At 36.5% G+C, this 277,182-nt stretch overlaps 5 protein-coding genes across 9 annotated transcripts; all 5 read right to left on the bottom strand.

Annotated features, from left to right (window-relative positions):
* Nucleotides 1-34,390: 34,390 nt before the first annotated feature.
* On the bottom strand, nt 34,391-76,654 carry ANAPC4 (anaphase promoting complex subunit 4). Of its 2 annotated transcripts, XM_001367185.4 has the most exons (29): nt 76,518-76,654; nt 76,249-76,369; nt 70,575-70,680; nt 66,946-67,078; nt 65,714-65,788; nt 65,549-65,575; nt 65,416-65,460; nt 64,440-64,524; nt 63,401-63,511; nt 61,672-61,755; nt 60,486-60,572; nt 59,894-59,958; nt 59,700-59,742; nt 59,241-59,317; nt 58,477-58,577; nt 58,347-58,398; nt 55,467-55,522; nt 51,228-51,274; nt 48,037-48,093; nt 47,634-47,690; nt 47,096-47,189; nt 41,669-41,766; nt 40,203-40,264; nt 40,082-40,120; nt 39,884-39,985; nt 38,795-38,869; nt 37,312-37,485; nt 35,361-35,484; nt 34,391-35,026 (listed from the first exon to the last, which is right to left on the bottom strand). In XM_001367185.4, the coding sequence occupies exons 2-29, from the start codon at nt 76,354-76,356 to the stop codon at nt 34,802-34,804; spliced, it is 2,409 nt and encodes an 802-aa protein (XP_001367222.1). In that variant the 5' UTR covers nt 76,357-76,369; nt 76,518-76,654; the 3' UTR covers nt 34,391-34,801. The 2 variants fall into 2 exon arrangements, with proteins under 2 accessions (XP_001367222.1, XP_016278784.1); XM_016423298.2 differs by lacking the exon at nt 76,518-76,654 and having other exon boundaries at nt 76,249-76,515.
* A 2,602-nt stretch (nt 76,655-79,256) lies between these two features.
* ZCCHC4 (zinc finger CCHC-type containing 4) lies at nt 79,257-159,800 on the bottom strand. 4 transcript variants are annotated; one of them, XM_007496649.2, is made up of 14 exons: nt 159,619-159,800; nt 158,119-158,237; nt 155,206-155,288; nt 149,580-149,855; nt 148,909-148,989; nt 136,847-136,919; nt 120,216-120,366; nt 114,398-114,498; nt 94,342-94,463; nt 91,881-91,956; nt 90,781-90,832; nt 88,933-89,077; nt 80,779-80,869; nt 79,944-80,045 (listed from the first exon to the last, which is right to left on the bottom strand). In XM_007496649.2, the coding sequence occupies exons 1-13, from the start codon at nt 159,767-159,769 to the stop codon at nt 80,818-80,820; spliced, it is 1,482 nt and encodes a 493-aa protein (XP_007496711.1). In that variant the 5' UTR covers nt 159,770-159,800; the 3' UTR covers nt 79,944-80,045; nt 80,779-80,817. The 4 variants fall into 4 exon arrangements, with proteins under 4 accessions (XP_007496709.1, XP_007496710.1, XP_007496711.1 ...); XM_007496647.3 differs by lacking the exon at nt 80,779-80,869 and having other exon boundaries at nt 79,257-80,045; XM_007496648.3 differs by lacking the exons at nt 80,779-80,869; nt 148,909-148,989 and having other exon boundaries at nt 79,257-80,045; nt 159,619-159,795.
* Nucleotides 120,589-122,710, bottom strand: LOC103093344 (alpha/beta hydrolase domain-containing protein 17A). The gene has a single exon (XM_016423299.2). It carries the CDS (start codon nt 122,234-122,236, stop codon nt 121,313-121,315), a length of 924 nt encoding a protein of 307 aa, XP_016278785.1. The 5' UTR covers nt 122,237-122,710; the 3' UTR covers nt 120,589-121,312.
* A 14,064-nt stretch (nt 159,801-173,864) lies between the features above and the next one.
* On the bottom strand, nt 173,865-175,330 carry LOC130455046 (transcription factor A, mitochondrial-like). Its single transcript, XM_056802481.1, is given in 3 exon segments — nt 173,865-174,762; nt 174,852-174,982; nt 174,984-175,330. Coding segments are annotated over 3 exon segments (678 nt in total). The 5' UTR covers nt 175,316-175,330; the 3' UTR covers nt 173,865-174,547.
* Nucleotides 175,331-217,867: 42,537 nt separating this feature from the next.
* On the bottom strand, nt 217,868-252,222 carry PI4K2B (phosphatidylinositol 4-kinase type 2 beta). Its single transcript, XM_007496650.3, has 10 exons — nt 251,731-252,222; nt 242,205-242,362; nt 239,158-239,358; nt 237,363-237,494; nt 236,668-236,821; nt 235,034-235,101; nt 232,043-232,142; nt 230,376-230,509; nt 225,579-225,638; nt 217,868-220,123 (listed from the first exon to the last, which is right to left on the bottom strand). Exons 1-10 carry the CDS (start codon nt 252,020-252,022, stop codon nt 219,950-219,952), a joined length of 1,473 nt encoding a protein of 490 aa, XP_007496712.1. The 5' UTR covers nt 252,023-252,222; the 3' UTR covers nt 217,868-219,949.
* Nucleotides 252,223-277,182: the final 24,960 nt, after the last annotated feature.

The following is a 277,182-nucleotide window of genomic DNA, read 5'->3' as shown; positions in this document are numbered from 1 at the left end:
TCACTAACCCCAAGTCTATTCCACTGATCCTCCTTTCTGTCTCTTAGCCAGTACCAAATTGTTTTGATGACCACTGCTTTATAATATAGTTTGAGATCTGGGACTGCAAGGCCACCTTCCTTTATATTTTTTTTAATTGGTTCCCTTGATATTCTTAACCTTTTGTTCTTCCAGATGAACTTTGTAATAATTTTTTTCTAATTCTATAAAGAAGTTTTTTGGTAGTTTGATAAATATGGCACTGAATAAGTAGATTCATTTGGGTAGGATTGTCATTTTTATTATATTTTCTTGGCCTACCTGTGAGCAATTAACATTTTTCCAATTAACAACTAATAGTAGATCTAGTTTTAATTGTGTGAGAAGTGTTTTGTAGTTGTGTTTATCTTGACAAATAGATTCCTAGGTATTTTATATTGTTTAGGGTCATTTTAAATGGAATTTTCCTTTCTAACTCTTGATGCTGAGTTGTGTTGGAACTATATAAAAATGCTAATGATTTATGTGGGTTTATTTTGTAACCTGAAACTTTACTAAAGTTGTTAACTATTTCCACTAGTCTTTTAGTTGATTCTCTAGGATTCTTTAAGTAGACTATCATATCATCTTCAAAGAATGATGGTTTAGTTTCCTCGTTACTTATTTTAATCCCTTCCGTTCCTTTTTCTTCTCTTAATCGCTACTGCAAATGTTTCTAGTACAATGTTAAGTAGTAGAGGTGATAATGGGCATCCTTGTTTCACTCCTGATCTTATTGGGAATGCATCTAGTTTATCCCCATTGCAGATGATGTTAGCTGATGGTTTTAGATATATACGGTTTATTATTTTTAGGAAAGGCCCTTCTATTCCTATGCTTTCTAGTGTTTTCATTAGGAATTGGTGTTGTATTTCGTCAAAGGCACTTTAACTCTATTTACCTTAGTTTCTTCATCTATAAAATGAGCTGGGGAAGAAAATGGCAAATGACTCTAGTATCTCTACCAAGAAAGCACCAAAATGGATTAGAAAGAGTCAGACATGACTGAAAATGACTTAAGATCATTAAATAAATTAAATTAATTCATTAAATTAAATAAGTAAAAAATAAAAATGATTGTAAGCCTAGTTAACTGGGAAGATGTAACTTTGAGAAGGGATAAGGTTTTGGAGGAAAGATAGTAAGTTTTGTTTTGCACATGATGTGTGTGAGATGACTACAGGATATCCAAAAGATGGTATAGTGGAAATGAAGAGAAGGAATAAGGTGGGATGCGCAGATCTGGGGATCATTTATATCGAGGTGACAGCTGAATTCATGGGAACTGATGAGAACACAGAGTGAGATATTATAGCCTAGAACAGTGGTACTTCACTTGGGAATCTGTGAACTTAAAAAAAATAATAATTATATTTTAATGTAATGTATTTCTTTTACAATCATATATTTTATTAATTTAAAAACATTATTTCTAAGAAGAGGTTCACAGACTCTACAAAAGTGTCAAAGAAGTCTATGACCAAAAAAAAGGTCAAGAAACATTGGACTAGAGGGGAAATGGGGGTTATCCATAGTTATGATTTAGATGGAGACCCAGCAAAGGAAACTGAGGAGACCAAAATATATCCAGGAGGTGATCAGCAGTGTCAAGGTCACAGAGGGATTAGGAAGGAGGAAGATTAAGGAATGCAAATGCTAAAATGGAGATTTGGGTGTCTTCTTTGCATCTTCTGTTCTTCCACAGTGATTCTCAAGAATATTATGAATCTGCCTGGACTACTTCCTTACTACTTTTCCCTTCATTATTATTGGTCTTCCTTGTCATTCATGAGGGTCCCTACCACTGAGACTCCCTCTTTCCCCACTGAGTCCATGGCATAGGTCAAACACTAGTAGGTTAATAGCTCCATATTTCCATTTGATCAATGTGGGTCTTTGCCCCGATGCTGCTTATCACAACCTGCCTATGCCAGCCCCCTCTCCCTGCATAGTTTTTATTCGTGTCCTTCCACAAATTCAGAGGGAGAACAGGAATTTGGGGATGATGACAAGGCACTACAACTCCTAGAGTTGACCCTCACTCTTACTACAGGACCAGTTCGTAGTTTTCTGTTAACATACTTCTTCGCACAACCCCCCTGCCTATTTTGACCTGTTCTTTAGAGGATATCTTAACTCTGTGTTTGGGTAGCATTTTTCATGCTTTCTGAAATTCTTTCTCCTACAGCACTCTGTGTCCAACACTATGTATCTTAGGAGATATATGCCTGACATACTCCCTAGCCTTCAGGATCTTGTAATCTAGCTGCAGAGATAAGACAAGAACTCATGAGCTGTCTGTCCAATTTGGTTCTCATAGCATGAGATAGCCAGGATCACCTCCATTTTACAGACGAGGAGACTGAAAAACAACTCTCCACAGTTTCAAATTTGGGGTTTCGTCTGACAAAACCATCCTAAAACTTTGAACAGTATTGTAAAAATGGTAGAAGTCTACGGTGTCAAGTGCCAAGCTAGATAGAGCAGAAGATAGCTGAAAGGCATTGTTGGAATCACATTTCCCAATTTGGAACTCTGCCTCCCAAATGACTAAGCCGTGTATATACACTTTGCTCCATGGGTACTGCTACTAGATCTATGCCCCCAAAAGATCAGCTCACATATACAAAAATATTTGTAGCACCCCCTTTTGCTATAAGAGGAGAGCTGAAAACTAAGAGGGTGTCCATCTAGTGGGGAATGTCTGAAAAAAATGATGTAATAACAATTTATTGAAACATCAAGGTTCCTGGATCCCCAACAAGGGAGTTCCCAGAAACCCAAGGTTGGAAGAGCTTTGAAAGCTTTTGACCCTTTCTCCAACAGGACCACTGATCTACTACTCTTGTAACTCTTCCTGTTTGTGAAGACTTTCATGAAGATATTTTCAAGGACTGCTCCTGGCAGACAGGATGCTCAGTCCTTTCTCATCCACCTTGCAACAAATGTTTTGCTCAAGATACCCCTCTATAGATAATATCCATCCTTCCTCCCTTCACTTATCTAAATCCCACTCAGCTTTCAAGGGTTAATTCAGAGTCTACTTCCCTGAAGACATCTGCAACTACTACAGTCCACAGTAGGATGAACTATGAACTATGATGAACTCTTTTTACATTTAAAGTAAATATCATGGGGATATGATTGGGGATGCAGACTCTAAACGATCACCCTAGTGCAAATATTAATAATATGGAAATGGGTCTTGATCAATGACACAAGTAAAACCCAGTAGAATTGTGTTTCAGCTACAGGAAGTGGATGGGGGAGAGAAAAAACATGAATCATGTAACCAGGGAAAAATATTCTAAAATAATTAATTAAATAACATTTTCAAAAAAATCTAAAAAAAATAATTAAATAAGTATCACATAGTTTAGATGTAAAGAGGCACAGACAAGGTAGGGTAGAGTAAATGCAGGACAGTAGTCAGGAGGTCTGGATGCTAATACAATGTTTTGTTTTGTTTTTAACCCTTACCTTCCATCTTAGAATCAATACTGTGTATTGGTTCCAAGGCAGAAGAATAATAAGGGCTAGGCAATGAGGGTTAAGTGACTTGCCCAGGGTCACACAGCTAGGAAATATTTAAAGATAAATCTGCACCCAAGACTTCCTATCTCCATTCCTGGCTCTCTATCCACTGAGCCACCTGGCTGTCCCTTGCTAATGCAGTCTTGAAAAGTCACCCTTTGGCCTCAGACACTTCCTAGTTGTGCCTTGGAACCAATATACAGTATTAACTCTAAGATGGAAGTTAAGGGTTAAAAAAAAAAGAAAAGAAAAGAAAAGCCACCTTAACCTCTCCACTGTAAAAATTAAAATTAATCTCAAATAATAAAAATATCATATTTTAAGAGATTCATTATGATCATTAGAAATAAAGGAATAAAAAGGTAACAAAAAACAGGTGCCCATGGCTAATCAGCCTGTTCAAAAACCTCGCTTATCAGGATCATGGTCAGGACAGGAAGCAAAGACCCAGACCAGGAACGACCACTGAATTTATCCCTCTGTCTACAGGAAGTACATAAGGACAGGAAGTCAGTGGGCTCCTGGGAAATGCAATTTTTAGGGTAACAGATTTCCATTTATACACCACGCACCTCAAGTTTCCTCACTTGTAAAATAAGGGGCTTGGACTAGAGTTTTTTTAAGTTCTGTTCTGATTTTATTAATTGAATTAACTGACTCATGAATCCTTTTCTCTTTCCAACCAGATTACAAGATTCTTAAGGTAGGGAGTATGTCAGACATATGTTGGACGCGAACTAGGTGCTCAATAAAAAATTATAGCTGATATCACGGTAGCCCTCTAAGTTTTATGAAGCATTTTACATGCATTATCTCATTCTGGCCTCCCAAGAACCCAAAAAGGTAGATGGTAACAATGGGATGAACCTGATTTTCACAGTCACTGAGAGCTCAATGTGATTTAACTAGCCACACTGTTAATAATTAGCAGCGCCACAACAGGAACTTGGTTTCTCAATCCAAAATCAAGGGCTTTTTCCACAAGAAACACAGCTGCCTGCTTGATTAGTCCAGTTTTTCTTAAGAGTCAAACAACCGCCCATTTTCAGAGAGGCACTTTCTCCATCCAGGCAAGAACAGTAGCACTTCTACAGCCCCACAGAGACCAATCTCCTCTGGGCTTGTTGGGCAGTTGGATTTCCCCACTGGAAACACTGTGTTCAGCTTAGTTTCTCCCTTTCAGAAGCTCCTGATTTCATCATGGCAACCAGGCCTTCCAGGGTGTCCAGTTGGACAATCAATTGGCACAAAGATCCACCTTCTCTCCCTTCCTGTCACCCCATGAAGAGAGCAAGAAAAACACATTTTCTTTTATATCACGTAGAATCAAGCAAAAAAGAAAATGTCAGTCTGCATTCTGAGTCCATCATCTCTCTTGCCAGGGAGTTCATAAGGTGTCCTAGTCCTCTGGAACTATGGATGGTCATTCTATTGATTAGAATTCCTAAGTCTTTCACGTTTGTTGTCTTTACAATATTGTTATAGTATTAAATTGCCCTCCTGGATCTTCTCACTTTACCCTGTATCAGTTTATAATTCTTAGCAGATTTCTCTGAAACTATCCCGATTCATCATTTCTTACAGCACAATAGAATTCCATCTCATTCATATACTTGCTCAGTCATTCCGCAAATGATTATTTAAAAACCCTTTACCTTCCCTCATAGAATCAGTATTGTGTATTGGTTCCAAGGCAGAACAGTGGGAAGGACTAGGCAATGGGGGAGGGGGGGAGGAGTTGGGAGGGGGAGAGTAGTGGAAGGTAGCCCAGTTGGCTGGGTCTTTCTCTTTTGTGTCCATGGTGAAGCATCAGCCTCTCAATATTATTCCTCTCTGGGGCTCTTCATTTTCCTTGGTTACCATTGTAAAGCCAATCAACTATCCCCAGTTCCCCAAGAAAGGTATTTAAGTTTCCTACTTTAATGGCTCTTTGGAGTTTTTCATCTAAGAGGTGAAACTCTGCCCTCCCCACCCTCCCTACCCCCAGGGGTCTGTGACCAGAGCAGCCAGAGTCTGGGGACTCTGTGAGGGTTTGTGGCACACAGCTCTGTGAGGAGGCCTAACAATGCCCGCACCCCTTTTTCCCTAATTAAAAAGTGGCTTTTCTGACTATTTAATAGTTCCGAGTTTCTTCCAGTTTAACATTGGGGGTGGGGAGGCACCTGGATTTTGAAGTTGTAGCTTCTGGCAACCTGTTAAACAGATTTCCCAGCAGCAAAGGTGCCTGCTTCAGACCTAAATTAGGGTCCAATCAGAAAGTCACTTAACAACCTGGAGACTCTTGAAAAAAGGACTAGTTGGTGTATTTGATAAAGTGACTCACTTTTTAATTAGGGAGGATACCCAGGGCTTTTTCATAAGGCTGCCCGGGAATAGGAAACCCCAAGGCTCTGGTCCCAGCTGAGAGCTTCATTAGGGAAGCCACTAAGGAAGATGGAGAAAGCCACAGCCTGAGGAACCACCAAGAAAGCTGGCCACAAATGATAGGTTTTCAAAGTACGGACCAGGTGCATGCAAATTAGCCCACTCCACTAACCTCCTGACCCAGGAAGGAAAGAGAGGTAGCCACGGAAGACCGACCAATTTATCTCCTGTCTATGTCAGCAGGTAAGACAGGAAGTCAGTGGACTCCTGGGAAATGTAGTTCAAAGGCACAAGATTTCCAATTACACAACCTCACACAGCCTCTAAGCTCACCCAAAGTCCTCATTCCTCAGTTCCCCTTTAAAATCAAGGGAAAGATATAAACTCTAAATGAATACCGTAGTGCAAATATCACTAATATGGAAATAGGTCTTGATCAATGACACATAAACCCAGTGGAATTGCTCATCGGCTATGGGAGGGGGGAGGAAGGAGGGGAGGGAAAGCACATGAATCTTGTAACCATGGAAAAATATTCTAAATTAATTAATTAATTAAATACCCCCCCACACACACACACACACAAGAAATAAAAGGTTAAAAATAAAATAAAATCAAGGGAAAGGACCGGATCAGAGTAATGCAAGCATCCTTTATTCCTTGGACAAAAGCGGAACTCAGAGCCATGGCCAAAGGATTTCCAAAAGCATGGGAAAACCCTATAGAATTTGCTAAAGAGTTTGAGGTGACTCTTTCTACTTCTCAGCTGGCCCAAATATTGGTGGGCTCAGGAGACACAGACTAAATGGGAAAATCTTTTAGAGCACATAAATGAGTTAATGGCCAGGAAGGGAGGACCTGAAGGTCACCTCCAGGAGGCAAAGAAAATTGGAGAATCTTTACTAGAAGCAATCCCCAAGGCTTTTCCAAAGTCTGTAAATTGGGGGGAAATTCAGGCTTGCACTCTTAAGTGCAGGAGGGTCCCTGTTTGATTTTTTCAATAGATTCCTTGTGGGCAGGTTGAACCGGGCTCCATTTTGGCCAGCTAACCTGAGGATCAGATTCAGCTACTGTTTGCCATTTATCTAACTATGTGCATGCACCAGGTCCATACTTTGAAAACCTATCATTTGCAGGCTCACTTTCTCGGTGGTTCTCGGAGGTTCCTCAGAGGTTCCTCGGAGGTTCCTTGGACTTCCGGCTTCCTCCATCTTCTGTAGCGGCTTCCGTAATGAAGTCGTCAGCCATGGTGTCCCATTCCGCATTTTTTTTTTTTAACGAAAAAGCCCTGGGTCCCACAGGAGCTTATGCGAAGCCCTCGGTATCCTCCCTAATTAAAAAGTGGGTCACTTTCTCAAATACATGAGGCTAGTTCTTTTGCTGCGCTGTTAAGTGACTTCCCGACTGGACCCTAATTGAGTTGCCAGGGAAATCCGTTGAACAGGCAGTGACTCAGAATCCAGGTACCCCCTCCTCCATCTTTCTCTGTCTTCCTTCAAGTCTTAGCTCAAATCCCACCTCCTGCCTTTTCCTTTCCTGGTCTCTCCCTCCCTCCCTCCCTCCCCTTTGCCCCAGAGATTACTTCCTATATCATTGCATAACCTCAGCACAGTTCCTGGCACATTGCAAATGCTTAATAAATACTCTGCCTCCCTGCCAACTTATCACATTTGCAAAAAGACTTGAGGATAAAATGTTAGGCTGAAGTAGATCTCAGTGGAGACTTATGGAAGACTCCTCTTCCTCCAGGCAAAATAAGGAAACAAAAAACAATGGGCCAAGGAACATGAGGACTTATTGTATTAACATGTAAACTGAAGAGAACTTAGAGATCAAGTCAGCTCAACTCTTTTATTTTTTAATGCTCTTAAAAAAACACTTGCCTTCTGTCCTGGTATTAATTCTAAGACAGAAAAGCAGCAAGGTCTAGGCAATTGGGGTTGTCACCCGCCCAGGACTTTTGTTGTCTTAGAATCAATACCATGAATTAGTTCCAAGGCAGAAGAGCAGTAGGAGGGGGCAGCTGGGTAGCTGGCTAGCTGGATAGCTGAGAGGATTGAAAGCCAGGCCTAGAGACAGGAAATCCTAGGTTCAAGTTTGGCCTCAGACACTTCCCAGCTTCATGACCCTGGGCAAGTCACTTAACCCCCATTGCCTAACCTCTCTTCTGCCTTGGAACCAATACACAGTATTGATTCTAGGAGGGAAGGTAGGGGTTTAAAAAAAAAAAAAGATCTGCTCAAGATTATAATGGTAGTAAAAAGCCAAAATTGTAAGTACTTTTATCTTAAATCTTAAAATTAATTATTATTCAAATTTTTATTAAATATTTTTAAATGATTTAAATAAATTTAATACAAATACTAATTATTTTAAAATATTAAATAAAATTTTACTGATATTTTTTACCCCTCCTCAACTTTCTCAAAGTATGCCTTTCTCTTTCCCTCCCAGAAAGCCATCCCTTTTAACTTAATTAGTAAAAATGTTTTTATTAAATATTTATATTATATACTGTATACAATATAATATTACATACTATCAAAATAATATATGTTATATTGAACATATTAAATAGAATTTATTTAACAAATAATACTTTTTAAAGAAAAAGGGAAGAGGGAAAGAAACAGCAAAGCTGGTCAATACATAGAAAAACATTGAAAATATATACAATGTTCCTGCTGTGGATCTTTTCAAAGGACCAAGTTGGAGGTATCTTTTCAAATATCTTCTTGGGGCCAGGTTTGTTCCTTGTAATTTTTGGATGATTTTTATGGTTATTACTGTTCTTATTTACATGGTTTTAATTGTGAAGTCTTCTTGACTCTGTTTTGTTCATTCTCCATCAGTTCATGTGAATCTTTCCTTGCCTCTCAGTATTCATCCCATTCATCATTCCTTACAGCATAGTAATTTTCCATTAGAGTTATCAACCACAGTGTATCAAGCCATCCTCTAATCAATGGCCATCTAATTTGTTTTTTATTCTTTGCTACTACAAAAAAGTGCTACTATATATTTTGGTTTCTGTCAAAACTAGTATTTGAACTCTGATTCTCTAATTCCATGGTGGTTCTTCCCATCATTAACCAATTAACCTAAAATGCCTCCATTATATATGGCGGGCACTGAGCTAGAAGATTGAAATACAATGACTAAAATAACTTCCACTTGCAAGGAGGATACATTCTGAGAAGACAACAAGAATATCTGTAAGAAGAAACTAAAATAAAGGCTGGAGAGTTTAAGATGAAAGGAAGTTGAAGGGAGTGCTTGAGCTGTATCTGGAAGAAAGAGGGGGACTGTATAAGGGAGGAGAGAAGAAGGGGGAGTACTCCAGGCAGAGAAGAGAGTGTCATGTGTGACAGCAGATCTTTAGGTCTCCTGATTTTAAATCCAGCATTTTATTTTCCATTGCACCGAACAACTCCAGAGAGAGAAAGTTACTTTCCCAAGGTCACATAGCTCATAAAAGAGCATAGCTTGAAGTCAAACCTAGATTTTTTTGTCTTTAAATTCAATGCTCTTTACTCTACACCACTAAGGTCCTTGGAGGTGGTATTTATCTCCTTCCTCCACCCTTTTGCAGAATGCCTGGAATGTTCTCCCTCACCTCTGTTTTGGGGGATCCTCAGCTCCATTTAAGACTTCCCTTTCCTAGAACGTCAGCTTCTTGAAGAACGGTCTCGTTTCTGCATGTGCTTCCCAGGGTCTGGCACAGGACAACTACTTAGCAAATGTTTATTAAAATCGGTTTAATTGAATGAGTAGATTAAAATGGATTGGAAGAAGAATAACATTCCAGCATGGGAGCTGTGGGAAAGAGAGACCTGTCAGACTGAACCAGAGAATATGCTCAGAAATCATTAAGTCAAGGAGTCTCCTCTAGGAGTTGGCTGTGGTAACACAGCAAATGACATAGAAGGACTTGAAATCGGATCTTCCTGACCCTGTAATAGTAGCTTTCAATCCACTGGGCTGCCCTGCTTCTCTTACTTAGGAAGTAGTCTTCACTAAATACTAGCTAGGCTAAGGGTTAAAAAGCCAAGAAGAGGGAAATTTGATGCACCATGAGGGGGAAAGTAATATGATAAAAGTGCTATTTTAGGATGACAAATCTGATTATAGTACGCATGTAGAGTGGACCAGAGAAGGGATGCATTGAAGGAAGTCTCCCTCAGAGATCTGTTGGAAGCCATTTTAGTAATTTAAGCATAAAGTCATGAAAAGTGTGGTCTTAGACCATAAGAATGGAAAGAGAGAGAGAAAGGGGAATTTGAGAGCATTTCAAAGGACTAAATGACAGAACTTAAAATCAGCCTGAATGTAGGGATATGAAGAAAAAAGGGCTGACTCAAGTAGAACAAGTTTTTAAAACTGGAAGCCTTAAAAAATGGTCTAAATATATAAAAAGCCATTCAGGTTTACAGGAGCTACATTCCTAGACAACAGCTAAGTCTCGCCTGCATGATTTCACTGGGAAAATAAACCTGAAATCAGAATTAGATGACCTGGGTTCAACATTCTGATGTGAAGTTGGGTAAATAATGTCACTTTCCTGAGCCTTGATTTCCTCATCTGTAAAATGAAAGGCCAATTCTAGCTCAAAAACCCAGGACTTGCCTATGTGTCAGGAAGTCTTCTACGTAGCTCCTGAGTCCCAATCTTATTCCCTTGGACAACATTTAGGCAGGAGGTGCTGCTGGGACTTTGAAGAGCTGGAAGCAGAAATCACCGCCGGCCACTCAGAAAATTTCCCAGGATTAGAATGTGCTTAGTTGGCAAGCAAGGATCAGCCTAAATCACCATCCTTTAGGCCACAGCTCCACAGAGAAATGTAATTAGATGGTGCAAGTTTGGGCTTTGGGTCAGACCAAGTTAACTAGAAGGGTCAGGCCTTTGCTTTGGAAATGCCCTTGATCATCTCCATTGCACTCCCCTCTTCCAGAAAAAGGAGATAGGGCTTCCTTATCATCTCAAAATTGCATAAGTTGGATTTCCCTAGAGAGGTTGGTAACATTACTATCAGTAAATTGAATTGCTGAAGTAGACTGTTCGGCCCTCTTCTCCTTCTTCTTGGGATTTATTTATTTATTTATTTGGCCTTATCAGAGTCTCCAAAAATAAATAGATCATTTTCCAAGTTATAGTGCCTTTGCCCCACACCATGACCTTGCCATTCCTTTCTGAGAAAATCAAGAGCAACAGGCAGAAAGTGAAGGGACTGTTCTGTTCAGGGGAAAGCCAAAGGCGAACTCAATTCATTTCAGTCCACAGTTATTGTAGGCTCACTGTTAAGTGCAAGCAAGACAATGAGGAAAAACAATAGAAATGACAGTAAATTTTAAATTCGGGATGCAGAGTGAAAGGAGAAAAATTTAAACCCTTATCTTTTGTCTTAGAATCTATATTGTGTCTTTCAATAAATTTTGTGTATTGGTTCCAAGTTAGAAGAGCGGTAAGAACTAAGCAATGGGTCACACAGCCAGGAAGTATCTGAGGTCATATTTGAACCCAGGACCTCCAGTCTCCAGGCCTGGCTCTCTGTCCTCTAAGCCACATTCCTCCTCCCCCCACCCCCTTTTTTTAAAACCCTTACCTTCTGCCTTGGAATCAATGGTATGTATCGATTTGAACCCAGGACCTCCAGTCTCCAGGCCTGGCTCTCAATCCTCTAAGCCACATTCTCCTCCACCCCCTCTTTTTTTGTTTTTAAAACCCTTTCCTTCTGTCTTGGAATCAATAGTATGTATAGGACCTCCTGTCTCTAGGCCTGGCTCTCAATCCACTAAGCCACCCAGCTGCCCCCTCCCCCTTTTTTTAAGATGAAAAAAGTTTATTAGACCTAGGTTCCCAAATTTAAGCATTTAGCTTAGAGATGAGAACTTAACCATAAAGAAGTATAACTTTTATTGCTGGAATCTTATTTCCATCTCCTCTTGAAGTTAGAAAATAAGTAAGTCTGAGGGAGGCCCAAGAAGATGTCCCAAAGGAGGAATCACCTTTATCAGGGGAGCTCTGAAAGAGAGAGACAAGATGTGCCAACGGCTCATGCTGAGAGGGCAGAGGAGAAGGGACAGTTGGGAAAAAGGAAACTCATCACTTCCCCTTCCCAGGTGACACAGTGGACTGTGAAATCGACATGGAGGACAAGGTCAAGTTCACAACAAGAATATAATACAAGATAGGGGCTCCAAATAGGAATTAACTCTGATTTCACTGCTAGAGTTGCCTAAAGAACTGAGAGACTAAACGCCTGGTCCATGTGTCAAAGGTAAGATTCAAATGTAGGACTTTGTGACTCCAAAGCTAACAATCTACTATGATGCCTTCCTATTAGTACAAGACACTTATAAAAATGCCCAAAGTGAACTTATTTCACAGGTGTCAGAACTGGAAAAAAGCAGTCTTAATCCAAAGCCCTCACTTTACAAATGAGGAAACTGAGGCCCAAAAAGATGAGATAATTTGTCCAAGGTCAATGGGGATCATAACCAAGAACTTAGCCCCAATTCTTTGACTCCAATCCAACTGGATTTCCCCTTCCCTCCTTTCTCTGACCTATTGGTCCTGTCTTCAAAGTTCCCAGACTTCAATTTCTTCCTTGAAGTTCCTGTTATCAATTTGGGGCAATTTGGTAAAGTTTGGAGGTGTACATGGGGGAGAAGAATAGGGAATCTGATTTTATAACTGAACAATGATTTCTCTGGCTGGGATAACGAGTCCTCATATAGAGAAAGAAATAGAAAGTGACAATCTTACCATATGAAAGGAAATTAGAGAATGGAACCTATAGCATAGATTTTTTTTTTTTAATTAGAGAAGGTGGGGCTCAGTGGATTGAGAGCCAGAATTAAAGGCAGGAGATCCTGGGTTCAAATCTTACCTCAGACACTTCCCAGCTATGTGACCCTGGGCAAGTCACTGTAAATGATAAAAACTGTAAATGCCCAAACTGTAAAGGTTTTGGCCAAACTGTAAAGATAATTTTAGTGTTTTGACTTAAAATCTAAATAAGTGGTCACCATGGGAAATTCCCAAATATGAAAAATACCCAAGTCTGCTGGGGATTTATGGAGATTTTAATTAATATAAAATGAAAGAATTAAGGGAAGAGAGAGAGAGAGAGAGAGAGAGAGAGAGAGAGAGAGAGAGAGAGAGAGAGAATAGCCAAGCAGTAGAAAAGGGCCATTTCGGCCTAGGCCTGAGCCTAAGGGAGAACGAATCAGTCTTTATCACTCACCACAAGATCATCTCCAAGCAAGCTCCAGTCCTCCACTGAATCTCCTGAACTGAGTTCAGAGTCTAACTCCACACTGAATTAAATTGAGAACTCCATTTGAAATGTCCTCACTTCAACTCCGAACTCCAACAACTAAATTACCTTTTATCCCTTCCTTTTAAAGAAATTTTCACTTATGTCACCTCCCCTAAATTTTTATGCCTACCAATCACAGTAGACACTTTTTTTCCAGGACTGCCCATTCTTAGTTCTCATCTTCTTTTGTTCTTACCTTCTCTGGTTAGATTAAATCCTCTGAGTACTTCACACCTCTTTTGTTAAGCTTGCCTTTTGTAAGTTACTTGAATTTTTAGTGATTCATTTAACCTTTATAGGTACTTAGCACCTTTTTGTATTAGATCTTAAGGTTCTAGCTTTACTATAAGTATGAGTTAAAAATGAACTTTTCATTGTTCAATCAGGAGTTTGCAACTTTATCTTCCCCTAAGGCACTGTCTGAGTAGGGTGGAGTAATTTTAAAAGTTCCTAATACATTCCTGATTAAGTATCTTCATTGTTAAAAATGGGGAATAGCTTAATCAAATCTTCTAAAGTAGAGTCTGAGTAGTTTTTAAGATTCACATCACTTAACCCCCATTGCCTAGCCCTTACCACTCTTCTGCCTTAGAACCAATATACACTTTATTCTAAGGTGGAAGGTGGTAAAGGTTAAAAAAAGAATTAAAGAAGAAGAAAAAAAGATGGGGGACAATTTTTAAAGGGATTTGAAGTCTAGGCTAGAAATTGCCCAAAGATTTCTAAGACAGAAGGAATAATCTCATCTGTACAAAAATATGTATAATGACACCAGCAAATGATTAGAAGTAGGCACCCATTGCTTGGAGAATGACAATGAATTGTGGAATATGAATTGATAGGCTATTTTTAAATCATAAAAATGACAAAATCTGAAGATTTTAGGGAAATTTGAGAAAACTTAGCTGAGTACACAGTGACTATAACAATGAAAAAGGAAGATGAGATTGAGAGACTTCAGAATTCTAACTAATTCATTGTGAATGACTTTAGAGGAGCTGTGGACAAGTATGGCTCCCAACTCTTGGTAGAGAGATGGTGGACTCTAGATGCAGAAGGAGACATCCATTTTCAGGCCCAGCCAATGTCTTGATTTGTTTTGCCTATTGTACTCATTACAGAGAAGAGATCTACTGAGGGGAAAGGAGTAAATTTTTGAAGTAATGATGATGCTAAAAAAAAAATCAAAGCATTTAAAAAGATTTTTAAAAAGGAAAGAAAAACAAGCTGGAAAACAACAACTGACTGGCTAGTTCAGCATGCCAGGATCAGTAATGGTGTGCCAGCCAGAGTCAATGACCAGACTGTATGTGATGTTTCTGAAAGGACTCTTCTTGTCCTGGTCTTTCAGCCACACCTGAATATACAGATAATGACTGCTGCTAGCAGTATCCTCTTTCAACACAAGGGACAGAAGTCTGTACTTATAGGTCTTATAAAAATAAGTCAAAAGCTAGATAAAGGGGCAGGTGTCTGCTGTCTCCTGAGCAAGCCACTACTTGAACTCTCTTATGGGAATGGCTGTCTGCCTGAGAGACTTTAGCCTCTGATACTTCTGGACAGATAATATGCAAACACAGAACACAACTTTCTAGACCTGTTATGGCTAGACGAAGCCAGGAGACTGAGACACCAGCCAATACTGATGCAGTTGGAGTACAATAAACATAGCCTGAACTGGGGAGTGCTGCCCTCCTTCTGTACTAGTGATGAGCAACAGCTTGTAAAATCTAGTCACTAGTTCAGCTTGCTAATCATTTTTCAAGGGACAATTTCAAGGGAGAAGTGGAGGCAAACATAGGTCCATTTATTCATTCAATAACACATTTATTAAACACTCACTATACTACACACATACCTGTCTGGGTGTTGGCCACAGGAAAACGAACCAAAATAATAATCACCCTCAAGAATTTTACATTCTACTGGATGACTAGAACATGAATACTGCCCCCCCTGGTTTTGTCAGAGAGACCAGATCACTGGAAATGAATTCCTATCTGTTGGGAAGAGCAAAAGTCATCCAACACTTCTAGCTTCTATCTGACTGGAAACTGCCCTGACCCAAAAGGGTCCAACTTTGACAAGCTGGCTTCACCATTCTGACAAAAAAATATGAGAACATAAGCTATGCAAGAATATCTGGTGACTCAACCAAAATGATATAACTACCTACATTAACTCACTAATTCAGCACCACAACAATCAAACTACCAAAGAATTACTTTGTAAAGCTAGGAAAAATAACAAAATTCATCTGAGGGAACAAAAGATCAAGAATATCAAGAGATTCAATGAGACAAAATGGGAAGGTAGGGGGCCCAGTAGTACCACGTCATAAATTGTACTACAAAGCTAGAATCATCAAAACAATTTAATAGAAATAGAATTTACCAGTGCACAATATATAGAAGGAAACGAACACAATAACCTAATGATTTACAGACCCAAAGATCCTTCAGCTAGTCACTATTCAGCAAAAAATGTTGGGAAAACTTGAAAAGTCTGGGAGAAACTAGGTATTGGTCACATCTCATATACCAAGATAAATTCCAAATGGGTACATGATTTAGACTAAAAAGGCAACATCAAAAGCAAATGAGTAGACTATGGGGGAAATTACCTTCCTGTCAGACCTATGGGTAGGGAAAGAGTTCATAACCAAATAAGAAACAGAGATTTGCAGGAAGGAAGATGGATAATATTGACTAGAAAGAATCTAAATTTTTGTACAAACAAAACCAATGCAACTAAAAGTAAAAGAAAAGCAAGACACAGGTTTGGAGATGGGGATTTTGGAAGCAAATTTCTCTGATAAAGATTCCATTTCTAAAATATATAAGGAACAGAGTAGAATTTACAAGAAAAGAGTCATTTCCCAGTAGACAAAAGGTAAAAAAAAATAGGGGCAGTTTACTTTTTTAAAATCTTTACCTTCTATCTTAGTATTAATTCTAAGACAGAAGAATGGCAAGGGCTAGGCAATGAGGTAAGTGACTTGTCCAGGGTCACATTACTAGGAAGTGCCTGAGGTCAAATTGGAACCCAGGTCCTCCCAACTTCAGGCCTGGCACTCTCTCCATGGTGCCACCTAGCTGTCCCAGGCAATTTTCAGAGGAAGATGGCAAAGCTATCAACATCCATGTGAAAAAAATGTTCTAAATCAATAATAATTTGAGAAATAAAAATTAAAACAATTCTGAGGTACCACCTTCCATCAATTGGATTCATTAAAATGACAAGAAAGGGTAATGACAAATCCTGCAAGGGTCATGGGAAAATAGGTGCACAGTTGGTTTAACTTTGAACTAGTCTAACTATTCTGGAAAGCAATTTGGAACTTTGCCCAAAAAACTATTAAACATTGCATAACCCTTTGACAAACAGCAATGCCACTAGTAGATCTATTCCCCAAAGAGTTCAAAGAGATAGGAAAAGGACTCATGTGCAAAAATATTTATAGATCTTTTGGTGGTGATAAAGAATTGAAAATTGAGAGGATGCTAATTAATTGGGGAATGGGTCCACAGATTGTGGTATATACATGTGATGGAATATTATTGTGCCATAAGAAATCAAAGGAAAAAGTGTCAGAAAAGCCTGGTAAGATTTCTATGAACTGAAAGGTGAGCAGGACCAATAGAAAAAATTATAGCATCTATTATTTTTTGCCAGGGGCTTCTTTGGGTGAAGAAGAATGAGTCTGTTAGGGTCTGGGTATTCGCCCACCACCAAGGAAGACCCATAGACAATGCAATCAGGCAAAAGGGCCATTTATTGTACTGGTGCGCACCAGTGGAAACTCAGCCAAAAGAGTTCCGATTTCCCTCCTTAAGGCTGGGCCTTAAATATCCTTCAGCATGTAGGTTCCCCCCTCCCTTCCAGTCCTTCAACTGTTACATACCATTGTTGCCGGCATGTATGGCTCCCTTCAGCCCTTATCTGTTACATACTATTCTTGGAACCTTGGCATTTTTTATGTTACTGGGGTTTTCCTGGCCTCTAAGTTTTTGTCTGGTACCCACTGCAGCTGGGACCTTGGCATATTTGTAGTTCTGAACTTCCAAGGCCAGGCAGCTCCTAGCTGAACTTCCAAAGCTGGGCAGCTCCTTGATGAACTTCCAAGGCTGGGCAATTTTCCTGCTCAGACCTCCCTCATTTCTGACTTCTTTTTCTCTTAGGGTGCAGAGGGAAGGCCTGCCCACTGAGGCAGCTCATAGCTCCCAGCCTGGGGCTCAATAGTGGCTAGGGGTTGGTACTGTTGTCGGAGGGCCAACACCTGGATGGCGTCCAGCTAGTCTTTCACGAACCGAACAAGACGGCTGAAAATGTAGGGGCCAAATGTTAAGAGTAGGATTAAGATTAAAAGGGACCCTATAAGGGACGTGACTAGGGTAGTGAGCCAGGGAGAAGAATTGAAAAGGTGGGTGTACCAGGGGCCAGCTGCTTCTCTCTCCTATGTGTGGTATCATGTATTCTTTTAGCTACCTATCTCCCCACTGCTCCTGGTGAGTCCTGCCATCTGGCAGGCCCAGCTATCCATAGGGAAACCACACAGCCTCCCAGAGGGCCAGAACTCAGGCCCCACCTGGTTCAGTGCCCCCTGCCATCCTATCCCCTCCTCTCTCCAAGTATCTAAGGGGAAAAGGACAAAGGTCCAAATATTCTGTAGTTTCTTCAGTGCTGAGAATGGGTGTAGAGCTGTCCCTGCCTATGGTCAAGAGAGAGGGAGAGGGGAATAAGAGGGGGAGGGAAAGGCTGCAGACACAGTGTCTTTAGGGGCATGCCCCCAGTGAATTCCAGGGTCCCAGGTCAGTGGAGAACTGCTTGGAGATCTGAAGGGTGTCCAGCTACTGCTTCCCCAATGGGCAGACAGGTCACAAGGGGGAGAGTCAGCCTCCAAGATAGAAGTGTATTGGGGCAAATACTAGAACAGCAGATAGGAACAGAACATTAGTACACAGTAATTAGCATCACACATTTGCATTTGGGTATCTTAATCAACAGACTTCATCCTTAGAAATCATCTTCTGACAGGAACAGATCCCTTTAGGAAAATCGGATTCCCGAGTTATTTGCAGAGCTGGTATGTGATGTTTCTGTTAAAGAATATCCCTTTGCAAAGTACACATTAATTATAACATCTATAAACACTGGAGTAACAATATCTTACAGATGTATTTCCTTACCCCAGAGGCTGGGGAAATTCAAGAAGCTTTGAACTATATTTCCAAGCTCAAGAACCAAATTTCAACTGTGGTAAATTAAGGCTACAAATACAAGCCATCTAGGAATAAACTTCACCTACTTCTCAAAGTATATTCCTAACAATTTGAGAATTCCCAATTATTAGGGTTGTTTGAGGAAATGGAAACTTCATTTTTTTTCCTTTTCTTTTTTTTTAAATATATTTTATTTGATCATTTCCAAGCATTATTCGTTAAAGACATAGATCATTTTCTTTTCCTCCCCCCCCACCCCCCATAGCCAACGCGTAAGTCCACTGGGCATTAGATGTTTTCTTGATTTGAACCCATTGCTTTGTTGATAGTATTTGCATTAGAGTGTTCATTTAGAGTCTCTCCTCTGTCATGTCCCCTCAACCTCTGTATTCAGGCAGTTGCTTTTCCTCGGTGTTTCCACTCCCATAGTTTATCCTTTGCTTATGAATGGTGTTTTTTTTTCTCCTGGATCCCTGCAAGTTGTTCAGGGACATTACACCGCCACTAATGGAGAAGTCCATTACCTTCGATTGTACCACAATGTATCAGTCTCTGTGTACAATGTTTTCCTGGTTCTGCTCCTTTTGCTCTGCATCACTTCCTGGAGGTTGTTCCAGTCTCCATGGAATTCCTCCACTTTATTATTCCTTTTAGCACAATAGTATTCCATCACCAACATATACCACAATTTGTTCAGCCATTCCCCAATTGAAGGGCATCCCCTCATTTTCCAATTTTTGGCCACCACAAAGAGCGCAGCTATGAATATTCTTGTACAAGTCTTTTTCCTTATTAACTCTTTGGGGTACAAACCCATCAGTGCTATGTCTGGATCAAAGGGCAGAGTCTTTTATCGCCCTTTGGGCATAGTTCCAAATTGCCCTCCAGAATGGTTGGATCAGTTCACAACTCCACCAGCAATGAATTAGTGTCCCTACTTTGCCACATCCCCTCCAGCATTCATTACTTTCCTTTGCTGTTATGTTAGCCAATCTGCTAGGTGTGAGGTGATACCTCAGAGTTGTTTTGATTTGCATCTCTCTGATTATAAGAGATTTTGAACACTTCTTCATGTGCTTGTTAATAGTTTTGATTTCTTTATCTGAGAACTGCCTATCCATTTCCCTTGCCCATTTATCAATTGGGGAATGGCTTGATTTTTTTGTACAATTGATTTAGCTCATTATAAATATGAGTAATAAACCTTTGTCAGAGGTTTTTATGAAGATTTTTTCCCAATTTGTTGTTTCCCTTCTGATTTTAGTTACATTGGTTTTGTTTGTACAAAAGCTTTTTAGTTTGATGTAGTCAAAATTATTTATTTTACATTTTGTGATTCTTTCTATATCTTGCTTGGTTTTAAAGCCTTTCCCCTCCCAAAGGTCTGACATGTATACTATTCTGTGTTTACCCAATTTACTTATGGTTTCCTTCTTTATGTTTAAGTCACTCACCCATTTTGAATTTATCTTGGTGTAGGGTGTGAGGTGTTGATCTATTCCTAGTCTCTCCCACACTGTCTTCCAATTTTCCCAGCAGTTTTTATCGAATAGTGGATTTTTGTCCCAAAAGCTGGGATCTTTGGGTTTATCATATACTGTCTTGCTGAGGTCGCTTTCCTCCAGTCTATTCCACTGATCTTCCTTTCTGTTTCTTAGCCAGTACCAAATTGTTTTGATGACTGCTGCTTTGTAATATAGTTTTAGGTCAGGGACTGCAAGGCCCCCATCATATGTGTTTTTTTAATTATTTCCCTGGATATCCTTGATCTTTTGTTCTTCCAAATGAACTTTGTTATGGTTTTTTCTAAATCAGTGAAGAAGTATTTTGGTAGTTCAATGGGTATGGCACTAAATAGATAAATAAGTTTGGGTAGGATGGTCATTTTTATTATATTGGCTCGTCCTATCCATGAGCAGTTAATGTTTTTCCATTTGCTCAAGTCTAGTTTTAGTTGTGTGGCGAGTGTTTTGTAGTTGTGTTCATATAGTTCGAAATGGAAACTTTAATATCACAATTTGCATTATGTGCTGATCATGGGATATTGTCACCAGGGAAAATATTTCCTCAGGTCCCAAAGGACCCAGTAAGTGGCTTCACATGCAGGTAATTAACATCCTAGATGGTCAGAAGAGGTCCATTCCCAGATGAGACCAGGACATGCCTCTGTAACCATTCCAGGACATTCTCTGTCCGTGGTGTACTTTGTCACCATTACATCCCACCTTCTTTTGCTTTAAAAGACACGTCTCACCCATTTCAGCTGAGAGAAATTCTGCTTATCAGCAGTCCAGAAACAAATCTCCATACCCCCAAACAAGCCTTTGATATCCCTACAAGGCTGATCACTCAATTATTCTCATGTATTGTTTTACACATCACACTATAGTCACAAAAACCTGAAATAGAGAAAATGAGTGCTGAATTGAGTAGTTCCATAGTAATATAAATCAGGGCTGTATCATCTCCTGGACACAGGAATCACTTCAGGGTAACTGTCTAGAGAAATTAAAGAATCATGTGTGATTTTCTCACAACACATACATTACTTTTATATATTATCCCTAAGTTAAGGATCCAGTTATGAGAGCAGAACATTTATCTGTTCTCTTTCACCTTCTCTTTCCCTCTCTGTCTCTGTCTCTTTCTCTTTCTCCCTTCAAAACCTTCCGTTTAAAAAGCAGAACACCACTTCCATTCTTCCTTTACAAACCCACATACTAAAGCTTTATGAACCTTAGATCAAAGTCCCTTTCTTCCGAATTCAACCCAACATACCTCCCCACTTTCTCTAACATGCTTTTACCATCATAAGTCAAACAACTATCCCCCTGGAATCAGTTCAATTGCTAATTGGTAACCCAAAAGAATTCTGATTTAAAGGATTACATCATTGAAACACTATCTGTAGCGTAGTGCTCATCCATTATAAATATCAGTTCATAGTACAAATTGGTAAACTGAGGTAACCATTGAGTATTGAACAAAATTTATGGCACAGGTTTACAATGAGCTTTTGTTCACATCTAAACAATACTTAAATACATATTTTAGCAGCAACTCACACAATAATCATAAAATTCTGAGCAAGCATTTTCCACATATATGCCATTTTTAACACCTTACCCACTCTTTGGCTACTGTTTGCCACAAGTATATTTATACAGATCAAAAATGTAATCAGAATATCAACCAACAAATCCCCAGAACTCGTATGTGGTAACTTATCAATTACATATCACTCAACTCATTTTATCAAGCTTTTTGGTCAGACAGGGCTGGCAATATTTGCTTGCTTGAGCACCTTAAAACCTCCAAAATATACAATTAAAACATACTCATCTTTAAGTTCTATCACACAGTGATTGTCAACTTTTTTTTTTTAAGATCCCTATTTCAGTCCCTAAGTATCAGTGTGGAACAATTATAAGCATATCTTTCTCCTTCTTGCATGCCAGGAAGGGGTTAATAGCTTCTGAGCAATTTTATCCTAAGGCTGCTGGCCTTGACTTAGATTTTATTATTTAGCAACCATGGCCCATCCTTCTTTAACCAGTGAGCTTACTATAATGTAAAAGCTTGAACGTTTCAAATCCTCTTCATATTAATTTACACTCAGTGGATCTCAGTTTGAATTCCATACTTCCAAATAACTGAATAAGTCTGTTAGCAATGTTTCAATGTAACGAAACTGAAGGGCAAAGCATTTACCTGTACTTCTCTCAAACCTGTCTAAAGTAGAATAGAACCTCCAGTTTAGTTTCTTTCTAGCTCAAAACATTGCTACATTCCTAATTTAAGTCCATCAACATTATCCCAATTTATAATTTGTTGCATATTTCACACTAGAATTCATAATATCAGTTAGTATCTCTGTTACTCTTATGGAAGTGGAGCACTTCATAAAACAAATCCAGACACCCCAAATTCAATTATTAACTTAGATAGATTACAAGATATAAAGTTATTTCCTTTCACATGTACTTAATCACTTTTCCTAGTTAGCTACATGTTATCTGGCATTCCAGCTTGACCTCTTTGATATATCTGAAGCCAGACTGTATTTAATCCTCATGACAAGCCCTCTCGATTTCAGGGCTGGTTAAATTTGTCTTGTTAAGGGCATATAGGTTGTATATAATATACCCTTAAACTATTTAGGTGGAAAACTTAATTCTCTTTATAATATAAATGCATACATATTTAGCACTTATTCAGAATTACTAATTTCCAGCATTTGACATCTGAATACATACATGTTCATCTCTAGATTACAAATTCCTTCCTGTGCATTTTGCACATTTAAAAACAATTCATATAACCTTGATCAAAGACAACATCATTTAAAAATGTCCTCTTTTGTAAAATATCAATTCTTAGCACTTATATCACTAATCTCATGCACAAATTAACCACTTTAAAAACTTCTTGTGTGTCATATAATTTCTTGCTGCTAGTTCTGCCAGCACATACATTAAAATAAATCTGAGTTGAAAGATTCCCAAGTTTAAATTCTAGAATAAGTTCTTCTCAACAACATAACTTTTTTCTGAATGACTTTTACATCTATAAAGTAGTCAGTGCAATTTCTGTCCTTATAGAATAAAACATTCCCTCTCTGTGTCAGGCTGGTTATCAGCCACATTTAGACAATTCTCAAATTCACTGAAATCATTATGCAAAGCAAGATCTAACAAAACAAACTTCTAACCATGAGTTTTGTTGTGCTCAATAAAATCTGGTTACCATTTCACATTTAACTGACAAATAGTTATCACAATACATTACATTTGTACCATATCAAAATCATTAGCAATCCACCCAAGTTGAGAATTCATTTTAAGTGAAAATCGCTAATTGTGGAGTAAAAATCTCCCTTTTCTGCTCAGAATTTTCTCTCTTCTGCTCCTTTGGGGGCCCATCCAAAGGGAGAAGGAGGGAAAAATCATTGAACAGGTTTTGAAAGTGGAAAGTTCAAGCTTGCAACTCCCCTCCTTTTTACATAGAAACGAGACTGTGACAGAAACATACAACTTGTGGCAAGCATGCTTTGAAGGAAAAAATCAGTGTTTTAGGATCCATTCTTAAGAAGAAATATTTGCAGGGAGGAAATTCATTAAAACAGTTTCAGTGTACTGCTCCTTTAAGTGAGGCCAGGCTAAACTGCTGAGACTAGCCCTCTGACTGGCTGAGCTGGCTCTCTTGTTCCCTAGCTCTCTCTGAACCGTATGTGCTGATCCATCTAACCTGTCCCTCTTCTTGACAGTGATTTCTAACAAAATAGTGTCTGGACACAACTGTTATCTGCTCCCAACTGGTGTTGGGGTGAGCTGTTCATGAACTGATTGTGTTTCTCAGGGAAGGAACTTCTAAATCCCCTCCCATGCAGACTCTTTCTCCCGCCCTGAAGCCTACTGCAGGAGCAAGGACAGTGTTACTCCTTCATAGCCTGCCTGGTTGGAATGCAGGCAGAGGGAGCAGGGGAATAGCCACTGCAAAATTAATTCCCCTTTGTGACACTGCATCCTAAACTCCTTTTTCTTCATTGTTTAATCTAGCCACAGCAAAGACTCAAACCTATAGGAGACACTCTCTCTCATCCATTCATAAACCTATGTCCAAATACAGAAAGACACATGAGACAAAGAGTAAAAGTCAGAAGACAAACAACAGAGACACAGACTTTCACTAGGTTTTGGGGTTTATATGAAACTCATAAGGACCATAAACCTTAAAGCAAGCTGTTTGACAAGCAGGCTGATTATCTATTGTTGAGACCAAGAAGTTGAAAGTAATAATTACAAGCACTCTTTCCCTGTGTGCAAGGAAAGAGTTAACAACTGCTAAGCATTGTATCTCAAAGCAGCTTGGCTTTAATCAGTGAAGAAACCTGATACCAGCAACTTCTTGTCAGTGGCCAGCTGCCCAGTCCTTCCCTTGCAGCCGAAAAAACCTCAGTGTGTCAAAAAAAATCACCTAGAGCTATACGAGCCACCTAGGGCCATAAAAATCACCTAGAGATCACGGGGTGTCCCCCAGTCTCTCTTAGGGGTGCAATATCTTCCCAAAAGGGGACTCAAACCCCTTTCCCTTTAAGCTAGTTGAGAGCAATTCCAACCTGACAGAGACACGAAACTCCATGCTCAGGGCCTTCTCAACCTGATGGGGACTCGAACCCTGTACTCAGGGGACTCTAACCACCCAAAAGTTCCAATTTCCGTACATTCCCTGGACCGTATTCCTTCCCCACCCCAGCGGTCACCACACACACTCTCTCACACACCCCACTCAGCTCACCTGAAGACCCGGTCCAAGGCAGTGCCCCTGGCCCTTTTGTCAAGGGGTTTCAAGGTGGGGGGAGGGTGAGCCCCCAAATATTAGGGTCCGGGTATTCGCCCACCACCAAGGAAGACCCGTAGACAATGCAATCAGGCAAAAGGGTCATTTATTGTACTGGTGCACACCAGAGGAAACTCAGCCAAAAGAGTTTCGATTTCCCTCCTTAAGGCTGGGCCTTAAATATCCTTCAGCATGTAGGTCCCCTCTCCCCCCCCCCCCCCCTTCCAGTCCTTTATCTGTTACATACTATTCTTGGAATCTTGGCATTTTTTATGTTACTGGGGTTTTCCCGGCCTCTAAGTTTTTATCTGGTACCCACTGCAGCTGGGACCTTGGCATATTTGTAGTTCTGAACTTCCAAGGCCAGGCAGCTCCTTGCTGAAACTTCCAAGGCTGGGCAATTTTCCTGCTCAGACCTCCCTCAAGTCCAGTTTTGTAAACCAACGGTAGAAAACTAAAGGCAGGATTCTGGTTCTCCTCCAGCAGCCTCTATAAACAAATGAAAAGTAGGAGGAAGGAAATACTCATTTGAAAGCAGCCACTTCCTAAGATACCAAGAAGCATCTATTTGAAAAGTGATTCCCCTCCATGCGTTGGTCCCTGGAATGCTCTAGGAACTGTTTCCTCCAGCTGGGAGCATGGGGAAGAGGAAGGCAGTTCCAGGGCAATAGAAGAAGGAACAGTCTGCATTCCTTCCCCATCACCAGGGGTTCCCTAACGGGAGCTGTTGACTTCTTCCTCAATTCTTGTCCCTGTTTTCACGTGACACACATCCAGTCTGCCCAGAAGAATGGAGGCTGTGGTCCAGGCTGCCTCAGACTGCCCCTGAAGTCAGCTGAACATAACTTGGGGGCGTGCATCCTCCCCCCTGATGCGGGGAACCTCAATTGCAATTCAGGTGCTGGCTCTCTTGGCACATGGCCCCAGGATCCCAAAACTTCTCAATGAAAGCTCTCAGGCCGGTGCCATGTTCTGCCCGGAAAACGCAGGTCCTGGAATCACAAGGGAGGCTTGCTAGATGCTACCCACCATGCATGGGCCATCCAAGCCAGATTAAAATACAACTAGGAAATATTTGATAAAATGAAAATACAACAAAGCACAGTCAGGACTCAAACGGAATCAGTGTTGCTGACAGCCCCCCCCCCCCTTCCCCCATTCAGTGTGAGTCTGGTTTAGTGCTGGGTCTGCCCCAGTGAGAACTCCCCATGAAATCTCGCAAGGAAAGGATGGTATCTAGAAAGCTCCAAAGGATGCCACAGATCCAATACACAGTCACCAGCGACTCACTGTTTGGCGGTTCCAAGGGGCTTTTTCCCTCCTCACTACCCATGGGCAACTCCTGCCCTTTAGGAAGTGGGCTTCGCTGGTCTCTAAATCTAATCATCGTGAAGCATTTACTATGTGCAGGGCTCTGGGGACACAAAAACATAAGAACATTGTGGTCTTTAGGCCCTTACTTCTCTGAGAGGCCTTCCATTCACATGTTCCTTAGAACCATGGCTGGTACACAAAGGTGTGGGAAAACCCAAGCAAGGAGACTTGGTTCACCACCCCGGGACACATTGGGGACTGGTCCTGAGAAACACAAACAGAAAGATGGGCAGTGCCTGAAGGAGGTCATCATCACAAGGGGTAGAGCTAAAAGGGGGTGCATTCTAGGCATGGAGGAGTGGGGCAAAGACCAGGGATGCAGGGAAAAGGAAGGTCTGTTTGGCTCAAATTTCAGAGGGGTGGACTGTGCTGCAGAGAAGGGAAGGTCCAGGTGTAATAATTAAATTTAGTCTCTAGTAATAGAAATATTATATTTTATGAGGTTTATTAAAGATTATTAGAAATCAAGGAATAAAAAAAATACAAAATAAGAAAAACACGTGCCTAGGGCTGATTAGCCCATTCACAGCTTATTTACTACATCTTGCAATGGCCAAGTAGAGTAGAGGTGTGTGAGGCAGAGAGCCAATTAAATACTCATTGTGATCTCGCCCAGGTGGAGACTCAGGTGAGATTATAGGGAATTCTGGGAAATACCAAGGACTTCTGGGGATTGAAGTCTAGGGTTCAAATCTCCATTTTACACAGGGGAGCCTTTCTGTGGTGGCTCTAGAAACTAAGGGCTTTGCATTTTGTGCTGGAGGGAATAGGGAGTTATTAAAGATCAAGGGACAAGGCCTTGTCAGATCCAGGATATGAGAAGTCATCTTGGCTGTCATGTAGAGAATGAGAGGAAGGAAGCTACAACTCACTGGCAACATCCCACCCAGAATATGAAGCATCCCCCTTTTCAATGGCAGGGGGTACCCTAAGACACTCCCTATGATAGACACTGGGGCTAGAGACAAGGACAAAACATGTTCTGGCTCTCATTCCAGCAGGAGAGGCCTTGGGAATGGAGAGAATGGGAAAGAAACCCATGGACAGTTGAGGGAAGTAGAACTGGTAGGACTCTGAGCACCAGCCTGGGTCAGAAGCCTGGCCACTACCTTTGTTCCTCAGTTTTCTCATCTGTAAAGTGAGCATGTTGGTCCAGACGACCTCCAAGGTTCATTCTAATCCATAAATTGATCCTTCATGATTCTTTGTGCTACTGCCTATGGATAAGATTACATCTCCATTGGGTCATGGCATTGAAAGTGGGACTTCACAGACTGATGCTGCAACAGAACTCCACAGCCTAGGAGAAATAAAGCCTCATGGGAAAAGGGTTGGAATGAAATGAAGATAATGCGTCATTTAGTATTTATCTCTCCAAACTTCACTTTCTATAAAACTGAGTTTAGAATACTTCATCTGTGTGACCTCAGCTCCCTCTCAGCATAGTGTAACGATAAGGGAGAGAATCTTCTCATAGCTCTGTGCTGTTACAGACAAAAGAGTGGTTGCCTTAAACTGTGAACGCGAAAATATGGTTTCAAGACTTTGAATTTCCAAAACTGTAAAGATAATTTTTTGTGTCTTGATTTTATATTAAAAATAAAGTGGTCGCCATGGGAAATATTCCCAAATATGAAATACCCAAGTCAGCTGGGTTTTATGGAGATTTTAATTAATACAAATTAAGGAATTAATGAAAAAGGAGAGAGAATAAGAGAAATATAGTATGAAGGGCCTAAGCCAACATGGCCTAGTCCTGAGCCTTAAGAGAGAGACTAGTCAGTCTTTTATCAACTCACCACAAGATCCTTCCAAGCAAAATTATAGTGTTCAGAGAGACCCTTCAGTTCAGCTCCTGAGCTCAACTAAGTTCAGCCACTGAGAGACTCCAATTCAGCTTGCTAAGCTGAACTTCCCTTTTAGAGGTCTTCTGACCTCCTTTTAAAGAGAATTTTCTCCTATGTCACCTCCCCTAAGTTTTAACGTCTACCAGTCACAGTAGACGTTTTCCAAAGGTCTGACCATTCTTAATTCATACCTGAGCAGACTAAAACTTTTGACTAATTCACACCTGAGTAGACTAATCTTGTCCTTTGCAAGTTGCCTGATTAATTTGATCTTCACAGGTACTTAGCACCCCTTTGTATTAGATCTAAAAATAGACCTAGCTTAAGGGTTCTTGCTTCACTTTAAGTATAAGTTGAGTACTTTTCATTGTTCAGTAAGGAGTTTACAACTTTATCTTCCCCTAAAGTATGCCTAAGTATGGGTGGTGTAATGTTAGTGTTCCCACCTTCCTGACCAAAGCCCCTTCATTGTTTTAAAATGGGGAATGGTCCTAACCAAATGTTCTAAGGTAGAGTCTGAGAATTTTTAAGATTCACAAGTCTGAGAAATTTTAAGATTCACAGTGCCTTGAGCTACTTTGATGAGACTTCATTTCTTAGTACCTAGTGCCATATCCCCTATCATCAAATTGGCAAATCCTTTATATTCCTGATAAAAATCACACTTTACAAAACTTGGTAATTTATTATTTATAGCACTATTCACCCAGGCAAACTGTAAATGTTTGTTTGATCCATCACATTCATTTTGAACCAAATGCTTTCCATCTTCCATGAATAATTATTAAAATGTAAAATGACCTTGACAAGGTGGCAAAGGGGGTAGATATAAACATATCATTACACACCCATATCTGCATTGTCTTGTTTCCTCTGGGTAGACGAGTAAGTTCTTCATGAGTAAAAAATAACACTATCTCTTCCTGCTAATCAACAAAATGCCTTAAATAGGACTTGGTACCTATGGAAATGGAATTAAAAATAAGAGCACTTGTCCGAGAGTTTCAATGATAAATACATATTCCATGTAATCAACTGGAACAAATTAAACTAAAATCTGATTCCCACTCCAATTTGACCTATGTGCAAATGATATGCTGTCCATGTTTGCATATCGTGTTAATGCTTTTATTTTGCTGTAATGGTATTATTGTGTACATGTATGTAAAAAAAACCCCACAATTTCCTAGACAGAAACATAAAGCCTGCTTTGAAGAGTGCCCAATGCAGTATTATGTATGATTAAACATTTAATGCATTTTTATGTGATCATATAGAAATACCTCCTTGCTTTACAAGGTTTCAGTGACTAAGAGTGGTAATTTCTCAACTTTGACAGATGTAATAACTCTGGTCAATACAAAGACCAACATGATCCTGAAGTACCAATAATGAAGAATGTTAGCTTCTTCCTGACAGAAATGATGGATTCAGTAAGCAAAATGAGGTACATTTTTGGACACAGCTAATATATAGATCTATTTTGATTATCTCTGCATATTTATTACACAAAGGTTTTATTTTTATTTTTCAAGGAGATGGTAGAAGGAAAAAAATAAATACTTGTTAAAACTGGAAGAAAAAAAGAGTAGGGCTTCCCCTTCTACTAAATTGTTCCAAGAGACCGTCTAATCTCAAATAATTCAAGGATGCCTGCCTCCATTTCTTAAACCAAGAACAGAAAGGAAATACAATCACCTAAAAACCGAAAAGGTTCTAAAGACTGCTAAGTGAGCTTTTAAATCCTTTGGCTATATTGCCATAATCTTGCTACAAAGTGGAGCCCCATTTCTATCCTGAAAGGTCATTTGGTGGATGGGCTTTCTGTACATCTTTCAGCTCAACAGTCAGCATCCTCTCAAGGGAAATACAAAATAGCAGAATCTGGGCGATCTGCTAGGAAGGACAACAGCCAAACTCCTTTGTGATCTGTCACCTGGACAGCACTTTACATAAAGTGGGTATGTGATAAAGTTGCTGAGCCAACAAAAAAACATTTTGAGGTATCAACATACCCAAAGAAGTTCAGAATAAAAAATTTGGAAGATGGCTGAGGCCAATCAGAAGAGACTATTATTCTTCTGACACTATTGTCTTGATAAAGTCCATGTGCCTCGATTTCTCTCTCTGAACAATATTAAGTCATAAGTGTGTTTTAGGCGATATTAGAACTGTCTAAATGCATTCTGACCCCTCTGAAAGAAAGTTGCCATGCAAACACTACACTTTTCCCATCTTCACAATACATTGGTGCAGTAAACAAAAGCTTCATTTGCAGTCATGGCATGGGACAGATTTATCACCCATACAGCGGTAACCATAATATTACGCCTCATGTCTTAGAGTGTTGTAAGTTCAGTCTCACTGCACACACCAGAGTGAAAGTGTCACTTACTAGCCTTAATGGCTTATCAGCCTTGCCCATATACACCCAACTGTTTCATTCATCTACAACTCAGCCAGAACATAATTGTCACTGGGCTGAAACATGGCCTTGAGGGATCAATTTCCAAATGACAGAGTTCATAAAGGGAGTCAGGGTACAATTAAGAACACCATTGTGTAAACAGATTCATAGAACTGAGAGTATTTTGCTTGTGTAATTAAACACACCAGTCAGGGCCACATTCATGAAAAAAAAAATCAATTTTCAGTAAATCAAGGGGTATAGTTTCTGTACTTACACTTGAATACTGATCGACACTTTTTACTTTATTTGATTTCCAGAAACAGCTTTTGCTCAGAAAACAGAAGAGTAACAAACAAAAGGTTATTCGTACTGATTTTGTGAATAAAACATTAATTTCCTTATATTAAAATTTATTTTCTAGAAACATCTAACTCTGAAAGATGAAGGCACATCAGAATTTTTAAATGATACACTGCTTGTAAGAATTAAACTTCTTATTTTGCTAATATATCATGTTCTTTTATTATAAGATGTAACATCCTTGACTTATTGTAATCCTAAATTCTATCTCCCTGTGATAAATTCCACTGAGAACTAAAACTGATAAGTAGGTTAAATTTGCTTTTACTAAATGCAGAATCTATAGATAGTTGTCATTAAGATAGCATAAGCTACAAGGGATCTGGTTTGTTGCTGATGAAACTAGGAACAAGAACCCATACAAATAAATCTTCAGCACATGTCTGCTGGCTGGACTTCTATTAACAATGTGAAAATATTAATTGACTTTCATCTTACATAGCAGATACAGGTATATAAACATTTCTATTTTATAGCCTCATAAACTCAATGTTCTATTGCAATTCTTTTTAAAATCAGTAGTTTTCTTCACCATTGAAAATGTTAAATGTTCTGAAGAAAAAGGATAATTAAAGTTTTTTGGAGGATATAAAGCAAGCACTTTTAAAGAAAACAAAATATCCAACTCCAGGGTTTTAAGAGCTATTAGTCACCCCCTACCGAAGTCCAACTCTGATTGCTCTTTAAGACACAGAGGGGACCCAGGGTATTGTAAGGTTATGCTATTGGGCCTAAGCTGTTACCTCGTTATAAAGGTTCTGGGTACAGGCTCTGCTAATGACTGGCATCAGAGAACCAATCTAGCTAAATTGAGAGATTCATGCCAAAAGGTTGGCTATTAGGTAATGAATTCCACAAATGCAGCTACAGAAATTCATGGGACTGTCTACTAAGATACAAAAAGACTCAACACTGAAAGAAAGTTCATAAAGCACTTTATATCCATTGTGTCATTTGTGCTTTACAACCCTGTGAAACAGACACTATGCTCCCTCTGAATTAAAGAAAAAGAAGCTTGCTGTAATTAAGCAAATTTCCTGGCTAGGTGGCATAGTGGATGGTATCAGGCTTGGAGTCAGAAGACCCGAGCTCAAAAATGGCCTCAGATACCTATTCATGGTGTGACCCTGGTGAGGCACTTACCTGTTTGCTTCAGCTTCCTCAACTATAAAATGGGAATAATAAAAGCAGCTACCTGCCAGGAGCATTGCAAGAATCAAGTGAGATAAATGTATAAAGTGCTTGGCACAGTGCCTGGCACACAGTAGGCATTTATTTAAGTGTGTATTCTCTCCCTCCCTTCCATAGGTATAGGTCCAGTGAGTGTTGGCACTATGCAGAATTCAAACCCATGTCTCTCCTGGTTCTAAGTCCAGCCTCTTTGGAAGTATGCTAATGAAATCATACATTTGGAGTACTACAGAAAGGTATAGTAAGGAGGCAAGAAAGTCATTTAAATAGAAGTAATATAAACTTTTTAACTAGAGATAAATTTAGTGGTACAAATGACTACAGATTACCCTATGAAATTTAGTTATGTTACTGCACAAAAATAGTTCATAAAAACAGAAGTTACATTTGGCATAATATATATGCTGATTTTTAAAGTTGCCATTTTATAATATGTTTCCTTGAACTATTATTAAGAATAACACAGATCTTGCAAAATTTTAAATGCTGTTTTTCCTATTAAGATGTCTTATGAATGGAAAATACTGGAACAAAAGTTCTGACTTAACTAACATATAATAATAGGATTTGACTAAAACATCTCCTACAGTCTTCTGTACCCCCAAACCAAATTTAGCATAAACTTAACAGTATATGCTTATGGACTTCTATAATGACTGGGACTTTGAAATACTAAAAATAAAGTTTCTGTCAATTAATGGGTAATTATAGATGCACAAAAACACTAGTAAAAAGGGAAATAAAATTAACTTTTCATGTTAAAGATATTTTACCAAACAGATTTTACAAAATTTAAATCACATTCTATATTTCCTTCTACCTTCAACCTAACTTATAAATTTAAATTTTTCATTAAAATAATCTTATTTTAAATTGGATATATCTCATACCTTAACTAACATCAAAGAAAAATTTGTATATCAAATGGTCTAGTTTTATCCAATGTAGAGTTGAGTGGTGGGCCTATCAGAACCTGACAGTATAAGAAATCAAAGGAAAAGAACAAAACTCCAAGTTAAAAGTGATCACAGTCATATGTTAATGCCATTCATTTGTCCCATCTTCAGTATTTAAGTAATTATAGTCATTTTTACATAAAAATCTATTTTACAGGTTCATCTTAATCTCTACTTTTCCCAGCTCAGAACAGACAATCATAACACATTAGATTTGAGATTGAGATTGAGATATGATCTTGAAATTCATTCTAAGAGTAAACATTGTATTTATCCCCTAAACCTGGAAATGTGGGAGTTTTTTTTTTCTAATTCTGTGCCTGAAGCAGCTTGATCATCACAAAATGCTCTCAATACATAAAACCAAGGATGTGCTCATTAATGTTTAATAATCTGCTCTTTGGGAAAAAAAAAAACAGAAAAACTGTACCCATGAGACTTTTAATTTTAACTGCATTAATATTTTCTCCATCACTTTCCTAAATCTAGATAACCATCAAAAATAAATAAACTGAGCCCTGATTTGTAGCATTGGCTGATTTCCAAGGTATAAGTGTTCATACAGAAAATTATAACTGGCTCTCAAGCCAGGATGAGCTTTCTATCACATCTCTGTCCATAACCCACACTTCTTCCAAATATCTCATCCTATCTTATAACTAAAAAAGTGTTGTAATGTGGCCTAAATACTCATTAACTAGGAATGAATAAATCTATGAATGCCCTTTGTGTGGAAGGCATACTATATTATGTTAGACACTGTCATATTCCAAAAGAACTCAATTCTGCACACAAAATAATTCTCTTCCATTTTACCCAATTACTTCCCCAAAGTACAGAACAACAGACATTCTGACAAATCTATAGCAGTGAGGAAGGAAAGAAACAATAAATTAAAGAGACAAACCATATAATAGTCTTACAGATGACCATTCATCTACTTCTATTTTCCAGCCTACAGAAATCCAAAGTCTTTACAAACTGATTTTTATATGGTCCAATGAGCTACAGCTAAGGTTGAGGTAAGAAGCTATTGACAGTCGCAGAGGAGCCATACCCATTAATTTGAGAAAGAACATTAAGAAATCAACAGTGCACAGGAGTTCATTAACACTAATGCTAAATTATATTTAGTTGAACCTATTACTCCTAATGTTCCCAAGGAGTAAACTGTGCAGATGTCCGCTACACGTCCTTAATGCCCAATCATCCTAGCTATGAATATTGTTGACTCAAAGAATTAAAAGCTTAAGTACAGTAACAGAATGAGGAAAGATGATAACTTAGGGACAAGCAGTTTTTTTGATATTTAACTGAGAGGACAATATCAATCTTTCCACAGCTTACAACTCAGCATTGCAAGTATTCAGTTTTAAACTCAACATGGAAAATTTTAAATAACAAAGACAACATTCAGGGGTCTTACAAAGAAATGGAATAAAAAGAGTAATACATTTCTCTGATTAAAAATTTTTTTAATAATAAAGAAGCCATTTAATAGCTTCCTTCAATAATGAATGACAACTGTTAAAATGTGAATTCTTTGTGTTAACAGGAATAAGCCCCTAACACTTACTCTCTATGGGACAGAAAAGACTGAATTCCCTTCCTCAAATTCACTTTATGTTTGCTTTTAAAACTACAGTTCTTCAGGCATTTTAAAAAAGAAACAGTCACAAAAGGAAATGCTCTAATGGCTATATTTCTGGAAAATGAAGCAGATTTAAAGAAAATGGGCACTGTTCTTGAACATAATTTACTGTTTATTTCTTTGGTACAAAGAAAAACTAAGGTGTTCTAAAGAAGTATCTTAATCCACCTCTTTGCTAACAAAAAGAAAACATACAAAATAATCGCAACCTCGATTATGAATCTAGGTTGGATTCATGTTCTTCCACTGAGTCTACCAGGCCAGCAGATCCATTGGCAATACTTTCTTGGTTATCCACAGACTGAATTAATCCTTCATGCTCACCAGGAACATGATGGGATGAAGATTCCTCCTCCTCTTCTTCATCCTCCTCTTCTGCCTCCCCATCATCTTCTACATCCATTTCAAATACTCTAACATGACGAAGATTTGAACTTAACTAAAGAAATATGAAAGTATTCCATTTTAAGACATTAAACATTTTTAAATAAATACCTTTAAGCACCACAACATACTTTTCCAGTAATTATAAAGAAACAGAAAACGAAATTGCTTCTTGTTTTTTTTTAAAAAGGAAAATAACATCTCATTTTAAAACAAAATCACTAAATTTAGCTCTCTAAAATATAAAAGGAGTATACAGATTATTAAAAATTTTAACTAAGTTTTAACTAAGCACTCCCTGAACACAAAACTAAATAGCCAAGGATCCAAAGTATCTATTTGTCATGTCATAATCAATAAAAAAATCATATTAAAATTTAAATACTTACTACACAAGAGACTTTCCGAAAACCATTCACAGCAACATACTGTGCTTTCATATTCTCCAGTATTCTCCACTGACTTTCCAAGAAGACAGTACGTATAGGTATAATATCACTCTGTTCATCTAGCCTATATAGAATGAAACCATAATAAATGGAATTAATTTTTTTCCTCATTTGTTGGAGAATAGAGGGAGGCAGTTAAACAAACCTGCGACTGTAAATTGTATTCAAATTCATCTAGAATGGTTCTCTTGAGAAACTCAGAAAAAAAAAAAACAATTTCCTTCCTAATTTAGGACCACAAGATCATAGATCTAGAGTTGAAAGGGACCTCAGAGTCCATCCAGTCCAATCCCCTCATTTTAAAGACGAGGAAACTAAAGCTCAGGCCTTATATTTAGTATCAGAGGGACAGTTCAGATTCAGGTCTTTGACAGAAGTTAGCCTAGGAAAATCAACCTTGAAAAATCATTCCCCTGAATAGCTTCTATTCAGTAACCAATCACCAAGTTCTTTGTAATTTTTCATTATTCCACTACTCTTCATTTCTAAATACCATTGCTAGTTTTAGTCTTCATAATGCTTCAATTTCAAACAGGTAAAAAACCTCTAACACTAACTTAGCTAACAGAGTTATATTTTGATTCTCTTACAGATAAGTTGCTAACTTTTCAAAACAGGAGTAATTATCTGGTTCCACAAGCCTTTGTCAGTTCAAAACATTTCCTGTGAAGGTGGCAACATATGGTTTTCATAGTCCCTATGTAATGGGAAAAGGACAGAGATAGGATAAGATTTAAAGGAAGTGGAAGGCTGTCTTTAATGCACAGGCTAGGAACTTTAGGGAAGGGATTTTAGCAGACAGGAGGCAGAGGAGGAACAGTTTGGAAGTGACAACTGTTAGAGTGAGTGACTTTCTATTGGAGGTTTGACTCTTCCTGTCCAGAAGGGAGGAGGAAAGGTGGCTTTTCAGAGCTTAACTACCTCAACCTAACTGTGGAGAAGTAGAAACCCCTAAATCATCTTTAAAGGTTCTCTGTTTGACTGGGGAACATCTAGAAAAGGATATGACCATACCTGCTGTGCTTTCCAGAAGGTTTTTATCTAAAAATCCTGTCAGATCGGCTTTGAGGTTTTACTTCAGGGGTCAGACCTCCTGGAGTGGACTTAGCCATTTGAGAGCAATCATAACAGGTTTTGGAGACACCTTTTGAACTAAATCTAACCAACTACTGAGGGCCATAGATAGGTAGCTTAGTCAGCTTTTGGGGAACACCTAGATAGAAACAGGAAGTTGGTAAGTTAGCCTGAAGACCCAGTTTGTATCCCCTCTCATAATAAAAGAGACTCTGATTTTATACACCAATTGTCTCCAAGGCCTTTGTGCAACAGGCCCAGTGAGAGAAAGTGATTCTGCTTCACTCTCACTAATTGGAGGTTAGAATACCTAGAGATCACTGCTGGGTATTCTGGGGGGAGGGTCTCTAAGTGGTAACTACTCAATCCACTTTGGGTCTCTCTTCCCCATCTATATTTTTTTTTACTGAGGATTATTGGGTATGGCTTCTGATCTTGTGCTATTGTGGTAAGCAAGATTAGAAAGTGAGAGTTCTCTTTATTCTACGGCAAAGCTGGCATTGCATTTTGAAAGATCTCTTTGTTCTAGAGGCAGAAATAAAATCAAAATCAAAATAACTAGACTTCCATTAAATCTGTATTAATAGTGTTCCAGTATTTTCTTGGGATGTCAATTTGAGAAAAACTACTTCATTACACTCAAATATATATCACTTTATTCTAAGAATTTCTCCTCTATTTCAGAAGGTAGAAAAATAAATGAGGATTGACTGTTTTTCAGTTTTTATCCAAAATTACAATAAATAATTGGGACTAAATTTATATATTTTTAAATATATTTAACTTTTAGGTGAGAAGTACTATTTATTGTCTGTACCTTTTACAAGTTGTCCCATTGTACTCCTTCTCTGGAATGTTTTCTCTAGTATATACCAAAGACAATGGTAACTGGGCCAAGACTCTTTCTTTGCCTTCTTGTTCTTCATTCTCCTTGAGAACTACAGTTATTGTTTCATCATCATAAAAATGTGCATCGAGACAGCTGTAGGAGCTAGAATAAAATAGAACTGATTATATTTATAGACCATCTATTAACTGAGTGATCACTTAAAACACTGGCACTACACTGGCACCAAGAAGAAAGACAGATTAAAAAAACATTAAGTCACACTTATTCAAGAATATATTTCTAGATTCATTCTATTTGGATTCATTCTATTTTCTTCTAAGTTTCTTCTAAATTCCCACTAACCTGCTATTCTCTAACTAAAGATAGATAGGTTCACATTCACAAAACCAAGAATACAGAGAAATTTTGTTCAGGGTCATAGAACCTGCTTGAGATCAAAGTTCAGGCTTTAAACCCTTACTCTATTCAATCAGTGACTCTAATGGCCCCAAAAGGACTAACTCAGTGTAAGTATGTCTTATGGTAAACCTAGTTGTCCAGCACTAAGGTGAATCCTAGGTTTAAAGGCAATTCCATTAAAGGTAATTCCATCCAAATTACAGGTTTTTATAATTTGCAGGAATTATAGGAATTTACAGGGAAGTAAGATTCCATGCAGGAAGATATATAATTCAAAACTCTGTCAAAAAAGTAATACTTCCCTTTTTAAGGATGAACAAGAGAATGTTTTGTTTTGTTTTTAAAGAGAATCTTGTCTTTAGATTTTCTGACCTCACTCACTTTTGTCAGTTGACTCTTACAATTCTGAGAGATAAGTTCTTTTTAATCCAAATTATTTACATAAAGAAAAGCAGGCAAAGTAATGGGAAAGACCTTCAGTACATGATGTAATTGGATACACAGTAAATCTGGTGTGGCCAGGACCAGAACTTTCAGTATCATACTATCTGTCTCTTTAATCCCTGGGCCAAAACTGTCTCCTTGGCACACAAACCTTAAATATCTTAATTACAACACATCTTTTCAAGTATGTTTGGAGGCAGCCAACAGATGGAAAGCCAGCCTCAGAGTTAGGAAGACCTTCATCCCAGAGCTCTAAGTAACTCCCTAAAAATTAAGTTGCAAAGAAGGGTCCAACCTATATTGGTAGAGTTTTCTCATCTGGAAGTTTCCTATATCAATGAAATCACAGGTCTAGTCCTTACAAAACACATTCCCGTAGTATATTTAGTTCAATTACAAATTAAACTATACAACTATCTATACAAACTATTTATACAAAACAAAACAAAATGTGAAGGATCTTTTTATTGTCATAGTGTACACTAACATTATAATATGACTGATGTTCCTTAAGTTCAATTTTAGATCACTGAAATATAGGCAAAATACTGGTATTCAAGAACAAAATATAATGAATTGCTTCTTCTAGACAAGGTTCAAGATGTACCTGCTTTCCAAGCTTTCATTTGTTGTGTTTACAAAATTTCCAAACTCAACAGCAAGTAGTCCATTATTGACAGACCTTGGAGAAAGAAGGAAAAAGACAGAATACTCTGTGGCGAATCCAGATAATTCAATAATTCAAAAGCTTTTTCAAAGATTTGACTGGAAGATTTAGAATATTACTTACATAATATATTCTACTCTAAAGAAATCTAAATTTAACTCTCACTGCAGAAAATACATTAGTTGGATTAAAGCATCAAGATAAATAGAACCTCCCATTAATACTTCTTTATAACTCCTAAGATTATTTTGTGAGTGAATTAAGGAGGATATACAACCACCATTTTTTTCTTTTCTCTTCAGTCTCCTCCTACCTTCATGAGATTTCTTTCAAACTCAGGCATAAGACTTCCATTTTTAAAAGAAAATGACAGACACTGGAATCATTACTCTTTTAACTCTACCCCTGGCCTCAATAAAAGAAGTTGTCATGAGGAGCAGGAAAATGGAGTACACTGCTCCTCAGCTTACCAAAGGCAAGTCTGAAAGCTGAAGTGAACCTCAGTACTGTAGTAAAAAGAGAATTAGACATACCAAGGAAACCTAGGTTCTCTTCCTGGCTCTGCCACTAATTGGTGTGATGATGGTCAGGTCACTTCACCCTTGTGCCTGAGTTCTCCCATTCATTATATAAAGGCCTTGGATTCAATGAGAGAGATCACAGAATTCTAGAATTCTAAAATCTCTTCCCAAGGCAAGAAGTAGTCAAACTCTGTTGCTTCTCGGGGAGTTCAGAAGAAAAATGTAACACACTAGTCAATTTTAGGGATCTTTTTTTGTTTCTCCTTACTGAAGAAGAGGCTACACTTAAAGAGCAGATTCCAATGCACTTTCCGATCTCTAAAGAATCACAGAATTAGAGACGATCTAGTTCAAACCTTTCATTTTACAGATGATGAAACTGAGATCCAAAGAGATCAAGTAACTTGTTCGTGGTTATTCATACATTAATTAGTAGCAAAACTCCTATGTGCTTGAGGAACCAAAGCCCATACATATTCATTATTTTTCATTTTTACTTAATACTCACTTCGATATGTCAGTATGTCTCCTCAAAATATAAATTTTAGAAGCTGAACTATCTGACATAGTAAAGAGTATGTAATGTAGATTTGAGGATTTGTTATTCCAGCTGAGAAAAATAAAGAAAAGCAAAATAAATTAAAATATGGAATTTAGTAACTTCTACTATAAAAAACTGTCAAAGATGAACCAGATAAAAGCTTACAGGAAGGGCAATTTGAACAATCTAGGTGCAGAGTCCTCACTGAAACAAAAGAAAAAAAGCCAAGTCAGCAAATTTCAAATTTTCTGCTGAATTATACAGTGAAAAATGTTGAGATAAATACCTTCTAGCAGCTTTGTATAAGGGAATACAGACAGCTTGATTCACTGATTTTCCAATAACATCCTATAAAAATGAATGTATTTTAAAATTGAATAAAACATATTTCTTGGGATATACACAGGTGTTTGAATAAAAACAAATCAAACTATAAAAAGTGACTGATGGTTACAGTCCAGGTTGCTGTATAAAATTATCTGATGATAAGAATCTGTGTTTACATAAGATTTTACAAAGTATTTTCCTCACAGTATTCTCATAAAATATGGAAAATAAGTAAAGTATCAGCCATATTTACCACTTTCTTCAAAATTTCTTTACCTTTTCACCTAATCTTCTAGTTTTCAACCTCCCCTGTCTCCAAAGCACACCCTAAGTAATACTCCTAATGGCCCAGTCTTACTCACTTGCTCTAAAATTTACAAATTTCCCTCTTGACTCAATAGTCTAGAATCTTTTTGGCCTAGCGTTTTTGGGCTATCACAACGTACCCCTATTTTGTGTGACTATTTTAGATGACTCCAGTCAACATAGGCTACTCACTATTTCCTAATCTGCAGCATACAAGCCCCAGCGTGAGATCCCCTCCATCTCCTGCCAGCAGAATTCAGGGACTAGTTTCAGTACTACTCCATGAAGCTTTCTCAGTTCTTCCTGTCTAAAAGTTCCTTCCTCCTCAAATAGTTGAAAACCTCACCTGAGCACTTAAGTGATATTCCAACTTGTTAAAGTGAATACATTTAAATACATAGCTCTTCTATTCTACAGATGGAAAGCTTCCAGAGACTCTTATCATTTTTCTTCAGTACTTAGCCCAGTGAGTTGCTTATAATAGGCATTTGCTAGACCTTTATTGAGTAGGAGGGAAGTTCAGAGGTGAACTTCTCTGTCCATTACTACCGAGCTAATCAGTGAAAGGATCAGGAACTCAAACCCAGTCTTCTGATTTCAAATCCAGTACTTTTTTCAATAAATATCACCACAGTGCTACTCAAGCCCAAACCTCTTTTCTCAAGTCATTTGAATGAGTAACAGAGAAGCAAAAGACAATGGAAGAAAGTGTCTTCTCTAAGCTCACATCACCCATTAGCTATCCCTTTAGACTAAAATGAAGACTAGTGGTACTAATCAAATCTCTTTATGCTACTACTGTTCATAATGAATTTGTGCAATGACTAAAATACTCCAATGCTTTCAAAATAACTCTTAATTTTTCCACCCAAATTTTTTTAATTAACCACAACAATAAGAAATGATCATTTGTATAAGTAAGATATATACATATTCATGCTCATGAACTATTATTCTTCCGGGCACTGTCAAAAGTATATTCAGAATGCATAGGTCCATTTCTTTGCTTAAAAATCATCAATGGCTCCTAATTATCTATCAAATAAAAATAAAACTCCTGGAATTCTAAGTCTTCCATAATCTGGCTCCAACCTATTTTGAATTTTATTTAAAACTTACTGCTGGTTTTTGTAAACAATGATCGATAATGCCCTCCATCTGTCTTTTCACAAAATGCAATGACTTTTCAGGATAATAGGGAAACAGCAAAGGACTTTCTGTAAACAAAACATTATGCTTTAATATACAAAAAAGATTAGAAGGACATATCAATAAATAAGTAGACACAACCAACAGTCCTATTCTCATTACAGAATTCAATTTGAGTATTTCATTATGCTCACACAAATTTGTTCAGTCAATAGGAATTTAAGTACTTACTCAATATATTTTATTGAATACATTTTTAAAAAGAATTCCATAAATACTAATTAAGTTTGTTTTTAAATTTTGTCATTAGGAGGGCAACCATAATCTGGAAAATACCATTATGTGAAACATTTTACATTAACATACAAAAAGACTCATAAGAGCTATAATACATAGGATTAGAGATCGAATCTCTGATTTCATTGGTAGAGGGAACTCCCAGGTGAAAAAATACTTTCTACCAAAGAAGATGGACACCTTCTCTGCAACTTAATTAAAAAACTGCCTGAAACGCAGAGAAGTTAAGCTATTGCCCAGGCTCATTCGGCTAACTTTGTCAGAGGTGGAATGTGAACCCACGTCTTCCTGATTTTGAGATCAGCTCTCTTCTATCCAGTATGTTATACTATTTCCCACAATTCATAGAAAAGAGTGAATCATTGCCCCTAAAAGTTTTATATTAAGGGAAAAAATCATGATAATCTTATAATTTACAAAGTAGATAATTTTTACTTACCTGTAAAATATATTTACTTATCTGGTTATATGCTATTATTTCCCCCAGTTCATTAAACTATAAATTCCTTGAGAGCAGGGATTTTGTCACTTAAAAAAAAAGTTTTTGTATCTCCAGTAGTGTGTTGAATGGGGAAAAAAAATTATAATTTAATTTTAGATTTATTCTCAAGAAATTCCAGTTCATGTGGAAGATAAAGGCATAGTCAAGCAATATCTCTTGTAATGTAACACTAGGATTTTAGGGAATGAATTATCAAGTTATGTCCAGTTCCTCTCCATCTTGAAAAATACACCTTCAATCAACCACAGAATCCCCTCAAATGCTCATCCTATATTGCTATGGGCAGGGTCCAGCCTCACTTGCGACTCCAGGGTTTCCCGACAGGTGGCGAACGATCAGTCAAAATAAATAGCAAATGGAAGACAGCTTAATCATTATGGCCATGGGACTGCTTTGCATCTGATAGCTGCTCCACCATCCCCATGCCTGGTTTTTATTCCCATTTTCTTGGCACTCAAATACACATAATTAAATAGAGAATTGGAAAAGTGATACATTAACTTTTAACAAATCACTTGATTAACATTCTATAGTTTTGTATTGTAATTACAGACAATATACAACATAAATGATTTCATCACAGGTGGCTTAATTGTCTCATTACCCTGTGAGAAGTTTTGAGCTTACAAACAATCAAGGAAAATTACTTATTACTTTTAATAAAATGGAATAACTAATCAGCAGTTCTTAAAAGACAATTCAACAATCGTATCATTGAGGTTGAGGGGTACTGGGAACATAATTCAAATTTAGACTGGTGGTTTACTAGGGAGTTTCTGAGTTATTGGTTTGTGAAATTGAGTCACTGAGGCATATTGAAGCTTGATGTACTTGTACTTATTGTATGGGCCTTTATGATTGATTTGTGTGTTGGCTTCATGAGAATAGGTTTATGTGAGTGGGAAAGTTTTGGACTTGGCTTGTAGCTGTGGTTTTGCTGGGAATTATGTACCTAAATAAAAGTTAACCCATGATAGTCTTTTTAGGATTGGGTTTAAGGGTATGATCTTTTGGTGATGTTTTGGGGGGATTAGGGTACAGGTGTTTGCTCTTGCATTATTTCTTTTGAGACTAGGGGGAATAATAATCATGTCAATTCATAGGTAAGGGGCATTGATGAAAGAGGTCATATAAAGGGGGACTGGGTGGGCAATTACATCTCACCAAGGACCACTCTGTGGTCTCCTCAGCTACCATGCATGACTCTGTCAAGGCGTCGTGGCCTGATGGCTCCCGGCACTATATCTTTCCACTGTTAACCAAACTTCTCAAAAAATCTGTCTATACTCTCTGCCTCTACTTCCTCTCCCCTCAAATACATTTCAACCCTTTGCAATCTGGCTTCTGATCTCATCACTCAACTGAAAATGATCTGTGAAAGGAATGCTACCAATGATTTTTTTTTAAACCCTTACCTTCTGTCTTGGAATCACTACTGTCTATTGGTTCCAAGGCAGAAGAGTGGTAAGCGCTAGGCAATGGGGGTCAAGTGACTTGCCCAGGGTCACACAGCTGGGAAGTGTCTGAGGCCAGATTTGAACCTAGGACCTCCTGTCTGTAGGCCTGGCTCTCAATCCACTGAGCTACCCAGTGTCCCCCCCCCCCCCCCCCACACACACACACAATGATTTCTTAATTGCTAAATCTAATGGTCTTTTCTCAGTCTTATCTACTGTGCTTCATACTGTGAGCCATCCTCTCTCTCTAACAAAAATATTTCCTCTCTGGTTCTTTGTGATACTCCTCTTGCTGATTCTCCTGCTACCAGACCAATAACTTCTTGGAGTCCTTCATTAGCTCATCATTCATATCACACCCCAGCGATAGGTATTACTTAAGGTTCTATTCTAAGTCTTTCCCCCTCTACAACCGTTCCCTTGGGAATCTCATCAGCATCCTGATTTAACTATCTTTTCAAAGCAGATAACTCAAAAAATCTATATAAACAACCCAGGTCTCTCCCCTGAGCTTCAGTTCTAAACCAACAACCAACAGTGGACATTTCAAACTCCATGTCCTTTTAACATTTTAAACTCAATATGTCCAAAACTAAACCCTTCCCTCTGCCAAATATCCTTATTTCTGTCTAATGTACCATCATCTTTCCAGGATTCCAAATTAGTAATGTTAGCATTATCAATATCCTCCCCCAACCCATAGATCCAAGGAGTTGTTAAATCTTGCCTCTTCTACCTTCATAAAATCTCTCATTCTTTGCTTCTCAGGATCTATATCTCAGACAAACTCAAAGGTAGTCATATCCTTGATCTTGCCATCACTCGTAAATGTATTACCTCCACATTCAAGAATTCTGGAATCTCCTTATCTATCCACAATCTATTGACTAACCATAATCTATTGACTTATCAGCTTTTCTGCCTTTCCTTACCAAAACCCTTCCTCCTCACCATTAATCTTCAATCCCATGACTCCTCAATTCTCTTTCAGGCCATCTCCCCTGCACATTCACTATTTTTCTCTCCATGTTGACCACACCCTGGTGAACCAATTCATCTGTACACTGTTCTCTCAGCCCCATTATTTCACTGAATATGCCTTGCTAAGCTTCAGCCTTGGAGTTGGGGCGGGCTTACTCTTGATCCTGAGAACCCCCTTTGAAGACCTCTTAAGGATACACAAATGCTGCTGAATGAAGGCAGAGGAAATCATGTCCCCATTCTGACTGGATCTGCCTCCAGTTTATGTTACACAATCTCAACTGGGCCTTCTCTGATGCTAGGCAATCCCATTATGCTTGGTTAGCAACTCTATCCCATTCTCCAGAGCAACTCTCCCAACGGCTCAAACCTTGTCTCATATTTTAAAGACAAAATGGAGGCCATTTGTTAAAAACTCTCACCTCTCTCCTTTCTCAGCTCCTCTCATTCTGGTGCCTTCTGCCACTCTCTCTTCCTATGCTTGTCCCACACAATGAAGTGGCCTTACTCCTTATCAAAGCTATTCCCTCTGCTTGTCTGAGCCACATTCCCTCCTGTATCTTCTAACAGACTGTCCCTTCTGTCATCTCAACTCTCTCACTTATTTTCAATTTCTCCTCCTCATCTCTACCCTCTGGCTCCTCTGACTTCCTTCAAATGCCAGCTAAAATCTTGCCTTCTCTAGGAAGCTTTCCCAAATTCTCTTAATTCTAGCCCCTTGCCTCTTAGTCACATTCTACTTATCCTGTATGTGGCTTGTTTGTACACATTTGTTGTCTTTCCTATTAGAGTGTGAGCCCCCTGAGGACAAGGACCCTCTTTTGGCTCTTTTTGTACCCCAGCCCTTGGCACTGTGCATAGCATAGGTAAGTGCTTAATAAATGTTTACTGGCTGATTTCCTTCTCTACTCACTCTTTAGTTTAAGGCCTCCTCCCTGAGCTCCATGCCTCAAGCCTCCTGCTCCTCTGGGCTGTCCAATATGCTCTTGCCAAAGGAATTTTCTTTAAGCATAAATCTGGCCATGCTGCTCCCCTACTCAATTAATGTCCATGGTTCTCATAGCCTCTGGGATCAAATATTAACTCTTCAATTTAGCTTTCAAAACTCTTCCCAAATGGGCTCCAATCTCTCTTTCGTTCTCACTGGCCTTCATTCTCTCTCCTGCATGTCGTGTTCCAGCCATACTGACCTCCTCTACATTCCTCATACAGGCTATTACGTCCTCTGCATTTATGCCTCTGCACTGCTTAGCTCCCACACCTCCACTTCCCCTCAGAGGGGCCTTCTCTTTAAGATTCAGCTTAAGGGGCAGGTGGGTAGCTCAGTAGAGAGAGCACCAGGTCTAGAGACAGGAGATCCTGGATTCAAATCTAGCCTCAGACACTTTCCAGCTGTGTGACTCTGGGCAAGTCACTTACCCCCCATTGCCTACCCCTTACCTCTCTTCTGCCATGGAACCAATACACAGTACTGATTCTAAAATGGAAGATTAAAAAAAAAAAGGTAGCTCAAGCAACATCTTCTATCTAAAATCTTTCCTTATCTTTCCAAGTGTTAGTGTCTTTTCTTCCAAATGACAAGTATATGCAACTATTTTGCATATATTTGTATTTATTCAATTTCACATATTTATGTATGATAGTATGTGGTATATTTGTCTCCTCTATTAGAATACAATACAGCATATGCACTTTCTATTATAGAACATGAGCTCCAAAACAAAGCTCAAATTGACTTCTTTAAAAACCAGATGTTTGGTAAGCAGGCCTTAATGTTCACTGATGTACTCATTAATCAACTGGATCTATGATGATGTCAACTTCCAAGCAAGCTCTTTGTTTCATTCTTTGTACTTGTATCCTTTGTGCCTACCACAATGTCTGCACATAGCAGGTCATTAATAAATGTTTATTGGCTGACTGACTGCTTTGAGCTAGACACAATTTAATAGCTATTTATTCATAGATCTCATATTTGATTCCTATTTGTTCTGTTCCATCATAAAACTGAAATGAACACAAAAGAACCACTGTCTACAAAGGTGCTTAGAGAGGCTTAATATATGTGCCTAATAAATACTTGTTCATAAATTAACTGAGCTTATATAGATTTCAATGTCACCAAAGTCTACTTATTGCATTAATAATATCATTAAATACCTTTAAGATGAGTACTATTCTGAAGAAAATCATACCATTGGTTTCCCTCAATATTAGGTGGTGACACAAGATCATCATCTTCATCTTTCAAATACTAGAAATAAATTATTTAGAATTTAAACTCAAGAAAACAAGGAACTTGGACAAAGAATAAGATGTGTTTCTATATAATGTTACTCATGTAGAGAGGATTATCCATCTCCTTTTTTAGATCTTCTGGAAATAATTCATTATTGATGGCTATTCAAAGTCAGGTGACCAAGCCATACCAAGTATAAAATTACTAAGTAATAGAGATTATTATACACTGTAGTTAGTAAAAAATAGACAAAACATTTAAATTTGAAACATTTTATTTCTAGGAAATAAATTTTAGTACTGTTATTAGTTACATAATCATTCTACAATTGTTTACAAATTATATATTATAGAAACTAGCATACTGCTATTACTCAAGCATTAAGACTGATAGTACCATAAGTTTTTATAGATTGATAGAAAAGTAGCATGATAACCAAATTAAATAAAAACTTTTTACCTGTCCAACTCTTTCTACATTGAAGTACTTTCCTTTCCGATTATAAAGCTCTGGAGCCTAGAGAAAATAAATATATTAATTAAAACAAAATCAATCTCACTTATTTTTAAAAGCAAATGAACAGTTTTACAATATAGCATGTGCATTTTCCATTATAAAATATGAGCTCAAATACAGTCCAAATTAGCTCATTTACAGTAAAATGTGTGATAAATAGGCATTACTATTCACTGCTTTACTCAATAGTCAAGTGGATCTGTGATGATATCAGTTTTCAATATTTTAAAATTAATACAGACTTTTATTAAACTAGAATAAACATTGTTACTTCTTTTTTAATTAAGCAGTCACAACTTTGGTTCTCAGAAAAAAAGACAATATTATAAAAAATTCCAGTCCCTACCTCATTGAAATGCTCAGTAAGAAAATCAGCAACAAATGTGATATCTTTCTGAGTCATCTGCCAAAAACAGGAAAAGAACAAAACTTTTTAAGGAAAAAAAATCTATACAAAAGGAAACTTCCCAAATAAATGTTGATTTTTCACTTAATGAATACAGAAACTCATGTAAACTTCTTTCCAGAGTAAGCTCAAACATTTAAAGTTCACACAATTCTAAAATTATGAATTCAATTCACATGGCTATATGAGACTTGGACAGGCATGTATTATGAAACAAAAAGCCTACTATACTCCTTGAAACAACCAAGTAAACAGCTCTTGAATTCTTTTTATCCTTAAGAAGTTTTTGAAGGGAGTTCACAGGATCAAAAGTAAGTCACCCTCAACACCAAAGAGAGCCTATTATATAGAGACTATTCTCTACAGTGTTATTATTTTCTCTAACACTATCTCTCTCCTTTTATTTGGGATTAAGTATGGCAGCTTCAAATATCTTGACTGATTTCACCTTGATCTTTTGGAGGCTATGATGCAGTTATGATTGGATCACCATTTTAAACCCAAATGAGGCTCTCTAAAGCTACGTCTCAGAAAAAGGACCAGAATAAAAAACTGGTAACCTATCTGGTACAGAGTAAGTACTTAATAAATGTTCATTGACTAACTGCTCACTCAGTTTAAAAGTAATCTGACAGAAGACATACAGAGCATAGAGGATTAGGGAGATTGATTTTGTTCAATTAAGGATGATTTAGTCCATCTGGCTCTAGGCTAGATAATACCTTAACCCATCTTAGTCACTATTTTCTAAGATACCAAGGAGAAGGAGATTCCACTGCCAGCCATTTACAGGTTTCAGAGTTCCAGAATTAGAAGAAAAAATTTTCATCACCAGAAAACAAAATTAAAGTAACTAATCCTTATATCATCAAAAGAAGTTACAAAGAAAAACAGACTTCAAAAAGATAAGATGAAGACCATAAGGACACATTCTGTGTACAGAAAGATCATTGATTCATTAGAGCAAAGGTCAAAATCAAAACCAAATGAAAAGGATAAATATGAGAAAACAAAAACATTCTAACCTGATCTGATAACAAAAACCAGGAAATTAATAAATAAAAAAAAATTGACATGGATTATTTTTGTTTCCTACTGAAGTCTAAATAATTGCAATAACTTGGTCAAGGAGCCAAGAAATTCTCTAAGCCAGCAAACATATGATATCCTTTTTAAATAGAGAAGGATGGCAGACAACAGAAACACTAATTTGGAGTATAAACTTATATGAAAAATGTCAAAAGAGGAAAGACAGTGTAAGACTGTGGGTAACACTGCCTCCAAAATGAAAAGAGTTTTAAAAGGGAAAATTAGTCTATAGAAAGCTTGGCATGAGATCCAACCAAGAAAACTATCAAGAACTTTTAGAGGTAAAATTAGAAGAACAATACCTAAAAGGGGGGAAAAAAAGATATGTTGGCACTGCCATGACAAGTTATTTTCATCTTTAATGATAGTGGAATGACATTTGGACTTTAACATCATAGCCTCTACTGTCATGCATTAATAATCAGATATGGCACAAAAGGAAACAAAGATGTCTAGTTGGGCTAAAAAAGCAGATATAATAGAGGTCTATGCTGCTGCTACTACTACTACTATTATTGATATTTTATTGGTTCAAATGACTACTTTTTCCACTTCTATCTTTATCATAATGATCTATATAAGCATGGCAAGTACATTTGATGAAAATGAGATAGGAATAGTCAAATTTTTACAAAACTTTCTGATAGACCACATTTTCATTGTCATAACTGACTAAAAATTACAGAGATGATAAGAGTCTGTTTCTTGACTTTAAAACCAAAACTCAGTAAAGCCAAATGCAGATTTAAATGTTCTCTTCCAACAAGGTGCATCTAATGCATATGTTAAGATCATATACAATTCACTAATAAAGAGATAGCCTTCGTTAGATTTTCTGATCATTAATATCAAGTGAAATACCAAACAGAGTTGTATACTCAAAAAAAGGTATTCACCATTGCTAGAGATATATCCTAGAGTCCAAATAGTAGAGGTATCCCCTAAAGATAATGACATACTCCCGCTGATTACTTCAATCTACAAAATGTTAAGATATGCTTTCTTAAGATACACAACTACTTCAAAGAGATAAGCTTGAAAATCCACAAAGAGAAATCCAAATGAATGAATTTACTACATGACCATATTATAGCAAGCAGCTGGGGGGACAGCCTATTGAGTTACGTAAGTTACTCCAACAGTACATGTATCTTAGGCAGGCACTGTAGATAGCCAATGAACTGGGCACGGAATTGAAGGAAGAAAGTAAACTGGATTATATTTGGAAAACTGTGAAATGCTTAGTACAGTGTTTGGCACATAATTAAGTTTGGTACTTAATAGATGTTTACTGACCAAGAAAGCATCTTCAACGAGCTCAAACACAAAAAAAAATTTTTTCTTTAAACATCAATGTTCTTCTAATGATGCTATATGACTACAGCAAAAGAATCCTACAATCTCAGAAGAATCAAAATTGCTGGTGACACAAAGGACAAAAGAGATGTGTATGTAGGCTGCAGCACATTGCCAATAATGACTCACATGCAAGAAGTAGTATTAACGATATTCAGGAAATATAAGATCAGAAAAGAGAAAGGATCAGTCATATGTAAAAGAAAGAGAAGACAGATGGACATCTCAAGGGTTACATCTGCTAAAAAGGCCTCCAATGTGCCGAGTAGATTCTCGATGGAGGGTTCATGGAAGAATATGTATAAGAAATGTATGAGATTAAAAAGGCATAATTGGGTTTTGATCAGCACCATGGAAAGGGATACAATGATTGGATCATGGATTCCTTGAATTATTAAGGCATAAATGTCTAAAATTCAATTATTATTATAATACACTTTGTAAATAGAAGTTAAATAGTTTAACAAACCATCTCAATCTTAAATCTCTCTTGGGGCAGAATATAAATCTTGTAGGAATTTTCTTTTAGAAAAAAAGTTTGATGATGCATGTATACAATGTTGGCTATGAAACAAATGCTTGACATTTATTGACCTTCTAGATTAACTGTGTGATGCTGCTTGGACTGCCAAGATAACTGGGTCTCTACATTCTAGCAATTATCTTCACTAGGAAAATATACCGACCTTGTTCAGTTCTGGAAGCACATGGTCTTCTGACATTCTCAACATTGCTGGAAAGATAAAGTAAAAACTATCTTTCAGTGAAAACTATAGAAACATTTAGCAATTAGAAGAAATTTAGTGTATACTTTTTCTTTCATGGAATAAATTTCCCCTTTCAAAATGGTACCTTTGAAGTACACAAAGCCAGGTTTTACCTCAGTAAGAAATACTTTCCTTCTAGGACTAGACACTACAAATTAGGATTAAGTTCTTCCTTGGTTCAGAGATGCCCTTACCCCTTTCTTTATTCTGTTCAAACCATTTATTCCATTTGGACAAATATCATTGACTTTTCATCTATTTTTCCATTCTGAATTGTCTTCTTTTGTTCAAATGAAATTGATACATGTGAAGTGCTTTACAAACCATAAAGCAATGTTTATGTTTATAATCACTTCTCCTCCTTAGCCAGAGAAGCTTAATCTAAATATTTCACTTTTTTCCCCCCACAAAGCTTTGTTTCCTGTAGGCATTTATTTTTTTTTCAAAGTTTCCACTCCACTACAAAAAAAAAAAATTGAACTGTTAATTATATAGAAATGCTTCACTTAAATGTGGCGAATATTTTAGAGTTGTTTATATGTCACAACTTTGTCACATCTACTTTTAGATATTACCTTAGCAAATGTACTTTGTACAATGCCCAACCCCAGAGATTATTACAAATAATTATTCAGGGATTTTTAAAAATGAGTTAGATGTGACTTCAGAAATCATATGATTCAATTCCCTCATTACACAGATTAGAAAACTAAGGTCAAACTACAAGTTAGTGGTAGAGCCTAGCATATGACCCAAGCCTCTTAACTACTTGTTTACTCTATGTCTTCATATGAAACTATAATGAAAAAGATTAATCAGAAACTGCTTCTTGTTATTATTGTTTCTGTTTCATTTAAGACTTGCAATGAAGAAAAAAAAATGTCACTTTAATAATCTCTGATTTAATCAAAGTGTAATTCCTCAACCAACAAAGGTTGTGATCTCCTACTCTTTAGAGGTATTTGAGAATTGCAGCAAACATGTAATATTCATGATTTAGTGGCCACACTTCAGGCTCTGAGGCTGATCCTGAGGGAAAAGATCAAGTCTACTGCTGGGCTCATCAGCAAAGCCTTTTCAGCTTGACAGGTTCTACTGGTGCTGCAGCACTGCTGGCACAGCACTCCAGAACCCAGGCTCACCTTTGTAGTAAGATCAGCAGAGCAGGAATTCAGGGGAAGAAATGGCCAATCTCTATTACATAATGCAGGCAAGGCAGTGGGTTATAGTGACTAGATGACCAGGACTGGAGTGAAGAAAAGATGAATTTAAAGTGTCTCTCTGACATAGGATGGCTGGCTGTGTGCACATGGGGAGTTACAACTCTTGGTATTCCAGGCAACACTCTTAAGACAAGTTACAAAGAAGTTGCCAATCTACATGATTGGAAAGACATTCTACCCTAGGAGTTCTCCCATAAAAGTAATATCACATGTCTGGGCCAAAAATAAAAAAATGTACAAAAAAAGTATCTGTAGAAGTATAATGCTGGCTTTGGAATTATGAAAACTAGAATTTCCTGAACAAGGCACTTCACTTCTGTCTGTTTCCTCCTTTATAAAACAGGGATAATAGTAGTACCTATTCCATAGCATTATTCTAAGACTTAAATGAGATCATGTATGTGAAGATCTCTTCAAGATTTCAAGCATTATATAGACATCTGTTATTATGGTTGTTGTCATTTATATAGGAATTCTGGTAAAGCCTCTAATTCCTCACTAGGCACCTCACCAATCTGAGCCTCATCTCTCAATTTTTTCATCTGAAAAATGAATATTATAGTAGCACCAACCTCCCAGGGTTGTTATGAAGTTAAAAATGACATAATAGAGGGGAAGCTCCCTACAAACTTTAAAGCACTATATGTAATGTAGTATAGGACTGAGAGAATATTTTTCCTTCTAGGACCAGATGTAAGTCAGCCAGAAAGCTTCACACTAGGGTATAAATGGAGCTCAAGGGCCAACATTTGTTTTGGGTGCAACACAAAGCTCAAGAGTCATAAATGCCATCATTTTGAGTTTGGAGCTTCATTAGAAATGAACATTTTGAACATTACTGCACCTTCTACCCATTGCCAGTCTAATCCTTCTTTGGCATGATATTAAACAGTTTAAGACAATTCTCACATTTTCCCAAGTCATCTCTTCTCTAGGATAAACATTTTCTCATTCCTTCTACCAACCCTCATATGTCACAATCTTTAGGTTCTTCACCTTTATACATGCCATTCTGAAAACACTGTTCCAATGTGGGCATAATCCTTCCTAAAAGGTACCACCCCCACTGAGCACAATACTAAATGCCGTTTGACTATGTCCCTTATCATAGACTACAATTACACTGACCTTCTGGGCTTCCAAATCCCACCACTGACTCATAACAAATTTACACTGAAACCACCAAGGCTCTTCCAAATAAACTGCCTTCCAGCCATGCCTTCTCCATATTGTACTTATGAAGCTAATTTTAATGAACTGAAAAAATGAGATTTCATATACATCCTCCTTAAATTTTACCTTAATAGATCTGAATCAATTCCAGTTCCAGTCGGTCAACATGTTTTGGGATCCTGAAGCTATTATCCAAAATGTTAGCAAACTCATAAAGATGTCACTTATGCCAACCCCTATGTAATCCACAAACACGCTTAATAGCTTGGGGGCCACGCACAAACCCCAGAAGCACACATGCAACCAAAGTCTTTCTTCTAAATTGACACTGGGCATATTGTGGCCTGCTATTCCCTTGACCTATCCATGTAATAGCTCTGTCCAAAAAGAAAATGAAGTTAGCCTGTTTCATCCATTTGTTCTTTCTTTTTTTTTTTTTAAACCCTTACCTTCCATCTTAGAATCAGTACTATGTATTGGTTCTAAGACAGAAGAGTGGTAAGGGCTAGGCAATAGGGGTCAAGTGACTTGCCCAGAATCACACAGCTGGGAAGTGTCTGAGGCCAGACTGGAACCTTGGACCTCCTATCTCTAGGCCTGGCTCTCAATCCACTGCTCACATCCATTCTTGAGGAAGTCATGCCAGCCTTCTGAAAGCAGCATTTACTGGACTTACTAGTCTATAGTTTTCACACTTCACTCTCTTCCCTCTTTAGAAAATACAAACAAATTTATCCTCCAATCTTGTAGCACTCCTCCATTCTCAATAACATTTCAAATATTAATAGTAGTAACTCGGCAATCAAATCTCCCATTTTTTGTACCCTAGGAGAGAGTTCTTCTGGAACTGGTGACTAGCTCATCCAGAGCAACTGGCTGTGTTCCAGCCTATCCTCAGTATCATTTTTCTATTAGCCTTTCTTGTCCTGTTCTTACCTATCTGTCATTCCTCCTGGCAGAGAAACAGAAACAAAATAAGAATAAAAGAGAGCTGCTTTCTCTATAACATCTATTAACACTGTCCATTCCATCCCAACCATCAGGTCTACTCTTTCTTTCATCTTCCTCTTTTCCTCTAATATAGCTAAAAAAAACCCTATTTTGATATGTAACTTTTCTTATCAGCATTGGTTCTCCTAACATGTGCTATCTCAGTGATCTTAGACAAGTCCCTTAAACAACATAGGATTCCGTTTTCTCACTGTAAAACAAAGGGGCCAGGACACATAATCCCTTAACTCCCTTTTCATTCTAGTTTCTAAAGTCAACTGAAAAAGAAACTAACAAGAAAATGATACTCAACATTTGCAAAATAGCAATAGCCTTGTCTAAGACACTGGGAGAGATAGAAAGCAATAATTTACTAGGCCCTTGTCCTCAAGTAATAAGAAATGCATACATTAAAATTAAAGAATTTTTAAAAAATACAAAAAATACAAGGGATGATATGAGCATATGTATTATATGCGCATACATAAATACATATGCAATTATGTTATGAATAAATATGTGTTCTTTTTGGTACAAACTTGTGATAATAGGAACTGTCAAAATGAGTGAAATACATAATAAATGTCAGAGTATAGAGGGAGAGAGATTTTTAAAAAATACAAGTTAGAGTTATTCTGAAGAGTGTCTCTTAGTTGAAAAAATTCAAATAAATTATTTTAATAGAGTGATTCTAGAATTGAGTTATTGCCCCTTCACATAAAGAACTGAAAGAACTAAAAATAAGCAGGAAGAAATATTCAGATGTTCTTACCTACATACAGCCACCGGAAAAATGCTTTGAAGTTTTTCATACTACTATCTATAACTCTAAATAAGGAAAATAGAAAGGGTCAGTAATAAGTTTATTTTGTGTACTTACACTTATTTTCAACTTAAAGTGAGGTAGAATTTGATTAAAAATTAATGTGCATAATTCTCCATCCTAACTACATGACAAATAGGGCTTTAAGGACAAAATTCATAAACCTGACAAATCCAGAAATAATAATTCAAAAAAGAATACATTTCCGTTTTAACATCAAGGCAAATGTCTCAGATTCTACGTGTTTCTAAGAGAACCTGCCATAAAATATAATATTTTCTCCCAGAATTCAGTAAAGTGTGAAATCCTTTTCTAACTTTGCAAATAAAGGAAATCAGAAAAACTGTTTTCAGCATTATTCTCACAATTCAAAAATATGTTCACTGGTCAGTATAAAGAAAACACATCAACACCAAGAGAAAATCATTATTGTGGAATTTCTACTGTGGCAATTCCTATGGTCTCAAAGGACATTACTTTTAGACCATAATTTCTAATGCTCACAAGTACTAATAGGATTACCAAAAGTGAATTTTCCTGTTACATACAAACTTAAACCAAAAATAAGTTCTGTAAAGTAACTTTTATTTTGCTTAAAATCTTTTCTGGATATAGAAGTCAGAGCCATTTAAGCTTATAAATGTTAAGATTTTTCTTAAAAGTAAAAAAAAATGATACTTATACTGCAGTTATCTTCTCTAAATCTCAAAGCCTTTTGCAAACATTAATCAAATAATATTTCTTTTTTTCCCTTTTAAACATTATTTTATTTAGTCATTTTCAAACAAATATTTCTTGAGGATATTAAGGTCAGTATCATTTACCTTGTTGTATGTAGTAAGAAATTTTAAGCAAGAAATTATTAGGCGACATTTTAGATTTCTGAACCAACATGATCATAGCATCATTATTTGCTAGATGAAGAAATTCTTATCATTTCTATGAAGTTCAGAAATGTCAAACTAAAATATGACACCCAAGAGTTGGAAAAGACATTAGAGGTCATCTCAATCTAATCTTCTCTCCCACTGAGGAATCCCATCCATTCAACTCAACAAAATTTTATTAAACATCTACTAGGTGCAAAGTATTGTGCTACAGCATCAACAGGTGATATCTGACCTCTGCTTAGCATCTCTAGCAATGGAGAAGTACTGCCCATTCCATGGTCAGCTTTAGCTAAATTTCTCTCTATAATTTCTTTCTTTTTTATATTTTTAAAACCCTTACCTTCTGTCTCAGAGTCAATACTACATATTAGTTCCAAGGCAGGAGAGTGGAAAGGGCTAGACAATGGGGATGAAGTAACTTGCCCAGAGTTACACAGCTAGAAAGTGTCTGAGGTCAAATTTGAACCCAGGACCTCCCATCTCTAGGCCTGACTCTCAATCTACTGAGCCACCCAGCTGATTCCTCTCCCCATAATTTCTACAGTTGATCCCCCTTCTGTTCTCTGGAATTACATAGAAAAAATTTAATTCTACCTTTTCAAATGACAGCTCTTTAACTATTTAAAGAGAGCTACCATTTTCTTCCAAGTTTTTTTTAAAAGTCAGTATTGCCCTTTGTTTCAACCATTCTTATAACAGGTTTCTCCCTCTGGTATGGTGATGAGCTCTTCTCTGGCCAGGCTCCAGGACAGAACCGAACACAAGCAGCCTCTTGCACCCAACAGAGCAGAACCATTACTACTCTGTGTGCAGTCGGCATTCCACATGCATGGATGCAGGGGATCTCATCCAGTGGGACTCTTTTCATCACCTCTGTTGTTCCTCAGTGGGTTCTAACTCACAGCTATAGGAAGAGATATGAAAGGCCATTCTATTCCACCTCACTCTTTTTTATGGAGAACAATAAGGTTCAGAGAGGGTGAGGGATTTGCCTACAGTCACCACAGGTTACAAAAGGCAAGTCCTAGGAACCTGCTTGAAGCACAAAGATTAAATAACTTGCTCACAATCACACATTTAAGAAGTGACACAAGAAGGATTAAAAAAAAACAAAACTTCCCTTCCATCTTAAAATTAATACCGTGCATTGGTTCCAAGGCAGAAGAGTGGTAAGGGTTAGATAGTGGCTTGCCCAGGGTCACATAGCCAGGAAGTGTCTGGGGCCAGATTTGAACCTAAGACCTCCTGTCCCTAGGGATGGCTCTCAAGTCCCAAAGCTACCTAGCTGCCCTCCATTAGAAGGATTTTAAACAAGGTCTTACAGACCCCAAGCCTAATATTTTATGCTCTACACCATACCACCTCTATACTTGCAACGCTATAGATAATTACCAAATGAATTATTGAGACCCAAGTTTACATTAGATATGTTTTTCAGTGACATCAGTTTTGACTATATTGATTGGGTTGTATTCAACAGATACATCAAGGCATTCTTTCCCTCCATTTTTAATATATTTATCAATATTTAAGCATTTCTTCCTTTTCTACTAGATGCTGTACCTCAACCACTTGTGTACCGGGACAAGGTTTTGTGTTTAACAGCTTTGCCTAAGTGATTTTAGGCTATTTAATTTTTATTGCCTCAACTGTTCTAACTGTAAAGTGTAATAAAAGTACTATATTGTAATTACCTCAGAAAAAGAAGATTTAAAATGAAAAACTGATGAAATTCTCTTCACTCAATATTTCTGACTGACATTAAGAAATGCATCTGTGCTCCTGCTGTTAAAATTAAGTATCTCCAATTTTAGGAAAAACTCATCTTTTTCCTTTGGCTTTCTTATTTTTCTCTTCCTCAAAAAATATGTTAAATTGAGAGCTTATCATTTATATTATGTCATTAGAAGAAAAAACCTTCGTAATTTCTGATACTTACTGAAGAAGTTCATTTGCCTTTAATATGAAAGAACCCACAGAAGTAATAGCATCTATGAAAAAAAAAGACAAGATTTTACTTATAAACAAAAATAATTTTAACATAATCTACTGAGTAACAAAGTGAATACCTTCAATTCCAGTAGCATCTAGTCCAAGAGGTTCATATTTTTGTTTCCAAGAAGCCATTCCTTTCAATTCACTTAAATGGTACAATAAGGCCTCAGAGCCACTATACCAGAGCAAAAGAAAACATAATTTCTCAGTTATTTTCATCACAACCTACCACCATTATAGGCACCTAACACACAGCCTAAAAATTTATAGTTTTTCAGAGTAAAAACTGACAATAAATTTACTTTGGGTTTTATTTCTCAAAGCTACCCTTAAGAACTTGAGTGTATCATTCTGTCCTTATGTCTCCTTAGGGATAAAATTAAAATGCAATTCGAATTGCATTACAACGTCCCATGCTGATGTTATAAAACAATCTTATATTTAAATCTAAAATTAAAAGCCTCAAAGCCACTAAGATCCTGGGCAGGTTTTTACCATAGTCTAAATGTGAAACTCAGCATTGCTTTCTGATTTATTTCACTTCCTCAAGGCAGAGTAACAATCCCATTTCCAAATCTAATAAAAACAGGTGGCAAAGAAAAGACCATCTACATGCAGTAGAGAAAAGTGTGGAGGTGAGAGACAACTCAACCATTTGCTCTTTAAATTTTACTTCTGTATTCAGTTCAATGACTGTCCAAATAAGAAGACTGTCTTAAAAAGACAAGAGAGCATGAAGTCATAAGTAAAGGGTAGTTCCTGGGTGATAAATCACCATAAGATTTGAGTTAAGTAATTTTCAATAGCTATAATGCTAAAGTATTCCAAAAAATCATACCTCTGCAAGTGACTTATGACCAATTTTTGTATGCTGGAGTAGGAAGACTCTATAGATTGGCCAAGCTTTTTTAAGCCCTAATTAAGAAAAGAGAAATAATTTAGCATGCATCTAAGAGACTAGATGCTGCTTTAAAGGCAGCAATTAAATGTGTATTTTACTTTCACAAGAGATAACATGGCATAATTAAGAAAAAATGCTAGCCTTAAAGCCCAGAAGACCTGGTTTCAGACTTTCCTCTGACATAAACTGCTTCTCTGACCCCAAACAACCACAAAACCTCTCTGGGTTCCAGGCAGCACTAAGACTATGAGTAAAAGATGCTGCCCTACAGTGGTATAAGGGAACCTCCTCATCTGGGAATTCTCTATACCAATCAAAGTATAGATTCAATCCCTAACCTTTGAAATTCATAGCCATTTCCACACATAAACACACAAACTGTATTATTAACTATACCTTTACTGTTAACTGGTTCATTAAGAGGGATTGGAGTTCAAGGCTAAAATTTAAAAACAAAAAACAGAATTTTATTAATTTTTCTTTATTTAGAACCTCAGTTTCTCTTTTACATTTTTGGAACTCAAGACACACAAACCCAATGAAAGAATATAGTACTCATTTATCAGACAAACTAAAAATTATCCCATTACCTTGCTTTCCCCCACAATAGTAGTTGCATGAATTCATCTTGCACTGATGTTGTTGTATTCTTTTCCTAGTAGCCAAATATTATTATAATTATTTTTATTACCAAGGAAATATTTAGAATTGTCAACAAGTTTACTTAAAATAACAAGAATACAATTCTCACCTTTACTAAGCTTTCCCTAAAAATTCATATTTAAGTTGGTCACTAGAATATTGGTGAGTAGTTTTTAATAGCATTTACTCTTCATAGTTGTTTTCTTATTTTAAAAAACAACTACCTAATCTATCACTCTAATCCCTGTCTAATAATCCTCTCTGCCAATTTTCCTCAGATGACTACATCGTTCTCACAATAAAGAAGTCAAACATTTCATATAATTAAGGGCAAAATAGAAAGCATGAATGACATTTTACAGGATAACTATTCTCTTTCTTTTAATTTTCTTGAGAAGTTAGATCAAACAGAAAAATTATAATTCTCAAGCTAATGTTGCTCTACTTGTGGTTTTCTTAAATGCCTGATTATATGAGTTAAAAATAAGTAAGGACGTTAATGCCTTCTTTTACATTCAAATGAAGACACAATAGTAATACCTGTACAAATTTGGTAAGACGAGAATCCATCTGCATCAATATTTCTTCCCAGGCCTCACACATGCATGTCAATGATAACCTTATATACTATTAATGAAAAAAGCAAAAAAAATGAAAAAATTTTAACCCTAGATATTAATTTCAAATTTGTGTTTTGACTGCTATGATTTATTACAAATTGAAATTTACCTTCCAGTTAACTTAGCTTTGAGCTTCATAGGAAAAAGACAAAAATAAAATGAAATGTAGCCAGTGTCAAGATATTTCCAGGGGATAACTAGATGACTCAGCAGATTGAGAGCCAGACCTAGAGATGCAAGGTCCTGGATTATTATCTGGTTTTAGACAATTCCTAGTTTTGAACAAGTCACTTAACCTCCATTTCCTAGCCCAGTGATGGGCAACCTTTTGAGCTTGGTGTGTCAAAATTCGCCAAAAAACTGAGCATAACTCAGGTGATGTGTCACTTCAGGAAAAAAAAAACAAACAAAAAAACCACATCCTTCTCAGCATGCGGCCCCATACTTCTCTGTATATGGCTGCATGTCATAAAAAATGGCTACCATGTGTCAATGATGAAACACATGTCATAGGTTTGCCATCACAGTCCTAGCCTTTACTACTTTTCTTCTGCCTTGGAACCAATACACAGTATTGATTCTAAGATTGAAGGTAAAGATTTTTTTAAAAAGATATATTTCAAAGACTATTCTGTTAAAGATATGGATAGACATTCTGCTGGAATAACTACACTTAAAACATTTCTACAAATAAATTTCAGATAATATTAATTGCCAAAATGAATGTTTGGTCAAATCATATATGTCAATATAAACCAAGAGTTTTGAAACAGAACTTAGATTATACACTGACCTCCAAAAGTACACTGCCGCTTGGACACAGGCAAATAAAATATTGCATAGTTTACAATACCCTGTGGGATGTTTTCCAAATTAAACCTTTAAACATTCTTAAAGTAGCATTTCAAGTGTCATCAAAAATATTCAATTTTTTTTGAAGAAAGTCTCAATAAATTTTCCATTCCTTAGATTCAGACAAAGTGACTCTTAAAAGCTATCATAGTACTGAGGAACTTCAAGAAACCAAAGTTTATGTTCTTGGCATATATGGGACTGAAGAAATCAACAAACTTAAAAGTTGCATAAAACAAGTTTTAAATTAATACCTGCAAAAGAGTTGAAATATGAGTAAATTTTCTAGCCATCCGGGTAACTTCAGGTAAGTAAGTGGACAACAGGCTAGTATCAAGCTGTAAAGTACAACAGAAGAAATTACAGTGAAAACCAGACACTTACTCTTTAACTTTATTTAAAGCTAAATCACTATCAAGAGATGTGTCCAGGGAGACAAAGAATACTTCAAGAAACAGATCATTTAAGGCAGTTTAGTGACCAAAATTTAATTCCCTACTTCAGATCTCCTGCAATTTTTTTAAAGATCAACAGGTAACTAGTTTTTGCTAACTTGAGTAAAATATGCATATACTATATGAAATCCTTTTCTAATTGTAAAATATGATGATTTCATTACCATCTGCAAAAGAATATTTTAGAAACCGTTTGAACAATTTGTTGGTTTTAAAAACACAATATTTCAGTAGTTGAGCAAAAAGAATACAAATCTTAGGATTTTTAATCTAAAATTACAATAGCCTATTTTAGAAGATTATGAGGAGTTACCTAAAACAAATTACAATTCACATGGATGATTCATTCTTTAAAAATACAGTGAGAAACAACCAAACTGCACATTTCTGACCACACATAACACTATCTACCTCTTGTCATGTATTATTTTTATTTATCATAACATCTCACTAGTTGTAAGTTCCATGAAAGCAAGAACTGTGCTTCATCCACTGTTTCTTTCCTGCCTGGTAATGCTCTCTCTACATGAGGCATTTATTGTTCTGCTGAACTGAAATGAAGAAGGGAGGCCAGATGTGCCACTGCCCACTTTTGTATATTTTGTTTTCATGGGGGCTTTGTAGAGGTGGTTCCATACTTGAGGCAGAGAGAGCAAAGGGAAATTTCTACATAATGGCAGGAATACTGAAATATAAACCATTCAACTTTTGTCATTGACCAGTTCTCCTGTCCTATTAAATTTGTAAAGCATTTAGTACAGGGATTGGCACATAGTAGGCATTTAATTTATGCTTCTTTACTTCCCTTAACCTTATCAATACCTAGAATGTAAATCAATAACAATCAAGTTTATTTGTTTTCTGTTTGCCTCAGTTTTTTAAATTACTGAGTGTTTCTGTTACATTATCATCACAGAAAAGACTCAAAAGGCAAGATTATTTGGTATATAAAGACTTATCATGACCAGACCAACAATGGTACTGTTTCTATGGCCTATCCACTAGGATACAGAACCAATTCTAATATATGTTTTTTCTATTGAAACGACAATTCCCATGATGGTATTTTACCTACAAAATATCATGGGAATTATTCCTAAAGGAAAACAAATGCTTTTTTTTTGCCAAAGATAAAGTGACAGGGTATAATGGATATGTAGCAGTTTTTATCGTCAGACAAGAAATTCTGGATTCACATTCTACCTCTGATAAAATATGTGTGTGGACAAATCATTTTGATTGTATAACTATGGACAAATTATTTTTCTCTGAGCCTCAGGTTTCTCACGTATAAAACTGGGGGATAATCATACTTTTGGTACCCACTTAATATATTTATAAATGAAGCATAGAAGGCACAAATGCAATAATATATGCAAAGAGTATACATCTTAAAGAGCTCTGTAATTCTCAGCTATTGATATTAAGCTGTAGATCATCAAAATGGCTGTTAGTCACTGGAATTAGCAAATATGAATGGCAGAAATAGACCCTATTGTATACTGCTTTGAAGTTCAATTTTACTCACCTGAAAATATGAAATTTCTGATATAATACTGTTGGAATCTCCTATCTCTGTAATAACTGATAATGATTTCAAGTCACCTGATAAGCATAACCCAAGACAGGAACCAGAAACCTGAAAAAGTACAATATACCAGTCATAAATTTTATTTGTTCATTTAACTCATATAGTGTTTTTAAAATTAATGCATTACTTTATCTTTACATGTAATACACAAGGGAAAAAACTATGTAAAAGCTAGAAAATAGAACAGCTCATGAACCTAAATCTCCCCTTGTTCAGGTTCTTGCCATCCCTCTGTTGTAGATATTTAGGGACATCAAACCCACCTGTACATTTATAGATTCAATGCAGAGAAATTATCTTACTTTGCTTCTTCTCTCCCTTTTCCGCCTTGTCAGCTACTCTAGCTAAAGTCAGTTTTCACAACTGAGTAGATCAGCAACAGAAATCAGCACCTCATCCCTCACCAACTTTTCTCATTCCCCACCACACCGCCCTGTCCCCGGAGGTATAGGAGACTTGAATTTAGTGGAGAATAAGAATTCAGCACTAAACATTAAGCATTTAGCTCTGGTGATTGGGAGAGAAAGAAAACTACTTTTGACGAATTTAGCTCAGCTGTGTTTTAACCAAGAATTCTAGCTTTGGTTCTCAACAGGCTGGCAAAAACAAAAACAAAAACAAAAAAAAACAGTTCATACAGCAACTATAAGCATATAAATCTTATTTTTACGGTTCCCTTTATTTCCATTAACAACTAATAGCTGTTGCTCTTTATGGATGCCATATCTCTTATTTTTACACTCTGTATGAAATAGAAATGAAAACCCTAACTTTCAAATGGAATCAATTCATAGATTGTAAGAAAATGCAGTTTATTTCTCCTTCTTTTAAGAAAAAATATACATTTAGCATTTAAGAAATTTCAGTTTCAATCACTGAAAATGAGAAAACTTAGTGTTTGAATCTTCTCTCATAAACCAATCAGCTGCTGCATTTAAGAAGAAATTGTAGGGAAAATATAAAAAGGAAAACTTACCCCTGTAACAGTAGCAATTTTGTACATTCCATAAGCATAGATCTCAATGAACCCAGAGTTTCCTCCAAGGACAAGAGCATTAAGCCTAATTAAAAGTAAGCCAACAAGCTGAGGACCAATCAATAGAAATAATCAAGTTCTAAAACTCAGCTCTAAATGAGTACTCCTATATAATCTACATATTAAGGCTCTCCTGCAGGGGGAATTGATAAACCAAAATAAGGCTACTGATTCGTTGGTCAAATTCAGCTAAACATGCCTAGTCTTTTCAAAAGAAGTACAAAAATTCAACTGTAAAAATTAGCAAGGTCTGTTGCCTGAAAGAAGTCAGGTTGTAGGCAAATAATAATAGAAAAATTATAACTAAAACCCTGATACAGTGCTTTTTTCCTGTTTGTGGCTAGTATCTCACAGCTCTACTATAACACTTGACATTGACATTTTAAGATTTACAAAGCACTTTGCATACATTATCTCTTTGGATTCTCACAACAAGCCTGCAAAGTAGTAACACAACTATTATTATCCTCCCTCTTTACAGACAAGTAAACAGAGGCTTAAAAAGGCTGAGTAACTTGTCCATACTGTCTCCTTGGCTCTTTCCTCTATGTGCTACATGCTGCCTCCATCTCAAAAGTAAGTATATTGGGGTTGACAATTTTTAAAATGCAATACAACTTCCAGCTCTAAAATGCAAAGATAAAATCTCACTTATTTCTTTACAGCTTTAAATTTCTTTTTCTATTGAAAAAAACATGAAAGGGATGTTACAAAACTTTCAAAATTATTTAAGAATTGAAAAAATGAAAGGTCTTAGAGTAAAATCAAATTAAATGATAAATGTTGAAAGAATGCTTAACATGAGCAAAAACCTATACAAACAAAAGAACAATACATTTAAACATCTCCCTCAAATTAAATGATTTTAAATATGACACCCATACTTCCCATCAGAGATATTTCCAAGAAAATTTACCTGACATCACCCAAGAGCTTCATAATTTCATCTGATTTTTCTTCACTAAAATATGAAAATAATCGTTACAACTCCATTTCTAAATGAAACAATAACACTCTTACTTGAAAAAGTACCAAAGAATCTTTCTTACCTAAAAATTTTTGCAGTGGTGCTATAGCTAAATAAAAATATAAATTTAAAAAATATTTTAAACAAAAAACTAAGTAAAATACTTTGATAATACAGTTAATAATAAATTTCAAACGAGTAAGAAAAAATACAACTAATTACAAAGCTACCCAACTATGATACTTACTTTTTTGGCAATGCAGGTAGTTTAGGCAGGAGGAGATTTGATTCATCCTCAGCATTATAAAAGGATGTTAAAACACTAGAGAAAAAAAAATGAGTGTTCTAAAACCCTGAAGATAGGACTTTTGTTTACAATTTTAAGATGTTTTAATCTTTTAAAGAAAGAGAAATGCTATAAAGTAAACAGTCAGGTCTTATACTTAAAAACAGAAATCTTGCTATCATATTTAGTATGAATTAAGAATAAATTATTTATATCTCTTCTCTGTTTAGAAGCATGTAATTTTCTCAGTACTCAGTTCAAAATAAATGCTATGCAGTAAAAATGAAATATTACCCAAGTTCTAAACATCTACAGTTACAACTTATGTTATAAAAAAATCACTAAGACTGATTTGGGCAAAATCAACATAACTAAGATTTGGGTAAAATAAACAAGGTTAAGCAATAAATTTTATAACAAATATACTGCATTTCCATAAGAAGGAATTATTTAATATAACAAAAAAATTAAGAATGTTTCTTATTCATAAACAGCTTTACTTTACAAGGGAAAAAATATTTTTAAAGAGGTAAATGACTTATCTAGGGTCACAAAACTGCTATTTAGACATTAAAATTATAATTTAGGAATTCTAAATGTTCATCCAAACATCCATGTCATAGCTCTAAGTAGCAAGATTTGTTGCTATACTACATATATATATATAGTATATACTATACTATATACACTGCTATAATTATGTTAGCCTAGTGGTCAGTTCTATTGTTTACACACAAATTTTCATTCTAATAACTTGACAAACAGGTCCCCATTTAACACAAAGTAGCCCTGAAAGCTTTTGGTTCCTCATCATAATATTCACAAATTGGCATATGAATTTTCCCTACTAGAATAATGTTTCTTTGAAAATTCCTAAAAATCAATGAATTACAGGAAACTCCTACTTATTTAGAAATAATAATTTACAAACATTATTTGTCAGTCATAGTTTACATTGCATTTTAAAAGCAATTTTAATCTTTTTCATGATTTAGAGGCTATCATATTTTATATATCTTTTTTGTCATTAAGATATTGCTGCTTAATAAAAAAAAGAACTTAGAATATTAGGGAAAAAAATCTATTTTAAAGTAGAAGATGACTCTAAAAGTACACCTAAATTACATTTAAGGTTACCCTTGATATACATTTTGAATTTATATTAATGTAGATTTTTAAATTTCTTGAGTTACCTGCTTTCTTCAGTTACTTCCATCCAATGCATGTAAGTAATAGGTGTATTCACAGAAAAAGAATGCAAGCTTTCAGGCTTTTCAACATCACATAAAATAACTTTCTTGGTGTCAGCAAGACCAAAGGCCAAAACTATAAGAAAAAAGCAATTAAAATATTATGTGATTAGCATTTTTAAATGTAACCATATCAGAAAAACAAAAAAGTGAATTTTTACTCAGAATTCCTGAATAATTCATGTTTTTATTTCTTACTGTACAATTTTGTCTATTTAAAATAAATCTTCAGCGTGTAGCAAGGTGGCTTAGTGGATTGAGAGTCAGGCCTAGAGATGTAAGGTCCTTGGTTCAAATCTGGACTTAGATACTTCTACCTGTGTGACCCTGGGCAAATCATTTAACCCCCATTGTCTAGCTTTTACTGCTCATCTACTTGGAATCAATACACAGTATTGATTTTAAGATGGAAAGCAAGGGTTTAAAAATAAGTAAAATAAATCTACATTATAGCTGTTGTTAGAGTTAAAAATTCTACTGTAGGAAGTAAGTAATGGATAGAGTAAATGTCATGGATTAGTTTTATGAGGAAAAGAGGAGAATTTGAATACAAGCCCTGGTGGGAAAGATTCTGGGGTTTGACTGTTTTAACTGTCACTCCTGTTTTGACTGAGCTGGAAGGAGGATCCTTGCTCTGGCAATTTTCCTTTGGCAATCTTAATCTTGTGGAAAGATTAGTGATTCCTTGGTTTGAGAGTTTGCCTTGGAGTATACTGCTTTTTCCCTGAAGTACAGAGACCATCTGCCTGAGATCCATCTGTCAAAAATCCACTTGGCTAAGGTAATCCCAAGGGTTTGTCACCTGGGACTCTGGATTACCTAGTGAAGCCAACCCCAGGCTTTAGGTAAGGGCTCAAATACATCTGTGAGTCCTTCCTCTTTATCTCTTTGATAATCCATATTAATTAGGTGAATTTATAGTCAGATAGCTGGGGTTTTTCTGGGTCTTAGTTAGATATAAAGAATTTAGAGTAGCTTGAGTGAATTCTCAAGAAGAAGAGATAATTCACCGCAAGGTGAAAGAGGGTGGGTGGAGATTAGATCTATAGTTTTATGAACTTAGCTATCGTTTCCCTTTACTCCTATCATAAAAAATAAACTTTGTTTCTAGAACCAAGGGGTTTTGTGTTTTACTGGCCCTAAAGAGGTTCCTAGGTGGGTAGTTATCATCTCACATCCATCTAGGAAGAATTTTTATTTCACTACCTTATGATAATGATGAAACTGTTAAACTTCTGAATAATTTTTGAAGGAAATAAAAAGGTCATAAAGGGTTTTTAACAGTTTAAAAGTCAGCCTATACACGTTCATGTACAGATTAATATAACATATATATGTATATATATTTGTATCTAGAACTTTCAATTGCAATCCAACACTTTCTCACATATAGTATTAAGCACCTGAAATAGAAATTGTGCCATTTTGAACAAAACATTTAACATAAACAATACTATATTGTCATAGCACTGCTTTTTATCACTAAGATATAGTGGGCTCTATAAACAAGCCTAGCAGAATTTATTTGCCCTTTCTAGTTTTTAAAACTTTTTCTTCGCTTTAATAAAGGAGAGCATGGGAATCAGAGGTACATTCTTCTCTGATGACAGTTACATTCTCCAGTGTGAAGCCTCTAAATGGGACCACTAAGAAACATTTTTAATACATCAAATTATTTCCCCAAAGTATTTACAAATCTGTTCAAGGTTCTGGTAAATTCCTACCTCTCTTCCCTAAAAACAAACTTCTTAAAATAACTCTTGAATAGACTTTATTTGACAGAGACACTCATGTTTGATTTTTTTTAGTGGTAGCTTATTACTCATTATTTAACCAACATTTATTTTATGATTTTTCACAACTATTTGTTTCCCTAGCACCCAATACAATGCTTGGCACACAGGAGATGTTGAATACTCATTGACTGATTAATAATACTTTTTGATTTAATGTTACATGTTCATTTCATGGTTCTTTCCCAAGACCAGTACTGCACAAATAAAATACAGCTCAACAAAATTTCACAAATTATGGGTTCAAAGGAACAAAGGAGAACCCTAATATCCCTAAAATATTTGAGGATTAATTAGAATTAACAAAAATTAATTTCATCAAATATTTTAAATGTATTTTAATGTATTTTCTCTCATAGATGTGAATAGTTATTTATCTATACCTTCTTATCTTGTGTGATTACCATCCATATCCTACATCAATACTCCAGAGGATCTCTCCAAACATACTTCTATCACACCTAATGTTTTGTGAATTTCATGAAAACCTTCAGACCCTGTTATTATTAGATTTCATTGTATGACAAATGAATCTTTAGTCACAAATTTCTTTGATGACATTCTATATGGAACATCTCCCATGAAAATCACTACTGGTAATAAATAAGACTGCAGCAAACTTGTGCTCACAATATGTCTTTCCATTTTGCCCTTTTAGTTCCCCTTATAAAACTGTGGTATCCCTGGATTTGTAGTCATGTAAGATTACTGGAGAAAACTGAAGTTTGCTTTGGTAACATGGAACAAACTCTGATTATCAGAAGTCTTATGTTATTTCCCAAATGCTAATCAGTTCACTCTCATCATCAATTCAGTCTAATTGAATTGCCTATTCGAGATATATATATATTTCAGTGAAGTAAACTATGGGACTAGTCACAAATTGCATGTCATAGTCTGGAAAAGACACATTTTTCATTTGCTTTTTTTTCCCTATCTGGCTTTTAAAAATTCATTTCATTTAAGTAGTTAACTATTGAAGTCCTACAACACTACTGTTAAGGGATCAAAGTAATCAGCACAATGTAGCCTACAAACTAGCAACTGCAGAACCTTAACACCTCTTAAAAATTTCAGAGCACCCAAAAGCAGCTCTGAAAACAGCAGCACAAAAAACCCGAAGCTTAGAACAGTGCCCCATCCATCTGGAGACCTGAGCTCAATTTAACATTAAGTTAAAAGTAAAAAAATGAACAGAAAAAACAGCAAACACTCAAAAAGGAAACTGATCAATAGAAAGTTACCGTGGTGATAAGGAAGATCAAAAGACAACCTTAGAAGAAGATAATGTTAAAACAGCTATATCCAAAGCCTAATAGGAAAATATGAATTGGTGTCAATGTCAGTTTCAAAAACAAATTCCTGGAAGAGCTCAAAAAGGATTTTAAAAATCAAGTAAGTAGAGAAAAAAACTGGGAAAAGAAATGAGTGATTCAAGAAAATCATGGAAAAAGCCAAAAACTGATAAAGGAGGCACAAAAAATACCAAAGAAAATGACATCTTAAAAAAAAAACAGAATAGGTTAAACGGTAAAAGGGGAGCAAAAATCTACTGAAGATAGAAACTGCTGAAAAAGCAAAATTGGACAAATGGAAAAGGAGGCACAAAAGCTCAATGAAGAAAGTAATTTCTTCAAAATTAGAACTGGATATGTGAAAGCTAACCACTCCATCTGTCATCAAGAAAAGAAAAAAAAATCAAAAGAATGGAAAAACTAGAAGAAACTATGGAAGTCCCTTTTGTAATAATAAAAATTTCTACAATAGCATTATCATTACTTTTTCCATCTGGTCGCCAAGCCAAAGATGTCACTTCTTTTCCTGTATTTTCATTTGGTGGCAAACTCCAAACCCGTTGAAAGTTTGCTAGTCGATGAAGTAAAACCTGAGAAAAAGACAAAATATCATTTATTTTTAAAAGACTTTCTTGCCTTACATATGCAAAACAGATTCTTAAAAAGAAAATAAACCAGTCCGGCACTAAGCATTTAATAAGTACTACTTGCAAAGGGGCATGCTTAGTGCTGGGAATAGAAAGGCAAAAAACATTGCTCCTGACCTCAAAGCCCAAATTCTAATGGAAGTTAGCCTGTCTATAACTTTGTATATGCAAGATATATACAAGACAGAAAGATGGTAATTTCAAAAGAAAAGGAACTATGGCAAGAGGGGGCTAGGAAAAGTCTGCTGCAGAAGACAGAAGTTGAATCAAATCTTGAACCAAGCCAGTAACAAAGATTAAAATTCCTATTTTCTAAGTCATCTACTATCTATGAATGGAACCCATGTTCACAGATGGTAATTACCTTTTTATGTCAATAGAAGGCCAATAATTAATATCACAAATTAGAATGTGCTTTGTATTAGTGGTAGGTGTGGAAAATAATATACGTATTAACTCCTTTTGGTCCATAACAATTAATACTACATCTAGCAGAACTGAAATACAAAGTTTTTTCAGCAATTTTAGTATAAAGAAAAATTGCGTATGCGTCAACATATAAGCAACATAAGGTAACTCAACTGGCAACAAATTAACAAAATGAAACTTCCTGAAGAATTACTAGATCATCAAGAATTCTTTAAAAATTAAAAAACACCTTGCAAAATAAAAAGACAATTTTAGTTGTTATAAAAGGAAGTAGGCAGCAGATGGCCTTAGTTTGAGGTAGATAGAGTACATCGTTTTCTTCAAACACCTGTTCCAATAAATCTCAATTCTGGCATCACTTAGAATAAGAGTTTTTGTAGAAATAAATATTAGTAATACAAATTATTTTCTGACAGGGAAATCAGCACATTTTGGCTAAATCTGACAATACTAGACTCATCTTTGGGTCTAGTAACACTGTAAAAGCCATTCTGAATCATATTTATATCAAAGCCTTATTTAGAAACCTATGAAGCCTTCTTAGGAAAATGTTTTTCAATTAATAAAATATGCAAGACTACAAAGGAAACCAATTATACTGAAATATAGTTATCAAAATATTTTTTAAAAGTTCATTGACCCAAGAAGGTTAATAATCGCTGCTCCAGGAAATCGGGTCTCTGCTTTTTTTATTTCTTAATTTTATTAATAATTATTTACTTATTTAATTAATTAAATAATTAATTGAATTAATTAAATGATTAATAATTAAATATTTAAATAATTAAAAATTAACAAAAATTACTTTTTATTTTTTAATTGCTTTTCCCAAGCTTGGCAACACAATGCCTTCTAATTAGGGTTCATCCTAAAGGAAGTTTTCAGAGTTTGGTTTAGCCTTTTCAAGAACTGATCATTTAAGAAATAGTGCATAGTCCAACCATTCTGGAGGGCAATTTGGAACTATGCCCAAAGGGCGATAAAAGACTGTCTGCCCTTTGATCCAGCCATAGCACTGCTGGGTTTGAACCCCAAAGAGATAATAAGGAAAAAGACTTGTACAAGAATATTCATAGCTGCACTCTTTGTGGTGGACAAAAATTGGAAAATGAGGGGATGCCCTTCAATTGGGGAATGGCTGAACAAATTGTGGTATATGTTGGTGATGGAATACTATTGTGCTAAAAGGAATAATAAAGTGGAAGAATTCCATGGAGACTGGAACAACCTCCAGGAAGTGATGCAGAGCAAAAGGAGCAGAACCAGGAGAACATTGTACACAGAGACTGATATGTTGTGGTACAATCGAAGGTGATGGACTTCTCCATTAGTATCAATGCAATGTCCCTCAACAATCTGCAGGGATCTAAAAAATACTATCCACAAGCAGAGGATAAACTGTGAGAGTAAAAACACCGATGAAAAGCAACTGCTTGACTACAGGGGTGGAGGGGATATGACTGAGGAGAGACTCTGAATGAACACTCTAATGCAAATACCAACAACATGGAAATGGGTTTGAATCAAGAACACATGTGATACCCAGTGGAATCGTGCATGGGCTATGGGAGAGGTGGTGGGAGGGTGGAGAGGGAAGAAAAGAAAATTATCTTTGTTTCCAATGAATAATGTTTGGAAATGACCAAATAAAAATTTAAAAAAAATTTTAAAAAAAGAAAGAAATAGTGCATAGGATACTAGGACCCTGACAAGTAATAATCAACCCATCAATAAGCATTTTTCCCTAAAATCATTACCTTCTGTCTTAGAATTGATCATAAGTATCAGTTCAAAGGCAGAAGAGTAGTAAGGGCTAGGCAATGGGGGTTAATTGACTTGCCTAGGGTCATACAGTTAGGAAGCATCTGAGGCCACATTTGAACCCAGGATCTCCCATTTCCAGACCTGGCTCTCTATCCATTGAGCCACCCAGCTATCCCTCAACACACATCTATTAAGCACTACTATAGGCCAGGCACAGCACCAGCTAGTAGGAATACAAACACAATAAATGAAACAATTCCTACTCCTAAGGCTCATTCATATATTCTGACAATATGAATATATATGTATAAAAAGAATAAAAATAAAGAGAATATTTAAATGCAAAGTAGCTAACTACAGGGTAAGTTTGAGAGCAATTGAGAAGATGAAGGGTTTCAGTAAATGACAAATCATGAAGATATTAAAAATGTATCCAAAAGCTGATTCTAATGAGCAAATTGTTCATGGATCAGACATATCTGGATATATTTCTAATATTTCACATGGTTGATAAATGCTGAATCTTTCTATTGATTTGGATGTAAAATTGTTGGGCTTAAAAATTAAAAAAAGAAATGAAGCTGCAGCTGGAAGACAGGCTGAAAAAAAGATCCTTTTGACATCTGTAAGGCTTACACTTAACATCTGAAAAAGTGTTGACCAGTGTTCAGGGAAGACAGAAGTTTTTCACCAGTCAGGAAGGACTTGCAAATTACTCTTCCTGGGCACCTGGCTGAACAACTATGTTACTACCAGTTTCATTCTCCTTGTAATATGCTAAAACCTTTGCTGTTTCCTTTGTTCAATGGACACCCTGAAAAACCCCAATGCTAAAAAGGTATAATAAATGAGTCAGTGAGTGCACAGTCTCTCTCAGACTTGCCTCTCTGACACCACACTGCATCTTTCTTCATGTTCTTTGTTTGGTATATACTCTATGCATCTCCACTCTTAAAAACCTTCCCATTTTCCCAGTCTTTGGTTTCCCTCCTTGGTGAAAGAATCCATGCAGAATTTTTAGAGAGGCTGGTCCTCTTCAGAAGATTAGGAAAAGGTTGTTGTTGAAAGTGTTGCTTAAGCTGTATTTTGAAGAGGGTGAGGAATTCTATGAGGAGGAAGTACATTATAGTCATTGGGGACAGTCGGTGCAAAGACATGGAGTATCTTTCATAAAGAACTGAGACAAGGTGAGTAGCTAGATTCCAGAGGGTAGGAGAGAAAGTCATGTACAATAAGGCTTGAAAGGCAGGTGGGGACGAGGTTATGAAGGGCCAAGGTGACAAGTCTGGGAGACTGAAAGCGAGGTGATGCCTCTGAGACTAGGAAGTTAGGAAGAAAGATAGATGAATTTAGGGGAAAAGATAATGAGTTGTTTTGGATGTGTTGAGTTTGAAATGTCTCTGGACATCCAATTTGATAACAAGCCTTCTAAAAGTTTTTACTAAGGACCTGCTATGTGCTAGACACTATGTTAGAGGTTGGGGGGGTACAAATATGAAAAATAAAATTATCTCTATGTCCAAGGAGTTAACATGTACATGACATAAATATTTACAAGTTCTTCAATACCTCTAGTATTTTTCTTTTCCTTTCACTCTGTCCACTATCCTAATTCAAACTCCCAGAGTTGCCCTTCAGTGACAAAAAGGCTCATGTTCAATTATTCCCTTTGACACATAATAGCTTCATAATCATGAAATCAATTAACCTCTCAGCACCTCAGAGTTGCCTTGGTCCTGGCAGAGGAAATTTCCTCAATGAATTTCCTCATACTGATGAAATTTTAAAAAGTCCAAGGCCCTCTCTAATGTAGTTCCTATTTCAAGTAGCCCACTTTTCCAGACTCATGTCATGCTACTTCCCTTGGCATATTTAAAGGCTCAAAAATGTAAAGCTGTCAGTCAAGAAGCATTTCTCAAGCACTGTGCACATGAGGCACTGAGCTAAGCTCTAAAGATACAAAGACAAAAATGGAACTGTAGGCCCTGTCCTTAAAGAACTTATATTCTAGTGAGGGAGACAAAATATACACATATAACCTAAGTGGCATAGTAGGGAAGTCCTCCACCTGGAGTCAGAAGAGCCTGATTTGAATACAGCCTCAGAAACTTTCTAGCTGTGTGACCCTGGACAAGTCACTCAACCCTGTTTGCCTGAGTTTCCTCATCTGTAAAATGAGCTGAAGGAAATGACCAACCACTCCAGCATATTCACCAAGAAAACCTTAAATGGAGACAAAAAGAATCAGACATGAGTGAAATGCCTGAACAACAGTATATACATAATACATACAGATTGAGTACAAGTCAGCATTAGTAGATGGAAGGATCAGAAAAAGCGTCAAGTAGAAAAAAGGGACACTTGAACTGATTCTTGAGGCCTTGATTCAGCCCAGAGTCTCCAATAGGCAGAAATGAGAAGGGAGTTCATCTTTCTTTAACAACTAAAGTCCTAGGAATTCCTTAAGGCTCAGTAGAAAAGCCAACACTCTGCCTCTCTTCCCTGTTCCATCATCTTCCTCTTCCCCAAAAGTCCAGAACATTTTGTCCCTGAGATCAATAGCTCTGCTGAGTATTTGCTGCATTACACTGGGTAAATCACTTCACTTCTCTGAGGCAAAGCAGAATTGTATTTTGCTTTTCTTTTTCTCTCCAGAACTTAGTTTGAAGCCTTTCGTAGATGCTTGCTGACTGAGCTTCAGTTCCCTTATCTACAATGAAAATAATTCAATCTTTTAATCTCATGCCTTGGATAATTAATTTTTTTGCCTCTTTTTTGGAAAGGCAGACAAGGAATAAAAGTGTAATGTGTAACCTGTTTAAATATTATTACATTTTTGGAAAATGTTTTAAGTTGGATGGGAAACTAAAAATCACATATCGCCAGGCCAGTGGCTGCACATCTTCCTCCTTTCCTCCATTTCTATCTGTTGCTTCTTTTTTCTAATATGTGCCTGTATTCGTTCTTTCCCTATGAAAGAATTCCTAAATTGAAAAAAAAAGAAGCAAATCTGCTTTCTAAAAAAATAAAATAAAATAAAATAAAGGAGAGAGAGGTCTTTTGTCTTCTACATCAAAGTTTATTTTTACAAAGTTTTTTCAGAGGCTTCTTTAGTGAATTATGGTGAGGGGAAAGTGTTGTACCGCTATCCGTGAGTGATCTTCTTTTTGTGCTCCTCCTGGGGCCTAGCACACACAGCCCCTTCCCCAAAGCAAGGGCTCTGAGGTATCAATACTGACTTGGGTCCAGGGAAGGGAAGGGGGCTGGAGCACAATCTCCCTGGGAGATGGAGGGTCCTCCCGCCCCCCTTTCACTTACCTCCCCCACTTTGTTGGCTAAGGCAATGAGGTCCCTCTTGGGAGACCAGGCCATGAAAATGATCTCCTGGGGCAGCTGTTTCTCTCCCACTTGTCGAAAGGCCGGCATCGTGGGGGTGGTCCTGCAATGACAGATGCCACTATTCAAACCGGCCCGCGGCTTCCTCCCGGTACGCTTAGCCGGCCCCTCCAAAAATCCCCGGTGTCCGCCTCCCGGTCACGCCCCTCACCCACGCCTCCCGCCTCCGGCCTCCTGCGCAGCCGCATTACCGGGCAAGTTCGCCTCAATGCGACTCGAACGGAGGCCGCGTATCACGCGTTCCGTAGTCGAGAGAACTCAGCCGCTGGCCGGCGAGGAGAGGCGCTTCCGGAGCCGGGACTTCCTGCTGCAGCGCTGCGCGCGTCCACCCTCACGTGCGCGCGCCAGGCCTCAGCTAGGTGGGTCTAAGCTGGAAGGTGACAGATGTGGGGGAGGGTAAGGATTCTGTTCTTTAATTCCGATCTGCGGGTACGCAGCTATACGCTCTTAGAGGAGGTTATGCCCTTTCCCTCATGGAGCTTACAGGTAAACAGCAGACAAAACACTACCGTTGGTGGCCGGAAATTTCATTCTTACAAGCATTGGACGAGGAGGAGGGAAGACAGTGCGTTGTGCAGAAAATAAAGTACGTGAAATCTATTTTTCCAAAAGAAACTCATATTGGAATAGTTATCAAAATATTTTTTAAAGGTTCACGGACCCCAGGTGAAACACTGCTTTGGAAAACCCTATTCCAGTTATTTTATTATTTGTACCCTCCCACCCGGAAACGCAATGAACCGCTTTGGGTTCCTTCTAATTAGGGTTCCAGCTAAGGGGAAGTTTTCAGTTTACAAATTGCAGCCATTGCAAAAGCCGAAATCACCATTCCCAGGCCCTGCCTCCATACTCACTGAAGAGAACAGGTAGCAAACCAATATTTCAAATAGGGGCGCAGAATAAGGCAGATAACCCCTCACACCCCGTTTTTTAAAAGGAAGATTGTGGATCGTTCTTAAAAATGAGAAACTCGTTATTCTAAAACCCTATCCTTAGGGTTGGAATGGTCCCTGTTCTTCACTCCAACTATTGTCCTGTCTGAATTCCTTCAAGGCCCAACTAAAATCCCACCTTCAGCAGGAAGCCTCCCCCAACTTGTGATTGTACTGCCTTCCTTGCATTATTTTCCATTTATTTTGTATGTAGTTTGTTTTGTATATATGTGTTTGCATGTTGTCTTCCACTAGGATCGAAAGCATCTTGAGGGCTAGGACTAAGTTTTGCCCCTTTTTTGTAACCTTAGGGCTTAGCACAGTGCCTGGCACATGGCAGGTGTTTTATTAATATTTATTGAATGAATGATGCTGACACAGTCATAAATGTGGAATGCATTTGTCTGTGGAACTCACAAAGGGTTAAGAAATATGATTTAGGTATAACTCTGCTGAGTTTTTTTCCAAAATAAGGGATCAGAGTAGATGAGCTGACAAGGTCTTTTCTGAATTCCCCAGGCCTAGTTAGCTGCGGTCCTCCAGTTAGGTATTCTATGTCCTTTTAGCACAGGACTTTTAACCTTATTTTGATATCATGAAAGCCTTTGGGAGTTTGGTGAAGTCTAGGGCCTCTTTCTCACTGTCTCACCCCCTAAATCTACTTGTCAGGCCTGTGGATGCCTACTCTGTAATCTCTCAAATAGGCTTCCTTCTTTCCTCTGACTGGGCCAGGACACTCAAGAGCAGACTCTTATCTCCTCATGCTTGGACTATTGAAATTCTGGATCTGCCTGCCTCCAGTCTCTTCTAAATCCAATCCAACCTCCTTTCAGCTGCTAAAGTGATGTCCTGAAGCTAAATCCCAAACTATCACCCCCCCCCAAAAAAAAAAAAAACTCCCAATAGATAGCCCTTAGAATCGTATAGTAAAAATCCAGTTTGGCACTGGAAGTCCTTCCAAATCTTCCTCCACCCCCTGGCTCTCCAGGCTTCTTAGAGCTTCCTGGCTACCCTCAGCTCTCTGACCCAGTGCCCCCCCCCCTTTTGCTGCAGCTTTTGGCACTCTTGGCATTTTTTTCTGGCTGCCCTTCATCCCTGCCTAATGGCTTCTGTGACTTTCTTAAAGGCCCAACTAAAAACCCATCTGCCACAAGAAGCTCTTCCCAACACATCTGAATTCTAGACTTCCCATCTTTAATTATTTTCAATTTTAATTATTTATATTATTTTCAATTTTTCCTTGTTTGTACCCTTGTGTGTGTGTGTCCTTCAAGGACAGTAGCTGTGTTTTGCATTTTTTGTGTATCCTCAAATGCTTATGATAGTCCCTGGCACAAAGTGGGCAGTATTTATTGACTGATAGTAGTAAATGAAACTGCAGGTCTCTATAATAGACAACTTGTTTATAAAATATACATATTCCATATGCTATGTAATAAGTTCAATATGTAACTTTCACAGCTGCCCTCTCTTGTGATTCTGCTCTTCTTTTGTTCTCTTTTGTGTATTTTGAAGATTCTTCAGTCACCCTCCATTTTTTTTGCCATCCTACCTGTAACCATTTTCTTCCTCCTACTCCCTTCCCAATGGAAAAGTAAAAGCACTTTGTCACTTGCTAAGAAATCTGTATATATAAAATGGTACTATGGGGTAATGGACTCAGGCAACAAACTAAGATGTTTTAAGAATCCCTGTTACTAACGAGATAAATAGATTGAATTTACCTTTCAAAAATTTGATCTGCTTGGTTTATAATGCTGCCTTCTCCTACCTATTTCAGATCACAATTATCCTAAATTGTAGAGGTTCAAACAGTAAGAATAAGTTATCTTCTGGTCTCTGCAGTGACTCTTGTAGATAAATGTTACATGATTAAACCTAAATTGTCCTGATTTACCAAACCAAAACCTCTCATTTTAAAAATGTAGTTAATTTTCCTTTATATAAGCAGTTCCCAAAGCACCAGGTTCTGCTAGGTATGCTGTGAAGTTCTGGATATTATTGGGGAAAGCTGCATAATTAATTTTATTTAATATAAATGTTACTTACTATACATCATAAAGTAAGAATAGTTTTTACCCAACAAACAACATTTCCCTATTACTTATACACACCAATCTCAAAACACATCAGATCTTGAACTCACAAAGACCTCAAAAAAACAGCTGCTATTATTGAAGTAAAAACTGCAGATGCTCCAGCAGTCTCCTTATTCTCCCATAATTGTTGCCAACTTAACTGCTCAATGTGCCATGATTCCTCACACAAAGCATACTGCACCATGAGCAAAAAGTTTGGGAACCGTTGTTTTACATTCTCTCAAGCTCTCAAGTACTTTCTAGAATTCCCTCTTCAAAATGAAAGTTGTTAGGATTTAAATGTCAAATCATTTCATTTTCACAGAATCATAGAGTTTCAATTGATAAGGAACCTCCCTGTCTGACTTAGCTTTTCTAGAGTCTGTTTTATGAAGGGGCCACAATACATAAAAAGGTTAAGAACACCTATACTAGAGAGAGTATACTGCCTCTCTCTCTCTCTCTCTCAAGGTGCACATCTCTGAAAGTAACAGAATTTAAGTCCAGTAGAGCATTTTAAGAAAATGGTTCCAAAGGTTAAGCTGTAAATCTTATTCTCAGGTCACTGGACATTTAAGAGCAGGGATATTGATGTCCTCTTCTCTTCTTTTTCTTTTTCCTTCTAACAGTTGCATGATTCATAGATTGTCCTTTAGTGGTCTCCATTTTCATCTTGTTCCTTTTTTTTGGCTTCTGTTTCCTGACAGCCCTGAAAAACAAGGTGTTAAATTACATTATAGGAAAAGCACAGTGAATTACAAATACATTGCCATCCAATTAACTGGCTAACCAAATAAGCAAGTATAAGAGTTGAAAGAATTTACTGTACTATAGAAGCCCATAAAATTCTAACTGTAATAACAAGAAGTTAGAGGCCTGAGCAAGCAAAACGTTGTTTGGGAAAACAAATTTCTTTGAAAGATGGTTACTAGTGATTCAGATCAGTCTATCCAGGACAAACAGTACAGAGTTAAACAGACAGGCCAATGAGAAACTATTTTTTAACATCCATACTGCTCAGCTCAGCACTTCAATCTTCAAATCCTTGAATTACATTTTCTAGAAAAAGAACTAAGAGTTGGGGAGTTAGCAGAGTGAAAAAAAAAAAGCAAAAGCATAACAGATGGGGATGACAATTGAAGGGCCCGTTTTATAAACTCTAGTTAATTTTCCTTTCCGTATTAAATTCAACAACTCAGACAAATGCTACACAGAGTGTATAAAATACATGGTCACTGTCTCCTGGAAGCTTGCGGTTAGTTTAAAGCAATGAATAATGAATACCAATGACCTAAAGAAGAATTAATTTGAAACTTGCTCTATAAGAATATGAAACCACAGTAAAGAATACTGAATCTTTTGATCTTGAGTTCTCCAAACTGACATTAGATTATAAGCCCCTTGAGGGCAAGAATTGTCTTTTGCCTCTTTTTACATAGTACCTGGCATGTGAGGCCCCAGGTTAGATCCCTTCCATCTCCTCAGAGATGCACTGTTTGGCAGCTGGGTGGCACAGTGTATAGACTGGTGGACCTAAAGTCAAGAAGACCCACATTCAAATCCAGCATCAAACACACACTTAAACAGCTGTGTGACCCTGGGTAAGTCACTTCTGTTTGTCTTAATTCATTGGAGAAGGAAATGAGAAATCAGTTTTTTCATCTATAAAATAGGACCAATAACCATATAGTATCTACATTTATGTGAACTTCAAATAAGATGAAACATGTAAAAAACTTTGTCAATTTAAAAGCAATATATACCAACAGATATTATGTTACTATTGTTGTCATCCTGTGTCTGATAGAATTCAAATAGACAGTTCTATGACATGTTCTTAAGCCATTTTTGTTCTTTTGTATTTAATGTCAAAAAAGAGGAAAAATGATTTTTTTTTGTAATTGGATAAATTTATTAAAATGTAAGTTTATCTTGTGCAGGGCCACTGAAAATATCTTCAGGATAATTCCATTTGCAAACAGAATGACAGAAGAGTTTTATACTTAATCCTGTTACCAAATCATTTTAATTTCTTCTAATAGAGCTTTATATTTTGAGAGCTTTTCATTCCTTTTAGTTTAGAAATTAGTGTTTAGCATAGCAACATTTATTAAAAATAATGCTCTTGAATTTTTATAGGTATAACAATTTTGTTTATGATTATGGTCTGGTTCTGATACACTTTATTTAGTAATTCTCAAGGACATTTTGGGGTTTGAGCAGCAAGGTGGTATGATGGATAGATTGCTGTATCTGAAATTAAGAAGATTCATTCTGAGTTCAAATCTGGCCTCAGATACTTAGTAGCTGTGTGACCAAGGGCAAGTCACTTAATCCTGTTTGCCTCAGTTTCCTCATCTGTAAAACAAGCTGGAGAAGGAAATGGCAAAGCACTCCAGTATCTCTGCCAAGAAAGACCCAAACAGGGTCACAAAGAGTCAGACACAACTGAAAAGCAACTGAACAACAACAACATTTTGGGGTTTACATTTCACAGAATCACAGTTTGGGAGATGGAGGGGATCTCAATAGCTATTTAGTCCAATCCATAACCCAAATAAGGAATCCTTCCTATAAATGTACATTTTCAAGTGGTCATCTAGCCTCTAATTGAAGACCTACAAGGGGGAACCCATCTCTACTCATGTCAGCCCACTTAATTGCTGCTGTCCTTAGGCAATGATTTTCAGTTGTATCCAATTCTACGTGGCCTGGTTTGGATTTCTCTTGGCAAATATACTAGAGTGGTTTGCCATTTCCTTCTTGAACTCATTTTACAGATAATAAACAGAGGCAAACAAAGTTAAGGGACTTGCCCAGGATCACACGGCTAGTAAGCATCTTGAGGCCAAATTTGAACTCAGGTCTAACTAACTCCAAGCCATATGGTCTATCCACAGTGCCACCTCACTGCTCTAAAATGTACCGGCATGAAGCCTAACCTTGCCTCTGCAATTTATATGCATTCCTCATAGTTCTGTCCTTTGGGCTAAAGAGAACAAGCCTGATCTTTCTTCCTCATGACATCCTTTCAAATACTTACACACAGCTATCATGGTTCCCTAAGTTTTCTCCTCTCCAGGCTAAAATACTCCATTTCCTTAAACCAGTCCTCATGTGGTCTAGATTCAACACCCTCTGTCATCCCAGTTGCTTTCTTTGGGATGCTCCCCAGTTAATCAGTATCCTTCTTAAACTTTAATACACACAATGGAATATAATATTTCAGATGAAATGAAACAAGGCAGGGTTTAAAGAGACTAGCACTCCCTATTCCTGGAAGCTATACATTTCTAAATGTAGTCCAAGATTCAGTGAGGTCTTCCAGCTGCCACATTATCCTGGTGATTCAGATTGAATTTACCATGCTTTGAAACACCTATTTTTTTTTTCAGATAAACTTCTATCCAACCAATACAACCCATCTTGTACTTGTTGGTTTGATTTCTGTGTGCCCATGTATAAGACTTCTTATTTATCCTTCTTGAATTACATCTTATTAGAGTCAGCCTGATGTATCTAGAGTGATGGCTAGCACTGCCATCTTAATGTCATCTATAATTCTCATGAGCCACCTACCTATGCCCTTATCTAAGTCAGTGATAAAAAGTTCAATAGAATTGTGGCTCCCTGGTACTTGAATTCTTTCTTTCTGGATGCTTGCAGTATTTTTCTTTGATCTGGAAGCTAAGAACTTTGGCTATAATTTCCTGAGTTTCCATTTTGAGGTTTCATTCAGAAGGTTTCTGGTAGATTATATTTCCATTTTCTCCTCTGGTTTTAAGAGAGCTGGACAGTTTTAAAATTTCGCAAAATGTGTTATCTAGGCTCTCTTCGTTTTTGGCATAGCATTCAGAAAATCCAATGAGTCTTACTTTTTTCCCTTCTTGATATGTTTTTCCAAGTCAGTTGTTTTTGCAATGAGGTATCTTACATTCTCTTCTATTTTTCCCCCCATTTTGACTTTGTTTAACATTTCTTCTTGTCTCATGGAGTCATTGGCTTCTATTTGGTACATTCTAATTTTAAGGGAGTGTGTTGTTTGGTCAAGGTTCCAAATGTGTTATGCCAACCCATTACTCTCTTTTTGAATTATTTTCTCCACTGTTCTAATTTCTCTTTCAAATTTTTCCTCAAGCTCTCATTTCACTTATAAAAACATTGAACTCTTCTTTTTTCCTTTTAACTCTTGCTTCACCTCTTCCAAGAATTCAAGTTAAGTTTGTTCTCAAGATCTGTTTTTCTCTAAAGCATTGTTTATATGTGTTTTGGAGTCTTTTCTTATACGTTTGTCTTAAGAATCCCTATCAGTGTTAACAGCTCATCAGAGGGGGTTCTTTTTTTGTTTGCCCATTCTCCCACCCTACTTCCTGATCTGATGTTAGGGCCAGGCTCCATGGAACTTCTGAAGGAAGGATTTGGGATTGGTCCAATTGCTGCTTTCTTAGGATATTGAGTGTTGTGTTATTCTAGGATCTCGGGCACAAGCTGGGGACATGCAGGCTTTCGGTGCCTCCAGAATGGTTTGATCCAGGGCAGAGTCTGACTGCTGGTCTCCCTAGTCTGAGCTCTGCAAGTTTCTGACCTGGATTTTGGTCAGAGCAACAGCAGACCGATGCCGGACTTAGCTAGGAAATTCAGCTGGTATAGACAGAATGCAAATATCTCTTTGGTCTGGGATTCTTGCCCTGGTTATTCCTCTGTAGACTGTGCTAGATTCTTGTAAGGAGATCTCATTCTGTTCCTGGGATCTGAATCATATGCTAACCACCTGTTTATGAACATCCTCTTTTCTTGGGACAGCACTCAGGGCTACTCCTGTACACGTGTTCCCTTCTAAAAGTCCTGCATATGTGACCTAGATCTGGATAATAGGTGACAAAGTAGCCAGTTGACACCTGTCCCTATCAAAGTGCCTTGGTATGGATCTGGGACTTTCTCTTGCCCTGGTGTACAGCCTCTCCCTGGGCTCTAGAGTGCTCCAAGTGCATCATGCTCCTAGTGTGATCCCATCTCTAGTGTCTACAGTGTCTGACCTGAGATGGACAAAGAATTTACTATGCCCTTTTCTACATTACCCTATCAGGATTCAGACTGGTGTATTTTCTAGATTAGAGGAGTTGTGGAGAGGAGTTCAGTTACATTTCTTCCTGCTAGTCCATCTTTGCTCCATACTTTTTATATTTGTATACATAGCACCTAGCACAATGCCTGGAATATAGTAGGAGCTTAATAAATACTTATTGTGTGACTGACTGATGTCACCTTGGCTAGGATATAATCCTTAGTTGATGCCTTTGGGTTCCATTTTTTTTATTTTAACATTTGGATTTATCACAAGGTAAATCAATATTAAGTCTAATGGTATGTATCTGTTGTCACCTTTTGTTCTGAGAAATAGTAGATTTTATTTTGGAAGTATTTCCGAAAGTTTTCAACCTATTTATCATGAAATCTAAGAATATCTATAAAACCTGTTCCTTTCTGATGGGCAAATATTAATTTTTCTATAGACTTGTTATTATCATTTTTATCATCATTATATTATTTGTTTGGCTGACTTCTAACTCCTTGTCCTAAATGCAAGGTTTTATGGGAGAAAGGGGATTGCAGAATTAATTAGAAGGGAAAAATAAGGAGGCAGTACATAGACAACACATTTACATAGCACTTTATCATTTACAAACCCTGTGGGACAAGACCTAGAAGCAATAACACATAAGAAAATGAGGCTTTGAGAATCTGCAACTTGCTTAGAATCTCAAAACTTGAAATTTTCCAAGGTAGGATTCTAAACTGGCTATCTAAATTCAAGCCAACATTGTCTCTTATTTCCACCTGACAACAAAGTATAAGAGTAAAACTACATTAGCTCATATTTACACTTCATAGTATAGTTCAGGAGAAAAAAGAATTATCTTTAAGTTTTTATGTGCCAGGTATGTTAACAGTTTTGCTTAACAAACAAAAAAAACTTATGGGACAATTTTGTAATTAAATAGGTATATAAATTTATGTTTACATAAACATAAGTAGATATAGATATGAGAGATGTAGATATATGTAGACAAATGTAAATAAAAGATATGTGTAGTCAAATATAAGTAAAAATAGATTTGGGATAATTTTGTCATTAAAAAGTAACAGTTTAGAAAAAAATAATAATGGTTAGCAAACTCGGTGATCTCCTGAAACAAAACTCCACATCAGCTTTAGATAGAAAACTTAAGTGTAAGATAACAACAAACAAAAGCAGAATGAAAATTTTATTTTGAAAAATATGCCTACTAATATTTCTCTTTAAAATTTTATGATTTAGGGTTTAAATTTAAATTGGATAAATAACCACAAGAGGGAGTCAGTCTCACTGCCAAAAAAAATTTAGAAGCTGTAAAAATGTGTTTGCTTTTAAAATAATATGGGTTTATATTCAAAGTATATATGCCAAAAAGGGCATAAAAATTCTATCTAGAATTATGAAATCTTTCTTAAAATGTTTAAAAAACAATCATTAGTTTAGACTAGAAATCACTAAAACTCAAGTCAAGAAACATATTTTAAGCTCCTACTATGAACGAGGCATTGTAATTTCACTATAATTAAAATACTCCGAAAGCAATACTTTGGGTTAATTGGGAACAATAACATAAGCAGGAATCTTCAGGGAGAAAAAAAATAAAGTACTATTTTAGACTTATTCAAGCATATCAACTTCCCCACAGGATAAATTCTTTATGTCATACTGAGATGATGAAATCTCCAACAATGAATAAAATTGAGTAATCTGAGTTACTAAATGATGTCCCTCAATTAAAGTGCTATGTACTATCATCAAATAGCCCACCTGGGAGGAAATTCAGAGAAACACACTGATTTATAAGAAACATCAAAGAATGAAAATTTGTTGTTAATACATATAGTAAATTTTCAGGCATCCTGTTGCTAATAGAATCACAGAGTTGGAAAAAATTCAAAATGCAAAGTCTAGACAGTCTGCCTTCGTGCAGAACTATATTTAAACTATCCAGACAACAGAATGTGTATCTTATTCTTAAAGAGATCCAAAGAAAAATATTCTAATGTGATTTTTTTTTCAGTTCAGTTCAGATTTGTTCAGTTAAAAAATAATCTCGAAGTTATTATTATCTGTGGGACAAGGGCAATTCCCTTAACCTCCCTGGGTTTCAGTTTACTACTGTAAATTGAAAGAATTAGACTGAATGATCTCTAAAGATCCCTTCAAGCTCTAGTGATGATTCTGTGTTGATTTAACAGAAAGAAAGTATGAAAACAAGTGAGAACTAGTAATGGAGGATATAAAGAAGACTAAAGAAAAATAACCAAATATATAGAATGCTTTTAGGAATACAAAACAGTCTCCTTATAGCAACCCTGTGAACTAGGTAGTATAAAGAGACTAGAGTACCTTGATGAATCTGTGGTCTCAATTATGAAAGTATACCTTGAATTATACAAATTGCAACCAATCTCAAATCTATCACATACTTCTCTCTTCCATGTCCTTCTATAAATTTGCCACTGGAGGTCCCTCCAACATGCTGAGGACTTTTGCTTGAGTTTTTCTGATACCCTAATGCAGGTTGTCAATCACTTATTTTTCACTCTGGCTACAACTTGATCATCTTTTTTTATTATACATTTCTTTGAGGAAATTCTTTATATTTGTTCTTCTTCATAATCCTTTGCTTGTAATATGCTATCATACTACTTGTTCATGCCATCCAAGTACCTCTCCACTGCCCTCTGGATGATGCTCAATTTTAATGACTCATAACCATGTACCAAAATCAAAAGAATATAGAAGTTAAAAAGATGGGCCTTTATTTGAGGGGAAATATGGGGATCATTAAAAGAATTCTGCAATTTCCTGAAGGCAATCTAGTACAATTTCTTCCTCCTATTTAATTCTAGGACTGACTCCACATTTGTAATGTCTTTGAAAGAGAGAGATAAATAGAGATAGATAGATCTTTTTTTTTCCTAGAGAGAGAAATAGGTATCTATATACACAGATATATATCTATTTCTAGATAAATCTTGCCAAACATTTTTGGATGATTATGGATTTCATTTAGGAAAAGGATCTGCAATGTAAAGGGAGTTCTTACTATAATGCTCCAAAACAGGAGCATCTGGAAGTCTTCACCACCTATGCACAATCCTCTTTGATTTGGAATCTGTGACAGTGATAAATAACTTTAGTGAGCATATAGCAGTCAGCTCACAGTAATTAAACACACAATGCCTAAGTGGTAGGGTTAGGGTTAGACCAAGCACGGGAAAAACAAAAAGAAAAAAATGGAACACTCTCTGTTCTAGGTGCCTGTCCTATGAAGGGAAACTAACAATATTTACACTTGGAAGTATTTCCAGAAGAAAAACAAAAAAAAAGTGCAACATACAAGGTAGTCAGGGAGGGCAGGCAGAGAAAGATTTCATGGAGGTGGTACCTGGGTTGACCATTCAAGGAAGTGGGGGATTTTATGAAATAGAGATGATAAGGGATTCTAGGCATGGGGGATGACCGGTGCAAAGACTCAAAAATGGGAAAAATTTTAAATGGGATGTGGGAGAAAAAAATAGAAATAAGGACAGTTTGGCTAGATTATAAACTATGGGAAAGGCAGTAATGTATAATGAGAAATCCACAAGAAAATAACTTTGGCAGTTAGGTGGAATAGAGACTGAAGTAGGAACAGGCTTCAGACATGGGGACCAATGAAGAGGCCACTGAAAATTCCAATGAGGGATCACAAGAGCTTGAATAAGGAAGGGGCAGCTACATAAGTGCAGGTAACCAGAAAGGCATGAGTGATATTATGGAGGTAGAATTGACAAGATCTGGTCAGTGTGGAGTGAATGACAACAACAAACTGAGGATAAAAATGAGGTTACAAACATGGGAGTCTAGAAAAAATAGTGGTGTCCTCAACAAAAAACACAGAAATTTAAATAGAAACATCTTTGTTTTTGATATTGCTTGATATTAAGAATCAGAGAGTGTTCAAACAAGGTTGTTATATCTCAAGAAACCTTGAATAAGGCTGAATAACATGACTTCTACAGTCCTCCACAGGTCTAAAAACATTCCATGTTTCTAGAAACTAAGATATGAGTTTAGCATGTTCTTAGCTGAAATGATGATGTTTTATTTTTCCTAAGTAGCTTATTGTCATTACTATTAACATTCCACTGTTAATTTATTAGCAAAACAGGGTTAGGAAGAAGAGAGAAAAGAGACATTTTGGGAGTGGGGGAAAAATAAAAGGAAAAGTATAGAAAAAATAAAAATAAGTTGACTTAAATAATCAGCATACATACTTTAAGGGTTTTTTTTCCCCCCTTAAGCTTGCTGAAGATATATCCCAATTTCCCATCTTCCAACTATGCAAGTAATTATAATAAAACTATGTGAAAAAATATTTAGTACTTTCTCATAAATAATTCTAGAAAGTTAATTTAACATATCTAAGTTTCATGAACAATGAATAATTTTCTGGTTATCCTTACAAAATTACATGAGAAAATTAGATATTATGTTGTCTTTTTTTAGTAAAAATAATAATTCAACTAACTTGTTAGCTCTTTTTGGTGCAGAGAAATTAGAACATGTAGTACGTTTGTGATCTGCCTCACCACATATAAAGCAACCATCTTTAGCACCCGCACATGAATGATTTGGAAGTGCACAGTAATTGCAAATGCTGCAGTGAATCCAAGCTGCAAAACAAAAACTGGATTTTAGAATACAATTCCAATTTAATATACTGTTGAATTTTAACAAATGCTAAATGATATCCTAACCTAAACAACAGGGTGACCAGGTCATTTATTCTCTTATTTAGAGTAGACTGCTGTAATTATAGATTAGAATCCCATGAGGATAAACAGGCTTTACTATGTTTTGTGGCCATACATTGTATTTAACTAACTAAGCCAGTAACATTCCCTTCAAAGTATCATTAGTTACAAGGGAACACTGAAAGGCCATCACAATCACTGCAAATGAAAATGTCCTACTGACATCGGCAAATAATCCAATTGGTTCAAATTCATAAAATGAAGATGAAACACACACATATATATTCATACACATATATGTAGGCATATGTGTGTATTTGTATATATGCAAGTATATTTATATATGTATGTACAGATACATATTAAATATACATATATACACATCATACATATATAATATAGCTCTATTCAAAAGGGAAAAGACTATTCGAGGGGGAAAAGTGGGTAATAATAGATATACAAAATAATAGTATCAAGAAAGCATTTTTTTAATGTACAAAAGAAAAAGGAAGTAAAGGAGTCAAATACATAGAACAATTTTGTACTACCTAGTTAAAAGATTATAATTAAATGCTATACCAGAATCTCTACATATATTAAAAAAACAATCTATACATAATTTCAATTTCTCATACAATACTCTCCAGTTTTTTGTGTATTGAAATGTTTGAAGTTATTAAATTCACACCAAAAAAAAGAAAATAGTCATAAAAACCCTAATTTTTTTCCACAATAATGTCTTCAAGCATCTAAGTTACTTATTTTTCTACTAAGAAAATACAAAAAGAAGTGGCATAATAAATATAGAGCCAGTCTTTAATTTAGAAAGTCCTGGGTTCAAGGCCTGCTTCTAATTCATACTAGCTGTGTAATTAAGGGCAAGTCAATTAATCTCTTAATTTCTCAAGCAAAATCTCTAAGACTATAAGTTTCAAACAAGTTGCTGATCAGCAACAGTGAAGAGTTTTCATTCTAAAACAAAATTTAAAAATTGTCTAAATGAAGCAACATACTAAAACTTTTTAAATGCATCAAGCATTAAATTTTTATATATAATTAATTTTTTTTAAAAAAGGTTATCTACTGATGAGCTTATTGGTAACAATCTATTACTAGGTCTGCTCCTAAAAGATTTCCATCTTGGTAGACTTTACCAGATACTGGGATTCAGGATCATAGTTTTTTCAGAAACCAGGGTCACTTCCTTGGGTGACTGCAGAGAGGCAATAAAATAGATCATTTCTGGCTCTCAATTACTACCTCCCACAAATTAAAGAAGCTTCATAAAAACTTGGTTCCAGTGTACCAAGGCTGCCTTGAATATATTTCAATATACATTGGAACCTAATTTTTCAAAATTTAATTGTGTACTTTGAAAAAGTGGTTCCCTTTGGGCTCAGTCTAAAGTGCTCATTATATTCAGTCTCCACTACAGATACAAAGTATAAGAAAATTTCATACTGTAGATACTACCAAAGAAGATGATTTAATTTAATTTTAGGTGAATTTTAGGTGAATATTTTTATTATTACTTGGTGAATAACAAATTTATTATTACTAGGTTTATAACAAATTAAATAAAATTATAATCTCTCAAAGAAAAAGTGTTCACTAGTACTTACATGGCTTAACACATTTTTTGCAAAGAAGGCAATGCTTCCACCTCCTGCCATCCTACCAAAAATAATTTTTTCAAAAGGATGTTATTTAGTTGGCATAAGTATGTCAAATTCACCAATAGAAATCAAAATAAATCTTACAAAATACAATGTGTCTTGTTCATTTATATCTATTTTTAACTCTCCCAGGATTTACAATGAAAATATGCTCATCTGCTTACTGATCGAAGTATGACTATAATAATAACATCTATTATATTTTTTAAATTGATTGAGAGGATCTTATGTATACAAATTAAAAATATACTATGGTTTATTTTAACCCCCCAAAATGCTTGCAGATGAATTCAGAACAAATTAAAATAATATGTATTCTTATGAAGTACATTATACTAGTCACATATAATGACTAAATATTACATGTAACACTGAATATTATTAACTACATAGTATAAGTTTTAATGTTTCTAAAGGTCTACTCTGCCAATATAATAAATTTATTATTCATTTAAGAGAGGGTTATAGGTCCTTATTGTGCCTTTACTATATAATCTAGTTTTGCTTGTTATTTTTAAGATCCAATTTCAGGACACAACAACTTCCTAAAGAAAATGCTATTTTACTGGAGCACAAACATAGTCATTATTATTATTATCATCAGCTATCAACATTTTGAATATGATACTATAGTGAATTCTACAATTGGTGTCTTTGCTATTAAGTATGTTGTAAAATTCTATTGAGTTCCTCAATACATAATAAAAAATAGTTGCTCAAGGGGCAGTTGGGTGGTTCAGTGGATAGAGAACCAGACCTAGACAGGGGAGGTCCTGGCCTCAGACACTTCCTAGCTGTGTGACCCTGGGCAAATCACTTAATCCCCATTACCTAGCCCTTACTGCTCTTCTGCCTTGGAATCAATACACAGTATTGATTCTAAGATAGAAGGAAAAGGTTTAACAAAAATAGTTACTTAACCATATAAATATCAAATTTTACATGTTTTATACACACATACTATAGACATTAAACATAACAAATGTTTCTATACATATGCATACATATACATCAAAAATGCATTTCAACTACCTGAAACACCTTACCTTAGATGTACATGAATTGCAGATCTCACAGTGTTGGTTTTCTAAAGAAACATAACGCTGACACATGGTACAAAACCTAGAAAAGATTAATTTAAGACAGTTACAAATATTTGTGAGTATCTATATGATACATGCTGAAAAAAAAGTGAGTAGAGGACCTGATAAAAGTCACTTGGTTGTATTTTAATCAGCATTGGTCTTGACGGTAATTGAGTACAGGCTGAAGCCCAGATGTAGGCCTCAGTTCTGCTGGATGCTGACAACACAATCTGACTGCTCTCTCAGTTTGATATAAACAAGAACTTGATTTATTTCATCAAACCAGGAAGGTGTAAGTGGACCAGGGAGACAGAGTCCCTATCTCTACCAACTCTTAGCTCTTTCCTCAAATCTGACCTTGTAAAAGGTCTCTCCAGTCCCAAGGAAGTTGTGCTACTCTCACTGCTCTCTCTAGATACCTAGCTAGAATTATTCCTGACTACCTAATCTGCCTATTTGGTCTACTGTAAACAAGAGCACAGTTCAATCTGTCAGATAGGATAGCTTGGAGGCCAAAGGCCTGAGGCCTGATGGTTAGGCTCTATTTAGGCTAGGTATTTTCAGGTCTTTGCAGCTCACACACAACAGGTGATCCAGATGAGAGTGGATATCACCCGTTTCAGAATCAAAGAAAGTCTCTGGATAACAGGAACCTCCAAATCTGTCAGAGACTTCAGCAACCTCCTGTTACCTGATCCCAAATGGCCATAGGAAGTACACTTCTCTGTTCAGTGTCCAAAAATCAATGGACTCCCCCAGAATACAAGCGTCTCTTTTTATGCACTCCTCCCATTCAAGAATGGGAGTCCATATGGTTCCAGGCATGTGCCAAGCTGCTTTTCAAAGTCTTTGCATGCCCAAACCCTTTTTTTTTTTTAATTTTATAGTATTTTATTTGATCATTTCCATGCATTTTTCATTAAAGACAAAGATAATTTTCTTTTCCTCCCTCCCACCCCCCGTGGCCGACGTGTGATTCCACTGGTATCATATGTATTCTTGACTTGAACCCATTGCCATGTTGTTAGTATTTGCATCAGAGTGTTCGCTCCGAGTCTTTCCTCTGTCGTGTCCCCTCAGCCATTGTAGTCAGGCAGTTGCTTTTCCTTGGTGTTTCTATTCCCTCAGTTTGTCCTCTGCTTTTGGATAGTGTTTTTTTCTCCTTGATCCCTGCAGATTGTGCAGGGACATTACACCACCACTAATGGAGAAGTCCATTACGTTCGATGATACCACAGTGTGTTTGTCTCTGTGTACAATGTTCTCCTGGTTCTGCTCCTCTCGCTCTGCATCACTTCCTGGAGGTTGTTCCAGTTCACATGGAAATCCTCCACTTTATTATTCCTTTGAGCACAATAGTATTCCATCACCAACACATACCACAATTTGTTCAGCCATTCCCCAATTGATGGGCATCCCCTCATTTTCCAATTTTTGGCCACCACAAAGAGCGCAGCTATGAATAGCATGCCCAAACCCTTTGCAAATCCTCATTCCCTCTATTCTATTCTAATAATCCCCGCTTTGTGCAAGGTAGAACTCCAAACAAGTTTTATCCTCTGCCCCATTAAACTTACCTTAATTCCTTGTTACTTACTCATTCTGTAGTCTAACCCATTTAACAAACAGCTACTCTATCTAAGCTATACATAGTTTAATTTGCCTAATCTAGGGACTTCAACAAAGGAAAGGAAGGGGAAGGGCAGGGATTTAAAAAAAGTTGTTAAAAAGTTTAAACTCAACACAACACTTGCAAACTCAAAAGAAACTAGAAATGTAAATATCACCTAGCAATACAAAGTGCACTAAAATTCAACAGTTAAACATTCCAATAAAACTCTTCAAAACCAATTTTCTATCAAAATCTTATAATGCTACATTAATACAAAAATACTGCTATCTAAACAATATAAAAATGTATAAAGCTAGAAGAAAATTAGATAAACTTAAAATAAAACTCAATGGAGGATACACTTTTACAAAAATATATAATCTAAATAAAAAAACTTATGCAAAATGCATTTTAAAACAATCTAATCTGAACAATTCAAAACAAATCTTTTCTGTCCTATACTCTATCACTAATACATTTAACCAAGTTGAACCTTAAACTAAGTATCCTATCTTATTATTTAAACTATGCACATTCTTTTTACATAATCTGTACATATACTTATATGCATGCTCAAACCCTTTGCAAATCCTCATTCCCTCTATTCTATTCTAATAATGCATAGCATTTATATGGAACACTAGTCATATCAAGTGAGTAGTCTACAAATTCATTTTAAAATGAAATTGCACAATTTAAGTTTAAAAGGATAAATCCATTATGAATGAGTAGGTAGCCAAAAATAGTTATTAATCTCAAATGTGTAATTGCAATGGATCAAGAAAACTTGAGCCCCCGTCATACCCTTACCTGTACCCTTCTTCTATTGGAAGAATTATTTTGTTGGGAGGAATATTGGTGAAAATACGCACAGGAGACTGTTTTCGTCCCGTTTTTCCATGTTTATAAAGTGTATGATTATCATAATCTACCTAGAAATTTGAGAATGTAAGCATAAGAATTTACTTAAATAACATTGTTATTGAAATCAAGAAATGAGCATAAAGATAGTATAATAAAGTTTTAAATAAAATAAAAATAGTTAATAAGTTAAATAAAAGTCATTACATTACATAAAAATTAAAAAAGTGACAGTTCATTTTAAATCTGGTGACAAGGAGACCTAACATGCAATGAAATGTCATTAAGAGATGGTAAAATTTGTTTTTTTTATAGATGGAGAAAGTTTAAGGAACTGAGTGATGTAACAGATGATAAACGGTCAAGTTGAGATTTGAACCCAAGAGTTCATCTGAGTGAAAATCCAATGCCTGACCTTCAATATTTAAGCTTTAAAATTTTTTCTACTTGCTAAGATTTTTAAAGAATTAAGAAATAAACTCTAATTGCAGAAAATCCTAGCTTTTTGTGGAAAACTTTTAAAAACCCTGGTCCAGATAAAGTAACATGAATTTTATCAAACATTGAAGAAAGAATACTTGTGCTTCACAAATTAATCTCATAAATCAAGAAAGAAAACATTCTATTACGAATTTTATATTTTCTACACCCTGATTAGTTTTTAAAATCCTAACAAACAGGAGGATTAAGTGTTGAGGAGAATGGCCTATGACAGACATGTGCTAGCAAATGACAAATAAGAAACAACCGACACACCCCCTTGGCTGTCCTAAGTCAAGCTTAAGCTACCATTGGTACATGTGAGACGCAAGAAGCTATGTAAAAAAAAAAGTCTATATATTATCGTGACTTCCTCTTGCCGGCTCTTTCTGGTGGCAAAGGCATTGAGCTCTGGGTCTCTCTCTCTCTCTCCAGACGTTGGGTTTGGCAGCAGTGTGGCTGATGGCAGTGTGCTGGGCGTCTTGGAGTCTTGGTGTGCCTGTAGCTCTTGTCCGGGTTTGGCAGTGAGTGCTCTTAGTGCAGTGACTAGGAGCAGCTCAATAGTGTGGGTCAGGTGAGGAGGCCTCATGGCTAGAAGCTGAGCTAGATTATATCTTGGAGGAGGCCTCGTGGCTGAGGTCCCTGAACTCCCCTTGGCTCAGGTTAGGCCGGAGAAATCTTATACCCTTTTCCCTCTCTTTTCTTAATTCCTTCCCTCTATATTAATTAAACGACCATAAAATTCCCAAACTGACTTGAGTATTTTTATTGAGATTGAATTAATCCCTGGCGACCATTAGTATAATATATTAGTCAAAAACCCCTAAATTTACACCTTACACTATCAAATTCCTTTTATGAGACCAATATGGTCCTAATACCTAAACCAGAAAGGTATACAGCAAAAGAAAGGGAACTACTGATCAATAGCTTTAATGAACATAAAAATGATCAAATAAAATCCTAGAAAAAAAATTATAGCAGGGCTTGTCAACCTTTTGTGTGTGTGTCATGGACCCCTTTAGAAGTCTGGTAAAGCCTAGGGACCTCTTTTCAGAATAATATTTTTTTTTTAAACTAAAAGCAATGCTAGATTTTAGTTAGATGTCTGAAAATAAAAATTCAATTTTTCCCCATTTAATTTCATGGACCCCAAACTATGAGAGACAGATATGAAAATGTGTGTCTATGATTTTATATATATATATATGTTAGGACTTTCCCTCTGAAAATACCTTCCAAGTACACCTTATAAGTCTTATGTATACATAGTTATTTGCATGATAACTTCTCCCTTCAGAATGTGAGCTCCTTGAGGGGAGAGATAATTCTTTTTTGCCTTTTTTCAGTATCTCCAAGGCATATTACAGTACCTGTCACATAGTAAATGTTAATTAATAATGTTGATTAATTAGGGATTCAAAAATCAGGGATTCAAAAATGGTTCTGTCTTTTTTTCAACTTGTGATTTCATCACAATTCAGATTAGTCTCACAATGCAGACAGTCTCTATAGTCTGGTATTAGAGTTGCTTGGCTGCATTAAAAGCTTAAATGACTTGCATAGGGTTACACAGTTAATATACTAAGCATTGGAGGCACAGCTAAAAAAAATGCCTTTAACAAATACTCATTAATGGCAAAACTGTAAAAAAGCATTAAGTCAGAGGGTCTACTTAATAAAAAGTATCTACATAAAAGAATTTGCAGGCATGTTGGTTTATTTTTAAAACCCACATGCAACAGCAAAGAAGAGAAATAATTAATAACTTCAGCAAAGTAGCAGGATACAAAAATTAATAGTATTTCTATATAGCAATAACAAAATCCTAGAGGAAATACTAGAAAGAGAAACACCAATCAAAATAATTATAAAGCATAAGACGTCTGGGAGTCAATCAAGATGTACTCAAGACAGGGGTAAAATACTTTTTAAAGAAAACTCAAATAATTGGAGGAACAGTATTACTCATGTTTAAGCTTATCAATATATCAAAATCATTAGGATATACACAGACAGGTAGATGGAGTAGTGGATAAAATGCTGGATCTAGAGTCAAGAAAACCTAGATTCAAATCTAGCCTTAAATACCATAAATTGGTATGCTAATTAATCTCTGCCTCAGTTTCCTCACCTAAAATGGGGATAATAATTGCACCTATCTCAAAAGATTCTTTTGAGGAAAAAATAAGTTATATTTGTAAAGCACTTTTTAAACCTTAAAGCACTATATAAATGTTAGTTTTTATGATAATGGCAGTGATGATGACGATATAACCTAAATTCAATTATAGATGAGTGTTATCTAAACTACCAAAAGGATATTTTATACAGCTAAGATGAAGCAACAGTAAAATTATTTTAGAAGAACAAAAAGTCTAGAATCTCAAGGGAAATAATAGGGTTGGAGGAGTAAATATAGAAATGATAGCACTTTCAAAGATCAAATGATATTATAAAGTAGTACTCATGAAAGCTATTTGGTAATATTTAAAAAATTAAAAAGCAGATCAATAGAAGAGATTAGAAAAGCAAGAATCAGAAGCAATTTAATTCAATAACTCAATGTTCAACAAACTCAAGAATATAAATTATTTGGGGAATAACTTTCTACTTAATGAGGACTTCTGGGGAAATTGGAAAGAGATTTGGGAGAAATTAGGTTCAGATCAGCCACTTAAAGCATATGTGACAAAATCAAAAGGGATATAAGAACATGAATATATAAGGTCTCCCCATAAGAAAAACAGAAAAGAACAAAATCAGCTACTTTTTACTACTATGAAAACAGGGAGAATTTTTTTTAACTCAACAAAAGACGAAGGAAAATGTAAATGATAAAATAAACCATTTCATATGTATGTATGTGTGTATATATATATTCACATATATATATATTTAAAATTGCAGCTTTTGCACAAACAAAATCAATGCAGCTAGGTTAGGAATAGGAACTAACAGCTGAGTGAAACATCTTTGTGCCAAATATCTCTGATCGGATTTCAGAAATATTCAAGGAAATAACATAAGAATATAAAACAAAAAAAAATTGAAGTAGACAAAGGGAGCTATTTAACAATCCAGGAAGAGATAAAAGAAAAACAAATCTTATTCAAAGTGACTACACTTCTAACTTTGACACAGTCCTAGTTAGAAAGAGGATTTGAGATTCTAGGACCAAAGCTGCGGGGAAAGGGGAAAAAATCATATTCCACCTCCGTTCTCATACTACCAGAAGGATTATGGCAGAGTCAACATCAGCAAATGGGAAGGAGGAAAAGGGAGACTATCCAACCTGGCTATATTCTATCCCTCTTTATCACACCTCATAACTACTACTCCCTGACCGACCATTCCCTCCAGTCCCTTTCTTTTCTAAAATATGCCCCACTACATATTCACAAACCTTGATTCCTACCACATTGCTTCTATCCGAGCCCTCGTCCAAAGCCACATTTAGAAAGACAATTTGAGATGCTAGGACCAAAGATGATGGAATGAGGGGAAAGGGGAAAGAATCACATTTCCTAAATCAATGCCAAAGGGCAGGCTGGAACCTGGAGGACATGTGTCACTGGCATCATGTGGCTCAACTGAGAATACATTTTTCCACAGAAACATTGTTCTAAGCAGTAGTCAGGTTCCATAATATCATTAATACCAAACTTGAAGTACATTTTATTTTCTGCTTGCTGGCCTTGAAATGTGAGTGTGTGTGTGAGTTATATATATGTATATTAGTATGAATTATAAATAAATTATATAAAATATATTAAAAATCATCAAATAAATTATATATAATCACAAATTATATGTATATACACACCCCACATGTGGGTATTTATATGTACATATGCATATATGTATATACATATCCATACTCATACAATATACAGATACATAAAACATTGGTCCTATGGGTCAAGAAAAAATGCTTCCAAGTTATGAACTTGATTTACAAATGAAATTCTTGGAAACAACTTATTTGTAATTTGGGGATCGATTATAAGTACTCCAGTGTTTTTAGGACTTATAAAAATGGAGATTTGAACCCCGGACTTCAATCCCCAGAAGTCCTTGCTCTAGTTCCCAAGATGCTCTCCAATCTCACCGGAAGTCCTCACCTGGGTGAGATCAAAATTTTTTTATTTAAACTGGCTGTAAAGCCTACTGTCTCTCTCTTCCTACTTCTGCTTTGGAGCACACGCAGCTCTCTACCTAGCAGGCAAGATGTGAGTGGTTGTGAATGGGCTCTCTGGGCCTAGACACGTGCTTTCTTATTTTGTATATTCTTTATTTCTTAATCTTAAATAAACCTCTAAAAATATAATACTTTTAGCAGAGGAACTAATTTTATCTGCTACAGACTAAAGACTCCTAGCTTGCTCCTGCCGTGTTTTCTATGGCTTAATGAAAAGTGCTGAATCTGCAAAATTGCCAGTATTGGTTAACGTCACCTTGAAGCAATATGATAGAATAGGAATGACAGTGGATTTGGAGTTACAGTTGTGAGACTGTAGAAAATGTCATTTATTTTTTATGAGCCTCAGAGTCCCCATCTGAAATGAAAGGCTTGGACTAAACCATCCCTATTATGTCTACCAGCCCTAAATCCTATGATTCTATCTAACGTTTCATCTCTTCATTAAAAAGGGCATGAGGAGTGGTAATTCTACCAATCCCAGCTTAATGCAGATGTAAAAGCATCACCACAGTTCCCTATCTGATGACATAAAGAGAACAAATTTTTCTCTCTTTTTTTATTTAGAGCAAACACCAAAAGATTAACATATACTTTAAATGAGGCCAAATAATTTGACCTCTTAGAGAATCAAATAAAAACATACTTTCCCTCAAAAATTTTTACTGAATTAAATAATTTTACTTCAAAACATACACACATAACCAAATGTTTAATTTGGTTTTATTTTTTAAAATTTAATTTCACCAAAATGGTTAATTTGGTAAAAAATTAAACAAAAATGTTTAAAATCTAAATAGTTTTCCTTTTAAAAAATTCAGATTTATAGAAAGTTTATATCTCTTGGCTAATCTCAAATGCCAATGTTGTTCTAAACATGTATACGGATCAAAGCAAAAAACTAGAAAAAATGGTCTTCCTAAGAAGGTTTTCCAAAGCTTATGAAGCATTGGAAAATGAAATTTAAGAAAGCCAATAGATATTAGTATATGACAAGTTCCATGCAATACAAAAGAAAACAGATGGGAGAAAAGGGAAAAAAAGAGGGAAATTTCTTTATGGTTACCCAAGGAGTCAAAGAATGTATGTGTCTGGAAAGTGGTTGATTGCACAGTTTTGCATAACCTAATTGCAGTTATTATTATTTTTAAATGTGGTGTTGTTGTACTAATTAACCATAAACATATGGGATGTAAAATGCATGCTGCTAGAGAAAATTAATGTACCTCTAACATATATCCATATTTCATAGCCTGAGCTACAAAAATGAGCCTCCTATGGAAGGGCAGGAAAGCAGACACTATTTTACAAATTGCATATCACTACTGGTGATGCTGATACACCATTTTCCCTCCATTATCCTTGACATCCGCTCACAGTGATGATGAGAGACTTTTACAAAGAGAAAATTTATCCCAATGGAACCAATTAATGTGATGAAGCTCTATTCGAGAATAAAAACATAAAAATCACTCTGACTCTTAATTTTTAATTCTACTTTTATTCAGATATTTCAACTGATATATGCTATTAATTAGATTTACTGAAATCAAAATTTTACCCTACCTCATTCTAGACACCTAAGTTTTTAGGGTCTTCAAAAGGCTCTAAGGTATTTCAGTAAAGAATTGTGGAATAACAATAGTATATTGGGGCCTAGAAGGTCCCAGATCTTTAAATAAACATCTCAGTAAAAGTCTAAAAAAATGTACTATATTGAACAATGGTAAAGAAAACCAAAGAGAATCAGTTATAAATTCCGCTATCTAGTCCAGATCTAAACAAAAAGATGGCCAGAATACCGCTGAAGCCCATCTACAAAGGCAAACTAGGGAAGGGAGAAGGCAAAATCAGAAAGCAGTTCAGTGAGCAGGAGACAGTCAGAGCAGTGTCCACAGAGCCCCAGCCTGACCCAATATCCAGGCAGACCCATTCTAACCCACATCTAAGCACTCATTCCAAGCCACAAAGCTTGGGTCTGAACTACAGAAGAAGGAAACAAGGTTGGATGACTGCTGTAGAATTCCAGCCTCATCTTATCCAATAAATTCAGGATCAAATGGGGCCTATTCATACAATCCAGAAGTAGGGGAGCAGAGTCTGTCCCAAGCAAAGCCCCTAAACCTTACCTAACAATTGAACTCTCTGATTATTAAAATGAGCCAAACAGAAAATGACTCAATGAGACAAAAAGAAATAGCAAAATAGAAGAATACATAAAATATATTATCAAAAACAACTGACCAAGGAAGGATAATCTAAGAATCATTAAACTACCTGAAAAGCATAGTTAGAATTAAAAAGTGTGGTTACTGTATTTCTAGAAATTATATATGAAAACTCCAGTTCTCTTAAAATCATATGGCAAATCCACTAGAGAATGGCAAAACAAATTAGGATATTTGGATGAAATGGAATATTGCTGTGTAATGACAAATGTAGAAAGAAACAAGCTCAGGGAAAGCAGGAAAGATCTGTATGAACTGATGAATAGTGATGAGATCAAAGTCAGGGGAACATTTTATATAATAATAACAACACTATAATGAAAAATAACTTTAGACTTCAGATCTCTTATCAGTGGAATAACCAATCATGTTTCCAATGATAATCTATTACCACCAGAGAGAGTTATGATAGATTCAAGATTCAGAATGAGTCATACATTTCTGGACATAAACAATGAAAATTTGTTTTGCATTACTGTATATTTATTACAGGGTTTGTTTTTCTTACCTTTTTTTTTACATTTTAATTGGAAGAAAGGTTGTAAGGAGAAAAAATAAATTCATGTTAGTAGAAGAAATTTTTTTTTAAAAACCAGAAGGTAAAGGGGAAAACAGAAAGAATGTAACAATCACCTTCTAATAGAAAACTCAAAATGAAAACTCCCTGGCATATCATAACCAAAATTCACAGCATCAAAGAAAAAAAATACTGCAAGTAGTACCCCTCTGGAAAAAAAAAAAAAGTTTGTATATTAAAGGAGTCACAGCCAGGATCTCTCAAGAACTCCTATAAAGGAGAAGAGAATCTGGAATAAATATATTCACTTTACACAAATTTGACAGTCTAGTGGGTAGGCATCAGAACCAGGCTCCAGCTCCCAGGCTACCGTGGCATGTTAGCAGGAGTAGTGGCTATATCACAGCTCCTCCACTCATGCCCTGAAGCTGCTCTGGCTGAGGTGTCAGGTAGAACCATGCAAGAGGCAGGGGAGATTTAAAGAGGAGTACGCTTATAAGTTAAGCAAGAATTGGCTGTATTCCAAAAGACAAAAGAAAAAGGCTTATGAGCATGAAAAGCCTATTGGGAAAACAATATAATCATACATAAAATGAGCCTTTAATAAAACAGATTTCTACGCTTCCCTGATTAAAAACTTCAAAACTAAGCAGACATTTTGAATTGGAAATGCATGAGACAGGAGAAACATAGAAAATGCACATATTTTGTTATGGGAGAAACACACCCAAGTCTGTAGCAGTCTCACCCCACAACTGGGAGACTCAAATTCCATTCGATATAGAAGTAAGAAAAGAATTTTATTTGAAGAAGAGGTTTATGATGGCTGGTAGAACAGCTTAGAGCCATGACAGTGAACCTTTTAGAGGGGCAAGACATCTGAATGTCCTCAGGCACCCTGGAGAGGGGGAGGGGAGCAGTCCACCCCACGGCCCTCTGGCTTTCTTCTAACAAATGCAGGCATTGGGTGATGGTGCATGACTATAGAGAGGGCTCTGTGCCCCCTCTGGCACATGGGCCACAGGTTCACCACCACAGGTCTATGGGGCTAATGAGGTAGTTTGGAGCCAGTAGAGTAACCTCTCTGGAGCTCAAAGAATAGAAGGTGCAGATAGAATCTCTAGGTATGGAGTAGCAGCTCTGGAGCTGATAAAGTAGCCCAACAGCTAGCAGAGTAGCACCCCTAGGTATGGATCAGGGTTGGCACATATATTAGGATCTGGAAGCTTCCAGAGAAATCTCCACCTTTTCTCAATGCAGCCCCAAACCCCTGGAAAATGGGCCAGACCAAATTCAGAGAGACATGTAGTTTGAGGTTTGACATGTACATCATAGGGAACAAGGGGTTCCTCCTGGAATGCCAGAACCCTTAGTGCATAGATCCCCAGTTCCATCCATTGTCCAGCTATCATCATTTGTTAGAGGTCTCACTACCCTTCTGGAATGTGAACACGGGGCAGGGGAGGCATAGGGGGTGGATACATCACGGTCTAATAGTTAAGAATTAATGTAAATAAAAGACAATCTGAAAAATTAATAAAATATGATAAGCAGATTAGGCACAAAGCTGGTAACCTATATAGAATATTAGACCCAGTATAGGTGATTGATGATACAGAATGGGTAATGTTAAATTTATGTGGTTTGACTAAATATTTAATTGGTGGTCACCAGGGATTTAATTTCTAAATCCCAAAATGAATTACTCAAGTAAATGGAATTATGGTAGTTTATTTTACAATAGAGGGAAGATATTAAGGAAGAAAGAAAAGGGGAAAGAGAGAGTGAGCGACTCTGGCTTCCTCTGAACCAGTTAGAATTCTAAGGCACTAGTCAGGGGAAAGGAGTCTCAAGTCAATGGGCCTTTCTCAGAGGTTCACACCTTCAGAAAGGGCAAGGAAAGAAGTCAGCCTTTACACTCACCACGGTAACCATCTAAAAGGAAAGCAATCTGAGGTTTTCTACATTAGCTCTTCCAGAGGTCCAGTTCCACAGCCAAGTGTCTTCACTCCAAGTCTGAGTGTCTGACTTCCCTCCAGCTCTGAGTGACTGTTCTTACTCCAAGTCCAAGTGACTGTCTTCCAGTCCAACTCCAAGTGACTTATTGATGCCTCCTCTGAGAGACTTCTCAGTGAACTGAGAAGACTCCTCTGTGTGTCTCTGTTTTCACTATTTAAAAACCTTTTACTCTTGTGTCACTTCCCCTAAATTTTACGTCTACCAATCACAGCTGACGCTCCTCTTCAGGATTGCCCAACTCTTTTACACATGGATCACAGGCCTCCCACTTAATGTATGAAATGAGTGTTCATACCTTTTTGAGGTTAGTTCACACCTTTTTGTGGTTAAAATGGGTAGATCTACTTTAAGTACTTTAAGTAAGGTTTACACTTTGGGGATTAAAATCTAAAAATAGACAGGGGTTTACAATTTAATCTTCACAGTAACTGATCCACAATACAGATTTTGCAATTCATGCTTGACTAATGCTGAAACTATAGATTTTGCAGTTGATGTTTAACTAGAGCTAACTAGTGAGAAATGCCAAATTTCAGAGCATAGGGTCCTGTTCCTATTACTGCCTCTTAACTGCCCACTGCCAATCTCCATCAATTTGATTAATTAGAAGGGTTAATGGAAAGATGAATTGAAAAGAAGTAATATTTCAGAACTCTAAATGTCTTCAAAAGTCACAGAGAAAGAGGGGCCCATGGTGGTATTTTGCTTTTTTTTTTTGTCTTCAAGAAAGATCTGGGGAGGCAATACTTGGGAAGAATAAAGGAAGAGGAGGGAATACAAACAGGAAAAAGGGTGGAAGGAATGGACATCCCATGAATTTTACTTTGAACTGAATTAGACAAAAGAAAAGTTGAACAGATACATCCCCGCTACTTCTCCTTCTCCCTCTTAATATCTTTCTGTCATTATTTCTGTCTCTCTCTCTCTCTCTCTCTCTCTCTCTCTCTCTCTCTCTCTCTCTCTCTCTCTCTCTCTCTCTCTCACACACACACACACACACAGTGTGGAGAAATGCATTAAATTCAAGAAAGAAATAAGTGATAACTGGCTACAGAGAAAAAATATATTAAGATGGAGTATTGAAAGGGAGAATTTAGTCATAAGCAAAAGAAATTCCAATGTTAGCAGAGCAGGAGAAACATAAAGGCACATTTAAAAGAAAAATAGAGTAAAAACCTATGATGGGGCAGAGGAAAGAAAATAGATACAACAGATAGGTACAATATTTATAGATCACAGGTATCATGTAAATTTCCTCTGAAAAGAGGTGATGTGGTTCAAAAAAGAAAAGAGTATAAAAGTATAGGGTTAGAAAGAAATAATTAATTATGAATATGAATATAATATATGCATTCAAAAAATGCAAGATGACAGCAAAACTGATTAGAAAGCAGAATCCTATAATATACCATTTATAAGAAACATATTTGAAGCATAAAGATTAACTAAGCAATTAAAATGAAGAGTTGGACCAGAATCCATTTTAAAAAGAGTAGTAGAAATCAAGATTTCAGTCAAGAATATAGTAAAACCAGATATGAAAAAAACAACAACTTGGGGGCAGCTGGGTAGCTCAGTGGATTGAGAGTCAGGTCTCGAGACAGGAGGGTCTATATAGTAGAATTGAAAAAAGTATGTAAATGAAACTGTAAATCTCTATTATTAACAACTTACCTTTTTAAAAAAAGTGTACAAACTGTAGCTTTTAAAGCTGTTCTGATTGTCTCTTATTCTTTCTGCTCTCTGCATATTTTTAAAAAATGCCTCAATGGCTTCTTTTCTTTCTGTTATTTTTCTTCCTTTTTTGGTACTACTTTGTATACCTCTTTATCTTCCTTACTCCAGTTGAGAAAAGGATAAAATGCTTGTAAAAAAATACCTGAGTCAAGAAAAACATTCTCATGTGGGCTGTTGACTCCAGGCCTACCTAAGCTGCTTCAGGTGCTATTTTATTTGACAGAGGTTAAGTGACTTGTATAAGGTCATGAAGCTAGTGACTCCTTTTTAAGTTCATTCATTCTAAGAAAAATTTCAATAGTTGGCATTTAGTGCTAAGGCTTAAAAAGCTCTTTACAAATAACTCATGTTATTCTTACAATAGAGGTAGGTGCTATTATATCTTTTTTTAAAAAAACCCATACCTTCTTCTTAGTATCAGTTCTAGGAAAGAAGAGCAGCAAAGGGTTAAGTAATTTGCCCAGGGTCACACAGCTAAGAAGTATCTGAGGCCACATTTGAATCTAAATCCTCTTGACTCCAGGCCTACCTAGCTGCTTCTGGTGCTATTTTATTTGACAGAGGTTAAGTGACTTGTCCAAGGTCACAAAGCTAGTAAATGTCTGAAGCCAGATTTGTACTAGTTTTCCTGACTCCAGCACTCTATATACATTGCTAATTGCTATATTTTATGATTTCTAGTGTGTCTTCTAAAAAAAGTCTAAAAAAAAGTCCTACTTTTTTTCTTTCCATTATAAGTTTCTTTGTACTTTTCATCCTTATAAATCTTAATAGCATTATATTGCATTAGATTAATATGAATGATTAAATGCATAAAGCATTAAAGTACTTACTATATGCAAAGCACTCCTTTAATATAATGCAACTTAAAATTGTTTCTCTTGGACATTAAGGTTGCTTTCAGTTGGCTTTTTTTGGTGTGCAATTATGAATAGAATACTGCTATGCAAATCTTAAAATAGAAAATTCTTTGTTTTTCCTTTTTTGAAAAAATTTTCAGGGTATATACCCATCAGTGAAATTACTGGGTCAGAGGGTATGCTCATTTGGGGGTCATCTGCAATTCTTATCCTTTTGAAGATGAGATATTTTATGATTTGCAGCCATATGGCATCAATGGGAAAATAATGATGTTAAAAAAGATGGGCTTTTGCAGCACTGAGCAGCTTGTGATCATGGAAAAGCTTGCACAATTTCTCAAATGCAATCTGTCTCACTATGTTCCTCATATTCAGTTCTGGGCCAAATTTACTGTCCATCTACAGAAGATGTCTAAGTTGTGTGTATATAATAGCTATGCACACACACACACATATAGACACATGAATACATACACACACACACACACACACACACACACACCCCAATGCTAGACTAGCTCATCTGGTTGTCTATCTACAGATCAGAAATAAGCAATATAAATGTTTGACACCTATTTTATTTTTCCATTGTGTCTGGCTAAATCGTGCTTGTATTAATATCTCCAGCACATAGTAGAGTTCCTAGAGTATAGTAAATACTTAATGAATACTGTGGAAAGAAAACTAGACTAATAGTTGGTGGGGGAAGGGGAAACTGGGAGTGGCAGTTGGGTCTTGTGACTAGCACTTCCTTCCTATCAGGAGTGGCATGACTAGAACTTCCTTCCTGCCGAGGTTTGACTTCCTTGCTGGTGTGGGAGGAGAGAGGAGCTTGTTCAGCCCAGTCTGGTGTGGTGTGCCTCTTCTTGGTTCAGCCGGAAGATTCAGGCCCAATTACTTCTGAAGGTCAGAACTGTTCTTGTTTGCTTTCTGTCTACTGCTAAGATTCTGAATTAGACAAAGCAGGACTGATATAGAGTAGATGAGAGTAGGAGGAACCCTCCTCCAGCCTCTGGGGCATGGCTCAACTCCAAAAGCTAGGGGGAAAACTCCAATCCCAACTGGTTATTAAACTTTATATTATTGAATTCGCAGTCAGATAAGTGGACTATCTTTTCTGGGCATAGAGGGAGCTAAACATCAGTTCAGTCATTCAATGACAAACAGTCCTTATCGGACCCCTGCTGCTTCCTCTCAGCAGGGGGCATCTCTCTCCTTTGCCTTTCCAAGCAATATTCCCTCTCTCCCCTCAATTCCTACATACCCCCATACAAACCTCTGATTATCCCCCATTTTCCAATCCTCCATTTCTTTTCCCAATAAATATTACAGTTTTTGGCGGAGCCAGATAGGTTTTCCAACCTATTTTCTCAAGAATTTGGGAAAAAGAAGGCATGTGGAAGTGTCAGAGAAGTTGAGCCTGCATACATTTCAAAAGCCTGTGTGACTATGAAAAGTAACCATTTTGAGAGCAGTGTTGAGTGCAACTAATCTGCCTAGTGATACCACACCCAAAAGAAACCACTCCTCCTGAAGGGAGGAGGAGACTCTTACAGGGCCAGACTTAAAAACATTTTTTCTGTTGCAAAAAGACTTTTCAAGATACAAGACAGCAAAGAAACTATTACTTGCCAAGAGTTATCTAGCGTGGATTGGATATTTCTTTTATATATTTTACAACTTATTTAACTTATTTTTTGTCATGATTCTGGATTATATTTATTTTCTGCTTAGCAGTTATGAAACTTTGCAATGGCTGAATATAAGTATGTATTGCTTGATTTCATTCATTCCCACATATGCTGGAGCATTATTCTTCATAATCCAATTATACTATGCCCTAAAAAAAGGTGTGCATGTAATTTATGGGGAAATAAAGCAAAAGTCAATGAAATGGCTGTGATGATTTTAGACATGAAGGAGGAGATAATGCAACTAAAGCAAATGATTGACCAACTGACTGAGGAGAAACAATGTTGCAAAGTTATCAACATACAACATGATATACCTAAAAATAACAATGTAGCTCAGCAAGAAAATACAGATGGGGCTGAAGGTGGAATACCAATATTGCCACTAAGAGATCAAACAAGCTTACAACCAGATAGCAGCATAATTCATATTAAAACACATAAACCATTTACAACAGCTGACCTTGAAAGTCTGAAAAAACGGATGCCTTCCTGATTTTCAGAACCGATGAGATGTTTAAAAAAATTTAAAAAGAGCAATTAGGCTCTATGATCCAGATTTCCAGGACACTGAAATTCTTCTCTCAGAATTATTTTCAAAACGGGAAAAACAACAATTCATTGATGAAACAAGAAACAATCCAAATTTAACATCATGGCCAGAGGAAAGAGCAGACTTAGAGTTATCTAATAATGAAAATCTACATTATCTAAGAATGGCCAGAGATCTATTATAGGCAATGAAAAGGTTTTCAAAAAGACCAGATACTTGGGGACAATTTGAGAAATTGAGACAGGAAAGTGGGAAACATCCATCAAAGTTCCTCAATAGAGTGATTGAAGTAGCAGAGGATGTGCTTGGATTTGAAAATTTAACTGAACAAAATCTCTAACACATAAGGAAGGAGACAATTTGTGAAAGGCAGTAACACACCTATTAGATCATATTTTAAACTTTAATGCCCAGATATGGAAACACTAAGTCTGGAAGATTTAAGAAACACTGCAACTTACATATTTTCAGGTCATAAAGAAATGCTAGAGGAAAAGGATAAAATAATAAAAGTGCTTAAAGCCAAGCTAAAGGAGGCAAATAGCTCAAGTAAATATAAAGAAATTGAAGAAATAAAAAATCTAGCCACTCTGCAATCATACAAACCCACAAGAAATTACATACAAAGTAATCAAAGGAGAAATGTACCCAGATGTTTCCTCTGTGGAAAAATGGGTCACATGGTTCAAAACTGTTATTTAAAGGCACAATTATTCCAAACAGAGGTCTTGGAAAAGCAACGTAAAGTATAACAGCAATAATACACGAACAAATACAAAATGTTGTGATTGTAATTGTAAGAATTCATTGCAAGCAGCAAAGTTAGAAACCATGGAGAGATACATCCAACAAGGAGCGAAACCACATTATTCGCAACTAGTCTCAGGTGCTGCCAAACAAAGTCAGTTATGAAGCCAGGTGCATGGGGTAACATCAAAAAGGAAAAATGGGAAAGGAAATGGGAAAAATGAAAAGGAAGGAGACTGCAGGCAAACAGAACTTGAGGTTGCAAAAGCACAAAATAAAACTAAACAAATAAATTAGATATCAAATTAGATAATGATGTAACAGAGATTAAAGAGAAAATTTTTGGAACAGTGGAACAAGCTACAAAGAAAGAGGAAGAAACAGAACTGGCAACAGTCTGTAATACACAAACCGCAAATGAATTAATTAAAACACATGAGCAAACAACAGAAGAGTCCAATGGGGAGGAAAATGCAATAACAGAAAACATTCAAATTAGCAGACCTCCTGGAGACAATGACATGGAAAGCAGGGATAATATTACAAAAGAAAATACCAATGACATAATAGAAAAGTCAACTTTAAATCCTTATGCAGAAGAATTCCAATCAATAGTAACTGCACAAGAAAAAGCAAACACAAAGATTATTATGCCATCCTTAAGTCTCCATAATAATGCAATTCCCTTGCAAACTGATGATGGATTGTAAAATGAATGTTCAGAGCAACAAGAAAAGTCTGTAGCAGAAGAACAAAACTGGGATTTGAACAAAATAGAAATAGAGGCACCTATTGTCCAAGTGTGCCAACAAAATGAGAATACAGAACTAAGGGTCATGATAAAAGTGGGTAATGAGATCTACCCAGCTCTTATCGATACTGGAGCAACTAAATCTGTTTTAAAAACATCTCCTGAAGACAGCCAAATCACAAGTTACGTGCAAGTTAAAGAGCTTGCAAAAGACTTGGGGAATATAGAAATCACCAAGCAAGAGTCAATGCAAGCCATGAATCACACAGAATCACTATATTCAATAATATTTGATTCAGAAAAAGACCAAGAACCTTATGAATATATGATCAAGATCACAAAGCTTTACAAGAGAAGAAGACAGATGATTTCACTAACAACTCAAATCAAGAACAAACGATCCAGTCAAAAGAGTTAGTTAAGGAAATAAACTACACAATCTCATTAGAAGAAATGCTGGCAGCACTGGGAGTCAAGAATTAGCAAGAACTTTGTGAAAAGTATGAGGAAGTGGATAAAGACACTAAATTTGCAGTATAACAAAATCATATACCTGATCCAAAACAAAGAGAAGAAGAAGCAAACAACGTAATGATCCTATCACATCTTCCTTTCTCTGACATAGAACTTCTCACAAACTAGACTGTCAATTAACAAAATATATACAAGCTTTACAGACAAGAATAGCAGAGTTTCATGAAATGGGCTTGATACAACAAACAGTACCCCTGGATTACAATTTGCACAACATCAAACCAGGAGACATAGTATACTTAAAAAATTTCAATAGGAAATTGGCTACAGACATAAAATGGACCGGACCACATGAATTATTGCTTACTACCCCAATAGCTATAAAAGTTGCAGGGAAAGACTCATGGTTCCATTGTTCCCACGTAAAACTAGAAAAAATTCAGCACTACTGTAACAGGCATAGAAGAGAATTAGACAAAAGATAGGCCTGAGAAGTGAAAACAAAAACTGAAGTATACCACAAAGAAATAACAGTGACACATAATGTTCAAGACAACTTTCCAGCCCAGAGGAAAAGCAACCCAGAGGAAAAGCATCAAGAAAAGATGCTAGAGACAAGAAACAAAGAGGAAAAGCTGAAATGGACAGCTAAGACTTTGAACTTTGTAAATTTGTTTAATAGCTACTAGAGAAATGAAACCAAAAAAAAAGCTGAAATGGACAGCTAAGACTTTGAATTCTGTAAACTTGTTTATATAAGAAGAGGACAGATCAAAAACGAGACTTATGTGTAAGACTGAGTGTGCTGAAATAATAAAACAAAAGTAATTTCACATATTAGGGAAACAGCATGCATCACTACATAACATGGAAGAAAGAAGAGATCCATCAGTCAACATGAGAGAAGTGGAAATCTGAAGAAACTTGATAAGTATTAATTAAACACAATACTCTTAGACACAAAACACAAAATCACAAACTGACATATGGAGAGACCTTATTTATATAAACAAATGTCTGAAATTGTATTTATACAAAATGTAAATATGTATATAGTTAGTTCCATAAGGTCTTAGGCAAATAGAAAGATCAATAGATATTTCTATTTGACATCAGGATGTGGAACAATGTATGTTGTTGTATTATATGTAAATAATTTATATAAATAATGTATTAGTTTTAGTTAACTTAGAGTAAGTAGTATTAACACTAAGATTCAAATTTTTTGTAATAGTTTTGTTCAACATATATTGTACTGAATTTATTGTAAAACCCTAAAACTACCTTTACCCAAACTTTCCTGCAAAGAATCCTTAGAGTACATTTAGTAAATTGGTAACTATAATATAAATAAGTGACCTTGGGAAGGTCACAACAAAAAAAGGGGACAATTGTGGAGGAAACTAGACTAATAGTTGGTAGGGGGAGGGGAAACTGGGAGTGGCAGTTGGGTCTTGTGACTAGCACTTCCTTCCTGCTGGGGTTTGACTTCCTTGATGGTGTGGGAGGAGAGAGGAGCTTGTTCAGCCCAATCTGGTGTGGTGTGCCTCTTCTTGGTTCAGCCGGAAGATTCAGGCCCAATTACTTCTGAAGGTCAGAACTGTTCTTGTTTGCTTTCTGTCTACTGCTAAGATTCTGAATTAGACAAAGCAGGACTGATATAGAGTAGATGAGAGTGGGAGGAACCCTCCACCAGCCTCTGGGGCGTGGCCTCAACTCCAAAAGCTGGGGGGAAAACTCCAATCCCAACTGGTTATTAAACTTTATATTATTGAATTCGCAGTCAGATAAGTGGACTATCTTTTCTGGGCATAGAGGGAGCTGAACATCAGTTCAGTCATTCAATGACAAACAGTCCTTATCGGACCCCTGCTGCTTCCTCTCAGCAGGGGGCATCTCTCTCCTTTGCCTCTCCAAGCAATATTCCCTCTCTCCCCTCAACTCCTACATACCCCCATACAAACTTCTGATTATCCCCCATTTTCCAATCATCTATTTCTTTTCCCAATAAATATTACAATGCTTATTCCTTCCTTCCTTCCTTTCTTCTTTGCTTCCTCTTTCCCTTCCTTTCTTCTTTCTCATTATTCCTTCTTTAGGATAATTAAGAACTTTGTTGAGGAAACTTTGTAGGGTTCTGGGACTTGATGCACCATGCTATCAGCAAATAGGAGGTGATCCTCAGATGACAAACATGTCTAGCATCAGCTTACATTCAAAGCCTTTCCTGATTGGTAGAAACTCCCAGAAGTTGCAGCCTTATGGCACACAATGTCACCTGTATATCACAATGATATTTCTTAATTAATTTTTTTAATTAGAAATATTCTAGAATAAAAATATTCTAGAAAAAGATAAAACCAGTTTTACTGAGTTAATGTTATCACAAGATCAGAGGACTACCTCCTTTTAGTTTTGTTTGAATTGTATTATAGTTAGTTTTAAGATATCACATATTTTTTAAATGTAATTAAAAAGGTAAGGAGAGTTTGCTCCATTACAGGGAATAAATGAATGATGAATCACCAAATAGAATCTGGGCAAGTATGTGATCTGGCCTAAGCATTTGGTGAGTGTGGGATAGTCAGGACTGTCTCTGCTCTGTGAAGAAGAGAAAAGTGGTAGGAATTCCTCAAAAAAGACACAGGAACTTGGAGAATAGACTAAATGGGAAAATGAGCTTTGAAATCAGAGGATGAACTAGGAAATAAGATTCTGCATCTATCATATAATTAACATGATGTTAAGAAATTCTAAATAAAAAGAACACCTGCCACTGAGACCATAAGACTCCTAGAGATATTAGGCCAAGATGCACTGAAGCCCAAGGTGGGAATCTCTGCAGGTGAGCCTAAACAACAAGAGCATCCTATCCTTATTCGGAGACCTGGGAATGCAGGGACCAAGGCCAATACAGAGAGTTCACAATAGTCTTCAATTTATGGCAATGTAAAAAATAGACTCGAATACAGGACTACAATCCCCATGAGCCTTTGCTCCACTTCCCCAGGATGCCTTGTAATCTCACCTGGGCCGAGATTGAGAAGGCATTTAAGCTGATTCAAAGGCTTTTGAGGGCTTTCGGCTCTTTTGGACTTCCATTTTGGAGCAGAGGCGTCTCTTCCATGATGTGAGGTTATTTTGTCTAGGCCTCTAGCCTAGGCACATGTTTCTTACTTGTATATTTTTTTAATCTTTAACCTTTAATAAACTTCTAAAAAATATAATACTCCTTGCAGAGAGAAACTAATTTCTACCTGCCTCAGTCTCCCCATCTCCCCTAAATTTTAATCTTAACAGCAATAAATTGGTATGGTACCGATTCTCTTGTAACATAGGAATGAACACCCTGCCTTTCATATCACTAAGCCATCTCTCTTGTATATACTTCCCCATATCCCTTAACACCTGCTAGGCATGATAAAGTAAAGGCTTTATTTGACAAAGACTATCAACCAGACATTGCCATTAACTTTGCATATGTATAATACAATGATCATTGAATTACATAAGGACTATGATGTAGCACTATAAAATCCAGAAGTAATTTCTGAATCATTTTAGAAAGGTAAGATTTTGTTCAGTATAAGTTTGGTATTTTGTGTGTGTGTGTATAACATTTATATTTATATATGACATAAAAATACAACAAATAATAGCATACATAATACACTGCTATTAATCAATAAGATACTTATTTTATTGGAACATCTATTCTGTCATTCCAGGAAACAAGTTTTACTGTACCTGATAATCCAGCATGCTGAAGCTTGGGAAAAACTGAAGAATTCGAGATTCAAAAAAATATGGGAAAATCCAAAATAATGGTAGTTCCTTGCTATTATTATCTAAAAGCAACAAGAAAAAAAATTGTACTTTTGAAGAGCAAAATAGTGAAATCAACTCAAAAAAAATGTATTAATCATCTTCCATCTGACAGGAATAGGGCTAAGTTTTATGTATTGTGCTAAGTCCTAGACAGATATGAAAACTGCCAGATGTTCTACGGACAGGATCGAGAATATCAATTTGTAGACAACCCTTGAGGAATGATGTGTATAAGTCAATAAGTAGTAAAGATTCCTTAAAACAAACAAACAAACTAAACAACCTATATGCTGTGTATGGGTTCCAAGAATGGTAAGGGCTAGATAATGGGGGTTAAGTGACTTACCCAGGATTATATAGCTAGGAAGTGTCTGAGGCCAGACTTGAAACCAGGACCTCTCATCTCCAGGCTCTCAAACCCCTGAGCTGCCTAGCTGCCTATAGTCACATAGATTCTTAATAAGATTAAAACTATCCCACATAAGCACACTGTGTTATCATTTACTTACCGTTTATCCCTTAAGTTTCCTATAAATTTCAGCTTGTACCCAAACACAGTTGCAAAGAATATATAAAAAGGATCTTGATATGAGAGCTACTCTTTCTGAAAATACAAGATATTTAAAAAGGAATATCATGAATTTTTTAAAGATTATTCCAAAAATGAATAATATGGAAATAGATATTGAGTGATAACACATGTATAAACCAGTGGAATTGCTTGTTGGCTCTGGGAGTGGGGAAGGAAGAAGGTAGGGAGAGAACATGAATCATATAACCATGGAAAAATACTTTAAATAAATAAAATTTTTAAAAAGAATGTCACTTGAGATATTTAGTCACATTATGAAAAGTATGGCATATATAAAATATGATCAGTCATAGAAGAGAATTTAAATCACTGTTCAAAAAGATAATTTGATAAATTTTTACAAGAATATATTGGTTTGATATAGCCCCAACACATTCTTCACAACTCAAAAATTTACATTTAATTTTTAAGAAATAAACACGTGAAAGAAGTGATTTTTATTATTTTTATAGATTTCAGCTCCATCATTAAAGCAGATATAAAGTTATGTATTTGTTGTTATTTCTGCAAGATATTCGTAGAAAGGTGTAACAGTTAAAAGAGTGGTTGCCTTAAACTGTGACCATGAAAATATGGTTTCAAGACTTTGAATTGCCAAAACTGTAAAGATAATTTTTTGTATCTTGATTATATATTAAAAATAAAGTGGCCGCCATGGGAAAATTCTCAAATATTAACTATACCCAAGTCAGCTGGTTTTTATGGAGATTTTAATTAATACAAATAACGAATTAAGGAAAGGGAGCGAGAGTAAGAGGAAATAATGAGAAAAGGGCTAGGCTTAAGCCTTAAGAGAGAGAGATCAGTCAGTCTTTTATCAACTCATCACAAGATCTTTCCAAGAAAAACCTAGTGTGCAGAGAGACCCACCAGTTCAGCTCCTGAGCTCCACTAAGTTCAGCCACCAAGGCTGCAATTCAGCTTTGGCAAGCTGACTCCTTTGAGAGGCCTAAACCTCTTCCTTTTAAAGAAAAATTTCTCCTATGTCACCTCCCCTAAGTTTTCACATCTACCAATCACAGTAGACATTTTCACCGGACTGACCATTCTTAATTCACACCTGAGCAGACTAAACTTTTGAGTAATTCACAGCTGAGTAGACTAAAACTTCACACCTCTTTTGTTAAACTTGTCCCTTGCAAGTTTGCAAGTTGCCTGACCTTCATAGGTTCTTAACACCTTTTTGTATTAGATCTAAAAATAGACCCAGCTTAAGGTTTTTTAGTTTTATTTTAAGTATGGGTTAAGTACTTTTCATTGTTCAGTAAAGAGTTTACAACTTTATCTTCCCCTAAAGTATGCTTAAGTATGGGTGGAGTAGAGTTCTCACATTCCTGACCAAGTACCTTCATTGTTTAAAATGGGGAATGGTATTAACCAAATCTTCTGAAGTAGGGTCTTTGAATTTTTAAGATTCACAAAGACAATGAGAAGTCAAGTTGTTTTTCTTTCAAATATGTGCCATCTTTTGATAAAACTATCATATGAACAAGAACTAACACCAAATATAAGAGATTTAAATTGACTGAAACAAGACATGTTCAGAATTATGGTTATATATATATTAAATAATATAATTATTTAACAACACATCTACATTTTAAAATTTAACTATTTTATTTATGTTAATTTAAAAACAAAAACTAGATTTCCAACCAACAAGATTCAAAATACATTTCACACAAGATTCTTTAACTGGTTCTCAAACATACATTTATATGAATATCATTCATAAAAACCATACTTTAATTCCTCAACATGATGTGAAGGTTTTATCCTTCTTGAAGAATATGATAACATAAATTCTGGAAAACTCTACTAGGTCAAAAAAGCTTTAAGTACAACTGATAAAAGATTACTATATCTATTGTCCGAGGACCACCCTAAATGGAGAGTTAGCAAGTTGGCCACTTAGTAATGCATTCTTTACTCATGGATCCATTAAATAGATAATTTAAAAAAAAAAAAAGGAACTACCTTGTAGCAGGACAAAGCCTGAGACTCCATTGAGCAAAGCTCTGTAAAAAATAGACTCGAATACAGGACTACAATCCCCATGAGCCTTTGCTCCACTTCCCCAGAATGCCTTGTAATCTCACCTGGGCCGAGATCGAGAAGGTATTTAAGCTAATTCAAAGGCTTTTGAGGCTCTGGGGCTTTTGGACTTCCCTTTTGGAGCAGGCTCGTCTCTTGCGTGATGTGAGGTTATTTTGTCTAGGCCTCTGGCCTAGGCACGTTTCTTACTTGTATATTCTTTAATCTTTAGCCTTTAATAAACCTCTAAAAAATATAATACTCCTTGCAGAGAGAAACTAATTTCTACCTGCCTCAGTCTCCCCATATTCCCTAAATTTTAATCTTTACAGCTCTAGAGACACGGAAAGCAAAAAGACTTCCCTAATAAGCACAACCCTGAACCATAATGCAGCTGAAGTCTGTCACATATCTCAACTTTCCCCCTTCCTCCCACCTGCAAAATCACTGATGTACGCATCTTCCTTGGGAAACTAGACTGTTACATGTTGATTAATTATCTTACAGAAACCATTATGTAGACTCGGTGAGGTAAACAAGATTACATCGTATCACTTTACCAATCATTTACTTTTACTGTGTATGTGAAAATCTTGTGCTGGAGCCCCAGCTTGCTTTCTCCCCCTATAAAAACAGATGTAACTTTCAGTGCATTTGCCTTGATATCTATCTAGCAGCTATCTCGGTCCTCCCAACCCCTGTTTTTTTCTCTCCTGCTTTGTTCTCTCTTATTTTCTTTCATTTCCCTTGCCCCTTCTTGGGGACCCTCAAATAATTTGGCAAGGAGGACTTGTCACTACCTCAGTTCTAAGCACCTAACTTTGTCTTTTATAGTGATGAAGTTAGAATGGTGGGAAAGGGGGCAGAAGGAACTAAGAATGACACAGTAGTTAAGAAATCTATTAACCACAATGAATAATTCATAATGTAAAAGTGGTAACTATATCCAAGGACTAGTTAATATATTACTAAAGCAAATGAACTACACAAATATCAATGTCCTCACTATAAATAAAACCAAAAGACATAAATTAAGTTGTAGTTCCACAGAGGAAAGACACCTCTCTTCCAAATAACCTTAATTTTGACAGTGCCACCATTATAATTTCATTCAAAGAGGTTTGCAACCTCAAAGTTCTTTCTTTCTTTAATCTATTCATTCTTTGATCCATAGTCAAGTCCTATTGATTCTACCTTAACAGATAAGGAAGAGGGGAGATACCAACATAACGTCAGTGTTTTCTACTTGAGAAGCAAGGTGAATTGGTGGTACCACTGATAGAAATAGTAAAGTCAGAAGCAGTAAGGTCAGGGAGAAGTATAATGAGCTAAATTTGTCATGTATAATTTGAAGCATTAATGGGACATTCAAGATAGATAGATAGATAGATGATAGATATATATCCTATATTCAATTGGAAATGTGAGTCTTGAATGCAGAGAGAAGTCAGGATTAGAGAGATAGGGCTATGAGTCATTTGCACTGATGACAGATAAAGTCTTAAGGGATAAACAAAGGTATCAAAGGAGAAAAGAAAAAAAAAGAGTTGAGAGAGGATCAGAATCTAGTGAAAGATAAGTAATTGAGAGAACTAAGAAAAAATCAAGGAGAGGTTTCTCTAAAGCAAGGAATATCCAGTAGAAGGCAGTCAAAAGGGTCAAAGGCTGTAGGGGCCAAAAAGGATGAGGAATAAAAAAAGGCCTTTAGATTTGGGGATCAGGTCTCTGTTGACTTTTGAAAGAATAGTTTAAGTTCAGTGTTAATAACAAAAGCCAAACTGCAATGGGCGAAAGACAGAATAAATGGTAAAAAGTCAAAGGTTATCTGAAAAGTAGATAAGAAACATCTGAAAATATGTCTGTTAGGGACAGCTAGGTAACATGGTGGCTAGAGCCCAGGCCCAGAAATGGGAGGTCTTGAGTTCAAATCTGACCTTAGACACTTCCTAGCTGTTTGACCCTGGGCAACCTCAGCTGCCTAGTTCTTTCTATTCTTCTTTCCTCCAAGAAAGCATGGGTTTGAAAAAGCAAGAATATATGCCTGCTGTATCAAAGTCCTAGAGGAGATAGGAAGTATAGTAGCCTTTGTGAATCCATTGAGAATAGATGTACATGTGCAACAGTCAAAAAGTCATTACTTTGTCTAGCTAATTACAGGTCTCTAATCATTCAGTAGCCAAGTTGAGGCTGCTAGGGTAACTCCCCTCCCTGACAAATAATCCATAAACTCTTGTTAAATAAGATTAAAATAGCACCTTTTTGAGTGATTATAGATCTCATACAGGCAGAGTGACATAGTCAATATAGTTAACCTCAAAACCAGGAAGATGTAGGTTCAAGTCCTGCCTCTGACACATACTGGTTTTGTGATCCTAGGCAAGTCATTTAACCACTCAGTACTCTAGGCAACTCTAAGAAGGAAAAGAGTAGGCTGAGATGTATTGGAGAAATTATGTAGTGCTATTAATGAACCTAAGTTTCTCCAGGAAACAAAAGCCCATTTTTTAAAAGAATGATATCCTTCTGATAATACTACATGAATGCAAGTCATGCACTATCCCAACTTTCAAATAGCTGAAGTTGAAGTTCCTCCAAAGGACAATGGAGAGGGATGTGGTCAGCATGAATCAGCTGGATTGCCAGCTCTAAGACATTGTAAATGAAGATTTGTATTAGAGAAGTTTAAGAATGACACAAAGAAATGAATAATTAGAAAAGAAATGATGTAGAGAAAATAAGACACATTTCACACATTCTAAGAGCCATACAATGTTGAGAGATCTAGAATTTCAGCATGATGGGTGAAATTCCTGTAGAAAAGTGTAGCAGAGTGGGACACAAGTTACAAAGAATCAAAAAGCATGGCTGAATTGCCACTGGATAGAGTACTGACACACCCAGATGAGATCATGGACCCACTGAGTTATCAAAGAATAGACAAATACAAAATATTTATGACAAGTTGATATACCATCAAAAAAGCATTTTAAAGAGGTTAAGAACATACAAAATTATTCCTGATTTGTCAAAGTCATTTCACTGGCCTAAATCTATTTTTATGACAATGGAAGTGGTACTGTATTTATTAAATAGGTGTCATAAATTACATACCTGGGCTTTGAGTCTCTCTCCACATATCCATAAACTTCCTGAAAGTAACAGCCAGTGGTTCTACCAAGCCTCCAAAAGGAGGATCTGCCACCAGAATGAGTCCTACATCTTTATCTTCCTGCAAGAATTTCCTACAAGTTTCAAAAGCAGCCTACAAAAGATACAAGTTAATTTCAAAAATTAATATTGCACTTACTCTTACTTGGACAAGTATGTACTCAGAATAAGTTTCAGTTACCTTGTCATAATAGTAAATACCCATATTGTCATGCCATTGACATACTTCACTACTATTCTTAAGGCAAAAAACTTGTCTTGTTCAGTCTGCATATGGTACTCTTTGACTTATGGCAAACATGTGTTTTGCTTTGTATTTTTTTTTTTGACTGTAAAATTTTAAATTTTTAATTTCTTTGTTTTTGCTTCCAAAATGAATGCAGATATATTTCTATCTGTATATCTGTACATGTTGGGGAGTGGGGAAGGGGAGGAGTTTGGGTATCTGAAATCATGAAGGGCCTGCTGGGAGTGACCCACCTTGGGGCTTGGGGTATGCTAGGATCACCTCTCCCTGATTGGCAGAGAGAACTATTGAGGGGAGGGAGGGCAGGTGTTTCTCATGCAGTCACTGCCGTCCCAGGAATTTGGAGGAAGGGACGTGGGGAAGAATGAGGTCCACTGAGGTCCTCCCCTACCACACTTGGCAGATATATTATTGCTATTGTCCTGGTAGAGGGAAGGGCAGCAGGAGAGGAGGGGGTATGCGTTGCCCGGCCCCTCCCAGGTGGCGGGGGCAGCCCCAGTGTTAGCAGCAGTTTGGGGTCATCACTGCGGACTTTGTGGGGAGAAAGATGGGGGTCATTCTGTCCCTCCCCTCTCCTGGAAGGGGAGCGGATGTCAGAAGAGGCCATGGGCACCAGATTGGGAAAGGCAAGCCCAGGGGTGGGGAGTCCTCCCCACTTCCCAATCCTCCAGTGGGCCGACCCTGTTGAGCTCTCACTCCTCAGCAGTGCCCCGTTCTGAGCTCCCACTGGATTCCCTGGGCCTGTCTGCCTATTGGCGCCCATCCTGCCCTGAGCAGGGGCTCCCTGGGGACCTCAGTTACGCTGGTTGGTCAGCTCCTGGGTGATGAACTTTCGAAGGCGCTCCAAGTACTGGCTATAAAGCTCGATGTCGTTGTGCCCAGCACCCTCCACCCAAAGGGGCTCCACAGCTTTCGGGCAGCGCTCATACAGTGCTAGTCCATGTGAGAAGTCAATCACCTCATCCTCGGTGCCATGGATTATCAGCACAGGCGATGTGATCTTGGAGACCTTCTCAATGTTGGGGAAGGCGTCAAAGCAATAGGTCTTCTTGGTGTCGGGGAAGGCAACCCTCATGCCCGAGGTGAGGGGGGAATGCAGCACCACAGCAGCACATTCGTAGCGTGAGGCCAGGTCCACGGTGGGCACTGTTCCAATGCTCTGCCCGTACAAGATGATATTCTCTGGGCTGATGCCATACCTGGTCCGAAGGGCCTGCCAAGCAGCATCAATGTCAGCATAGAGATTCTTCTCAGAGGGTTTCCCTGAGCTCACCCCATAGACTGAGTAGTCATAAGAGAAGATGTTGCAGTTGATGCGGGTGCCCAGGCCAATGTAGAAGCTGCTCATCTGGCCCAGGTCCACTGCATTGCCATGAGAGAACAGAACGGTGAACCTGGCTCCTGGGACACATCTGACGTACATACAGGAAATACGGTTCCCCCGACTGCTCTTGGTAAAGAAGACCTCAGTTGTGTCTAGATCACGCTGTGTGTACTGGAAGTCAGCTCGCTCTGTCAGGTACAATTTCCAACGGCCCAGTGCCCCCCCAGTGCCCCGCCCTGGGGTAGAGACCGTTCCACTGGAGCTCGGGTCAGGCTCAGCCATAAGGGAATAAGTAGGCTCTGGAGGCAGGAAGGCCAATTTGGCTGCAATTCGGCCAGGACAGGGTGGACAGCAGAAGAGGCAGCAGAGTTCGCTGATAGATAGGCCGTTCATGGCGGAGAGGGAGTCACACTTATGTGAGGGAGGCCCCCCAGATCCAAGGCTGTGGTGCCCAAAGCTTTGGGGATACAATGTCTTCAAAGCAAAATTCGCTTTTTAGTTTTTGTTTTCCAAAACACAAGTGGGAAAGACTGCCACTGTGCTTCCCCAGCCTCCACCCTGTACAAAGTACCTGTTAGGAGAGCTGGCCAGGGAACCATTGTGGTCCGAGCCCAGTCATAAGGGGCACCCGGGCCGTTCTCCTCCAAGCTCCAGCTAAGGAAGGCCGCTCCGGGCCGCTGCCGCCGCCCCCGCCGCGCCCCCCGGCCCCGCGCTCCATGCCCGGCCTGGCCCCGATCCCGCCCCCGGCCCGCTTCGCTCGGGGATCTAGCAGCTCTCGCCCCGTCCTCTCGGATCCGGCGGATGTGGAGGTGAGGAGAAGCCGCCGCTCCCCAACCCGGTTCCCCCCCTCCCGCCACCCCTCCCCCCAGGAAGTCGCTTTGTATTTTTAAAAGCAAATTTCAACAGCTAAATATTCCATCATTATAACTGTGAAAGGGCAAAACATTTCAAGCAATAACTTTTAAAAATTCGATTTGTTATCATATACAATACCAAAAACATTATCATTTTCTTACTAATTCATAAACTACCATAAATAATTTCAGTTTAACATCTATAAGTAGCATCTCTATTTTGCCAAATATAAGATCATACTTTCTTTTCAAGTTATTTCTTTTATTATGTTTAGAACAGAGTGTTTATAAACTTTCTAATAGAACTCCTGCGGCACAAATGGTTGGTTCATTCATTCATTTGCCAAGAAGGTTGATCACCTTTCAGTATAGCTAAGTCACTTCTTCTGCTTGATCTCTCATATGAAGGACAAGGGATAAATAATGACACTGAAATCCTTTGAAATTCCATATTCAATTCAAAAAAACATTTTTAGGCACGGAATACATGCAAAGCATTAAAGATATAAAGACAAAAATGAAAGGGAGTCCAGGAGACATGATGGGCACACAGGTAAATAAATAAAGGAAGTGGAGGAGATAAAAGCACTAACCAGTTGTTAATGAGAAGTCACTAAAGAGACCTCAAATAGAAAGTAGCACCTGAGTTGATTCTTCGAGGAATCTGGGGATTTTGAAAGTCTGTGATGAGAAGGGAGATCATCCCAGAAACAGAAGATAGACTGTACAAAGATACAGAGAGAAGAAGGAATGTCAGGTTTGATCAACAGCTAGTTGGCCAATTTGGTTCAAATAGAAAGTGCATGGAGGAAGATAAAATGAAGTAAATCTAGAAAGGCAGAGAGAAGCCAGGGAGTGGAAGAACTGAAATGCTATACTGAAAAATTTGTAAAGATGAAATAGAGAAACAAAGAAGATATTCTGAGTTGGCAAGTGACATGGTCAAATTTGTACCTTTGGAATATTCATTTAGGGAAGATCACAATAGCAGAGAGGAAAGAGTGGAATCAGGTAGCTAAATTGGGAGACTAATGCAATACAGTCTAAGTCGGAAGAAATAAGACCCTACACTTGTATAATCTCTCCCTAAGTCAAGGAATGGCCCAGATATGAGCGATGATGTGGTGGCAATATTGGCAAGGGCTGGCAAATGACTCAGTCATAGCAGAGAAAGAAGGATCAGGGATCTGAGGAAACTCAATAGGTGTAAAACTGAAGTAATGAAAAAGAAATGAGGAGGTGAGGTAAGTTTACTGGTTTAGATGTATGCATATGACATTGACTGACTCAGGTAATTTTCCTTCAGGAACCTACAGAATTTAGGAGAACAATTAGGTCTGAATATATAGATTTGGAAGTCATTCTGAACCCAAGGGAGATGATGATATCAACCTGGAAGAAAGTATGAAAAGAAATCTAGGAGAGAACCTTGAGAATATCTATGCTTTAGAAAAAAACTGAATAATGATCCATCAAAAGACACAGAAGAGGAAAACCAAGTGATAAAAGAGTCACAAAAATGAAAGGAAGAGAAAATATTCTGGAGAAGGGGGTGTTTGAGAGTGTTAAAAGCTATGTAAAGGTCAAGAAAGATGAAGCCGGAGAAAAAGATTTAATAGCTGATTACCTTGGAGAAAGTAGTGTCAATAAAGTGGAAGAGTCAGGAAACAGTTTAAAAAAGGTTGAGAAGTAAACAGAAACTGAGAAAAGAGAAGCGACAAATCTAGATAAATTTTTCTGGGAGTCACGCTATGGAAGGGAATATAAATATAGAGTGATGATATGAGAGGATGTCAAGTCAAGGAACTTTAAGGGATACAGAAGATTTTGACATATTTTTAGTAAGAAAAAAACAGTAGTTAAGATAAACTAAATATGGGGGGGGGGGAGTCAAGATGGCAGCATAGAGGCAGCAAAAGTTCAGAACTCTGAAAACCCTTCTTTACTGATTATAAACTAAATGCGCCTAGGGGACTAAAAATCAAACCTAAAAACAAAACTGGGCAAAGGAACCCTCCTGCTGAACTCAAGTTAAAAGGTACGCCTCCAAAAGCCAGAATTTGAGAACACTTCAGGTTAAGGGGAAAGAAGAAGGAAGGTCCCGAGACCTCTCCCCCACCTAGAACTCTAAGTCTCCAGTGGGAGCTGGAACCTCAGAGCGGGGAAAGGCACTTTTCTGGAGGGAGTACCTTGTGGGCAAAGCTGTGCCAGGCTCAGAGCATGCAACATAGCCAGTGGGGAAGCAGTTAGAGAAGAAACACAGGGCTCAGAGCTGGAGGCATAGTTGCAGCAGAGACCTTCCATATTGCTCCCTCCCCTGAGGTTTTGGCCTCAGGGCACATTCTGCAAGGCAGATGTACTTAATCCCATTAAAGCCTTCAGCAGGCAGGGAAGCTCAATCTCCAAAACACCTCCTCCACAGACTGCTGGACTTAATACCATCAAAGTCTCCAGAGGGAATGAAAGCTCAAGCTCCAACACCCCGACCCCACAGACTGCTGGACTTAACCCATAAAAACCTGCAGAGAGCAGGGAAGCTAAAGCTCCAACAAACCTCCTCCACAGACTGCACTGAGAGATTTACTGACAAAGCGCCAATGGTGAAGGTGGAAAGAAAAGCCCACAACCACAAAAAAAATGAGAGGAGCAAGAGCTCAGGAAAAAGCAGGGAGTAAAGAAGGGGGTAAACATGAGCAAACAACAAGAAAAGAAAAAAGAAATTACAATCGACAGCTTCTATACAGGCAATGAACAAAGAGCAAACGGAACAAAGAAGGGTGAGAGGACACCAAGCAAAAAAACAGAAACCCCAGCGAATTGGATACAGGCTCTGGAAGAACTCAAAATACAATTCAAAAAACAATTAAAAGAGGCTGAAGACAATTGGGAAAAGAACTTAAAAACTAAGATAAGTCATCTGGAAACAGAGGCACTTGAACTAAAACAAGAAAATACTGCCTTGAAAGCTAAAATCAACCAGCTTGAAAATGAGACAAAGGAGATGAAAGATGAGGCAAAGGAGATGAAAGATGAGGCAAAGAAGAGGCAAAGAAGATGAAAAATGACCTCCAAAGAAAATCAGACCAGGAGAAGGATGACCAAAAAGCTGGGGATGAAATATAGTCTTTAAGAAGCAGGATACAACTATAAACAACCGACTTCACAAGTCATCAGGACACTATAAAACAAAATCAAAAGAATGAAAAAACTGAGGAAAATATGAAGCACCTCATTCACAAAAAGAAGATTTAGAAAATCGCTCCAGGATGGACAACTTAAGAATCATTGGTCTACCAGAAGACCATGACAAAAGAAAAAGCCTGGACATCATACTACAGGAAATTATCCAAGAAAACTGCCCCAATATTCTAGAATAAGAGGGAAAAGTAGAGATTGAAAAAATCCACAGATCACCTCCTGTATTTAATCCTCAACTGACAACACCTAAGGAATGTTATAGCCAAATTCAAGAATGATCAGACTAAGGAAAACATATTACAAGATGCTAAGAAGAAGTCATTCAGATACCATGGAACCACAATGAGGATAACACAGGATCTGGCTACATCTACACTGAAGGACTGAAAGGCATGGAATATGATATTCCACAAAGCAAGGCAACTAGGTCTACAACCAAGAATCAATTAACCAGCAAAACTGACTATATTCTTACAGTGGAAAGTATGGTCATTTAACAAAAGAGAAGAATTCCAAGCATTTGTAAAGAAAAGACCAGACATAAACAGAATATTTGATGCCCAAGCACAAAACTCAAGAGAATCATAATTAAGAAACAAGGAAAAAAGAAAAGAAAAACTTTTTTTAAAGACCCAATAAGTTAAAATATGTATTCCCTATATGAAAAGATGTACATTGGTAACTCTTAAAAATCGTATTATCACCTGGGCAACTAGAAGAATTATACTTAGAGGGAACAATGATAAACTGTGTAGGATGAAATGCCAAGACATAAATATGTATACAGATATATATATGCACAAATACAAATATATATGTGTATATATATATATGTATACATATATATACAACTAGAGCTAAGAAAAGAGGTTAATACCAAAAGAAATGGGAAAAGAAACAAAAGGAGGTAAATTTATATGCCACAAAGAAGCTCATGGTGGGAGGGAAGAGAACATCAATACACTGGAAGGTTAAAGAGGTTGGAGACAGGAAATACTCAACTTTTACTTGCAATGAAATTGACTCAAAGAGGGAAGAACAATCAAATACATTGGGGCAGAGAATTGATTTGCGTCCTATAGGGAAGTAGAATGGTAACAAATGGACTGGTGGGGAGGGAAGCAGTACAAGAGAGGGTGGAGGGTAGTTTAAAAAGACTGTAAAAAAAATAAGGGGGAATAAGAAGGGAGTGGGGTAAAAAAGGAAGTAAAATAAGGGTGGGAATTAGAGGGACTGATTAAAAACAAAAACATTGGTGTAGAAGGAAATAGTGAAAAAGAAAAGGCAGGACTAGGAGTAGAAATCAAAATGCTGGGAAATACACAGCTGGTAATCATAACTGAATGTGAATGGAATGAACTCATCCATAAAATGCAAGTGAATAGCAGAGTGGATTAGAATCTAAAACCCTATCATATGCTGTCTACAAGAAACACACATGAGGAAGGTAGATACGCATAGGGTGAAAGTAAGAGTATGGAGCCAAATCTATTGGGCATCAACAGATAAAAAGAAAGCAGGAGTTGCAATCATGATATCTGACAAAGCCAAAGTAAAAACAGATCTAGTTAAAAGAGATAAGGAAGGTAATTACATCCTGATAAAAGGCAGTATAGACAATGAGGAAATATCAGTACTTAATATGTATGCACCCAATGGCTTAGCATGCAAATTTCTAAAGGAAAAACTAGTGGAGCACAAGGATGAAATAGATAGAAAAACTATACTAGTGGGAGACCTGAACCTTCCTCTATCCAAACTAGATAAATCAAACCAAAAAATAAATAAGAAAGAGGTAAGAAAAGTGATTGAAATCTTATAAAAATTAAGAATTAGTAGATATGTGGAGAAAAATAAATAGGGACAAAAAGGAATACACCTTTCCAGTAGGACATGGTACATTCAAAAAGATTGACCATATATTAGGGCATAAAAACATTGCAAACAAGTGCAAAAGAGCAGAAATAATAAATGCAACCTTCTCAGATCACAATGCAGCAAAAATAATAATTAGTAAGGGTACATGGAGAGGCAAATAAAAAATTAATTGGAAATATAATGATATGATTCTCCAAAATCGGTTAGTTAAAGAACAAATCATACAAACAAAAACTTAATAGAAGAAAATGACAATGATATCACTCTATCACTCTTATGCCTTGGAACCAATACATAGTAGTGATTCTAAGAAGGAAGGTTAAGGGTTTTAAAAAAAAAAAATCTGCCCTTTGACCCAGTCATAGCACTGCTGGGTTTGTACCCCAAAGAGATAATAAGGAAAAAGACCAAGAATATTCATAGCTGCGCTCTTTGTGGTGGCAAAAAATCGGAAAATGAGGGGATGCCCTTCAATTGGAGAATGGCTGAACAAATTGTGGTATATGTTGGTGATGGAATACTATTATGCTCAAAGGAATAATAAAGTGAAGGTATTCCATGGGAACTGGAATGACCTCCAGGAACTGATGCAGAGCGAAAGGAGCAGAACCAGGAAAACATTGTACACAGAGGCTGATATAATGTGGTACAATCAAACATAATAGACTTCTCCATTAGTGGCAATGCAGTGATCCTGAACAATTTGGAGGGATCTACAAGAAAGAACGTTATCCATATTCAGAGGAAAAACTGTGGGACTAGAAACACAGAAGAAAAACAACTGCTTGAATACATGGGTCGAGGGGATATGGCTGGGGACGTAGACTCTAAATGAACATCCTAATTAAAACTCCAACAACATGAAAATAGGTTCTGATCAAGAACACATATAATACCCAATGAAATTGTGTGTCAGGGGAGAGAGGGAAATAATGTAACTCTTGTAACCAAGGAATAATGTTCTAAATTAACTAAATAAATTAATTCAAAAAAAATAATATATATGAGAGAGGGATCAATTATTCAAAGGGAAAAAGTCCCAGAAGGTAGAGAGAAAGGATGGAATTGACTATACAAGTATAATCTTATAATGATAAAGGATGACCTCTTGCTCAGAGCCTGGAATAAAGAAGTAAAGAGTTGGGTATAGTGCAGAGGGGTCTTTAGCAAGGATATAAGAGAAAAGAGAGTTAATGGCAGATTGTCTTTAGGTAATGAGGTCCTCTAGTAAAAGGAAAGATGATCATAATGATAAATGTGGCTTGAGGAAAGAAGGGAAGATTTGGAATAGTTGCTGAAAGGAGGGTGAAAATCAATCAAGAGGTGGAATAGTGGCTCAGTATACAGAGAGCCAAGTCTGAAAAAGTAAACTCCTAGGGTTCAAATCAGATCCCAGACACTTCCTAGCTGTACAGTGGCAAGTCATTAACCCCAACTCTAATTCTTACTGCTCTTCTGCCTTTAAACAACACACAGTATTAATTCTATGATAGAAAGTAAGAGTTGTTTTTTTTTTAAGTAAATGATACCTAATCAAGAAAATAATTCTTTTTTTGACTGTTAGGCTCAAAGTTCCTCAAATTGTTGGAATACAGTTATTGAGCATCTATAGAAAGCAAGAACCCATAAATAAAAGTTTCTCTCTACCACTGCTGCTAGGCCTTCTGAATTCCTTCCTTTATTCATGGCTATTGTTTTTTTAGTATTCTTCAAACAGCCACAATCATCACTACCTGAATTTTCTCTGCCTTAATCTTTGCAGTGGCAATAGCTATTCAGCAACAAATTTATTATCCAGAGGCTGCTTCTAAAATAGGAAGGCTTAATGACATTTCTTTCTTCTAGTGAAGATAAAATGAAATGTCAGTCTCTAAAGTCCACTTAAATAACTACAACTCCAATAAAAAATTAGAGATAAAAAATTTCCTAGTAAAAACTGATTGAATTGCCACATACTCCAATTTTTTCCTTTCTTGCTACTCTATCTTTGTTCAAAAATAATTTTATTTGTATTTTGTCTCTAATGTTTTAATTTAAAAGGCAAACAGTATAATAGTTGTTAGAAACGTGTCTAGAAAACATCTTTACTGTTTTTAATAATACTATTATTCAGCTTTCCTCTATGAAACTGATTGAGAGAAAGGTACATATGAAAAAATGAATACACAGCAGTGTCCAAAGAGGACTAAAAAGCATCATTAGGATAAGTGCAGAATATTAAAAAAAAAGTGAAAACAACATGTTCACAGATAAATACAGGACATGAAAACAAAAACAAAGCCAGTGTGGAGGTGATGAAAAATGAGGGTAATCAGGAAAGTTTTTCAAGAAGGTGACCCTTGAACAGTCATGAAGAAAGGTAAGTGTTCCAAGAAGCAGAAGGGAGTAGTGAAAGCAATCCCAGCATGGAAGGCCAAGTTAGGCAAAGGCTAGATGAAAGGAGGTGAAATGTAGCATATGGGGGAACAAGCAGCAAGACAGTAAAGAGTATGTGAGAGGGAGAAGAGTATAAACAGTGGGAGAAGGTAGTCTAGAGCTGGGTTGTGAAGGGCTTTTAATGCCAAACTGGAGAGTTTGTAATTAACCCTAAAGGAAAGAGAGAACCAGTGAATGACATAGTCAGACTTGTGCTTTAGGAATATCTCTTTGGCCAGGTGAAGAATAAGTTGGAGAGAGGAGAGGCTGAGGACAGGAAGAACAACTATTATTTTTTTCCTTCACTCAAAGATGACAAATGGCATCACCACATTGAGATCGATAATATGAACATTTGGGATGGAGATCTCTCTAAATTTGTCCATCTCATGTTTCTTTTAAGCTACTGTAATTCTGCTTTTCACACAGAGCACAGGGTCTTCTTTGATGCAGGCACACTGTAGGGGATGGTCCTGTGCCCATGTCTCTCATGTCTCACGATCAATACCTAAGTTCTTCAGAAAGACCTTGAGTGTCCTTTTAAAATGGCTTCTTCTGATCTCTATGTTCTCTATAAAAATATGTCTGGCATTTGAACAACATGCCCAGTTCATCAGAGTTATACTTTTTGTAGTAGAGTTTGAATGCTTGGCAGTTCCAATCAAGAAAGGACCTCAGTGTCCAGTACCTTTATCTTGCCAGGCGATCATCAGAATCTTCCTAAGAAAATTCAAATGGAAATGATGCCATTTCCTAGCATGGTATTGGTATACTGTCCTGGTTTCACAGGTATACAGCAATGAAGGCAAAACATTCAGGTGGTCAGGCAGCCCAATGTCTCTGCTCGCTCACATTTTCCTTTGGAGTCTTCAAAACTTGTAATGCATGCATCAATCTCAGCATCTATGTGGATATCCCTGGAATGTATAGTGCCAAGGAAAGTGAACTTTTCCACATCATTCAAAATTTCTCCATTTGCCATAACTGACAGTTTCCATTACTGGATGGTATAGTGCTAGCTGGTAGGAAACCTCTGTTTTCTTCATGTTGTCAGGCCAAAATTAGCAAAAGACAGAGAGAGACCAATTAAAAGTCATGAAAAGAGCAGAGGTGAGGGGTTATGAACTAAGATGTTCTGGTATGAATGGAGAGAAGGGGATAGATTCAGGGATGTTAAAGAGATTAGAGAAGAAAAGAGATGAGGGTAAGTAAGGGTGAAAAGTTGCAAGCCTGGGTAACTTGATGAATGATTCAATGGAATCATGAGCTCTGCTTTGGAAATAAGACAACCAGTTAGACATACCAAGGCAGAAAGGAATAGACAGCAAAAAGCACATAATACCCAATAATCTGTGGTATCATACACATACACACTCACACTTTTTACTATAGCCAGAAGGTCTCAAAGTTTGAGTACAGCTTAAAGCTGCATTAAGACTTTGGGAACAAAATGAGATAAAAATATATATGTCAATATCTATATAGGTTGTGTGTATCTACATACACAGACACACATATATGTCTATATACACATACATACACACATATAAAAGAGCAGTCTTAGAAAGAATGAAAGTTGTAATCCCTTGACTTTTGCTCATATGGATGTATGGGTGAAGACATAAATGGAGAAGACCCAATGAATGAAAAATGAAGAAATGAAGAAAAATGCTTATACAAATATTCATTACCACTTATACTGAAAAAGAAAGATATGGTATAATTGGAAATAAAGGCTAATGTAAAAAGCCCTTATCTAAGGATTTACTCTATTGAATTAAATTTCATACAGAAGGGATAATTAGACATTGAAGGGGTAATGTTGAAAAACTAGTTTTTGAGTCAACAGATCTGAGTTTGAACCCCGGCTCTTTTACTTCCTACTTGTGTGACCTTGAGCAAAACACTTAACTTTTCCTGGGCCTTAAGTTCATGTTTGGTAGGTCTTTGAAGTATATTCAGAAAGGAGAGAAAGTTTTATGGTACAATGGAAAAAGCGCAAGCTGTAGTCAAAGGATCTTGGTTCAAATCCTGCCTCTGACATATTTCTGTAACTCTGATTGAGTCACTTAATATCCCTGGGTCTGTTTCCTCATTTAAAAATTAGGGGGTTGACTGTACCCCAAAGAGATAATGGACAAAAAGACTTGTACAAAAATATTCATAGCTGCGCTCTTTGTAGTGGCCAAAAACTGGAAAACAAGGATATGCCCATCAATTGGGGAATGGCTGAGCAAATTGTGGTATATGTTGGTGATGGAATACTATTATGCTAAAAGGAATAATAAAGTGGAGGAATTCCATGGAGACTGGAACAACCTCCAGGGAGTGATGCAGAGCGAGAGGAGCAGAACCAGGAGAACATTGTACACAGAGACTAATACACTGTGGTATAATCGAATGTAATGGACTTCTCCATTAGTGGCAGTATAATGTCCCTGAACAATCTGCAGGGATCTAGGAGAAAAAACACTATTCATAAGCAGAGGATAAACTGTGGGAGTGGAAACACCGAGGAAAAGCAACTGCCTGACTACAGCGGTTGAGGGGACATGACAGAGGAGACTCTAAACGAAACTCTAATGCAAATATTGACAACATGGAAATGGGTTCGAATCAAGAACACATGTGACACCCAGTGGAATCGCCCGTCGGCCATGGGGGGTGGGGGGGAGGAAAAGAAAATGATCTTTGTCTTTAATGAATAATGCTTGGAAATGATCAAATAAAATATTATTTTTAAAAAAATTAGGGGGTTGAATGAGATAGAGATAGCCTCTGTGGTCCTTCCTCATTTTAGTCCTGTGAGCAAGTCTAAATCAGGTGGAAGTGGATTCCAGATCTGTCTGTCTATCTACCTCCCTTCCTTCCTCCCTCTCTATACTATCATGTGCCTCAAGACCCTGACCAAGCCCCTTCTTCTACTATTAACACTGTTTTACCTCAGACTTATAAGTAAAGTGGGTACGTTTCTCTAGCATCATGGATGAAATTAAAGGTAGCCAAATATTCTCTAAAAGGAGACATAAGGTAAAATAATGACTTTTAAATAAGACAACTTCTAGAAATAAAAGGGTTTTGTAGTTCACTTGTCCTAGAAAGTCATCAAATCAACAAAGATTTATTCACAAATTGTTGTCCAAATTTATGATTATTAAAACTCCAGGGTTGTTCTAAACCCCTCCTGATTAAAGAAATGCAAATTAAAACAACTCTGAGGTACCACCTTATATCTAGCACACTGGCCAATATGGCAGCAAAGGAAAGTGATAAATGTTGGAGAGGATGCAGCAAAATTGGGACACTAATGCATTGCTAGTGAAGTTGTGAAATGATCCAGCCATTCTGGAAGGCAATACAGATGCCTGCCCTTTGATCCAGCCATACCATTGTTGCATTTGTACCCCAAAGAAATAATAAGGAAAAAGACTTGTACAAAAATATTTATAGCCACGCTCTTTGTGGTGGCAAAAAATTGGAAAATGAGAGGATGCCCTTCGATTGGGGAATGGCTGAACAAATTGTGGTATATGTTGGTGTTGGAATACTATTGTGCTAAAAGGAATAATAAAGTGGAGGAATTCCATGTGAACTGAAAAGACCTCTAGGAAGTGATGCAGAGTGAAAGGAACAGAACTAGGAGAACATTGTACACAGAAACTGATACACTGTGGCACAATTGAATGTAATGGACTTCTCTACTAGCAGCAATGCAATGACCCCTGACAGTTCTGAGGATTGTGGTAGAGACTTGGAGAGAGGTTTTTCGAGACAAGCCAAGATGCAAGAAACAAGGTTGGGGAACTGCCTGTCAATCAAGGAGAAGGTTCCAAATGGAATGTTCCCAGGAGAGGCAGTTGAAGGGAGCCACAGAGAGGAGAAGAAGCAGGAGCTTAAACTTCTGACTCTGTCTCTGGCCCTGGCAGTTGAGCCTGACTGAAGGGGAAGAAGCTGAGAACTGATCCCGGTTAGCTTCTGTCCATGAGTGAAAGACCCTTGTAAGGCTGGCTTGGCTTTGGGCTTTCTGATCAAGGGGAAACCTCTGCTCTCTCTGAAATTTGATTGACCAAGAATTGGAGGAAAGCCAAGCTGAAGGAGAGACTTTTCTTGGTGGCTTTGTGAAAAAAATATTTTAAACAGTTGTCCTCTATCCATTTCTCTATCTCTCTGTCACAGTTTGTGACAAGACTGATTATTTCCATAACCCTCCTAAATACTCCTTGTAGTTTAGGGAAACCCTCATCCCTCTTACCTCAGTTTCCCATCCTGTTATCCCAATAAACCCTTACCTGAGAAAGAAAACTTAGAGTATCTTTATAGTTCACTCAGGGAGGAGGGAGGAAGCTAAAAGGTTTCCAGAAGTGGGCGGTTAAGGGAGGAAGCAAGGGAGGAAAAGGGAAGAGGAGATTAGGAAGTAGTTTGATCGAGCAGCCATCAGTAGGGATCTGTAGGCAATCCCCAGGGCATTCCCCTGTAGCAGTATCCCCTGTGGCTCCATCTCTCTCTATCTCTGTAGTACCTCTACCTCCATTGTAACTAAGTACCATCAAGTGTGTCCCCATACTTAGTAACAGATGTCTCTAGTGATAAGCCAGAGCACATGAGTCATTGCAACAAGTAATAGTGTCACACAAATTACCATTTCTTTTTCAACTGGCACCTCTAGTTTGACTCAAACCCCATCCTTTTAAGGCAGGAAAAAAAGAAACTATATTCAGACAAGTGGTTTTTGGAATTGTGATTGTGGCAGCAATTGCCTACTTTTGGGTTTACCACATTGTATACAGTAGGATAACCCATATGATAGTGGATACTATAGAGTATGCTGGCAATATTACACTGTCTGTTTTACAATTGCCATTGTTTGTTGCATCTTGGTTTGTCCTGAAAAACCTCTCTCTCTTCAAGTCTCTACCACAGGGACTTATGAGAAAGAACACTATCCACATCCAGAGAAAGAACTGTGGGAGTAAAAACACAAAAGAAAAACATATGATTGATCACATGGGATTGTTTGATGGTATATGATTAGGGTTTTGGCATTAAATGATCACTCTTGCAAATATTAATAACATGGAAATAGGTTTTGAACAATGATACATGTATAAACCAGTGGAACTGCTTGTCAGCTCGGGGGCGGGGGGGGGGGGTAGGTGCAGCAGAAATCATGAATCATGTAACCATGGAAAAATATTCTAAATTAAAAAAAAAAAACTTAAGGTACCTGAGCTACCTTTCAAAGCTTAAAAAAGGTTACATAACAAAGTAAGTTCTATGTTATATGGTAAATAAGAAAGTTAATGAACTGGTTTTCCCTAAGACATGATTTTAATTGAAAATTAAGAAGAGTTTGGGGAAATTTATCTAGGACATCCATAAAATGTTTGATCCTAGAACAGGAGAGTACCAAATTTTTGGTGGAGCCTGAAATTCTCATAATTTAACATGCTCATTTTAAAGAGGCGATAACTGAGGCCCAAAGAACTTTTGTTAAAGCTCTTGCATGCAATAAGCCAACAGCACAATTGAGTCAAAATGCTACAGTATTTTTGACAATTAAGATCAACTATTCCAATAGACAGCTAATTTCTGGATGGAAATGGTTAAGAATTATAGTCACCTTTTCCAGGTACCCAGAAAGGGATCCAATTTGTGTACTGTCCATGGCTTATGCCTATCTGAACCTGAGAAACAAGCATTAAAAGTCATGCACAAGCAGAATCTAAGTATGATGCTAAAGGAATATACACACATGTTTTGATCAAAACATGTAACAATGTTTTTCCACAATAGTATTCCAGAGTATTTTTTTATAATCTACAACTATAGATCATCTTAAGAAATTTTCAAAAATATAAAGAGGCACCAAACCATTCAATATACATTTCAATACAATTTCATTATTCAATTTATAATCATTCAAATTAAAATTCAATACAATTTAGTAATCAGGGAAATACAACCATATAGCTCCATATATATGTGAAAATGTAAATCTCTGTAAGGCAAAGATCTAGATTATTTGTTGCTCACTATTAATTTTGGGAGGAAAGAATCCACAAGCATTTATTTTTGTTTATTTATAAATCCTTACCTTCTGTGATAGTATCAATTCTCTGGCAGAAGACTGGCAAGGGGCTGGCAACTGGGGTTACGTGATTTGCCCAGTGCCAAACAACTGGAAAGTGTTTGAGGTCACATTTGAACCCAAATCCTCCCAACTCTAGACCTAGCATTCTATCCATTGTGCTACCTAACTGTCCCAAAACCTCTACTTTTTTTTAAAAAAGTAAATACTGTTATAAGTGGTTACTAAAGTAGCTTTAAAATTTCATCAAGGAGTGGCCAACAAAGACCTTCAAAGTCTGTCTCTATTTTTTTTCCATTTTCAACTGAGAGAAAAAGAAACCCCGAACTTCTAATTTCTTATTCTGAAAAGAATATGGATCTCATTTTCTAGTGCCAATGGTATGCTTTTTAGGAAAAACACTCCCTAGCAAGATCATTTGTTTTATTTTGTTTTTCTACAACTCTAGGCATAATTAGTTAGTTTTAGTTAAATATCCTGTTCTCTCATGATTTGGGTTAAATTTTTTACTTTATTAAACTACTAAATACAATGTTGCACTTAGAAGTAAAGAATAATCATGGTTCTTACCTTTCCATTAAAGAAATGATGATTAAACATGTTGTAATGGCAGAAATTATCTTCCATATAAAATTGTGAATACCTATAAAAAAATTTTGTTATAGTAGATGAATAATGACAAATGTTTTAGAGTAAACACTTTCAAACAGTCAACTCAAAGAATTTGTGAAATGCATTTTCAATATTGAAATTAATTTGGTCTTTGACTGGACTTGATTATTCACCACCATTCATTCATCTGAGGAAATCAAAGTGTTTTCCAAACATGAAACTAACTTTCACAATCACTAGAGATGGAAAAGATTGTGTCATTATATCCTTCTGTTCATATATGGTTATATACATATGAAACAAAACAAATTCACCCAAGTACTTAAGAAGTCAGTGGCAAAGCTAAAAAATAGCTGAGTATAAAAGATGAATATTCCTTCTGCCTAGAACGTAGATGTTGTATAAAAAATTATTTGAATCATTCAACATACAAGTTAAAGTCAAGGTATGATAGTGAATAAAAATAGAATTTTTTTACATCATGCATATTTAGCAACTTTAGAAAATACTTCACCAGTACATTTGATTAGCATCAGTTAGTCATATTCGCTTGTGATTAACAATAGAAAAAATAAATATTCAACACTAACATTTTTGTTTTCCAATATAAATCAGCTCAGCCTTATATTTAATGGCTATCAATACATAAAAAAAGTTGGTACATACTATATTCAGCGCAATCAGTACCTAGAAAAGGTAATGCTTATTTTCTGACTAGATTATTTTACTTTCTGACAAATCCTCTAATTTATTTAACAGCATAATTAGTAAGCCTTTTTTGAGGACAACTGTGTCACATTCCTCTGATTATTGTTAAACAAAGAATAACACAGTGAGTTATAATCTCACCAAAGGTATTATATAAGATGTCTTGAACAAAGTCCCACCCAATAAAAAAGGTGTTCTCTATAAAATGGTGAATTTTTCTAGATGTTACACTTTACAGAAGATACATACTAAATGTAGAATGTTAGAAAGCCTTCTCCAAAGAAATCAGCTTAAGAATCCATATAGGGAAATCTAAAATGATTAAATATGACTATCACTCAGATGAAATGCTAGTTAAATGAATTAGTCCATTAATAAAAAATATATCTGGACACTGCGTATGGGAAGAATTAGAAAGGGATTAGAAAATGGGCTGGATTGATTTGAGAATTTGATTTTATTTTTCCCATTTGAATATGTTTATTTAGTCAATTTAAAACATTATTCGTTGGTTACAATAATCACATTATTTCCCTCCATCCCCTCCACCCATTCTTCCCCCAGGAAATATGTAATTTCATTGGGTATTACTTGTGTGCTTGATCAGGACCTATTTCATGTTGTTTATACTAGGATGTTCATTTAGAGTCTACATCCCCAACCATAACCCTTCGACCCATGTACTGAAGCAGTTGTTTTTCTTCAGTGTTTTTACTCCCACTGTGTTTCCTCTGGATGTGGATAGTGGTTTTTCTCATAGGCTCCTCCAAGTTGCTCAGGGTCATTGCATTGCCACTAATGGAAAAGTCCATTACATTCAATTGTACCACAGTGTATCAGGTTCTGTGTACAATGTTTTCCAGGTTCTGCTCCTCTCACTCTGCATTAATTCCTGGAGGTTGTTCCAAGCCCCATGGAATTCCTCCACTTTATTATTCCTTTGAGCACAATAGTATTCCATCACCAACATATACCACAATTTGTTCAGACATTCCCCAATAGAAGGGCATCCTCTCATTTTCCAAATTTTTGCCACCACAAAGAGTGTAGCTATAAATATTCTTGTACAAGTCTTTTTCCTTATTATCTCTTTGGGGTACAAACCCAGCAGTGCTATTGCTAGATCAATTCTTTTAGTACCCTTTTGGCATGGTTCCAAATTGCCCTCCAGAATGGTTGGATTAGTTCACAACTCACCAGGAAAGCATTAACGTCCTGACTTGGTAGTAAGTGAGGACCTTTCTCACATGACCCGCCCCTCTGCCCAATAGTCCAATAGAAGCACTTTCTCCCTCCCCTGTTTGGGATAAGGGGGGAGATTCATATGTGGTGTGAGGGTTGCAGTTTAGGCACTCAGTCTCTAAAAGGTTCACCATCACTGGGTTAAGTGGTCCTCTCATGTTCTTTGTGAGTATATATCAGAGGCAAGACTTGAATCTAGGTTTTTCCAACTCTAACATGAACCCTCTATCCACTACATCATTTGCCATTATTAAATAAAATATATACCTTTGAATAATCAGTATTAATAAGCTACCTAAGAGAGATTACTAGTGCATTATAACAAAGAAACCCTTGGAAGCCCCTGAATCCATCTTGCAGCCTTCCTGAAGGGTTGCATCGAACGACCCACATCGTGTTCAAATTTTGTGGTAATCAGATCACCATATTCACTGTCTAATCATCCTATTGAATGGAAGACCCAAATCGAAGGTCTGACAGTATCAAAGGAAGTACTTATTTACTTGATTTAAAACTAAAAATTGTTGATGATATGCCATGAGAACTTCTAAGTTCCCCCTTTGCTACTGGTGACTGGGTCTCACATTAGATACTTTAATCTTTCCTAGACCTGCTTTAACGTTATTATCATTATAAAGTTTTCATCTCGTTATCTTGTTTAAACAATATTCTCCCTTCTTTGGTTTAAACCCACTTCCTCTCATTTTATATAGTCAGTGGAGATTCAAATGAGCTAGTTACCATTCTCTGTACAATATCCCTTAATATTCTTGAATACAATGTTAACCTATCTATTGACTCCATAAAAGTTTTTACACTGATGAAATGAACAAAGGGCCAAAGAAAGAGGAAAATATTTAAAATATGGTAAGTGGACATGAAGAAATAAACATAATGCCACTGCTGATTACTATCTCAGTATAGTGATTTAACTAAATTTCAACATATTATTTTCAGTAGAAAATATGCAAATAAAATAAGTAACAAGAAAGTCATAAATAAAGGAAGCTATCCTATAGTTGATAGCTTTTTCTAATTTCAAAGTCTAGGGAAAAAAAGCAACTCTTTTCTATAACACTTTGGGGTTTTTTCAGTTTCCTAAAAATAGTAATATCTTCTTATAATAGCATCCATTTGATCTTTTTTCAAATTAAATTAAATTAAGAACTAAATAAAACTAGTATCATAGGGCACCTGAACAATATATTACAGAAGTGGAGCACAGTCAAGAGAAGGAGCCAAGACTTCAGTTCCAATCTTTCATCAAGTTAGGAACAAGTGGGCATAATTATTCATATTTTAAATTATGAAAAATCACTCAACAATACCCTCTTAAAATGAAATTGGCCACAAAGAATTATTCTCTACACTGAATAAGGCAAACAAAACCAATCAGGGATGAATGCACTAGAAAACCACTCAAAAGGACATTCATTTAATTTGGCCATTCATTCTCCTTAAATAAGAGTCAGTTACCAAATGTGAAACATGTACTATACACAGGAAATGTAATCAAGAACTGAATGAAATTAGTTCATGAGATCAACCTAAGAGATTCATTTTTTAAAAATAACTATATTCAGATGATAGGCTGCCAAATACAGTCTCATATCTTCCAGGCTAAATTTATAATTAAAACTTGCAGGAATCTTTTCTGTAGCAAATATTAACTCTCCTTTTCCCAAAAAAGAATCCAGCCTTGGTTTGGCTTTACACAAAGGCACAAAAACCATTGTCCTGAAACAGAAGCAAAAGAATTGCTCAATGCCACCCATCCAAGGTATATCAATATTCCAAGGATCTGTGATTTTGTTGGCGTGGGCACTCCCTCTATCAATGCTAATCACAAAACCTCATAAATGGATTTTTAGAGTTGCTGTGGTCAAAAAATCCATGCCCTTGTTGTCAACCTAGTGATCAGCTTCTTTGTGTTTAGCCCACCTGACCCTTGAATCCAGGTTGCTCAAACAATTTCAAGCTTGGCAGAGCTTACCAGAGCTTGCAGCCTCCAAGGATCCAGCATCAACTCTTTGCTACAATGATAAATTGGAGCTAAGCTCCACTTTGGTGAAAAAGCTATGTAATGGTCAACCTTGCCTTTCATAAATCCCAGGCATTGTGGGACTTGATACAAAGTCATATAAGACCTTATATCTAAATCACAAAGTATACTTTGATCCACAGTTTGATTTCATTTAAAGCTACAACCATATTCCTATTAATTGGGGCTGCCAAAAATTTTAAATGACATCTCTCTAGAATTAAAGTATTTACTAGCTGAAAAATCAAGGAAGATGGAAAAATTAATGAAACTGGAATCTAACATATGGGTTATTTATTCTGTTTGTTCCTAATATATGAATGTATATTTATAACACTCTGACGATATCTCTCCTCCAAGTTCTCTTAAAAGAAGTATTTATTAGAAAATTTCTTGGGAAATATTTCTCAACTAATAAATAACATTTTCTCTATAACTTCAAACAGAACTAAGTTTAGATCTTCATTCTCAATAGTTGTTGAGAACATTAAGAAAAGAATCAGAGTATTACAAAAATGAATAATATGGAAAAAGGATTTGAGCAATAATACATGTATAACCCAGTGGAATTCTTGTCAACTCTGGAAGGAAGGAGGGAGACAATAAGAATCTGTAACCATGGAAAAACTAAAAAACAAAAAAAAATCAGAATCATTAATTGACTTAAATTTAAATACAAAACCAATAGAGTATATCATTGGTCCTCAACTGAACCATGATCTCGCTGAAGTAGATCTGCCCTCCAACAAGGAAGCTTGCAACCCATGTATACAATTACTTCCTGGGTGGCTCTTCTTCACATTCTTCTGGGAAGAATCCATTCATGATGGAAGTCTTTCTCTAGGTGTTTACACATTATGTGAGAACCAGGGTAGTAATCAAGGTGGATCTGTTATCTTTCACTCTCTTTCTAACGATAAATATTTAATTTTCTGATTAGACATTTATTGAATAATATTGTCCATGCCTCTGCTTAGCAACACCTGTAACACTACAGAAACCCAAAAGCCAAAATATTGAAACAAGGAACTTTAATTCTGACCCTTTCCCTGTTACTAAAGCTGAAGATCATGGATTTAGAACTAGAAAACTCCTAAGGGTTCATCTTTTAAGAGAAGGAAACAAAGTCTCAGAGCAGAGAGTTAGTATTTTCCCCAAGATGTCTCAGCAAGAATCAGACTCTGAATGTGGTACTCCTACCAGAGGAAGGCAACATAGCAGAATGCAAAAAATGTTGGCTATGAAGTCTAAAGACCTAGCGTCAAATCCCAACTCCATCACTAAATGCCTATATTCCCTTGCACAAATCATTTAAATCCTCTCAGTCGCCTTTTCCTCATCTGTAAAAAGTGCCTGCTTTCTAATAGCTTTATAATAAAAGTATTTATTAATGCAGTGCGCTAGGTGCTAGAGACACAAAGATAAAATGAATGATTCCTTACATTTTATTAAGGAAAAACATCATGCACACAGATAAATAAATGCAAGACATATACTAAGTAAGGGGACATCTCAGTGGGACAGCGGATAGAAGGCCAGGTCTAGAGTCAGGAAAACCTAGGTTCAAGTCTGGCCTTAGACTCTTCCTAGTTTTGTGACCCTGGGCAAGTCACTGAACTCCATTTGCCTAGCCCTTGCCCTTCTGCCTTAGAGTTGTTATTAAGACAGAAAGTAATGGTTTCAAAAAAAAATGTATATATATACATATATATATGAAGTAGATACAAGGAATCTTGAAATGGAAGGCATTAGCACCTGGGAAGCTTAGCACTGGCATACAAGAAGTAGTATTTGAACTGAATTTGAAGTAAGACAGGGATTCTGTGGGGCAGAAGAAAAAAAGAAGAGCACCCCAAGGACAGTCATTATAGTCCCTAACTGATTACACCCAGAAAGCTATTACAAACTTTCTCTTCCCTCCTCTAGCTTCCCACACTTCCCTATAGTCCTATCTTTTGATTGATGAATCCTTGTTTGTGAGAACACCATGCAATGCTCATTTGATTCCTGGTTCTACTCCTCCTTCTCCAGGTTTCTCCACATCCTTGCCCACATGGAGCTATCCCTCCTCCCATACCATGTTTTTCAGTATTCTTTAATGTGTCTTCATCTATTCAAATATAAAGTCCTTGAAAGTAAGGATTGCAATTTTTTGCATTTGTAATATCAGACGTTCCTATATCCAACATATTCAAATATGATCTCAATGCAAAAGATTCCAAGACCTATATATTGTGGAAAAAAAACTAGACTAATAGTTTGTGTGGCGGAAGGGCCAACTGGGAGTGGCAGTTGGGTCTTGTGACTAGCACTTCCTTCCTGCCGGGGGAGGACTGGGGTCCTGGTGTTGGAGGAGAGAGGAGCTTGTTCAGCCCAGTCTGGAGTGGAGAGATTAAATAAAGACATTAAAACATTGATAGGAAAATTTTGTGCAGAAACACACCAAAAATGGACAAACATTCTGCCATTAGTTCTGTTCCATCTTAGAACGTGACCCAGTGGAGATTTGCACATCTTTCCATTTGAGATGCTATATGGACATGTAATTTGGCAAGGAAGGACTTGTAAACCAGCTTACATTGCCATGATAGGTGGAGATTGTCAATTAACAAAATACATACAAGCTTTACAGACAAGAATAGCAGAATTGCATGAAATGGGCTTGATACAACAAACAGTACCCCTGGATTACAATTTGCACAACATCAAACCAGGAGACGTAGTATACTTAAAAAATTTCAATAGGAAATTGGCTACAGACATAAAATGGAGTGGAACACAAGAAGTATTGCTTACTACCCCAACAGCTATAAAAGTTGCAGGGAAAGACTCATGGTTTCACTGTTCCCACATGAAACCAGAAAAAGTTCAACACAATTGTAACAGACATCGAAGATAATTAGACAACAGATAGTGCTGAGAAATGAAAACAAAAACTGATTAACATAAAAGTACATCATAAAGAAATAATAGTGACACATAATGTTTGAGACAACTTTCCAGCCCAGAGGAAAAGCAACCCAGAGGAAAAGCATCCCAGAGGAAAAGATTTTAAACCAGCCCAGAGGAAAAGCATCAAGAAAAGATGCTAGAGACAAGAAACAAAGAGGAAAAGCTGAAATGGACAGCTAAGACTTTGAACTTTGTAAATTTGTTTATATTAGAGGACAGATTGAAAACGAGACTTATGTGTAAGATTGAGTGTGTTGAAATAATAAAACAAAAGTAATTTCACATATTAGGGAAATAGCATGCATTACTACATAACATGGAAGAAAGAAGACATCCATCAGTCAACATGAGAAGTGGAAATCTGAAGAAACTTGATAAGTATTAATTCAACGCAACACTATTAGACACAAAACACAAAATCACTGACATATTGTGTAAACCTTAAAATTTCTTAGACTTATAAATGTTGGAAATTTCACCATTGGGAAATTTCATACTTGGAAAATTTCTTAGTGATAGTCTATTGGAATGTGAACCCCATTGGCATGGGAGGTTCCTCCTCCTCCCTTCTTAAGATTACTTTAGGACAGAAACCTTTTGCTGAACAATGGAAAGGGCTCTGACCTATGCTTAAGCACAGAACAGGAATTTCTTTGAGTCATGATTGATTTTAGAATTGATACAATAGAGATACTTGGAATGACAGAACCAGGTCTTGGAAAATAAAATTTCCACCCTACTCAGTCCTAACAGGATTTAGGAAGGGCTGCAGCATAGATCAAAATTTAATTATTCCAATCTCTACCCTACTCAGGGTAACAGGATTTAGGAAGGGCTATAGCAAAAGATCAAGATTTAATTATTTGAGAATATGACCTTCAACAGACATGTGCAAAGCCACAGACCTCTGGGCGGTCCTGGGTTAAGCTAGAGCCACCATTGGCACAGGGAAAATGATGGTCAGTGATTGCTAGATGTGAGAACCGAGGGGAGGGAACTTGGATGGTTTCCTTAAAGATAGAGGGGTCTGAGGACTGGGGTGGTTGGTTGGAGAGTTTGGCTCTGAGTGGTTGGAGAGGTGCTCTGAGAAGCTTGCTCTGAAGGAAGCTGGAGGTGGAGGCCCCTGAGACTGTTTCTCCATTTTGGTCACGTGAGTAATAGGGACTGATCTCCTTTCTTTGCCCCAGCTATCTAAGGGCTTGGGCCTTTTGGCCCAGCCTAAACAGAGGGGGTATTTAAGCCCTATTCCCTTCTCTCCCCTTTCTCTTTCTCTCTCTCTCTCTATCTCTAATTCCTTTCTTCCTCCTGTTTGTAATTAAACTCTATAAAAGGCTGACGGCTGACTTGAGTTTTCATTTAGGAATTACATAGCTGAATTCCTTGGCGACCTTAAATTAATATATATCAGTCTTTTAAAGTGATTTCCTTGTCACAATTGAGAGGCCTTGTCTATATAAACAAGTGTCTGGAATTGTATTTATGCAAAATGTAAATATGTATATAGTTAGTTCCATAAGTCTTGGGCAATAGAAAGATCAATAGATATTTCTATTTGACATCAGGATGTGGAACAATGTATATTGTTGTGTTATATGTAAATAATTTCTGTAAATAATGTATTAGTTTTAGTTAACTTAGAATAAGTAGTATTATCACTAAGATTCAATTTTTTGTAATAGTTTTGTTCAACATTTATTGTACTGAATTTAATGTAAAACCCCAAAATTACCCTTACCCTTACTTTCCCGCAAAGAATCCTTAGAGTAGATTTAGTAAATTGTAACTATAACATAAATATGTGACCTTGGGAAGGTCACAACAAAAAAAGGGGACGATTGTGGAAAGGAAACTAGACTAATAGTTTGTGTGGGGGAAGGGCCAACTGGGAGTGGCAGTTGGGTCTTGTGACTAGCACTTCCTTTCTGCCGGGGGAGGACTGGGGTCCTGGTGTTGGAGGAGAGAGGAACTTGTTCAGCCCAGTCTGGAGTGGCATGCTCTTCTCGGTTCAGCCCAAAGACACAGGCTTCTAAAGATTAGAATTGTTCTTGTTTGCTTTCTGTGTACTGCTGAGATTCTGAATTAGAACAACAAGAGTAAACAGCAGTGGGACAAACTCTCCGCCAGCCTCTGGGGCCTGGCCTCAGATCTGAAGCTGAGAAAAACTCCAATCCCAACTAGTTATTAAACTTTATATTATTTGAATTCGCAGTCAGAGAAGTGGACTATCTTTTCTGGTCATAGAGGGAACTGAACTTCAGTTCAGTCATCAAGGCAATAAAAAAAACCTTATCGGACCCCTGCTGTTTCCTCTTAGCAGGGGGCATCTCCCTCCCCTGCTTCACCAAACAGTGTTCCCTCTCTCCCCTTAACTCCTCCTTAGCCCTATACAAACCTCCCATTATTCCCCATTTATCCCCATTTTTCCCAATCCTATTTCCTTCCCCAATAAATATTACAATATCCAAGCCCTGCCTCTCTCCTGAATGTCAATTCCTCAGAAAAAGGGCAGGGAGGGTGGGGAGAACATTTATAGGCACTGTGCTAAGTGCTAAGCATATAAAGAATGGCAAAAACATCCTTTGACCTTAAGCAAATTACATTATAGTGATGGGGGAGTGTGATTGGGACTTGGAGTAAATAGCATGTAAATAACTACTTACATACACACAAAATATATGCAAGCATAGGTGGAAGGTAATCCTATAATAAAGGCACTAGACGTATGGGGGACTGAGAGAGTCCTCCTGCAAAAAGTGGGGCTTGAGATAAGTCTTGAATGAAGCAGAGAACCTAAGAGGCAGAGAGCAGGAAGGAGGATATTTCAGGTAAGAGGGATAGTTATTACAAAGGCATTAAGTTGGGGTGACGGAGTGTCCTGTGAAGATTCTAGAGCGGGTACACAAAGGAGTCAAGAACAAGAAAACTGGAAAGTTAGGAAGGGTCAGGCTGCTAACAGCTTTAATGCCAAACAAATGACTTTATATTTTAGCCTGGAGGTAATAAGGAAGCACTAGAGTTTGCTGAAAATAGAGCAACACAGTCAGGACTACAGGAAGAAAATTATTTTGCCAAGTGAGTGGGAAAAGGAATAGAGTGGAAGAGACTTGAAGCAGAAGGACTGGCTGATGACTATTGAACTAGTACAGGGAAGAGGTGATGAGAATCTGCACCAGGGATGACTGTATGAGTGCAGAGAAATATATACAAGAGATAATGGAAAGGTGGAAACAAAATCTGACAACAGATTAAACATACAAGATGAGAAAGAGGTGAGGAATTGAGAATGACACTGAGGCTGTAAGCCTGGGGGACTGGGAAGATGGTGGTGCCCTCCAAAGTACAAAACAAAAGGGGAAGAGGAAAAAGCTTTAGGTAAAGATAATAAGTTCTGTTCTGGACTTGTTAAGTCTGAAATGCCTAGAGAACATCCAATTCAAGATGATCCATAGGCAGCTGGAGATGGGGGACTGACTCAGAAGAGAAATTAGAGATGAATGCAGTGATCTGGAAATTATCTGGACAGAGATGACACTGAAGATGACAATGAAGACATCAACTGGAAGTTGCATGAGATTACCAAGGGAGTGTAGAGGAAGATGCATAAAGCCTTGTGAGATATGTACGATTAGCAAGCATGACATGAAGATCATGCAGAAGAAATGGAGGAGGCATGGCAGAAAGGTAGGAGGAGAATCAGGAGAGATCAGCTTCATGAAAACCTAAAAGTGGAGAGAATATCAAGGAGAATGCAATTCAGCAATGCCAAAAACTGCAAAGCATTCAAGTAGGAGCAGGATTGAAAAAAGGCTGACTTTAAGAGATCCATTAAGAAAGCACTGGTGATTATGAGAGAACAGTCACAGTTAAAAAGTAAGGTCAAAAGGCAGACTACATAGGACTCAGAAAAGAAAGTTTTTTCTCTCTTTCTTCCTTTCTTTCAGCCCTTACCTTCTGTCTTAGAATCAATACTATCAGTTCCAAGACAGAAGAGTGATAAGGTCTAGGCAACTGGGGTTAAGTTACTTGCCCAGGGTCACACAACTAGATTTAAAGGCCATATTTAAACCCAGAACCTCCAATCTCCAGTCCTGGCTCGATCCACTCAGCCACCTCACTGCCATGTAGACAGCATTCATAATGATAGCTAGTAGGAATGGTCAGATCAAACAAGTACTTTTTTAAAGATGGGACCATCTGGGCATGTCTGTAAGCATCAGAGCAAAAGTAAGGAGAGAGCAAGAGACTGAAGAATAGAGAAAACAGGAATAATGAAGAGGACAATCTGCTGCAGAAGACAGGAGGAAATGGGAACAATTATGCCTGTGGTGAAATTGGCCTTGGGTGAGAAGATGGGCCACCTTTTCCATTAGAGATAATAGTAAAAAAGAAGATGGTAAAGGATCGTGTATACTTGATGAAATGAAGAGGGAAGAAATGGGATCATCATTCAGAAAATGGGCTTAATATTTTCAGTGAAGTGCATTGTGAAGTACTCATCTGGGAGGGTGAGGAGAGAGGGTGCCAAAGAAAACTTGAGAAACAAAAAGGTTTGCAACAGCCAGCAAATGAAATTAGAGCAAATCAATTATTCTCTAGTTGCTCTTCATCTTCACTCCAATAAGCAGTCAGTGGAGGGAAATAAACTCTTCTCCATATGAAATGGACCAAAAAATTTATGTTTTGATATAACTTGAAGATCTGGTGATGAAGCAAAATTCTACAAATTCTCTTGCCTAAGTAAGAAGGAGCTCAGCATTCACTTCTGGATGAAACAAATGAGAAGTTTCACTCAATTGGAAGCCAAAATATAAAGAACTTTAAAAACAAGACAGAACTGTTTTTCAGGAAGAAGATTAGGCAAAGCACAGAAATAGATTTTGTCTCCCAAGATACAAAATATAAGACTAGGGATCAAGTTCTTGCGTCCAACAGCCAAAATGTTATCATATAAACGATTACTGCTTTTGAGACCCAGCTAGAGGGAAAAACCTAGATAATAAAAACCTAAATAAAGAAAATTGCAAAAACTAGGAGATGTTGGGAGAAAAAGCACAAATATTATGTCTTGTAAACCTACCTAAAATCAATATCCAGCAGAAGGCTTTTAACGTCAGACTCCTTGTCGCCTGATGCTTTCAATCTGATCAGTTCATGCAGCCTGAAGCAATTAATGAAAGCAATTTAGTAAGAAATTACCAACACCACAGACAGCAAAAAAGCTGAAATGATCAATTTTTTCCAATGTTGGAAAGCTTGGTTCCACGAAAATTTCAATGAAGTAAGCAATGGGATTTGGGCAGTTTTCTCAAAATCAACTCATCCATTTTGTTAATGTTTAAAAGATAGTGGCCTTTCCTTATCTGAAACACAAAACTCTGAAACTGTAAAAGCCAAGCAGAGATAAAAAAAAATATCTCATAAATAAGACACAGCACACAAACCTTTCCAAGGAATAGGAGGTAAAAAAAATGAGTACTAAGTATCTCTTTCCTTTCTCTTAATGTCCTGATCTGCATTGGGCAAGTAAAGCCAATTTAGTGAATATGCCAACATATATGAAATCTCCAATGATCAACCATCTTGTTGGCCTAGAGGTGAAAAAAGAATAATAGACACTGCTACTACCTCCTTGATGTCAAGAACTATACTATATATCTCATATAACCTGTGGCTGGTAGTATAACTTGTACATATTAGGTGCTCAATAAATGTTGCTAAGGATGACAGAACTTTTAAAAATTAACATACCTTGGTGTTCCAACACATAGAACTTTTCTGAATCCAAGAGTGCATATTAGGTCCAGTAAGAATTGGCAACTTCTGTTTGTGAACAAATACTGAGCATTGGTCTTCTTATTCTCCAGTGGATATAAGAGTTGACTGGGTCTCCTTAACTGAGCAATGGAGATATCACAAAGTACCTGATGATCAAAATGCTTCCCCCCGTCATCTGGCAACAACAATTGTTGACATGTTTGGCAAAACTTCCTTTGAGATAAAGGCAATTCAATGAACTTCCAATACCTTCACATAATACAAGAAGACAGAAAACAGATTTGAAGTCAGTTTTTATGGAAGACATTGAATTATTAAGATCTTAATATTCAAAAAGTACTTTTTAAAACCCCAAAGAATTACATTTTTTAAATGGACAAGAAAAACACATTGGCTATATCTTATATTTGACTGAATAACTACAAAATAAGAAAGAATCAGCAATTCCCTAAGAATGAAGATGCTCCAATTTAGTCACTGAATGAAGATCAATATCTATTTCAAATGTGAATCTAATATAATTCCATCTTAGGTCACTATTACAACTATAATGTTTAAACCTATTGACAAATCTATGTATTTCTGGCTTTAAATGTTAAAATAGTTTCACTCAGGGTATTAGTCATTACAAAATGAAAAGTTAAGGTCATTCTTCAAGCTCTTATGGCATATTTAGCAAGAAAAATAACCTTCTAAAGAAAAGATGTTTGCTATAAAGGAATTCTGTTCTCAGCAGTATTGATGAAACCCAATTAAAAGGTGATTATGTGCTCCAACCTTTCCTCCCAAAAGATAGAAATGAGTCATAATCCAGGATTACATTCAAAGTCTACCTCATGAAAGAGCTGAAATGACTTTTTTTTCTGTCATTGGGCCCAAATGAGATGTTTCCAATCATTCTTTCAAAATCAGCATTCCTTATAATATACTGCTCTTGTGTAGAAAACTGAGAGAAAAACTAGTCATTGTCAATGGTTTTTTAAAAAAAAAAAAGATTGTTTTCATGTTTGTAAATGCACAACAGTTATGAAGAGAAGAAAGAAGCAATTATAAAGCACTCAATATGGGTCAAATACTAGATTCAGGGGCTCATTAACCAATGTGGGGAGAGGACAGAAAGGGAGAGAACAAATCTGTTAGGGTCATGGGCATATGATCATAAATATCTAAAATCAGACACATCAAATGTGATGGTCCTCCAAAGAATCCCTAAAGTTTGGATAGATTCCTATGACTTCAATGTATCCAAATACTGAGACTTCACTGAGTATACAATGAACTAAAGGTAAAAATCAGTATAATCAATTCAAATTTCAGCTCCAAATCTTATGTCAAGCCACCTTTGGCATGGACAGAGGTGCTTTGAAGCACTGATGTCAAAAAATTTTAAATCATAAATTCAGAGCTGAGGCTTAGGTTTCCTAGTTCAACACCCTCATTTTACAGATGAGACGCCTGAGACTTACTGGAGTAAAGCACCTTATAACATTACAAAGAAAAGAAGTTGAAGAAACGATTCAAACGCAGATGTATTGATTGCAAATCTTATGCCCTTTCCCACTACTAGTGGTTGACATGACAGGAACAAATCTGAGTCTATTCCTGTAATTGCTTTCTATACAACCTTATCTAGATATCAAAAGAAACTTCAGCAATTCTTTTTTTTTTTAAACCCTTGCCTTCCATCTTGGAATCAATACTGTGTATTGGTTTCAAGGCAGAAGAGTGGTAAGGGCTAGGCAACGGGGGTCAAGTGACTTGCCCAGAGTCACACAGCTGGGAAATGTCTGAGGCCAGATTTGAACCTAGGACCTCCCATCTCTAGGCTTGACTCTCAATCTACTGGGCTGTAGATTCCCAGCTAATTCTTAATCAAAGCAGTAGTAGAGAAAAGGGCCAGTGAGTAATTAAAGGAAGATTTCACTTCTTATTTTATACTTTTGTTCAATAAGTAAGCACCTCAAGGGGCTCCTGGTGAAATCTTTGAACTGATCAGTTGTCTTTAGATGAGCAATCTACTTAAGGGCCTCATTATCTAGCCACAGACAAATCCACATTGCTCTCCCATGGTCTTCTTTAGAAGGTAAGAGTGTGATATTCTAGGACCTCATTAGGCCAGACAGGAAGAGGCAAAGAGTAAAGAATACTGGATTTGGAGTCAGAAATACCTAGATTTGAATCCTGCCTCAGATGTTTACTTAGCTGTGCTACTTTGGGCAAAATACATAAACTTAACCTCATCTGAAGAATGAGAGAGTAAATTTGATTCATGAGCCACATATCTATTAGGCTCATGCTGGCAAACTATGGCACGCATGCCTCAGAAGATTGCTCCCTTCCGTCTCTCATTACCTGCCCCTCTGCCCAGCAGCCCAATGGGAGCGCTTCTCCCTCCCCTGTCTGGGGTAGAGCAGGAGGCTCACATGCTGCGTAAAGATGCTGTTTGGGCACTCAGTCTCTAAAAGGTTTACTATCACTATACTAGGCCAAATACAATTTGTGAACTATATTTTACTGATTCCAGTCCTTGTGTAATCTGTGTTTGAACAAATGTATGGATCTAGAGAGAAACTCTGAATAACCAAAAATTTATCTAATTCTCAAAGAATATTAGTTTATTATCCAAACTCGATTCAGTTGTATGATCTGCAGTAATAGTTGACAGAATAAATTCTGTTTCCTCTGGAGGTAGTGTGGTATATTGTATTGAGAGTTAATGACAGGAAAACCAAAGTTCAAGCCCCATCTCTGATACCTATGGCTGTGTGACCCTGGGCAAAGCACTGGGCTCTGTGGTGTCCCCAAAACTATATGTTGTAAAATAGTTGCTGATTTGTACTGACGAAGAACTTTCCTCATTGGTATTTCCTTACAACAATGAAAAGGTCAAAAGTTTTGTCTAAGTCTCTATCCAAGCAAAAAATTGATCATGTCTTTATAAAACTTCAATTTAATGTTTACACTAAAAATCTGTAAGGGACATACAATGACCATTTCTTTCAAAGGCACATCGCCAAATCATGAGATAGCTAAAAAAAAATCTAGAATTGTATTCAAATCATCAGCTGAATTAAAGTGTTTTTATTTTGATAACATTTGTTACCAAAATGCACACACTAATATTCCAGGTTTATAGCAAATAGATCTTATTTTCGTTTTTTAGGAAATATTTACTCTTATTGGCATAATCTTCAAGGAATAAACTTTATTCCTACTGGCACTAGTTTTATTATTTTTTTTTCTTGGGAAATGTTAATTGAGTTTTTTGTGTCTTTCTGTACAAGATAAGATAATTTGAATAAAACACTAAATTAAAATAATCAGATATAGGTTTTTTAATTTTTGGTTAGAAAAATGTGACAATTTTGAAGTGGTGTTGATTATTCTACTTTCCTTCCTTATTCATATTTGCTACACATACCTAGGAAGGAAAAAAAATATTCATTCTGGTGCTCAGCTCAGCATGATTCACAAATTGCAGGCTAGCATTTTGAAATGTCATTTTTATTGATCTCCATTTGATGTTCCATTTGCCTTTCCCGGAGTAGACAAATTATGTTTATGGTATTTCCCTAATAGCAGACTTTGAAAATCCAAGTTTAAATGAGCACTGAAAAAAACAACCAAATGAAATATCAACTAAACAAAGCTATCTGAATGCACATAAATTAATGCTGATTTTAGCATTCTAATATGTTCTCATTAGGACTGTGTAGGTCATAGTAAGAGTGTGTTAACATCTTTGGTAACAGAATAATGGCATACCTTCAAGAATCTATCTGAAAACTAAAAGGAAAAGCTAATGTTCAACCACAAAAATATAAATATATCCATTTAACTTAATGCACTTAAAAACTCATCCCAATAATGATAAGCAACTTTGTTTTGTGGAACTCAGAGAGGTGGGCAATTTTGTTAGCTCCTTAACACAAATTAGAAAACACGTTTTACTTTTTTTAGTCACCATCATTCTTTTACTAAATTATTTAATCAAAGCATAACAAAACCTTGTTAACTAAGAATAAGGAGAAAGACCAATCTTGTTTAGAGAAGATTCTTATTCATAGAATTTTTCAAAAGAAATATGATTTTATTCTTTTCAAGTAAACAAATAGATAAATAGGCAGAGAAATTTTTTTAAATTACAATTCAAAATCACAATCCTACTGATAAGTAACCACAAATATTAAAGTTGCATAACATACAGAAAAAAAAAATGAATTACTGGAAGGAAACAAAGGCACACTAAAGGAAGCCTTAATTTCTTAAGTCTTAGAAAAAGCCAAAATTTTACATTGCAATTTTTTAGAGAAATTTTCAATCTTGACTTAACACGAATCCTGCAATACGTCAGATTCCTTTCACTGATATGGCCCTTCTCTAATCTATGAAGATCACAACTCCCCCATACCTTAATGAAGAATTTTATGAACTATTAAAATCCAAACAATCACCTGACAGCCAAACTTCTGGTAATAAGATGTCTAGATCAGTAAATTCCAAAGTAACAAAATTATGGTGTCAAAAAACTTTAAAATCCTTTTGAGTCAGTTGAAGTAGTTCTTCATCCTTAAAACCTTCCCTGATTCCCTGCCCCACTGCTCTTTTTTTGGTGCTGAATGAAATGTCTAGCATAGACTAGGTCCTTAATAAATCTTTGCTACCTGACTGGTGATTTATATGGAACCTATCACATATTACCATCAACTATACAATCTATGTACCTTCTTTACTGATATTAAGTTCTTGCAGATATCAACTTTCTAGCCAAAGAATGAAACATTATTTAGCTTGTAATAGGTGACAAGAAAGGAATAGCTAAAAGAGTCAGTCCTTGGAATCAGAAGGCTGGGGTTTGAATCTTGACACTTCTACTTACTTTCTGTGGAATCCTGATCAAGTTACTAAATGCCTCTAGGTCTCACTTTATACATAGGTATCATAAGGGAGATGCTCTAAGGCCAATCTTAATGCTAGACCCTTGGACCTTGGTTGTTTAGTAAAAAAAACTGACAACAGAAGTATTTTAAGTAAAAAGATTATAGATCTTAGCAGTCATTAAGAAGCTGAAAACCATTCTCAAGGAAGAGTACTGACAAACTGTAAATAGATAAATTCTCATTCTGGGAGTGCTCTACTTTCCCCTCCTCTGATCTCAACAATTTAATATCTCACCAGAGCACTTTACAGAAAAAGAGGGCATCAAATAATGCAAATTTCAGCGAATCTCCTATAATCCCTTTTCCTACTCAAAAAAACAACATTCTGGGAGGATAAATTTAAGAGCTCTAGCTGTAGACTGAGACCTTTATCACTGAGGAAAGATAATAAAACTGTCTAGATTTTTATAACCATACCAAACTTAACATTAACCTCTTTATGTTCTTATCTTGCTTAGCCCCAAATAAAATCCACTAATTCATTCTCATTCACTAAGCAAAATATTTTACAGGCCTCGCTTCCTTAATCTATAGGGAGAGAGAAAAAGGAGATGATATTTTAATATTGTTTAAAGGTTTGACCACAATAGTACTTATTTTATTATTAAGGAGAGTAGTTACAGTTAAAGTCATAATTAAAAGCAATATAACATCAGCACCTTTTTACATACTGCATGTGAGACAAGGGAGGTTGGCAACGTCTGTTGTGAGTTTCTCGGGCAGCAAGTCTAGCTTCTGACAACTGAAAAAATAGGATAGATCATGTAAATAGAAATTCTCAAATATTCTAAAACAACTCTCGTCATTTTTTAAATGAAAAAAACATAAAGCTCAATTAATTAAAATACATTTGTCTATTCATTTCAAAAAGAAATGTAAGAAACCAGAAGAACCTAACAAGCCTTTATCAAGGCCTTTTTAATCTTTGAAAGCACTAAAACGAAATCCTTTTTTTTGACTGGCAAAAAAATAGTAACAGGATTCACTTGCCCTAAAGTAATAATGCTGAAAACTCTTCCTTAAAGGTGTTAAAAGTTCTGTATTGTCCTCCATACCACATTCTATCCATTATCTCAGCCTTCCTTTAACTAAAATTTATCATCCAAAATTCAGAAATACAACATGGGAAATGAATCACAAGATATTTTCAGCAAAACTAAAGGTGGAGTTTTTTGTTGGCTATGGTCATGACCAGTCCTCAATTTCTCTTCAGATAAATAGTAGTCAGTCTATTGAGTTAATATTGACATTAGGATGTATAATTAGGAAAGGCACTGCTAAAAGATAATAAACTGGCCCCAGAACTGAATAGGAAAAAGAGAGCAGCTAGATGGCACTGGGGCAATTTAAAATGTACTTTTAATGATCCTAGACTGCTCTCCAACATAAAAACTCATCTTTTCAACATCTGTGATGTCTCATTAAAAATGTAACTTGAATAGCATAATCTTGAAAAAACAAAAATTATAGATCACCAAAAGGGCAATGGGGAAATGAATGAGCATAAGTAGGCTGCATCATAATTCCAACAATGATCTTTGTGAAAAAAGTAGTGTAAAAGACAAAGAATACAGGAAATGTATAGTTGTTAAAAATAGGTAGAAGACGGGGCAGCTCAGTGGATTGAGTTAGGCCTAAAGATGGGAGGTCCTAGGTTCAAATCTGGCCTCAGACACTTCCTAGTTGTGTGACCCTGGGCAAGTCACATAATCCCCATTGTCTAGCCCTTACCACTTTTCTGCCTTAGAACCAATACACAATATTAATTCTAAGACAGAAGATAAGGGTTATTAAAAAAAAAAGAATAAAATAGGTGGAAGAGTTCATGTTATGAGAGTGACAGAGTGAAATATAGAGTCAGTACTCAAATGAACTTCACAAAATATATAAACATCTTTAAAGGATGGCTTCCAGCAAACTCTCTATATTGAAGAAAATGATAGTTTGAAAAGATGTAGATTGGCTGTACCACTGATTTTTCTTATCGCTCATAAATATTGTTGCATCCTTAAATATTCTTTTAAAGAGACTTTTTTATGTTTAAAAAATTCATTTATTCATTTAATTTTTACAGTTTTTGAATTAATTTATTTAGTCAATTTAGAATATTATTCCTTGGTTACAAGAATCACATTATTTCCCTACCTCCCCTCCCCCCCACCCTTCCCGCAGCCAACGGTATTACATGTGTCCTTGATCAGAATCTATTTCCATGTTGTTGGTATTTACATTAGGATATTCATTTAGAGTCTACATCCCCAACCATATCCCTTCAACCCATGTATTCAAGCAATAGTTTTTCTTCTGTTAAAGTTTCTTCTTTTAAAGAGTTTTTGATTAAGGCTGAATCCTATTGATGGAAGCCTTCCTTTTAATACTAGTTTTGTATATCTTCAGTGTTTTGTCTTTCAAGGAATATCTATTTCCCAGAATTTTGGTGACAATATAGAATTTGCATTTTGTCAAATAGTGGAGAATATTAATAGCTTTTATGTTGTATTATGTGTATTATCATATATCATATTTTTATGTTATATGTATTATCTTATATACATATGTAGTCATATATATTTGTCATCTTTCCATGGATTTTAAATCATACTCAAGCATTAAAAGATGAAAAGAGTTCTAGATTTTTAAGACAATTTCATTGACCAGTAATCAGTATCTTTATCAATAACAAAAATTCACTAACCTTAATATCTAGCAATAAAAGGTTATGGCCCTATGTTCATGGTATAATGGGGAAAAGATATATTTGATGTGCAATAAAAGATCTAGATTTGAATCCTGGCTCTTCTATTTACTACCTTTGTGGTCCTAGCCAATAATATAAAAAATAGCTGGCATCTATGTAACTTTTTAAAATTTTCAAAACATTATATAGACTCTCTTATTTGAAACTCCCAATAAATTTGTGATGTAGATTTTACAGTCAAAAGTGTGGCCCTCACAGCTTCAGATTCTATGCCTGTAAAATGAAGAAATTGGAGCACATCACCTCAAAGGTCCTTCCCAGCTCTAAATCCTTTAATTTTTCTCAGACTTGTCATAAAGCATAGGGCAGTAAAAATATTACTTGACTGGGAGTCAGAGACCTGAATTCTAATCTTAGCTTTTTTATTCAATACCTATTTTTGAACTTTGAACAAACCCCCTATTGGTCACAAATTTTCCCATCTTTAAAAACATGATCTCTAAGGCCTCTTGCAATGCTAATATTCTATGACATCCATAATCAAAATATATGCTATATATTATATGTATTCTCAATACAACCACATCACATATCAGAACATCAAGGATCTATGATTTCACCACTATGGGAAATTCCAGTTTAGGAATTAGAATTTTATATAGTACCTTTGTCATATACATTCTAGTTATGTTGCTTGAGGTTCTAAAAAGTTAAGTCTGCCACATCCCACATCTACTACATTTAAGAAATCAGACTTGAATCTAGGTATTCCTGACCGCAAGACCAGAACTCTCTCACATGGCTTCCTCTCCACAGGTATGATCTTACCATAATAGGGAACATGAAAAAAACATAACTCCAAAGACTCTCATACCTTTTCATCTTCCCATTGAAAGAAATTACAGTCTTTCCTATCTCTACATGCTGAACAAGCATAAAATCTTCGAGCCTCTTCTTTGCCTTGGCTCACCTTTACAAATAGAAGAGTAGGACCTAAAGAAGAAATATTAACAGCATCATCAGCTAATGAATAAGGTGGGGGAAATCTAGTGCTCCATTTAGATTGCTAGCTTTCATTTTAGTGAACATTTTGGGTTTTTTTTTCCTTTTCATTAAGCAGCAGCAAATAAAGTAGAGTATTTGGAATATAATTCTGTGGGTTGAAATCCTAGTTTTGCTGTGTCACTTTGGGCAAGTATTTCACCTCCTCAGATCTGTTTCCTCACCAGTAAAACAGAGACAAATTATTTCTACAATCCTTTGAAAATATCATTTTAGTGAATTTAACAAGATTTCCATTTCTAGGGAACAATTTTTAGGCAATAATAATTTAAATATATCATCTTTTGAAAACTTAACCTACTTAGAATGCCATTCTGAAAAGCTTCATGTAGTGAAAAGAAGCTTCTTTATTGTATTATTGTACAAACTCATATTTGTAAGGCACTTCAAGGTTTACAAAACACTTCCCTCAAAACACCCTTTGAGATTGTGCAGTTATCAATATTTTGCAGCCCAGAAATCTGATATTCAAATTTTAGGTGATTCACCCAGGATCGCACAGCAATTAAATGGCAGATGTAAACCGAATTCTCCCAACCTCAGTTTTTCCTGACTTCCAAGTATACTAGTATACTAGTGCTGACACTAAGGGCTGCTGTGAGAATCATTAGCATACTATAACTTACACCACCATTAAAAAAACGTTATTATTATAAGCTGCCAGAAGACACAAAATGAAGATCTGTGATTGTCTTGCTCCCTGGTCAGCTCTCTCCTGTTCCCTAGATCAAACAGGAACCTATGGGGTGCTGATAAATAGCACAGGGACATCAGCACCTAGCACCCCCACCCCACCACCCACCACCACACCACCCCTCAGTTCATCCATCAAGCTTACTGGGCAATGAAAGAGCAGAAAGTCTACTGCTTGTAAAGGCACACTAGGACCTGACGGGGACTCTCTAAATCACCCACACCCGGGCCAAAATTAAACGCTGGCCCTGGAGGCACTTCTGGGGAACTTAGTCCAAAGGCAACTGTAAACTGTGCAGCTAAAAGACATTGGGAAGAGGCGCGTTCGCAAGACAGAATCCAAAGGAAATGGGTGGGGAGGGGAGTGTGTTAAGAGTTCAGCCCCACTACTACAGACCGGGAACCTGAGGTCCACAAAAGTGAAGTTACTTGTCCAGGTAGCCTATGTAGTAAGAATTCGGTCTCAGGTCCTAATATTTAAACGGAGAGATCCCATAGAGACGGAAAGAGAAGGATTGATGATGATGGCTGACCTGACCCCCTCCCCAACTTTGAACCCTGACCTCCTTTACGCCCCCTGGGCTATGCATGCCAAACAAACCCGGCTCCTGGGACCCACCATGGGGACACTGAGGAGGGGAAGGCGAGGTGTCCTGAGAGACCAGCACCTCCACCCCCGATCTCCGCCTCCGCCCGGTACTCTCAGCCGCTGCTGTTGCCTCCTCCTCTCCCGCCATGGTCGCTTCCTCCTTACTAATGGGGGCCGCCATCTTCCCGCTACTATCCCGAAAGCCTCAGCTACTAACGACGACGTGACACTTGCGGCGGGCTAGAGCGTCACTTCCGGCGAATGCATCTACCCCCGCTGCCTTCAGAGGAGTCCTGAGGCTGCTTGCATCCTTGAGATGGGGCAGATAGTAAGTCTCCTGGCCCCTCTTTTAAAAGGAAATAAATGATATTTCAGTGGTTTACTTTTTCTGGGCATGATGCCCTAAGCAGCCTAATTTTTTTACAGTAAAAAATATGTTAGAGGCCCCTAGAGAAAAAATTACACCTAGAATCGGGAGTTCAAATTCAGCATAGTAACCCTTTGCTCCGGGGAAGTTACTTCACCTTTGGTTGCCTCATCTGTAAAAATGGTGATATTAATACTGCCTACCTACTAGGGTTGTTGTGAAGTTCAAATAAGATAAAATTCGTAAAGTGCTTTGCAAACCTTAATCCATATAAATCCTAACTAATTAAATTAATTAAATAAGATCATTAATAGTTAATTGATGAGTTGATACTTTGTATATTTTGAGACACTAAACGAAAAATCATGATATCTCAGAGTTGGAAGAGTTCTCAGTGGCCATCCAGTGCTGAGTTGGAGGACCTGTATTCAAATTCTTTTAGTGCTTCTTACTACCTATTATCCCTCAGGCAACTTCTACTTCCTAGGTCTTTAATTCCCTCATCTCTAAAATGAGGCAATTGGGCTGGAAGATCACTGAGGTTCCTTTCAGCTCTAAATTTATAACCATTGAATTTCTAGTGAAGCAACACCCAATACCTTCCAAAATAATTAATTCCACTTTTGGATAGTTCTAATTGTTAGAATGTTCTACCTGATATCCTTCAAAAATCTGCCTCTACAACATATACTTATACATATACATATATAGTTCTAGGGGCCAAAGAGGACAAATCTGATCCTTCATCTACTCCATCTATGTAAATACTTATCCCGTGTCTGTCTCCCAACCTCAAACACCAAGTTTTCACTTCCCCAGCCTAAACTTTCCTACTTTCTTCAATTCATTCCTCTGAGACATAAACTTCAGGTCCACCATGGGATTCTGACAGAGAGGATAGGGATGAGGGTAACTGGCCAAGAGATTCAAACACCATGTGGCCCTAAAGATCAGCTTTCTTCTCTTTCTGGGAACTCTCTGAGCTCCAGGAATAGGACCTCTCTAGGCAGTCCAGTCCCCTCAGCCCTACAGGCTCCATCCTTACTACTGGGTACTGCCATCTTCCTGCTGCTATCCTGAAAGCCTCAGCTACCAACGACGATGTTGGTACTCAGGCCAGAAGGGGCAAGTGCCAAAAAGAGGATCTCAGTCTACAGCTCCGCCTTATCCCGGACAGGAGAGAGAGGAAGCACTTCCATTGGGCTGCAGGTCACAGGGGCTGGTCACCTGAGAAATGTCCTGGGGAAGGGTAGAGGGGGAGGGGAGTAAGCCCCTCCCACACACTCAGACACCTAGAGGATAATTACAAGGGATCCATGCGAATCCTTATGCGTACCAAGCATTGTTATTTCAATATTTATTGATTTAAAAAATGTGTTTGACTCAGTATAATAAATATACGAACATATTTTTTGTGAACTGAATAATATTCCATACTTGCATGTATGGTTTTTGGACAACTTTTGATTTCATTGACTTAGAGAGCCCCTGGTCAATAAATTTCCTCTACCAATGCAGAAAACTAGTATATGTTGGAAACAGAATTCAACTCTGGGTCTCCCTTCCTCCAAGGCCAACTTAATATAACAACATTATGCTAAGGCTGCCTCCTCTCTGTTTGTCATCTATATTTTAGAAATATACGTGGAGGGAGTAAGGTGGCTTAGTGGATAAAGAGCCAGGCCTGCAGAGGGGAATTCCTATGTTCAAATCTGGCCTCAGATACTTCCTAACTATGTAACACTGGAAAAGGCACTTAACCCCAATTGCCTAGCCCTTGGACCACTTCAGTCTTAGAACCAAAACTTAGTATTGATAGGAAGGAAGGAAGGAAAGAAAGAAGGAAGGAAGGAAGGAAGGAAGGAAGGAAGGAAGGAAGGAAGGAAGGAAGGAAGGAAGGAAGGAAGGAGAAAGAAAGCTTTTATAGTAGTAAATAGTAGTGTATATATATATATATAGTAGTAAATAGTAAAATTTAAAAACAAATTCATTTTTAATTACTCAAATGACAACTTATTGTCACATTTTATCAAAGGATACTAATATTTTATTTTCATTTTATTTTCTTAATTAAGAAAATTTTTCCACGGTTACATGATTCATGTTCTTTCCCTCCCCTCCTTTCACCCCCCTCCCATAGCCCCCGAACAATTCCACTGGATTTTACATATGTAATTGATCAAGACCTATTTCCATATTATTGATATTTGCACTCGGTTGATCATTTAGAGCCTACATCCCCAATCATATCCCCTCAACCCATGTGATCAAGCAGTTGTTTTCCTTCTGTGTTTCTGCTCCCACAGTTCTTTCTCTGGATGTGTATAGTGTTCTTTCTCATAAGTCCCTCAGAATTGTCCTGGATCATTGCATTGCTGCTAGTAGAGAAGTCCATTACATTCTACTGTGCAACAGTTATCCATCTTTGTGTATAAGGTTCTCCTGGTTCTACTCCTTTCACTTTGAATCAATTCTTGGAGGTTGTTCCAGTTCACATGGAATTCCTCTAGTTCATTATTTCTTTTAGCACAATAGTATTCCATCACCTACAGATACTAAAATTTGTTCAGCCATTCCCCAATTGAAATCCATCCCCTCATTTTCCAATTTTTTTGCCACCACAAAGAATGTGGCTATAAATATTTTTGCACAAGTCTTTTCCCTTATTATCTCCTTGGGATACAAACCCAGCAGTGGTATGGCTGGATCAAAGGGCAGACAGTCTTTTAAAGCTCTTTGGGCATAGTTCCAAATTGCCATCCAGAATGGTTGGATCAATTCACAAGTCCATCAGCAATGCATTAATATCCCTATTTCGCCTTATCTCCTCCAACATTTACCACTTTCCTCTGCTGTCATGTTAGCCAATATGCTAGGTGTGAAGTGGTACCTCAGAGTTGTTTTGATTCTCTCTGATTATAAGAGATTTAGAACACTTTTTCTTGTGCTTATTGATAGTTTTGATTTCTTTATCTGCAAATTACCTATTCATGTCCCTTGCTCATTTATCAATTGGGGAATGGCTTGATTTTTCATACAACTTATATATTTGAGTAATTAGACCTTTGTCAGGGGTTATTGTTATGAAGATTTTTTCCCAATTTGTTGCTTTCCTTCTAATTTTGGTTGCATTGGTTTTGTTTGTACAAAACCTTTTTAATTTAATGTAATCAAAATTATTTATTTTGCATTTTGTAATTTTTTAAAAATCTTGCTTGATCTTGAAATATTTCCTTTCCCAAAGATATTACAAGTATACTATTCTGTGTCCACCTAATTTAGTTATTGTTTCCTTCTTTATATTCAAGTCATTCACCCATTCTGAGTTTATGTTGGTGTAGGGTATGAGATGCTGATCCAAACCTAATCTCTCCCATACTGTTTTCCAATGTTCCCAGCAGTTTTTGTCAAATAGTGGATTTTTGTCCCAAAAGCTGGGATCTTTGGGTTTATCATAATCTGTCTTGCTGATGTCATTTACCCCCAAGTCTATTTCCATTGATCCTCCCTTTTGTCTTTTTTTTTTTAAACCCTTACCTTCCATCTTGGAGTCAATACTGTGCACTGGTTCCAAGGCAGAAGAGTGGCAAGGGCTAGGCAATGGGGGTCAAGTGACTTGCCCAGGGTCACACAGCTGGGAAGTGTCTTGAGGTCAGATTTGAACCTAGGACCTCCCGTCTCTAAGACTGGCTCTCAATCCACTGAGATACCCAGCTGCCCCCTCCCTTTTGTCTTTTAACCAGTACCATATTGTTTTGATGACCACTGCTTTATACTACAGTTTAAGATCTGGTATTGCTAGGTCCCCATCCTTCACTTTTTTTTTATTAGTTCGCTTGATATTTTTGATATTTTGTTCTTCCAAATGAATTTGGTCATGTTTTTCTCTAATTCAGTAAAAAAGCTTCTTGGTAGTTTGATGGGTATGGCACTAAAAAAGTAAATAAGTTTCGGTAGGATGGTCATTTTTATTATGTTAGCTCATCCTACCCAGAAGCAATTAATGTTTTTTACAATTGTTTAGATCTAGTTTTAATTGTGTGGAAAGTGTTTTAAAGTTGTGTTCATATAGTTACTGTGTTTGTCTTGGCAGATAGATTCCTAAGTATTTTATATTGTTGATTCTAGGTTGATTCTAAATGGAATTTCTCTTTCTAATTCTTGTTGCTGAAATGTGTTAGAGATATATAGAAATGCTGATGACTTATGTGGGTTTATTTTGTATCCTGCAACTTTGCTAAAGTTGTTGATTATTTCCACTAGCTTTTTAGTTGATTGTCTAGGATTCTTTAAGTAGACCATGATATCATCTGCAAAGAGTGATAACTTGGCCTCCTCATTCCCTATTTTAATACCTTCAATTTCTTTTTCTCCTCTAATTGCTAGTGCTGATACTAATATTTTAAAATGTACTTAATAAATGCCTACTATGTGCCAGGAGCTTTACAAATATGATATTTTTTTGATCCTCACAATCACCCTGGGAGGTAGGTGCTATTATTATCTTGTTATACAATTAAAGAAACTAAGGCAGAAAGAGGTTAAGTTCCTTGCCCAGAGTCACACAGCTAATAAATGACTGAGGCAGGATTTAAAATCAAGTCCTCCTCTCTCCAAGCCTAGCATTCTATCCACTGCACCACCTAGCTTGTCCTCTCTGAAGAATTTTTTTTTACTTTTAAAAAATTGTCTTCACACTCAAAAAGCTTGTAAATCAATAATTTAGACTAACCCCCTAATTTTAACAGTGAGCAGACCATGTCCCATAGAGGAGGAGACTTACCCAAGTTAACAGGATTATCACACTGGATCTTTGAAGTTTCTAAGAATTCAGGTTCTGAAAACTCTTGTTTATTTTTCTGAAATTCATTTTGGGCTCTTTTGGGTAATAAATTTCACAAATCATGGCCCAAGCCCCAACCCATGCAATTCTCTCTATTTACAGACCACACTGAGCTGCTAATCCAACAGCAAGAGCATTTAATTAAACAGAGTAAATAACAACAGGAAAGCAAGTGGTGGAATACAAATGAGATAATGGTTGTAAAGTGCTTAGCACTTGGCCGGGCACTAGGGAGTACTTAATTCTTCTTGGCTCCCTTTCCCTTTCTCTGACTCCATACACAAGGATTTCCTATATCTCTCTAGGTGGAGGATGAGAAAAAAAACTGAGGAAAATTCAAAAAAGGGATGAAAATATTGCCTTTCCATATGGTGGGTAGGGTGAGGAAACTATTTCCTTATTCTTTCATTGGATTGCTTAGAGATCTATTAGAACCTTAGTTCTAAGTCTTACTTTGCATCAAGGTGATTTTGTGAATAGTTGTAAGTCTGAAATCAGGAGGACCCGATGCTTGGAAGAATAATGGAGAGCTCCTACAAAGAGCAACCTGCCATATTACATGACAATCCATTTACAGAGCAACGCTCAAACACATTACCTGATGCCAAACTCAGTATTCATTCCATTGCACCTTACTGTCTTCTCAAAAGCATTTCCATAAGTAGAACTGTAACCCAGGAATCAAGCCTAAGTATCTGTATATATCTATATCTCCTCACTGGTAGAGAGAATGATCATTTGATGCCCCATGCCCATGTGATGGGTAGAACTGGCACAAGAGATCCCAAGCACTCCCCAAGGCTGCCTCAAACACTAATAAGAACAAATGTCTAGGCTTGAACCATGGCTTGCTTATACAGCCATTAGGATTGGGGTAGCCCTTGTGAACAATGGCTTCAGATCATTTGGGACAGCATATAACGACAACTAATAATAGTTGTAGCTACAACCAAGGAGGACTTTTCAGGGCATACAGTGGAAAGAACTTTCAGCTTCTCTCTTTTTTCTCTTCCCCTTCCCCACCTCCCTGCACATATACCTTTCTATTTCCAAGAACATACATTAAATCTCCAAGTACACTGCATAAGCCTAGGCATATAGTATTGTTCTTAAAATAATTGCTTGACTATTTGGTAGCCAAAAGCTTTAGAACTGGGAGGAACTTAAAAAATGCAACCCAATGTAGTGAAGGGGATTGCCCAAGGTCAAACAGGTAGAATAGCTGGTCATTTTCCAACTCCAAACCCAGCATGATTTCCACCACCCTGATTTGTTTGTTTCACTGCAGCACTCTGAATCCCAGTTTTCGCCTTTGTGAAATAAGAGAAGTGGAATAGATCATCGTTAAGGTTTGTTTTAGCTCTTCAAAAGTCCATCATTAGGTGATTATGAAGATGGTCATGATAAGATAAAGAGAAATTGGGGACCTAAAGAAGCTGGACCTTTGGGATTTCCCATTCTTAAACTTTTAACTCAACTCTGCTATGCAGTGTTTGCTAAAGTTGACCCTGGGAAATCCTGACAGCATGTTGGTTTTAAATATTCTGCCATAAGGAGGTATCAGTTACTGATTCTATATCAATTTATTTCTGTGACATTTAATGGAATGCTTCATGCAGGAAGGTACTAAACAAAAGTATCTAGTATGACCTTTTTTGTCTTCAGTTTTACCTGCTTGGATGAGGTTGACCTGTGAAACATGAAATCAAAAGTCATTGAATAACTTAGTGTTCAACAATCCCAAAGATCAAAGCTTTGGGGAGAAAGAACTCACTATTTGAAGAAAAAAAACAAAACCTTCTGGGAAAACCAGAAAACAGTATGGAGGAGATTAGGCATGAACCACCATCTCACACCATATATCAGGCAGGATAAAGTCAAAATAGATTCTTGATTTAGAACACCACAAATTATGGGAATATGGACAAATTTACCTGTCAGACTTCTGGATAAGGGAAGAAATTATGACCAAACAAGGCATAAAGAGCATTATAAAAATGAAATATATAATTTTGATTACATTAAATTTTAAAGGTTTTGTACAAATAAAACCAATACAACCAAGGTTAGAAGGGAAACAACAAATTTTTAGCAAGTGTCTCTCACAAAAACCTCATTTTTCAACTACATAGAGAACTGAGTCAAATTTATAAGAATACAATTTCCCAAACTGAAAAATGGTCGAAGGACATGAAGAGTCAGTTTTCAGTGGATGAAATCAAAGCTATCTAAAGTCATATAAAAATGCTCCAAATACACTGTTGATTAGAAAAAAGAAAATTAAAACAACTCTGAGAAACACCATCTCACACGTGTCAGATTGGCCAATATGGCAGTAATGGAAAGCGGTAAATGTTGGAAGGGATATGGCACAATTGGGACTCTAATACACTGTTGGTGAAACTGTGAACTGATATAACCACTTGACAATATGAAACCATACCCAAAGGACCATAGAACTCTGCATACTCTTTGACCCAGCAATACCACCACTAGGTCTGTATCTCAAAGAGATCAGAGATAAGGGGAAAATACTTACCTCTACCAAAAAGTTTTTAGAAGCTCTTTTTGTAGTGGCAAAGAATTGGAAACTGAGTTGTTCATCACTTGGGGTGTCAGAGGTTGATATCTCTGGGTCTATCTTAGTTAAAGATCTGAGAGCCCTCCTCAGAGGTCGAATTCTCAGGGTCTGTCTGAGAACGGATCTGAGTACCCTTACCTCCACCTTCTTTTAGTTTCCCATAACAAGATTGCTGACCATTCCATGAATCCCAGATGATTCCTGGAACCATTATCTTGCCCCAACCACTATCCTACCAGCTGAACTATATACACATTCTGGTTACACTTTCCCATGGACCTTTCTTATGGGCGATTGTAATTCCTGTGGTTTTTACCTTTAAAAGATCTACCAGTCTTCAATAAACTTGAACCCATTGCCACCAGCACTGGGTCCCTTCTGACCCCACACTGTGATTGTGATTGTGATTCTTATCTTTTCCCTCACCCTTATCTTCAGGTGAGGCCCTTCTTACTTCTACCTTTGTATTTCCTCTTATTTTTTTCACCATTCCTTACCTGTGGAACCCTGGTCTCAGTCCTGCCCCTCCTTGGGGGCTTTATCATTGGGGAATGGTTGAATACATTGCTGTATGTGGTTGTAATGGAATACTCTAGTACCATAAGAAACAATGAACAGGATGAGTTCAAAAAAACCTAGGAAGACTTAGATGAATTGATGCAAAGTGAAGTGAGTAGAATTAAGAGAACAAATGTATACAGTAACAGAACTATTATACAATGATCAAATGTGAAGAACTTAGCTACTCTCAGCAATACAATCAGCTAAGATAATTCTTTTTTTTTTTTAAACCCTTACTTTCTGTGTTGGAGTCAATACTGTGTATTGTGTATTGGCTCCAAGGCAGAAGAGTAGTAAGGGTTAGGCAATGGGGGTCAAATGACTTGCCCAGGGTCACACAGCTGGGAAGTGTCTGAGGCCAGATTTGAACCTAGGACCTCCCGTCTCTAGGACTGGCTCTCAATCCACTGAGCCACCTAGCTGCCCCCAGCTAAGATAATTCTGAAGGACTTATGATGAAAAATGCTATCCCCTCCAGAGAAAGAACTGATGCAGGAGCAGTGAGGTGGTTCAGTGGACTGAGAGCCAGGTCTAGAGACAGAAGGTCCTGGATTCAAATGTGACCTCAGACACTTCCTAGTTGTGTGACCCTAGATAATATGTCCCTTAATTCCAATTGCATAACCCTTGCACATATTGATTCTAAAATGGAAGGTAAGAGTTAAAAGAAAGAAAAGAACTGATGGAGTCTGAATATAGATCCAATGCAAGCTATTTTTTTATTTTCTTAATTTGGGGGGTGATTTCTTTTTTGGTATGTATTTTCTTTCACAACATGACTAATATGGACATTTTTAAATGGGAAAAATAAAGTAGCTTGGTAACATCATAACAGCAGCAATTAACAATTTTATCATCAGTTATAAATTATCCATTTCAAAATTTGTGATATTACCGTTTCTGAGACTGATGGGATGGAAAAGATAATCCTGAAAAGATGTTTCTCAGTTACAACTGACAACAGCTATTAATTGCTTCTTTTGCTAAAGGGTTGCTTTTCCTATAACTATGGGGAAGCAGATTTAAATGATCACAGGAAAAAGATTCTATGCATCTGATGTGCAGATTATCTTGAAAGCACTCCTTTCAATAGAAACTCTTTGTTTTTAAGGGAACAAGTATTTATTGACTGCCTACTGTGTGCCAGGCACTATTCTAAGTGCTTTACAGATCCAATTTCATTTGATCCTCACAAGAATCCTGAGAACTAGTCTCCCTTTAGGTCTTGATAGTTAGATTTTATAATATCACAACTTAAAAATTCTTTTGAGTTTTCATGAATAATTAATAGGGTTTAAAAATGAATTTTGTGTTTCCATCTTCTTAAAACCACTACTGTAGGGGAACACAAAATAGTTTACCTGACAGATTTTTGGAGAAGGTAAAAATTTAAGACCAAACAAGAGATAGAGTGTTATAAGATATAAAAGGAATAATTTTGAATTTATTAAATTAAAAAGCTTTTGTACAAATAAAACTAATCTAAGCAAGATTAGAAGGGAAATAACTAGGAAAAAGTTTTATAACACATGTCTCTGATAAAGGTCTAATTTCTAAAATTTATAAAGAACTAAGCCAAATTTATAAGAATACAAGCCATTCACCAATTAAAAATGGTCAAAGGATATGAACAAGCAATTTTCAGATGAAATGGAAACTATCAATAATCATAAGAAAAAATGTTCTAAATCACTCTTGATGAAAGAAAGGCAAATTAAAGCAAATCTGAGGTACCACCTCATACCTATCAGATTGACCAATATGGCAGTAAAGGAAAGTGGTAAATGTTGGAGGGGATATGGTGAAATTGGGACATTAATGCATTGCTGGTAGAGTTGTGAACTGATCCAACCATTATGGAGGGCAAATTGGAACTATGCCTAAAGGGCTATAAAACTGTGCATACCCTTTGATCCAATAATACCACTAATGGATATGTATTCCAAAGAGATGATTAAAAAAGGGGAAAGGACCCACTTGTACAAAAATATTTACAGTAGCTCTTTTTGTGGTGGCAAAGAATTGGAAATTGAGGGAATATCCATCAATTGGGGAATGACTGCACAAGTTGTGGTACACATTGGTGATAGAATACTATTGTGCTATAAGAAATGATAAGAAGGAGAATTTCAGAAAAAGCTGGAAAGATCTGCAGGAACTGATGCAGAGTGAAATAAGCAGTATTGAATGATGATGATCTGGGAAAACTTGACTACTCTCAGCAATGCCATGATCTGGGACAATCCTGAAAGAGTAATGACAGGGAATACTATCCACCTCCAGGGAAAGAACTCTTGGAGTCGTCTTTCACACCAGCATATTTTATGGCTTTATTTTAGGTTATTGATAATGTATGAGTTTGCTCTTACAACAATGCCCAATATGGAAGTGTGTTTTGCATGACAACAAAAAGAAAAAAAGAAGACACTATTACAGTTTCTAAGGGGTAATTATGGTGACAAATTCTATGAAGAATTTAACTCTTTTTTTAAAAGTTAGCTAGGTAGGTAGCATAGTGAAATGAGTGCTGTATTTGGAGGCAGTTCTGAGTTCTAATCCTGACCTAGACACTTACTAGCTGTATGAACATGGGCACACTCCCTCTTTCTTATACTGCCTACCCAGATACTTTTTTTAAAAAGGTCATTCTGTTTGCCTCAATTTTTTATCTGTAAAATGGGAATAATAATAGTACTTATCTTTCTAGATTATTGTGGGAATTAAATGAAATAATATATGTAAAGCCCTAGGTAACTTGTACTTGTTATTGTTAAAATGATAAACTCTTGGCAAGAGAATGGATGTGTTTTAGTGAAAGAGGTGAAATTTGAACTTCCAAGGAAACATACATAATTCTCTCATTGCCTCATTAGACTGTGAGCTTCTTGAGGTCAGAAACTGCTTTCCCTTTTCTTGTATTCCCAATACTTAATGAATGTTTGTTGGCTTGACTTGGAAAAAAGGGGGAAAGAAAAACAGATTCCTGAAAATTCATAAAAAGAATTCAAATCTATCCAAATAGAAAACAAGCAGAGAAAAATAACAATACCCTCTATTTTAAAAGCACTACAGAGTAGCTGAAACAATTACAATAATAGAAGCAGCATAGATGAAAAAGGAAGAAAAAACCCACAATGTATTCCAAGGGATGGATGACCCATTTAGTGAATTTAAGTAAGAATTAATATTGGTAAGAATGGTACAACAACAAATAAAAGAAAAGCTTATGGATAGGGAAAAAAAAGTCACAGGAGGAAATGAAAGTGCAATTAAAAAATACCCACCTCCCAAAGTGGGGAAATCATTGTTAAAAAAAAAAGACAAGCATGGATAATATAACAATAAGAATAGTAGAAGTAAACAATACACTATTATGAAGAATAAAATTACAGACAACAGAGTAGAAAAATTGGTTTGTCAAATACAATGGAAAACAAAGATATAAGGGACTGATGCATGTGTAACAATAAAAAATTACTTATATCCCAGACAATTAAAAAAATAAAATGATCTAGACACTAAAGTCTTGAAAATTACTGAAGAAAAAAATTTCATAATTAACAAAAATAAATGACTACAGAATCAACCACAAAAACAACAATTACAGTTCTTATATACATATTACTTTAAGGGTGACAAAGCTCTTTATGCACAATAATCTTGTGAGTCAGAGGCTGGAAGTATTATAATGCTCAATTTGTCCATGAGGAAACTGAGGCTTAGGAGAGGAGAAATGAGTAGCAGGAGATTCCAAGAGTCAGAATCAAAGTAAACTTGTCAGTGAAATCTGATCAGATTTAAAGAACTTTTATTTTAATTTTATTTTATTTAATTAGTCAATTTATTTGTTTATTTTGTTTAAACCCTGACCTTCCATCTTGGATCAATAAGTGTATTGGTTCCAAGGCAGAAGAGTGGTAAGGGCTAGGCAATGGGGGTTAAGTGACTTTCTCAGGGTCACACATCTGGGAAGTATCTCAGACCAGATTTGAACCCAGGACCTCCTGTTTCTAGGCCTGGCTCTCAATCCACTGAGATACCGAGCTGCCCCCTAATTAGTCAATTTAGAACATTTTTCCTTGGTTATAAGAATCATATTCTTTCCCTCCCCTTCCACCACCCCTTCCTATAGCCCGTGTGCAATTCCACTGGGTATTATATTTATCCTAGAATTCACTTGTGAATCCATCAGGCCCTGGGGATTTTTTCTTAGGGAGTTCTTTGATGGCTTGTTAAATTTCTTTTTCTGATATGGGGTTATTTAGGTATTCTATTTCTTCTTCTGTTAACCTAGGCAATTTATATTTTTGTAAATATTCATCCATATCATCTAGATTGTCATATTTAATGTCATATAATTGGGCTTAATAGTTTTTAATGATTGTCTTACTTTCCTCTTCATTAGAAGTGAGGTCTTCCTTTTCATCTTTGATACTGTTAATTTGGTTTTCTTCTTTCCTTTTTTAAAATTAGATTGACCAGTACTTTGTCTATTTTATTTGTTTTTTCAAAGTACCAACTTCTAGTCTTATTCATTAAATCAATAGTTCTTTGACTTTCAATTTTATTGATTTCTCCTTTAAATTTTAGGATCTCTAATTTAGTTTTCATCTGAGGATTTTTAATTTGTTCACTTTCTAATTTTTTAATTTGCATGGCCAATTCATTGACCTCTGCCCCCCCCCCCACAATTTGTTAATATATGAATTCAAGGATATAAATCCGCCCCTCCAAGTACTGCTTTGGCTTCATCCCATAGATTTTGAAAGGATGTGTCATCATTGTTATTTTCTTCAATGAAATTATTGTCTCTATGATTTATACTTTAACTGATTTTGGAGAATCATATTGTTTAATTTCCAATTAATTTTTTATTTGTAATATAATAATTGTAATTGTAATATTTATTGTGAAAATGGGTGGGATTGATGAACAGGGGATATAGAAGGTTTTGTAGCAGGGAACGGAGGAGTTGAAGGGAGAGAGGGAATATTGCTGCTGGTGAAGTAAAGGGAAAGAGATTCCCCCTGCTGAGAGACTATTTTTGAAAAATGGGGTTCCCAAGAAATGGGCCACTTATGATAACCTGAGGGAATGTCTTCTTATAGAATGTGAATTTCAAAACTACTCCACCCTATTCAGACCATTTTTTAGAAGATTGGATTTAGCTATTTCCTGATCAATAACAATAGAGATACTTGGAATAACAGAATCAGGTCTTGGAAACTACAATCTCCACCCTACTCAGTGTAACAAGATTAGGAAGGGCTGCAGAAAACTCAATATTTAATTATTTGAGAATATAGCCTTCAACAGAAATGTCCAAAAAAAAGGACAGACCTCTGGGCAGTCCTAGGTCAAGCTAGAGCCACCATTGACACATGAGAGACGCAGGAAGTGAGGTAGAGAACAGCCTCTAGGGTTCTCGGGACTTCCTGTGAGGAGAGCTAGAGTGAGTTGGAGGCTGGTGCTTGGAGTTGGAGGAGCCCCACGGACTGTTTTCCTTCAGATTGGTCACGTGAGTGATAAGGACTGATCCCTTTCCTTGCCTTGGCTATCCAGGGCCTTAAAGCCCACTTTGGCTCAGCCTGAGCCCGAATGGGTATTTAAACTTCTTTCCTTCTCTCTCTTCTCTCTCTCTCTCTCTCTTTCTCTCTCTCTCTCTCTCTTTCTCTCTCTCTCTCTCTCTCTCTCTCTCTCTCTCTCTCTCTCTCTCTCTCTCTCTCTCTCTCTCTCTCTTCTCTCTCTCTCTCTCTCTAATACTTTCTTCCTCCTGTAATTAAAACACCATAAAAAATTTAGCAGCTGAGTTGAGTGTTTCATTTAGGAATTACATAAGTGAATTCATTGGTGACCTTAAATTAATACATATCAGTCTTTTTTTTTTTAGGTGGAGCACATTAGATGATTTTATTTTCTTCAATAGAAACCTCAATGTACACAGTGGATAAGTGGATACATAATTTTTACTTTACAAAAAAAAAAGGATGCAAAACCTTACAAATCCTTCAGTAGTTTCTTAAAAAGCCATAAATGAAATCAGCAATTGTACGTACATCTACTCATCATCCTGGAATACTATATGAGCTATTATTATCTAGTAACTAGAACTTGCCTAGGTATTGAAATTCACCTAGGTCAATCCCTTATTCTTTAAAAATACACAACAGTGATAGCTTAGAACACTGTGGCTTTTATAATTTAAGACAGTCTGAGGAAAGCAAGTGCTTGTTTCCTCATGAGGAAACAAAAAATACTTTCTCCAGAGTTGTCATCCAGTATCAAAAATATTTCACAGTTTGATTTATCCTTATCTAAGAAAAGATAAATAAATTCCTCTTACACCTTGATGACTTTTTTTTGGTATTCAGTAGTTCCAAAACCAAACTTTTTCTGAATCTGGACTGAATATATACCAGTTGAGTATCCACAACTAGGTGCTAATGCAAAATGTCAGCATACTGGCTGAAGTCCATGTTTTAACAAAAACGTATTAATATAAAATGTTCATCAGCATCATTTTTAGAAATTTTGCCACAGTTCTGCATAGTGAGAGACCTGATTGGTTTCTTGAATATTTCTCACATTCACTGTGAAGATACAAATATCAATAGATATCTTCAAGGCCTTTTCCAATTTTGTCTTTTAGTTTCCTAAAGCGTAAAAGATCTTCCCATCCAATTTCAATCATTTTTTCTTCCCACAATTTAATTTCATTTGTATAACGAATTTTATCATCTTCAGCAAGTTGCATGTATACCTGCTTTCGAGATGATGACAGATTTTTCCACTCTTTATTTAAAATCTTCATCATTTCCTGTGCTGGAAGTCCCCATGATTCCTTAAAGTGTTCACAAATGAAAATATTATAACCTGAGCGAGGTCTTTTGGGTTTTCCAAAGACTGTTAACTCTCTTTTTTTTTTACTATTTCTTTTCTAGCCTTTTTTCGCCACTTCTCTTCTTTCAAATTTCTTTTTTCACCAACATTGAGCTCTGCTTTATATTTAGAGACCTGTTCTTAGTATACTTTAAAATCTGCCTTGGTATACTTTCTTCTCTGATGCTGGAAGCTCTCTCCAGACTTGAGCAAGCATCCTAATTACTTCTGTGTTCTTCAAATCTGGATTTTGTTCTTTAAATTGGGGTTGCCGATCCATTACAAATTGAATGTATGATGTCAAGGGCTTCTTTGGAGCATTAGATAGAGTACAGTCTTTCATAAATCTCTCCAATGCACAGATAGAACTTGGAAGCGGCGGCCCCAACAGCCCTCGGTCGATCCCGGCAGCTGCTCGGAGGCCAGCGGGCTGGTCCAGTGCCCTCAACGCCCTCCAGCCTCCGCACAGTAGCAGCGCCACAGCCCCCGCCGCCATGGCCCCGGCGCCGTCTTCCCTCAGCCCGCAGAGGTAGCGAAGCCCAAGACGAGTCAGAAGAGTTCCCGAATCCCCTCGTAAAGATCCTCTGGTACCCGCCACCTGCGGGGCATTGTGGGAGTGGGCATATCAGTCTTTTAAAGTTATTTCAATATCACAATAATGATGTTGCAGATACCCCAGAGCAGGTAAGCATGGACCCTCCTGAGGGACAAGCCTTCCCCCAGACCAAGGTCAAACAGCAGGGGTCCAAAAAGGACTGTTTATAATTGACTGGCTATCTTGAGGTTCAGCTCCCTCTATGTCCCCTGAAATTTTATCTCTTATCTGACTGCAATATTCAAAAAAAAAGATAACTTTTAATAACAAGTTTGGATTGGGGAGGTATCAGGGAAGAGGGATGTCCCTAGATGAGGTTTAAGTCTCTCTCAGCTTTTGAACTGAGGCCAGGCCTCACAGGCTGGTGGAGGGTTTCTTTATTCCTGTCTATGCTAATCTGTGCTAGCTTTCTTAATTTCAAAAATTTTAGCAGTAGACAGTGAGAGGAAGAAAGTTCTGACCTTCAGAGCTGGTTGGGCCTGTCTCTTCAGGCTGATGCCCCTAAAGACCAGCCTTACAGTATAAACTGCTTCCCTTAAGTCCTTCTGTCTGATGAACATGATCACAGGGGTCCAGGTAGAGCACACAGTTGGGAAATTCAGGAATAGAGCCACTTCTAACCAGAGACAGGAAGAGAGGCTCCTTATGGTTCCAGGGCCAGGAAGGAAGTGCTAGTCACAAGACCAACTGCCACTCCCAGTTGCCCCTGCCCCCACCAACTGTCTATCTTGTCAATACCTTCTCTCCAACACTCCAACTGCTGTTGGTTCCAACTCAGTGATAGAAAGTCCAGAACTTGCTTTAGTTTTCCTTTACATACCATGTACCCTTACTAATTATTATTTTTAATTGCATTATGATCTGAAAAGGTTGCATTTATTATTTCTGCTCTTTTGCACTTAAAGAGTTTTTAATTAAATACCTTCTGTGTGCAAAAAAGGCATTGTGCTAGGCACCAGAGATGGCAAAAGAAAGCAAAAATAACCTCCAATAGTAAGCAGATTACATTCTACAAAAGTTTCAGTAGACAGGTTCCTTGCCCTGGTGAAGGCCTCAATTTTGTTTTTCTTCCTTATCAGAAGGTCTACAATATTTCACTGCTTCAAAGTTTCGGTGTGAGGGATAAAAATTTAAAGTGATTGAAAACAACTTTCAAAATGTCAAATCCTATAAATGGAATGGCTATGGGAAAAGTTGTGATCTCCAGTGGGGTCTGCCAGTTTCTGGGTAGAAGTCCAAAAGCCTGGGTGCTAATTGTTAGGAGGAAAGAGAAGAAAGGCTTACAGGATGAGTGAAAAGGAAGCTGAAGCCACATAGAGCTCATTTTCTTTTAAAAGGACTATTGATTGCAATGAGAAAGAAGGAAATGGAATGTTAGGAGGGTGATTCAGGAAAACAGAAAGTCCTTGGCCCTGGTAAAAAGCAAATCAGGATGAGGTAAGTGGCCTTGTTTTCAGCAACTTAGTTTGGTGATCATGTGCATAAAATTTGAGTCACAAAGTAAACAACTTATGGAACAAGGACACAAGAATATTTTTTAAACCAATTATTTTTACATAGAAGATGAGTCTCTCTTAAAAACTTCACTCCAATTAGACCCACTCAAATCTCAAGCAAGACTTTTTTAGATCCCAGTTTCAGTATTACCACATCTTAGAGCTAGAGCCAGGGAAGAGACTCTAAAGATTGTCTAAGGCAGTGGTTCTCAACCTCTCAAATTGTAGCAATGAGAATACATAATGCATATCAGGTATTTTCATTCCAAATCATAACTGTAGCAAAATTACAGTTTTGAAGTAGCCACCAAAATAATTTTTTGGTTTGGGGTCACTGCAACATGAGGAACTATATTGCAGGGTCACGGCATTAGAAAGGTTGAGAACCACTGGTCTAAGCCAACCTTCCTCATTTTACAGATGAGCAAACTAAGGCTCAGAGAATTTATATAGGTGGCTAAGTAGCAGAATCAGAATTTGAACCCAGATTCTGACTCCAAAGCCAACACTCTGAAGATTGTAAATAATGATAGCTAAATATAGGTCGTCTCTACTTTGTTCTTTCTTGCCTTCCTTCTTTTCTTCTTTTCTCCCTTTGATCCACAAATACTAAGCACCTTTGCCCTAAACTCTATTGATATTAGTAACTGAGTTTGAAAACTTTGAAAATATGCTTCTGCTGTGGATAAATTGTAGCAGGTAATTTGGGGCTAGTCAAGAAGTATTTAGTTGTGTAGAAATAGACTCGAATCCAGGACTTCAATCCCCACAATTCCTTGCTCCACTTCCCCAAAATGCTTCGTAATCTCACTGAATTCTCATGTGGGCTGAGATCGAGGAGGTATTTAACCTGATTGCAAAGGCTTTTGTGTCTCTTTTTGGACTTCCTTTTTGGAGCAGACACGTCTCTTTCATGATGTGAGGTTATCTTGTCTAGGCCTCTGGCCTAGGCACGTGTTTTTTCTTATTCTGTATTTTCTTTAATCCTTAACCTTTAATAAACCTCTAAAAATATAATACTCCTTGCAGAGAGAAACTAATTTCTACCTGCCTCAGTCTCCCCTAAATTTTAACTGTTACAGTTTTGGCAACCACTTTGGAAAAGTGAAATATCTCAATCTTTTGATTCTTTTCTGATTCTTTTATTTACTAAATTCAGCTTTAATAGCTAGTGCCTAGAAATTTTTTTGATCCACATATCTCTAGCCAAGGTTTTTTTACCCTCTCAAAGCTGCTGCTCCTTCCAGCCATTAGCTCCCAGCACTGCCTGCCTGCCTGCCTGCCACCACCATCAGACTGGTTAAGCAGATTGCAGTTCACCTGCCCACCCCGGCTGCCCACTCCAGCTCCCGGCCCTGCTTGCCTGCCTGTCATTCCTGGCCGACCCTGGTGCTCTCTCTAGCTTACCCGATCCTTTTTCAACCCAGATCCTTGGAGCAGATCACTCAGGACTCATTTCTACCAGCTGGTAACTATTGGCCACGTGGGCGGAAAGGAGTGTAGGAGGGGAGAGAGAAAAGGGAGAGACAAGAGGGAAAGAAGAAAGTTTTTTTCAAGCAGGAACTTAAAAGCAATGGCTATTTTACAAGGATGTCTTTTAATTGCATTGATCCTTTTATTGACTTCACCTGCGTTCCTTTTAGCTAACTTTGGGGGAAAAAACTCTGCTTCTCAGCAAACTGAGAGTCAGGTCTAAAGACATGCGGTCCTGGGTTAAAATCTGGCCTCAGATACTCCTCAGCTATGGGGCCCTGGATGGGTCCCTTAACCCCCATTGCCTAGCCCTTACCACTCTGCCTTCCGACAATAGACATTTAAATGGATAATTAAAAAAAAACAAAAACAAAGAACTTTGAAGAGACTAGAAGCTATATTCTAAGGCATTTCAGACTCCAATGGTTTATAAAAAAAAACTCTGTATTTCTATTGCATTTTGCTGTTTGCTTGGTTTAAGGTTTAACTTTGTGATTTTAAGTTCATATATTACTGGATTCAATATTATTCTGTTATACTGTTCATTTAATGTACTGAGTTAACTACTGTACTCAAAGAGTTTAGGACCTAAATGGCATGTATTGTAAGTAGTTGTGTGATGTCAAAAAGGAAGAAATATGCCTTTTTTTCCTACTCAAAATATTTGTGATTTTTACTTTATTTCTTTATTTTTTTTTTGTTACAATACTCACTTTATTTCCCTCTCTCCCCTCCACCCACCCTTCCCTGAGATAATATGCAAATTCATTGGGTATTACTTGTGTCCTTGATCAGAACCTATTTCCATGTTGTTGTTTGCCCTAGGATGTTCATTTAGCGTCTACATCCCCAGCCATATCCCCTCGACCCATGTATTCAAGCAGTTGTTTTTCTTCGGTGTTTTTACTCCCACTGTGTTTCCTCTGAATGTGGATAGTGGCTTTTCTCATAGATCCCTCTGGGTTGTTCAGGATCACTGCATTGCCACTAATGGAGAAGTCCATTACATTCGATGGTATCACAGTGTATCAGTCTCTGTGTACAATGTTCTTCTGGTTCTGCTCCTTTCACTCTGCATCAATTCCTGTTCCCATGGAATATCTTCACTTTATTATTCCTTTGAGCACAATAGTATTCCATCACCAACATATACCATAATTTGTTCAGTCATTCCCCAATTGAAGGGCATCCTCTCATTTTCCAATTTTTGCCACCACAAAGAGTGTAGCTATAAATATTCTTGTACAAGTCTTTTTCCTTATTATCTCTTTGGGGTACAAACCCAGCAGTCCTATGGCTGGATCAAAGGGCAGACAGTCTTTTATCGCCCTTTGGGCATAGTTCCAAATTGCCCTCCAGAATGGTTAGATCAGTTCACAACTCCACCAGCAATGAATTAATGTCCCAACTTTGCCGCATCCCCTCCAGCATTCATTACTTTCCATAGCCATCATGTTAGCCAATCTGCTAGGTGTGAGGTGATACCTCAGAGTTGTTTTGATTTGCATTTCTCTGATTATTAGAGTTTTAGAGCACTTTTTTAGGTGCTTACTAATAGTTTTTCTTTATAATTTCTTTAACTGAAAATAACCTATTCATGTCCCTTGCTCATTCACCAATTGAAGAATGGCTTGATTTTTTTGTACAATTGGTTTAGTTCTTTATAAATTTGAGTAATTAGACCTTTGTCAGAGGTTTTTATTATGAAGATTGTTTCCCAATTTGTTGCTTCCCTTCTAATTTTGGATGCATTGGTTTTGTTTGTACAAAACCTTTTTAATTTGATGTAATCAAAATTATTGATTTCATATTTTGTGATTTTTTCCCTAGCTCTTGCTTGGTTTTAAAGTCTTCCCTTTCCCAAAGATCTGACAAATATGCTATTCTGTGTTTGCCTAATCTGCTTATAGTTTCCTTCTTTTTATTCAGATCATTCACCCATTCTGAGTTTATCTTGGTGTAGGGTGTGAGATGTTGATCCAAATCTAATCTTTCCCATACTGTCTTCTAATTTTCCCAGCAGGTTTTATCAAATAGTGAATTTTGGTCCCCAAAACTGGGATCTTTGGGCTTTTCATAGACTGTCTTGCTGAGGTCACTTACCCCAAGTCTATTCCACTGATCCTCCTCTCTGTTTCATAACTAGTACCAAATTGTTTTGATGACCACTGCTTCATAGTATAGTTTGAGATCTGGGACTGCAAGTCCTCCTACCTTTGCATTTTTTTTTTCATGATTTCCCTGGATATCCTTGATCTTTTGTTCTTCCAAATGAACTTTGTTATGTTTTTTTCTAATTCAGTAAAAAAGTTTTTTGGTAGTTCTATGGGTATGGCACTAAATAAGTAAATTAATTTGGGCAGGATTGATTTTCACTTTGAAATATAAAACAGCAAGTTATCCTTTACTTTCTCTACTTTTAATGAATGATCTTTCCCATCTCTCTCAAATACTCTCTCTGATCTCATTGATATAGGAGTTCCCTTCAATGCTTGATTCATCAATATCTTTCTGTTCTAAGTATCTTTCACATAGCCTGCTGTTTTTACCAATTTGTCTGAAGTTTTATTTGAAGATCCTGTCTGTTGGGCTCTGGAGTTTTACCTCAGGGTCCGATACAGCTTTGGGTGGACTCAGCCATCTTGAGACCACTCTTAGTAGATTTGGGGACAATTTCTTAGAGAAACAACTAAACTAAAGACTGAGGATTACAGCCAAGTAGATTAGTGAGCTTTTGGGGAAAACCTAGCTAGAAACAGGGAGCTGGGAGCATAGCCAGAAGAACAGAAGTGTCCTTTGTGAGATAGACTTAGATTGATTGGGTGAAGTGTAAGAAATTAAGAGTCAGGGCATCCTTTTGTTTAATCCTCACAGTCTACCTTGATTTCTAATAAATATAGATACTGTTTTCTTATAATATAGTCTCCAAGGTTTTTATGTGCACTGGTCCAGTGTGTGTTTGTGTGGGTGGGGGTGGGGGAAGGAGTGAACTTTGCTTTCTTTCACTAAAAGGGAATTGTGATACGAATATAGTCAAATAAGTATCAAAACCAGTTCCCTAGTGTGGATAACACCATCTATCTACATTATTCCTTCAATCAGGGACATGATTTTTTCACTAGCCCTTACCATTCTTCTGCCTTGGAACCAATATATAGTATTGATTCTAAGGAGGAAGGTAAGGGTTTAAAAAAACATTCAAAATTTTTTCAAAAAAAGAGAAAATATGGTACTTGACTTTTCTGTTTGCTCTCCTACCCCTTTTCAATTCTAGACCCATCTTATTTGCCATGTATTACCTATCCCAGAAAGCCATAGTGTTGGACAAGCTTTATAGCAAAGGTTCTTAACCAATTTTGTGTCATTGACTACTTCATCAGCTGGGGAAACTTCTGGACCTTTTCTCAGAACAATTTTTTAAAAATCCATTCTTTAAAGAAATGCTAAATTTCAATTAGAAGTTGGTAAAAATAAAGATTTTTTTTACAAATTCATGGACACCTTGAAATTTGTCCATAGACTCTTTATGGTTCTATGAATCTGGGTTAAGAATCTCTGTTTCACAGAGAAAGAAACTATAGACAAAATTCCCTAATGAAAATTGATGCAAAAATATGAATAAAATATTAGAAGAAGATTATAGCAACATATCACAAAAATCATATGCTATTACCCAGTGGGTTTTATACCAGGAATGCAGAGCTGGTTCAGTATTAGGAAAACTATCAGAATCATTGACCATACCAATAAAAAAAAACAACAAAAACCATATGATTATATCAATAGATGCAGAAAAAGCTTTTGACAAGATACAACATGCATTTTTATTAAGTACACTAGAAAATATAAGAATAAATGGAATCTTTTTAAAGTGATAAGTAGTATCTATCTAAAACCAAGAGTAAGCATTATCTAAAATGGGCAAAAGATAGAAAATGTTTCAACAAGATTAGGGTGAAGCAAAGATGTCCATCATTATCACAATTACTCAATATTGTATGCTAGCGATAGTCATGAGAAAAGAAAAAGAAATTGAAGAAATGAAAACAGGCAATGAGGAAACAAAACTGTCATTCTTTGCAGATAATATGATATAAACATAGGAAAAATATTAATTGCTCTTGAATAAGTCAATCCAGTGTAATAAAAATGACAATTATACTTAAATTAATTCACTTATTCAGTGCCATACCAATCAATACTACTAAATACAAATTATTTTATAAAACTAGAACAAATGGTAATAAAATTCATCTGGAAGAATACAAGGTCAAGAATATCAAGGGAAGCAATGAAAAAAAAAGTGAAATGAGGCTACCTAGAAGTACCAGATTCCAAACTATATTACAAAGTGGTAATCATAAAAAAACAAACAAGACAAACAAAACTGGTTGTGGCTAAGAAATAAAGTGATAGATCAGTGGAATAATTTAGATGTATAATATATAGTAATAAATGGCCATAGTAATCTAGTGTTGATAAAACCAAAGATTCAAGCATTAGGGGCAAGAAGTCAACATTTGATAAGTATTGCTGGGAAAACTGGAGAGCATTTTGGCAGAAATTAGGTATAGATCAACATCTCACACTGTATGAAGAAATAAGGTCAAAATGAGTAAATAATTTAACCAAAAAGGGTGACACAAATAATTTAGGAGTATGCAAAAATTTACTTTTTAAAGCTATATCACTAAACATGAGATAAAGAGGATCATGGGAAATAAAATGGACAATTCTGATTATAAGACATTAGTTTGCGCAAACAAAAACAATACATCCAAAATTAGAAGGAAAGTAGGAAAATTTTTCATAGTAAGTTTTTTTTGATAAAAGGTTAATTTTCCAAATAGATAAGACATGAGCCCAATTTATAAAAATGAGAAAAAATTAAAAATCCAACACTAAAATTATTATGTTAGATATCTTCCAAGTTGTAATTAATTTCATTTAAAATATTTATATTCAACAAAATTTATAAAATAAGAAAATCTTGTGGATAAAAGTAAGTATATAAGGCATTGCTGAATTATTTCTTTTAATTCTAACAGAAAGATTCACTAAAATATTTGTAATTATTTTCTTATATAATATTTATATCTGCATATGCATAATACATATACTAGATTACATATAAAGTTTTCATAACTATTTTATAATTGTAATGAAAATTTTAATTTGTAGCTTTGGGTGCAAAAGTTACCAATGTAATTATTGTAAACACTTGTTAAATACATTTTCTAAAAGAATATTCAGTTAGTATAGCATATTAAGTAGTGTATTAAATTACTCTGGGGGTTTATAATACATTTTTGTTGAAGTTAAGAGGGATTTGCAAAACAAAAAATAAATTGGAAACCACTGGCCAATTTGATAATGAGATTATATAGATTTAGAACTGGAAAGGTCCTCAGAATCTATCTAGCCCAACTCCCTTTTACAGTTGAGGAAACTGAGGCTCAAGTAAGTTAAAGTATTTGTCAAAGGAGAGCAGGTAATTGTCAGAAGCATCTTTAAAAGCTGGTCCAGGTCTAGCATTCTAGGAATGTATTTAAGTTTCATGAGGGCAAGGGACCATGTTTTAAGTATTTTCATATCTCTCATTCAGTATCTTTGTAGATGTTTAGTAAATGACTGTTAAATGAACCAATCAGTCAGTTCCCTGAGGGTCATTATCTACCTATTTGAGAAATATTCTCATTAACTAATGTTAATACCATACTAATAATAATATACAATTACTTCCTTCACTCCCAAACTCCTACCTTCCATCTTAGAATCAATACTATGTACTGGTTTTAAGGCAGAAGAGTGGTAAGGGTTAGGCAATGGGGGTTAAGTGACTTGCCCAGGATCACACAACTAGGAAGTGTCTGAGGTCAGATTTGAACCTAGGACTCCTGTCTTAGGTTTGGCTCTTAATCCACTGAGCTACCCAGCTGCCCCTCAATAACATATAATTCCAAAAAAAAAAAAAAGTAATTGTATGATAGACAAATGAAAATGTGCTCCCTGGAGAGAAAAGACTGTAATCCAAAAATATATGCAATATATAAAACACCAAATATACAATTCAAAAAAAGGTAGAATCAGCAAATAGACTTGTGAATGAAGTCTTTGGAAGGTTTTGGTGAGAAATGGAGAAAAATATTCTTCTATAAGTAAAAGGAGTAAAGAGGATACACTGGAGCCAGAAGCTAATTGACTTTAATATTTGATAAGGAGTAAACTATGTCAAGTTGGCCATGGATGGAATATGGATATTGATAAGAAAAAACTTTTGAGTATATAAGGGCTGATTTTTAAATAGAATTTATTTTAGAATCTATTTTTAAATAGAATTTATAGAGTACTTTACCCAAATGAACTCATTTCATCTTTTAGTGAGTACCTAAAGTATTTTACTCAAATGGACTCTGACCTCATGGATTTGGATGTTCCCTCTAATGATGTAATAAGTTCTCCATCTTTGCCTATGCATCCTGAATAATTGTCTAGCACCACCTTGAAAGGTTTTCCTGTCTTGGATGGATGGATATCCCCAAAGGTTCTGTCCTCAACCCTCTTTTCCCCTTTCTCTACATTCTCTCATTTAGTGATCTCATCAACTCCCATGGATTTAGCTGTCATCTATATTTTTGTGATGACCACATCTACACATCTAGTCCTAGTCTCTCTCCTTTGTCCCAATCTCATATTATCAGCTGCCTTAATAGGCATCTTGAACTCAACATATCAGAAACAGAACTTATTTTTTCCCACAAAATCCACCTTCTTTTAAACTTTCTAATTTCTGTTAAGAGAACCATCATCTCACTTAAGATTCTAACCTTGGTATTATCCTTGACTCCTTATTCTCCCTCACTCCATAGACCTGATTAGTTGCCATTTTTCTTCTATAGCATTTTTCACATCCATTCACATTCACCAGCTACCACAATCCCTCATCACCTTTTACTTTGACTATTGCAATATCCATGAAATAATGTTTCTTGTTGTTTTTCGGATGCATCATAAAATCAACTCTACCAACTCCTTTATTTGCCTCTCAAGAGAGAACCTGTGAGGCTATCCTTCTATTTAGATATAATTTCCTTCTTTCTTCTCTTTTAATTTATAGCAAGAATATCAAGATGAATATAATCCACTTCCTCTATTAAGTAGCACATTTATTCATTGGTCATTAGGTAAGGACTTCCTGTTTAGTGTTCCAATAGCCAAATTAAAATTTAAAGATGTTCTGAAAATTGATTATTAACATTCTCTACTTCCTTTTCTATCACTCTGCTACCATCACAGAGTTTGGAAAGGGGCCACTCGGGCTCTGGGTCATATTTGTGTTTTTCTTTGATTCATAGGTTACCATTGCTAAAGAAATCACCATTAGTTGACTAGTTTATATACTGGTAATGAGTTTCTCCATAGTTATCTAAGCTGATCCTTAGAAAATAGACACGATCTGTTGCTGAAACCATACCTACAGCTTTCTGGCATGGTAGAACCTGCAAGATCATGTACTCTGCTGGCAGAATTGGCAATGTTATATTCTACATCATATTAATTGAAATATTATTTATAGTCATTTTACAGATAAGGAAATTCAGACTCAGGGAGGTCAAGTGACTTATCTGTAGTGCCATAGCTAAATTGCTCAAGGTTTGATTCCAATCTAGGCCTCCTCTAGGTATGAGTCCAGTGTTCTTTCCTTGATTCTCTATTGTTGTGCATTATTTAAACTACTGACAAACAGACACTGCTCTGTCCAGAACAGATATGGGTTGGGGAATTAGGAGCCTGAACCATCTCTACCCCTAGAATCCTTCTTTGAGACTATTGACTAATCTATTCCTGTTTAAGCATGTGGATCCTATCTTGCTCTGCTCTCTTTATTCCTCACCACTTCTCTCTCCCTTTGTCTTCCCATAGCAAACTATCTCTCTTCCATACTAGGCTAAATATTTTTTCAGCAATATACTTAATCTTCTTTCATCCTTGCCAAAAACTGCCTAAAGCATATGTTTGGGACATAACTTAATAATGAAATTGATGAAATATGATTTTTCTTGGTTGGGTAAGAATAAGGGATAGAAAATGAAAGAATGTATCTTTTTCTTTATTGTTTACCCTAGGCAAGGATTACTAACAGTTTGATCAATGAGGTTCTTTCATATAATATTAGATGTCTATGTAGCAGGCCTAGTGAAGTTTATAATATATGTGAGCAGTCTAACTCATATATACTTACTAAATTTTACTACATAATTACTCTTCCTGTATAGATTTTTAAAATACAAGCTCTTTCAAAATAGAGTGCTCTGTAAACTAGAAATCATCATATAAACAGCAGTTATTATTATCATCCCTAGAAAAATTAATATGAATAAAGGAGGGCAAAGAAGACAACTTCTGTACTAAACTATTAACTCATACTAATCTTTCTAATGTATTTCTCTAATCATGGTACTTCCTCAACTTTAAAATCTTCAATAACTCCTTATTACCATAAAAAATTCAAATTTCCTAATCTAGCATTCAAATCTATTTTCAGTTTACCATTGTGGCTTTATTTTTCCATATTTCCTGTCATAATAATGCAATCTCAGAGTTGGAAAGGATCTGAAAGGTCATTTATTCTAATTCATACCAAAATAGAAATTCCCACTTCTGATCTGAAAAGTGATCAAACCTCCACTCGACAGTCTCCAGAAGTCAAGAATTCATCAACTGAGGCAGCTTGTCTTGAAGATTGTAAGGAAGATTGTAAGGAAGTTTTTCTTTATATACATATGTTTGTATAGAAACCTGGGCAACTCCTCAACTGCAAAATGGGAAAAATAATAGCATCTACCTCCCAGGGTGGTTGTGAGGCTCAAATTTGTAAAACACTTAATATAGTGCCTGACACATAGCTGATAATAAACATTTCCTTCCTTTCTCAGAATCATTTCTGTCGCCCTTAGAATTCCATTTTTGAAAGTGCACCATTCCTCCTGAGACAATTTAGTTTCAAACCTGTCCAATTCCACCGTAATTAAGCCTTTCCTTACACCAAACTCCATGCCTAGAATGAACTCTGTCCCCTGATATCTACTGAAGTCCTTAACTTTGACTGTCCACCTCAGGCTCATTGATGCCTTCTCCAGAGGCCCTATCCAAAACTTTTCTCTTCCTCCTTAAAATCTTCAGAGTCCATTGTCTAGATTTCTCTTAATCATTTACATGCCAATTTCTATTGCAGGTATTTCTGTCCTTAGATGACAACTAGGTGTTGCAGTGGATAGAGTGCTGAGTCTAGGAACAAGGAAGATTCATCTTCATGAGTTCAAATCTGGCCTCAGACATACTTAATCTTATATATACTTAATTCACCAGCTGCATGAACTTGGGAAAGTCACATAAGCAATCCTGTTTGCTTCAGTTTCCTCCTGTGTAAAACGACCTGGAGAAGGAAATGGCAAACCACTCCAACATCTTTGCCAAGAAAACCCCAAATGAAGTCATGAAGAGCCTCAAAAATGATTGAAATTCGGTCCCTTCTAATCTCTCCCTTTAGAAAGTAAACTACCTGTGGGAAGGAACTGTGCCAAACTGCACGTTTACAGACCCAGGATCTTGCAAATATTAGGAACCTAATAAAATTTTTCATTGAATTGAATTGGATTCTATGCCTCAGAAGTCACAGTGAGTTTTCTTTTTATGTAGCAGAAAGAAGTTATTCATCACCAAGAAGCACTCAGATAAAACCCATCATACCTCCAGACTGTATTTGCCTAAATTGCAGTTGTTTCCTTGACACTTGTGGCAAATGTTATAATGGCACCTCTATACCAATCCTGATTTGGACTGGGGAGCAGGGCTAATTCCCTTCCAAGTGAATGACATCCCCCTAAGAGGCTAGCCTGAGGCGATCAGTAATGAAACTAGGATTAACATTTAGATAACCCAATTCCAAGCCCAAACCCTTAAGCAGTATCTTTTTAAGTCTCCAGAAATACCTTTGTTAGTTTATGTCAATTCCTAGGGATAAAGGGATGGCTTTCCTGCATTATTCTCAACTGCTGCATAGGGTTAGCTAGCTTCTTTTAAAGAAATTTAATTTTTTTTTTCTCATGGAATAAATGCTTTCTTATGGACTCAAATAAATGTATAATATATTATGAGTCTTTCATCTCAAAGCATTTGAAAACACCTTTTTTCCCCCTAGACTTGAATATGCTCTTTTCATCTAGTAAAAGGAAAAACCAAGGCACTGAGATGATAAAAGATTTAAGAAGCCATTGGCAGAGTGGTAAACAGGACCCCTGAGTGGTTACTCTAAGTTTCAAAACTAGCTCTATCAAACATGATGTGTTCATTCATTACATTCATCCCATTCTAATTCAGTAGTCCCCAGTTTGGGGGTCCTGTGAAATCATCATAAACATATCTCCCACCAGGAGCTACGGGGCAGGAACTGAACTCTCCTTTCTTCTGTAGGGAAACTACAGGAAATGAAGTTGGAGCTGAAAGATTCCTATCTCAGGAAGCATCCTTTCTAAAGAAGCAGAGAATTGTGGTGTTCTCTCTCAATAGGATGTAAAAGTAGAGCCCTAGAGCGGTGGGGAAGACCCTCCAAGTGACCCTCAGCTTGATTTCATCTAGCTTCAAGGTCACTATTTCTCTGATCGTTGCTGTTTCAGCTCAGAGAAAATGTCACCTCCAGTCAGAAGTTCTGATATCTCATGAAGCCTCAGAAGGAAGGTTTAAAGATTAGAGCAGATGAGAAACTGAGAGCAATGGTTAATCAGCTAATCGGCATTTCAAAGGGCAACAGGAACAGGTACAATCCTGAATGCCATGAGCCAAAGGTGCAGGAACAAGTCACATGAATCACAACAAAAAAGGTTAGGGGCTATAAGGTATAGGAAAAGCTGGAATGATAAATGATGAGGAACAGAAAAAAGGAATTTTAAAGTTTCTGAAACTGGAAATGGAACACTTATGGTGAGGGCTGAAATGGGAGGAGGAGTAAGTCTTGAAATAGAGTAGATTGAGTAAATGGGAAATTAGGAATTTGAGGGACCATCAATGTGCCTTCTCTCTCTTGTATTTGCATTTTTCCTCCTTTTCTCCTCTCCCTTCTCTTTAATAATATTAACGGCAATTATTTGTGTAGCTTTTTGTTTTATGCAGCAAATTATTTATGTCATTTATATGAGCATTTTAAGGTTTGCAATATTATTCATTTGATCCTCAAAACTTTGACATCAATGCGCTATAGGCTATTGTCATCATTTTACAGATAAGGAAATTAAGTCTTAGAGGAGCTAAGTGACTTGTATTCTTTCCACTGCCTATTTTTCATAATCATTATACTTATTAAATAATATTTTAAATCTTGTTCTTTTTGCCTCTGCCAACTTTCCCCAGAGAGTCATCTCTTTGTACAGTTGATAGTGTAAGGAAGATATTAGAAAATAATTATTGTTTTATTAGTTTAGAGATAGGAAGTAAAGTGACTGCTTGAGAAAAGAACTGGAGTTTGAAGCAGAGCTGAGAGAGCATGTTGATTTCAGATGTGACAATTATAAACGTTTTTCTATGTCAATTACTCTCTGGCAGTTGGGGGTTGGTGTCTGACTCGCCATTATTATTATTATTATTAACAATAGAGTCTTGGATTTAGAGTCAGGGAGCTCTGAGTTTCAAATTTGGCCTTAGATACTTTCTAGCTGTGTGACTTTGGGCAAATATGTCTTAGTATCCTCTTTTTCAGGCCATTAGGATAATAATAGCACCTGACTCTCCGAGTTGTTATGAGGATGAAATAAGATACTATTGTGAGAATTTATTTTTCATGCGCTTGTATATTAGGGAGAATTACTGTGTCTTCCTGTGCCTGGGAACTGAGTCAGAGATCAATCTAGTCTGCTGCTTTTTGTATTTTCCTTGTCCTTGGGAATCTCAAGGAATAGTTTCCTTTTTAACAGAATTAAGTTAATAGATGAAGGGGAGAAAGGTTCCTTTTCTGCATATCTGATTGGTTGATGAACCACCTCTTAATTAACTATCACCAATTAAAGCTATCTTGCGCTATTCAAGGGAGGGGCTGTATAATAAGCTCCTAATAATTTATTTCTTAAGCAACCTGACCAACTTGGGTTGGCCCTGTTGATGTTGGCCTAACTAAAAAACCTGAAATAACCAATAAACTTATATTCTTACCCAAAGTCAGCCTCTTGAAATAATTTTAATTATTTTTTTTAATTTAATTTAATTTAATTATCATAACAGTATGTGTAAAGTGTTTTCAAACCTTAAAATGCTATATAAATGCTAGTTATTATCATCAAAGAATTTTCCAATTATTAATTAAAAAACCAGGTGAATTTAATTTAGGTCTGTGAGAAGACAAATGAGTATCAATTAGTTCCTTTTTTTTTTAACTTTTACCTTCCATTTTGGAATCAATACTGTGTATGGGCTACAAGGCAGAAGAGTGGTAAGGGCTAGGCAATGGGGGTTAAGTGACTTGCCCAGGGTTATACAGCTGGGAAGTGTCTGAGGCCAGATTTGAACCTATGACCTCCAGTCTCTAGGCTTGACTCTCAATCCACTGAGCTACCCAGCTGCCCCCTAATTAGTTCCTTTCTGTAGTTCAAGATATTAAGATATGTAAACATTTCATACAGAGGAATATGTCCCAGCTGTTCCTCCAACTTGACACTCCATCTGCTGGTAGTTACCTCTCAGATGATTTGTAGGCAGAGTCCCAAAGGTCTTGGTGCAGTTTTAAAGGCACCCTGAAAATGGGTCAGAAACTTTATTTATTTTGGAAATTTTAATTTAATTAGTTAATTTAGAATATTTTTCCATGGTTACAAGATTTATGTTCTTTCCCTTCCGTCCCCCAACCCCCTCCTGTAGCAGACTCAATTCCACTGGATTTTATATTTAAAAAAAAAAAAAGCTCTCTACTCCTGATTCAATTCAAGTATTTACACCTGTAAAATTAGGGGTTTGGACTAAAGGATCTCATTGAGCTTTAAATCTCTGTTCTGTGACCAACTAACTCGCTAAGCAGACACAAAAATTAGCTCTGGGTTTTGGTCCCCCTCCCCCCCCCCCCAATCAAATGGTAAACACTAAGGGAACAAGTTTATATTTTAACCTGGCTCAAGTGACAGAATTTTAGAGCTGAAAGGGACCTCACAGGTCATTAAGTCAAACCATCAAACTGATGCAGGAATCCTCTCTACAGTCTCCCTGGCAAGCCATGAGTAATTCAGTCTCACCTGAACCCCCCTAGGAATGGGCTCAGCTCCTGTGACAGCTTCCAAAAGACACCTTTCCCAATATCCCCAGTTGTGAGTGTCCTGGTCCTCCTCCAATATGGGTGCCCAAGTGGTTCATTTATATGTTGTGTTGTCGTTTTCAGTTGTGTCCAATTCTGAGACCCCTTTTGGGGTTTTCTTGGTAGGGACACTGGAGTAGTTTGCCATTTCATTCTCCAGCTCATTTTACACATGAAGAAACTGAAGCAAACTGGGTCCAGTCACTTGTCCAGGGTCACACAGCTCACAAGTGTCTGAGGGTGGATTTAAACACAGGAAGATGAGCCTTCCTAACTCTAGACCCAGCACTCTATGACTGTACCACCTCGCCATATTCCTCAGTGAGTTCTTTGAGTGAGAGAAGGACTTTTTCATTTTGTTCCTGTATCCCTAGCACTCTTTTCACATATTACACTCTTCTAAAATATTTGTGGCATTGGGTTGGATTGAACTGGACTTCATGACTTTAAGAGAGAGCCCATTTCATGCCCACCGCGCCCAAATCAGCTTCCCTGTAACTTGTACCCAGTGGTTTTAGCTCCCTCTAACACTACACAGATTATCTAATTTTGCTTACCTAAAGTGGCTCTTCAAAGACTACAATAAGCGTGCCCTAGCCTGCCTTCCCTGCTCCATGAGAAACATTCCCAGTTCCTTAGGTAATATAGTTTTGAGTCCCTTTATCAGTGAATGATTTACAGAGTATGGGATGGTTAGTCTGATCAGGAAAATGCTGGGCAGTTGCAAGTCCAGAAGCCAGCAGAGGGCAACAGGGGCTTGAACAAAAACATACCAGTAGCCTGAGGCTAGCAGACCAAGCCACACAGCTGATAACTAAGTGAACCAAAGAAAAAGTCTACTATCAGGCTTTCCTCCAGGGAGGAAAGAACAGGAAAAGGAGATGTCTGGTGGAGTTCTGGGGCAGAACAAAACCAGAAACTAGAACGCAAGTCAATGAAATCAGGAAAAACTAGCCAAGGAAGAGTGAAGTTCTGGAAACAGAGGAACTGTAGAACAAATCATGGTTGAGTTGGACTGAGGAATGCGATCAAGAATGAGACAAATTGTTCAGGAGCAGGCCTGTGGGGTGCTTGGACTCCTTTTGGCCAGACAGGGTCAAAAATTCCTCTAGTTATATAGCAATCCAATCCATTAAAGCTCTTTTGGAATGGTCATTCGCCCTCAAGGATATGATGAAAAATTGTCAAATGTCTGTTGGTAATCTATATCAATTATATTCTTCTCCTGAAAAAGAAACAATGGACTGCGGATGTAGAATAAGACATATAGGATGTTCCAAAAGTCATATTAAAGTTTAAAACTACCCTAAGCCTTTTAGAACATCTGTTTTGTTTTGTTTTTTGGCCATTGACAATGTGGGAATTATTTTTTTTTGCTTGATTATGCATATTTGTTACAAGGTTTTTCCTTTATTTTTCACTGAAGAAAATAAGATGGAAAGAAAATCAATTTGTGTTCACTGAAGAGATTTTTAGTTAAAAACTTAAAATAAAAAACTATTGGCATAATTTGAAAGTAGTAGTTTGTATGTATATGTGAATGGATTTGGATTTATACTTCATTTCATAAATTCTAAGAAGACTGATAATTTAAATATTTTTAAATTTACTGTTTTAAAATAATAAAAGAAAAAAATGGAAATTTTAAATCAGGAGAGTTAGGAATCATTTTAAAGGTTAGGAAACTGAGGCCCAAAGATATTAAGGGAATTGTTCAAAATCACACAATCACTAAGTGGCAGAGTTGAAAACAGAACCTAGCTCTCCAGACTCTCAACCGGTTTTTGTATGTTTTTTCCAACATTGCATTTTTTAAAGTTCTGCCCTGAATTTCTAGGTAATTCAGCCCTAATGATATTCCTGTGACTCAGGTGTTTTGACCATAAATAGGAGCAATAAGACTTGCCCCTGAACACATTAGAAAGATGCTACCTCAACAAATGGGCACTTTCAGTTATAAATTCAAAATATTAAGATGTGTAAACTTATGTGATACTTTTTACCACAGGTGGAATATGTCCCAGATGTTCTCCCAACTTGACACTCCATCTGCTATTTCCCCATAGTCCTATTAACCATCTCCCATGCCTAGAATGCATTCTGTCTTCATCTTTGCATCTCAGAATCTTTTTCTCAAGACTCAGTTCGAGTCCCACCTCCTCCGAAAACCATTTTTTTCCCCAACTACTCCCCTCTGAGTTGTCACTACTCTCTTCTTCCTCAACTTACCTTGTATCATACTTATAAGCTCCTCATCAGAGGAAGCTCTAATCCATTTTCTGAGTCCTGGCCAATCAACCTGATCAACCTAAAAGGTTTAGACCTTTGTATGAAGGGCAACTTCTGGAGAGGTGGATATATAGCTCTTGCACTTTGCAGAGATGAGACAGGGATTTTCCCTTGCTCTTCAGTGAATGGATCTACCTCCAAGATGATTAACAACTGAAAGGTAAGGAGGATAGATTATTGTGGGAAGAATTATCTTTGATAGGGGTCTAGGAAAATGGATTGGAAACATTTGGGTCTTTTTCTTCTTTCTTGGAATGCAGCAAAGTGGGTGGTGGTGAAATTCTTTCTCCTCAGAAGGACAAATTGGAGAACTTCAGGAGAAACACATAGCCTATTTGCCCAGGCAAGCCTGGAAGGGGAATTCCTGAATTTTCCCTTCCTAGCTGTTGAGCTCTGCCTTGTATCAGTCAAACAAAAAGCCAGAGCAGTAATTCAAGGAAAAGAGAAAAAGCCTGTCCTTAAAATTTGGAACATTCTGGGGACATTTTCTTTTGTTGAGCACAGATCAGAGACTCAGAATATCTTGTGTCAAAAGTTCCCAATAGAACAAAAGTTCCTGAATTCAAGTATTTAGGACTGAGAACCATTAGAGAACGATTTCCTCAGAAGGGGATCAACAACAGAACAATCTTGAAGCCAAAGGACCAGCGCCATGCCATGGGTTCAGTGGGCAAGAGAACTGATTCTTACAAATCCTACTATTATTGGATGTTGCTTGGCCAATGCAGATCCAGGGTGAATGTAGAGTATTTTTTCAGAAATATCCTTCTGGGTCTTTACCTTCCAGGAGGGAGTTTAACAGGATCCTTGCCTATATTGATTTATGAAATGGGCTCAAACTTCACCTCACCAAGTTCACTTCAAGATGTGACACAGTTGAGGAATGTATTATCTCTTCGTTTCTAGGACAAGTCAATTTCCAGATCAATTCCCTGTTGGGCTGAATCAGACAGGTTGCTCCGAAGGGTTTTCTCACTGGATTTGTCTATAGTTACTACTAGCTCCAGTTGCAGAGGGGACCTTGGAAGACTCTCCTAACCTTCCAAAGCTCCCTGGTTTCATCCTGGCCCATTTTCTGATGCTCATTCACTCACAATCAGAAAAAAAAAATGGAATGAATACAACAGAGATGGAGGAAACAGAGGTGCCATATGCTCATGGCTACATGGTGACCCAGTCAAGAGAGAGGATAGATACAAGGGCCAACTTCCACCTAGAGGTTCACTAGGGAGGAGAGTTGCTCTATTTGAGTCTTGTATATATATCCTCAGTTCTGGCTCAAGATCCCCTTAAAAGCCTTTATATTACTCCAGATATCTGCATGAGCTCTGAAGCAGGGAGGAAAAATGCCATTCCATCATGTGTTTTTGGAACCAAGTTTATCTCTTACATGTTGGTTGGTACAATGGATCGAAAACAAGGCCTGGTGTCAGGGTGGACCTGAGTTCAAATTTGACCTTAGATATGTACTATGACTGTGTGACCCTGAACAAATCACTTAACCTCTTTGCCTTAGTTTCCTTGGTTGTAAAAGGAGAAAAATACATCACAACTTTTTTGAGCTACAGTTTCCTGTGTACAAAATGGAGATATAATATTGATAGAACTTATCTCACAGGGCTGCTGCAATGCTCATATGATACTAGCAACTGCCTTGCAGGGTTATTGTGAAGATCAAATGAGAAAATGTTTATAAAGCCCTATGTAAAAAAAATATATATATGTATGTATGTATATCCCTATGAAAAAAATATAAATATATTAAATACATTAAAATATATAAAGACTTGTTGTAAAGCCAGTATATACGTAGGTACTTGATAAATACTTAACCCTTTCTCCTTCCCCTTCCCAAGTGGATGCTATATATGTTCTAAGAATCTGGTTCTTACTAATTAATCCTCCTACTAAAGAGAGGTAATGACCTGTTACAGTCAGATGCCAGTTTCAAACCCAGGTCCTTGTGAGCCCGCAGTCCTTGGATGGCGAGTCCTTTGGCCATCGGCCACTTATTTATATACCTACAATGTGCTACCTTCTTCCTCTGCTCACTCAATAAAATGTAAATTATTGGTGGGCAAGGACTATTGGCTTATTATTGTTGGGGATTTTTATCTTTGTATCCCTATTGTAAAAATGGAGAATTGAATACAGGACTTCAATCCCCAGAAGTCCTTGCTCTACTTCCCCAGAATGCTTTGTAATATCACTGAATTCTCACCTGGGCCAAGATGGAGATGGGGTATTTAACCTGATTGGAAAGGCTTTGGGTTCTCGTCTCTTCCTGTCTCCACTGGCAAGCAGAAGCATCTCATGATGTGAGTGAAATTGAATTGGGCCATTTGGCCCACCTGGCACATGCCTTTCTTACTTGTATTTTTCTTAAATTCTCAACCTTTAATAAACCTCTAAAAATATCATACTCCTTGCAGAGAGAAACTAATTTCTACCTGCCTTAGTTTCCCCCAAAATTTTAATCTTTACACTAGTTTCAATCATAAGACCTCACAATAAGTACCTAAAAATGTTCATTGAGTCGTTTAATTGAATTTCTATGCTATGGAATTCAGAATGTTGTATATTCTATCAGACAGGCTGATGCATTGAGACAGGATTAACTGTTTCTCTTTGCTGTGGGAAGTGACAATGACATAAAAAATTATTAAACAGCATCAATAAAACATAAAAGCCAGATTTATGTTATATATAGACTCACCAAATGCTGTTGCAACTAATATATCAGTTAAATGCAATTAGTGATTTACTTTTAAATTATAGCAATTTAAAGAAAACAATTGCATTTTCTAACAGCTTTCTAATACTGTACTGTTCTAGAATCTTTCACTCAATAAATGTACCTGCAATGAGCAAGAGTCTTTTCCTTTTTGGCTGAAGTTAAATTGTAAACATCAATGAATCTTGCTAAACCAGTTGAAGCAGCTGTATAATCTACCATAGATGTTTACTTTTCTTTTCTTCTGAGTGTATTTATCTTCTCTTAGGGAAAGGCAAAAGCAGCTTTCTCAGTTAGCTTCTTATGGCTACTAAAAGTTTCATGAGCTTCAGTGTCACATATGAACTGTATAGAACAACACTACTGTTAAATGGTACTTCAGAAGAGAAGAAACCCATCCCTTATTTATAAGTTGTTTCACCTGATATTTCTAGGTTTATTTTAAGTGATTTTATGATAGGTCAAACAACTTCACCAAAAAATGAACAAATAAATGAATAGAAACAGGAAATACAATCAGCTATAAAACCACGAATTTCCAATTTTAGCAGTTTTTTCTTTTATCAGCAGGAGACAGTGTGGTGTAGTGGAAAATATTGAACTTTAAATCAAGTAAGACCTGGGTTCAAATCCCACCTCTGACACTCCCTAACTGGGTGACTTTGGCACATCTTTTAGCCTTTCTAAGCTGTAGTTTTCCTATGTGCAAAATAGAGATAAAAATTCATGTTTATTAATGCTACATTATTTTTAATTTTTAATTTATTATTATATTGGTTATTGTGATTTTCAAAGTTTTTAGTCAGTAACAGATTTAATTTTCTTCATTTTCCACCACTTCATATTTCCCTATATCTCATTGTACTCCTCATATTTTCCATTTTGTAATAATATTCCATGACTTTGCTATAGCATAATTAATTCCGCCATTATCTACCCATTTAAATATATATGTATATTTATATACTATATATATATATATATGTATATACATATATATATATATAGTAGGAAAGGTTCATTAGCAAACTAGATGCCATGTGATGAATTTGTTTTGGTTATTGTCAGTCTAACAAGCATTTATTAAGTGACCACTATATGCAGGACACTGTGCTAAATGCTGGGGATACTAAAAAAAAAGGCAAAAGCAACCCCTACTTTTAAGGATCTCACAGTTTAATAATAATTCTTTTTTTTAAAATTTTATAGTATTTTATTTGATCATTTCTATGCATTATTCATTAAAGACAAAGATCATTTTCTTTTCCTCCCCCCACCCCCCTTAGCCGACGCGTGATTCCACTGGGTATCACATGTGTTCTTGATTCGAACGCATTGCCATGTTGTTAATATTTGCATTAGAGTGTTCGTTTAGAGTCTCTCCTCTGTCATGTTCCCACAACCGCTGTAGTCAGGCAGTTGCTTTTCCTCGGTGTTTCTACTCCCACAGTTTGTCCTCTGCTTATGGATAGTGTTTTTTCTCCTAGATCCCTGCAGATTGTTCAGGGACATTACACCGCAACTAATGGAGAAGTCATTCATATTCCTGTCATATTATCTTATTTAATTATCTATGCCAATTTGATGGATGCAAAATAGAACCTCAAAATTGTTTAATTTAAAATTTCTTGCTTACTAGGAAGTATCAGAGACTAACTGATTCCAATATTCCATCATCACTGCTTCAGTCTATTCAGTTCCCATTACTTACTCCAAGTGTTCCACTTCCATGTTCATGGATTCTAAAATTCCTTCTCAAATCATAATGTTTTATCATTCTACCTTTCCCTATGTTTTATAACTTCTGATTCTGATCTTTGTCATTTTCTCTACTTATTCATGAAATGGCTATACTCTCATCCCTTTCCTATTCTGACCTTTTGACAAACCCTTGTCCCTTTATTGGAATCCACCATTTTTGCCAAACTACAATCCTGGCTCACTCCCACTATTTGCCTCCTTCACTGCTATTCACTAGAACTGAATGAAATCAGAGGAAGTCACAAAGCAATGATGAATGGGTCCACTTCAGGTTCATGTTATTGAACCTAAAAAGCATGGTGGTTTCTTCAACAGAAACAGAGATGTTTGGAATGTGGGTATATTTCAAGGGAACAATAATGAGTTCTTATTTTGAAAATTTCAAGTTTGAAATACAGAAAATCCATTTTGTAATGTCTAGGAGGCAACTGTGACACTTAAGCTCAGGGCCTAGATTAGACATATAGATTTGGGAGTTATATGCTCATGAAGGCATCAAAACACAGAGGAGAGGACCCAAGATAGAGCCTTGGAAAACATCCAACATTGGAAGGCATGATCTAGATTCATGTTGGCAAATGTGTCAAAGAAATCACTTTAAAAGACTGACATATATTAATTTAAGGTCGCCAAGGAATTCAGCTATGTAATTCCTAAATGAAAACTCAAGTCAGCCGTCAACCTTTTATAGAGTTTAATTACAAACAGGAGGAAGAAAGGAATTAGAGATAGAGAGAGAGAGGGAGAGAGAAAGGGGAGAGAAGGGAATAGGGCTTAAATACCCCTTCTGTTTAGGCTGGGCCAAAAGGCCCAAGCCCTTAGATAGCTGGGGCAAAGAAAGGAGATCAGTCCCTATTACTCATGTGACCAAAATGGAGAAACAGTCTCAGGGGCCTCCACCTCCAGCTTCCTTCAGAGCAGCTTCCTTCAGAGCAAGCACAACCTCTCAGAGCCAAAACCTCTCCAACCAACCACCCCTCAGTCCTCAGACCCCTCTCTTTTTAAGGAAACCATCCAAGTTCCCTCCCCTCAGTTCTTACATCTACCAATCACTGTCCATGTCTTCCCTGTGCCAATGGTGGCTCTAGCTTAACCCAGGACCACCCAGAGGTCTGTGGCTTTGCACATGTATGTTGAAGGTCATATTCTCAAATAATTAAATCTTGATCCTTTGCTGCAGCCCTTCCTAAATCCTGTTAAGGACTGAGTGGGGTGGAAATTGTATTTTTCTAAGACCTGGTTCTGTCATTCCAAGTATCTCTGTTGTATCAATTCTAAAATCAATCATGACTCAAAGAACTTCCTGTTCTATGCTTAAGCATAGGTCAAAGCCCTTTCCATTGTTCAGCAAAAGGTTTCTGTCCTAAAGTAATCTTAAGAAGGGAGGAGGAGGAACCTCCCATGCCAATGGGGTTCACATTCCAATAGAGTTCCCACTATCAATAGGAAATTTTTCAAGTATGAAATTTCCCAATGGTGAAATTTCCAACATTTATAAGTCTAAGAAATTTTAAGGTTTACACAAACCAATGGCACACAGGGGCTGCTCTCCTCCCCCTCTCCACCATGCCTGAGGACATTTCTCACATCACCCTCCCCTCTGTTCAGCAATCCAATGGGAGCTCTTTCTCCCTCCCCTGCCTTGGGTAAGGTTTGGGGAGGGGGGGTCACATGTGGTGTGAGGTTTGCAGTTTGCACAGTTGGACTCTAAAAGGTTCACCATTACTGATCTAGATGATAAGTCAACAAAGGAGACTAAGGCAAGTAGGAGAAAAACCAGGAAAGAATAGTATCATGAAAACCCAGAGAGGAAGGTGTCCAAGAGATAGGCTGGTCATCTGTATCACTTACAGGAGATAGCTCAAGAAGGATGAGAAAAGGCCATCAGGTCTGGTAATTAGGAGACTGCTGGCCTGTGCTTTAGGAAAATAATTTTGGCAGCTTTGTGAAGGATGGATTGGACAGAGGAGAGATGAGATGGGAAGATTCATCTTATTATCTTATTATTATTATTATTATTATAGCTTAGAAAGCTATTATTGCAACAGTCCAAGTGAGAGGTGATGAAGATATGAACTGTGGTAATATTTCTAAACGTAAAGAGAGGAATATAGATGAAAGAGATACTTTGGAGTTAGACATTATAATTTTGGCAACCTACAAGATACAATAAAAGGTAAAAAGAGAATTGATATAATTTATACTAGTGGGAGAGCCCATTTTGATATGATCTCAGATCCTTTCACATGCATTAGAGTATTGGAGGGATAACTATGCTATATGGTTCTTGTGAGGGTCAAATGAAACAATGAGCTTAGCATTCAACAAATTTAAAAACATCTTATGTATCAGTTATTATTATTACTAGGTCAAACAGAAAGGTGAAATACAAAAAAAGATGCAGAATTGTGCAAAATGCTTGAAAAATTAGCATCAATAAACATAAAGTGAGCTTATTAAAATGAGTTTATGAGACAATTTATTTTTTTAGTTCAAATGTACACTAGATGTTTACACATATTCATCTTCCCTACAGCATAAAGAACTTAATAAAAGAAGAAAAGCTGAAATTTTAAATACTATTTTTATGGATCATCATTCAATTAGAATAGTAATCAATAATGAAAATATGATTAAAAGATGCAAGGTTAAATTGAGACTACTGACTTGGGAGTGATTGAGATGCAGACTAATTTATATAAACATTAAAATTATATAAAAATAATGACAATAATATCATATACAGAAAGGTATTGGATCTAGCTAAAGTATTTATTAATGGCAATAATTAACTTCCTTTAATACTGTATTTAAAAAGAGAAGATTAAATAGATTGAGGGTCATTTAGAAATTAGAAAACCTTAAAATTGATAAACCAGAAACAATCATAAAAGAAGAGATTATTGAGATCAGAAAAATTAATGAAATTTAAAATGAAAACTAGAGTTAATCACCTTTTTTTTTTCAATTATCAAACATTCATTTTCTCTCCTTCCCATGGCTACCCTGCCCCTGCTAACTGAATGAAAAGAATGAGAAAAATATTTCTTACAAATATGCATAGTTAAGGAAAGCAAATCCCAATGAGTTAAAAATCTTATCCAGTTCATTGGATATGTTTAGTGACATCATGGCTTTCACAAAAAGGACAGGCTGGTTCTTATAGGTGAGTTTCAGTTCATACAAAGGAAATCTTAAGACCTAACTGAGAAACCTGGGAGGGGGGGGAGTGGTGAACAAAGCCAATCAAAGATAACCAGGTCAGGAGGCTGGGTCCATGAAAGATTCCAAAAGGGAAAGGAATAATTTGGGATAAGCCCAAGGAGAGTACTATATTACTGGGCTCAATGATTTCCAGCCTACAGCAGGAAAAGGAAAACAATCAATGCTACTACCTTTGATTTAAGGGACCACCTACCATTATTAGCTCATCTGAATAAAACAATGAGCTTATCACTCTTCCAGATGATGGCTGGGAGCCTTGGGTCCTTCATCCTTTAAACACCAGAGAAGCTAACAATCCTAGGAGATTCCATACAAGCAAGGATAGCTGAGGGCAGTCCACCTATTTGGGTCTGCAATAATAGTAATAAGACAATTGGTTTTTATAGAGAGAAAGAGGCACTAATTTCCGGTGTCTGATATCACAGGCAGGGAGATATCAGAGACTGGCTAGGAAGACCATGCTAAAACAAAAGCTTCTAGCATAAAAGACTTTAATATAGAAACTTTTGGATATGGAAGGTTCTAAAAAATGGGTGGGATGTGTTATGTACCAAGTGGAAGGATGGAGTACGTCTAGAGCAGACAGCTTGCCACAAAAAAGCTATAGATGTAGAGACCAAAAGTTACTTAAGGTATAATGACATAATTATTTATTATTGATACTTGGATACAGTTTTCTTGGATATTTTAAATTAGATATCTTATGATGTCTCATAGGTATCATAAGTTCAATACTTTAAAAAAAGAATTCATTATTTCCCCCCCAAACCCACCTCTCTTCCAAATATTATTTCTATGGAAGGCATTTTAAGTTAGAACAAGGTAAATGGAGGAACAAAATTCCAAGCACAATTAATTTATTGGTAAAGCACAAATCTACCAATAAATAGGATCTCAGCTTCTTCAATAAGCAAAGACTGTGAATGGGGTAGACAGTTTTCTTTTATAGGTTTTGAGAAGTACAAAACAAAAAATAGAACAGAGTAGGCAACATCATGGCATTTAGGAAAACATGATTAGTTACCTAGCTGAGGTGTGAAAAGAAATAGGATTGATTGAAAGCCTGGTGATGAGGGGATAGCAATGACCCTCTACTTTCCCCTATTCCTCATGATCAAGAAGGGTTTATTGTTTCAGTTCATCTGCAAGATGGCAACTTTGATAGTTTAGACAGCGGACCAGACCCCCTTGAAGGATAACTTGGTGGTGTCATATAAATTTACCCCATTTTGTTTCTTTTCCCATTTCTTTTAGTATTAACCTCTTTTTTTAGCTCTAGTTGTGTGTGTATATATATATATATATATATATATATACACACACACACATATATGTATTTATGCATACATATATCTATCTATATGGGGTATATGGGGTGTTCAGGGAGGGGTAGTATCTCTGGTATGGAGGGCTTGTCGTGCCCTCTTAGGGCAGCTCTCCAGCCTCTGACCCTCACCTGACACCCAACTCTCACTTGTGGCTCCCAGTAGCTGCTAGCATGCGGCAGCGGCCACACCGCAGACAACGGCTTTGACAGGCTGGCGAAACCTTGTGAGGGTAGCCATTGGGTCATCGACCCCTGGTGAACTAGGGCTTTGCTCACCCAGCATGTGAAGACTGCTTCAGCTGAACAGACAGAAGAAACCAATAAGAAGGTTCAACGGCTGAGATGGCGACGCAGCAAAGCACTGTGGAGTGCTTAGGGCGTTTTGGAGCACAAAGGACAACACAGCCATCCAATGCAGCTGAGGAAGTCTCCAGGTGTAACAATTTTTCGTGCCACTGGACCCAGGCTTCCAATGCCAAGAGAGTGGGACTGTCTCTGTGCATCGACTTTTCTACTTAAATCTCCTTCATGCACAAGTGTCTTTGTGCACACTCATCTATACACCATAGATGAAAACGCACAAAGACAATCGTCATCCTCGGTTACCGAGAGACTACTACTATACTATCTATCTATATATATTTATGTCTTGGCATTTCATCCTATGTAGCTTGTCACTGTTCCCTTTAAGCATAATTCTTCTAGCTACCCAGGTGATAATTTTTATTTTTTTTTATTTTAATATATTTTATTTGATCATTTCCAAGCATTATTCGTTAAAGACATAGATCATTTTCTTTTCCTCCCCCCCACCCCCCATAGCCGACGCGTAAGTCCACTGGGCATTAGATGTTTTCTTGATTTGAATCCATTGCTTTGTTGATAGTATTTGCATTAGAGTGTTCATTTAGAGTCTATCCTCTGTCATGTCCCCTCAACCTCTGTATTCAGGCAGTTGCTTTTTCTCGGTGTTTCCACTCCCATAGTTTATCCTTTGCTTATGAATGGTGTTTTTTTCTCCTGGATCCCTGCAAGTTGTTCAGGGACATTACACCACTACTAATGGAGAAGTCCATTACGTTCGATTATACCACAGTGTATTAGTCTCTGTGTACAATGTTCTCCTGGTTCTGCTCCTCTCGCTCTGCATCACTTCCTGGAGGTTGTTCCAGTCTCCATGGAACTTCTCCACTTTATTATTCCTTTTAGCACAATAGTACTCCGCCAGGTGATAATTTTTAAGAGCTACCAATGACCTCTTTTCTTATAGGAATACATATTATTTTAACTTATTGGGTCTCTTAAAGTTATTTTGGTTTTTTGTTTGTTTTGTTTTGTTTTTCTTTTTTTCTCTTTCTTAATTACCTTTTGATGATTCTCTTGAGTTCTGTGTTTGGGCAACAAATTTTCTCCTCAGGTCTGATCTTTTCTTTACAAATGCTTGGAATTCTTCTATTTTGTTGAATGACCATACTTTCCCCTGTAAGAATATAGTCAGTTTTCTTGTACAAGAATATTCATAGCTGCACTCTTTGTGGTGGCCAAAAATTGGAAAACGAGGGGATGCCCGTCAATTGGGGAATGGCTGAACAAATTATGGTATATGTTGGTGATGGAATACTATTGTGCTAAAAGGAATAATAAAGTAGAGGAATTACATGGAGACTGGAACAACCTCCAGGAAGTGATGCAGAGCAAAAGGAGCAGAACCAAAAAAACATTGTACACAGAGACTGATATGTTGTGGTACAATCGAAGGTGATGGACTTCTCCATTAGTATCAATGCAGTTTCCCTGAACAATCTGCAGGGATCTAAAAAATACTACCCACAAGCAGAGGATAAACTGTGGGAGTAAAAACACCGATGAAAAGCAACTGCTTGACTACAGGGTTGGAGGGGATAAGACTGAGGAGAGACTCTATAATGCAAATTCCAACAACAGGGAAATGGGTTCGAGTCAAGAACACATGTGATAACCAATGGAATCGTGCGTCGGCTATGGGAGAGGGAAAGGAGGAGGGGAGGGGAGGAAAAGAAAATGATCTTTGTTTTCAGTGAATAATGTATGGAAACGACCAAATAAAATAATGTTTAAAAATAAAAAAAAAAAAAGAATATAGTCAGTTTTGCTGGGTAGTTGATTCTTGGTTGTAGACCTAGTTCCCCTGCTCCATTATATCCTATTCCATGCCTTTCGGTCCTTCAGTGTAGATGCAGCCAGATCCTGTGTTTTTCTCACTGTGGTTCCATGGTATGTGAATAACTTCTTAGCAGCTTATAATATTTTTTCCTTGGTCTGATAATTCTTGAATTTGGCTCTAACATTCCTGAGTGTTGTCAGTTGGGGATTAAATACAGGAGGTGATCTGTGGATTCTTTCAATCTCCACTTTTCCCTCTTGTTCTAGAATATTGGGGTGTTTTCTTGGATAATTTCCTATAGGATGATGTCCAGGCTTTTTCTTTTGTCATGGTCCTTGGGGTAGACCAATGATTCTAAAGTTATCTCTCCAGGAATGATTTTCTAAATCTTCTGTTTTGTGAATGAGATGCTTCATATTTTCCTCATTTTTTTCATTCTTTTGATTCTGTTTTATAGTGTCCTGCTGCCTTGTGAAGTCACTTGCTTCTAATTGTTGTATTCTGTTTTTTAAAGTCTGGATTTCATCCCTGGCTTTTTGGTCATCCTTCTCCTTCTGATCTTTCATCTCCTTGGCCTCATTTTCAAGCGGATTAATTTCAAGACACTGTTTTCTGTTTCCAGATGACTTATTTTGCTTTTTAAGTTCTTTTCCCAGTGTCTTCATCCTCTCTTAGTTGTGTTTTGAATTATATTTTGAGTTCTTCCAAAGCCTGTATCCAATTTGCTGGAGTTTCTGTTTTTTTGCTTGGTGTTCCTTCAACCTTCTCTGTTCCATTTGCTTTTTGTTCATTGCCTGGATAGAAGCTGTTGATTGTGCTTTCTTTTTTCTTTTTCTATTGTTTGCTCATATTTACCCCTTCTTTACTTCCTGTAGTTACTAGCACTTTTTCTCTTCTCATTTTGTGTTGGATCTCTGGTTTGGGGCTTTTCCATTAGCCTTCACCCTTGGAGCTTAGTCAGCAAATCTCTCAGAGCAGTCTGTGGGGGAGGGTTGTGGGAGTTTGAGCTTCCTGGCCCTCTGAAGGCTTTGATGAGATTAAGCCCAGCTGAGTTGCAGACCTGGATGTGCCCTGAGGCCAAAACCTCCAGAAGAGGGGGGAAATGTGGAGTGTCTCCACTGCTGCAACTAGGCTGCCTGCTCTGTGCTTCTTCTCCAACTGCTTCCCCACCACCTGTGTTCAACGATCTGAGCCTGGCACAGCTTTGCCTGCAAGGTACTCCCTCCAGACCAGCACCCTTTCCCCACCAGAGGTTCTAGCTACCCCTGGAGGCTCAGAGCTCTAGGTGGGGGAGGGATCCTGGGATCTTCCTTCTTCCTTCCCCTTAAACCCGAATGTTCTCAAATTCAGGCTTTTGGGGAGTGTACCTTTTTAGTTGAGTCCAGCAGGAATGTTCCTTGGTTCTGTCCTATTGTTAGGTTTGATTTTCAGTCCCCTAGGAGCAGTTAGTTTGTAATTGGTAAGGAAGGGTTTTCAGAGTTCTGAACTTTCGCTGCCTCTATGCTGCCATCTCTACTCCAATAACTTGGTGGTGTAAAGATGTAGGAGACAACTCCCTTACCATGCATCCTCCAAGGACAATAAAATTCCTTCAGGCAAAAATAGAATAATGATTAGCAGAAGAGATGGATTTTTAAACAACCCATTATAGACTAACTGAATTCTGGACTAAAACCAAAGACAGAGAATCATGACATGAGCAGTATATATAGTACAAAAGCAATTATAGGACAAAATCATTTAACTGTAAATAGGATCAATAAAAATGATACAGAATCAATTTTATTTTCTCAGCATCACTCTCTTTCCAGTCATGGTTTACAACTTAGGAAGCATTCTAGACTTCACAATCAACTTTACCCCACACATTCATTCAGCTGCTAAGTATTTTTGATTCTACATCCACAGTATCTCTCTAGAATATTCCTTTCATGATGCAATGGAGAGAGCACAGGGCCTGAAGTAAGGAAGAACTGAGTTAAAATCTGAACAATTACTAGCTGTGTGACCCTTGGCAAGTCATGAAACAGCTATTTGCCTCAGTTTCCATATCTATAAATGAAAAATAATGACACCTTTCTGTTATGGTTACTGTGATTATAAAATGAGTTAATATATACTAAGTGCTTTGTAAACTTTAAAACTATACAAATTCTAGCATTTATCATTATTATTCATTCACAGTCATGTCACCTCTCTCCAAAACTATTACAATGGCCTAATTGTTCTCCATGCCTCAAGTGGAGAGCCTCTGACCACTCACTGACTCACTCACTCAATAAACATTTATTAATTACCAGGAATTATGCTAAACTGGGGATAGTGGAGATACAAAAAGAGGCAAATAATAGACCTTGCCCTCAAGGAACTCACCATCTGATAATGGAGTCAACAAATAAATATTTACAAACAATCTATTTACAGGACAAATAGGAAATAATTGAGAGGGAAGACACTATAATTAAGAATGGTTATTAAAGGTTTCTGGTAGAAGATGGAAATGATTGCCAAAGTGAATTTCTGAAAGAATAGGCTTGATCAGACTACTATTCTACTCAATAAAATCCCTATTACACTTGGAAGTCAAGTCCAAATTCCTCTGTTTTCCACTTAAAGTCTGCCATAACCTGGCTTTCACTTAGTTTTCCAAAATTGCCCCCTTATCACATTTTTGAGTTTGGCCCTGAAACATTTTGCTATTCCTTAAACACAACAATCTAACTAACTCTTATTTCTATGCCTCTGCACAAGGTCTCTCCCTTGCCTGCAATGCCTTTTTCTGATCATCTTCATTTCTTAGAATCCTTAGTTTCCTTCAAAGTTAAGCTTAAGTGATATTTTCTATGCTAGATTTTTCATGATCTCCTCGAATGCTAGTACTTCTTCCCCTGCCCAATTATTTTGCATTCATGTTGTGTGCATTTTATATATGCTTATATAGTATTTCCTCTGATAAAATGTAAAATCCATGAAGACTGGTACTGTTTAATTTTCATCTTTGTGTCCTCAGGAATACAAAATTGATAAAATCTTACTTGATTGATTTCTCTGCTTTATCCACTTGTGGTATGAGTAACAGAAACATATGGTTTCATAGGAATTTGGTAAGTGATTTTTTTTTCTGTTTTTGCAAACTGTTTAGCATTGGAATTACTTGTTCTTTAAATGTCTGATAAAAATTTACATATATATGTACCTACATAGATCCACAGACATAATATACATATATATATATATATATTTATGTATCTTTCTAGCTTCATTTCTTTTTCTTTGTCTTATTTAGATCATCTATTTTCTGTTTTGTCAATTGAATTATCTCATATTCATTCATTTTACTTCTCTTCCTTTCCCATATTGTTTGCATATACTTGAGTATAGTAGTTTCTGATAACTTTTAAAAATTTCTGCTCTATTTTGGGGAAACTCCGTCTTTTCTTTTAATAATTTAAATTTACTTAAAAAAATTAGATAACGGTTTGTCATTTGCATTGAACTTTTAAAAAACCAAACTTATAAAGTTTGACAGTTTTTATTTTCAATTTTCTCTGATTTTTCAAAATTTTTACCTTTGTGCTTTGTAATAGTTATAACTGCGTGAATAATTCCTTAGATTTCTCTTTCATTAATGTGACCATTTCTGAACTATAAATATTCTTTCAAGTACTACTTTAGTTACATACTTTAAATTCAGTTATATTGTATCACTATCATTTTTGCCAAATTAATCATTATTTATGATTTGTTCTTTGACTTAGTTATTAGCCTAATTTGTCTCCATTTAAATATTTTTATTTTATTCATATTTTCTTTAATGATAACTTATACTACATATGATCTAGAGAATATACATTTATTAGTTCTGCTTTCTGCATTTGCTTGGATTTGCTCTATGCCCCAACATATTGAGTTTTATAAAGGAGCTATCAAACTAAAAAATAAAATATACTCTTTAATGCTCCTGTTAAATTATTGCCAAAGATTTAGCAAGTCTTCTTTTTTCTAGCATTGAGTTAATGTTTATAATTTCTTGTTTAACTTTGTTAGCTTTGTCTGAAAGGGTTATGTTGAAGTAATGTACAATTACTTTTATTATCTAGTTTTTAAAATTATTCTTTAAGTACTTAGACACTAAGTCATTTGGTATAACATTGACAAGTTTTGTTATTATGAAGTCTTTATGCATAATGTAGTTTCAACATTTGTGTTTCTTAATAGTATCTATTTTGATTGTTCTTTTATCTAAACTCATGATTGTCACACTAGTAGCATTCATTTAAAGTAAAATGATTCTACTCCAAGCTTTCATCTAACTCTATATAAATCTTTCTTTTAAGGGTTTCTTGAAGAAAGTATGCATCAAATTGTTTTTTTTTATTGTAACCATTTTCCATTTTGTGAGTGAGATCATCACATTAAAGCCCTCCATAACCTGGTTTTCATTTAGTTTTCCAAAATTGTTCCCTTATCACATTCTTTGGTACAGCCCTGAAACATTTTGCTACTCCTTAAACACAATATATTTCAGAGTTATAATGATTAAATTTGTATCCCAGTTCAGATTCATATAATTTGATCTTGACATTTCCTTTACTTCCCCAGAATTATTTTTGTAGTCTATCTCCATGCCTTTCCATGAGCTGTTTTCCATGTTTCAATGCATTCCTTCCTCACCTCTGCCTTTTTGAGTCTCTGATTTCTTTTAAGACTCAGTTAAAGAACTATCTTCTATGTGAAGTCTTCTTTGATCCTTCCAGTTGCAAATGTTTGCCTCCCCTCATAATCTTGTACTGATTAGTTCCTTAAAGACATAGACTTGCTTAGGCTAGGCCAGTCCTATGATCAGTTTCACTTTTTTTTTTTAATATTTTACTTGTTTTGCTCAGATAAGTATATGGTTTATGAGCAACCACCTCCCTACTATTTCCACCTCTTTGAATGGTTTCCATTCAAGGAGTCAAAGGATATGCATAGTTTTATAGTCCTGTGATGGACGCTGGCACATAAGAAAAGTGCCAGGCTGAAGAGTGTGTGAAATTGATCATCTCGATGGAGGAGGGGCCCAAGGAGTTTGGAATCTTGAGGAGGAGAAGACTCTGGCTGGTAGAGGAGTTGATTCTCTCAGTCTTGAGAAGCTGAAGACAGAAGGTGGGAAAAGACTTTTCTCCTCAGGGTTACTCACTTTTCCTGCTGTTTCCTGCTAGAAATCTTTCCCCCTAACACTTCCCAATTGAAGGGACTTGCTGAAGAGAAACCTAAGCAGACTTTTTACCTCAGCTCCTGTTGCCCAGGGGTGAGTCAACCTGATTTTCTCTCAGGAGTCTTAGGCTGCCAAGGCCTGAGTTCCCCTCAAACTTGAGGAGGGAGGGGAAAGGGTTTAGATAGAGACAGGGACCCCTTTCCCCCACTTCCTTTTCCTATTTTTCCCTGCCCATTATTCCTTTTGTATTACCTGATTGAATTGACATTAAAAGTTATCTGTTCCCCAAGCTGAGTGTGAGTGAACAGATCAAGGGGAGACCTTTTGGGTCTCAAGTAGTGGAGGGGGGCAAGGGGGACAAGAGCAAATTGAGGAGAGCAGCTTTAGCTAAGGAGGGAAGGCAGAAGGGGGAAAATCTTCAAACCCCCTCTCCTCTCTCTGAGCCAACCTTAAACATTAGCTGTCTCCGCTGAACCCCCCTTTGAGAAGGGAAGATCTCTCTTCCCCCCCCCATACTGAAAGACTGGACCCCTCAAGTACAACTTAACCTCCCCTTTATAATACAATCCTTTGGAAATATCTTAAAATTGTTCTCCAGAATGGCTGGACCAGTTCACAACTCACCAACAGTTTATTAGTGTACTTATTCTTCCACATTTTTCTCTAGCATTTATCATTTTCCTTTTCTGTCATGTTACTCAATCTGATAGATATGATATGGTACCTAAGAGTTGTTTTAATTTGCATTTCTCTAATCAATACTGACTTAGAACATTTTTCATGTAACTGCTGATAGCTTTGATTTCTTCTAAATACTTCCTGTTCATATCCTTTGATCTCTAAATCAACTGGGTCTTATTTTTTTAAATAAATTTGGCTCAGTTCTTTTTATATTTGAGAAATGAGGACTATAAAATTCTTACCCTGCCCTGTTTTCTTTTTTTCTTCTAATTTTAGCTGTGTTGGTTTTGTGTAAAATTGCTTAAATTTCTTATAATCAAAATTATCCATTTTATTTCCTGTGATCCTCTCTATCTTTTTGATGATAAACTCTTTATCTATAGCTCTGAAAGGTAAATTTTTCTATGCACTTCTAATTAATTTATATCATTCTTTATGTCTAAATTATGTACCCATTTTGATCTTATTTTGACATACAGTGAAAGCTATTGGTCCATGCTTAGTTTCTGCCAAACTGCTTTCTAGTTTTCCAAGACATTTTTTTCAACTGTTGAGTTCTTGCTCCCAAAGCATAGATCTTTGGGATTATTAAACATCAGATTACTATGGTAATTTACTACTATGTTTTGTGTATACCTAATCTATTCCAGTGTTCCACCACTTTACTTCCTAGCCAGTACCAATTTTTTTTAATTTAAAATTTTATGATTACCATGCTAAAATATAGTTTGAAATCTGGTACATCTAGGTTGCCTTCCTTCACATTTAAAAAAATTAATTCCCTTGCTATTCTTGATCTTTTGTTCTTCCACATGAATTTTCTTTATAGCTCTATAAAATAAATTTTGGTAGTTTGATTGGCATAGCATTCAATAAGTAAATCAATTTAGGTAGAATTGTCATTTTTGTTATATCATCTTAACCTATCCATAAGCAATAAATATTTCTCTAATTATTTAGATTTCTTTGTATTTGTGTTCATATAGTTCTTGTTTTTGTCTCCATAGGTAGACTCTCAAGTATTTTGAATTGTTGTGACTATTTTAAATGGAATTTCTCCTTCTATCCCTTCTTATTGAGTCTTGTTAGTAACATATAGGAATGCTGATTTATGAGGGTTTATTTTATATCCTGCAATTTTGCTAAAGTTATTGTTTCAATTAGTTTTTTAGTTGATTGTCTAGGATTTGCCAGGTATACCCTCATATCATCTGCAAACAAAGAGTGATAGTTTTATCTCCTAATTATCTATTTTTATTCTTAAAAGTTCTTTTTCTTGTCTTATTGATATAGCTAGAATACAATATTGAATAAAAAGAGTCAAAATGAACATTCTTGCTTCACCTCTGATGTTATTGGAAAGTCTTCTTGCTTATCTCTATTACAGATAATGCTTTCTCTTGGTTTTAGATAGATACTAGTTATTTTAAGAAAGGTTCCATTTACTCCTATGATTTCTAGTGTTGTTTTTTTTTATAAACCCTTACCTCCAATCTTGGAATCAATACTGTCTCTTGGTTCCAAGGCAGAAGAGTGGTAAGGGCTAGACTGCAATGGGGATTAAGTGACTTGCCCAGGGTCACACAGCTGGGAAGTGTCTGAGGTCATATTTGAACCCAAGACCTCCCATCTCTAAGACTGGCTCTCAATCCACTGAGCTACCCAGATGTACCCCCCCCCCCCTTTTAAAGAATGGATATTGTGTCTAATCAAAAGGTTTTTCTGCATTTATTGAGATAATCATATAGTTTTTGTTATTTTTCAATTAACATGGTCAATGATGCTTATAATTTTCCTAATATTGAACCAGTCCTAAATCCCACATGTTGATAATATATGATCTTTATTATTGCTGTATTCTCCTTGCTAGTATTTCCTTTAAATTTTTGCTTTGATATTCATTAGGGAAACTCATTCATTAGGGAAACCATAGTTTTCTATTTTTGCTCTTCCTAGTTTATATTTCATATTTGTGTCATAAAATAAATTTGGTAGAACTCCTTTTTCACTAAGCCAAGGTTATTGTAGCAGTCCAGCCCATAGGTATTATGGAGAGACAAGGATTGTGAATGGGCACATGGCCATCCTGCGCATGGCAATGAGCTCTATTGCCAGCGTGGCTGAAGTTTAGGCACGAAACCTTGCTTTCCTTTGTCACACTCTCCTGAGGATAATAACCCCACCTTCACCTTGTCATAAGTTGCATTATCCAATGGCAATGCCCCAGGTAACTCATCCATATGCATTGAGGTATCATGTAACTGATCAATATGTATTGAGCTCATTTGTATATCAAAGACAATAAAAGTGAAGGAGCCACAGCCAGCCCGCCCACTTGGAGGACACCCACAGGTTTGCAAAGGAGCATCTTCTCCCCTTTCTCTCTCCTCTCTACCCTTCTCCCTAAGGCCTGGTCTTTAGGCCAGGCCTGCCTTCCTTCCCCTCTCTTTCTTCTAATGCTAATACCTAGCATTATCTACCTCCTTTAGTTTCTGATCTCCTTTCCTACTGAGCTAGCATTATCCTCTGACCAGTGCAATGTTAAATTGAGACCATTGGGTGGGACAGCCTGGATAATAACGCCCAGTAGTCGGAGCAGGCTGTGGCTCCTAAAAATAATAATTGTTTACTGACTCGATTATTTACATCTCTGAAGTCGGCTCGTTCACGCCCTTCGAGGGATCTAAAACTTCTACCCTATTTCTATCTTCTCTCCTTGCAACCTCTCGCAGGCCGGGAGGTTGTAGTTATTTAAGAATTCTATTTTCTCTTCTCTTCATCAGAGAAATGTATAGTTGTGCAAATATTCATCCATTTAACTTTAGACTGTGATTTTTACTGGTGTATAATTGGGCAAAATAATTCCTAATAATTGCTTTAATTTCATCTTCATTAGAGGTGCATTTGCCCTCTCATTTTTAATACAGGTAGTTTGGTTTTCTTTTTTAATAAAAATAAGCAATGATTTATCTTTTTTACATAAAACCAGCTCCTTGTATTTAGTTCAATTACTTTTTTTCTGTCAATTTTATTAATCTTGCCACTGATTTTCATCATGGTGTTTGAGGATTTTTCATTCCCCCTAGTTTTAGTTGCATGACAAATTCACCAATCTTCTTTCTTTTACTGATGTATGCATTTAGAGATACACATTTCCTTCTATGTACTACTTCAGCTGCATCCCACAAACTTAATGTTATCTTATTGTTGTCATTATTCTTAGTGAAATTATTGTTTCTATGATTTTTCTCTTGACTCATTCATTCTTTGGGATTAAATTATTTAATTTCCAATTACTTTTTTAACACAGCCCTTTACTGAAGTTCATTTTTTATTGCATTATGGTTTGAAAAATGTGCATTTACTGTTCTCTGAATGTTAGGTTTTTACACCCTAATACATGGTCAATTTTGGGGAAAGTGTCATGTATAGATGATGAAAGTTTTACTATCCTCATTCAGTTTTCTCCATCATTCTATCATGTCTAACTTTTCTAAAATTCTGGTCATCTCTCAACTTCTTTTTTTATGATTAGATTTATTTAGTCATAAGAGGAGAAAGTTGAGATCATCCACTAGTAGTTTTACTATTTCTTCCTGTAACTCATTTAACTTTATGAATTTGGATGCTATGCCATTTAGTTCATAGATTTTAGAACTGATATTACTATGCTGTCTATATCTTTTAGTAAGATGCATGGTTTCCCTAATTATCTCTTTTAATTTAGTCTATTTTTGCTTTTGCTTGGTCCTAGAGTCTGATTATTATCCCTGCCTTTTTTTACTTCAGCTGAAGCACAATATATTAGGCTCCAGCTTCTTAGTTTAAGTTTGAGTGTCTCTTTGTTTCCAATTTCTTATGAACCTATGAGTCTATGAATATTTTTTTATTCTGGTTTCTTATTTGGTCTACTATCTACTTCCATTTTATGTGTGAATTCATCCCATTCATATTGTTAGGATTACTGTGGATTTCTCTCCATCTTATTTATTCCACTTATTCTTTGTTCATCTTATCCTATCCCTCCTCAAAAAAAAATGTTTTGCTTCTGACCATTGCCTCCCTCAATCTGCCCTCCCATTTATTACTCCTTTCCCCTTTCTTTTATCTCCTTCTCCTCCTACTTTCCTGTGGGTTATAACCCACTGGTATAACCAACTGGATGTGTGCATATTTTCCCCCCTGAACCAATTCAGATGAGAGTGAGGTTCAAGCATTGTCTCCCTACCCCTACCACTTTCTTCTCCACTGTAAGCTCTTCCTCATGTGCCCCTTTTATGTTAAACATCCCATTTTCCTCTCCTTTCCCCCTTCTTCCAGAGTATCCCTTTTTCTCATCTATCCATATTTTTTTGAAATCATATCAACATAATTGACTCACTTATATGCCCTCTTATAGACTCTTTCCAACTGTATTACTGATATAGTTCTTAAGTTATATGTATCATTTTCTCATATAAGAATGTAAACAGTTTAACCTTTTCAACTCCCTTATATCTCTTCATGTTTATCTTTTATGCTCCTCGAGTCTTTTATTTGAAAATCAGGTTTTCTATTTCATGAAATATTACTTCCCCCCCCTCTAGGAATATGCTCAGTTTTGCTGGATAGATTATTCTTATGTTAGTTCTATTGTCTTCTGTAACATATTCCAAATCCTCTGCTATTTTACAGTGGTAACTGCTAAATTTTGTGATCCTGACTGGCTCCATAGCTGAAGGAGTTCTGGCAGTTTGAAGCATTTTCTCTTTCAATAAGGTGATCAGTAGATTCTTTCAAGTACTATTTTGCCATCTGGTTCTAGGATATCAGGTTAGTTTTCCTTTATATTTCTTGAAATACACCTAGGCTCTTTGACAATGGTTTTCAGAGAGTCCAATAATCCTTCGATGACCTCTCCTTAATCTAGTTTCCCAACAAAATATTTCACATTTTCTTTTATTTTTTCATTCTTTTTACTTTTGTTTCTTGATATTGTGTGGAGTCATTACTTTTTACTTGCCCAATTCTAATTTTTAAGGAATTATTTTCTTCAGCAACTTATTTCCATCACCAAAGTGGCATATTTCATTTTCTATCTGGCCAATTCTATTTTTTAGTATGTTTTTGGTATTTTGGATATTGTGCCTCCTTTACCAAGCTGTTATCTTTTCCCAATTTTCTTGCATTTCTCTCATTTCTTTCCTCGATTTCTCTCTAACATTCTTATTTAATTTTTAAAATTATTTATTAGTTCTGCTGGATATTTTTTGGTGGACTTATATCCAAACCTCTATTTTCCTCCTTTGAGGCTTTGTAGCTAATTTAGATAGCATTGTCTTCTTCTGAGTTTGTGTCTTGATTTCTCAGTTATTATAGTAGCCTTTCATGGTCAACTTATTTTTATTGTTTGCTTGGTTTTTTTTTTTGTGGCCTATTTCTTGACTTTGAACTTTTTGTTAAAGTTGGGCTCTGTTCCCAGAGTTGGAAGGCACTGTCTCACATTTCAGGCTTTTTCACATTGCTGTTTTCAGAGTTTCTGGGGGGCTGGAAGTTTTCAGTGTTTCCAAGATGGTGTGTTCTGGGAAGAAGTGTGGTCACTACTCTCACAGTCTGCACTCTAGTCCTTACTCAGGAAGGGTTCCTGCTTCCTTGGCACCAAAATTGATACAATTACTCAATGCCTCCGATCCCTTGAGATTGCAAAGGATGTTGCTCCTTAGGGTCCTTGCTCCTTCTTGACTACAAGAGTTTCTTTTAGCCCTGGAATTCTTATCCCAAAGTGAGTATAGACAATGGAGTTACCAAATAGCACCCCATCCTAGCATAGAGGTCTCTTGTAATCTTTCTCTGGCCTATTATCAGATCCCTTTACCATCTCTGTCTTGAGAGTTCTTGAAGTTGCAGCGACTGCTGTTGCCATCTCAGTGTCAGAGACCTTTCCCTTTTACTTAAGTTGTCTTAGGCAGGAAAAAATTTCTCACCCTGACCTTTTTTTGGTTCTGTTCCAGAATTCAATTTCAGGCATTATTTTAAAGTTGTTTGAAGGGGAATATTGGGAGAGCTCAGATGTTTCTTCTACTCTGCCATCATGATTCTGCTCTTTTGTGGATGAGGCAGCACAAGAGTGGAAAGTATATCGATATGGGAGCTAGAGAACTTGGTTTCCATTCCTGATTTCAACACTATCTAGCTTTATAATCATGGATCTAGAATTCTCAAGTACAGACTTTATTTTGTACAATATATTTTTCTATTATTAGTGTAAATATTGAGGAACACACATTTACTTCTAAGAACTATTTTGATTACATCTTGTAGATACTAATAAGTAGCATCAGAAACACAACATTTTGAAGAGGAAAGAGCACCCTGACTTCCTTTTAGAGGGCCTATGAAGTCCAAACTGGGACATTTTCATTTCTAATACAGGGTATAACCACAGATATATAATGTTCATAAATAAAAGCTCTTTGGGGAGTCCTCAATAATTTTGAAGAGTACACAGGAGGCCTGATATAAAAAAAAAGATTTGAGAACTGATGGTGTAGGAATCCCTTGGTGAGGACATTTCCTTTACCAATACAGAGTGGTAACTGTTTAGAAATTCTGAAGTTTTAAAAACTTAAATTCCTGAAGAAAGTGATTCAGAAATTAACAGGGATTCATTTACATTCTGAAGAATATATGCCCCCACATAACTCAGAATTTAACTGTAATACTAAGTTACAAAAAATGGGAATATTGTTCCACTTATATTGCAATTTATAGTAATGTGTAAACACATTTTAGTCATTCAATGGACACGTGGCTAATTTTGTCTTTCAGTGATGATTTTTATTATTTTAAGTCTTCTATTTGGCAACCACAAATATACTCACTTTAAAAAAGTTTCAAGAGAGTATTTACATAAAAACTAAGATCCTGAAAAGCTTAAAAAATATCATTGCTCTGACTTGTTTTGTGAATTAAAATATTTATTATACATATTTCCTTCAGTTCTAAGGCATAACCTGGTCATTTTAAATAGAAGATCTTAACAATGTGCTAGTTTATTTTTCACTGAAGCAATTTTCTGTTTTCCATTTAAAAATATAGCATAGTAGAATGTGAAATACTAACTACAATAATTTTTGAAAATAATAAACAACACAGGTACTTATTTTCCTATAGGTTACAACTTTTGAAAACACCAATTTTAATGACTAATAATATTAGGGGTACCTTTTAAAGTTTATAATCAATACTACATTATCCAAAGATGGATGGTTCCCTTTTCAAATTATTTTCAGGGTGTACTAAGAAGACATTGTTTTCCATTTCATCTTTGTTTAGTGGAATCAGTGTCCTCAAAAATGTGCTCAAAACCAGGAGTCAGAAGTGGAGACTAATTAAAGAGTTAAGGAATTCTCTATCTCCTCCCGTGGCATTATAATTGAGGAATACCTTTTACACAACAAGCAATTAAAATGTCCAATCGCCCCATCCTCACTTTAGCCTGTGCAAACAACCAAATCAGTGAACTTAACAATGTGAAGGGACAGTTTAGTTCTGGTGATGGCCAACTGAGTGATGTAGTAATGTGGTCATTCCCAGCATAAAGTGGCAAAGAAAGCTAATCAGTGGGCTAGGTAGTATAGGAGGTAAAAGTTGAGTCTCTTTCAAATTTGTCTGAAGTCAGATCTTAAATAGCTTATTTCAATTCAATTTAGTAAATATTTATTGAAAGTGTAACAAATTCTCAGTGTCAGACACATCCAATTATGTATAAAAATGCATTTCAGAAACAAATGTAAATTATTTTAGGGATCCTCTATTTAACTTCTCTCTATCATTTGTCCAGAGAACTAAAAAATTGACTAATTAGAAAACTGAAATATCAAGTAGCATAAATTATTTAAAAAAAAAAAAAAAACAGGCTGCTCTAAAGGCTCAGTTCACAGTAGGGCCCCCAATGCAGTCTCATATGTACTTTGGGGTATAATTTTTCATTTTTCAAAGTTCATTATTAATAAAAGCAGCCTATTCTTAGTTCTTAAGCAAGACATATAAGGATATTTATTGATAAATACTTCAAAAGCTTAAGTACCTACAGACTTATTCTGATATTGGTCAATGAATAACCTCCCATTTTTCACACCCAAACTGAATTTTGCACCTTTATTATACCAAGTCTCCTTTGATGTTAGAGAAAGCAAACAAATTTAATATGTACAATTTTCTAAAAATAATTTTGAAGTAAACAAACAGAAGAACAAAAGTCTAATGCCAATTTAACTATTTTTTTTGGTCCTTAGTACAAAGTAGACTGGGCTTTTTCAGGTACATTTTTCAAGTTTTAGAAACAGCAGCTATTTTCTTAAAAGAAGCAATCTAAATATTCTAATTTCTTTTTCTATTAACTACTGCATTCAAATCCAAATGGGTTAATTTCGAACTTAAGGCATTGTAGAACATGAATAAATTTAACAAGGAAATTCCCTTCATTTGCAAGGGCAATATAAAAATAATTTTATACACTCAAGCTCTCATTGTCAAAATGAACAACAAACATATAATTTTCTATTTTGAATTCCAAAGTAAATACAGTCATTCCAGCATATGTAAACTAAAATTTTCTTTTAAAGTAGCATCAACACAATAAAGTACATTTATCCTATAAAAATACAATATAAACAATGAGTTACTTGCTTACTCCCTGATGTAAATGCACAATTTTTGGACACAAAAACTGTAAACTTTTGATTACATTCAAAATGCAACCTTTTTAAAGATTTAAGTTATTGGAGGTTTTGGCAGTTGGAGCTGTCAACAGAAGATTTATATTATTGCAAAATCTTTTACAAAACATTATTAATTAAAGGCAAGAGAGTTCAGTGTTCTTCATCTTACATCAGCTACCAGGAAGAAAAGAAAGGCTTCCTGCAATGCACGGTTTGTGTGAATGAATTACTCAGATGAACAATCCGGCCTTGACTTCCACTCTGACTTCGTTCTACAATCACACGTGGCATTTGTACTAGCTGAAGAGGACTCTTTCCATCTTTTAATGCTTGAGTAAGGTTCAAAATCTATAGAAAGACATAATAAGCAATAACAAAAAATCTTTCAATTAATATTTTTCATTATGTAGCCAAATATAATTTCTATTCTCTTTTATCCAAGATTCTAGAAAGCAGTCATTCCTTAAAAAGAGAAATCAATGGGTTCAACAAATGTCATTCAACTTTAAGTTATACTAGAAAAGTTTTAGATAACTAGCTGTCTAAACTATAATCTCATGACAATGACATTTATGGAAGTGATATCTTCTGAACAGCTAAAAAATCCTTAAAAAAGAGAAAATGTTCTCTCAACTATGAAAAAAAAATCTGTTATGATAACTGAACAACTTAAAAAACTTCCAAAATAAATTGAAGAATCAACTGAGGAATGACTGAACAAGTTGTAGTAGGTGATTGTGGCAGAATTCTACTGTGCTATAAGAAATGATGGGTTCAGAAAAAACAAGGAAGACTTAATATGGATTGATCCAAAGTAAAGTGAGTAGAACCAGGAGAACATTAAACACAGTAATAGATATATTGTAACGATGATCAGCTATGAACGACCAAGTTTTTCTTGGATAAAGACAATGATCCAAGACATTTCCAAAGGACCCATGACAAAAAAATACTATCCACTTCCACAGAGCCAACTGATGAACCACAAACATTTAAAAAACTTTCCCCCTTTTTTGGTGCAACATGGTTAATATAGAAATAAACTTTTCATGATTTCATAGTATAATGGGTATCATATTGCTTGACTTCTCAGTGGGTGGGAAAGAGGCTGGAAGGGAGAAAATTTAGAACTCAAAAAAAAAGAATGTTTAAAAATCAATTAAAAAATAAAGGATTTTAAAAATATTTCAGAGAGTGAAAAAATAAATTAAAGCAGGTGCAAAATCAGAAGGGGAAATAGAGGTCTAAAAGAAAAAATGAACACTGATAAGAATTTGGGAAAATAACAAATAATCTCTTTAAAGCAGTAGATTGTGTGAAAAAAGAGAAGAGAAGAATTTCAACTAAAAATATTGCAGCAGTGGAATTAAAGTCCTTAGAACAAAGTTCTAAAACAAGAAGTTTGAATGAAAACATGAGATCTCTCTACAAGCCAAAGCAACTGACATTGAAGAAATTATGTACTGAGATGATCTGAGAACCACAGTTCTTCCTGAGAAACATGAAATAAAGTTAAATACTATGTGTCAGGAAATTTGCATGGTAATGCAAAGTATAATTAAAAAGATTCCTCAGGTCAGGGAGCAAGGTGGGACAGTGGATAGAGTGCCAGGCTTAGATTTAAAAGGATTTGGATTCAAATCTGGCTTCAGACCCTTCTACCTACCTGTGTGTCCCTGGATAAGTGACTTAACCTTGCTTCCCTAGCCCTTACCCTTCTATCTTAGAGTGGTTACTAAGGCAGGATTAAAAAAAAAAAAGATTCTTCAGGTGGCCAAATGTGAAAATGCGCAAAATGAATATACCAAGAAACTCTATAATCAAACTTTGGAATGCCAACATTAAACAACAAATATTGCTAGCCATTAGTTAATAAGAAAATACTATCTTAATCACCATGTCTACTCCTAGATTATAAGAAATGGAAAAATGAATATTCCAAAAAGCAAAGGCTTGTATTTAGAAATGAATGTATTTTGTAAGGTTGAGTTCAATAATTAATAAAAGACAGAGTTTAAGATTAAAATATCTGCAGCACTCCATAAAAAAACAACAACAAAAAACCCAAAACAAGAGTTGAGAAGGCCATTTGACCTAAAAATCCATGAAACAAAAGAAACCTAAGATAGTTAAATAAGTAGAGTTAGCAAGAAAAGATTAGCCAACAAAATCAGTCCTCCTGTTCTTCTATTAATAAGAAAAGTTAACCAAATGGTAAAAAGATACTGACAAATAGTGGATAGAGGGCTAGCCTTGAAGTAAAAAAGTCTTACAATGTTCAAATCATGCCCCAGCCACTAAAAAACTATGTGACACTGGCAAGGTCATATAATTTAGCTCAATCTAAGTTACTTCAATTTATTCTTATTATATGAACTTAAAATTAATCCTAGTTTGTCTTTCCCTGAAGGCACTTTAATTTATCATTATATTTCATAAATGTAGTAGCCATAATAGTGAGGATGTGATCAAGCCAGGAAGACTACAGTGAGTCTCTAATATTCTCTCCTTTGAAGTCATCTCTTTTAATGCTGCACTAGCTTTGTCAGTTGCCACGTGACACCACTAATTCAGATTGACTTTGGAGTCTATAAAAATGTCTACATCCCTATCACAAGAATTATACACCATGATCAGGTGGGTTTTATACTAGGAATGCAGGGATGGTTCAATATTAGGAAAACCATCAGCATAATTGACCATATCAATAGCAAAACCAACAGAAACCATATGATTACTTCAATAGATGCAGAAAAAGTATTTGACAAGATACAATAGCCATTCCTTATTAAAAAAAAAAAATTAGAAAACCCTTGAATTAATGGAATCTTCTTCAAAGTGATAAATGGCATCTATCTAAAACCATCACCAAAGCATTATCTGTAATGGAGATAAACTAAAATCCTTCCCAGTAAGATCAGGTGTAAAAGTAAGGTGACCCATAATCACCACTCTTATTTAATATAATATAATAATAATAAAATAATAAAATAATATCTTAATAATATAATAAAATCAACCAAAACAATTAACTTCAGAAAAGTCACAGGATATAAAATAAACCCATGTATATCATCAAAAACATCAGCATTTCTGTTTACCACCAACAAAATCCAACAGTAATAAATAGAAAACTAAATTCCAGTCAAAATAACTCTAGGTAATATAAAATACTAGGGTTATACCTACCAAAAACAAGCTAAAAAACTATGAACACAATTACAAAACACTCTTCACATAAAGTCAGACTTATACAATTAGAAAAACATTAATTGCTCATTGTGAGCAAGGCAATATAGTGAAAATGTCAATCCCATCTAAATTAAATTACCTATTTAGTGCCATACCAATCAAACTACACAAAAATTATTTAATAGAACTAGAAAAAAAACTTCATCTTGAAGAACAAAAGGTCAAGAATATCAAAGATATTAATAAAAAATATGGAGGAATCAGGCCTGATAGATAGCAGACTATATTATAAAGGAGTAATTATCAAAACAATCTGGTGCTGGCTAAGCAATAGAATGGTGGAACAATGGAATAAATTAGCTAATTAACACAAGGCAGTTAATGTCCACAGTAACTGAGTGTTCAATAAACCCAAAGATCTAAACTTTGGGGACATTATTTGACAAAAACTGCTTGAAAAACTGGAAAGCAGTATTGTGAGATTAAACTGAAGGAGGGAAAGTACAGGAGTTTCAAAAGTATCATTATGCTCCCAGATTGGGAATCCCATGATAGTCACGGGTTTTTCTGGATCATGGGGGTCTTTAGGGATACATAATGTTGAAAATCATGTGCTCAAGACTGTAAACGTCACAGCCTCCTCTCTCCTTCCCCTTTTGTGGGATTGGACAGAGGGAAGGAGGAGAATCTTGCATCAGGATTGTTATAAAAAAGTCTGTGATTGTACCTAGAAGAGAGGACATTTTTGCCCCAAGCAAGCCACTTGTGTGGACGGAATCTCTTTTCCTTCCCTTCCCCTTCCCTGATATCTGCTGTTTTCTCCAAATAAAGCAGCTTTTCTCTGCCAGCATGTTATCAAGTTTCCTGTCTGCTCATTAGAGTGATTTCTGGGGGTATGAGCCTCCCTAGAATTCCACTACATATAACTCTAAATGATGACAAGAGTAATTTATAGGCAAAGATCAACCCTAATTTATCAGTCACTCAACAACCTTTACTATTGAGATTTACTATTTATTTCATATATTTACTACAGAAAAAAAGTACTAAGAGTTTTTACACTGAATCAACGAAAAGTTAACAGGACTCTAGATGACCTAATATTTCTTCTTTCTTTCAAGAATTCAGCAAAAAAGTATTTTAAAATACACCTTCTCTATTCACTCCAGTTCTGGTTTTTCCCTTGTCCATCAACATGCTAGACAGGAAGAAAGAATAGGCATGCTTCTTGTTTCTCATAGCCACTTTCAGATCCTTTCCCTAATCATGATCACTCAACAGCTTCTTTCTTTTGAGTTTCATTCCATCCACCTATTTAAACCTGTCCAGGCCCTGGTGGTAGTTCCTCAGTTTAATATCTGACTGATATTCTCCCTCTAAAGTCACCTCCTGCATTTCAATAATCAGTTTGTTGTTCTTATAAATACATTTTTTTATGAGTTCATCAACATCAATTTCTATGATCCTTTTAAAATGTCCTTTGCAGGATCATTATGCATGTCCCATTCCCTATGTGTAGGTATATCCCAGAACTATTTTGAGCCTTATTTTCTCTAATTTATATCCTCTCTTTTGGTGATTTCATCAGATCTTATCTACGCACATGACTTTAAAATATATATATATATTTTTTTTTCATCCCTCAACTTTCTCCTCATTTCCAGTCCTATATCTTCAACTATTTGCTGAACATCTTCATCAAATGTATTAGAGGTAATTCCAAACCAACATGTCAAAACAACTTATTTTCCCTGCTTAATTCACCCCTCTCCTTAACTTTTCCTTAAAAAAAAAAAATTAAACCCTTACCTTCTATTTTAGAATTAATACTATGCGTTGATTCCAAAGCAGAAGAGTGGTAAGGACTAGGCAATAGGGGTTGAAGTGACTTGGCCAGAGTCACAGAGCTAGGAAATGTCTGAGGTCAGATTTGAACCCAAGAACTCCTGTTTCTAGGCCTAGTTCTCAATCCATTGAGTCATGTAGCTGCCAATTTTTCTAATTTGATAACACCACCATTCTTCTAGTTAGCCATGTTTAAAGCTTAAAACTTCATTCTCATTTATACTATCTTAGATTAGATAAAAAGTCTTATCAATATCACCACCTCTGAGAAGTAATGTGAATGGAGAGAAGAGAAAAGATGCAAGAGATACCATGGTGGTGATATTGTTAAGACTTTTAATATGATTTAAAATAATTCTATGGAGAAACAACAAATTCTGCTAGTGACCAGGACTGATGTTTTCAGACCTGCGCTTTAAGAATATCAGTTTGGTTAGGAAGAGGGAAGAGGATAAATGAAAATCAAGTCATTTATCCTCTTTCCTCTTCTTAACCCTTCTTCTTTAAAAAATTAATAATGGTGGCTTTCTTGGAGCAGGGAAGGTAAGGGAAAGAGGGAAATTTGGGTAATATGAAATAAAAATGTCAATAAAAATGCAAATAAATAAGCAAACAAATGAAGACCCATTCTCCCTTTCTCCCTATCCACTAAGGAGAGATTAAAAGGCTTAGTATGCAATCGTGAGGGCCCAGCTGAAATTAGATAAAATAATTTATGTCACAGATTATTTTCTATATTTTTAAATATTACCAAAAAATTACTTACCTGGCCTCTCATTACAGACATCTGATTTTCAAAAGTAGCTCTGTCAAATCCTTTATCAGTCTTTATGAGAGAAAGGGGAAAAAAACCATTAAAATTCCTTAACAGCAAGATCTTGTCTTATAAATTATTTGCTTTAGCATGAGTAATAATGAATTCTACAATTCAAATTCACACACCTAAATGATTAGATCTGATAATTTTTACACAAAAAGTAGCATGACAGTTTCATTCCAAGAGAAATTCATTGGTAAATAATATCCATATATATGCAAAATTAACTTTGTTGAAATTTAACTTAAGAAGACAACTTATTTATAGGGAATAGTGTAGTTTCATTCCTATTTAACATTTCTAAGCCTATCTGTGACAGTCAACCAATAAACCTATTTTTGGGGGGCTAGCATTATGAGATTAGTAAAGCAGAAAATACCAAGTTTTTAGGATATAAAGCTACAAATATTGAAAATGTCTTTGTCAAAAGACAAGTGACTTTTGTGTGAGTAGATTATAGGACATCTATACCTTAGTAAATTGTCTTCATGAGCTTCTGTGACAAAATCAACTCATCACCTGGTGACTAATCTCATCATTAGCCTACACTGATTTCAAATAGGTTGATTCTCAGACAATAAACATATTGTTCATTGGTAGTGCATACCCAAAGGTCTTTCTGTGTTAGAAAGTCTTTGAAAATCTTTTTTTAATGTATTTTTTCAATTACCAAGCATTTATATCATACTACAATTAAAAAACTGATATGTGTGTATATATTTGTATATATGGGTGCTTTTCTCTTTCTTCTTTTGTGGGGTTTTCCTTAATGGACTTCCCTGACTAGCAGGGTCCCACAAGGGAAGGGGCTCACCTTTGTGATGGGACCCGAGGAGAGGTAGGAACCGAGAACCAGGGTGGAAATGAAAGACACCGACAAATCAGTGGTTGAATAGGACAGGCAATCCCTATGATACTCCCTTTGATAGGAAAGTATGAGTACAAAGGAACACGAGGTGGATGAGGAGATTAAGATAAGAAATGCAGGCCGAGATGGTTACAGCCTCGGGGAAGGAGAAGGTCAAGAGGAGAGAGACACAGAGTCATTGAGGAGCCCAGTGGAGCTCCATGGAAGGGAGAAAGGCCAAGAGGCAAGAGGCAAGAGGAAGTTCATGGGATTGCCTCTGGATTTTATTCCTATCCTGCTTGGGCGGTACTCCCAAGGATGTAGTAACCACATCACAAAGTATAGACAATTAAGATTGGGTGGCAAGGTAGAGGGAACACCTTTGGGCGTGTAGATTGCAAACCGTGCTTTCCTGGGGAATTGAGTCCGAGCATCTTTATGAGTTTGTCTTAGCCAAGGGCCACATGGCCAGTTCAAGGTTACATTCACAAACCTCATTGGTAAAGCCTCATGCTTGGAGACACAGTAATAATACAGTCATCTATATTTCATAGATGTGAATATGCTTGGGATGCTACATCTTTGATCTTCTTGGGGTATATAAGAAATAGTTGCTAGGTAAAACATTATGGCTTAGTATATTTTGAGGCATAATTCCAAATTGCTTTCCAGAATAGCTTGACTAATTTATGGCTGTACCAAATATGTCAATGTGTCTGTTTAATCATAGTTCCTTCTAACATTTGCTGCATTCCTTTTTATGGTCAATCTGATGAGTATGAGGTGGATTTAGATTTGCTTTAATTTGTTTCTCTAATTATTAGGGATTTGAAGTATTTTTTTTTTCATGTATATATCAATAGCTTGGAATTAATTCCCTAGGAAATTCCTGTTCACATTCTTTGACCATATACCAATTGGGGAAGGTTCCTGATTCTTCTAATTTTTGAATCAGTTGCTTAAATATCTTGGAAATGAGATCTTTGTTAAGAGAAACTTGATATAAAGATTCTTCCTGGTCAACTATTTACCTTCTAATCTTGTATAAACAGAAACATTATATCTTCTATATCACTGTCCTTTGTTGGTCACAGACTCTTTTCTATCTAGCGATTTAAAAGGTAATTCCTTTCTTGTTCTAATTTGTTCATGACATGGCCTTTTATATCTAGGTCATATAGTCAGGGGATTACTGAACAAAGTTCTTTATTTTTTGATTGTATGTATCAAAGAATTGTATATAGATACTGGAGGAGTCTGTAAAGATCATTAATACTAAGCACAGTGAGATCTCGCAGTCATTAAAATTTTCCAGCAATTATGATGAGGAAGGCATAGTGGGCTGTAGAAAACTATGTCAAAAGCTTATCCCCTTCTCATTTTCCTCAAGGATACCTTTAATGCTTATGTATATAATTTTTATAAAGCTTTTATTAAGATGAGAAAATAGTTTGGTAGCTATTTATATTAATATATTTTCTTTTTAAATAGTTTGCAAATTAGTCCCAAGATGCCTTCAAAATTGCTGTCTAGTACGGATCTTCCTTATATAGAATTGTCACTCTTCCTGACAAAAGATCACAAATACTGTCCCCACCTTTTCACCCCCTCACAGTGCTAGGCAAATTGGGAGACTGTGATTGATTTCTGAGATGTGACATGATGGGTATGGGTGGAGAAAACTGTATATAAGTGGGAATCTCTGGGACCCTGAGGTGCTTTTATGGTCTTTTGCCTCATGGACATGAGCCCTGGTGAGATTCTTTGAGGTCTTTTGGCTCCTCAGCAGATCCATTCTTTGAGTGGTTCATTCTTATGGTGGCTCAGTCTGATTAGGCATTCAATTCTGCTTTGGGTTCTGTGTTGGTGGCTCAAGGAGTTCAGCTTTGGGGCCCCGCTTGGGTTGAAGAGATTGTCTCAGACTTCCACCTGGAGACTGGAACCTGGAGGCTGAGACTTTCCCAGTCTTCTTGTAGGAGATTGGAACTTTGTCAGGGGAGCGAGCTGAATTTCTTCGGAGCAGATGTAAGTGTGGTAAGCAAAAAAAAATTCCTTATCTCCTTCCTACATTTCCCCCTTTTACTATCTCTACCTTGCTGTAATAAAGCTATTAAAGCTACTAACAGTCTCATGACTCAAAATTTAATTATTATAAAAGGCAACCACAACTTTTAAATTCTTATATTTGTCAAACCTATTTTAACTATTACACTGACTTTATTTTCTTATGTGCCATTTCCACTTCGTTCACAATGACTGTAGAGTTAAGAATCTGAATGGAGTCATAAGATGATGAATGTTACTAAAACACTGGAAGACTGTTCTGTTTTTCATAATTTGTCCCTGTGCTTCCATTTATAAATGTTACTAGGATGACTAGATTTATTTTGGTTTCACATGATATCTTCTGCAGACTTCGTTTCTCATCTACCATGTTTTTACTTTTTTTTTTTTAACTAGATACGACTCAATCTTCCACTGTAACATTCTGCAAATGAGTTTATAATCTAAACCAGTATTTGGCTACTAGGTCTGTCCTTCTGACAAGGAGAACAAATGTTTGTTTATTGATGGGATTTCTGGGCTCCTTTGTTCTCTAAATTGTGGTGATTGCTTCATTTACATTTTACCTCTGCTAAAAATGATGTGTTTTGATTTTATTCATTCTCCATTTTTTGGCATCAACAACTTGTTTGAATAAGTCAGGTTGAAGCCATGGTAACTGCCCATTATGTGCCTTCCCACTTTTATTCCCTCTTCTAGTTTGAAATTTTGACTTTTGTTCTAAGTAGGTGATTCATAGCAATTTTGTGATGTTGTCAAGCAATTGTCATAGTGCCTTCTAACTCTCTTCTGGTAATATATGTTGTTATTGTCCTCAAGTTGAAAGATCAATGACATCATGGGGTGATGTTTTGACTTGTGCATGAATTGGATTTAAGTGAGGCACAGCTGCACAAAATTGTCATCCTCACTCACTTTTTCAGAGCTATCAAAGTCCCGTGGATGTCCTTCGAGCCTTTGATGTCTGACCAAGCTCTAAACACTCCACAGGGCTAGCTTTAGCCACTTTTAGGGCAGTTCAAACAAATTGTTCTCAAATTTCCATTCTACTGGGGAAGTCTTCACGTGTTTGGGGTAGACAGCTCCCTAACTCACTGATAGGTCTATAGGCCATCATCAGTTACCCTCAATTTGGTTGGGCCATTTGCTGAGATGGTTGATTGTGATGTGTACATGCTCTGTACATGCTAAAGCTTCTTGGAGCTACAGGTAAGAGTTGGGTGAGAGGTAAATACCAACGGTGGATGAGAAGGCCTGAAAAAGTTTGACAAATTCTCACCACAGAGTGCTAGTCCTTCTTGAAAACTCATACACTTTTGGAAGTATTTGTTATGTATGACAGAAGGCATTGAGTATTTACAACCCTGAACAGTATCTCCAACATGTTTCTCAACATTCTCTCCTCTGCTCACCTTGGCACTAAAGTCTTATTGACTTTGTTGATTTTATTTGGAGAAGCTTATGGTTATACATAGGAATTTTCTTCCTCTTCATTCTATGCATCTTTTTTATTTTTCTACTGCCTTTGTGTATATACTAAAATCAGCTCCCCAAACTATTTTAATAGTCCAATGATATTAATTCTAATTTTTTAAAAAATACATATTTTTAGTTTTAAAAATACTTTCACATACATTATTTCATTTGATCATGAACAATCTTGTGAGGTAGAAAGATGAGGAAAATGAGAATTAGAGAGGTTAAGAAATTTGTCCAGGATCAGACAAAACTAGCAGGTAAGAAAGATGAGAAATAAAACTAGATCCTTTGATTCCTAGTCCAATGTTCTTTCCAGTATATCACACTCCAATACTTTTGGATAAGGTTTTAATTACCTTAAAAAGTTCATAAAGGTCTTCACATAAATCTTGTACAAAGTTCATATCAGAAATACGTGGGAGAATTAATTCTCTAGTTTCTTCAGAAAAAGGAACTTTTGCTTGAGGGAGCCATGCCCAGTGAAAAGGATCTAATGGGGAATAGAAGTACTTTTAGTACAAGATGATAGAAAAACCTTCATTTGACAAAATGCCTAGATGATAAACTTGAGTACAAAGATATGAAATCCACCAAATATCTACTGTATATTTCTAAGGGCAATACTGGACATAGGAATAGAAAGTGCTTTATACCTGATAAAGAAGTTACTTTGAAATAAAAATATCCAACCCTAGGACCCAGAGATCTCAGAAAAATGTTAGGCAGCAAGTTAATTACCCTTCTAGAAATATTTTTTTTTAAAGATTAATGGTTTCTCAACCTAAATATTCACATGTTTTTCAGTCTCAGCTATGACTCTTAATGCAGTTTATAATGTCTCAATGCGGGTCATCCTAGCACCAAGTCACTTACTACCCACCATATGAAATGCCACCAGTGATCAGTTTAAACAATGTCTTATTTCTAAAAATTGTATAAGAGAATTTGTATTTAGGGATAAATTCTATGTATTATGGGAAGACATATAACTACATAGGTGTATGTATCTCCATGACTTGAGAAACAGATGTGGATGTGGCTAAAAGGTGATATTGTTGTTAAGTGTAGGTAGGACTACTTAAATTTCTGAAAGCAGATATTTTTTCTATCAGCAAGGCACATCAGCTATAATTAAATCTGAAAACAGACATAATTTAGTTAAGTTCTTTATAGTTGAGAAACCACAATTTTTGTTTTCAATTTTAGTCTCTCAGATTTATTGGCTACTTCCATCCTCTACCACATATATCAGGAAAAGAGTAAGAAATAAGAACATAAGTAATAAAGCAGTTTGGCCACTATAATGCTATGAACAAATAAAGGTTCTTAATGTAGCCCTTTTCTCCAAAGGGTCTCTTGCCTCTAATAGTTACAAATAAAATACAGTAACTAGAATTCAAATCATTGAAAGTTAATAATTTCTATATATAGTTAATAACTTGAAATTTAAAGTTATTACACTGACAAACAGGTAATAAGTAATAAGTTCTCTGTGTCAAGAAGAACTTGATTGAGTTTATATTCATTATGAATCAGATTTTTAAACTGTGGCACTAGCCTTAGGGACAAAGGCAGAACAGGAGCTTCTGTTACCAAAAAAATGCGTATTTTAAGAAATTAGCAGGGAATCTTTGAGATTTCACAGTGCCATGTAGTAGTAGTAGGTAGTAGGTAGTAGGAGGTGGTGGTGGTGGTAGTAGTAGTAGTAGTAGTAATACTAATAATAGTAGTAATAGAAGTGGGAGCAGTAGCAGCAATAACAGTAGTAGAAGGAGGCTATGGTGAAAACTTCCAGACTGGTTGCCAAACTTCTTCAGATATTTTCCTCTGGAAAGTGTATACAAAACTTAAATTTCTATTTGCTCCTGGTCATCCCCTTGTATACAAAAGCACTGAGATTTGTGGAAAGATTGGGTATAGGTCCTACCATAAGGACATTTTTTCTCACTTCCCTTACTTTTTTTTATTTTAAGAAAAAAAGATGATATAAAAATAATCATATGGATAATCATGAAATACTCACATGCTCTCCATTCATCAGGATGTTTAAAAGGAAATGCTAGACCATTATCAATTGCAGCAATTTTAATAAGAGATTCTTTATTAGTAGTCCACTCTGTTTCCTAAGAGGGAAAATTGTTTTGATGGTAAAAATGCCTCATATACAAACACTTATATAGAATAGTGTTCTATTAAAATAATTAACAAACTGAAATACATGCTCTGAAGATTCTATCATAAGCTTGACAGACAATGTTTTAACATATGAATTTTTACAACTTCATGCTGGAATGGAAAAAGCCAGTATCAAATCAGGCAGAATTTGAGAACCATTAGTGTTTTGTTTTGTTTTTTAACTTTAGATCTGGCATCTTTATTGGGTATAAGAAAAAGGGCTTGGAAAATGTATCTTCAGCTAAAATACAAGACAGAAATATAACAAGTGTTTTCTCCATCCAGTAAGGCCTTTAAATACTACTGAAACCATGGGATGGTTTTAGAGTGATTTTTACAAGATTAGTTTATGGCTAGAGATATCTTTCACATTTGCAGTATTTTCCAAACATTATTACATTTTGAAGGGTATGTATTTAAAATAAGGCAGAAAAAATTCAAGGTTAGCATTTCTTTGACTTGAGAAGCAAAATGCCTATTTACCATAGTTTAAAAATCAGCATCCTTTTAAAGTATTGTATAAATTGATTAGTAAAAAAATTCCTATTATTTCTAGATAGTTTCTGAATGGTTGTTTCCAAATATAGTAAAACACCATTATCTAGTGCCAAGATATACTCTTTTAAAACAGACATATACATATTTATTTATCTTGTTAAATATTCCCCAAGTACATTTAAAATGTTTAACATTTGTTTTTTAAAATATTGAGTTCCAAAATTCTTTCCTTCCCACCTTTCCCTCAATCACCCTTTGAGAAGATAAGCAACATAGTGAATCTAGAATAAGATTAGAATAAGAATAGAATAAGAATCTAGAAAAAATGTTTCCATGTTAGCCATTTTACAAAAGAAAACAGACCAAAAAATAAAGTAAAAAAAAGTATCAATTTATACCCAGTATTTGTCAGTACTCTCCTTAGAGGTAGAGACCGTTTTTTAAAAAGGGTCCTCTGAAATTGCAGTACACATTCTTGAAATTAGTTATAAGATATCTAAGACATAGTCTACCAAGGCCTCTGTATCTACCAGGTTTAAGTATATGAGCATTTCCATCATGCTTTTATAATAGATCGACTGGCTGAGCACTAAGCACTAAACCAAGAGAAATATGACAATATAACAAAGTGCATCACAGGTGAGATAAACCAAAATGAAATATAAGGGCTAAGAAAAAGAGCTCTAGCAATAATTTCTTTAAATTATCTTTCTCCTTGAAGGCCAATATGATAAATGTAATGTTCCTTCTGTACTTTAGGAATTGCTTAATTGACTAAAATCAATTAAAAATGCAAGGATAATACAAAAATTAAATTATCACTAAAAATTCAGTCATCTAGGATAGACCAATAAAATAATTTAGGATGCGGCCATTTAAAATCATTTGATGAAATAAAATTTTAATATATAAAATTAGAAATAATGTAAAAAGGGGGTAGCTGGGTCGCTCAGTGGATTGAGAGCCAGGTCTAGAGACGGGAGGTCCTAGGTTCAAATCTGACCTCAGACACTTCTCAGCTGTGTGACCCTGGGCAAGTCACTTGACCCCCATTGCCTAGCCCTAATCACTCTTCTGCCTTGGAGTCAATATTGACTCCAAGACAGAAGGGAAGGGTTTAAAAAAAAAAGAGAGCGATAATGTAAAAAGACTAGAAAATTGGGGGGCAGCTATGTGGCTCAGAGGATAGAGAGCCAGGTCTCAAGATGGGATGGTCCTGGGTTCAGATTTGACCTCCATCACTTCCTAGCTATGTGACCCTTTCTGTTCTTCTGCCTTAAAACCAATTCATAGTATTAATTCTAAGACAGAAAGTAAGGCTTTAAAAAAAATTAGAAATATTTAGAAAATGATTCATTTAACATTTCCTTAAATGTTTAAGGGTTTTTTCCCAATAAAACTTATTAAATCATCTTGAGAACTTTTCTATATCTTCACTATATATGATTGAAATCCAGTGTCATTTGTGTTCCCTTATTTGCCATTACTACTTTGCCACTGACTTCCTTCTTGGATGTCCCCCAAGCTTGCAAAATGTTTCCCCTTCTCATGTTCACCTCCTAACTCACATGACTTCTTTTGAGTCTCACCTTTTCTGTCCTTAATCTCATGTTGCCACCCCTCTGAGACGGTTTCAAAGTTATCCTGTATATTGTTTTGAGCTCCTTTAAAGCAGGCCCTGATTGTTATTTTGTTCTACTTTTTGACTCTTTTTGTATCCCTAGTGCTTAATATAGTGCCTGGTTCAAGACAGGTGCTTAAACATGTCCTAATAAATTGATATCAATTTTGTGTTAAATTTCTATGCAGTCCATCATTATAAAAAAAGAATTCCTTCAGATAAAAAGAAACCAGTGTTATTCACAAAGAATGTAAGAGACACTTTTCCAAACTCTAAGAAATATTCAATTCCATGTAGTGAATGATACTATTTGCATAATGCTAATTCATTCATCTAAGAAGAGAAAAAGCAGATGAAAAGGGGAAGTAATATTAAACCCATTTTTTATATTTAAAATCAACAGAAATTGTTATACAAACTGAGATTTTGAAAATTCAAGTAATTTGAGCTAGTTTCATTTTTTTAGCCTACTATAAACAACAAAATGGTAAGAGAAATCAACAAAGGCAAGGGAAAAAATAAAGAAAAGAAAGACAAAAGAAAAGAAATGAAACGGGGTAAGAAGGAAAAATTAAAGAAGAAAAACACTAAATGGGAAGAGGAAGAGGAAAATTAGGAGCCATAAGGTCAAAGAAGTTGAAAAAATATTGCTCTCCCTTAAGTTCAGCCATTACTAATTACTAATAATAACTAATATTAGACATTCTTTTGTTTTCTTACCTTACTGGAACTTTCACTCCCATCACTCTGTTTTTCATATCGGACTAACCAATTATCATTTCCCCTGTCTTTCAAAACAAAAAATGTTGCATTTCACTTCTGTGAAAATGATAACTCATAAATTGGAAAAATCTAAAGTAAAATCTCAACTATCCACCTGTGTCTTACCAGTTTCACAAATTATCTGTGGCACACTTCAAATTTAAACCTGGTTTCCCCTGCCATCTAGTATTATTCTAAGAAAACAGTTTTCTCTGCTCTCAGTTTGAATGGTTGCTAGAAATGTTAATCTTAGCCTAAGCCAAACCTAAGCAGAAAAACAAATCTTTTGAAAACGAAATTACATAATGCAAATCCAAAGCACTGCTCCCTTCCATGAATGTACAAAACCAATAGTTTTGTTTTTTTTTACAAATAGTTGTATTTACAGGTTGTCATATGATACACTAACAGGCACATGACATACATATCACACTCTCAATAAACTCTGTTATCCATGTTTTTCAAGGGATTTTTTCAATATGAACATATCTTAACATGCATGTAATCATGGAAAAACACTTAAATAAAAAAATTAAAAATATGAACACATCCTCAGAAATTGTTAACAGGTAACAAAATTGTGATTTCTGCAAAGATGGTCAAGAAATTTCCCTGGAAAAAAGCAGGTCTTTTTTCAAACCTGTCTTCAAAGCAGAATCCTTTCTGTCCTATTAGGTCAGACTTGTACCTTTGCTTTTTAGAGCCCCTAGTGGCATCATTTCCTACCTGCCTATCTCCTGGATTTCATGATCTTAAGAAACTCATCATTCTGCAAGATGAAATCAACTCTTTAACTTATAGCTCCTCAGATCATTTTCCCACCCTACCTTCAGGACTTCAAGATGCTTGCAACTATAGCTCCTACGTATACCTTTTATCTTTTCTGCTTCTTTTTATGTATTGTCTTCCTCCATTAGACTATGAGTTTCTTGAATGCAGATTTTTGTATTCTTAGTACTTATCATGGTGCTAGCAAATAGTAAGCCTTTAGTAAATGTTCACTGACTATCGACTATCCTAGTGTCTCTAGAATTAGATACATATTCCTCTGCTTGGCATTTAAAGCTCTTCATAATCTGGCTTCAGCTTACTTTTGCAGGCTGGTTACCCACTATTCCCATACATTACACATACTCACTTAAGTGTTCCAGTCTAAACTAACTTACCTGTCCCACATACACAATAATCCATCTCCTGTACAAGTTGTCCTCAGGCCTAGAATTCTCCTCTTTATCTTTCTCTTAGAATCTCCAGCCCCCTTCAGGAACTGTGACATCTTTCCATAGAACTTTACCGATTTCCACACAAATTACTTAGCAGATACCTTGAATCTGTCTGTGAACATGGGGTATGTCCCCAATAAGCCCCTTTAGGGCATGGTTTATTTCACTTTTGCATTTGTATTCCCAGTGCCTAGCATCTACTAGCTGCTTGATATATGCTTGTGATTGACAGACTTTCTGTCAAATGGAAAGTAGATGTGGTTTTGATCTTGCTGCCAAATGTTTGTAGTTAAGGATCCAAACAAGGCTTAAGAGACCACAGTACCTTAAAACTTAAATTGGCTATAACTGAAGATAGAAGTTCAATACCTGTATTTCTGGTGATGTAATCCAAGGCAACTAATCTCTCAAACTGTGACTGAAGCTGTTTTCTAATATTCTCAGGTAAAGGATCAGCTTCAAATTTCCTAAGCCAATACTCAGCTTCCTTATAACCATCAACAAACATCTGAAAGGAGCCCACCTGAAATTTTAATGGCTAGAGTTAGAAGAGGCAGATAAAACATAAAAAGATTGAATTTTGAAGTGTAACCAATTTCTCTATAGTGACATTGAATATTTGTAAACATTTAAAAATATGTAAACATTTTAAAAAGAAACAAAGCAATTAAAAGAGCTCTCAGAGTGTACAAATATTTCCTCTTGGTTTTTCATCCTAAGATATCCCATTTCTGTGGTTAATTTAGTATTTCAATAGTTTCTTTAAGCTGTCTCTAGAAAGAACTGTTAAATAGTGGGGATGAGCAATGCAAAAATATAATTTCTTTATTTAGCAATATTTGCCTTTTCAAATAAAGAGTGTAAAAGCTCCAAGTTCAATACTCATATGAAACATAAGCTTGGTTGGAATTTTTGTTGTTAATTCTTCTATCTATAATAATGTATGTTAAAATGCCACAGCTAAACAGTCACATAGAAGTTTAAAATATAAGTATTTTTTTCTGTTTAAAAAAATTCTAGACATTCTGAGGTTTCTCTCAAATAAAATTTTCATAGTAATTTACCTTGGGAGGTAGTCCTATTCGATGGAATTTTTTGCCCACTTTTGGTACTTTTTCTAGAGCATATTTTTTGCCTCTTGATTTTGCACGATCTATTGCACTGTAGTTAAATGTTTCACTCACAAGCAAGACAACCTAAAAATAAACAGTTTAAGTTCTACATCAGAAATTAAGTGTCCCTGGTGATGACTACAAAACAATAAAATCTGATAAGGGCAAAGATCAGGAGACGCAAAACAAATAAATTCTGATTATTTTGTTAAACTTTATGATAAGGTTTGAAAGGAACGTGGTGGCTGGGCTTTGAGCATAGGTCCAGTAATAGAATATATGTCTGTTATTTGGAGGACAAGTTTAGCTAAGTTTGGAGAGACTTGTCATCACTTTTACTGTCAAATTAAAAATTTTAGCCATAACACCTTATTGAAAATATTCTACTAAGTTTTAGAGGGGTTTCAATTTGAGTTGTCAAGGGGAGAAAGCATATCGATGAAATCAGATTCTTCAAAACTATACATATATATACATAACATATAGATATATATCTATATATTTTTCCCTTTTAGGAAATTGTGAAAAGCTTGAAATTTATGGTTATATGGGTTGTTGTATTCCTTTTTTTTATTTCTCTTGCTAATTATATTTACAATAAATATTTTAAAAATTCAGTCATGATTTGTTATTCCCATATTTATTAACCAGTCTACATGGACAACATATTAAAAGAACACAAATTTTAACATGTTTAAGAGAACTTTTGAACTTACATCGCCTACAGAACAGGGAAAGAAACTGAGGAAGAAGTCTTGGGTGATGACAGGACAATATCAAGGATGAATAGATTTATTCTATAACTCCAGAAAGCATAGCTAGAGATCCAATGAGTAGAAGTTAGAAAAAGGCAGATTATGGCTTGAAATAATAAACTTGAAACAGAGCTATTAAAAAATAGAATAGGCTATCTCATGATGGAGAAAGAGTCTTTTATTAGGAGTATTTAAGCAAAAGTTCAACAATTGCCTATAAGGGATTTTGTAGAAGAATTGAGTAATTTAAGTGTTGAACTAGATGATTTCTGAGGTCCTTATTAATCTCAGCATTCTATAATGCCAGGGCAGAAAGCCACCCATAATTCCCCCATATGACACAAAAAAGTGATTTAATAAAAATATATAGACATTGAGAACTTTTGTTAGTTGGGTGAGGAATTTCAATTGAAGAATGTCAATAGCAATCACAAATCCATGAGAGGTTAAAGTGGTAAAAAAAAATGAACAGAATAGATTATGTTACATTTCATTATGTTCATGCAATTATGAAAATAAGAGATGTAAAAAAAAGAGCAACAAAAAACAGAAATATTATTAGAACAATCTTTGTTTTTATGAAATTAAAAAAACTCAGTTTTCAATATCACAGTAGTGTCAGCAAATCAGCAATAATCTCCAACCTAGATATAAATCTGGAAGGACTCTTAAAGACACTAGTTCAACTCCACCTCTCAATTCCCCTCAATTTTAATCAATGAGAAAACTAAGGTTTAGAGAAGTGAAGTGGTGAAGATATTAAGCCGATGATCATTTAAGGCTTAAGTAACAGAGGAAGGATCTGAACTCAGTTCTTCTGACTACAAAGCTGGGGCTCTTTTTCCTTTATATCACAATGTCTCTTTTATACTTAGTAAATGACTAAATTTGAAGCACTGTCATAAGGAACCTTTGTACCTATGCAAATGCAATCAAGCCAGTTTACTCCAAATAACACATAAAATATATCTTTAAGCTAATTATCATCTTACCTTTGTTTTAGGTACAACTCCCAAAGCAAGCTTTTCATCTACAAGATAGGCACCAGCCTCAGAAAGGTATCCCTGATTAGGAACAAGGCAACCTCTGCCAAAACAGCAAGGGCAGCAGATCTTATGAAAATATTTGGTCCATTTTGGATTTAGATGACCATAAGGCTCTTCGGATTTTGGTTTAAAGACACCAATAATTTTCTAAAGAAGAAAAGTTAGGTTTTAATTATTGTATACAATTGAATACACATTCATAAAACTGTATTCTATATTTAAACAAATCCTTTTTATCACAGATCTTAGTGGAATTTCAAAATTCTTGAAGCAGATGACTTATTCTGTCTACCAATGAGAACCAATGATCTTCTGCTCCCTAAACTAGTGCTTTCCCCCCTAAAGTATGCTATCTTTTATTATTATAATACTAATAGCTTAGATTTATATAGCATATCAAGTTTTATACCAATTTTTTCTTAAACTATTCCTTGTTTAGAAGTCAATTCAAAATTAGTACTTTACCTTATTTCTGACAAAGTAACACCTATTTTTATGTTTAAAGATTTCATGTACTCATATGGTGTTCTAAATTCTTAATACATCATCATTACTTGTTTCTTACAAATAATATATTCAGAGACCTGAGATTGCATTTTATTTTGAGGCAAGAAATATTAACTTGCAATACAATTTCAGTACATCAAAGTACAATAACTAGTATTAACACCAAAAAACAAAGCATAAAAGAAGAGAGAAAAGATTAAGAAAATCAAATCACCTCCATTTTTTATCAGAGCTTTAAAAAAGTCAGCAATACAATATATTTATTTTTTTAAACCCTTCCCTTCCATCTTGGAGTCAATACTGTGTATTGGCTCCAAGGCAGAAAAGTGGTAAGGGCCAGGCAATGGGGGTCAAGTTACTTGCCCAGGGTCACACAGCTGGGAAGTGTCTGAGGCCGGATTTGAACCTAGGACCTCCCATTTCTAGGCCTGGCTCTCAATCCACTGAGCTACCCAGCTGCCCCCAATACAATATTTTTAAAGAATTTAGTGTTCCCAATTTTCATAAATTAGCTTATTTTAAAAACATAGTTGTTCTTTGTGGAAATGAGTATTGACTATGTATTAATCAAAAGGTTTTGGGAAAAGTTATATGTACTTAAAGGGTGGGAGAGAAATAGGATGGAGATGAGATGGCCAAATAAATTTATTTTCTGACCTAGAACTGTATCTGGGTTCATATTTTGCTTTGCTAGCTTCAAATAACAAATCTAGACAAAGGGAATTTGATTAGAAAGTGGTTTGTTTGAAAAAAGATTAGAATATTTTAAGGGACTGCTCTTTGATACTGAGTCAAAAGAATAACAATGGTAGCCCAATCATAGATGAATGGTGTTCATGGTAGGTAAAAGGATTGTCTTACAAGTACTCTGACCTAGTCAGACCACATCAAGAGTTTGGTATTCCACTTTGGGAGCCACAGTTACTAAAGACTAGCTGCACTATGTTATAGGAGGGTGATCAGAATGATTAGGGGTCAAGAGTTCATGCCATATGAGACCCTGTGGAAGAAACAAAAGATTTTTACCATTGAGAAGAAACAGTATGAAACCTATGAGTAAGAAAGAACAGTGGATGATAAGAAAGGTTAGACTTGTAATGGTTAATCCCAGAGTACACAACTGGAACCAATGGGTGGAAACTACTGAGACACAAATTTAGACTTGGTATCATCCTGTTTAACACATTCAATTAAATATCTACTCCGTTCCAGACAGAAGCAGAAAAACTTTAAAACTGAGTTGTCAAAAAGTTCTCCTCACTAGAGATCTTCCTTCAAGAACTGGAGGAAGTACTTGTAAGAAGTACTACAGAAGATATTATTAACAGCCTCAGACATTCCTCAAAACACTATCTATGTATTTGCTACATCCCCTCAGTAGAATGCAATAAGCTTCTGGAGGACAATGGAATGTTTCTTGTCTTTGACTAGTATGTTGCACATAGAAAGTAAATGTTTAAATTCTAACTAATGTGTATGGATTGGCCTCTGAGTTTCCTTTTGAGCTCTGAGATTATGTGACTGAAATGGCTGGTATAAACCTCAAGATTAGATAGTTTCCCTTCAAAAGTTCAGGAAATGTTCATCAGCTTTAAAAAAACCATATTTTAAGCTACTGAAGGCAATTACTATCTGTATTAAACTTAAAGGCTCAGTATCTAGTGACTCAGTATTAAAACATTTCAAAATATTAGACAATGAAACAGCAAATTTATGACTTCTGACAAAAGTTAGACATAGTCCTAAATAAAAGTATTTTATTAAGAATTTCTCTCTATTTTTTAATATAGGGTTAACTATTATTAATAGTTGCCTGTCTTTTCTGAATAGAAAGTGATTCTGAGTTTGGTGAGAAAACATCTCTAGGGACACTATATTTATTCTACAGCTATTTTAAAACAGGTTTTAGTAACCAAATAATGAGCTAACTTCTAATATCCCAAAGATTTATCTTTAAAAGTCTTTTATGTCAGGAAAGTTATGGCAAACTAAAAAAGCAGACAACAAAATAATATGAACATCTTGCTTATAACTTTGTAATACATTGTATTACATGTAATATACATGTGTATATAAATGAACATAAATGAAGATTAGAATACAAATTTAAAAATAGTTGAGTTGAATAGTCAGTAGGTTCTATTTCTGTTTGAGCTGTGTTATTCATAACTTTTAAAAAAGTTTCATACAAAAACAACTGCTTGATCACATGGTTTGATGGGGATATGATTGGGGATATAGACTCTAAATGATCACTCTATTGAAAATATTGATATATAGAAATGGGTCTTGATCAATGACACATGTAAAAGCCAGTGGAATTGCTGGTTGGCTACAGGAGGGGGTTGGAAGGAGGAGGGGGGAAGAACATGAATCATGTAACCATGGAAGAATATTCTAAATTAATTAATAAAAAAGTTTCAGACAGGAAAAGATATTTTCCTTCAAAACTTATGTTGAATATATTTATTCTATAAAAGTCTTACCCCTTTGGGATCCTTGACAAAATAACTCCCACTTGAACCTTGAGAGATTCTTTCTGGGAGAACTCCACAGTCTATTGCTTGTTCTGCTCTCTGTATTATATCAGCAAATTCTGGATCCTCTAAGAATATGTTCATCTCTGAAGTACCTCCAAAATTTACTGCATTAAAAAGATGTTAATAGAACATATGAGATTTTTCTGAATTAAAAAGGAATTAAAAACATCATAGCAATGGAGGTGATCCAGGACTCCAAGGTGCAAGTGAAACAGTGATATTTGCTTAAAAAAAAATACAAAGACAATGATTCAAAGAAAAATGGTATAGTACTAGAATGTCTTAATCTTTTCATATTTCTATATTTACTATTAAATTTTAGACAGCGTCAAATGAAATAATGATCTGTGGCAGTACTTTCTGGTGGAACTTTCAATAATCATTAGCAGTTCTTTACCATTTTCAAGGGGGAATTTCATAGAGGGAACTTCATCCTCTCTCCCTCCTGGATTGCCAACCTGGTTTATCCCATTTTTCATATGCCAGTGCTGTGTCCATGAATGTAAATAAAAGGGTGTGGGTGGAGCCCACTTGGGCCACTACTTCCCAGAGCAGGCAGGAGAGACAGACTGAGGATCCTGCAGAATGAGTTACACATGGTCGGACTTAAGAGTAAGAAAGAGACTTTAAAGCTATGCTTATCTACCTTTTCTATTTCAAGTGATTATTAATAAACTTTATGGAAAATAAGAACTTGGAGATACTAATTTTAATCTAACACAACCAATTATCTAGATGATGGAGGGATGCTGTGACATGGATAAAAGAAAATAGGAGATGAATCTCCAAATTATTTTCATCTATTTTTGGAAGATATATTTAATACCAATATTTTTTTTGGGGGGGTCACAAGAATTCAGAAAATGGTAAAATGTGATTAAGTTGAACTCTGCCACTTTAAAGTCTGTGGAAGAAACTAGAGATTTGCTTTATTTTTTTTAAAGTATGCTCAGAAAATTCTATCAATAAAAGGCAAATTTAATTTTCTTAAAAGATTAAAGTTTTCAACCATTTCATAAGAATCTACTTGAACACAATATAGAAAGTTCACCTTTGCAACATTATTCAAGAGAAAGTACTCTGTAAGCTTTAAAGCATTATTAATGAATATGTCAAGTATTACATAATTATGTTACTGCTACTGCTACATAATATATCAACTAAAAATAATTAATTCAAGTGCCTATGGATTTGTAATATATACTATTTGCCTAATTCAAGATATGATATGAACCTATAAGCTTTTGTCAGTGAACCTATGGTACGTGTGTAAGAAAGGGCTGCTCCTCTCCCTGTCTCCACACAAGCCTTTCTCATATGACACACCCCCTTGCCCAACAGCCCAATAGGAACTCTTCCCCCCTCCCCTGCCTGGGGTAAGGCAGGGGTTCACATGTGGCATGAGGGTTGCACTTTGGGCACTTGGTCTCTAAAAGGTCTGCCATAACTGCTATAAGCATTAAAATAGCGTTTATTTGAAAACTCTTCCATATTTCAAGTTTTCAGACCAATCTTCCTTATCACCTAGACAATATACTGATATTTTATCTTACCTTGAGTGCCTACTTTAAGAGTTTATATTCCAAAAGTTCATTTTTAAGCTAATCCTTTAAAATTCATACATGATCATATAGAAAACTTTGCAGTTATATATGGTGGATAGATTCTTGGGACAATCCACAGAAAGACATTTAGCCTTCCTCATCTACTACTATATTAACAGTGCTAAAGAACATGTATAATTTGGAGGGACTTATGAGAAAGAACACTATCCACATTCAGAGGAAGAACTGTGGGAGTAGAAACATAGAAGAAAAACAACTGCTTGATCACATGGGTTGATGGGGACATAATTGGGGATATAGACTCTAAATGATCATCCTAGTGCAAATATCAATAATATGGAAATAGGTCTTGATCAACGACACACGTAAAACCCAGTGGAATTGCTGGTTGGCTATGGAAGGGAGTTGGGAGGGGGGGGAAGAATATGATTTGTGTAACTATGGAAAATATTCTAAATTAATTAAAGAACATTTAAAAATAAAGAACATGTATAACTATGTTTCTAGGATGAGTCACATAGCGAGTCAGTAATAAAAGCATAGTGTTCAAAGTGAGGAAGGTAACAGTCTACTCTACTGTCATGAGGCCTGACAGAAGAAACTTAAGATCCTGGAGAATAAAAGAATCTGGGGGAAACATGACAGCTGCCTCAAAGTATTTAAAAGACTTCTACATTTTTTTACTTGTTTGCTTGACTGCAGAGGGCAAAACTAGAATTTTCTAGTGGAAGCAAATTTCTAATCAATACTATTGAAAACTTATTAAGAAGTTAGAGTGATCCAAAAGTATACAGCAAGGGTCCCCAAATTACAGCCCATGAGCCACATGCGCCCCCCTGAAGCCATTTATCTGGCCCCTACTGCACTTCCGGAAGGAGCACCTCTTTTCATTGGTGGTCAGTGAGAGAAGCACTGTATGTGGCGGTGCCACAAAGCAAGGCATTGCTCACATACAGTACCACTTCCAGTGACATAATCCTTTGCGTGACACCTTGTTCTGAGAGTAACTGAATGAGAATGAGGCACTATGCAAAGGCTTATGTGGCTGCGCAATGGAAGATGTCAGCATGGTGAGCAGCGATCTGGGGGAGGGGATTCTGCACTGTATATACTGCAGCCCGGTATAGGGGTGGCAGTGCAAGGTGTGACAGGCCCATCATGGCCAGTGCTGCAACCTCCACTATTCCAGACAGCAGTATACAGATTTGTTAATTGTTTTTTTTATAGTCCAGCCCTCCAATGGTCTGAGGGACAGTGAACTGACCCCCCTGTGTAAAAAGTTTGGGGACCCCTGGTATACAAGGTAGCTAAAGGGGAAGGGCTAGAAACCGTCTCACTAAGGATGCTGTAGAAGGGGTAAGTATGTTTGGGCCATAAAACTCCATAACTTCTAGTTTGGCAAACTGCAGGGCAGTCCCTCAAGTTGGATTGTTTTTGTTAAGCCTTGAAATAAGAATATCCCTGGTGATTGGGCTTGAAGGAATGAGAACTGTTCCTTTGCAGACTATCAATATAGAGTGAAAAAAAAATACTGTGGAATTTTCCCCCAGGTACTTTGTAAGTCATGATTTAAGAGAAACATGCTGAGGTCAAATATAGAAGTCTACAGAGGAAATCAATCCAGAAAAATTCTGAGGTCTTTCTATCACCTCCTGATTCCAGGGCTTGTCTGTCTCCTTTACTTTCTACTGTAAACATTCATTATTTCAGGGGTTTTCTTTTCACCAAACTCATTGTAAAACAGAATGCAGTCTCACTGTTTAAAGGATTAGAGGTTAAGCAAAAAGCTAGCACATAACCCTTTTAAGATACTGAGTTTTTACTGCTTACAACAACGAGAAATAGAGGGCTAACAAATACAGCTCTTCCTTTTACCACTTTTTCTCCCTTCCTTTCTTCACTTAGGACAGGTAGGGGAAGACAAAAACTACCCAGACAACAGTGCTGTCATTTAGTACACAAAAACTGAATTAAGATATATCAGTGTTCAGGAGCACCCATACTTAAGAGTATGCTAAATATTTTAACATAGGAATGGCCCAAGGCAAGAAGGAAGGAGAGATGTGAAACTCCAGACCTAGAAACTAATGTTAAAGGGACCGTTTATGGTAGGGAGAGGAAAAAACAAAACAAAACCCAAACTTTCCCCTTTCTCTTAATCCCAAAATTAACAAAAGTACCATGGACCCCTCCAAATTCAAATGTAGACTTTCAATGGATTTGGGTAAATTGGGAGACTAAAGAAGTGTTAACTTAGCAGTAGTGCAACTTTGGCAAGGATTGGGAAATGTCAAATGGCAGCAGACGGAAAGGGAGATTTCCTATGTCTACCTGAATGATGAGAAACAGTTGTCAGATAATATGTAAAGGGCACACTAGATTAGTTGGGTACCATCTATATTTCAAACTACATTACAAGTCCCCCACTGAAGAATATCTCAAGTCTTCAGCCAATAATTGAAAACTCATCTAAGAAGCTTACTCTTCTGTGAAGCTGTTTTAGAAAAAGCCTGCCAGATCTTCCTTTGACCTCTTTTTTTTCCTACTCCACACTATATTTAATAATTCTCAGTGGGTCTTCCAAAAAATCTCTGAGCATAGACTTTGCTTCTATTTCCTTAGTGCCTTGCACATTAGAGGTACTTATTAAATATTTATTAAATTGAATCCTATCTATCAGCTCAACTCCCTGCTAGGACTACCTCTTGGAATAACAGAGAACTAACCAAATAAAAATTGGCTATTACTGGCTAGTCTAGCTAGTGTGAATCTTCTAGCTCTTTCAGTTCGGTAAGAGGTAGGAGTTACTTATTATTCTTACAAAATGAAAAATTCCTTCTAAAACATCCCTGGGAGCAGAACCAGGAGAACCATATACTCAGAGATGGATACACTGTGGCATAACCGAAAGTAATGGACTTCTTTACTAGCAGTAGTGCAATGATCCAAAACATAGTTCTGAGGAATTTATGAGAAAGAACGCTCTCCACATCGAGAGAAAGAACCATGGGAGCAGAAACACAGAAGAAAAAACAACTGCCAGATCACATGGGTCGATGGGGATATGATTGGGGAAGAAGACTCTAAATTAATACCCTAGTGCAAATATCAATGATATGGAAATAAGTCTTGATCAATGGCACATGTAAAACCCAGTGGAAATGCACATTAGCTATGGAAGGGGGGAATGGGAGGAGGGGAAGGAAAGAACATGAATCATGTAACCAAGGAAAAAATGTCTTAATTAATCAATAAAATTAAAATAAAATAAAACATCCCTGACAGGTTGTGATCTAGACTTCTTTGAACACTTATTTATAGTATGCTCACTGTCATACTGAAGAGTCTATTACCATTTATTAAAAACAATTAGAAAATTCTTATGGAAATATCCCCTAGACTAGCTCTGGCTTGTCAATGTCCCTCTTAAAATGTGACACTTCAAATTGAACACAATACTTTAAACATGATCTGAACAGGGCAAAGTAAAGTAGAACTATTATCTCTTTTGTTTTGAGTACTACATTTCTAATAATGCAGCCTATGATCCAATTCAATTTTTAAAATATTTATTAAGCACTCATATGGGCAACTAACTGTGCTAAGTGGTAAAGATATGACCCCCTAAAAAAAGAGATGAATCAAGGAGTTTGCAATCTACTAGGGGAAATAAAACATGTATATAAATAATTATAAGAAGTAAGTTATCATGTAAGTACATGGGAGAGGCCCAAATAGAACAAGATCTGAGAAGGGAGAGATCACATTAAGCCTGGATTTAGGGAATTCTTCGTGGAGGTAGGAGCCAATTAAAAAAAAAAAAAGGCCTTAAGGGTGTTGAAATAATTGAATTATAAGAGGCCTGAAGAGAATTTGTACAAAGTCAGAGATGGGAACAGCACCACGAAATCTGGGAAGAGATAGTTTTCCAGGAACATAGTAACTGTTAAAGGTACTAGTATATGGTAAAGCTGGAAAGGTAGGTTGGAGTCAAATTGGGAGGATCCTACATGATCCTAATTGATAAGGCTGAGAAGTCTGTATTTTATTCAGCAACAAATGGGGAGTGTGAGATTTAAAATGTTTGAGGTCTTAAACTGTAGTGATTAAAATAGTGGAAGATATAAATTTTGATAGATATAAGAGAGGGTGAGTAAATTTGACCGCAGAAATATGTTTCACTACAGTGTCTTGGGTTTTAAAATCAAATATAAGGTGGTCGCCAGGGAAATATTCCCAATTATTCAAATACCCAAGTCAATTGGGTTTTATAGATCTTTTAATTAACAATACAATGAGTAATCAAAGAAAGAGAGAGTAAGAAAGGAATAAGTATGAAGGGCCTCAAGCCAATATGGCCTAGACCTGAGTCTTAAAAGAGAAATCAGTCAATTTTTTAACACTCACCACAAGGTCTGACTAAACAAGGATTCTAGTAACACTAGGCCAGCATCCTTCCTCAAAGAGTCTTCCAGCCAGAGATTGTTTCAAAGGGCCTCTCTCAAGAGCCTCCAGAGCCCCTACCCCAGAGGGACAGAGCCTCTCAGAGGAGCTCCTCAAGGAACTCTCCTTCAGAATGAGAGTCAGAAATCAAGATCCCTGAATGAGATCCAAGCTCTTATTTTTAAGGGCAAAATCTCCTCTGTCACCTCCCCTAAGTCCTTACATCTACCAATCACTGTAGATGTTTCTAAAGGACCGCCCATTTTGAATTCACAGCTGAGTAGTTTTAATCTCTTTAGTAAGTCAGGAAAAAATGCTGCTGTGTCAACAAATTTCATTAGAAAAAACCTCTGAATAAGTTATCATCCTTTTAGGTTTAAGTAGTTTACAAGTTGCCCCACCTTTATAGGTACTTAGTATCCCATTGTATCAATTCTAAAACAGTCATGACTCAAAGAACTTCCTGTCCCTTCCATAAGCATGGATCAAAGTACTTTCATTGTTCAGCAAATAGTTTTCTGTCCTAAAGCAGTCTTAAGTAGGGTGGAGCAGGGACACTCCCATAGCTAGGAGCCCCCACACTCAAGTAGAGTTCTCACCATCTGCTAGGGAATTTTTTTAAGTAGAAGATTCCCCAATGGGGGAAACCCCTAACATTCACAAGTCTGAGAAATTTTGAGGTTTACAGGAGGTTTTTGTGGTAAGAAGCTGTATAGTCAGATTTATGCACCATATGCAAAGAATGACAGGGGAGGCCAGGAGAACCCAGAATCAGGCCGCTAGATGTGATGTTACTCTGTGACACCTATGTATCATTGTTGGGGTGCCACAGGATGGAGGTATTTTACTTTACGCAGCATTAGAACGATTAATGTGGCATTAATATGAAAGATATATTGAAAATAGAAAAGTCCAATATTATCTTTTGCTCTTTACTGTCATTATCTCAACATTTTTTAAAATCACTGCTATCATTATAAAACAATCTAGAGAAAGGATGACAAGCTAGAAGGCACTACCATAGCCCAAGCAATAGCTCCTCTGAATGTGGTACAAGCAGCACAAAAGATACCACAGAAAAAGACAGGATGAAACTTTGCAGCAGATTGGATGAAAGGGGGAAGAATCAAAAATGAGTCCTCTTTCCAATCAGGTTGAGTGAAAATGGTAATACCAACAGAGAAGTTGAAGAAGAGTAGATGGCAGTGGGGTGGTCGTAGTAACACTAGTACATCCAGGCAGAAGTTCTTGTGTCTTTCAGAATCAAAATTTCTTTGGCTGTAGCAGGAATAGTGCTACAGGATCACAGATCTAGAACTAGAAGAGACTTTGAAAATCATTTAGTCCAGTCCCCTCATCTCAGGGAGGAGACAACAGAGGGCTAAAGAAGTCTGGTGACTTACATAGAACCATAGTTCTGTGTTGGGATGCAAATTCAAGTCCTGCAACTAAATTCAGCACTCCTAAAAGAGGCCAATAACCAAAGGAAGAAAGATTAGTTGGGATGCTATTAAAACAATCCAGGTGAGAGGAAATGAAGGCCTTTTACAAAAGTGGGAGAACCACTTTATCTACCTTTACTTTCATCTGTATATCCCTTAATATCTATATTCTTTACTTACAAAAGAATATATATATATATGTTCAAAAGGAACCAGAATGATATATTTTGTTGTAAATTCAATATCAGCAGGATATAGTGGAAGGAACAATGAATGCAATATGAAGACTTGGCTCCAGTTGATTCTTACGATTATTAGCTCTATGACTTTGGGCAAATTACTACATATTTGTGCTTCACTTGTAACAGATGATGGGTATTAGGCTATGCGATTGCTAAGGTTCTTTGAAACAATTTTGTGATCTATTACCTACCTTGCTTTAGACAGTATTTCCCAAGCTAATTTATATCTCAGGGATATTTTAAAATATATTTACAGAAAAGTATACTAGTTTTAAACAAGTTTAGGAAATATGGAAAGAAAATAGAGGCCATCAAACCTATTTTCACTGCCAAAAAAACCCACTACATTTAAGTACTTCAAGTCTATATCAAGTGTCATGTAAACTTTTCCAGAAAGGGGAAAATAGCCTTAGTATTAAAACTTTCCTCATCAAATCTCAATAGTGTACAATTTAGGAATTGGTGATGGGCTCCAGTTTATGGATAACCCACTAAATAGAAAAACATAGAAACTTATTTTAGATGTGAAGTAGAGATATTTTTGTGAGTTGAGCTTAACAGCTGTCAATGTTATCACTCCTACAATTTTCTTTATCAGTAAACACCATTAAGATATCAAACCAATTAAAAACTTGTTAAGTCACATACATGCACACAAAACTTTTTTGACTATGCTTACAAAATTATAGTCTCCATAGGGATATAAAGCTAATCCAAAATGTATTAATCCATACATACAATTTTTTTTTGGACAATTCTTATTTAAATTATAATTCAAACTTTGTTTAAACACATACAACCTTTCTCCCTTTCTTGGACAAAGTTTTAAATTATCTATAAAAATATCAAAGGAATTCGAACTTGGGTAAACTATATAAACAACTTTCTTTACAATGCTAACAAAAGAAATTCTCCAACAAAACTAATTCAAACCTTGTTAAACCACACACTTGTAACTTCCTCCTTGGTCAGTTCTTAAAAAGTTTGAAATTCTCCAAAAAATTTTGATAAAAATATCGAACCACTTTAAACCTTATTAACTCTCTGTCTCTCTGTCTGTCTCTCTCTCCCCCCTCCCTACCCCCCCCCCCAATAGGGCTATTAAACTAAATCAAACGCACATACACACATTCTTTCTTCGACAATGCTCACAAAGGTTGAATTCCCCAAAGGGATATCAACTAATGCAAACTTTGTTGAACTGCACAAAAAACTTTCTTTACAATGTTTACAAAGTTTGAAATTCCCGACAGGGGATACCCAACTAATGTAAACTTTGTTAAACCACATACACAACTTGCAAAGTCGGAAATTCCACAAAGGGATACCAAATTAATGGAAACTTTCTTATTAAAAATGCGCACAATTTTCTTGACAATGTTAACAAAGTTTGAAATTCCCCATCAGGATATCAAACATCAACAAAAACTTTGTTGACCTCCTCTTGCGCCCCACACACCAACATCTTTCTCAAGACAACGCAAAGGTACTGATTCTCCCGGAGCATAATCAAATAGGTCAGACTTAAGATGTGTGACCCTAGGAGATGGGCATGCCTTTGGGAGCCCAGGTAATACGGGGCTGGAGAGACCCTGGCTGATACCCCATTCGTCTTCCCAGACCTTGCGAGAGCCCAGGGTGGCAGTGGCTGGCGTCCCCCGAGGGGTGAGGAACTGGTGAGCCAGGGCTGAGAGGGAAAAAGGAAGCAAGTGGACAAGCAGCAGGGAAAGCCCGTGGTGACGGGGATGCTGCGGGGACCGGGGGGCGGACGGCTCGCTACCTGACGAGATGAGGCGCTGGCTGTCACAGGACGGGCTCCGCCGGGCCCTCCGGTCGCGGCCCCCACGGGCAGTGTCGGCGGCTTCTCCCCCGGGCAGGAGCAGCAATTCTTCCTCCGCTCGGTCCGACGAGGTCTCTTCGTCCTCTCCTCCCTCCGGACTCCAGATGACCCTCACAGCGCAGCCTGGCGGGGCCCGGCCCGGCCTCGGCAGCAGCGGCTCCCGCTCCTCGTCCTCGTCTTCGTCGGGTCCTTCGACAGCCCCCCGCGGTCCCAGTTCCTCGGCTTCCGCCATGGCCGCCTCCTTCTACTGGCGCGCAGAGACCCGGCTGCTCACGGTCAGAGACTTCTCCCGTCCCGTCTGAGCATAGCGACGAGCTCCCCACGGCCGGCTCCTAGCGGGTTCCCTCCCGCTGCCGCTGGGAAGCGCCACAGCCTGCCCCTCCAGGCCCGGCCCCGCCGGCGCCGCCACCACCAGCGCGCAGGCGCGGAACCCGCAGGCTACAGCCAACATCCCACCCCTCCTCCCGGTGGGTGGGGCCAAGAAGGAAGGTCCCCTGCAAAAGCTCCGGGATTTAAAGAGCCAAGTGCCCACATGCCACGTTGCCACCAAGAAGTTGGAGTGGAGAACTTCCGGCCTTGACTCTCAAATTTCTCCTGCATTCTACTTTAAAACTTTCTGATCTACTGACTGCACAAATGAGTAAAGAAGGGAGATCGCACTAAAATCATTACCTCACCATCCCCATTTTATAGATGGAAAAATTTAGCCCCAGAGAGATTATACAATCACCGATTTAAAGCTGGATGAGACCTTTTAAGTCATTTAGTACAATTTTTTCATTTTGCAGTTGAAGAAACCCTATAAAATAAATATTAAATAAATAATAACAAACGAAACCCCGATTTGAACTGGAGCTTTCTGACTTCAGTTGTCCCAGCTCTTCCATTAGATTGGGCCTTCCTCTCCCAAGCAGTTAGTATAAGGCAAACTTTCCCAAAATCCCATGTCCCCAGAGTATTCTTTCCATGATATCACACAATTTCATTTAAACCAGTGGTAACTGAACTTTTTGGAATGTATACAAAAACTTTTTTTTGTGCAAACATTCTCATATCCACTAAATAAATAATTTTTTATCCTCAATATTGAAGATAAAAATATCTTTACTAAGTAAATATACACTTACTATTTTATTTTTTACCAATAACATGTAATAGCATTCTCACATAAGTTTTCCAAAAGTTACATGATCCAAATTGTCTCTCTCCCTCCTTCCCTCCACCCTCCAGGAGCTGCCAGGCAATTTGATCTGGGTTATACATGTATTATCATGCAAAACATATTTCCATATTTTTTTTGGTAGGTAAATAATCTTATAAACTCAAACCCCAAAGCATATACCCATGTAAATAACTGAAAAACCATATGCTTTCACCTGCATTTCCATTCCAAAAGGTCTTAGTAAATATGTATTTATTTATAAATTCTCTATTTAAAATTTTATACAGTTCAATAAATTAATATTTTGAATATTTATTAAATGTATTCATTTATTAAATGCTAATTAATAAATAAAATTCATTTATAATTTAATAATTTCAATCAACATTCATTAAACAACTACTATGTGCCAGGCACCCTTCTAAGCACTGGGTGTTATTATGTATAGAATCTAAACAAAAAGAAGTGAGGAATGGTGAGATAGAGATAAAATAATATTTTACCCTAGAATTAGTAGGGAGCCATAGGAATTTACTGAATAAGAAAGTAACAGGTCAAATCAGAACTTAAGAAAAATACCTGCCATAGATGAATTGGAGAGGAAAGAAACTTGAGACAATCAAGACCAATAAGACTATTGAGAGAGTTGTAGATGGCCTGATTTAAGGTGATGGCTAGGTGAGTATTGGCAGATAGAAACAACAAAATTTAGCACATGATCAGGGATGACCCCATGCTTGTGAAGATGGATTATTTTTTGGGATAGGATGAGTAAGGAGGAGATGATTTAATGAGGCAATTGATACACACCTCTTCCAGGTGACCTCTTCCACCCAAAATAAAAAGAATGAGTCAGTGATCTTAACTGCTATTTCCTTGGAGGACAGAATCCACTACGTGTAGCATAAGGTAATCTGGGGAAGTAGATGAAGATATGATTGGGGAAGGGGTGGGGATGTGCCCTAATGAGACTTACACAAATCTTGAAGCAGGTGTCTGATTTGAGGTTATATTGTAACTGTTTCCTATGGCTTACAACAGAAGGAGAGTTTAGATCTTCATGGATCTCTTGATGGAAGATATTATGCTCATTCTAATGATGAAATATTTTCATGTGCTATATGATATAAACAATGACAATTTTTCAAGCATTGAAGATTGTTCAATCATTGTCATTGTTTATCTCTTTCACAAATTCATCTCTTTCTAGACACTCACAATTTTTCCATTTTGTTGCCTTTTTGTACAGTGATGACTATTCTCCTTTTGATTGAGTGGAAATAATCTAGAACCATGGTCATTAGTTAGTTAATATTTATGTGGCATAGTTACAAAATGTTTGTTCAAAGAGGAAGACGAGGGTAGTACTGTGAGATGATAGGTAAAGGGAGAGATATACTTGAGAGACAAGCTCATCAATTCTCTATAGTAGGAAGGTTGTGTTGTTGGGGTAGTTACCCTTTTTATTCTTTGGTTTGCTGATCATTCACCTCTTGCCACAGGTCATCCCATAATGGCCTTTGGAGGTATGAAGAATTCCAGTTTTGGTGACCAATGATTTAGACTATAAGTTCAGTATAGCTACAGCCCAGAAAATAATTTTTCTACTGGCAGATGATTGTGTTTATTCCACTAATTCAGTAATTTAACCAGTGTTCAAGTGCCTATTAACATGGAATGTACTGTATAATGAAGAAGACATGGGGCTTCTGGAGGTTTAAGGATGAGAGAGCCCTTTGACCAGTGAACAGTGGTTAGTCAGCTAACTGGAACATAATAAAAGGTCATAGTCCAAATAAATAGTCTGGAACTCAAAAGATGATCAACAATCAATCAAAACTTATTAACTATTCTTGTTTGCCTCTCTTATCTTTCCAGTAGGTTAAAGACTATTAGCCTTGGTGTTAGGACACTGGTTTTAGATCCTGGGTCTGATAGAACTCTCTGTAAGCCCAAGGACAAATCACTTCATTTCTCAGGGTTTCAGTCTCTTACCTGTAAAATGGAGACAATAATACTTTATCTACTTAATAGGGTTCTGGTAAGGAAAGAGCTTTGTTAGCCTTACAAAGCTATTTCTCTTTGTCCTATGCCTTCCTTTCCTTTGTCTACAGAGTTTTCCATTGCCTCTCAGGTTCTGTGACTACCTCCTTCTCTTGCTTTCTGAATCCTTCTGCTTCTCTTCCCTATAAAAATCTTCCTCCACCTTCCATAATTATAGTAAAACAATTTATTCATTCCACCCCACCCCACTCCCCAAAGAAAAAACAGCAGTCTCAGGAAGTAAATTGTTCTAGATGCTGAGAGTTTAGACACAATTTATAGGAGACAGTCATTTTCCTTGACCACAACTTAACATGAACTGTAGATGAAATAAGTTATCAATTGTTCTGATCTCAGTTCTGGTTCCTTGGAAGATAGTTCAGTGCAGGATGGAAGAGAAAAAGGAAGAGTTTCCTTTCACTTTTTCTGGATTCAAGGCTAGATGTAGGTAGAACTTAAAATGGGATCAAAGTGGGCTGGGCAGATTGAGGACCAATAGAAAAGACAGAAACATATAAGGCAAGGAGAAGGCCTAATGTTAGGGACTAATGGGAGAATTTGAACCTGATTGGAGAAGTAAGAAATGGATTGGCTAAAGGAGATCTGAGCTAACTTCCCTTTCTTTGTGTTCCCTTGTATAAGGGAAGTTCTGTTTAAATACTCATTACCCATTCACCTTCAGGTTATTTCCAACAGGTCCAGACACTCTAATTAGTGTGTGGTCTTATATTCTAAGTTCCAGGTCCAAGGAGTGATTGGCTACCCTTTTCTGATAACTGTTAAAGCGTGGGAATGGAAGAATAAGGAGAGAGGAACCTTCCAAAACAGTCATATATTAGACTGTTGTTCAGTGGGAGATTGTTGCCAAAGACAGATTATTTATGGCAATTATTTGCCAGGATTATAAAAGGAAGGTTTGAACAAGAAATCCTTTTTTTTTTTTTTGGTAACTTTGGTATTAGCTACTCTGTCATCATTTTCAAATAACTGCCTAGCATTCAAAGCCATATAGGGTTTGGTATCAACCTATCTTCCAAACTCATATTGTTGTGGGGTGCTTGAGGTGAATCCCCTGGGTTTGGGAAGTACCTTTTGCAAGAATGCAAGACTCCAAAACTTAGCTTAGAAATAAAAAGAGAAATTTATTAATTTAGAATTCATGTTAAATTTGGCTGTTAGGACAGTATAGATGGAAAGCTGCCTCCTCAAAGACATCAATTCTGGGGTCTTTATATTCTTTACAACAGGTGATATGTGTCTTCGGGAGGGTATGCACTCAGGCAAAAAGTGAGGTAGTGGTCATCTGACCGGGCTTAGCCAAAAGACATAGGGGGTGACCCTTATAGTTTAGGGGACAAATAGATGTCTTAGATAGAACTCGATGGTATCAAACCATAGCCTAGAAGTGTATCTCTGTGCCCATCTCAAAACCTAAAGGATAATCTGAGAAGGATAATCTCTCAAGGTTCTTTCTCTGAATTTTTCTTTAGCCTTAACAAGAATGCAAGGAAGCAAAGGAATTTTCCTGCTTACAATTTGACCTAAAGCACTTCTATAATTTGGGAATGCAAGGTAAACCTAGGGGGTCCCAAATCAATATTATAGTATGCCTCAACAAACAGTCAATAGTCAATAAACATTTATTAAATCCTACTATGTACTAAACACTGTGGTAAGTACTGTTAAATTTATGATTGGACTGAATATATTTAATTGGTCGACAGGGATTTAATTACTAAATCCCAAAAATGAATTATTAAAGTCAGCCTTTACACTCACCACATGTCAGTTCAATCAGCAGATTCTTTATCAGCCTCAACTCCAGTAGAACTGTTTCTTACAGGAGGTTCCACTCCAAGTATCTCTCTTCACTCCAAGTATGTCTCTTCACTCCAACTGTGTCTCTTCCCTCCAAGTGTGTCTGTGTGTGTCTCTGTTTCCACTTTTAAAGACCTTTTTCTCTTGTGTTACTTCCCCTAAATTTTTACATCTACCAATCACAGCTGACACTCCACTCCAGGATTTCCCACTCTTTCACACGTGAGTCATAGACCTCCCACTCAGTGTATGAAATGGGTGTTCATACCTTTTTGTGGTTAAAATCCAAATGGGTAGATCTCCATACTCAACTTTAAGTACTGTGCTTACATTTTTGGGGATTAAAATCTAAAAATAGACGGGATTACAATTTAATCTTCACAATCAAGAAAGAGCTAAATGCCTTCATTGTTATAATCAGGGGAGAGACAAATCCAATCTTCACAGTATTAGGTATACAAATAATAATAATTTAAAAAAAGACAGTCCCCACTCTCAAGGAGTTTACAATCTTATGAAGCAAGGCAATATACAATATACATCAGGATTTTACATATATACATTATATACATATGTATATACATATATATATTATATACAATGTACAGGATAAAATGTAGCATCAGACACTTACCACTTATGTGACACTGGGCAAGTTACTTCACCTTATTTGTCTCAGGTTCCTCACCTGTAGATTGAGCTAGAGAAGGAAATGGCAAACCACTCCATTATCTTTGTGAAGAAAACCCTAAATGGGAACACAAAGAATCGGATATAACTGTGTTAACTTGTAAAAAACACAGAACTACTAAAGTAATCAGAAAAAAAACAAAACAAAACAGGTCTTTAATCAGGAAAGAGATAGGTCCAATAATTGGTTGCTAACACAAAGCCAAGCACCACAAACTACACAGAGTCAACACCCTGAGATTCTAGGGACAGTATCTCTTGGGAGGATCAGTGTGCTAGAATATTCTCTAAAGAACAACAGAACTCAGGGATGTTTTATACATTTTGGGGAACTCAGGACATCAAACCTATTTTGACAGGTTGTAAGTAGGCTTGGAAAAGAGGCCATAGCCAGAGGCTGGAGCATCAGGGAGTGCTCTACTTACAATGGATACTAAAAGGATGGCCCCTGTTCAGGTATTGGTCTTCTTGGGAACAGATCTCTGATACAATGGATAAAACTTCTAAGACTAAAAGGATACTTAATATATGATTAGGTCTATAATCCCACCTGGACTGGATCCTTAAGTACCTTAAAGTCCATTGTCCAGTCTGAAAGGGTTGTAATGATTAAAATAGTGGAAGACATAAACTGTAGTAGATAAAAGAGTGGTTGTTAAAAATGTGACCGCAGAAAATATGGTTTCAAGACAGTGTCTTGTTTTAAATCAAATATAAGGTGGTCACCAGGGAAATATTTCCAATTATGAAATATACCCAAGTCAACTGGGTTTTATAGAGATTTTAATTCATACAAATGAGGAATTAAAGAAAGAGAAAAAGAGAGAAAAAAGGGAATAATGAGAAAAGGATAGGCTGGCCCTGACCAGCCCTGGCCAAGCCAGGCCTAAGCCCTAAGAGAAAGATCAGTCAGTCCTTTATCCACTCACCACAAGATTTGTCCAAGCAAGGATTCTAGTGATACCAGGCCAGCTTCATCTCAGCTGACTCCACCAGCTCAATCCTGAATCTGAAAATGAATGTGAATGTCCCTCCAGCTTTATCTGAGCTCCTATTTAAAGGGAATTTTCTCCTATGTCACCTCCCCTAAGTTCTTACATCTACCAATCACAGTAGATGTTTTTCAAAGGACAGCCCATTCTGCATTCACACCTGAGTAGACTAAACTTTTGAGTAATTCACACCTGAGTAAGTTCTCACCTCTTTGCCTTTTGCAAGTTCACAAGTTGCCTGACCCTTATAGGTACTTGGCACCCTTTTGTATTAGTTCTAAAAATAGGCACAGCTTAAGAACTTTTTGCCTGGTTATAAGTATCGGTTTAAGTACTTTTCATTGTTCAACAAAGAGTTTATCTTCCCCTAAAGTATGCTTAAGTATGGGTGGAGTAGAGGTCTTCACATTCCTGATCTAAGTTCCTTCATTGTTCAAAGTGGGGAATAGTCTTAACCCAACCTTATGAAGTAGGGTCTGAGAATTTTTAAGGTTCACAGGGTTGAGTCTGAGACTTCAATTGGGGTGAATTCTCTGGGGACAGGGGCAGAATTGGGGTCTCCAGATTTCAAGTTGACAACTGAAAAACAACAATTTTATCCTATAGGTAGTGGGGAACCACTTAAGTTTTTCTTCTAAACCAAGGAGTCACATGATTAGACCTGTACATTAAGCAGACTACTTTGGCATCAGTGTGAAAGATGGATTGGAAGGGGGTTATCCTGGGGATGGAAAAACCAGTTTAAAAACTACTGTAATTGTCTAATACTATATGTCCATCATTTATATATTGCTTAAGGTTTATAAGCTGTCTTGTATATATGATCTCCTTTAATACTCAACAGTCCACTGAGGTAAGGATTACCAGTATTATTGGTATTTTTTAGATGAGGAAACAAGCTCAGAGAGGAGAAATGATTTGCTCATAATCACTTGACCTAAGGAGGTGGCAAAAGGAGTGGAAATCAGGGAACAGATGTAAAGGGCTTTATGAAGATTGAATTGCTAGGAATGATGGTGGTACCATCAACAGAAATAGAGAACTTGAGGGGATGGGTAGATTTGGTGGGCAAGAAGTGGAAGGGGGGATATTAAGTTCAGTTCTGACCTTGCTGAATTTGATATGTCTGTTGAGCATGCAAGTAGAATGTGGTAGCTGGTAATGTCAGAGTGGAATTCCAGGGATATGCTATGACTTGTGCTTATCAGAGAAGTTTTGCTTTGCTAGAAACTTATTGGAGAAAAGCAGACCTGTTAAGTAAAAAACTGGATAGGTTTATTTGTATTGTCCAAATTGTTGAACTAAATAGCATTGTAGTTCTTTGGTTTAAGGGAACTTCTTGTCACTATAAAGTATAAGTGTGATTTAATTTTTACTAAAAGAGGGATAATTTTCTCAGTGTCTTTTTAAGGGGAAGGCATGAACTAAACGAACTTGTCATTGCTTCGTTGACTCAAGAAAAGAAGATTGGCTTTGTAGAAACAAGGTCGGTAAGGATCAGAAAGGGAGCAGCTAGCAGAGAAACAGCTTTTTGTGGAGTAGATTATCCCAATTAGACCTAGAAAATCATAGACTGCAATCCAGAGTTGTGAGTTGCCCAATCCAGAGTAGGGAGTGTGTTTCTCCCATTCATGTATCTCTCTGCAAGTTTCAATAATTGTGTGTCCACTCTCCCTCATAGACACTATATATTTTGATGTGAGGATAAAGTCCAGGTTTGTGGATGGACCATGATGCTATGACTATTTCTTCTTTTACCTTCTAATAAGTAAATAGGATTTTTTTTGTTTTGCCTAGTTAAACAAATATTTTAAATGTTATTAGTGTCATGGTGATTTCATTTAAATAGGAAGCATTTCAGTTGGGACTCAGAAGCTGTAGTGGCAAATATTAGGAATGCATCTCTTATATACCAGCAACACTCTTTGGATCCAGAGAGAATAGTGGGATATAGCCAGTGACTGTAGTCATGGTTACCCCTTCTTTCTCCATAAAAATTTCCTGAACCTGACAGTATGAGAGCAAGGTGACCTGAGTGTTACAGAGAAACAGTTAGGGGTTATATGTATATGCCACATTGGATGCTGTGCCCACAGACTATATTGTTTGTGTGGGCAGATTTGTGACCATACTTAAGCTATACTAACAAGAAGCAGTCAGAGAGGTAGGAAGACAATAGGGATAGAACTGGGTCTCAGAGACAGGAGGAAAAAAAATGTTAAGAAGGAGTGGGTCCCTGATCAATCATGACTTCAGAAGACCGATGAAGAAACTTGCAGGTGCAGGATGAGATATATAGTTTCAGACATAGCCAATATGTTGATTTATTTTGCTTAAGTATACTTATATGTTACAAGGGAGGCCAGAAGGAGCAAGAGATGGTGGGAGGAGATGATAAGCTACTAAAAAATTATAGAGATGAAAAGACAAGGAACATCAACATAACATAAAAATACTTAAGAAAAACCAAAAATTTAGAAGACAATTCAGTTACTAATTTATCAAATTTATCAAATTATCAAATTTAATATATATAAATAAATTATACATAATAGAAATTTATAGTTTCTTATAAAGTCATTCTACTTTTGTGGTATTTGTTGAAAGTTCATGATTTAAAAAATTTAAATAATTGTGTTTTTTTTAAATAAAAGGAATGCATTAAGGAGGAAGGTTATAGGAAGAAGAAAGGTTGTGGAAAGGGCATGGTGTATTAAAATGAAAAGGAAAATCTAGAACTAGACTCTTTTCTCCAGTTTCTCAACTCTTGAAATCTTCCTTTTTGGAACCTCTCCTTTTGCCTCTGTTATCAAAACCTTCTGATGCTTCATTGTGCCATGGGGATAGAGCTTGGTTCAACTCAGTTTTGGTCTAGTTCATTACTGGTTTAGCTGGATGCTGAGAGCTTAGAAGGTGGAGTAAAGGATACTTCTCTTCCCTGATCCCTACACACTGTAAAAATGGAGATTTGAACCCCAGACTTCAATTCTTAGAAGTCCCTGGTAGCTCCCAGAGTTCCCTATAATCCCACCGTAGGTCCTCACCTTGGCAGAGAGAAAAAGGGGAATTAAAACTGACTGTATGGCCCCTCCCACTCGCTCTCTCTTTCCCTGCTTCCACTTCTAAGTATACATGGCTCTCAAGATGTAGTAAGTGAGATTGAATGAGCCTTTCAGCCCTCCTAGGCACGTGCTTTCTTATTTGTATTTTCTTTATTTCTTAATCTTTAATAAACCTCTAAAAATATAATACTTTTAGCAGAGAAACTAATTTTAATCTTAACAACACACACACATACACACAAACACACACACACATACAGAGAGAGAATAAATTGCCTCAAAAGAAAGGAAAGCAGGAGGAACAAATCTCAAGTCTCACTGGGGTAAGAAGAGAGAGTAAAAAAAAATGTGACACATCAAAGGAAAGTGTGAAAGGATGTCAGGCCCCCAAAGAATCCCTGGAAGATCTTGAAAAGAAGTTTAAAAATGAAATAATAAAAGAATTGATTAAAAAAAATCAAAAGCTAGGGGAAAGAATTCATTCAAGAAATCAACTTCCTAAAAACTAAAATAGAACAAAAGCAAATGGAAGCACAATAAACATTGAAGAAAACAACTTCCTAAGGAATAGAATGGACCAAATAGAAATGGAGCAGGGTGGGGAAGCAGGGGGCAGGGGGGAGTTATTAGGAACTCCGAAGGAAAAAAAATTAAAAAGTAGGATTGGCTAAATGGCTAAATACAAAAACTCAAGGAAGAATATAACTTCCTAAAAATTAGAATAAGATAAATAGAAGCTAATGAATCTGTAAGATATCAGGGTTCAATATGACAAAAAAAAATCTAAAATACTAACTGGAAAAACAACTGACCTGGGAAAATAGATCCAGGAGAGATAATCTACAAATCATCAGACTTGAATGCCAAGATAAAAAATTAAGCTTGGACACCATATTATAAGAAATGATCAGGGAAAACTGCCCTGATAGCCTTGGAAAAAAGGGGGGGCATAGAAATTGAGATAATCCAGTGATCACCTCCTAAAAGAGACCCCAAAATGAAATATCCCAGGATGATAATGTGAAGATTGGAATTATCTCTCCCCTGATTGTAACAATGAAGGTACTTAGCTCTTCCTTGATTATGAAGAGTAAATTGTAATCCCCTGTCTATTTTTAGATTTTAATCCCCAAAAATGTAAGCATAGTACTTCAAGTTGAGTATGGAAATCTACTCATTTTGAATTTTAACCACAAAAAAAAGTCTGAACACACATTTCATACATTGAATGGGACGTCTGTGTACAACGTGTGAAAGAGTGGGCAGTACTGGAGTGGAGCATCGGCTGTGATTGGTAGATGTACAAATTTAGGGGAAGTGACACAAGAGAAAAAGGTCTTTAAAAGTGGAAACAGAGACACACATAGAGACTTGGAGTGAAGAGACACACTTGGAATGGAGAGAGTCAGTTGGGGAGTGAAGAGACACACTTGCAATGGAGAGAGACTTGGAGTGGAGAAACACAGTTGGAGTGAAGAGACACTTGGAATGGAGATTCACACTTGGAGTGGAACTTCCTATAAGAAGCAGTTCTACTGGAGTTGAGGCTGATAAAGAATATGCTGATTGAACTGACATGTGGTGAGTATAAAGGCTGACTTTAATAATTCATTTTTGGGATTTAGTAATTAAATCCCTGACGACCAATTAAATATATTCAGTCCAACCATCAATTTAACAATTAGAACCAAATTCCAGAACTCTCAGGCCAAGGAAAATGTACTATAAGCATCCAGAAGGAAACAATTCCAATATTGTGGAGCCACAGTGAGGATAACATAGGACCTAGCAGCTTCTACATTAAAGGAACAGAAAGGATGGAATATGATATTCTAAAAGGCAAATGATCTAAGACTACAGCAAGAATTATATACCCAGCAAAACTAAGCATAGTCTTTCAGGGGGAAAATGATATTCAAGGAAACAGAAGAATTTCAGGCTTTCCTGAGGCAAAAAACAAGAGCTGAAAAGAAAATCTGATAAACAAATTCAATAATAAAGAGAAGCATAAAAAGATAAAGTGAAAATTTAAGGGTTTCAATGAGGTCGAATTGAGTACATTCATACCTGGGAAAACGATAATTGATATAATTAAGATATCTATGATATTTGAGATACATAAGATACTTATAGTATGCAAGATACCTAATGTACTTAATATACTTCAGAACTGTATCATTCTTAGAGCAATGAAAAAGAGTATACATAGAAAGAAGGAAGGAAGCTTGTAGACTAATATTAAAAAAACAAACAAACCCAAAACAAACCATAAAGTATGAGAAGAAAAAAAAAACATGGGAGGAGGGAAAGGAGAAATAGAAGGGGATATACTAACTCTCATTAAGAGGCACATAAAAGGCAAATAAAATGGAGTTGGGCAGCAGTAGCTGCATATGTTTGAATGTTATTCTCATCAGAATTAGCTGAAAGTGGGAATAACATCCACATTCAGTCGGCTATAGAAACCTTACCTTATCCTATAAGGAAGTAGGAGGGTAGAGAGAATAAGGTGGGAGGATAGACAAAAAGGAGAATGAATTGGGGAAGGTAGTCATTAAAAACCACTTTGGCTAAAGAGTGATGAATTCATGGATATTATAATAAAAATAGTAAACCACATCAACTATACAAAGACCATCCTCTAAGTTATAGCTGGGTTTCAGTCTGGATCAGTAAAAGGAGCACCTACAGTGACCAAATTACAGATCCTTGAATTATTGAGATATTTTCCCCTCAGATCTCAACCAGTGCCCCACTTTTGTATCACTTCCTCATTCTTTACTGCCATTATCAACCTTGGAAACCTTCATTAAGGATAGAATTATGTGTGATGCTAGGTAATATACTAGGAAATTAATACACTGCTCATACCGCCCCTTTTAAAGCTGTTCTAAAACAGAGACATATTAAAGTGCACAGACATGGAAATAATACAACAGAAATATTAAGCCTGCAAATGAATGGGTAGTATGGCATTTACACGACATATGAGGCATGAATAAATATAGTTTAGGTCTGGAAGGCAGGGATAAACATATATTTGAGGTGTGTGTAGATCAAGAGGAATAGTCAAAGAAAACAACTTCTTTCTGATCAAACTATGAAAACTTCATAGAAGTAGAATGGGTTAAAACAGAAAGCTAGAAAGAAAATTTGATAGAAGGGAAAGAGTAACTTAGGCAAATAGTGCTATGTCAAGGGAAACATAATGTGAAACTAGTAGAGGAAAGGAACTTTAAATAAATTATATTCAGGCAAAGGAATAAAAGAAGCAAAGATGTCTTCAGTATATCCCAAGGAAGAGTTCCAAAGCTTGTAATAGGGATTATGAATACAAGAAATGGGAAGCCATCATGGAGCTAATAGAAATGGGGAGGCATAGTTAAGGGACAATCATTGAAAACAGTTTTAAAAGATGCTAAGATTAGATTGAATTTCACAATGCTGGATATGATAAACAGGTCCTAATACTCTAGTACAAGGATGTTAAGTGTCTAAGTTACACTAGGAGCAACAAACAGGGATATAGAAGGTATGGATAATGAAGTAGGATGTACATTTGTCAATTTTTTAAACTTAGTGTCAAAATTTAGTATGGAATGGCCTGCTTACCAGAGCACAGGGTGTTGTCTCAGCTGCTATGTACTGAACCCCATTCCCTCCTGATTTAGCCTTTAGTTGGTTTATTTGGACAATTGAGTAATTTGTGCACTTATTAAAAATCCAACCTCCCCTCAAATTATATGATGAAAGTTGCTCCACAAATATAGATGCCCATGAAATCCTAAACACAAAGTTGCCATTGGCAGCAACCAGTTTGGTACCAGGCAAGTAATAAAGTGTCAAGTTAGAAAAAAGAGATCTCCATTTGCCATAGTCATTTGATTTGCAGTTGGGTTCAAGTTTCATGTGGTTTGGTCGAGTTCTCCTTTTGTTCCCTTTATAGGCTCTTTGACCAATGAGTTCCCATTGTTGTCACTCTGTTTTCCATAGTGATGGCTCATTCATTGTCCTGGTCTGTTGAGCTTGGAATTCAAAGTTTCTGTTTAGTATCAACTCAGGGAAGTCTGAAAGAACTATGATATTGTTTCGTTGTCAGGTTCAAGGTTACTTGGGTAAAGGATAAAGTAGCAAAAACCATGACATCTTTCCAAGTTGTCTGAACTACTACTGTGCTGACTTTCATATCTTGGAGGTCGTCTCTTAGTGCTATTTCTCTATTTTTGAGATTTTGTTTGAATAACAGCTATATATAATAAATAAATAACATTTATATAATACTTATTATGTGTCAGTTACTGTGCTAAGCACTTTATAATTATTATCTCATTGTTCCTCACAACAACCCTGGGTGCTATTATTCCCCCCATTTTACAGATGAAGAAATTGGGAAAATTAAATTGTAATTGTTTTTAGATTTTAATCCCCTAAAATGTAAGCACAGTACTTAAAGTTGAGTATGGAGATCTACCCATTTTGGATTTTAACCACAAAAAGGTATGAACACCCATTTCATACACTGAGTGGGAGGGCTGTGACCCATGTGTGAAAGAGTGGGCAGTCCTAGAGTGGAGCATTGGCTATGATTGGTAGATGTAAAAATTTAGGGGAAGTGACATGAGAAAAAGGTCTCTAAAAGTGGAAATGGAGACACTCACAGAGAAACTTGGAGTGAAGAGGGACACTTGGAGTTTGAAAGAGACACACTTGGAGTGGAGCCTGCTGGAGACTGATAAAGAATCTGCTGATTGAACTGACATGTGGTGAGTGTAAAGACTGACTTCCTTCCTTGGCCTTCAGGAGGCATCCAGCCTCTGGGACAAGGTCCATCGTCTTGAGACTCCTTTCCCCTGACTGGGGTCTTAGAATCTCTACCTGGCTCAGAGGAAGCTGGAGCTCTCTCTCTCATTCTCTCTCCCCTTTTCTTCTCTTTCTCTCTTCCCTAATATCTTCCCTCTACTGTAAAATAAACTACCATAAATTCCATTTGACTTTAGTAATTTATTTTTGGGATTTAAAAATTGAATCCCTGGTGACCAACTAAATATTCTGTCCAACTATAAAAATTAATAAAACTGAGGCAAATATAACTTGTCAGGGTCTAATAGCTAGTAAGTGCCTGAAGCTGGATTTGAACTTAAGTCTTCCTGACTCCAGGTTCAGTGCTCTTGCTCCACATAGCTGTTCTCAGACTACCTCACTGTTCTGAATTAGACATGAGATTATGATGTAGCTAAGTTCTTTGATCCTATTTTAATTCTCCACTTGCTGTCAGTGTGAAAACCAATAGTATTTCACTAGATCTATGGTTTCATAGATAAGGATATTATCTGTAGCAGTGCTAGTTGCAACCATTCCATATCTAGTTTAAAAGGTAACAACATTCTATGTGTACCACTGCTAGACTTGGTCTGTCCATCTATTATCCCTTATTATCACTATTTGAGCAGCCCAGCTGTCTATCTAGTTATAAATCTTTTGTCTGATACCTTTCCTACTGTGTTTTTGTGTTCATGCTATCTTTGGTAATAGACCACAGCCTATTTCCATCCACCATACATCTCTTCATTGCCCTGAGGATCATCTATGAATTATATGCATCAGAAACTTTGTTAAATCGATACCAAAACTGCTCCTAAAATTAGAAAAAGCAGACACAATCTGCCATATTCTTTTAACATACTTTCCCAGTGTTTTTCCACACTACTGTCAGATTTCTTCCAAATCAAATGAACCAGTTTTTATTGTGTACCTAGTCTGTGCTAGGACTCAGCTTGACACATCTTTTATGACCCAGATTTAGGGGGCCAAGATAATTTATATCACTGATTGACAAAGCCAAATATGTAAACCTTTGAGAGAAGTTTACAGAAGACCCTGATTCTGAGATCACTGGTCTTCCAAGGCTTTGGTTTGGAAACACTTCACAAATGAAGGAAGGCTAACCAGGGTTTTACAAACATTGTTAAAAATTAATACTGCATTGCAGGATTTTTTATAGGAACAAAACTATCTCTTTGCTCTATCAAATGGTGTGGTTTTTAAGGCAGGGATTTTTATTAATTTGACATACTATTTGAATCTTTGAAAAAACAGGAAGAGTTCTGAACTTTAAATATGATTCTAGAGACCTGGTTATTAATTTTACTTACTTTCTATTGTCTGTCTATGGTCTTTGGAATCATAGAAAATCTTTTGTGGGATTCACTATTTGGAAGTTTTAGTATCATGAGGAAATTTACCTTTCTACCTCAGTATTTTTTTTTCAACAATTACCTTCTGTCTTACAATCTCTACTGTGTATTGGTTCTAAGACAGAAAAGAGCATGAAGGGATAGGCAATGGGGGTCCCAAGGTCACACAGCTAGAAATGTTTGAGAACAGATTTGAACCTAGGACCTCCCACCTCTAGGCTTGTCTACCTCAGTACTTTATTTAGTTTCAGTTTCATATGTATTTTTATGTTTTTACTATGGCTGCATTAATGAAAAAGTAATTATTAATAGAGTATGTGCTATAGAAATTACATCATGACAATGCTACTGTATCTTATATTAATATTTCCCTCAAGTTTCATGTAAGCTAAAGTTTTCAAAAGCCAGTAGTGGGGGCTGCTGGGTAGCTCGGTGGATTGAGAGCCAGGCCTAGAGATGGGAGGTCCTAGGTTCAAATCTGACCTCAGACACTTCCCAGTTGTGTGACCCTAGGCAAGTCACTTAACCCCTGTTGCCTAGCCCTTACCACTCTTCTGCCTTGGATTGATTCCAAGACGGAAGGTAAGGGTTAAAAAAAAAAGCCAGTAGCATTTCAAATACGCTAGGGAATTAGGTTAACTTCTTTAGGTCTTGGTTTCCTCCCCTATAAAATAAGATTTGTAGTACGTGACTTCTAATGTCCCTTAAAATCTAGTATTATATGACTTAAAAAAATAACATTAAAATAATTACTCTTAATTTACATTTTGAAATTTTATATTTATTTACTTATTCAATAAGCATTTTGTAAGAACTTTGAAAAATATAGGTAACTATGGAAAAGTGGGATATAATCCTAACTTGTTCAGTGTTCTGTGCCACATATCCTGCAAGAGGTATGCAATAAAGAAGATATAGCCCTTGTCTTCAAGAAGGAGTGATAAAATAGGTATGATGAAGAGAGAGGGATCAGGGGAAAATTTTGTGAAGGGATAATAATTGATATAGACTTTGAAAAATGAACAGGTTTATCTCTTGACCTCACTTTCCTTATCTATAAAATGAGGGTGTCAGATTAGACTACAGCTAAAATCTTTTATAATTAGAAAATAACCTGGGGTTTATGGTTTCTTTTTGTAACAATAAGGTCTGTGGACTAGGGCACTATGCATACTCCTTTTAGCACTCTTATCCTTCAAAGCTCTGTCCCCTTCTATGTGTTTCAGATGAAATTCAGTCCAGGGGAAGCAGTTTCTATTAAGATGGGTGGGTTCTCTCTCTCTCTCTTTCTCTATCTCTCTCTCTCTCTCTCTCTCTCTCTATCTCACTTGTTAAATAGCCTACTGTGGCACACAAAAGGCAAATTATTTAGAACTTGGGTTTTTTGCTTATGTTTAGTTCTCAAAGGAAGGAGTAAAATGTCTAATTGTTTAATGTCTAATGGAATCAGGCATAGGGAAGAAATGTTATTCCTACACATAAAAGAAATGCTAAACATAAAAGACTCAGAGTGCATTTTAACAACATAGCACACATTGACATATATATGATTTAAAAACAGAGTTTGGTAACTTAACTCACAGAATTTGAGAGTTGTGTAAGGGACCTCCGTGACTCTCTCCGTGACTCTCTAGTCCTGCCCATATCTGACAAATGCACGACCAGCTTCTGCTTAGAGCTGTCCAAGAAAAGGTAATCCATCACATCTCAATGTAAGCCCATTCCAATACTGGACAGCTCTTTTGGGAAGTTTTTACTGACATCAAATCTAAATGTAAATCTCTTCAACTTTTCCCCATGGGGCTTATGTCTCCTGTTATTCCATCCATTGCACTAATAACTACAATTTATAAGTACTGTTACAATCTGTTCACATAGGCTAATACTTAAACTTCATCAGAGCATAAAGCACAGCAGAACTGCTGATTAGGCATTTTGCAGTTCAATTTAGCTCTACAACACCTCCTTCAAAGGTCATATTTTCTTGGTCTTCTCCTCTTGTTGCTGGACATCTTTATCAATGAGTAAGTTCTTCTTGTCACCAGTTAGCTTCACAGATATGACCTCCAAAGTATCTTGAACTGACCAGGTTACCTTCAATTGAGGACATGTCCACCTTGAGGATGATGCTTGGTCAACTGCTCAGAAAAGGAAAAACATTGGAAAAACACTGAATGCTCATGGGTAGGATGAGCTAACATAATAAAAATGACAATCATGCCCAAATTAATTTACTTATTTAGTGCCATACCCATCGAACTTCCAAAAAACTTTTTTACTGAATTAGAAAAAAGCGTAACAAAGTTCATTTGGAAGAACAAAAGATCAAGGATATCCAGGGAAATCATGAAAAAAATACAAAGGAAGGAGGCCTTGCAGTCCCAGATCTCAAACTATACTATAAAGCAGTGGTCATAAAAATAATTTGGTACTGGCTAAGAGACAGAAAAGAGGATCAGTGGAACAGACTTGGGGTAAGTGACCTCAACAAGACAGTCTATGATAAGCCCAAAGACTCCAGCTTTTGGGACCAAAATCCAGTATTTGATAAAAACCGCTGGGAAACTTGGAAGACAGTATGGGAGGGATTAAATTTGGATCAACATCTCATACCCTACATCAAGATAAATTCAGAATGGGTGAATGACTTGAATATGAAGAAGGAAACTATAAGCAAATTAGGCGAACACAGAATAGTATACATGTCAGACCTTTGGGAAGGGAAATACTTCAAAACCAAGCAAGGATTAGAAAGAGTTACAAAATGCAAAATAAATAATCTGGATTACATCAAATTAAAAAGTTTTTGTACAAACAAAACCAATGTAACCAAAATCAGAAGGGTAGCAACAAATTGGGAAACAATCTTCATAAAAACCTCTGACAAAGGTTTAATTACTCAAATTTATAAAGAACTAAATCAATTGTACAAAAAATCAAGCCATTCTCCAATTGACAAATGGGCAAGGGACATGAACAGGCAATTCTCAGCCAAAGAAATCAAAACTATTAATAAGCACATGAAAAAGTGCTCTACATCTCTTATAATCAGAGAGATGCAAATCAAAACAACTCTGAGGTATCACCTCCAACCTAGCAGATTGGCTAACATGACAGCTATGCAAAGTAATGAATGCTGGAGGGGATGTGGCAAAGTGGGGACATTAATTCATTGCTGGTGGAGTTGTGAATTGATCCAACCATTCTGGAGGGCAATTTGGAACTATGTCCAAAGGGCGATAAAAGACTGTCTGCCCTTTGATCCAGCCATAGCACTGCTGGGCTTGTACCCCAAAGAGATAATGGACAAAAAGACTTGTACAAGAATATTCATAGCTGTGCTCTTTGTGGTGGCCAAAAATTGGAAAACGAGGGGATGCCCTTCAATTGGGGAATGGCTGAACAAATTGTGGTATATGTTGGTGATGGAATACTATTGTGCTAAAAGGAATAATAAAGTGGAGGAATTCCATGGAGACTGGAACAACCTCCAGGAAGTGATGCAGAGCGAAAGGAGCAGAACCAGGAAAACATTATACACAGAAACTGATACATTGTGGTACAATCGAAGATGATGGACTTCTCCATTAGTATCAATGCAATTTCCCTGAACAATCTGCAGGGATCTAAAAAAAAAATACTACCCACAAGCAGAGGATAAACTGTGGGAGTAAAAACACCGATGAAAAGCAACTGCTTGACTACAGGGTTGGAGGGGATAAGACTGAGGAGAGACTCTAAATGAACACTATAATGCAAATTCCAACAACAGGGAAATGGGTTAGAGTCAAGAACACATGTGATAACCAGTGGAATCATGGTAGGCTATGGGAGAGGGAAAGGCAGGGGGGGGTGGGGGGATGGGGAGGGAAAGGGGAGGGGAGGAAAAGAAAACGATCTTTGTTTCCAGTGAATAATGTATGAAAACGACCAAATAAAATAATGTTTAAAAAAAAACAAAAAAAAATCTATCCTGAGACACTTCTTGGCTATGTGACCCTGATTTCAAGGGACCTTAGCTACAACCCCTATTACCACTCTTCAGTCTTAGAACTAATACATAGTATTGATTATAATGACGAAGGTAAGGGTTTAAAAAACAAGGGGAAAACAGAAAACAGAAAAGGTATCTATGGACCTAGGTGCCAGTTTGCTTAGTTGAATCCTCCTATTTCAGGTGCATTGTAAAAATAGTAGCCATGATGCTATGATAGGGAAGCGCCAGGTTATACTCCACCCCACACTGGTAGTGTTGGAGTTACATAATGTTACCTGGAAATGTTTTAGAAGAAAGTCACCTGAAAGCTGTTTCTCCTTTTAATTGATACAGTGCCCTACCTTCCTGCTTCTATAATGGGGAAAGGAAGGCTCACTCAGGGCTTTCTTTATCATACCAAAGTGATCCATGCTTTCAGTTCTTGAAAACCACTTGGCTGGAAGTATCTAGGAGGTTCTTAATCCCCCAAGCCCAAGTGTTGAGATACTATTTTTCTCTAGTCCCTGGATATTTTTTATAGAGCTTAGAGTAGATAGACAGATAGATAGAAAGAATGTGTTGCCTCTATCAGTCAGGCCAGCTATATCTGCTCCATCAGATCCTAAGTTATCTTTCTACACTGTCATCTGATGGAACTCTCACCAGATGTTTGGAGCCAGTCATTAGCTCCCTAGGCTCCATTTAACCACTTAACATCAATTAGCTTTGACAAAGGACTAGTCAGTTCGAAGCTGTAGCTAAAACAAATATATGAACATTTCCCCTCAACATCGTAGAGGGCCACTCCTCCCTAAACCATCTCAGTCTTTGGGAGTAGTTGGCTCAAAGCTTAGCTAAATTTCTTTATAGCATTGGTTTGGCCAAATTCATATCCAAATAAGTCATTACTTCTAGATGAGTCCTCATTTTAGCTTCTGCTGGCCTGGGTCCAGATGGTCACTCTTGAAAGTTCCTTCTTGTTTCTCAGGGCATCAGTGTTGGTTGAGACTCCAATTCCTAGCTGTGGCTTATTCTTCTGATTTCCAAAATAATCTCCTTCATTTAAAACGGAGAAGAAAAAATTCAGAGACCAAAATAAAGAAGCTTTTCTCAGGACCACATGGCTTCAGAGGGGAGAAAGACTTAGGGTCTCTTCCTTTAAAGCACTGCCTCTCAAGATGCCGTGAGCAAAGGAGATACCAAATGAACTGAAGAGACAGAGCAGAAATTGATTAACGTCTTTGAATGCCTACACAGCAAGTCTGCCATGGAGCTGGTAGACTGGAACCAGTTACAGGATTTCCACACAAGCTCCACAGTTTCTTCATCATCATGACTCTCATGCATGCTGGCTCTTTAGCTTCTCTGTGAGGACACATTGTCCCAGGTGCTTTGCATATATGTGCCAGATCCCCGTTACAGATAGATGGATGGATGGATTGATGGATGGATAGAGATATAGGTAGGTAGGATAGATAGAAAGAAAAATATATAGATGATAGATGTATAGATGAATCTATAGATAGAAAGACAGATAAATATATAGAAAGATGGCTAAATAGACGATAGGTAGAAAGAAAGGCCGAAAGACAGATAGTAGAGCAAACATTTATTAAATGTTTCCTATATATCAAACACTGTGGGGCAATTCAACCTTTGATACACTATTATTAAAAAAAACCCTGAATTTCTTTATAGGTAGAAGGTGAGGATGACATAGGAAAGGAGACTACATCATAGGCATAACAAACTGTGTGAGCAGAAGGGTAAAGTTGATAAAACATGGGATATATTTAATGGTAGTCTAGTTTGACTGAAGCATAGTCTATAAGGAATAGTGGTTTCAGATAAAACTAGAAAGTCATGATAGAACCAGATTATGGAGATCCCTATGTGTCTGGTTAAGGTGTTTGGACTTTATTTGGCAGGAGTTAATGATAATAATAGTAATAACAATATTTATATAGGACTTTAAGAACTGCAGGGTATTTTATAAATATCTCATTTTCTCCTCACAATCATCCAAAGAGGCAGCTGCTGTTATTATTATCCCTATTTTATAGTTGAGGAAATTGAGGTAGTCAGAGAGGTTGAGTGACTTGTCAGGGTCACACAATTACAAATGTTTAAAGCCAGATATGAATGCAGCTCTTCCAGACTCCAGACTCAGCATTCTTGAAGGTATTAGAAGATTAATCTGTAGGTTGTATGAGATGTTTCTGGAGTCAGAAAGACAAGCTAGGAGATTAAAACAGGATCTACATTGCTTAAATACTCCCAGGTGATCTCATGCATATGAATAATTCCTTCAACAATGCTAAAGACAAGTCATCAGTGTCTCCCCATCTGGTGTGACTTTTGCCCATATCCTCCCATAAGTTCACCATAGGGGTACTTTCTTGATGCCCCCTCTCCCTGCTCTCTCTATAAGAATAGTCATGCAGCACACTGGTTAATTCATTATTCTCACCACATGACCAGCCATTTCTTTGTTGACATCTTTCACTTTGCTTCCCTTTTGACATTCCTTGTTTACTATGTGTTGCAGCATGAAACTTACCTTACCACTCTATCAGAAACGAATAGCAAGAAAACTAAGATTAAAATACTCACAAAATTACTTTAAGCTTTCTCGAAGGAACCTATCAAGGTCAGGAGAGTTTGATAGGCACATCCTCTTTTCAGTACCTCAATGTCAGATGGCATTTCAGTTGAAGGATTGGAATTTGACTCAGGACTTAACACCTCTTTCATTAGCAAAGCTGTGCCAAATAAGTAGCTTATTTTTCTCCCTACTTTGCTGTCCTGAAATTCCTCTTGATGGATGATCACCTTCCCTGGAAGTCACAATGGATTTTGCTAATTAGACAAATTGTAAGGTTGCCTGATGTTCTCACAGTCACTCTCCTTCACAAAGAGAAAGTAGGAGAATGAGCTTAGTGAACCCATCATTCAAATAAACAAATGTGATTACAGAATCTGATTTTACTCTTTTGTTCATTGCTCACTCTGCACTGATATTCATTATGTGGGGAATTCTGGCAATCAGCCTATAAGCCTTACCTACTCTTTTGTATATTAGAGTCCATGCCTCATGATGGCCATACAAGGGGAAATGATCTAAGGAAAGTCCCAGGAAGGTTTGGACTCCTAGCCTCCAAGTCTTTTACATTCATTTTCTTCTTTTACACTGAAACAAATACCCAAAAAGGCACACTCACCACCTCATTGTCTCTAGACATAATAGCCTTCCTTTGACCTTTAGATTTGGCAAAACAATGGAAATAAAACTCATGAAACCACAACATTTTCTACGGCAATAGAATAAGGTTTTGAACAGATACTTTGGACTATTTGAACTTTCTAGTTCTTTGGATTCTCCCTAACTGAGAAAAAACTTTACTTGTATAAAAAAAAAATCAAGTGGTCATATTGTTGTTCAGTAGTTTCAACAGTGTCCTGCTCATCATGACCCCATTTAGGGGTTTCTTGGTAAAGATACTTGAAAGGCATTTCCTTCTTAGCTCATTTTATAGATGAGGAATTGAGGCAAAGTCACATAGCTAGTAAGTGTCTGAGGCCAGATCTGACTCAGGAAGATGAGTCTTCCTTACTTCAGTCCTAGTGCTCTATCCACTGGGACACCTAGCTGCCCAAATGGTTGCATAATAAATTGGAATATTTTCCTCAAAGTCTTAGTGTTGCTATGATGGCATAGGTTCTTAAGGTGTCACAAATGATGGGCAAAGGGCCCTTAAAAAAGAAGTAATTATAAATGCAGAGGTTGTATTACCTTTTGGTAGCCAGATTTCTAAAATTAACTGCATAGAGAGAATATGCCCCCAAATCCTAGAAGACAAATCTTTGCTGTTTTCTTTGCTTGAAAAAGCCTTGTGATAAACAACCCAAAGCATCTTATTATAAAGCACTGAGTGCTAAGAGGGGAGTTTCAGTGCTGACTTTTACTAAAAAGAGATAGTGAAGGATGTACTCTGAGTATGGATACAGCAAGAGCCATCACTAATAAGTAGACATTCTTCAGAGGGCGGCAAATGATGGAATGAGACTAGCAAATATGGCCTGGAAAAAAAATGCCAACAATTACCAAAGTCATGCTCGTAGCTTTCCAACCCAGATGCCTATAAGGAAGCCTTGCTTTGTTCAGAAAGGCCTTTGAAACATGCCTACATAGTCTGAAGAGAGAATGCCTTAGGATGCTTCTTCTGGACTCTTCTAATTGGACTGGCCACAGCTGCCAACAGGGTAGCAGGGAGCCTTGATGTAATAAGGAGGCTGTAATAATCTGACTCAAAGGAATTATCACTGTTGTAACCATATATAGAACTTGCCTCCAGGTGGAGTACCTTTGAGTGGCAGTATTGTTAGCTGAGTCTGGACTCTTGGACAGTAATAGTGATAAGCAGGCTGATATATATCGACCTTCTACCCCTAGCCTCAGAATTGAGTGGCTTTTCTTGGCTAATAGGATATGTCTTTCTGGTGGTTAAAGAGGGACATTTGAGTTGATTACATAAAGAAACCACTTAATAGAAAGTTTGTTGAATGAATTAATAGCTTTCCAGTATTTTTAAATGGTAAAAGGTTAGTTTATATGTGACTAAATAATTTTAAGTGTTCAGGAAACTGTAATAACACTGGTTTCTGGCAACTTGAACATTGGAGTGTAAGAATCTCTTGGCTTAGTAATTAGATAATTGGCTAAAAAAAGTTATGTGCAAAGAAGAATTTTGTGTGTTTAATCTCATTTCTTATTGACATTGTCAAACCAGAAAGGCATTCTTCTGGCAAAAAATTAAGTAGTTGTTCATAAAATTATGTACATTTAAAAACATTAATTTTTATTTCTTCCTTAAAAATGAAAAGAATAACCTGTGCTTCAGTGGGAGAGATAAAAAAAAACATAAACCAAAACAAAAATCACTGGGGTAAGGATTATCTGTCCTACATACTCCTTTTTGCTATCACCTTGGCTACAAATCTCTTTCACTTTATTCTGAAACTGCCCCTGAGAGTAATCCAAAGGGGAGAAATGGAGAGAAATTTACCCTACCTACAGAGATCCCATAGGGTGATGGGTGAGGAAGATACTACCTTGCCACATTTGGGGGCTACTTTGTTTCCTAAGTATCCTAGTGTAGTGTACTAAATATGTCTACCTAGTCCTCTTCCTTTTCTTTGATTTCTACTTTTAACTCTGCTGCTAGGAAAATCACTAACTAGCCATATGTTGTTTGTAGGACCAGTCATTTCACCCTTCCAACCTTCTCACAGCTAGTAGTAGATAGAGTCCTGGATGTCTTGAAGTCAGGAAGACTTGAGTTCATATCTGGCCTCAGACACTGTTTGACCTGAGGCAACTCACTGAACTTTTGCCTGCCTCAGCTTCCTCAATGATAAGAAGGGGATAATAATGGCACCTACCACCCAGGGTTGT

This window comes from Monodelphis domestica, chromosome 6 (genome assembly GCF_027887165.1).
Source record: "Monodelphis domestica isolate mMonDom1 chromosome 6, mMonDom1.pri, whole genome shotgun sequence".
NCBI classification, from domain to species: Eukaryota; Metazoa; Chordata; class Mammalia; order Didelphimorphia; family Didelphidae; genus Monodelphis; species Monodelphis domestica.
Note: the sequence above shows the minus strand (reverse complement) of the source record. Positions and strands in the feature narration are given on the sequence as shown.

Excerpts from the sequence above, each read along its gene's own strand:
- ANAPC4 (XM_001367185.4), bottom strand. The coding sequence starts at position 76,356 with ATGCCGGCCTTTCGACAAGTGGGAGAGAAACAGCTGCCCCAGGAGATC. Across the intron at positions 47,190-47,633 it reads ATGTAGAAAGAGTTGGACAG|TATTTGAAAGATGAAGATGA; the intron begins GTAAAAAGTTTT and ends ATTTATTTCTAG. Across the intron at positions 35,485-37,311 it reads AATGGGACAACTTGTAAAAG|GCTAGATGAACAGAGTGATA; the intron begins GTACAGACAATA and ends CATTCTATATAG.
- LOC103093344 (XM_016423299.2), bottom strand. The coding sequence starts at position 122,236 with ATGAACGGCCTATCTATCAGCGAACTCTGCTGCCTCTTCTGCTGTCCA.
- PI4K2B (XM_007496650.3), bottom strand. The coding sequence starts at position 252,022 with ATGGCGGAAGCCGAGGAACTGGGACCGCGGGGGGCTGTCGAAGGACCC. Across the intron at positions 242,363-251,730 it reads CCAGCGCCTCATCTCGTCAG|TAAATTTTGGAGGTACTTCA; the intron begins GTAGCGAGCCGT and ends TTTTTAATGCAG. Across the intron at positions 237,495-239,157 it reads GAGTTGTACCTAAAACAAAG|GTTGTCTTGCTTGTGAGTGA; the intron begins GTAAGATGATAA and ends GTTTATTTTTAG.
- ZCCHC4 (XM_007496647.3), bottom strand. The coding sequence starts at position 159,769 with ATGGCGGCCCCCATTAGTAAGGAGGAAGCGACCATGGCGGGAGAGGAG. Across the intron at positions 136,920-148,908 it reads CTGCTGGATATTGATTTTAG|GTATTCACAATTTTATATGG; the intron begins GTAGGTTTACAA and ends ATTTTTTTATAG. Across the intron at positions 94,464-114,397 it reads TCAGCATGCTGGATTATCAG|GTAGATTATGATAATCATAC; the intron begins GTACAGTAAAAC and ends TCAAATTTCTAG.